Source organism: Schistocerca americana, chromosome 5, assembly GCF_021461395.2.
Source record: "Schistocerca americana isolate TAMUIC-IGC-003095 chromosome 5, iqSchAmer2.1, whole genome shotgun sequence".
Taxonomy (NCBI): Eukaryota; Metazoa; Arthropoda; class Insecta; order Orthoptera; family Acrididae; genus Schistocerca; species Schistocerca americana.
Window position 1 is genome coordinate 181,051,321 of NC_060123.1, and position 288,358 is coordinate 181,339,678.

Consider the following 288,358-nt stretch of genomic DNA (forward strand, 5'->3'; position numbering starts at 1 on the left):
AAAATTTGTTTTTGATTCATTTGGTGGCAATATACCAAAACAACTAGTTAAATATTTGAGAATAAATGATCTGTACTACAATGCTGAGAAAATACAACATTTTAATTATGTAATTTGTGGTCATTTATGTCCATTTGCGTTAAAATTGCTGTCAGATAACTCCAAGTTTACTGATATTTTCACTTTATTAAATCGACATTTTTGGAAATAAATGCATTAAGCGTTTTCAGTCTTCAAATCCAAAAATTGATAATGAATTAAATTCAAAACTTGAATCAAAAGTCAAAGATTTTAAATCATTAATAGATCAAAAATAATCTAATTAAACAATTTCATAAAGAATTTAATGCTATTTTTGAAGTAACTAGAGGTTATACTGGCTTTAAAGTTGGAAGAATTGCAAATGAAAATTAAACAATTGATGCAAATGATGTAGTGAACAAACATTTTTTACAGAATGAATTATCAAATGTTGTTACAAAACCTAAATATATAAGTATTCAAGCAGAGTTGAATAATTATGTCACTAAAAGTGGTCTGTCAAATTACTTTACCAAAAAGAGCAGAAAAAGCTTTTTCTGATTATTTCTCCAAAACAGATTTAAATCCATACTTAATGAGTAAAGTAATCTCAAAGATAAAGTATATCATAAACAAATTGTAGTTACTTTCATAACTGGAGGCGAACAAAAACGCGCAATGTTGAATATGCTTTCAAGCTTATTGGTAATAATATGAACAAAGATTTAAAATTTGATGACTTGGACATCACTGTAAGTATGGCTGACAAATTATACCGAATAAATAATAGTAATCAATCAATAATGGTAAATAAAACAAATTTTCTCACCAAAAGGTTAAAGATTCTTTTAAAACTTTTCCAGTTGACGTAAAGGTAATTATATTTGGTGAAATAATTTTAAAATATTATTAAATTTTTTATTAAATGTAAATGGATAATCATAATCGCTGTTTGAAGTGTAAGAAATTTACAGAGACCTATAATCCTCACAGATTAGCAACTAAAAATGGAAGACAAAGAATTGAAGGTCTTTTTACAATATGTAAAAGAAAAGAGTAAATTTTTTAGGCAAACGTGGTTCTAAGACTACTTTAGTTCTGAGACTGTTTCAGCAGTCGGTGACGGACATTCACAAGACACTTTTAATATTCGTGAAGAAATCATTTACAAATTACATAAATTGATGAGAAAAATTTTCAAATGAATTGGCAAGGCGATCCAGTCGGTATGGACTCCAGTAAATTGAAAGAAATATCGAAGAAAAATCGAAGATATAAATACTTATTGATTCTTATTGACGTCTTTTCTAAGTTTCCTTGGGCTATCCCAGTTATAGATAAAATAGGCAACAATGTAGTTGATGCTATTGAAAAGAATTCCATCACTAGAAAGCCAGAAAATTTACAAACAGATAATGGAAAAGAATCCTACAATAAAGAATTTAAAGAATTGATGAAGAAATATAACATTAATCGTTATTCAACTTTTAGTGAAATAGTAGCATATGACGTTAAAAGATTTAACAGAACACTTAAGAAAAACATATATAAAAATTGGCTTTTCAAGGAAATTATAACTAGGTTGACTTGCTTAAAAATTTAGTTGAAGAATACAATAACAAAAAAATTCAACTATAAAAACGAGACCAAGAGAAGTTGAAGAGAAAAGTTTTAGACCCATCTGGGAAGCAGGTCTAGAATCTCCAAAATTTAAAAAAAGGTGTTAAAATACAGATCAGTAAACTTAAAGGATTTTTTTGAAAAGGGATACACAGCCAATTGGTCAACAGAAATTTTTGAATGTGAATGTATTATTCATTCTAATCCAATCACATACAAATTTAAACATATGGTCACAAATTTTTATGCTCAAGAGCTATGGAAAGCAAAATATCCTGATGTATATCCAGCTGAAAAAGTTTTGAGAAGTAAAGGAGATAATGTGTGTGTTAAATGGTTAGGTTTTGATAATTCATATAATAGTTCAGTAGATAAAAATAATATAATTGTTTAATTATCTTGGTTGCATATTTAAAGGTGCATATTGAATAGGACCACTTGATTTAACACATTTTCTAATGAAATATGATCATCTTCATCAACATTAATTCTGATGGCTACACTTTAATTCTATATAATTTTTAGACCAAGTAATTCGCTGGTTTTAGCAGGAAAAGATATTTCCAATAATAAAAATTTTTCTATATAAATGGCTATTCTAAAAATGAAAAAAATTGCACAATCATTCATTCTAGCTGTATATCACCCAGATGAAGAGACCACTACATTCATAAATCAATTAACCAATGAAAGTGTAAAATACCTGTTCAATCTCAAAGCAGACGAAATTTGTATTGTTTATGAATACTTTAAAAAACACACATTAATTCAGTCTGATGATGAGAATTCATTATATCATTAACCTATTCTTGTAGAGTGTAATTATTTAAAAGGTTAAAATGGTTATGCCCACAAATAATTCTCAACTTTTCTTTCATTCTTTGATATAAATTTATTGAATTGAGATTGTAACTAAGTCTTAACATTTCTTCACAATTTGGGTGTTTGTCTATAATTCCATATAACTGTATTTGTAAATTTTCTCATTGTGTTCTAATTACACAATAAGTACATTCACATTCATCATCAAATAATTTTAAGAGAACGAACGATGGTCTTAAACTAATATCTTCAGTTGGTGGAACTACATGTGTTTGTATTTCTCTAATTATTTCATCTTTCTCATTCATTTGCTGTTTGAAGTTTTGAAAGTCTTCTCGTTATTTCTTCACAACGCACATAGCCACATCTTTATCAATTTATAAATCTTCAATTTGCTATTATAAGTTTTCAGTTGTTGACTGTTCTGTATATTCACCATATTTTCTGACTGAAGGAAGAACTTCATCACAAATCTAAACTTGAAACTTTTCAGCTTCTTCCATTTTTGATTTCATAATCAGAGAATATAAACCTGTTTCACTAATAAAAGTAGCCGATTCTTTATTACCTCTTAAGGGGACCAATTTGGTCACCTTTAAATTTTCGCAGCTAATACAACGTTTTTCTCTAACATAATTTGTAACTGCTATTTGTGGGTTCTGATATTCTAAAATTTCACCAACAACTTTAGCTTCAAAAAATGAATTATTTGTTTTGTCAGTTATCATAACTTGCCTATTATTATATGTAAGCTTCTTGTTGATGAGGTCTGCAATCGACTCCATTTAAATTGAATAAAAATATAGTAAATAAATTAAAATTCTATTTCAAATTCAAAATTTCGTCGTAAATATTTTTTCTCTTCTCATTTATTTCATCAACAGTATCTTTGGATTGATTATGTAATTTCTCAATAAAGCAAGACAAACTGTTGAAGTCGATATTGTATATTTATTTTCTTTTTTCTTCTCTGTGTGCGTCAAAATACGCGATAAGCATATTCTCTACTAATTTGTAATCTGTACACCTGTATTTTCTGACATAAAATATTTTATCGTCTTTAGGTCTTCCACCAGATAATACACCACCAACTTTAAAATAGTTTTTCTTAGCATATTGCTTAGATGTGGCAATGTAAATAATTTCCTCTTTCTTCATCTCTACTACATCAGATATTACGTCTTTTAAGTGAAGGTATTCTTTTTCCTTTTCTTCCAGCTCTTTTCCTTTTATTTTTAATGGACTTTTCAGGTCGTGTACGAGTTGTTCTTTAACAGATGCTGTGTATTTTAGATAATCAACAAATATTTTTCTACCATTAAGTAGTATTTTCTCACGTGCTTCCATTGTTTTGTGTTAAACGACATTACAGAACTCTTAATAACATCCATTTTTTTAACAAGGTTATTTGGTTTCAATGTCTTCATTTCATTTCGAATACAGTCATACTCTACTGTAAGTGGATTACTGTGTTTTGTTTCGGTATATAGAACATCAATTAGTTTGGGAAATTTGAGATAATGGCATTTAGTTCTTTTTGAAGTTGCAGCATCTAAATATTTGGACTATGCAATTCCATATAAAAAACATAAGATGTCATCTGTAATTAATGAATTCTTTTCTTCAAATAATTTATCCCAATATCCTTAAACCAAGAGTCCAAATTTAGCTGACAGTTATTGTGGTGAATAAATTCAATTGTATTCATGATAGATGATTCTGAACCATGAACAACAGTAGTGGATGTATTTGATGTCGATCAAAGTAACTCCATTTATATAGAATAAAATTTTAAAAGATTATAAATATGACGAATGTATGGGATGAACTTAATTTTATATTTTTGTCGATACAAATAATAAACAGCGAGAGAGAAGTTGAATGCAATATTTGCAGCAAATATTTTAAACCATCTTTAATTATAGAACATTTGAGAACTCCAAACCCTGATGATGTAAAATAAGCGATATAGAAATATGGGAGGAAATATAAACCTCAGATTCTCTCCTTTTTATGACTGTAAAAGTAATAGCAAATCATAATTTACCTATAAATAATTTACCAAAGAAATTACAAAATTAAATTAAGGCCTACTCATCACTGTGTTTCCTATATTCTATCATGATCCAATTCAATATCCAATTTCTCTTTAACTCTTTTGATATACTCTTTACTGCTTTCAAAATTATGTAGACTATTTTCAAGTTTTATTTTCAGAAAGTTTTTCACATCGTTCATACACACCTAAAATCTTGTATCCCATTTCCACAGCCAACTGTGCTTCATGTGTTATCTAAGTTCCAATAAAACTACTTCCTTCATCCACGTTCCAATAAAACTACTTTCTTCATCACTGTGATTGCTCTTTCTTAATTTTTCTTCTGCCCATTTGACACACAAAGTAAACAACAGTTTTTTCAGTCAATTGGTTTGTATACGTACAAGCAAAACAAGGAGATACAATCCTCTAGACAGCAATACTTTACCTTTTATAAATCCATACAACTTCTTAGTATAATATCTTGGTCTATATATTTTTCTTTCATGTCACTCATGACAATAATCATAATAATGCACTGTTAGATAAAGACTGCTTACATAATCATGTCTTACTTTTGTTCTAAAACCATCAGTTTTAGCTCTTAATTTTTTTGCGAATTTTTCACCACCATAAAAAAGCATCTCTTGTATTCAATGGTTCGACAACTTCTGGTAACTGTTTCAATTTCTTAATCTTTTTATACTCTGCTGAGTTAAGCCAATCACATTCGCACATCTCTACTAAATTGCACACAGCATTTTGTATTTCTGCACTTCTCACTAAGGTCTCTTGATGAAGGTCATCCATTGTGTCTTTATTTTTATTGCCAATCGTATCACTTATAAAAAATTTTTTAGATCCATGCCAGAAACAGCCATGGTAGTGATAAACAGTATTAGCTTCTTTATCAAATCCATCTACTTTTGCACCAGGTATTTTTACTTCTCTGACATTAAGAGCATTTTTAATGTTGTTATTGTTTAAGCTGTTTAACCAAGCTATGGTTTCTTTACTGTAATTCTCTTTCAGTTCTTGATCCAATACAACAGTTGTATTTTTGGGTAAATATTTAGATCTGTAAATAGCCATGCAAACTCCACTGAGGGTGAGATAACAGAATGTATTAATATTAGCTATTTCTAGAAATTGTTTTCTCAGTTCTAAACAACCTCCTCTCAAAATATCTGCATCAGACTTACAGTACTGGTTAATTTCTATCTTCATATTAAAGACATTAAAGACATAGTTGTGCTATTTGAGAAATACTTCTCTATCTTTTAGCTTTATTCTGTCAACACAATAATACTGAGTATCTGGAATAAGTCATTTGTAATTTTCATTTTCTTGTGTATTGAGCAAATGAGGGAAGTAGCCTTTCTTCAATTCTTTCAAACCTAAAGTTTCTGGAAAGCTACTAAGTGGCCCTTGGACTAAGTTGCTGTTGTCTATAATTTTTAGGCCTAAATGTTTGATCTTGAATAACATCAGTTTTGTTCCTGTGTAGATTGTATATGGCTTTATTGTATTTTCAACACAGTAATTCAATATAAATTGGGAATCATAAACTTTTGCATAGTGAGCTACACATGTGTAATAACTGTTTCTTTTTTCAGATATCATCCAATGACAGAATTCATCATTTGTCTTAAATTTGTAAAGAGTATCTCCATTAAAGTTGTGAAGAATTAGGAGATTTGGAATATGTATTCCAGTTTCTTGAGTTACATCAGAGTCAAACCACATGTATCTCTCAGTATAGGTACAATTCACTCTCCTAGGGAATCCATCTTCACAGCATTTAAACTGTTTACCAGTGACATTCGAAGTACTGGTAAACATAAAAATCTTTGAATTCTCCATTAACATAGCAACCTTCTTTATTAAAATTTGGGCAACCTTGCACTGTAAAATCCTCATCAAATTTTCTTTCACAGCTACCTCCTTTTTGAAATTTGTGTTTCATGTAACATTTATGATTTTCAGTTTTAATTACTTGTTTACAATTCCTGCAAAGTTTAAAACCACATTTATGTTCTTTAGATCTCGAGCAAATCTTTTTGCATCCTTCAGACTTGTAAGCTGTATCACAAACTTCTTGGTGATTTTTTCACCATTCTTCATTATAACAGTATTGGTTGCACTGTTCACAATAAATCTTGTTTTCTACATGTACGTGTTCTGCCCTTTTGCATAATATGCAAACTTTTCCTCCTGTTTTACATCTGTGTTCATCTTGTTATATGGTTTGTTACATTTATTATAGAAATATACATATCCTAGGAAAGCTACCATACTGTTATTACATCAAAATGGTTGTAATCTTTATAGAGATACATTTTTATTTCTTTCCCAGGACCACTACAGATAACTGAATTGAAATTATCAGCACATACAACATTTATTTGAATATTTCAACATTTTAATGTCATCCAGAGTAAATCCTTCTTCACTGCATTTACCCAACTGATTACATAATATGTCAGTTAGCTCTTTTTCTAATTTTTAATTATATCCTTCTGTAATTTTCTTAATATCGTTCAGAGTTAGTTCTCTACCCAAAATATTATTTGTATGATATGTTAGTGGAACAATTACTGCTCTTGGACAGCACAGATTATCATCATTTTTAATTCTTGTGATGTATCTCTTAATCTTTTTGTCTTCAGCTACATTTGTTATCTTTTCACCTTGAGCACCTCTAGGAACTGTTATCATATGAATATTAAATGAGGTATCTGCTTTATCAATAGTCTCATCAGATATTAAAATATCTCTCATTTCAAATGCACAAAACTTGAACAGATTCTCGATTATTATCTGATGCTTTGCATAAAGTGGAAATTGGATAAATCATTTTTGGATTGTTGGTTGTTATAATCAACTTATCTCCTTTCCTGAAGTTAGTTCTCTTTTTGGCTACATCAATCATGCTTGCTTTATATAATCTGTTTTATCAGTGACAGTACTGAGCTCGAAAATATTGGCATCACTAAAAACGATTTATTAGTCCACAGACTAGGCATTATATTTTTCATTAAATCTCGATCTAATTTCTTTTATCTCAAATAAATGCTCTTTAGACGGCTCAGTCTCTTTTTCTTGCTGAAATAGTTTGCTACTAAATGGATAAATTTGATCTAGCCTCATCATTTTTTCTTGTTTCGGCGGTCAAGATTTTTCAATAAAATCATCATGGAATCTGTAAAATTAATTTATATTAGGTACTCGTTTTGGCCTTGATCTAGTCCTTTGATGTAATTTTGGATGAAACTGAAAATCCTGAAACTCAATAGCATTATATTCAGTACCTCCTCATTAGTTATGTGATCTATCCATCTAATCTTCAGCATTATTCTGTAGCACCACATAAAGCAATATGCAACATTTATGTAATCAATGGATTATCGATGTAGAGCGAGCTACGATCTGAAAAGACACTAGGCTAAATACTTACATGAGTGAGTGTGTGGTAGTATACATGGATGGCTGAGAAACAGAGCAGTGTAAGTCAACATTTTACAGTTTTGAGATATCCAGCTCTCCAGAATGTAGCATAACCATTTTGTTACTGAACACAGTGGTGTAAGCCGAAGTTACATTTTTAGTCACTAGTTAGCAGCATTCAACAAAACGTCAAATGCCTTGTGATTCATAGTGAAGTGAGGCTGATTTCCACCATCGTGTTAGGAAGCTTCTATTACAATTCAGATAACATACACACTAGCATCATGGGTAGCAACAGTGGTGAAATGTCTGGTGTAATTTGTAGTAGTGATGACAGTGAAGCAGATGAGGCGTAAAATCCTCATTGGCAAAACAATATGAAGATGTATCCACCTGAACTTTTGATGTAAAGAAATCCCTCCAGTTTCCTAAACTGACAGTGCCTGAGGCATACTACAGTAGAAACATGTGTTGTTACAATCTGGGGGTACATTAAATGGGGAAAAATTTAGGATCATGTACGTATTGCATGAGACCATAGCAAATAGCAGTCACCAGAAATCTCCGTTTGTCTAACCAAGCACATAAAACACAAACCCCCTAAACACATAATGATTTGCAGTGGCATTTGAGGCGGAAAAAGAGGTAAAATTAATATAGCTTTAACTCTAGTGAAATCGACACAAGGAATGAGTGTATTCATAACTGATCTAAATTTCATAAATTCACGGCTCTCGTATCTGCCTCACGATGCTGACTTTAGTCACATAGAGCAATCAGCTCGAAATTAAACTTTCTTCATCTTGGGTGATTGGTACAGAATAATATTAACTGCAAGAAAAACAAAACAAAATCTTATTAGTAAGAACGGAAGGTAACAAGTTTCCGAATGTGAAAACTTGACAAAAACAGGAACAAAATTTAAAAAAATATAAATGAAGGCAAAGGAAATTCTATCCTGTACAAGTAAACACGTCTCTTGAAGAGCTTGATGTAAAATCTGCTAAATGGGGTCGACCTCGTAGCATAGCTCTGACAGAACAATAGAAACTTCACAACTGGTCCACAAGCTAAGTCCGTTAAGAAAAGGGACTTATTGTATTTGCTAAAATACTTCCTCCCCAGTGCATCATGCATTTTTAGGAACGTAAGAAGTAAAATGGAAATGACATATGGCATCATTGGCCGGGAGGCCCCATCAGGGAAGTTCGACCATCAAGTGTAAGTCTTACTTCAGTCGGGGCCACACTGGACAACTTGCACGCAGGTGATGAGGATGAATTGATGATGAGGAAAATACAACCACAGACCTCGAGAGGAGAAAATCTCCCAGTCCACCGGAAATCGAACCAGCGCCTGCTTGCGTGGGAGACGAGCGCGTTACCACCCAGCTAAGCAGGCGGATAAAGTAAGAAGTAATGAGAATGCAAAGACGTCATGCCACCTCCTGATGCGATCTCTGAGTAGAGCGAGGGATAAATTTGAAATTACTCGTAAAACAAAATATAAAAGAAAACTGATGATGTGTTAGATGACGATCACTTTGGCTAAAGTCACCAGAGAGACAATTCTGACATCGCAGTTGATAATGAAGCAAGGCTAAATAAAAATCGACCCATCCATAGGATTTGTCTACCTGCCAAAAGGGTTCGACAATGTAAAATGGTGCAAGATGTTCCAAATTCTGACAAAAATAGGGGTAAGCTATAGGTAGAGACGAGTAATATATAATATGTACTAGAGCCAAGAGGGAATAAGAAGAGTGGACGACCAAGAACGAAGTGCTCAGATTAAAAAGGGTATAAAACAGAGATGTAGTTTATCGCCCCTTCTGTCCAATCTATACATCTAAGAAGCAGTAACAGAAATAAAAGAATGGTTCACTAGTGAAATTAAATTTCAAGGTGAAAGTATATCAATGGTACGATTCACTGATGACATTGCCATCCTGAGTGAAAGTGAAGAAGGGTTACATGATCTGCTGAGTAGAATGAACAGCCTAATGAGTACAGAATGTGAACTGAGAGTAAATCGAAGAAAGAGGAAAATAATGAGAAGTAGGAAAAATGAGAACAGCGAGAAACTGAACATTAGGACGAAGTGAATGAAGTTAAAGGAATTCTGCTACCTATGCAGCAAAATAATCAATTACGGATGGAGTAAGGAAGAAATCAAAAGCAGAATAGCATTTGCAAAAAGGCCATTCCTGAGCAAGAGAAGTCTAGTATGTATTACACATAGGCCTTAATCTGAGGAAGGCATTTCTGAGAATGTGCATTTGGAAGACAACTTCGTATGGTTGTGAAACATGGCCTGCGGAAAAACCGGAACAGAAGAGTATCGAAGCTTTTGAGACGTGGTGCTATAGACGAATGTTGTAAATTAGGTGAACTGATAAGGTAGGGAGTGAGGACGCTCTTCGCAGAATCGGAGAGGAAAAGTGTATGTGGAAAACACTGATAAGGAGAAGCGACTGGATGATAGGACATGTGTTAAGATAACAGGGAATGGCTTCCATGGTACCAGAGGTAGCTTCAGAGGGCAAAAACTGTAGAGGAAGACAGAGATTTGAATACATTCAGCAAATAATTGAGGACTTAGGTTGCAAGTGGTTCTCTGAGATGAAGAGGTTGGCAGAGGAGAGGAATTTGTGGCAGGCTGCATCAAACCAGTCAGAAGGCTGATTAAAAAAAAGGAAATTAAACGTAAATACATTTTGAAAATTATGTCTTTATTTTAATACGAAACCTTACCAACTTTTTACTGGCCCAGAGGTGTAGCTCTGTATTTCCCGAAAAGCAAATACATACAAAACACGACGATTATAATATAGTGTTCTTGTTTAATTTAAAAGATAAATTTAGCATTAAAAAACTTCCAATTAAGTTACTCTCCGTGGTTCACGTACTGTTCAATAGTGTCAAACGTAAAACCTTCATTATTGATTAAGTAGCTAGTCTGACTTACACCACTGTGTTTCTCAGCCGTCCCTGTGAAGCTGAATGAATAGGCGATATACGCATTTTGTATTTTTTATTGTAGTTTTAGTAACAGCAGATACACGGCAGTGGTTATTGCCGCAGTGTTGGACGGCCGTGTTCACTGCTGGAGCGGAGAGGCGACAGGTGGAAAGACGCCGGCCGCGCCCGGAGTCCGCTAGGGCACCAGAGCGACCAGCAGCGCGAGGCAGGTGAAGCAGTAGGCGCAGAAGCAGCAGCGGTCCACCAGCGACGACAGCTGCCGCCACACTGCCGAGCCGCGCGACTGCCGCCGCCCGCCGCTCTCCTCCTGCCAGCAGACGGAGTCCCATTCTCTTAAAATTGTTCATTACTGCTGACACATAAGGGTAGTCATCACTAAAAAGTCACAGTCCCACTACCGAAATCGTGGTGCTGTAACGACTTTGGACTGGTTCAGCAAAGCACTGGAGCATATACTGAGGTGACGAAAGTCAAGGGATAGCGATACCTCATACACAGATGACGGTAGTGTCACGTTCGCAAGGTATAAAAGTACAGTGCATTGGCGGAGATGTGACCTGTGGAAGACTTCCTGCATCCTCTTATTCCCAAAACCCAACAAACCCCCTTCCGTCGCCTCTTCCTATCGTCCCATCTGCCTCACCTCCATCTTCAGTAAGGTCTTCGAATCCATCCTCTCCCACCGTATCCATCAGCACTTTAATCAACACCACCTCCTCGCCCTTACCCAGTGTGGCTTCCCAACCTCCTTCCAACTCCTTAATCTCCTTCACCTTCTCTCCCTCCTGCTTAACTCCCGTCGCTCCGCCATCATTGTTTCTCTCGATCTCCAAAATGCCTCTGACCGTGTATGGCATCCTGGTCTCCTCTTTAAACTCCAAACCTACGCCCTGCCGATCAATTTTGTCCATCTGGTCGCTTCCCTCCTCTCGCGCCGTCCTTCCTATGTCACCCTCCACAACAATAACTCCCGTATCTTTTATCCCACTGCTGGTGTACCCCAGGGCTCTGTCCTTTCCCCTCTCCTTTATTTCTTGTATACAGCTGATATGCCCAAGCCACCCCCACCTGTCCACCTTCTCCAGTATGCTGATGACACCGCCTTCCTGGCTCTCTGTCCTACCCTTCAACGGTCCCAGTGCACCTTCCAAGTGATCCTTCATTGAGCTGTCAATAGCACTTATTAAATTTTCCAAGCCTACGAAACATTCCCTGATATTCTGAATGTTTCCTTTCATAGCGACTACATAACATTAACTCAAACGCCTCGCGAAATTTTACGCAGACTATTAACCTGGAGAGGGTAAGGCTACTCCACTTGCTCGTTATGTTTCCTCACTGACTCCCTGCATACACTGTCGAGCTGGGTATTGTTCACTTTACCAAGCACAGAGAAATCAATGTTCGCATTTTTGTGTACGTGAGAGTTATCACGCTTGTTTATTTTTTCGAAGAAATGTACAAGGTCCGTAACACCTGTATTAGTCCATGAATTAATTTCCTGGGCTGACAACCAGACACGAAAAACAATTAGTGCATTTCTTACTTTGCACCCACATAGCCACGTCTGCTTACTGTACACTTTTTTATTAAGCGTTTTCTAACATTCTGCGTGGTGTCTGTCTGTTCTATATCGTGTCTCCCTACCACTTTCGCACAACGACGCTCTGAGCGTGTTTTTTTAGGGAATTGACTAGTTTGAATCTGGGACCTGTTGCTGGTAAGGAGACGCCAGACCACACATGACATGTAGAATTCAGAAGAGTTCAGTGAGACTAGCGATGATATAATCAAATACTTAATGATTTCAGCGTCAGCTCCACTGCACTCCCTGTAAAAGAATCTTAATACTAACTAAATTTAGTGGAAGGGGTTCAAGGCTTTCCTATTTTTAGTTAGCTGGTAAAATAACGTCGAAAAAGCAGTTAAGTTTACCATTGGAAATTTTATTCTACTCACAAAGCATTGTTTATAAATTGCACTATTAATAAAAGGAAACGTTTTAATACAGGATGGTAAAAACCAACTGCGTTCAACAAAAATGTGAACGAATATTCCCTGAATGGGTTTCCATGTTCTACAATGGATCGAAGGATGACCTATGCCATATCACATCTATAGTCTAGGTTTAAATTAAGTTTCACAAAAGAGAAAACTATCAAAATGGTCTACAGTGACCCTCAATTATCTTTAATTACTTATCTAACTTGTCGTAAATTACAGTGCCTGATGTGGCTTCTCAATAACTATATAACAGAAAAATCATCGCGATTCAGATTTTTACTTCAAGTGGCAAATGTGAACACCATGAGCTTTAATTGACGATCGACACTAGTATTACGCAAAAAGGGGGTGTAACAGATGAGACTTCTGCAGTTCTGAGTGAAGCTTTATCCGCTGTTATGTGACATTGCGTGCGTTCATTACCTTGTCGGTGTTCGTCAGGGGGCGGCGAGCAGCACAGCTCTGCTCACCTCGCTGTCTCCGAAGCAACTTCTACCTAACTTCTCCTTACTACCATTTACCGAAGTTGGTTTAAAAAAAACTAACTGGCTGTGTTTTCATCTGACCAATCAGGGTCTCAATGTTAACCTTAAGCTCCACCTACAAAAATTCTGTCCATCCAATGAGAAACGTTATACTTTTCGTGGTGGGGCAATGTTTTTAAAGTTTGCAACGTAACAGAGACGCGAAAAAGTCTCACGCTAAAACTTGCAGCTGGTGTGGTCCTTAGCGTTATCGTACGATCTATACTGTTCTTCTGGAGGGCTCAATCTTTTAACATGTGCTGGGGTGGTCCTGATGTAACAGAGACGCAAAAAAGTCTCACGCTAAAAACTTGCGGGTGATGTGGCCCTTTTTGTGTTATCGTAAGATCTATACTGTTCTTCTGGAGGGCTCTAGCTTTTGACATAGGCTGGGGGGTGGTCCTAACGTAACAGAGACGTGAAAAAGTCTTACGCTAAAACTTGCGGGTGGTGTGGTCCTAGCGGTTACCTGGCGACGTGGGTGTCCATCCGTCCCTTATTGCAGGGCTTTCTAACTTAACACGGTTCTGCTCTTGGCTTCTGTTCTCGTTTCTCCCCTCGGAACTGCGTCTGTCTCACGGTGGGAAGGTATGACATGCATTTAGGCATTCTTGTGTTAGTCTGTGGTATTCCATTTGCTAACTCGTTACTCGTATTACTTTGGTTAATTTAATGTGACGATTTATTCGGAGCTATGTGACATACTACTGGATTTTCTTATCATGTCAGGGTTTTCATGGAACGTATTGGATTTGCCTGACACCTTACATATCACCACCCTTTGAACTTAATTTTTGTACTGAAGTTAGGCAATGATTGAATCGTTGTCTAAGTGATTCAAAAATTATTCCGTTGTCTAAATTTTGTTGCCTACTGTTCAGCCACGTTATTCTGTTCTATGCTAGTTTGTATTACTAATTTAAATTTTTATATTCTTCCACATTATAATTAAAATTACAAGAGAAGAATATTTTTATGCTATTATTAATTTTTAATTATTTTCTTTCTTTATTTAAGTGTGAAGTTTGTTTTTTAAGAAGTTTGTTATCGAAAGTGAGGAGGCTTTCACATCGATTTTCTTAGAAATATATTTTTTTTATAAATGTAGTAATTAAGTAAAATCTATTCCTAACACATTTTCTAAATATCATGTACAAGTAAAATATTTTTGTTTCTTGACACTCATTTCAACATTTTTACTCTAACAAATAAGAATTATATCCAAGAATTGCTTTGACAAAGCAATATACATATACAAGTATTGAGACATTATCCTAACAAATGGTACAAATGTTAAAAAAAGGGAAAACATCCAACAAGATAATTTTTTATTCTTTGTTTTTATAAGAAGAAAATAAGTAAAATATAGTTATTCTTTTATTTTTATGAGGAGAAAATGAGTGGCATATAGTTTTAGTGTTTATTATGCCTTACTTTTGTTCTTTATATACTGTCCATTTCAGAACTAATGACTTATTTTTATCGATAGTCTATTTTTTACTTAAGTCCATAGTCAATGACTGTTATTTTGTAGTTTATTAGCTGTCTGGTGTGCTTAACTTATTTAGTTTTTCGCACATTTCTTTTGCACAATTCCTACATCACATAATTTGATTTCACACATTCACACAATCCTATGAATGCTTAAGCAGGTTGGCGAATGTTTTGCACGAAGGTGATGGACTTGAGCGAGATGGATGTGGGCAAGTATTTGATCTACAGCTTCGTTCGTCGTTCCCTGTTGGCTTTGCAAGTGTGTGTTGCTGTTGAGGTCCCATAATGAAATAGAGCTGTGAGTGCAGAATTTCGTGGTTTGCTGGCTTTGTATGCATAGAAGTCATCGTTATGTGTCGCTGAAAGAGGTCGTTTTTCGTTGTAGTACTTCACAGACGACTGGTTTACAATAGGATAGGGATTTGGGAAGGTATGTCGTCTATTCTTCACCCATCTTCTTTCTTGGTCTCAATCTTGCGAATCTTCAACTTCTGTTCTTCCTGCTTTTTCTCTGCTTCTTACTTGATTCTTGGTTCTTCTCTGGGCAGGATATGGAAATATTTATTGATAACTAGCCACTTTGAAGTTCTCCTCCTAGTAACAGTTTGATAAATGGTTTCGACATGTCATATCTACTTTGTGGACATTTTCTTCAGTTTCGTGCATCAGCGTGCTGTTTAATAGTGGTAGTGTGACTTTTACACATATTTTTTTGCCAGTGGCGGCTTGCCCAAGCGGTCTTCTCGTCGGGCCGTTTTTTGCTCGCTCCGCTGAGTGGGGGTGCTCGGAGACCCTTCTGGCGTTCGGTATTTGCTTGTCAGTCCCTGCACTAGTCCCTTCAGCAGTAGATTTACAAGTGCACTTTGTTGGTCTCACTGTCCTTTCCCTTCTCTCGACACTTCTGCCTTGTAGGAATCGTGTCTTGCTAATTACATCCTTTTCTTTCTTGGTACTTCTCGCGTTGCAACTTGTGGGTTGTTGCATCTCGTCCTTGCTGGAGTTTTTAGAATGGTTCTTACAAAAAGTTTTACTTATAATCATTTAACGTATGTCTAGTACCTACATTGTTTTACGCCTTCTTAAAAGCTTTACAAATTTCAGAGCCCTTTCCATGCTACAATTCTAAGATATTTTAAGCCTTAACTTCTACAAAAATCCTCAAATTCGTTTTTTTTATTTTTTGTGTAGTGTCGTGGTGTATAGCATTTTAGTATTTCATGCTGTTAGACTATCTACGCTTTATCCCTTCACCTTAATCTATGGTACTATTGGTGTTATTTTTGTTTTTGTTTTTATTGAAACTACTTTCTTTTTCCCACCTTCCTCTCTCTTCATTCTTCTTTCTCCTGACGATCTTATCTGCAACATAATCTTGAAATATTGTGCTGATTATTTACCAGTAATAAAATTAATCTTCAAACTTGTACTGAAAGTGTTTAATACTGCCAGTCTTAGGTAAAAATACCTCTGCTTTATCTCGTAAAATACCCTCTAATTCTCTTTTACTGTGTTCCGAAATACGTTGAACTTATTGCGATTTTTTGTCGATTTCTTTATGGACTTCTAACATGATTGAGGCGATTCCCCCTTTTGTGCATACCATTCTAATTCTTCATCCTCTTTATCTCGCATCATTCTTAAGTGTTTGTTTATAACTGGTATTTCTTCTAATTTTAGGTTTTGCTCAAAGAGAAGTGTGACATTCCCGAATGTTACGCTACCTTTCCCCATATCTATTGTCGCTCGTCTCTCATTTAAAAAATCTGCACCTATAATCAAATCCACAGTTAGTTTAGGTATAATCACGAAGTTGCCTTCGATCTTTTGACCTTGACACGAAAGAGTTAACCTTGTTTGTCTCGTAACTTCCGCAGCATTGTTTCTAATAGGACCTCTTACTTTAATCTTACGTGTTTTCAGAACTGGCAATTCCTCATTGGCATTACACTGCATGAATAAATTTTCTGAGATTGCAGTCAGTTCACTTCCGCTATCAATTACAATATTGACTGGGATATGCTTTACCATGGCCTTCACAATTGGTTGAATCTGAAAGGGTTGGTTCTGTTCTTCTTCTTCTTGCATCAACGAATCCTCCACTGAATCATACATGAGTCTTTTCAGGAATTTCCCTTGTGAATTCGAACTTTCTGTAGGATAAGCTTCGACTGGTACTTCTCTCTCTTTTATTTGCTCTTCACTATTTCTTCCATCATTTACGCTTTCTTCAACATCCTCTACTTTTTCCTCATCCTCGTCTATCTTCTCCTTCTTCGTCGCTACTTCCACATAATCGCATCTAAATGCTCTAATTATCGCTTCATAACTTCCTTCATTATATACGTTGGGTTGTGTGCCCACTCGCAACTTATTTTCAACTTCTGTCGACTGCGCATTATCCTCATTGAATTCGCATTCCCTGGTTTCCATCTCAAATAACTCTGCAATAGTCATTACTTCGTCCTTTCCTCTTACATTCGTTGTGCATGCCTCTGGTAATTCATCTTCCTCGTCAGTATTCTCCCAATTAATTTCGTCCCAACACGATATTGTTATTTTCTTGTCTTCGTTTTCATCTGGTCCCTGCGGATTTGTTTCTTCCTTCTTCTCTTCTCGAGATAAGATTTTTACTTCTTTGTTAAAGGTGCTGCAATTGTCCTGGGTCGGTGCGTCATTCTCTTTGGCATGGGCGCTTAGCTGTCAATTCGAACGTTTATCGGCGTTTGGTGGTCTTACCTCCACCTCTTCCATCTGTATTTTCTTTTCTTGTTCAGCTTGTTGATAGTGGTTTCTTTGTTGATAATTTGTCGGTCTATTGGTTCTCCAGTACCCGTTCCGGTTGTCGTTATTCCCTCTCTAATAGTTGTTGCCGTTCCTGGGTGAATTATAGTTATTGCCATATTCTCTTCTAAATCCATAACCGGTTCTTTGTTGAAATATATTGTCGTTTCTTGGTGCGAAGTTATCACATGGTTCGTAATTATTGTTTCTTCGTACTGTGTCTTGTGGATTCCACTGCTTTTTGCTTTCGTTTTCACGTGCGCTTCGTCTTTTTCTTGCGTCATCTTCCGAAAATTTGAACTCTACTTCCCTTAGAATACCTTTAAATGCTTCGACATCATTGCCTCCGCGACCTACTAATGATTGCTGGTGTTTCAATGGTAGCTTCATCGCGCATAATTTAATCAACTCTCCGTCACTGTATGGTATATCTAAGCATTGATTTTTCTTTGCCATTAATTCGAAAAATTTCACAGGACTCTTCTCTCCTGAATTTTCAAAATATGGGTTCTGTAATAATTCGTACTTCACTCTGTTCTGTGCTTCGCTGGACCAATATCGTGAGAGAAACTTCTCTCTGAAATCTTCGTACGATCAGCATGTCGCTGCAACGTTCTGCATGGTTTCTGCGACTGTTCCTGACATGTGTGCACATGTTGTTGTTGTTGTTGTGGTCTTCAGTCCTGAGACTGGTTTGATGCAGCTCTCCATGCTACTCTATCCTGTGCAAGCTTCTTCATCTCCCAGTACCTACTGCAACCTACATCCTTCTGAATCTGCTTAGTGTATTGATCTCTTGGTATCCCTCTACGATTTTTACCCTCCACGCTGCCCTCCAATGCTAAATTTGTGATCCCTTGATGCCTCCAAACATGTCCTACCAACCTATCCCTTCTTCTAGTCAAGTTGTGCCACAAACTTCTCTTCTCCCCAATCCTATTCAATACCTCCTCATTAGTTACGTGATCTACCCACCTTATCTTCAGCATTCTTCTGTAGCACCACATTTCGAAAGCTTCTATTCTCTTCTTGTCCAAACTGGTTATCGTCCATGTTTCACCTCCATACATGGCTACACTCCATACAAATACTTTCAGAAACGACTTCCTGACATTTAAATCTATACTCGATGTTAACAAATTTCCCTTCTTCAGAAACGATTTCCTTGCCATTGTCTACATTTTATATGCTCTCTACTTCGACCATCATCAGTTATTTTACTCCCTAAATAGCAAAACTCCTTTACTACTTTAAGTGTCTCATTTCCTAATCTAATCCCCTCAGCATCACCCGATTTAATTTGACTACATTCCATTATCCTCGTTTTGCTTTTGTTGATGTTCATCTTATATCCTCCTTTCAAAACACTGTCCATTCCGTTCAACTGCTCTTCCAAGTCCTTTGCTGTCTCTGACAGAATTACAATGTCATCGGCGAACCTCAAAGTTTTTACTTCTTCTCCATGAAATTTAATACCTACTCCGAATTTTTCTTTTGTTTCCTTTACTGCTTGCTCAATATACAGATTGAATAACATCGAGGAGAGGCTACAACCCTGTCTCACTCCTTTCCCAACCACTGCTTCCCCTTCATGCCCCTCGACTCTTATAACTGCCATCTGGTTTCTGTACAAATTGTAAATAGCCTTTCGCTCCTTGTATTTTACCCCTGCCACCTTCAGAATTTGAAAGAGAGTATTCCAGTTAACGTTGTCAAAAGCTTTCTCTAAGTCTACAAATGCTAGAAACGTAGGTTTGCCTTTTCTTAATCTTTCTTCTAAGATAAGTCGTAAGGTTAGTATTGCCTCACGTGTTCCAAGATTTTTACGGAATCCAAATTGATCTTCCCCGAGGTCCGCTTCTACCAGTTTTTCCATTTGTCTGTAAAGAATTCGCGTTAGTATTTTGCAGCTGTGACGTATTAAACTGATAGTTCGGTAATTTTCACATCTGTCAACACCTGCTTTCATTGGGATTGGAATTATTATATTCTTCTTGAAGTCTGTGGGTATTTCGCCTGTCTCATACCTCTTGCTCACCAGATGGTAGAGTGCACATATAAAGTGTAATTTGTGTGCTAGCGGCCAGTGTTCTGGTGATCCTATTCGGAATTGATCAATAAAAGTTCGTGGATGTAATGAGTTTCCTTCTCGAAAGTGTTGAAATTTTCTGACTGTGAGGAAATGATCGTTGTCGTACTTCGTCATAGTTCCATATGAAATTCGCGATTCTTCGCCACTTTTATTTCTGATCATTTCTCCCGTCGTTCTTTCCGGTTGTGGTAGATCCATTGGATATTGTCCACTGTACGCAATAATTTTCTTCCATCGGTTGTGAACGTGTAGCTGAATACATTGCACTGTACTCTTCGCGACCTGGCTTTCCATTGTCAGGTATTGGTTCGGTATCTTGTCTGGCTAACCTTGCTGCTTCATTGCACGATCCAAACTGTCTTGAACATACATTTGTGGTTCCGCATGTGTTTGTGATGCCGTTTGTTCATCAAGAATTTCGAAACGTGTTTGTTGCTGTGCAGGCGGTCTGATTTTACGTATGTTACTTTCCGCCTATGATTGGAATCGCAAATGTGTAATATCTTCGTTAATTGCTTGTTTTCCCGGTGCTGTTACAGATACGGATGTGGTTGCAGACTCTGTGCTTGTTCAATCCTGTTCACTACGCTCTTCAATGGTTTGCAACAACTCTGTTCGCAATTTATGAAATTGTTGCTTCGTTTGCGCTTCTATTTTGACTATGCGGTTATCATATCTTTTCAGCGCTGCTTTTGTGATACGTTTGTGTAGCACACTGTTTTCAACAATTTCACGCGCTGTACCTGCTGCTTGTCTAGTAATTACGTTTATCTGTTTCTCTAGTTTCTTGACTTCTCCCTGGGTGTTGTTACGTAATGTTTTGATCTCGTCCTGAATGTCATTACGCAATGTTTGTACGTCCACTTGTACCTTGTCAATGTCTGTTCTCAATTGATTGTGACCTGTTATTAAGTTTCCTATCACTTCTCGAGATTCTTTTGCCTCGTCCTCGATATGACTTAGGTGTAACTGAACTTTTTTATTTTGTTCTTCAATCTCACGCATTTGTCTCGTGATTTCTGCAATTTGGTTCGTCGTTTCTGCATTCTGAATTTTAATTTGGTTCGCAATTTCTTTATTTTGTCTTGACATGGTTTCCGTCATTAATTGTAATAATTCTGCCAGATTGGTGGGTCCTATTGCGTTTTCTTCCGACGTCCTACGATCTGTGTTTTCGCCCAAGTGTTGGTTTGCGACCGATTGCATTGATCTGTGCGGTGACACGTTTCTGCTCGAATTTCTTGTAGTCTGTGGTGAGGGAGCTCTGATTACTTGTACTATGGGTTCTACGTATTCAAGACGCAAGTTAGAAACCTCATCGACTGTCTCTCTACTTTCCTGCTCCTTTGTCGTATGCTGACTTATGTTTTCTATGCCTTGACGTACATTATCCTCGTTATGGTGCGTTATATGTCCTATTTCTCGCGATACTGCTTCGTCTGTTGTACTGTCCTCTATTCTCTGTCCATTTTCATGCTGGGTCTCTACCTCAATTCGGTCAAGGTCTCGATCTGCCATTGCTAATCTTTCCGAATCCCTTATTTTCTGTTTTAAAAGCAATTCACGCGCTCTACTTCGCGTCAACATGCGCTCATACCATCTCACGCGCTTCATAAACTTTTTGCACACACGACTTGACAATCATTCACTTACTTGTTGGGTCAGAACCAACTTGTCAACGATGGATCCGCCACCTGTGTGCTTGCATTAGAGAGAAAACTTAATTGTAACAATATTAAAATTCATAACTTAATTATGCTATCGTCTCTGCTAGAATGTCTCTATTGTATACTTTCTTACTATCTATCGCTACAGCTACTGTTTTCGACTATTTATAACGTTCAAAAACAATTTTTTTTTTATTACGAAAATTTTTCAACAGGATATTTTTCTGACCTAGTTAGGCATGTGGTCGACCTTCAATCATGGTATTTTACCATCCTGGCAGGGTCGCCATTTTCAAACATTCTGCGTGGTGTCTGTTTGTTCTATATCGTGTCACCCTACCACTTTCGCACAACGACGCTCTGAGTGTGTTTTTTAGGGAATTGACTAGTTTGAACCTGGGACCTGTTGCTGGTAAGGATACGCCAGACCACACATGACATGTAGAATTCAGAAGAGTTCAGTGAGACTAGCGATGATATAACCAAATACTTAATGATTTCAGTGTCAGCTCCACTGCACTCCCTGTAAAAGAATCTTAATACTAACTAAATTTAGTGGAAGGGGTTCAAGGCTTTCCTATTTTCAGTTAGCTGGTAAAATAACGTCGAAAAAGCAGTTAAGTTTACCATTGGAAATTTTATTCTACTCACAAAACATTGTTTATAAATTGCACTATTGATAAAAGGAAATGTTTTAATACAGAATGGTAAAAACCAACTGCGTTCAACAAAAATGTGAACGAATATCCCCTGAATGGGTTTCCAAGTTCTACAATGGATCGAAGGATGACCTATGCCATATCACATCTATAGTCTAGGTTTAAATTAAGTTTCACAAAAGAGAAAACTATCAAAATGGTCTACAGTGACCCTCAATTATCTTTAATTACTTATCTAACTTGTCGTAAATTACAGTGCCTGATGTGGCTTCTCAATAACTATATAACAGAAAAATCATCGCGATTCAGATTTTTACTTCAAGTGGCAAATGTGAACACCATGAGCTTTAATTGACGATCGACACTAGTATTACGCAAAAAGGGGGTGTAACAGATGAGACTTCTGCAGTTCTGAGTGAAGCTTTATGCGCTGTTAGGCGGCATCGCGTGCGTTCATTACCTTGTCGGTGTTCGTCAGGGGGCAGCGGGCAGCACAGCTCCGCTCACCTCACCGTTGGTTGGTTTGTGGGATTAAAGGGACCAGACTGCAACGGTCATCGGTCCCTACCTCGCCGTCTCCGAAGCAACTTCTACCTAACTTCTCCTTACTACCATTTACCGAAGTTGGTTTAGAAAAAACTATCTGGCCGTGTTTTCATCTGACCAATCAGGGTCTCAATGTTAACCTTAAGCTCCGCCTACAAAAATTCTGTCTATCCAATGAGAAACGTTATACTTTTCGTGGTGGGGCAATGTTTTTAAAGTTTGGAACGTAACAGAGACGCGAAAAAGTCCCACGCTAAAACTTGCAGCTGTTGTGGCCCTTTTTGTGTTATCGTAAAATCTGTACTGTTCTTCTGGAGGGCTCTAGCTTTTAACATGGGCTGGGGGTGATCCTAACGTAACAGAGACGTGAAAAGTCTCACGCTAAAACTTGCGGGTGGTGTGGTCCTAGCGGTTAGCTGGCGACGTGGGTGTCCGTCCGTCCCTTATCGTAGGGCCATCTAACTTAAAACGGTTCTGCTCTCGGCTTCTGCTCTCGTTTCTCCCCTCGGAACTGCGTCTGTCTCACGGTGGGAAGGTATGACATGCATTTAGGCATTCTTGTGTTAGTCTGTGGTATTCCATTTGCTCACTCGTTACTCGTATTACTTTGGTTAATTTAATGTCACGATTTATTCGGAGCTATGTGACATATTACTGGATTTGCTTATCATGTCAGGGTTTCCATGGAAGGTGTTGGATTTGCCTGACACCTTACAGTTTGTTGTAGTCATGCTTAACTGATTTCGTCACTTTCTCAATCAACAGATCTCGTCTGGGAGGCCCTAGTTCTTAACGTGTTGTGGTACTTTTTTTAGCACTTAAGATAGATTCATCAGAGATCATATCGACACTGCACACGAAAGCCGATTCACTGTTTCGTGTTCGTACTCTCACTCACACAGTAAACAACCAACGTCAAACTTTTGAAACGTCCCCTTAAAAAAATTATAAATGAGTGTGCTTATAAACTTCTACGTTATTTGATACAGAGACAGCTGAGTAAAACTGAACGTACTAAGACATTTCTCTCTTTACTTATTTTGACACAATATTAAAAGCACAATGCAATCTGACTTTCAATAATCCCCAGAAAAGAATGGCGCTGACTAACAATAACCTGTACCTTTCATGAATCACTCACCTCATAAAAATCTTCGTTACTCGAACTACTGCAATACAGAGAGCGCCAATACTGCCAGCTAAATAAAAGATTCTAACTACGGAAGGCACTAACTGTTGATAGACATAGTTAGCAAATGAAAGATTTTGATAGAGAACAAACAATGTATTTACCTTAATAATGTTCAAAAGTCATCATATATGATATCCAGTCTTATAAATTTCCTTTTTCTGACGGACACACGTCCATATCGCCGATCTCAAAACTCTGGCATCTCTGTCCCCACATCCACCACTGCTGGCGGCTCACCTCCAACTGCACAACGCTACGCGCTGTTCACATCCAACTGCCCAACAGTATAATAGCGAATATTCCAACAATGCCAACCAGCCACAGACTGGAGCATCGCCCGCTTTCGGTTAGTAATGGCCATTCTCAGTTCGAATCATCATCAGGCCGTGTCCAACACATGTTTTCTGCATTAAGCAGAACCATATCTGAAAGTCGAGATACGTAAGAACTTGAAGATGTCTATTACTTTGCAAAGCCAACTAAAGTAAGGCTTTGGAAGTAACCTTTCTTTAACCTTAGTGTGTTCCAACCAATTAGAACCCAGTTATATAAATTTTTATTACTGTTTCCAGAAGGGGTATTGCGAGTTCGCTGACTTCATTCTATGTGGCCAAAATAGTTCATTCTAAATTCCCTAAATGCATTTTAGCAAATACCAAGTTCGTTTTTCATATTATGTTAATCTAAAAAGTACATGTCTGAATGAAGAAACTCTTCTTTCACAGTGAAATTTCCTCACACTACGTTGCACACCAGCATAATGTGGTTTTTAATATCCACTGAGCCTTTTTTTCCTATTTCAATCAATGTTTGCCCTAAATTTAAAAAGCCTATATATTGCAAAATGGCCAGAAGTCCATTGCACACATTTCCGCACGCTTGTCAGTCACTAAGTCTTTGTCCTGTTTCGGAACATTTCTGGAATGAGAAAAGTGACGGTCAAACTTACAAATATGTCGTAACATGCTCGAGGTTCCCGAATAAGTAACTTTTTACACAATTTGCACCTACCGATGTATTAGAAGCTACCTCTTACACACCCGAAAACTCTTCCCCTGCTGGACATCGGCACTGTTTCATGACTGACGTGTATTCCCCAGTTCTTAATTTCTCCACAGTCTCCTTTACGTTTGGTTTGTTCATTTTCCTGCTCCCACTGCTATAATAAATGAACTCCAGTGAAACTACCTACACAAACATTTTCCTGGCTAGTCACGTTGGATTGACAGCACAATCGGTCGTGAGGTTCAGCAGACTGAACCGGTCCCTAGGAAATCACCACGCTTGTGGAAACACAAGCTGGCCAGCTTTAACCATTGCGCTGCTGTGCACATATATTCTTGTGTCTCCGCTGCGACAGGTTGATCTGCTTTTTGATTGCAGCGGAGGCTGGAAGGACAATTTGTACATCTCTGCAGTATACATCGCCCTTAGTGGTAGCGGGGTCTCAAGGTTTCCGCCACGCGCCGAGTCGCTACCGGACTTGTTAACAACGATCGATCTGCTTCAGTTCCAGTGCGATGGAAAACTTTGCATAACGTAGCACCCCTTGTGTCTCGTAGGGCCCCACTTTGCTTCGATTGTTGATTAAATGTGAAGGTGATTATTTCCGCATAAATTAGCGGACTGGAATTTGGGGTAAATTGTTTAGTTAACCGAGACCCAGTGGTCATACAAATCTGTGTAACTGCATTTGAGTCGAAATGGTTCAAATGGCTCTAAGCACTATGGGACTTAACATTTGAGGTCATCAGTCCCCTAGACTTAGAACTACTTAAACCTAACTAACCTAAGGACATCACACACATTCATGCCCGAGGCAGGATTCGAACCTGCGACCGTAGTGATCGCGCGGTTCCAGACTGAAGCGCCTAGAACCGCTCGGCCACAGCGGCCGGCGGAGAATCAAAACACCTGCTTTCATGCAGACACTCTGCCGATGTAACTACACCGTTGATACGGAACATAGTCGATTCGGAAATGCCACAAAATTTTGTTTTCATTTTAAGAAACTTTGATCAAAATTTGTGTTACTGGTCCGTTTTTCACTGTTGGCCAGATCAGTAAAAAGCGTCTTAAATACGTTCGATACGACAATTTTACATTGTTTTCAAAAGTCTTTTCGGCTTTTAAGAACGCCTTCCACAGTAGCGCTACCTGCGACCGTAGCAGCAGCGTGATTCCGTACTGAAGCGCGTAGAACCGCTCGGCCACAGCGGCCGGCCATTTGAGTCGCTGTTTGACATTGGTACAAGGTTTTTTTGAATCAGTGTGTTATTTGATGTTGGCCAGAAGATAGAGTTCTACAAGTAGTTTATTACTTTAAACATAGTTATTATACCTTGGCACCCTTCCCTTGATGGCTAATAACTAATACAGTATGAAACCAGTTAATGGTTCTTGTATTTTATGCTGTAGTTGCCAAAGACTGCTGACGGACTTGGCCCAGTTTTAGTGACAGTTTCAAGATCGGTGCGAGTTTGACATTATTTGAAGTCAGTTCATTAAGCCATTAATCCTCTGTCCGTGAGACAATTGTTCAAGCTGTAAGTGAGTGCTTTACTTGCTTGAAAATAAATTAACTTAAGGGACTAATATTTTGTTCTTGAGCTATAGCTGTTGGAGACTGAATTGGTGCTTGTGTTGATATTTTACTTGTGATTTTTGTGGTTGTAATCACTTAAATAATGAATTTACTTGTAAATGGTAACTGGAAGCACATCCCTTCTGGGTGATATCTGATTCGATTTTCTGAGTGAGAATAAGTTTTAGAAATTTGCATACGTCTCAGCCCAGCAGAGCCACTCCGAATGCTAGTTCCGCTACAGAAAGGTAATTCACATACGAAAGAGAGAGATAACAAAACTCTCGTTCGGCCAAATATTCACTATCGTACGTCATTCGGCGTCCTTAACAGGTTATATGCGCGATTCATCATGTTTTTGTTTAGTCAACAAGAGAGTGTTTTAGCAGCTCACAGCTGCTATGGCAGGCGCTACAAGAGAGACAATGTACATCGCTAAGAGCATTACTTAGAAAAGTCAGACAACTCGGGTGTTTAAGCGAGTCAAGAAAGGTTCATCTTCCATTTCGCTTAATAATCTTGACGCTAAAATAAGAGAAATTCGGGTACATACAGACGGGTACCGGCATCTTTCCCACATGCCATCCGTGAACGGAATAAGAAACGAAGAAAATGTCACCACAGCGACCGTCACGAAAATAGGCACCACAAGATCATCTCACCGTCTTTCATCAATACCAATAGTGGTTACTTCAAATGTTAGTAAAAATTTCGAAAAAACATTAGACATCTCTGTTTTTGGTCTTGAATATGGTGGTGTAGTTTCCAAAATAAAATTCTTGCCAGATGCTACGAAAAAAATAAAAATTAACGTTACGATAAATTTTGAAAAAAAATTTCTTTTACTTAACCCTTGGAAAAAAGAGAATCAATTTGAACTGAAAATAGCAATTGAACATTCTCAAAGTTTATAGATGCATGTGATACATATTTTATCAGAAAAACTAAATGGTGTCCGAGATGGAAAACAAAATACCGTAAGAAGTGTAAACTGTTCAGCATGGTAACGAAGATTGTCGGTGATGAATTTGCGTTCTGTTGGACGATTTCCAGCAACAAAGTTGCTAAGAATACTATCGAATTAATTTTCGTAAAATCTGAGACATTATAATTATCATGTCACATATGAATGCATTTCATTTGTGACAGACCCCGTGCGCGACAGCACGCATATACTAGTGTGCTGCCACCAGGATTTTAGTTCCTACAGTACGCCTTGGTAGGACCGAAAATATTCCCTATCTCTCAAAAATTTATTTGCTGCTCATACTGACCCTTCGTCACTTCACCCATCGTTCATATTTCCCATGCGCTCTGTACAAAAGTAAATGTAGCCACTTTCAGGCCAATATTTCCGTTGACGTCGAGCAAGATACATTTTTGCCTGTGGTTTTGTAAAACCCAAGTTTTATCGAAGTATACTAAAAGACTGTTGTACTCAGCAAGCAGTAACTTCATTTTACACTAAACGTCGTTCTTGCTGCAAAAATGTCTCTGCAGACCACTAAAAAATTTTGTTCGTCATTATACTTTCTGAATTAAAAAAAAAAGTGAGCGGGGAAGTCAAAGAACAGATGTCTCTAAGCCACAATAATTAATTTTTATCACGGAGATAACTCTGCATTTTTATAGCCGTCCGATACTCTCTGTACATTACTTATTTGTCAAAATCGTCAAATTGCGTTATTTACATTTTCATTTCTACCCCTTTCTTGGAAAATCAAAAATGGTTCAAATGGCTCTGAGCACTATGGGACTTAACATCTGAGGTCATCAGTCCCCCAGAACTTAGAACTACTTAAACCTGACTAACCTAAGGACATCACACACATTCATGCCCGAGGCAGGATTCGAACCTGCGACCGCAGTGATCGCGCGGTTCCAGACTGAAGTGCCTAGAACCGCTCGGCCATAGCGGCCGGCGGAGAATCAAAACACCTGCTTTCATGCAGACACTCTGCCGATGTAACTACACCGTTGATACGGAACATAGTCGATTCGGAAATGCCACAAAATTTTGTTTTCATTTTAAGAATCTTTGATCAAAATTTGTGTTATTGCTCCCTTTTTCACTGTTGGCCAGATCAGTAAAAAGCGTCTTAAATACGTTCGATACGACAGTTTTACATTGTTTTCAAAAGTCTTTTCGGCTTTTAAGCACGCCTTCCACAGTAGTGCTACCTGCGGTCCCTTCCTCATGCATTTCTCTCACTAGTAACACACTCCAATGCACCGTTCCGTGAAAGACTGAAACCGCAAGTCAACGCACGATATAACACGGAAACAAAGAACATTCAGCTGTTCCTGACCTAAGGCACTTTTAACAGAGTATTTGCGGCAACAAAGCTACGAGGCGTGTTTTTAAGTAAGTACCGTTTTGAAATTTAAAAAAGACGTACTACGATATCTCAATAATTTTATTTTTACATGAAAGCCTGTACCTTAATCTACGCACTGATGCCATTACAGTCTGATTCTTCTTTGTTTACGTTGTGTACTGTGTTTAAATTGCCTCCGATAACTGTGAGTCCCGCCGACTGTTAAGTACGGGATGTTATAAGATTTCTTAGTGCTAAAGGCCTAAAAGCGATCGATATTCATCGTGAGATCTGTGCAATTTACGGAGAAAACATTATGAGTGATGGAATGGTAAGGAAGTGGGTGAGAGCATTTGAAGATGGCCGCACAAATGTGCATGATAAACAACGGAGTGGGAGTCCTTCGGTCGTTAATGAAAGTTCGGTGCAGGAAGTGGACAATAAGTGAGAGAAAACAGACGCTTTACGACTTCCTCCTTGCGGGATGACTTTCTTAATGTTTCTCGTAGTGAAAAAACACCTGGGCGGTCAGAGTCTTCAAGACGATGAGGAAGTCTAAACAGTGGTGATGCAGTGGTTAACAAGTCAGGCGGCAGACTTCTATGAGGAGGGTATTCAAAAACTGGTACAGCATTATGACAAGTGCCACAATATTGATTGAAATTATGTAGAAAAGTAGATTAAGGTACAGGCTTTCATGTAAAAATAAAATTATTGAGCCGGCCGAAGTGGCCGCGAGGTTCTGGCGCTGCAGTCTGGAACCGCGAGACCGCTACGGTTGCAGGTTCGAAACCTGCTTCGGACATGGATGTGTGTGATGTCCTTAGGTTAGTTAGGTTTAACTAGTTCTAAGTTCTAGGGGACTAATGACCTCAGCAGTTGAGTCCCATAGTGCTCAGAGCCATTAAAATTATTGAGATATCTTAGCATGTCTTTTTTTAATATCAAAACGGTACTTACTTAAAAAAACACGCCAGGTATCAGGCAGGCGAATCACAGCGCTTATGGCCAGCGGACTGCAGAGAGGGGGGGGGGGGGGGAGTGACCTCGAAGATTTCGTGACTGCCACACCATCCGGAGGTTTGCGTTGAAGGACCGGTACGCTTAAACATTGCCTTGAGATCTTTCGCAAGCTTCATAATAATTTCCTTCACTTTGACAAGCAGCGTCCTGCACATACCCGAGGCTGCGCCATCAGAGAGAGACCGTAGGGCCAGGTGGGCACCTGGTCGAGCAGCGCCGCCACGCAGCTGGGAGCCTCCACCTCCGACTGGATGACGGCGCGCATCACCACGGCCAGCACCAGCGCCACGCAAGCCATCACCAGCGAGTCCCGGTACAGCAGCACTGCCACAGTCAACACAAACACTATATACACCTACTGACCAAACGCAACAATCAGTATGCATTTCTTAGGGCACTATACAGGGTCGTCCATTGATATTGACCAGGCCAAATATCTCACGAAATAGGCATCAAACGAAAAAACTACAAAGAACGAAACTCGTCTAGCTTGAAGGGGGAAACCAGACGGCGCTATGGTTGGCCCGCTGGATGGCGCTGTCATAGGTCAAACGGATAACAACTGCGTCTTTTTTTTTAATCGGAACCCCCCATTTTTTATTACATATTCGTGTAGTAAGTAAAGAGATATGAATGTTTTAGTTGGACCACTTTTTTCGCTTTGTCACATATGGCGCTGTAATAGTCACAAACGTATAAGTAGGTGGTATCACGTAACATTCCGCCAGTGCGGACGGTATTTGCTTCGTGATACATTACCCGTATTAAAATGGACCGTTCACCAATTGCGGAAAAGGTCAATATCGTGTTGATGTATAGCTATTGTGATCAAAATGCCCAACGGGCGAGTGCTATGTATGCTGCTCGGTATCCTGGACGACATCATCCAAGTGTCCGGACCGTTCGCAGAATAGTTACGTTATTTAAGGAAACAGGAAGTGTTCACCCACATGTGAAACGTCAACCACGACCTGCAACAAATGATGATGCCCAGGTAGGTGTTTTAGCTGCTGTCGCGGCTAATCCGCACATCAGTACCAGACAAACTGCGCGAGAATCGGGAATCTCAAAAACGTCGGTGTTGAGAATGCTACATCAACATCGATTGCACCCGTACCATATTTCTATGCACCAGGAATTGCATGGCGACGACTTTGAACGTCGTGTACAGTTCTGCCACTGGGCACATGAGTAATTAAGGGACGATGACAGATTTTTTGCACGCGTTCTATTTAGCGACGAAGTATCATTCACCATGCACTATTGGGCAATGGAAAATCCACGATGGCTGGGACAACTGGAACATCAGCGACCTTGGAGGGTTAATGTATGGTGCGGCATTATGGGAGGAAGGATAATTGGGCCCCATTTTATCGATGCTGATTTCCTATGTAATGTTCTGCCGATGTTACTACAAGATGTTTCAATGCATGACAGAATGGCGATGTACTTCCAAAATAATGGATGTCCGGCACATAGCTCGCGTGCGATTGAAGCTGTATTGAACAGCATATCTCATGACAGGTGGATTGGTCGTCGAAGCACCATACCATGGCCCGCACGTTCACCGGATCTGACGTCCCCGGATTTCAAAAAAATGGTTCAAAAGGCTCTGAGCACTACGGGACTTAACATCTGTGGTCATCAGTCCCCTAGAACTTAGAACTACTTAAACCTAACTAACCTAAGGACATCACACAGCCGGCCGGTGTGGCCGTGCGCTTTTAAGCGCGTCAGTTTGGAACCGCGTGACCGCTACGGTCGCAGGTTCGAATCCTGCCTCGGACATGGATGTGTGTGATGTCCTTAGGTTAGTTAGGTTTAAGTAGTTCTAAGTTCTAGGGGACTGATGACCTTAGTAGTTAAGTCCCATAGTGCTCAGAGCCATTTGAACCATTTTTTTTTTTTTTGACGTCACACACATCCATGCCCGAGGCAGGATTCGAACCTGCGACCGTAGCAGTCGCGCGGTTCCGGACTGAGCGCCTTAACCGCTAGACCACCGCGGCCGGCCCCCGGATTTCTTATTGTGGGGAAAGTTGAAGGATATTTGCTATCGTGATCCACCGACAACGGCTGACAACATGCGTCAGCGCATTGTCAATGCATGTGCGAACATTACGACAGGCAAACTACTCGCTGTTGAGAGAAATGTCGTTACACGTATTGCCAAATGCATTGAGGCTGATGGACATCATTTTGAGCATTTATTGCATTAATGTGGTATTTACAGGTAATCACGGTGCAACAGCATCCTTTCTCAGAAATGATAAGCCCACAAAGGTACATTAATCACATCGGAACAAACGAAATAAAATGTTCAAACGTACTTTCGTTCTGTATTTTAATTTAAAAAAACCTACCTGTTACCAACTGTTCGTCTAAAATCGTGAGCCATATGTTTGTGACTATTACAGCGCCATCTATCACAAAGCGAAAAAAGTGGTCCAACTAAAACATTCATATTTCTTTACGTACTACACGAATATGTAATAAAAATGGGGGCTCCTATTTAAAAAAAAAAAAAAAAAACGCAGTTGATATCCGTTTGACCTATGGCAGCGCCATCTAGCGGGCCAACCATAGCGCCATCTGGTTTCCCCCTTCAAGCTAGACAAGTTTCGTTCTTTGTAGCTTTTTCGTTTGATGCCTATTTCGTGAGATATTTGGCCCGGTCACGATCAATGGACTACCCTGCACACTGAGGTGACAGAAGTCATGGGGTATCTTCTAGTATCGTGTCAGACCTCCTTTTGCCCGCTGTAGTGCGCCAACTCGACGTGGCGTGGACTCAACAATATGTGGGTAGTCCCCTGCACAAATATTGAGTATGCTGCCTCTACAGCGGTCCATACTTTCGAAAGTGTTGGCGCTGCAGGATTTCATGTACTACCTAACGTCGCGATTATGTACCATAACTGTTCGTTGGGATTCCTGTCGGGCGATGTGTGTGGCCTAATTGTCCGCTCGAACTGCCCAGAATGTTATCAAAATCAATCGCGAACAATGTGGCCCGGCGAAATAGCGCATTGTCGTCAATAAAAATTCCATCGCCGTTTACTGCAAATGGTCTCCAAGTAGCCGAACATAACCACTTCCAGTCCTCCTTAGGACCGGAGGATCCAATCCAGACACATCCCAGACCATTATGGGCCCACCATCAGCTTGCACAGTGCCTTGTTGACAACTAGGGTCCATGGCTTCGTGGGATCCGCGCCGCACTCGAACGGCCTGACGTGCGTTACCTTTTTTCACATCAGTGTCTCGCGAACGCTGTAGTTTTCCTCCATTAACAGTGTTACGCACAAGCTCTATGCACTTTATTAATATGTACCAGAGTTACTACGAAGGGAATATTAACTATTATAACGCGATTAACTCAGTGGAGAAATACATTAAATGTGTTCCACTTGGTGATTCTTTCTAACAGTGCTTAGTCGTAGAAACAGATAACACAGGTGATTTTAGGTCTTAAAGAAAGAACTACGATTGTCCGACGATGTAATGTATTAGGTAATTGAAGGAAGCTATGTTGAAAATACGGCCTTGCCGCAGTGGATACACCGGTTCCCGTGAGATCACTGAAGTTAAGCGCTGTCGGGCGTGGTCGGCGCTTGGATGGGTAAGCACCCAGGCCGCCATGTGCTGTTGCCGTTTTTCGGGGTGCACTCAGCCTCTTGATGCCAATTGAGGAGCTACTCGACCGAACAGTAGCGGCTTCGGTCAAGAATACCACCATAACGACCGGGAGAGCAGTGTGCTGACCCCACACCCCTCCTGTCCGCATCCTCCACAGAGGATGACACGGCGGTCGGATGGTCCCGGTAGGCCACTCGTAGAGTGCTTATGTTGAAAATACCGATGGTTACTAAGGTGTGCCGCTTTATTTTGCTTTCAATTGCAGTCATCCACAGCTGTGTCATCCTCAGCCACAGCCGCTTCATTAAATCCGTGTGCATAAACAATGAAACAAGTACTTATCATCTTCACAGCTGTCTAAGTTTTCAACATTGCCTTTAAATGTTTAATATCTGTGGAGCATCACTTATTGAAAATATATGAGGGATCTTATCATTTAAATCAAAAAGTGTTTGCGAAAGTCGAGTCGCAATAGAAGGCTGTAGCCACGTGTGAACTTACAGTGGTTGGTGAATGAATGTCTACACTGAAACAGCATAGTGAAAAAGCATTGTTTATTGTTTTGAGTTGAAACTGGTCAATAGTACCCACCCGAAAACCCTACTTATCACACATACTTTCCATTACAGATGCAAGTTGTCAATTTTCATCGATTAACGGCGTACTCTTTAATCCTCAAAAGACTAATCAGTTTTCCAAACACTCCTATCTAACATGACATTTGGTGGCACGAAAATATTAATATTTTCATATGTTCCATTTTCCAAATTTTTTAGATGTGAATGATTGTGATATTGTCAATATTGTAACCAAAAAAGGGGAAGATTTTCCTCTACTATTTGTTAAAATAGCTAAGTATCAGTGTGCGTTTCATTCCCAATTTTCGAGTCGTAGTTAAAGCGAAATACGTATATCAAAGATCCAAAGCTCCCGCACTCCCGAACAAAGAAGTAGTTCTGAATACTGCATTGATGTTGTCGGACTGTCTGCAGAAAAAAAATTGAATTAACCGCCATTAGCCTTAGTGACTCAAGTACCAATGCGCACTACAGTAGATATCGCAAAACCAGTGCACAGACACGGCCGTTGAATGCGACGTCCATTACGAGGACTTGCATTCATATGCGGTCCCTTGGCAGCCGTGGCAGAATTAAAGTCGAATGCCACTGAATGGGCGAGGCTAGAGGTCGCAATATATGCGTTGCAACAGGCTTCCTGATAAGACAAGGACACTACACAGCTTGTTTCGTTCTCTTGAAGGGGAATTCTCAGAGAATTATCGGGAAAGCTAGCGTAAGACGGCGCAGAAGCGCAGCTCGTTTCGCTCCATAACGTTTTTCCAAGAGTAAGCGATAGCCAGTTCTCGATTGCGTGCTGGAAGATTTTTTCTGGAGATGAGGCATTTATCTACATTCTAGAGCTAGAACAGCAACAATGTGCTCCATTTCTGCGTATGACGAAGCATTGTCAAGCCATGTGTATATATTTTTTTACATGCCTCCAACTTGAGCTATTAACTCGAATCCAGAAACCGCGTTAAGTTAAACAAATATAGCGTCACTAAGGGATTGTGGATACGCCTTGGTGCAAAACACTTTTGTTCTGTTTATTGGCTTTCACTAACTAGTTTCAGCAACAATATCGTCATCATCAGTGGGTTTCTTCTGTGTTCTAAAATTTGTCAAATTAGCATTGCTATAAACATCAGATCTTACTGCTTGAAATCGAGACTCATCTGACCAGGCCAAGATTTACCATTCGTCTAGGGTCCAACCGATATGGTTACGAGCCGAGATGAGGCGCGGCAGCCGATGTCGTGCTGTTACCAAAGGCACTCGCGACGGTCGTCTGCTTCCATAGCCTATTAACGACATATTTCGCCTCACTGTCCTAACGGATGCGTTCTTCGTACGACCGATATTGATTTCTGCGTTTATTTCATGCAGTGTTGCTTGTCTGTTAGCACTGACAGCTCTACGCAAACGCTGCTGCTCTCGATCGTTAAGTAAAGGCCGTCGGCTTCTGCATTGTCCGTGGTCAGAGGTAATCCGCGAAACTTGGTATACTCGACACACTCTTGACACTTTTGTTTTGGTCATCAGTCTACTGACTGGTTTGATGCGGCCCGCCACGAATTCCTTTCCTGTGCTAACCTCTTCATCTCAGAGTAGCACTTGCAACCTACGTCCTCAATTATTTGCTTGACGTATTCCAATCTCTGTCTTCCTCTACAGTTTTTGCCCTGTACAGCTCCCTCTAGTACCATGGAAGTCATTCCCTCATGTCTTAGCAGATGTCCTATCATCCTGTCCCTTCTCCTAATCAGTGTTTTCCACATATTCCTTTCCTCTCCGATTCTGCGTAGAACCTCCTCATTCCTTACCTTATCAGTCCACCTGATTTTCAACATTCGTCTATAGCACCACATCTCAAATGCTTCGGTTCTCTTCTCTTCCGGTTTTCCCACAGTCCATGTTTCACTACCATACAATGCTGTACTCCAGACGTACATCCTCAGAAATTTCTTCCTCAAATTAAGGCCGGTATTTGATATTAGTAGACTTCTCTTGGCCAGAAATGCCTTTTTTGCCATAGCGAGTCTGCTTTTGATGTCCTCCTTGCTCCGTCCGTCATTGGTTATTTTACTGCCTGGGTAGCAGAATTCCTTAACTTCATTGACTTCGTGACCATCAATCCTGATGTTTCTCGCTGTTCTCATTTCTACTACTTCTCATTACCTTCGTCTTTCTCCGATTTACTCTCAAACCATACTGTGTACTCATTAGACTGTTCATTCCGTTCAGCAGATCATTTAATTCTTTTTCACTTTCACTCAGGATAGCAATGTCATCAGCGAATCGTATCATTGATATCCTTTCACCTTGTATTATAATTCCACTCCTGAGCCGGCCGCGGTGGTCTAGCGGTTCTAGGCGCGCAGTCCGGAACCGCGCGGCTGTTACGGTCGCAGGTTCGAATCCTGCCTCGGGCATGGGTGTGTTTGATGTCCTTAGGTTAGTTAGGTTTAAGTAGTTCTAAGTTCTAGGGGACTGATGACCACAGATGTTAAGTCCCATAGTGCTCAGAGCCATTTCCACTCCTGAACCTTTCTTTTATTTCCATCATTGCTTCCTCGATGTACAGATTGAAGAGTAGGGGCGAAAGGCTACAGCCTTGTCTTAGACCCTTCTTAATACGAGCACTTCGTTCCTGATCGTCCACTCTTATTATTCCCTCTTGGTTGCTGTACATATTGTATATGACCCGTCTCTCCCTATAGCTTTTTTCAGAATCTCGAACAGCTTGCACTATTTTTCCAGGTCAACAAATCCTATGAAAGTGTCTTGATTTTTCTTTAGCCTTGCTTCCATTATTAGCCGTAACGTCAGAATTGCCTCTCTCGTCCCTTTACTTATCCTAAAGCCAAACTGATCGTCACCTAGCGCATTCTCAATTTTCTTTTCCATTCTTCTGTATATTATTCTTGTAAGCAGCTTCGATGCATGAGCTGTTAAGCTGATTGTGCGATAATTCTCGCACTTGTCAGCTCTTGCCGTCTTCGGAATTGTGTGGATGATGCTTTTCCGAAAGTCAGATGGTATGTCGCCAGACTCATATATTCTACACACCAACGTGAATAGTCGTTTTGTTCCCACTTTCCCCAACGATTTTAGAAATTCTGATGGAATGTTATCTATCCCTTCTGCCTTATTTGACCGTAAGTCCTCCAAAGCTCTTTTAAATTCCGATTCTAATACTGGATCCCCTATCTCTTCTAAATCGACTCCTGTTTCTTCTTCCATCACATCAGACAAACCTTCACCCTCATAGAGGCTTTCAATGTATTCTTTCCACCTATCTGCTCTCTCCTCTGCATTTAACAGTGGAATTCCCGTTGCACTCTTAATGTTACCACCGTTGCTTTTTTTAATGTCACCAAAGGTTGTTTTGACTTTCCTGTATGCTGAGTCTGTCCTTCCGACAATCATATCTTTTTCGATGTCTTCACATTTTTCCTGCAGCCATTTCTTCTTAGCTTCCCTGCACTTCCTATTTATTTCATTCCTCAGCGACTTGTACTTCTGTACTCCTGATTTTCCCGGAACATGTTTGTACTTCCTCCTTTCTTGACACTATGGATCTCATAATATTGAATTCACTAACGGTTTCCGATGTGCAACGCCCCACCCGTCTAGCTCTAATTATCATTCTGCGTTCACAGTCTGTCGTGCGGCCATAATTACGTCGGAAAAGTTTTCAAATGAACTACCTGAGTATAAACGACAGCTCCACCAGTGCACTCTCCTTTTGTATCTTGTGTACGAGATACAGTTATGACCGCCTTCTGTGTATGTGAATATCGCTACCCCGTGACTTTTGTCATCTCAGTGAATGAGCGCACACATCACAGCACAATAGTAGCCATACTAGTAGGTCAGCAGTCAATTAACGGGCACGCACTGAAAACTCTGTACACTAACAAACTAATGCAATTAATCAGCTACGTTTCCATTAGTGTTCTGGACAGAGGCACGTCCGCAGCTCGTGGTCGTGCGCTAGCGTTCTCGCTTCCCACGCTCGGGTTCCCGGGTTCGATTCCCGGCGGGGTCAGGGATTTTCTCTGCCTCGTGATGACTGGGTGTTGTGTGATGTCCTTAGGTTAGTTAGGTTTAAGAAGTTATAAGTTCTAGGGGACTGATGACCATAGCTGTTAAGTCCCATAGTGCTCAGAGCCATTTGAACCATTTTTGACAGAGGCACGCATAGACAAGGTCAATACCAGCATCACAAATGCTATCATCAGCAATTCACGGTGCAACAATTCCGCAACCCCAGAGATGCATCTACCATTTAAAACACTGGTTTCCAATGAAAGCGGTTCTGTCCACCCATGAAAACTAAAGGTTGAAATCTCATGATGCTCCCATTGGGCAGACTGTACTGTCCGCGAAGCAGCATCGGCTAATAGAATGCCAGCAAGCATTTTTTCTCGTTACTTTCAGTAAAATAAAAGTAACTCCCAAACAAAGCGCCCAGGTGAAAACCAAGAACATTACACAAAATTTGGAAAACTCCCTCTCAACCCTTCAAATTCATACAGAATTCAGTGTCGTTTTCATTCATTAAAATAACTCGCGTGTGGCGAGATAGAGTTGTTACTGATTTTGGCCGGTCAGTGTGGCCGTGCGGTTCTAGGCGCTTCAGTCTGGAACCGCGTGACCGCTACGGTCGCAGGTTCGAATCCTGCCTCGGGCATGGATGTGTGTGATGTCCTTAGGTTAGTTAGGTTTAAGTAGTTCTAAGTTCTAGGGGACTGAAGACCACAGATGTTAAGTCCCATAGTGCTCAGAGCCATTTTGTTACTGATTTTCCGCCAGCAGCTTTAATGAAAGTGTTATACTAATCTTTTGGATTTGCAGCTCTTGTACTTTCTCGTGTTTGTAGTTAAAAGTTTTGGATGTAGGTTACGCCTTTTATGCAAAACCATTTTTTCTTGTTATCCAAACATGTTTCAGCACTTCCGTGCCGTCATCAGTCGTTTTTTTTATTGAACAACTGTAAAAAGTGAACATATTTTAGATTATAACTAATCATACAAAATGAAGCCTAAAGACAGTTTTTGTTCGTTTCTTTTCTAATCTTGATTTTACATTATGTGGTTCTGCATGACCTTTTGTATGGTGTCCTACATCAATAGCTCATCATCTGCAAACTAAACGTTGTAAATGTGTATTTTATCAGCGAGATCACACACCCCTTGATTTTTGAAAACGTGATTTTGGTGAGGCAAAGTGTTTTCCGTTTGTATTTTGATATTACTCACGTTTTGTAGTGACTGATCCTTCTTATTTCGTGTACTGAGGGCATTGCAACACATATTAAACCTACTTTGTGTAAGTTCGGTTTTATAAACGCCCTTTCAATTCACAAAAAGTGATGTACACGATGTTGTTGTGTGTTCTAACACCGTCTACGTTCATTTGTTCAAAAGTGAGTTTGGTGCGGAATTTGAATTTTGTTTACTTTTATATCGTTTTCTCTCTCTCTCTCTCTCTCGCTCTCTCTCTCTCTCTCTCTTTCTCTTTCTCTCACTGTGTGTGTGTGTGTGTGTGTTTGTGTGTGTATGTGTATCTGCGCGTGTGAGCTCCTTTAGCTGTATGTGTTGCTTTTCTGTAAAGTTCCTTTAATGTGTTAAATAATGTGCCTTTACAGAGTGTAGTGTATTCATTTAAAATTTGATTGCCTTCTGCTATTGCCTTCTGTATGCGGAAGTTTTCTTCTGTTGTTAGTTTGAGGTAAGGTTGTGATCAATAATATATGAACTCACATACAACACCTACCAGTCAACATACAGACGACAAACATGCAGAAACTTTAAAAAACATTCTTTACCGGTTTTGCCACAGTCCATGATTCAATACTGTGTTCCAAACAGATATATGCAAACATTTCTTCGAGATATTAGTAGACGTGTTTCTTTGTTTGTTATGTGTTAGTTTGCTGTCAATGTAACAGAATAACTTAACTTCGTCTGCTTCGTGGTCACTAATTTTGATGTTACATTTCTCGATAACCTGATACCTGCTATACCTCATTACTTTCGTCTGTCTTTGATTTACTCTATAAGAATATTCTGCACTCATTAGATTGTCCACTCCATTCAACATGTCTTGCAATTCCCCCTCTCTTTCACTGAGTATAGCAATGTAATCAGCAAATCTTTTCATTGACATTCTTTCACCTGGAAATTTAATTCCACTCTTTACCATTCCTTTATTTCCGTCACTGCTTCTTTGATGTATATACATCTACATCATACTCCGCAAGCCACCAAATGGTGTGTAGTTTCGGTAACACTATCTAATCCCTCCAACCCTGTTCCACTTTCGAATAGTGCGTAGGAAGAATGATTGTCGGTGAGCCTCTGAATTGGCCCTGATTTCTTCCTCGTGATCAATACGCGAGATGTATGTGGGGGGAAATAATAGGTTGTCTGACTCCTCCTGAAAATTACTGCCCCAAAATTTCAATAGTAAATCTCTGTGATGCAAAACGTCTCTCTTGGAACGTCTGCCAGTGGAGTTTGTTTAGCATCTACGTAACGCTCTCTCGCCAGCTAAACGATCCCGTGACGAAACGCGCCGCTCTTCGTTGGATCTTCCCTATCTCCTCTATCAGCCATACCTCATAGGGATTCCACACAGATGAGCAATACTCAAGAATCGGGCGAACAAGAGCCTTATAAGCCACTCCTTTCGTGATGAGTTACACTTCCTTAAGATTCTTTCGATGAATCTGAGTCTTGTGTCTGCATTATATAGTCATTTCACTTAAGGTCGCTCTGGATAGTTAGGCCTAGATATATTACGGCAGACGCTGCGTCCAGCTGTTTGTCATCAATAGTGTAGCTGTAAGGTAGTGGATTTCTTTTCCTATGTATGCGCAATATGTTACATTTATTTACGTTCGGGGTCAACTGCCAGAGTCTTGGACTTAACAGTATGGTCGAAACTGTCATAACTTTTTAACCTGGGTACCTCGTTCTTGGTTTTCCATTCACAGTGTTCTATCTTGGTTCTTGTACATATTGTATAGCACCCGTCTTTCCTTCTCCATTACTTCGCATTGTTTCTGCAGTCATTTCATTCCTTGAACTTAAGTGAGACATTGCTGCACTGCTGTCTTTCATTGAACTTTTTGTACTTGCTTCTATCATCGATCAATGGTAGTATTTCTTCAGTTATCCGAGGTTTCTTCTCAGTTACCTTCCTTCTACCTACATTTTCCTTTCCAGTTTCTGTGATTACAGTTTTTTAAGGTGCTTATTCCTCTTCAATTGAACTGTCTACTGTGATATTCGTTATCCACAGCCTCAGAGAACTTCAAACCCATTCCATCATTTATCAGTACTTCAGTATTCCATTTCTTTCCACACTGAGCCTTCTAGACAATTGTCAATTTAGTATACTCTTTATCGCTATTACATTATAAAAAGGTAAAGGTATTGTAAGATAACTCCACCATAAAACAGTGAAACATTACTTAACAACTCTGGCAATGTTAAAACATAAATGAAAAACGCGAGACTAACAGCAATGATTTTTTTTCTTTGATTGAACTAGACAAACGATGGAACATGTACAGCGATGCATAGTTCGAATATACAGACCATACACATTAAAATAATTTGGAACTGTGATCTCTTAATAATGAGTGCCTTACATGCCTTATATTTACTGTTTTGAGTTTCATGGACTATGGAATTTAGTAAGGTTGAACAGACAAAAGTAACATCACCAATTTCGCAAAGTTCTCTACGATTTGCTATGTACTCCGAAACGGAAGCAGGCAGGTTCGCCGAGTAAAGAATAAAATAGGAATATATACAGTAAAATTAAAAGTCACTATCGGTTTATTTACTGTCATTTTGTACAATCAACTTTCCTTTAATGCTTTTCTATGTTAACTTCACAGTCTTTCTGACAATTTATCTGAATCATGTAGGATAAGTAGCACTTTCCTTTCAATACAAATTGCATTCTTTTGCGTTAATGCCGTTTTCACTTCAGACAAAACGTATCAAAACTCGAGCTTTTCCATGTAATAGAACATTGATCATTCTCATGATATACAATGTGACACGAGTTCAATATTTTCCACGGCTTCTCATTTAAAATTCAGCTGATAATTCCTCCAGTTCAGCCTTTTCGAATACACTACTGGCCATTAAAATTGCTACACCAAGAAGAAATGCAGATCATAAACGGGTATTCAATGGACAAATATGTTATACTAGAACTGACATGTGATTACATTTTCACGCAGTTTGGGTGCATAAATCCTGAGAAATCAGTACCCATAACAACCACCTCTGGCCGTAATAACGGCCTTGATACGCCTTGGCATTGAGTCAAATAGAGCTTGGATGGCGTGTACATGTACAGCTGCCCATGCAGTTTCAACACGATACCACAGTTCATCAAGAGTAGTGACTGGCGTATTGTGACGAGCCAGTTGCTCGGCCACCATTGACCAGACGTTTTCAATTGGTGAGAGATCTGGAGAATGTGCTGACTAGGGCAGCAGTCTAACATTTTCTGTATCCAGAAAGGCCCGTACAGGACCTGCAACATGCGGTCGTGCATTATCCTGCTGAAATGTAGTGTCTCGCAGGGATCTAATGAAGGGTAGAGCCACGGGTCGCAACAAAAAAAAATGGTTCAAATGGCTCTGAGCACTATGGGAGTCAACTTCTGACGTCATTAGTCCCCTAGAACTTAGAATTAGTTAAACCTTAACCTAAGGACATCACACACATCCATGCCCGAGGCAGGACTCGAACCTGCGACCGTAGCGGCCTCGCGGTTCCAGACTGCAGCGCCTAGAACCGCACGGCCACTTCGGCTGGCGGGGTCGCAACACATCTGAAATGTAACGTCCACTGTTCAAAGTGCCGTCAATATCAACAAGAGGTGACCGAGACGTGTAACCAATGGCACCCCATATCATCACGCCAGGTGATGTGCCAGTATGGTGATGACGAATACACGCTTCCAATGTGCGTTCCCCGCGATGCCGCCAAACACGGATGCGACCATCATGATGCTGTAAACAGAAACTGGATTCATCCGAAAAAATGACATTTTGCCATTCGTGCACCCAGGTTAGTCGTTGAGTACACCATCGCAGGCGCTCCTGTCTGTGATGCAGCGTCAAGGGTAACCGCAGCCATGGACTCCGAGCTGATAGTGCATGCTGCTACAAACGTAGTCGAACTGTTCGTGCATATGGATGTTGTCTTGCAAACGTCCCCATCTGGTGATTCAGGGATCGAGACGTGGCTGCACGATCCGTTACAGCCATGCGGTTAAGATGCCTGTCATCTCGCCTGCTACTGACACGAGGCCTTTGGGATCCAGCACGGCGTTCCGTATTACCCTCCTGAACCCACCGATTCCATATTCTGCTAACAGTCATTGGATCTCGACCAAGGCGAGCAGCAATGTCGCGATACGATAAACCGCAATCGCGATAAGCTACAATCCGACCTTTATCAAAGTCGGAAACGTGATGGTATGCATTTCTCCTCCTTACAGGAGGCATCACAACAACGTTTCACCAGGCAACGCCGGTAAACTGCTGTTTGTGTATGAGAAATCGGTTGGAAACTTTCCTCATGTCAGCACGTTGTATGTGTCGCCACCGGCGCCAACCTTGTGTGATTGTTCTGAAAAGCTAATCGTTTGCATATCACAGCATATTCTTCCTGTGGGTTAAATTCGCACCTTTAGCACGTGATCTTCGTGGTGTAGCAATTTTAATTTCCAGTAGTGTATGTCACCGTCGCAGCGACTTGAAACGTTCATACTGAATTTAGCGCTACTCTTTCCTTTACTTAAACGTTCATAAATATTTAGTGGGGACGTTAGCTCTGAAAGTCATTGAGTTCTTTTAACTTGTCTGCCCCTTTTGAAACAAAGTGTCGCATTTCTAAACGACTAGCGCAGACCTCATGGATACAGCTGCCGATACATCTACAAGATTGTTCTGCAAACGTCTACGTTTTAATTATTGCTACCCCAATTCACATATCATATCCGTGGCGCTAGCTCCCCTATTTTCCGACAGTAAGAAACGATCTGCCCATCTTTGAACATTTTCGGTGTCCTTCGTCGATCCTATCTGATGCGGATCCCACACCATACAGCTGTACTCCAGAAGAGGGTGTACGACCGTAGTGCAGACAGCCTCTTCAGTAGACATGTTGCATTGTCTCAATATCCTGCCAATAAATCGTAGTCTTTGCTTTAGCCACAACATTATCTGTGGGATCGTTCCACTTAAGTTATTAGTAACTGTAATCCCTAAGTATTCAGTTGAATTTACAGCCAATAGATTTGAGTGATATATCGTACAACCGAAATGTAGCGGATTCATTTTGGTATTCATGTGGATGACTTCACGCTTTTCATTATTTAGAGTTAACTTCCACTTTGCGCACTGCACATATATCTTGTCTAAATCCTTTTGCAATTTGTTTTGATCATCTGATGACTTTATAAGACGGTAAATGACAACATCATCTGCAATGAATCTAAGAGTGCTTCTCAGATTGTCTCCTAAATCATTTATGTCGACGAGGAACAGGAGAGAGCCTAAAACGCTTCCTTGGGGAACGCCAGATTTTACTTGTGTTTTTCTCGATGACGCTGAGTCAGTTACTACAAACTATGACCTTTCTGAGAGGAAACCATGAATCCAATCGCACAACTGAGACCATAGTCCACAGACACGCTATTTGATTAGAAGCCGTTTCTGAGGTATGCTGTCAAAAGCCTTTTATAAATCTAAAAATATGGAATAAATTTGACGTCCACTGTCAGTAGCATTCATTACTTAGTGAGAATAAAGAGCTAGTCGTGTTTCACAAGAAGAATATTTTTCTGAACCCATGCTGTGTGTCAATAGATCGTTACCTCGGAGGTAATTCATTATGTTCAGACAAAGAGTACGTTCCAAAATACACTCATTCTAATAAATTAAGGACAATTCCAGAAGGTGGTGCCATACAACGTGGCACTACACAAAACTGGCGCTAATAGCACAGGCACATAGGGAACACACACACACATATCTGTAAGTCCACGGTATTGGTGATAAGTTGAGAAAACAGTCCCAAAACCCATCTGCTACAAAACACCACTGTTTCCTGCGCATGTACCCCGACGTCAATATGGGATATGATCACCATGCACACGTACACAGGCCGCACAACGGGTTGGCATACTCTGGATCAGGTGGTCGAGCAGCTGCTGGGGTATAGCCTCCTATTCTTGCACCAGTGCCTGTCGGAGCTCCTGAGGTGTCGTAGGGATTTGAATACGTGCAGCGGTACGCCGACCGAGAGCATCCCAGACGTACTCGATGAGGTTTAGGCCTGGAGAACAGGCAGGCCACTCCATTCGCCTGATATCTTTTGTTTCAAGGTACTCCTCCACGATGGCAGCTCGGTGGGGCCGTGCGTTATCGTCCATCAGGAGGAAGCTGGGATCCACTGATCCCCTGGAAAGGTGGACACACGAATGCAAAATGACGCCCCGATACACCTGACCTGTTACAGTTCCTCTGCCAAAGACATGCAGGGGTGTACGTGAACCAATCATAATCCCACCCCACACCATCAAACCACGACCTCCATACAGGTCCCTTTCAAGAACATTAAGGGGTTGGTATCTGGTTGCTAGTTCACGGCAGATGAAAACCCGGCGTGAATCACTGTTCAGTCTATACCTGGATCTGTCCGTGAACATCAACTGGGACCACTGTTCCAATGACTATGTACTATGTTCTTGACACCAGGCTTTACGGGCTCACCTGTGACCAGGGATCAGTGGAAAACACCTTGCAGGTCTCCGGGTGAATTAACCATGTCTGTTCAGTCGTCTGTAGACTGTGTGTCTGGAGGCAACTGTTCCAGTGGCTGCGGTAAGGTCCCAAGCAAGGCTATCTGCAGTACTCCGTGGCCGTCTGCGGGCACTGATGGTGAGATATCGGTCTTCTTGTGATATTGTACATTATGGACGTCCCTACTGTAGCGCCTGGACACGTTTCCTGTCTTCTGGAATCGTTACCATAGTCTTGAGATCACGCTTTTTGGCACATGGAGGGCCCTTACTACGACCTGCTGTGTTTGACCAGCCTCCAATCGCCCTAGTATTCTACCCCTCGTAACGTCATCACTATGTGTTCTTTGAGCCATTTTCAACACACAGTCACCATTAGCACGTCTGAAAACGTCTGCACACTAGTCGTTGCACCGTACTCTGACATGCACCAACACACCTCTGTGTATGTGGACTGCTGGCAGCGCCACCGTGCAACGACCGCATGTCAGATGCACCGCATTCTCATACCCCGAGGTGATTTAAACCCGCAAACCACCCACCAGAGCGTTGTTTCACCACGTATCAGCATTATCCTTAATTTATGAGCATGAGTGTACTTCTGCATAGCGCCGTTGGTGATACCGGCCGGTAATTCAACGGATTACTCCTATTTATGTGCTTGAGTATTGGTGTGATCTGTGCAACTTACCCGTCGTCTGGTACGGATCTTCCTTTAAGCCTGCAACTGTGTATGACTGCTAAGTATGGGGCCATCAGCATAATCTCAAACGAGCCTTATTGATACGCTATCTGGTACGGAAGACTTTCTTTTATTAAGTGTTTTAAGCTGCTTCTTTACACGGTGGATATCTACTTCTAACAAGGGAACCTCCCCATCGCACCCCCCTCAGATTTAGTTATAAGTTGGCACAGTGGATACGCCTTGAAAAACTGAACACAGATCAATCGAGAAAACAGGAAGAAGTTGTGTGGAACTATGAAAAAAATAAGCAATGTATACAAACTGAGTAGTCCATGCGCAAGATAGGCAGCAACATGGATAGTGTGACCTGAGGAGCGCCGTGGTCCCGTGGTTAGCGTGAGCAGCTGCGGAACGGGAGGTCCTTGGTTCAAGTCTTCCCTCGAGTGAAAAGTTTATTATCAGACAATTATTATCTGTCCGTCCGTCTGTCCGATGGATTTGACGGTCTACAGACAGAAAAATTTGAAAACGCTAAAAACATATGTTTTGAGAGAGAACAGGGAAAACTGTGCGACTGTGAAACTGTTGCATTCATTTGTTTCAGTTTGTGTGACAAACTCTTATGTTTTCATCACTTTTTTGGGAGTGATTATCACATCCACAAGAAAACCTAAATCGGGCAAGGAAGAAGAATCTTTTTACCCAGTCGCCAAGTGTACGAGTTAGGTGAGTCGACAACATATTCCTGTCTTGTGACGCACATGCCGTCACGTGTCGTATAGAATACATCGGACGTGTTTTCCTGTGGAGGAATCGGTTGACCTATGACCTTGCGATCAAATGTTTTCGGTTCCCACTGGAGAGGCACGTCCTTTCGTCTACTAATCGCACGGTTTTGCGGTGCGATCGCAAAACACAGACACTAAAACTTATTACAGTGAACAGAGACGTAAATGAACGAACTGACAGATCATAACTTTGCGAAAATAAAGAAACTAAACATTTCACTCGAGGAAAGACTTGAACCAAGGACCTCTTGTTTTGCAGCTGCTCACGCTAACCACGGGACCACGGCGCTCTTGAGCTCACACTCTCCTTGTTGTTGCCTATCTAGCGCATGGACTACTCAGTTCGTATATTTTGACTATTTTTTTCATAGCTACACACAACTTATTCCTGTTTTCTCGATTGATCTGTGTTCAGTTTTTCAAGGCCTATCCACTGTGCCAACTTATAACTAAATCTGAGGGGGGTGCGATGGGGAGGATCCCTTGTAAGTTACTCATTCGGCAGCTATTCTTGACTCGAATTCTGGAATATTCTTTGTCTTCTTTGACGAAAAGTCTTTAGGGGTGCTGTCATCAGTATATTACCATTGGTATCTACTGAGTGAGCAGCGAGTACTTACCGACTAGTGGGACGGTGATCTCGTAGGAGAAGTTGTGGTAGAGGTCGGTGAGGGAGAGGCACTGAGCCGCCATGAGGCACAGCCCCACCGAGAAGCGCTCCGCCTCCCAGGGTGGCAGCAGCAGCATCGCCAGCGTGGCCAGGCACAGCACTGCAACAACACCACGCCGCCTGCGTCACACACTGGCTTACGTTAGGACGCGTTGCCAACGGTCTCGTACGTGAGCTGCACAAACTTAACACACGTCCAAATCAGCGGTGAAACTCCTATGAGGGGAGATCAAAAAGTAAGTTACACCCTACGAATTATCTTAGAAACCAGATTAAGGAAAGGCAAACCTACGTTTCTAGCACTTGTAGACTTGGAGAAAGGTTTTGACAATGTTCACTGGAATACTCTCTTTCAAATTCTGAAGGTGGCAGGGGTAAAATACAGGGAGCGAAAGGCTATTTACAATTTGTACAGAAACCAGATGGCAGTTATAAGAAGCCGGCCGGTGTGGCCGTGCGGTTCTAAGCGCGTCAGTTTGGAACCGCGTGACCGCTACGGTCGCAGGTTCGAATCCTGCCTCGGGCATGGATGTGTGTGATGTCCTTAGGTTAGTTAGGCTTAAGTAGTTCTAAGTTGTAGGGGACAGATGACCTCAGTAGTCCCATAGTGCTCAGAGCCATTTGCACCATTTGAGCAGTTATAAGAGTCGAGGGACATGAAAGGGAAGCAGTGGTTGGGAAGGGAGTCAGACAGGGTTGTAGCCTATCCCCGATGTTATTCAATCTGTATATTGAGCAAGCAGTAAAGAAAACAAAACAAAAATTCGGAGGAGGAATTGAAATCCATGGAGAAGAAATAAAAACTTTGAGGTTCGCCGATGACATTGTAATTCTGTCAGAGACGGCAAAGGACTTGGAAGAGCAGTTGAACTGAATGGACAGTGTCTTGAAAAGAGGATATAAGTTGAACATCAACAAAAACAAGACGAGGATAATGGAATGTAGTCGAATTAAGTCGGGTAATGTTGAGGGTATTGGATTAGGAAATAAGACACTTAAAGTAGTAAAGGAGTTCTGCTATTTGGGGAGCAAAATAACTGATGATGGACGAAGTAGAGAGGATATAAAATGTAGATTGGCAATATCAAGGAAAGCCTTTCTGAAGAAGAGGAATTTGTTAACATCGAGTATAGATTTTAGTGTCAGGAAGTCGTCTGTGAAAGTATTTGTATGGAGTGTAGCCATGTATGGAAGTGAAACGTGGACGATAAATAGTTTGGACAAGAAGAGAATAGAAGCTTTCGAAATGTGGTGCTACAGAAGAATGCTCAAGATTAGAAGGGTAGATCACGTACTAATGAGGAGGTATTGAAGAGAATTGGGGAGAAGAGGAGCTTGTGGCACAACTTGACTAGAAGAAGGGATCGGTTGCTAGGACATGTTCTGAGGCATCAAGGGATCACCAACTTAGTATTGGACGGCAGCGTGGAGGGTAAAAATCGTAGAGGGAGACCAAGAGATGAATACACTAAACAGATTCAGAGGGATGTAGGTTGCAGTAGGTAGCGGGAGATGTAGAAGCTTGCAGAGGATAGAGTAGCACGGAGAGCTGCATCAAACCAGTCTCAGGACTGAAGACCACAACAACAACGCTTTATTAAGGCACACGAAGTAGCTTTTATTGAATGCTGCACTACACTTCAAAGTGACACACATACATGACGCTATTTTCCAATATAATCACTAAGTTTCTAAACAACGATTGGAACATTCTACCGACTGTACAATTCCACAACGATAGAGATACTCACCTTGGTCGGGGAGCCATTCGCGAACAAGTATGTGAAAGTTCTCTATCGTCCGAAAACCTACCATAGCTACTAATCGACTCCTTGATTGCCTGGACATTGTCGTCTGTGGTCCAAGTGCAGGGGTTCGGCAAATAAAAATATGGAAACACTGCGAGAAATGCTTGCTTCGCCATGAATGCAGATGGTAGCCATGAGTGAAGGTTGCAGTGTATTGAGTACAACTGGCGCCTACCTGTGTAGTGTCGTCAATACGGTGCAAGTGCCAGTCGAGGTGAGAACAGTGTTCTGTGTACTTCTGAGAGCACTGTGTCGAAGCCAAATGTATTCGAACGTGGGCAAAATGTGGGTGCTCGCATGGTACCCGCTTCCGTGATCAAGGCAGCCCCGATGTGACAGGTGCTTCAAGAGGCACCATGTCAGAGATTTACGCCGCATACAAGAGAAGCGGCCGGCCGGAGTGGCCGAGCGGTTAAAGGCGCTACAGTCTGGAACCGCACGACCGCTACGGTCGCAGGTTCGAATCCTGCCTCGGGCATGGATGTGTGTGATGTCCTTAGGTTAGTTAGGTTTAAGTAGTTCTAAGTTCTAGGGGACTTATGACCACGGCAGTTGAGTTCCATAGTGCTCAGAGCCATTTGAACCATTTGAGCCAAGAAAAGCGGAAAAACATCACCCGCTAAGTCACTACGCGGACGAAAGTGTATGTTGAGTCACTGTGACGGATGGTCGTCAAGGAGGATTACCACGAACAATAATCTGACAACAGCTGAAAAAGTCATAGCAGAAGTGAATGTCGCAAACGCGAACCCTGTCAGCACCAAAACAGCACGAAGGCAGCCCCAGAACCGCTCGTCAGTGTTGCAAATGCTCGCAACAGGAAAACATCGCGACGAAGCCCTAACTGCACTATGGAGCAATGGAACGAGGTCACTTGGTTCGATGAGTCTTGTTTCCCATTTCTCGCCGAACTTACATCCCAGAGTGAAACATGGTTGGGGTTCGATGATGATTTGAGCAGCCATATCGCGGTAGTCCACAGGTCCCATGCTTACCCTGCGTTACTACCCATTTCGAGACGACTGTAAGCTACTTTTAATGCCAATGTATCTCCTACATCGTATGGTGGTTTGTTGTATCTTTGTCCACCCCTTACTACGTTTACTGGCAGACGAAATTCTGAAGCATAGTCCAATGATTTTGATTTAAATCATAGTTACGAATAAAATTCAGATTCATCCACTGTAACTCGAATAAAGAACACGGAGGATTATTTAGATGTTGCTCCTCTTCAGTAGCCGTAGTATTTTTTTTTATTTCTTGTTTGTTTTTGGGCGAACTGAGAAACTCATCTGCGATTCACTTTTTTTCCCCCATTCATCCGTCGTTATCCTATAAAGATTATGAGCACATGTGACACTCCATTCTTCTGATCATTCTGGTTTTACAAACAATTTTTTTTGTGACTACTTTCATTGCTGTGACAAGGCTCCAAATCAAAGAAGAGAAGGACCTCGAAAACTCGCTAAGAAATGTGCCCGGTGGGAGCGTGCGATTCAAATCCGATTTGTGCTTCTCCTAACACAAAAGGAGAAGCAATTGTCAATCAGCACGTTCAAAAAGGAACGTAAAACACTGGCAGAATTGTTTCTATTGTCTGAACGATGTCTTGTAATGCGCCAAAATTTGCTTTGCGCTAAATCGGCATTGTTAGTAGATTTCGCCACATCTTATTATCGAAATTTGCTCTTATGAAAGAAACCAGAGTTTAATTAGTTGTTTTTAAAAGTGTTCTTATGTGTATTTTTGTAAAATGTAGAGATTGAGAATATCTCAGGCGGCAATTTATATCAGAATGCGGTCAAAGTCAGCGAGTTTACTACGCACGGATGGCTGCAGAGTTGATGCTTGCGGCAGAGATAACATCTGCGGCGCAGGTACCTACCGCAAGACCCTAACGACAGCCACAAAGAAAAGGTAACTGCTGTTAAAAAGGAGAATTTGCGTGCTATGTTTGTTCAACGTAAATGGTTCTTGGTTTTTCCCATGAGAAATTCAGTTAATCGTTGTTGATTGGTAGCCGAACTAAGATCAATCCGAGTCGAAATTAGGCTAGGGAGTAGTTGAGTCAAACGCTGCAGTCGTTTAGGATAATTCCATGAGATTGTTAACAGCTTGTTTCAAAGATATTTACACCGATATGTGATAATTTTAATCCCACTTTGTTGGTGCGTTAAGCGTCAGGTGATTGATTTGTGTGGGAACTTGGAATTTTGCGTGAGGTAGCAGTAGTGGCTGCGGCACATTCTAGTTCAGCAATGGTTTTTCGAGGTGGGTGAGTTTATCCAAAAGAGTTACTGAACGAATTGTAGCTTGAAAGCCACGTGTTTATAGGCGATCCATATCTCGACCAGATTGGAGACTTTCTGTTTTCGAGATAAGTGACGTTACCACGTGAAGTGTTTATCCATTACCTGCACTTGCCTCTGTTTTGCAAGAAGACTGGTATAAGCTGCTTTGGTGTAAGCTGCTTTGAATGCCAGTGGATCTCCCACATCGTATGGTAATGTGTTGTATTTTTGTCCACCCCCTGGAGATGGCTTTCATATTAACCACGTCTGTGCGGCTTTGGTCAGATTGTTAAGACCATTTCACAAACGCAACGTTGCATTTGGTCCGTATAACGTGAGAATATGTAGGCAGTTTAGAAGTTTTACCCACATGAATCACGCCGTTCTTTGTACTTCAGTTCTGGAGTGCGTTTCAAGTTGCCACGACATTTCACTCCCACTCTGTGGTGCAACATCACTGTGTCTGGAGGAAATATAGAACATACACTGTCCTTTGACAATGGGCAATGCACCACTCTTGTTGCGCAATGGTCCTGGCATGGGACGACATGTGGAATTTGCTTCGTGAAACCCCCTCGTATATATGACAATACCTAGTTTTGGATAATTAGATATCAATGTCATCAAGTATTCAGGGTGAATCGGTTGAAACGTAACACCCCATTTATAGGGTCAACATATGGAAACAACCTTCTTGTTCTTTCCTGGGATTATTCCATATCTTCACGGGGTGGCTTTGTACATCTATATCTGCATCGATATACATAATCCGCTAGCCACCGTACGGCGCGTGGTGGAGGACACCCTTTACCACAACTAGTCGCTTCCTTTCCTGTTCCACTAGCGACCAGGACAAAACGACTGTCTGCATACCTTCGTATGAGCCCTAATTTCTCATATCTTATCTTCGTGGTCCCTATGCGAAATGTAAGTTAGCAGTCTCTAAACTTTCTCAGCAGTTTTCTTCAAAATGAATGTCTTCTTCCCTCCAGAAATTCGCACTTGAGCTCCGGAAGCATTTCCGTAACACTTGAATGCTGATCGAACCTACGGGTAACAAACCTAGCTCGTCACCTCTGAATTGCTTTGATGTCCTCTTTCAATCTAACCTGTTGAGGATCCCAAATACACGAACAGTACTCAAGAACAGGTCGCACTAGCGTCGTATATGCGGTCTCCTTTACAGATTAACCACAGTTTCCTAAAATTCTCCCAACCTTACCAGGTTGGATTAATAGAAGAGATAGACATGATCCAGCGAAAAGCAGCGCGATTCGTCGTGGGGACATTTAGTCAGCGCGAGAGCGTTACGGAGATGCTGAACAAGCTCCAGCGGCGGACACTTCAAGAAAGGCGTTAGGCAATACGGAGAGGTTTATTATCGAAATTACGAGAGAGCACATTCCGGGAAGAGATGGGCAACATATTACTACCGCCCACATATATCTCGCGTAATGATCACAACGAAAAGATCCGAGAAATTAGAGCAAATACGGAGACTTACAAGCAGTCGTTCTTCCCACGCACAATTCGTGAATGGAACAGGGAAGGGGGGATCAGATAGTGGTACAATAAGTACCCTCCGCCACACACCGTAAGGTGGCTCGCGGAGTATAGATGTAGATGTAGATGTAGATGTAAACCCAGTTTGATCATTCGTCTTCCCTACCACAATCCTCACATATCACCCTCTGCCTTGCAACATGGTACGAAGAACGCTTTGCCATACAACAGTGTTACGAAGCAGCCTGTGCAACATAATATCATTAGAAAGCACGCTATGCCACTCAAACTTGGTAACAAACACCCTCTGCAACATTACATTTTTGCGAAGCACCCCCTGCCATCCAACAGTGGTACGAAGCACTCTCTGCCATCCAAATTTGGTAAAAAGCATCCTCAGACTTCTGAGTTCTTTGCTGTCTTTAGCTTCAATATCCCTGTTGTTGCAATAGTTAAGAGTATTACCCACACAATAAAATAATGTGGCCTAACCTCGTTCCGCTATCTTGAGCACTCCCTATATGGATTAGTAAACTGATGGAACTCAGGCAATAACATCATGTCAAGAGACACACCAAGTTACTTTCGCTCCCACAGTTTCATTAGGTTTCATATGGTTTAGTTACGTTACACAATAATTCGTATTCGCGTGGAACACGTCAGTATTCAAAATATCAACTTAATTGATATTTAAATATGACTACCTACTGGCCATTCATATATATGTTCTCACAACAGGAAACAATATCTAGTTGAATAACACAAGTAAACTTTGAATTAAATAAGCTTAAGTCTCTAAACACATATTCTTGTGCACAGTACGAGGAGTTGCCCAGGTGGAACTTTTACCACTTAATTACAAATTTAGCTATATTATCTGTCAGACATTTAAAATCTCTGGGTAAGTGACCAAAGATTTTGCTACCGTATTATTCGCTGTTTCTGACCTGAACTATTTGTAATGAAGAGAACTGAAGGTCATCTTCTAACATTTTAATCACGGATGCCACAGAGGAATTATGTATTCTGATTGTGTAGTTGAAATAGCTGTACTCAACTCCTCAAACGTTTGGCTACATAATATCGAGAGTGAACACCACATACTATTCTTCTGGCATGCTTTTGTGCAATAAAAGCTTCGGTTGGTTACCGTAGAATATAATTCCATACGATATTACTGAATGAAAATAAGCAAACTATATTGATTTAGAATTTTCTCTCCCTCCAAGGCATGCAATAACTCGAAGCCCAAAAGTGGCTGAACGTACTTACGAAGCTCTAAAATGCATTTTGGTAATTTAATTTCTCATGAATAAGTTCACCGAAAAGTTTTGAAGATTCCAGCTTCCTAACTAACTCTCGTCCATGTCTGAATATAAGGGTCAGTCAAATGAAAACGAGAAAGACGGTGAAAAAAATAAGTAAACTATTTATTATTTCATAAGTAATCACCGTAACTATTAATACATTTATACTACTGTGAATCCAGACGGTCAATGCTTTCATGGAAAAATGGAAATCTCATGGGGAAAGATCGGGACTGCATGAAGAATGTGGCCCTGCCCGCGTGTTGCCAAAGTTATTTCAATTACGTTGCAGAAGTTTCGCTGGAAATCCCTTATACATCTTCCATTCAGTCCCGATATCTCCCTACGCAATTTCCAAATTTTTGGAGCCCAGCCGGAAAACATCTGTGGGCTTCCATTTGCTTCGGACTAAGAGATGCATCCCGGCGTACAATCATTGTTCCATAGACAACCACAAACATTTTTCTATGAAGGCATTGAAGGCCTTGTCTCACAGTGAGATAAATGTATTAACAGTTATGGTGATAACCTTTGAAATAATGAATAGTTCCCTTACCTTTTTTCATTTGTCTCGTTTTCATTTGATTGCCCTTTATAGGTTGATGCATTCACATCCTCAAATTCCAAAGTGGAAATAAAAGATAACTACAAAGGGGTCAACAGAAACCTCCGATCTTACTCGTCTGCTTTGACCCGTGACGTAAGCGTGTTGTGGTGTGTGACGTCATTACGGCGCGGAGTTTAGTCTTGTTTTTGTTTGTGGTGCTCTCTGGTGGTGTGTTCATGGTTTTCGTTTGTTTTAATTTAATGCTCATTGCTGTATGTCGGGTGAGTTTGTTATTGAGTGTATTTGGTTGTGGTTTTTTGTTTAGTGGTGTGTGACGTCATTACGGCGCGGAGTTTAGTCTTGTTTTTGTTTGTGGTGCTCTCTGGTGGTGTGTTCATGGTTTTCGTTTGTTTTAATTTAATGCTCATTGCTGTATGTCGGGTGAGTTTGTTATTGAGTGTATTTGGTTGTGGTTTTTTGTTTAGGAATGGATATGAAAGACCGCCTTAATAGTGTTCGGTTGAGGGCGATGATGGGCGAGACAGCGTTAGAACTTATCAAGTTCTTACAACTATTCGGTTTAATCGCCGAAGTTGTTAAGTGTTCTCTTTGCCTTGAGGCGATGAAATTGGTTAAAGTTCCGGCCTCTCGGACCAGCGACGGATACATGTGGTGTTGCCGGAAAGATGGCGTATGGCGTTCTATAAGGCGTGGTACCTGGTTCGAGAAGTCTAGATTGGGCATGCGTGAGATTGTGCTTATTACATATTATTTTTGTTATAGATGCCCACAGAGTTTTTGCGCGTTTGAGACTGGTGTGAGTGAGAGGACTGTTTTAGACTGGTATTCCTTTTGTCGTGAAGTGTGTTCGGAATTTATTAAGTACAGGGGTAAGTTGGGTGGGCATGGGGTGCTTGTGGAGGTGGACGAGTCGCAGTTTGGTAAAAGGAAGTATGGGAGGGGGAAGTCTGTGGCTGGTCTTTGGGTGTGGGGGGCTGTTGTTCACGGGGGTGGGGGTACTGAATGTGTTTTTAGGGTTGTGGAGGGGAGGTCGAAGGCTGAATTAGTGGGGTTAATTGAGGAGTATGTAGAGCCCGGGTCCACAATAGTTTCTGATGCTTTTTCTTCTTATAGGGGGTTGGGTGACAGGGGATTTAATCATTTAGTAGTGAACCACAGTCTAGAATTTAAGAATTATGATACTGGGGCTTGCACTAACACAATTGAGGGGATGTGGGGGGCGGTTAAGTCAGTTCTTGGGAGGGGGAAGAGGCGCTCTTCCAACCTTCAGTCTCATTTAGATGAGTACTGTTGGCGGAAGAGTGTCCCAGAGGCCTATTGCATTTTTCGGGTTTTTTTAAGGGCTGTGGGTAAAATGTATAGGCCGAAAGTGGTTAGTTAGGGTGCATTTGTGTGTGATTGTGGTGGCCAATCTAGTTTGTGGGGCTGGAACTTTTTTGAGGTAAGTTCCGTTTTTTTTTGTTTTTGATGTGTGTTTTGTGTCAACAGAAACATCCGATCTCACGCGTCGGCTTTGACCCGTGACGTTAGGGACCTACACATTGATCTGTAGCGTAGCCCTGAATACGAGGTTAGGTTGGGAGGTTTTTTTTGGCGGGGGGGGGGTTAGGGGGGGGCGCAGCCCCCCCCCCTGCCTGGCCTCGAGTACCACTTGTTTATTATTATCTTTGTTCGATCGTAATTTATGTGATTGGGAGCTGTTGTAGATGTATGTAGGTGTAAGGGAAGTGTTGGTTTTTTAGGTTGGTGTTGGGGGATGTGATCGGTAGGTTCTGTTGAGCTATATAGGTCAACGGAAGTGTTCGATCGTAATTTATGTGATTGGGAGCTGTTGTAGACGTATGTAGGTGTAAGGGAAGTGTTCGTTTTTTTTTGTATTGGAGGATGTGATCGGTAGGTTCTGTTGAGCTACATAGGTCAAGGGAAGTGTCCGATTCTGGATAGGAATGTGTTTTTTGGTATTTGGTCAGTTTTGTGATGTTGATTTATTTCGTTGTTTTGCGTGGTTTTGTATGGCGGTCGGTGGCTACATTTGTGTATATTTAGTTTGTCCCCACCCAAAAACCCCCAATTTCCCACGCTTGTCCCGTTAGAGTCATTAGGCTTTTTGTGAAACTTGTGTATTTCAGTGTTTATAATACGTATGCGATGTTTTTATATCCGCCATATTGGATAATACGTATGCGATGTTTTTATATCCGCCATATTGGAATTGTCGTTTATAGTCGTTTCCGCTACATTTGTGACGTCATGGGTCAAAGCCGACGGGTAAGATCGGACGCTTCTGTATTTCCCTACAAAGAGTTACAGAACCTTATAAATCACTAAAAAACTCAATAGAAGCTGTTAACAGGGTAGGTCAATGCGAAAGTAGGAGAAATACTAAAAAAATATTCTTCTGAGGCATTCTTCAGCTAAGAAGCAATCTTCAGCTTCAGAAGTGTCTGATTACATTAAGATTAGATGTACTTTTTGTTCCATAGTGAGGAGATCGTCAACGATGTAGAACTTGTCATACAACAAGAATAAACGGTACATATTTACAAAGAATAACGTATGCTAAAAGATCTTCCACAGATCCCATTTAAAATTGTCTTTGAACAATAAGTAAAAAATCTTAACATACTCCTACTTTCATTTAAAATGTAATGAAAAACATGTTGCAAAAGAAGCAAGTGTATTATTATGCGCAAAATAATCCGAACCACCTAAATCACTTTTCGCCTGACTTGTATACAACTCAAATAACGTTACTGTCTTGCAGGCCCTCTGCTCTCTTTTTGGTTCACGTTTGACTATACAAAATGGTTACTACAAGAGGCCACAAGATGTAACTGCTCTGTATCTTTATCAGTCGAGGTGCAGATTAACATCACGATAACGCAAATATCACAAAACACGTTATTTTAGAGATGATACAATTATTACGCTTATAAACTCGTAATATTATAGTAAGTGACATTTCAAAACACAAATTTTAACTTGAACTTACATTACGAACATTTTTGTACTAGACTGGGTTCCGGCACTCCAGTAACTATTTCTCCTGTTAACTAACTACGAAAGATCTTAAGTATAGTTTGTCACAAGTAACAAAGTGTGCGCAGGTGAAACTTGAAATGACTAAGCATACAGTTTTGTTTTGGACAGGGAATCGAACCCAGCTCCTATTAGGATTGTTAACTAAGCACAATCAAATGTTACAATTCGTAATTTTTCACCAGTGTTGGTGGTACTGAAATTGAAATGACAGGACGAAAAAGTTTTCAGCTACCGGGATTCGAGCCCAGAAACTACCGTTGTTGACTTCTAGTCACGAATAGACGTGTTTGTTTTAGCAGTAGAGATATGTGCACATGTCTGACCTGGAAATAACATGCCGGCTGGGGTGGCCGAGCGGTTCTAGGCGTTACAGTCTGAAGCCGCGCGACCGCTACGGTCGCAAGTTCGAATCCTGCCTCGGGCATGGATGTGTGTGATGTCCTTAGGTTAGTTAGGTTTAAGTAGTTCTAAGTCTAGGGGAGTGATGACCTCAGATGTTAAGTCCCATAGTGCTTAGAGACATTTGAACTATTTTTTTTGGAAATAACATGACGTAAAGTTCTGTGTCTGACTGGGAGTCGAAACATGCTTTCTTTATTTTTGAGTCATCAATCTTCCGACTAGTTTGATGCGGCCCGCCACGAATTCCTCTCCTTTGCCAACTTCTTCATCTCAGAGTATCACTTGAAACCCACGCCATCAATTATTTACTGGGTGTATTGTATTCCAGTCTCCGTCTTCCTCTACAGTTTTTTCACTTCGCAGCTCCCTCTAATAATATGAAAGTCACTCCCTGATGTCTTAACAAATGTCCTATTATCTTGACTCTTCTACTTGTCAGTGTTTTCCACGTATTCTTTTCCTCTCCGATTCTGAGATGAACCTACTCATTCCTTACGTTTTCAGTCCACCTAATTTTCAACATTTGTCTGTAGCACCAAATCTCAGATGCTTTGATTCTCTTCTGTTCCGATTTTGCCACTGTTCATGTTTCACTACCATTCAGTGCTGTGCACCAAACGTACATTCTCAGAAATTTCTCCCTCGAATTAAGGCCGATGTTTGATACTAGTAGATTTCTCTTGGTCAGGAAGTCCCTTCTTGGCAGTGCCAGTCTGCTTTTGATGTCCTCCTTGCTCCGTCCGTCATAGGTTATTTTGCTACCTGGGTGGCAGAATTCCTTAACTTCATCTAATTCGTGACCATCAATCCTGATGTTAAGTTTTTCGCCGTTCTCATTTCTGTTGGTTCTCATTACTTTCGTTTTTCTTCGATTTACTATCAGTCCATATTATGTACTCATTAGACTGTACATGCCATTCAGCAGATCCTGTAATTCTTCTTCACTTTCACTCAGCATAGCAATGTCATCAGCGAATCTTATCATTGATATCCTTTCACCTTAAATTTTAATTCCACTCTTGACCCTTACTTTTATTTCCATCATTGCTGCTTCGATGTACAGATTGAACAGTAGGGCGAAAGACTACATCCCTGTCTTACACCCTTTTTTAATCCGAGCACCTCGTTCTTGGTCGTCCACACTTATTATCCCAACTTGGCTCTTGGACATATTATGTATTACCCGTCTCTTCCTAAAGTCTACCTCTGTTTTTCTCAGATTTTCGAACATCTTGCACCATTTTACATTGTCAAAAGCCTGTTGCAGGTCAACAAATCCTATGAACGTGTCTTGATTTTTCTTTAGTCTTGCTTCCACTCTCAACCGCAAAGTCAGAATTGCCTCTCTGGTGCCCTTGCCTTTCCTAAAGCCAAACTGATCGTCATCTAACACATCCTCAATTTTCCTTTCCGTTCTTGTGTATATTATTTTTGTCAGCAACTTGAATGCATGAGCTGTTAAGCTGACGGTGCGGTAGTTCTCGCACATGTCTGCTGTTGTAATCTTCGGTATTGTGTGATGACATTTTTCCGAAAATCAGAAGGTATGTCGCCAGACTCATACACTCTACACACCAACGAGAATAGTCGTTTCTTCCAATGATTTTAGAAATTCTGATGGAATGTTATCTATTTCTTTTGCCCTATTTGATCGTAAATCCTCCAAAGCTCCTTTAAAAATTGTGATTCTATTACAGGCTCCCCTATTTCTTCCAGATCGACTCCTGTTTCTTCTTCTATTACATCAGACAAATCTTCCCCTCAAAGAGGCCTTCAACGTAAACTTTCCAAGTATCAGCTCTCTCCTCTGCATTTAGCAGTGGAATTCCGGAAACTGGTACCAAACGTTATTGTTGGAAACTCAAGGAGAGATATTAAAAATAATAACCATTTGCCACGTTTAGTTTGGTGTGCGCATGCTACAATTTGAAATGACACGATGAAAACTTTTGTGCCATATTATGATTCGAACCGACACACGTACTACATGGAGACCTTTGGGAGTTGAGAATCTTGGAGAAACACTGAGACGAGGGAACTGCATCGTCCCGAAGGCGTCAGACCTAGCGAAAGGAGAGATCTGAGTTCCAATCACAGTCCAGCATCAATTTGCAACATTTCAAATTCGGATACAGTGAGGTATAAGTGCCCATAGATTTTACATGACGATTCGGTAATTAATTAAAAGAGAATCATGTAAGAAAGCAAACTCGTGACATCGTGTCTCTTTGTGCTTGTTAAAAATTGTTGCCCGATGAGTGAATCGAACATGGACCTTGGGTATATGTAGCTACTAGAATCATTCCAACATACCACTACCCTAAAAGCAGAACTGGTTCACGATTCTGTCGAGCGGTTCTAGGATCTTCAGTCCGAAACCGCGCTGCTGTTACGGTCGCAGGTTCGAATCCTGCCTCGGGCATGGATGTGTGTGGTGTCCTTAGGTTGGTTAGGTTTATGTTGTTCTAAGTCTAGGGGACTGATAACCTCAGTTGTTAACTCCCATAGTGCTTAGAGCCATCTGAACCACGATTCTGTCGAAACGAAGGATGCTCCACACTATCTGGAGGTTGACTACAGCCTGCTGAATACATTCATTTCTTTGTTCGTTCGATCGATATTCACTAACTGTTTACCCAGTCGTGTTTTTTACTTGATTTTTTAGTCACTGAAATGAAATTACTGAACAGTCAGCCGCACGAACTGGCAATACGGTAGGATGCGGAAATTTCTGCTGGAAGCGTTGCTTTCCACTTGTGAATGTGTGCTGATGTAGGTATTTACAGTCGACTCGAAAATACAGCGCAATGTAAACGCAAAGGGCAGATATCAAGCACACACTCACCTTTACGTTTTTAAAACGCATTTCGCCTGATATAATTACGTAGATAAGGGAGTAGTGACCTTTTATCATGGAGCATATTATGTGAAGAGTACTGATGTATGTAATCCACCAGCGCAAAGGTTACTTAAAAAACCAGACAAGTACGAACAGGCCTCGCTCTCTGTGGATTCCGTATAAACTTAATTATGTTTATAGGTGATACTTATAATAATAATAATTATTATTATTATTATTATCATTATATAGTGTGACTTACCACGCTAATGCAGGTATTCCTATTAGACGGTACTTCGATGACTTGTTTGTCCCTAATTCACCCAGTTATCCGGCAGAGCAAAGGGGTCTACAGTTTAACGTGGACGCCTCACATCGTTGAAAAGTGAAACCCGGGTTATAACGAAGTCTCAAAAATCGGTGATCCGACAAATAATCGATTCCACGACCTCTCGATGCGCAGGTATGCGCTTTATCGCTGGACCACCAAGACCATATCCACCGAGTTTTTTCATCTATACATGAGTTTGTATCAAAACATGTGACATATATGTTAGAATTTTTTGTCTGCATTGAACTATAATCTTAAATTTTTACACCGCCAACGGACTGTAGACGTCAGTATTTGAAACAAATTTCAACTCGGTACCTCTTCTCATTACTGATAAAAAGAGGTCAGATAGGCGAGCAATAGATAGCAGAAACAGTCAGTTTAAGGAAATAACGGAAAACCTATATAATTATAAGGATCGTGAGAAGGGGATTTGAATCAGTGATTATTAACTTCATGAACACAAAATGACGGTTGGCCCTAAAATAATAAAAAAATAAAGAAAACAAAATACAAAAAGGAAGCACAGCCAATGTGATAATTTTATCTATCTGCTCCCATAAGCAAGATGTTCTGTATCGATAACTGCATCCCAGACGTGTGTCCATTGAAGTTGACAACTGTTTCAACAACTGAGTCGCAACATACAAAATGCGATTTTTTTGAACGCAAGTGCTGTTGTTGCTGTACGAGATCGACCGTCCACACTCTGCTGGTTTCACAAAGAAACCTATATAGGAGCTTTGCTGAAAGGCAATCTCTGTTGTATTTTTTCTGCGGTGAGTCTTTAGATGGTGCGGTTAAGATATCCTTAATGGTTTCCGATCTGGAAGCATATAGCTCGGCAGTAGAAGACGTAAAAATTCGAAAGAATGCTTAGGCCTCTTGGGGGATTAGAACCCAGTGCTAACGCAACGTTCACCTTCCGAAGAGGGCCACTTTACTACTTGGCTGGCGAGCCAGTGCTGTTATAACTCATGACACTGTGGTACTGTTAATTAGCAAATATAATTATTAATGTTAAATATGAGATTAGTTACTGATTCTGTGTGGAATGGCCCTCCTGGAACCAAGTAATAAATTTGTCTGCCCATTGTTACACCACAAGTCAGAATCTTGCAGATTATTTATCAGAAATGATAACTGAATATCTACTGAATTTAGCAGAGCAATTCTGAACCACACTAAGAAGTAAATTGACGGTCACATAGCTGCCAAACGTATTCTGCAATGTTGCCAGCTCTCGATTAGACTAGCGAATGAAAGTATACGTTTGCTCAGTCGACGTCCTAAGCTGATACCAGTTGTGAAAGTCGCGTTTCGAAAACGCAGCGACACGGACTGATACTGCGTTTAATGGCAGCCGAAATTCTGAAGCATAGTTCAATGATTTTGATTTAAATCGTAGCTACGAATAAAATCCAGATTCATCCACTGTAACTCAAATAAAGAAAAGGGAGGATTATTTAGATGTTCCTCCTCTTCGGTAGCCATCGTAATTTTTTTCCTTTATTTTTTGTTTGTTTTTGGGCGAAATGAGAAACTCATCTGCGATTCACTTCTTTTTATTTTCATCCGTCGTTATTCTATAAAGATTATGAGGATGTGTGGCATTCCATTGTTCTGATCATTATCGTCTTACAAAAAAGTTTTCTTGCGCGCGGTTCAAATCCGATTTGTGATTGTCCTAACACAAAAGCAGAAGCAACTGTCAATCAGCACGTTCAAAAAGGAACATAAAACACTGGCAGAATTGTCTCTATTGTCTGAACGGTGTCTTGTAATGCGCCAAAATTTGCGTTACGTTAACTCGGCATTATTAGCAGGCCTAAGGTTTTTTTATTTATTTTTTTTATTATTTTGGCAGTTCTCCATCTAGTCCAGCTGACGATAACTGTATCAGAGGCAGATCCAAAGAAATGAAAAAAATGCCCACCAGAGGCCAGAGCGCAACTATCCCATTGTTTCACGAGCCGAATGATTCGCTCTTCCCAGAATTCCTGTGGCTGTGACAGGAGCCCAGGAGCCAATCTTCCTCTGTGTCCTGTGTCCTTGAGTTCGTCCTCCAACCACGATCTTTTTCTTCCTTTTTTTCCTGCGTGAGCAGTCCAGGCCGTTTGCTTTTGGTGGATTTGCATAGGCTACGGAGCACGAAGTGTCTCACAGTACATGCCACTGTTACTGTTTTTCCGTGGAATTCGATGAGTATCGGACCTTGGACGTCGAAAAAGGATGTGAGCATCACTTTGGCTGGTGAGGGCACAGAATTGAATTTTGTAGGGGGAGGTGTCGGCGCATACGTACTACCACGCCGGACTCTATATTTGCATGCCTGGATGCCTCATTGCGTTATCCAAACGCGCCATATGCAAACTTCAGACTGTTTTTTTGTTACGACTTTTCGTACCTTTTCACTTGAGCACTGCTAATACCGAGGTGTAACGACATGTAGGGACACGAAATGGGTAAATCACGTAGGCTTAATAGCAGGTAAGCTCTGACGGACTGTAGAATATTTTATACATTATGAATGAAACACACACAAAACTGGTGTCCTATAATATTTACTATTTGTTTCAGGAACCGGTTTTCGGCTGTTACACCATCAACAGGTACAAAGATAAGTATGTGGAGTAGTTAAATTTTTTCGGGTTAAAGATTTAAACTAGTGCATCTTGAGAGTATTTCCATTTCGAGAGATGAAAAATGTTAATTTTAGAATTAGGAATAAAACAAGAGGATTTATTTCAGTGTAAACACGGTGTAAGGTTATTTAACTAGGATAAAATATATCATACATTAACTAATGAACTATAGACAACGTACAACAGTTGTTCATAGAACAAAATAATTGACAATAAACTTCGGTGACATTACAAAGATGTGGCTGAATAAAATAATCTTGTCTTTGATAGGTCCTAAATTTCAAACAGATAAGACATAATAGTGATATGAAGCAGCTGTGATTATACAAAGGAACATTTTTAAGACAACGAGAGAAATTATAGGAACTGAAATAAAGAAAAATGGGGCACCTGAGTAAGAAGGGTATGATGTGGATGAGATTATGAGCAGTATGTGCAGTTAGAAGTAGCGTAGCGAGTAAGAGAACTGTGTCTGCTCATTCAGTACTAAGCTTGGGCTGATGGTCATGTGTTTATTAATTCCGTTTATTTCAAGATAGTTCATCTTCCTTCCTGTATGGATGTGATGTAATACTTCATGTTTCACAAAGTAACTATGCCTTCTTTAAGCAGGTGGTCTGCAAAAGTAGAGTCTTCTTTTCTAAGTTTCCAACTTCTGCGGTGTTACTTCAGTTGGGTATATATTGCCCTGCCAGATTGGCATATAGAATTTTCAACAATTAAAGCTAATTTTATATATTCCACGCTTTTCCAAACCTGGAGTGCTGTGAAACTTCCTGGCAGATTAAAACTGTTTGCCCGACCGAGACTCGAACTCGGGACCTTTGCCTTTCGCGGGCAAGTGCTCTACCAGAAGTAAAGCTGTGAGCACCGGGCGTGAGTCGTGCTTCGGTAGCTCAGATGGTAGAGCACTTGCCCGCGAAAGGCAAAGGTCCCGAGTTCGAGTCTCGGTCAGGCACACAGTTTTAATCTGCCAGGAAGTTTCATATCAGCGCACACTCCGCTGCAGAGTGAAAATTTCATTCTGGAGTGCTGTCTATGCACATTGGGCAAAAAGTGTCCAACTGTGTTGTGCACATAAAATTTTACGAAACAGCCAAAACCGCTTGGTGAAACACATACTAAAATTTTTAGAATATTACTCCAGTGTTGAGTCTGTTTCATTTATCAAGTAGGTAAAGCATTTGGTGGGCCTGTTACTTGGGGGAATACTAATGAAATGCGATAAGCCTATAAAAGAGACTGCTTAAAAAACTCTCGTGCAACCCATCGTACAATTTTGCTCAAATGTGTAGTACCCGTACCACGACTGATTAAACGCCTGGTAAAGCTGCGTGTTAAGAAAGTTAACCTGTTAAACTCCCTAGCCTTCCTGCTACGCTGCCGGGATGAGAACACTGTTGTACGATTTGCCATGGTGACCCATCGTATCAATCATTTCGGCATCCAGAAGAAAGTATCGTTGTGCCAGCTCTGCCCTGCTGCGGGAAAGGTTAAACTTCACTAGGAGGCACTGGATTCAAACGACCGCGAGCTAATGGTTGTCCACCTGCATCTGACAGAGGATTCTCGGAACTAGACTGGGAGTGGATCGACGCGGTCACTTTAGCACAACATATGGTGCAGAACGAGAATCAATAGAATAAATTGTGTCCAATATGACCTTCATATGATGTAGAGCGAAATCGACGTGGGTACCAGTTCGGTAATTAAGAAAGGTGTTAACTTCGCACCAGTGCGTCGGAATACCCCTATCTGTGATCTTGTAAGTGGTGTTGAAGAAACAATCCGCAAAATGTCTGTTGAGAGAGCAGGCGAAATACTTTACGAAACATGGCGAGTTATTTCAAAGTCCAAACCACCGCTATCGAACTTGACTAGAGCTGATCGCAGCGGACTTCACGCACTCCGCAACGAACGCTTCATCGTGGTTCTGCCAGCTGACAAGGGCAATGCATCCGTCGTTCTGAATAAAGCTGACTAAGACGCTAAAATTCAGGTGATTCTTTCCCTAACGGAAAGTGACGCGGGACGCGACGTCGAGAATAATGAGGAAGGCATCAGAGCTCCTAAAACAGTCATCATTGAAAGAGGCCGTTATTAAGAATCTCCTCCCAGAGGCACCGAGACCACCTATGCTACCAAAGACCCACAAAAGGGTCCTCCTCTTCGCCCCACGGTGAACACTATCGGGTCACCATCCTACAGACTGAGAAATCATCTGGCTAGCCTCCCTACGCTCCATTTATGTCGCTGTGTGCATCGTATCAAGACCAGCGACGATTTTATCAACCGATTAAAACATCTGAGTCTTGAGCAAGGTGGTCAGTTTTTATGTGGTCTCGCTATTTACACGTGTTCCTGTGGGATTGTTTAAGCAGGCTTTGACATCGTCGTACTTCCTATATGGCGGCCAATACTCCGACCAGTTGGACGACTAGGCGATGGGAAGTCATTAGCTCCATCCAGAGCAAAGTTTTTTATGGAAAAATTTGAAGACATCGCTTTGGACACGGCACCAGAAAAGCCAAGTTGCTTTATCGTAGAATCGGCGACACTTTTATCATCTAGCCCGACAGACGTGAAAAACTGCGAGAGTGCCGGACCTAAGATGTTAAGTCCCATAGTGCTCAGTGCCAGCCAAAAACTGCGAATATTCATAGAACACATTTGAACGGCATTCACGACCGCATTATGTTTACGATGAAAGTAGAGAAAGAGGGTGCATTACCGTTTCTGTTCGTTCTCGTTCTCCGAAAAACCAACGAACACCTCATTCACAGTGTGTACAGGAAACCTTCACGTGCGGATTGATATTTGCACGCTCTTAGCTAGCACCATCCGGCATAAAAACGTGGCGTTCTGAACACCCTCGTCCACCGTGCTAAAGTTATCTTAGACGCTGAAAGTCTGCCGTTAGAAATAAGACGCCTCTGAAAAGTCTTCCGGGTCAAAATGGCTCTGAGCACTATGGGACTCAACTGCTGAGGTTATTAGTCCCCTAGAACTTAGAACTAGTTAAACCTAACTAACCTAAGGACATCACAAACATCCATGCCCGAGGCAGGATTCGAACCTGCGACCGTAGCGGTCTTGCGGTTCCAGACTGCAGCGCCTTTAACCGCACGGCCACTTCGGCCGGCTTCCGGGTCAATGGCTGCAACCGCCGTCAGGAATAACAGACTATTTATTGTGAGACACGCAGGAAAACACCACCAAAGAAGAGAACAAAAACATTGCGTTTTTGCGTTTCTGTGGCACAGTATCGGGGAAGGTCTGCTGGCTCTTAAAGAGACACAGCAACTCATCAGTGTTTAGGCCCCCAACAAAATACAACTCATGAGGTCTGTGAAGGACAATCTAGGACTTAGAACGCCTGGAGAGAACAAAATTCGATGTCAGCATGGCTGCTATTACGTCCGCCAAACAGTACGTACTGCGGAGCAATGCCGGACGGAACGCGAGATCAGCCGTGGCAGGACACGCTTTGGAAAATCGACACCGAATTCTATCCGACGAAATATCTATCGTTATGAAGCCGAAGGGATCCTATGAGAGCGTCATAAAAGAAGCAGTAGAAATAAAAGTATCTGAAAACACCATCAGAAAGGACGGTGGTTTGCAGCTCAGCAGAACCTGAGACCCGGACTTCGAGTGGTTGAAGCGGGCGCGACGGAAGCCGGACGTAAACATTCTCACAATTGGCGAGGAAGACGGCACCAGTGACGTCACAGCTGGCAGCGCGGTCATATAACAAGGCCACGGCGACACAGCAGTCATTTAACCCCTGAAAATGACCGAGGAGATCTCAGTCGAAACCTCGTGGAATTTTAACCACCTGCTGCGATATTGTTTAGTTTTCCTTTATTGCAGCTAAACTTCAAAAACGAATGGAAGATATTAAAGGAAAATTTTTGGAGGAAGGATTGAAAATCAAACGTAGTGAGCCGGCCAGGGTGGCCGAGCGGTTCTAGGCGCTACAGTCTGGAACCGCGTGACCTCTACTGTCGCAGGTTCGAATCCTGCCTCGGGCATAGATGTGTGTGCTGTCCTTAGGTTAATTAGGTTTAAGTAGTTCTTAGTTCTAGAGGACTGATGACCTTAGAAGTTAAGTCCCATAGTGCTCAGAGCCATTTGACTTTTTTTTTTTTAACGTAGTGAGAGTAAATTCGCCTACAAGCAAGGCAGAAAAATGTAAATATACACATCAACAATGAAGTCATAGCACAGAGCTGAGTTTTTAAATTTATAGCATTTGAAAAGAGTGACTGGATAGACTGGAGCAGATACAAACAGAAGAGTTCAAATGGTCTATTCAGATTTTGGAAAACTGAACAGAATTTTGGAAATCAAGCTTCTGATGTGTTTGAAAATGGAAGTTTATAATCCGTATATATTATCGATTTTGACATACGGTAACAGGAAATAAGCTATTTAGTGGGAAAACCACCCAAAACGTGTGGGTTCCCCAGCGAGTAATTAGGACATGCATGTTGTAAATTACTAGTGAAGACAGAAAAATGAACAAACGGATCGGGAGACAGACTGGAAGAGAGTACGATAATCCTTCTGAAGCATGCACCACTTACAAAAGTTATCCTAATTAATGCGAAGATAAACGTGTGTAGAACTGTCTCCCACCCTCCCTATCTTCTACATCTACATCTACATCTATACTCCGCGAGCCACCTTACGGTGTGTGGCGGAGGGTACTTATTGTACCACTATCTGATCCCCCCTTCCCTGTTCCATTCACGAATTGTGCGTGGGAAGAACGACTGCTTGTAAGTCTCCGTATTTGCTCTAATTTCTCGGATCTTTTCGTTGTGATCATTACGCGAGATATATGTGGGCGGTAGTAATATGTTGCCCATCTCTTCCCGGAATGTGCTCTCTCGTAATTTCGATAATAAACCTCTCCGTATTGCCTAACGCCTTTCTTGAAGTGTCCGCCACTGGAGCTTGTTCAGCATCTCCGTAACGCTCTCGCGCTGACTAAATGTCCCCATGACGAATCGCGCTGCTTTTCGCTGGATCATGTCTATCTCTTCTATTAATCCAACCTGGTAAGGGTCCCATACTGATGAGCAATACTCAAGAATCGGACGAACAAGCGTTTTGTAAGCTACTTCTTTCGTCGATGAGTCACATTTTCTTAGAATTCTTCCTATGAATCTCAACCTGGCGCCTGCTTTTCCCACTATTTGTTTTATGTGATCATTCCACTTCAGATCGCTCCGGATAGTAACTCCTAAGTATTTTACGGTCGTTACCGCTTCCAATGATTTACCACCTATGGCATAATCGTACTGGAATGGATTTCTGCCCCTATGTATGCGCATTATATTACATTTATCTACGTTTAGGGAAAGCTGCCAGCTGTCGCACCATGCATTAATCCTCTGCAGGTCCTCCTGGAGTACGTACGAGTCTTCTGATGTTGCTACTTTCTTGTAGACAACCGTGTCATCTGCAAATAGCCTCACGGAGCTACCGATGTTGTCAACTAAGTCATTTATGTATATTGTAAACAATAAAGGTCCTATCACGCTTCCCTGCGGTACTCCCGAAATTACCTCTACATCCGCAGATTTTGAACCGTTAAGAATGACATGTTGTGTTCTTTCTTCTAGGAAATCCTGAATCCAATCACAAACCTGGTACGATATTCCGTAAGCTCGTATTTTTTTCACTAAACGTAAGTGCGGAACCGTATCAAATGCCTTCCTGAAGTCCAGGAATACGGCATCAATCTGCTCGCCAGTGTCTACGGCACTGTGAATTTCTTGGGCAAATAGGGCGAGCTGAGTTTCACATGATCTCTGTTTGCGGAATCCATGTTGGTTATGATGAAGGAGATTTGTATTATCTAAGAACGTCATAATACGAGAACACAAAACATGTTCCATTATTCTACAACAGATTGACGTAAGCGAAATAGGCCTATAATTATTCGCATGTGATTTATGACCCTTCTTGAAAATGGGAACGACCTGCGCTTTCTTCCAGTCGCTAGGTACTTTACGTTCTTCCAGCGATCTACGATAAATTGCTGATAGAAAGGGGGCAAGTTCTTTAGCATAATCACTGTAGAATCTTAAGGGTTTCTCGTCTGGTCCGGATGCTTTTCCGCTACTAAGTGATAGCAGTTGTTTTTCAATTCTGATATCGTTTATTTCAATATTTTCCATTTTGGCGTCCGTGCGACGGCTGAAGTCAGGGACCGTGTTACGATTCTCCGTCTTAGTACACATACCTTGTATTGAATTCAGTTCGAACTTTATGTACAGTTATCTATATTATGCAATGGGGTTAAATAACAATACTGTAATAGCAGTATTAATATCGTTTTGTAATTAACATGACCATACTCCCTATTTTATGAGCTTAAACTTTTCTTTTAACTGAGCAAGGAATAAACATTGCATGAAAGTAACCCTCCGTTGGTCATTAATTGCTTGCCTCCAGATTCAAACGGTTTCATTCGTATCTTTCTCCAATTCCCACTGCAGTTTGCAGGTAACTGCACAATTTTAGATAGCTGGCAGCCTTTCCACCTTTTTGAAATCTTATCTGTTCAGCTTTTTTAGACAGTACTTCGTCATGTACATAACTGAAACATCTATGAAATGTTTGAGGCTACTACTAATACTCTCTGCCAGGTTATTACAAGCAAAGTTTGCAACACACTTCCTGGAGATAAATTGTCAGGCTCCTAATAATTCCTAAGTCAATGAGGTTTAGATTTTGGGGTCCAACCATCAAGAGTCGACCGTGTGTCGCGTTCACACACAGATTTGCTTCTCCGAGCTGCGCTGTTTTAATTATTACATTTGAATTATAGTTCAAATGCAGTTCATCTATGAATTGGGAAAAAATAAATAGAACCTTGTACATAGTCGTTTGGAGAGAAGCTTAACTAAATTTTATGGAGCAGCGAGTGCGTGAACTTACCTTCCAGTAACTGGATTTCACTGTACTTGTTACGCATTCTAAATTTAACATTACGGTGATCGTGACCTTATAATCTGTTTAACGGGAATTATTTGATAATCCGGGTAACAGCGAACTACAGTGTAAAACGGAGAAAGGAACTAATCAAATCGCCCAATCTGAGAAGCAGACAAGCTAGGAAAGTGCATTGTTGACCGTGACTGATGAACCAACGAAGGTTTACTTTCATGAAATGTACTATTGAAACGATCCTTGCTCATTTAAAGTAAACGTTTAAGATTGTAAAATACGAAACATGACTGGTTAATTACCGAATGTATACTCGCCGTTGATGCGCTTTTCATAATACAAGTTTGTTTGTTTCCCTGTCTTTACAAGCAATTTACAGTATGGATAGCTCCATTTCAAATTGGGAAACCCTAATTAAAAACCCGTTTATCACTGCCGTAATTCAAAACTGGTTGGAAACTCTTCTTTTCAAATCATCGGTAGCAAATCGTCATGTCGCGAGTTTCGAGACACAGTTCTAACTGAAAAACGATAATGCCGTAGCGTTACAGTAATGTCTTGTTCAATATCGCAAACAAAATTACTTTGTGGGGGCGCTTGGATGTGCGAACATCAGCACTAATGTAAGAACTTCGACGTTGCGCTGAGTGGCTGATAGCTACGAACAGGAAATACATCTAAACGTGCAGACAACGTTATGCGTCAGAGAGTGCTTGCAAATGAAGAGTTGGAAGGAAAGCTGTCGTTGCTCACCTACTGCTGGAGCCAGCGCGGTGGCGGCGTAGCCCTCCGCATGCCTCTTGAACGTGAAGTAGAAGTCGATTTTGCGGAAGCCTTTGCGATCGTCGTTCTGGCGAGGAATCTCTTCACTTTTGACGGACACCAATTCCCAGTCGCGCTGTGTCTTCACATGCTTGATGGAGAACTGTAACAGAAAGCGAGAAAAAAAAATCATTTCTGTGTGTGACCACTCACGCGAATGTGTGGTGACTGTCTGGGAAACACAATAGCGGCGTTAGGTCGGTAAAGTATCGATAGTCGCTGCGACTGGAACACTGTTAGTATAATCTGAAACAATTGTTGAAATAAGGGGACGAAGAGTTTTATAGTCTCTGTCCCACATAACAACTAACCCATAATTAGCCAGTCGACGTCCACTGCCTCCTTTAAACTTTCCATGGTCTTTAAAAATACGCATTCAAGATGCCAGTTGCTCCTGCACGTTTACTATTGTCACCTACACACCTTCCGCTAGGGCAGATTTCACTTCTTGGAACCCAACAAAGAACTTCGTTGGTGAATCTATGTCCATTCGTCTAGCTGCACGCCACCTCCCCTCCACTTCACTTTCATTATAGTGTTCATAATAGTTCTGTCACCTGTCTTAATATTTGCTTGTTTCCCTATCCTTCCTAAGAACTCCCAAGACATACTCCAATCGTTTCCTGAGCAACCCCAGTTTTTCATCGATTTTCACATTAAAATTTAAAAAACTGGTAATACTCACTGCTTGTAAGGTGTGTCTCAGACCCACTGGAAGATTCCAAGCAGCGTTTGTCAGGTAGATTTAGAAAGAAAGAGCCGAAAGCTGTAATGTGAAAAGCGATCGTAGTGCCACTGGTTACGGAAGAAGGTGTGGCCCTAGTAAGAGCGCTGAGGCTCCAAACTCGCCGCTAGAGGGACATCGGTGCAGATCGGTGGCCTACGAGGAAGACACACCGTGGCGCCTACGTCACAGCACGTGCTACTGTACGTCTTACGAGTGCCAGCAGCCGTCTCCGGCGGGAGCGACTAACTATTTCGCACGCGTTTAATATTTCTTAACTGCACGTCTAAGTGCAAGGGAGCTCTCGGTAGCACATGTCGAAGTTACGACCTTTAGTGGGTACCTTTTCAATTACATGTTTCTGCAAACTAATTTGAAGTATGGATGAAAGCAGGCAAATTTACTATATTGTTGGCAGAATATGACAGAACTGCTAAACTTGATATCAGTGACACAATGAAGGCCTATAAAGGAATATTCTCTCACATCTAACCACAGACCGTTTTCTTTTACTCATGATTAGTAATCTGTGCACTATTAACAATGTATGAGGAATAAATAAAATCAGAGCTTTTTATATGCTACACTACAACCAATCCCAGAAACATCAAGATATAGATTTTGTACTACCGCCATACATTTGACTTATTACGTACAGTATTTTTACCAATATAGCTCACTTAAGTAATATCTTTCATTAATGCTTTATTTTTTACTAAATCTAATCAGTTACGTAATTGGCTAAGTCTTCACAGAAAAGATGCAGTAAGGTTGTTATAGAGGAAGGAAGAGGGTCAGAATTGGCGGTCTGCCAGGAGCGCAGGGTAACTTGGTTTGGCTGTGTTTTATTACCTAGTTTCACCATATTGATTCTTGTAGTAATTGCTTCTTTTTCCTCTACATTCCACCGAATCCGTTGCTAGCCTTCACTAAAACTACACTTAAAGTTCACTACTTTTTAGCCATCTACTTTACTCATCAACTAAAGAGAATTTCACAACCCAAGATCGCTAGAAAAGCATTCTGTTGGATGACCAGTTTCGACGGGTATATGCTCCCATCATCCTATTTTGTGTTTTAAAATTTTTACAGCGTAATTTTAAACTTTTTACAACATCAGTACTGCAAGTAGCTGCACACTGCATATGCACTTCCCACTAACATGTCCAGTGTGAACCGACTTTTAACACTTACGGTTAATGTGTTGTAAAAATTTTAAAACATAAGATCCTACGATGTCAGAACAGCTCTTGCGAAACCGGTCATCCACTAAAATTCTTTTGTAGCGCTCTTGACTTATGAAGTTTTCTTCATTTACCAGACATTGCACACAGACTGGGAACTCCAGGAATATACAAGCATTAATTTTACCTCGATCATCATCGTCATTTCCAATAATAGACAGTGCCTGCCCTTGGCATACTCACCCCCGTGCCATTGCGCAGCCTGATGCTGACCTCGTCGTCGAGATCCAGCCAGTTGATGAAGATGAGGTAGCACGTGTGTGTGTCATACGGCCACTTGGCCAAGTCAACGCCGCAGTGCGAGTAGTACTCAGCATCCACCATACACGACACGTTGCCATCTGCCGTGACGCGGCAGAACCCGCCCCGTGGCATCATGGGCTGCAGCGCATTGCCGACTGCGCCCCTGGGGCAGGACCACAATAGTTACTTTACCGACATGAAGAAAAGGTTCGTGATGAATAGCTCATGCAGCTCTCAGGATCACTCTTCTCCTGAGTGTGGATAAATTACAACAGGTGTTCCACAGTGTTCAATTCTTGTGCCATTTCTGTTACTGCTATATGTAAATGACTTTCCAATCTCAACAAATAATGTAGAAATAGTGCTCTTAGCTGATGATGAAACCTTCATAATCAAGACCAACAGAACTGCAGCAATTAAAGAGCAATAAATCAAATATTCAGAAAAATAATTGAACTACCCCCTTAAATAGTCTGTGATTTCCAAAAAGTACAGCTCGTTCAGTCCTCTATGTGGCAATACATATCATCATTATATGCATCAAAAAAATCTTAAAATATGCATGAAAAATGTTTAAAAATGCATGAAAAGTGTCGAAATATGCAAGATCAAATAACAAAAAACGTGGTGGTTACTGCGTGCATTACATCTCAGACTCGAACCTGTGCATATCAGTTACGAGGAAGAGCGCCGGTCTCGCGAAAAATCGGTACATTTAGAGCGCTGATATCATTTTCTGAATACTTTCTGGTAGAGTTTAGGAAGGGGGCCTTTCTGGGATTATTTTCTAAAAATTTTGCAAAATGAGAACGCGTACTGTGTTTCAAGAATTGTTACTATTTTGCTATTGTTATCGGTAACACCTGGATGTGATGCGAGTAAGTCGCAGAGAAACAATCAGTATGCACAGGACCAACTTCGAGATATATCGCATACAGAGGGGCACGCTCAAAAACTCTGCAATATTTTATTTAAAACACAATATACAATCATGATTTTTAAAACAGTATTAACTTTTAATTAATACTATTGGATCAAAGCATCATTTATAATTTATTTTACATTTTTCTGCTATTGTAAAATGAACGACCAAGTACTGTTCCAAATGTTCGGTAGTAAGATTGTATCTTCGATCTCTCAAAACATTTTTATAAGCAGGAAAGGAACGTTCTACATCAACTGAGGTAACTGGGCAGTATTTGAATTTCGGTGCTATGTTGGCACTTACTGTTTCTGGTGAAAGTTCACCTGTCCCTTAATAAAACTATCAATTTGGCACAAGGGTTATTATTTTAAATATTTTCAAACTTTTCTTTAAGTTTTCTTGGAAATACCTCTGGCAATGAGGAATTCACTAAAATAATCATTAATTGAATAGATTCATTCATCGCCAAACCTTGAGTTTCAAGCTGTTTAACGCTTGCAGATATATGTGAAAAATGAGTGCTAATCACAACAATGTCTTTTTTAATACAGGAATCATTAAAAGCTTCCTTGCACTGGCGTACTGCCAAAGCCTCAGTGATGTCGAAGTTGTTTACCACCCCTCTAATGGCCTCGAAATGTTCATTGTAAAACAACACAGTTTTGACCTACGTACCCCAACGAGTTACCACTGGTTTGGGGGTAAAGATACATTTGGTAGTTTTTCTTTGTAGATCTTAAAGCAAGCAGGAGCCTCTAGAAACAGTTTCTTTGCGGATGAAATCAGTTTATTTACATTCACAAACGTGGAACGTACTTCTTCATAAAGGCGATGTACTCCATGAGCAAAGCAGGTCACATGAATCAAATTGGGATAAAATACTCGTAGGGCTTTTCCTGCTTTGATCATATAGGGAGCAACATCTCAGTTAAACACAAACACCCTTTCATCTGCAGAAGATTCTGGAAATATTTTTCTAATAGACTCATTCACAAATCTAGCGATAGTAGAATGATTTACTTTTTCAAGTTCTTTGCCGGCCGCTAAATAGGAAGAAGAACGCTCTCCTTTTAAAGCACCAGCAATTAAATTTGCAGTGTAACGACCATAAGTGTCTGTAGTTTCGTCAACGAAAATCCAGATAATGCTGTCCTTGAGTTCACTGCGTATTTCTTCCAGAACATTTACGAAAATTGTCGGTATGTAATTTTTACGCAATATTGACTCATCTGGCATAATTTGTTTTAAGCAGAATTTGCGCAGGAAGCCTTTGAGGATAGGGTTTGTAATTTTGTGAAGAGGAATGTTGCTTGCAGTGAATGCTTCACATAGATCTATGTTAAACCAACTGATATTGGTTACCTTTGGACAAATCTCTGCTACTACAACTTGCTGTTGTCAGAAGTTGTTGTCGTGATCCTTTCTTCTGCATTCCTAAAATATAATGACTTTACTTCACATGCTGGTCTATTTGAAACTTTTTTCACACGAAATGTTTTTCTCGCAAACTCGACAATATAAAATAATTCCGTCATATGTAAATGTTCCAGGATGGTCATCTATCCACGAAACGACGTTTCTTTTTTCGGGCAGCGAGGTGCCTAACACGTTACACACTGCACGTCGTAAACACGTTCACCTATGAACAAGTAAATGAAAAGCTAAGCTGAAACTATGGACGTGCGACTAAAATGTTGTTGTTGTTGTGGTCTTGAGTCCTGAGATTGGTTTGATGCAGCTCTCCATCCTACTCTACACTGTGCAAGCTTCTTCATCTCCCAGTACCTACTGCAGCCTACATCCTTCTGAATCTGCTTAGTGTATTCATCTCTTGGTCTCCCTCTATGATTTTTACCCTCCACGCTGCCCTACAATACTAAATTTGTTATCCCTTGATGCCTCAGCATATGTCCAACCAACCGATCCCTTCCCCTAGTCAAGTTGTGCCACAAATTCCTCCCCAATCCTACTCAGTACCTCCTCATTAGTTATGTGATCTACCCATCTAATCTTCAGCACTCTTCTGTAGCACCACATTTCGAAAGCTTCTATTCTCTTCTTGTCCAAACTTTTTATCGTCCATGTTTCACTTCCATACATGGCTACACTCCATACAAATACTTTCAGAAACGAGTTCCTGACGCTAAAATCTATACTCAATGTTAACAAATTTCTCTTCTCCAGAAACGCTATCCTTGCCATTGCCAGTCTACATTTTATATCCTCTCTACTTCGACCATCATCAGTTATTTTGCTCCCCAAATAGCAAAACTCCTTTACTACTTTAAGTGTCTCATTTCCTAATCTAATTCCCTCAGCACCACCCGACTTAATTCGACTACATTCCATTATACTCGTTTTGCTTTTGTTTATGTTCATCTTATATCCTTCTCTCAAGACACTGTCCATTCCGTTCAACTGCTCTTCCAAGTCCTTTGCTGTCTCTGACAGAATTACAATGTCATCGGCGAACCTTAAAGTTTTTATTTCTTCTCCATGGATTTTAATACCTACTCCGAATTTTTCTTTTGTTTCCTTCACTGCTTGCTCAATATACAGATTGAATAACATCTGGGAGAGGCTACAACACTGTCTCACTTCCTTCCCAACCACTGCTTCCCTTTCATGTCCCTCGACTCTTATAACTGCCATCTCGTTTCTGTACAAATTGTAAATAGCCTTTCCCTCCCTGTATTTTACCCCTGCCACCTTCAGAATTTGAAAGAGAGTATTCCAGTCAACATTGTCAAAACTTTCTCTAAGTCTACAAATGCGAGAAATGTAGGTTTGCCTTTTCTTAATCTAGCTTCTAAAATAAGTCTTAAGGTCAATATTGCCTCACGTGTTCCCATATTTCTGCGGAATCCAACCTTTTCTTCCCCGAGATCGGCTCCCACCAGTTTTTCCACCCGTCTGCAAAGAATTCGTGTTAGTATTTTGCAGCCGTGACTTATTAAACTGATAGTTCGGTAATTTTCACATCTGTCAACGCCTGCTTTTTTTGGGATTGGAATTATTATATTCTTCTTGAAGTCTGAGGGTATTTCGCCTGTCTCATACATTTTGCTCACCAGATGGTAGAGTTTTGTCAGAACTGGCTCTCCCAAGGCTGTCAGTAGTTCTAATGGAATGTTGTCTACTCCCGGAGCCTTGTTTCGACTTAGGTCTTTCAGTGCTCTATCAAACTCTTCACGCAGTATTATATTTCCCATTTCATCTTCATCTACATCCTCTCCCATTTCCATAATATTGTCCTCAAGTACATCGCCCATGTATAGACCCTCTATATACTCCTTCCAACTTTCTGCCTTCCCTTCTTTGCTTAGAACTGGGTTTCTATCTGAACTCTTGATATTCATACAAGTGGTTCTCTTTTCTCCAAAGGTCTCTTTAATTTTCCTGTAGGCAGTATCTATCTTACCCCTAGTGATGTAAGCCTCTGATCCTTACATTTGTTCTCTAGCCATGCCTACTTAGCCATTTTGCACTTCCTGTCCATCTCATTTTTGAGACTTTTTTATTCCTTTTTGCCTGCTTTATTTACTGCATTTTTGTATTTTCTCCTTTCATCAATTAAATTCAATATTTCTTCTGTTACCCAAGGATTTCTTCTAGCCCTCGTCTTTTTACCTACTTGATCCTCTACTGCCTTCACTACTTCATCCCTCAAAGCTACCCATTCTTCTTCTACTGTATTTCTTTCCCGCATTCTTGTCAATTGTTCCCTTATGCTCTCCCTGAAACTCGATACAACCTCTGGTTCTGTCAGTTTCTCCAGGTACCACCTCCTTAAATTGCCAGCTTTTTGCAGTTTCTTCAGTTTTAATTTACAGTTCATAACCAATAGTTTGTGGTCAGAGTCCACATCTGCACCTGGAAATGTCTTACAATTTAAAACCTGGTTCCTAAATCCTTGTCTTACCATTATATAATCTATCTGAAACCTGTCAGTATCTCCAGGCTTCTTCCATGTATACAACCTTCTTTTACGATTCTTGAACCAAGTGATAGATATGATTAAGTTAATCTCTGTGCAAAATTCCACCAGGCGGCATCCTCTTTCATTTCTTACCCCAATCCATATTCACCTACTACGTTTCCTTCTCTTCCTTTTCCTACTATCGAATTCCAGTCACCCATGACTATTAAATTATCGTCTCCCTTCACTATCTGAATAATTTCTTTTATCTCATCATACATTTCTTCAATTTCTTCGTTATCTACAGAGCTAGTTGCCATATAGACTTGTACTACTGCCGTAGGCGTGGGCTTCGTGTCTATCTTGGCCATAACAATGCGTTCGCTGTGCTGTTTGTAGTAGCTTACCCGGATTCCTATTGTTTTATTCATTATTAAACCTACTACCCCTATTTGATTTTGTATATATAACCCTGTATTCACCTGACCAAAAGTCTTGTTCCTCCTGCCACCGAACTTCACTAATTCCCACTATATCCAACTTGAATCTATTCATTTCCCTTTTTAAATTTTCAAACCTACCTGCCCGATTAAGGGATCTCACATTCCACGCTCCGATCCGTAGAACGCCAGTTTTCTTTCTCCTGATAACGTCGCCCTCTTGAGTAGTCCCCGCCCGTAGATCCGAATGGGGGACTATTTTACCTCCGGAATATTTTACCCAAGAGGGCACCATCATCATTTATCCGCTTAATTTAATTGTTGTCGACGCGTACGGCATCACAGCGGAGGAAATATACTAGGGGCGCGGGCGCAGGAGCATTGACTCTGACTTCCTGTTCCTCTTCTGTAATGATTTTGCTAGGCGGTAGCCTCTCGGTTAGCGATTGTACGCAGCTCTAGATAGCGGTCAACTTGTGAGACATCAAAACTAGATCAAACAAGAGACCGCCCGTCTAAAGTTTAAAAACATTGTAAACATAGAGCGAAAATATCTATCATCGCTAGTTTTTTGCTACAATATTCAATAACCGGTGAAAAGGAGCCAAATATCCAAATGCACATGCAACATGTAAATGCATATAATCCGGTCTCTAATCATCGTAATGACAATACAAATCTCTTGAGGCTTATATGGCCATTTTTTGACGTTTACCTGTTGAATTTTTGTCTCGGTGTTTTCATCTCAAGTATGCTACTCAGAAGTTGCCAGCCATGGAGGACGAACCTTTAAAGTACCGATACGTAGCTTTTATGTCCTATTAATACAGCGATGGCTGTAAATAGCTGGTAGGATTATGAAAACACGATATCCAAATGTAATAATGTACTCAAAACATTTTGCACCTTAATGTAGCGAGGCGGCGGAAGCATTGTGTGCCCAGCAGCCACAAGTACGAGCTGGTATAAAAGCAAACACCTTTCCGGCAAAACACTTTTAATTCATTAATCATACTCTGTGGCCTCGGTGCAGATTAAGTGAACGAAGTAATTATCTTAGTCAACCAGATATTTATTATTCTCTGATGGAAATGACACTCTTCAATTTCCCCCTACTTTACAATCTTCGGCCTCTCGCATCAAGTTCGTTCTGCTTGTCTTAATATATCTTCCATTAGGTCGTCCTCTGGGCCGTTTCATACCGTGAGGAATCCAACACAGAACCTTCTCCGGCTACCCTTTCTCATTTTATATCGTCAGATGCCAAGTTTATCTGCGTTTCAGCTTCGTTACAGTCAGTTTCATAATCTCAATACGTGTACTTTATCTTTAACGATTCTTTACTTTCTTTACAGTCGGCATGCAGCTTTCCCTTACTATTTGGACAACCACCATGCTTTAACTGTGCATTTCATGTCCACGATTCCCTTCTGTAAGTTAGTATTGGCAGTGTACAGTAGTTACACGCTCTCCAAATAGAGCTCATTGGGAATTCATTTCGGAATACATTATTCAGTTTCCCTAACGAGCCCTGCACTACTTTTAGCCTCCTCTTTACTTCTGCAAGTGCCCATCCTCTTATTGTTTTCAGTTGCAGTAAGTTTACAAATCAGTCAGTTGTTTCAGTAAATTAATCATTAATTGTTAATACATTCCTATCAGCTTACTGACCGCACCATTACTTTGTCTTATCGTAATTAAACTTCAGTCCTGCTGTCACACTTGCTCTGTTCAGTTTCTCCACCCATTGCTGATGTTGTTCTGGATCTGAATCTAGCAAAACAGTACTACCTGCAGTTAGAAGGTGGTTCAGAAAAAAAAAATCCGTTTATTTGTGTGCTTTCTTCGTCCCAGTTAAATGAACGGAAGACCTCTTCCAGGACTGTAGAAAATAGTTGCGGTGGTATTGAGTCTCAATGCCCAAATCTTTTCTCAATTCAGAATTTTTTACTCTCTTCACATAATCGAATGGAAGCTGTCGACTTTTGTATGTCGGGTGAGACAGCGAGGCAGCTGAGACAGGGCACCTCGAATGTACCCAAAATGAATAAACGTATCCTGGTGAGGTCTTCACTGAGTTACAGGGGACAGTGTGACGACTTTTCTGACTACTTGAGGAAATTTTTGAACTTTTATAGCTACAAAAATATGATATATATCTCTTTTCCTTCAGAGCCATTTGAACCATCTCTTTTCCTTTTTAATGGAGCTATTTTATTTCAGTGGTACTGGCAAGAGTCTACGAAAAGGACTTCGAAATTAAATGAATGGAACTCAATTAAACAGCAACGAGATAACAGAGCTGTCCGTCCATCAGACGACGTGCCACAAACGTCTGTCATCTTGTACCAAATTCAAGTACAGTAGGCAGGGTTCATGCGTTTACTATTTCGACTGTCGTATCAGGTACTCAATTACTAACAATATGACACTAAGAATTACATTTTCCAGGAACAAAAAAATACAGGCGTATCAGTAATTCCGCAACGAATTGCACCTTATTTCGTGCAAGTCTCATGGTTGAACACAGTTTTTCTAAATCAAGACAGTAGTTTCCCTGGTGAATTGTACAGGCACAGTGGCTGTAGTGTCACAGTAATCAGTTCCGAGGGAAAGCAGATGGAAACAGAGTTCTTTGAATACTTCCGTATAAAAAAGTATGCTTTATTGGGATCTACTTTATCAGGACTTTCACCTGCGACCAAATACAATAGCAGAGTATTCCCTATAAGATCGAGAGAAAACTGATTTGGCCGTACGTAAGTTTACCAAAGACAGTTAGCTAGAAACACATAATACTTTGTACGTAAATGTCAAGTCGAGTTAGATATACAGGGTGAAAAGTATTTAAACCGACAAACTCTGGGAGGTTGTAGGGGACATCAAAACAAATATTTTTCCCTAATGTCATTTTTCCTATGAGGATTATTTAAACCGGTGGAGGTCATATTACTCTCTTGAGTCGTTAGAGGCCATATTACGAGCTTCAGTTGTTAGAGGGCGTATTACACTCTTCAGTTGTAGGCAACTGCTGTCCAGCAGTGTAGTAGTGCATTATCTCTGTTAACTAATGGAGCGATAAACCTGGAGTGAGTACACTGGTATGGTTGGTGCGAACTACGTAGCGCACCACAACGGACGAGCTGCACAGCGTGTTTATCAACAAAAATATCCTAATCGCCGTATCCCGCATCATGCGACCTCTGCTGCTGTGTACCAACGTCTGCGTGAGACCGGGTCATTTAGCAGATTACCTGGACGGGGACGCCATCGCACGGTAAGAACTCTGCGATTTTCGGAAGCCGTCTTGCAGCAGGTCGAGCGGGATCCTTCGATCAGCACTTACGCAATTGCACGTAACATGGGGAGGAATCAGACGAATGTAAGAACAATCCTTCGAGAGCAGTTGTTACGTCCATTTCACTTACAGCGTGTCCACAACCTGGAACCAGTTGATTATCCACCCAGAGCACAGTTTTCGCAGTGTTACCTGGAACAGTGTGAAATGCATCCTACATTTCCAGCCTCTGTGTTGTTTACCGATGAAGCAACGTTCAGGCGTAATGGAGTCTTCAACATGCACAATTCGTATATTTGGAGTGAGGATAACTCATATGCCACAGTTATTAGCGCTCAATAAGTGCGGTTCTTCGTTAATGTGTGGGTCGGTGTTGTTGGGGACTGTTTAATTGGGCCGTATCTGCTACCTAGGCCATTAAATTGGCAGGCACTACTACAATTTTCTCGCCAGTGTATTGCTAGAATTGCTGGAAGACGTCCCGCTCCCTACAAGACAACGCATGTGGTTCCAACATGACGGGGCGCCGGCAAATTTCAGTCGTCGTGTGCGACGATTCCTGGACCGATGGTTTCCAGAAAAATAGATTGGCACAGGTGGTCCTGTACCATGGCCTGCTCGATCCCCGGATATGTCCCCTATGGACTTTTTTGTGTGGGGAGAGATGCACAGCCTTGTTTACGCAACTCCTGTTGCATCAGAAGAGGATCTTGTTGCCCGGATAGTAGCAGCAGCAGGAACAATTCAGGATACTCCTGGGGTTTTTGCCCGTGTCAGGCAGAACATGACCCGACGGTGTAACCTTTGTTTACGTGTCAATGGAGGCATTTTTTAAAATCTGCTGTAATTGAAATTGGGTTGTGTTAATGTGTTGTCTCTTGGTCATAAAAAAATGGAAAAGTGTTTGTTGGTTTAATTAATTTGTCGTCAGAGAAATCTTCCTCTACCAGTTTAAATACTCATCATAGGGAAAATTGACATTAGGGAAAAATATTTGTTTTGATGTCCCCTACAACCTCCCAGAGTTTGTCGGTTTAAATACTTTTCACCCTGTATATATTGAGTAATGAGACACTATAAATCACCGCTACCTGGCACAGAAACTTTGAGTCAGTGACTATGAATACTAAGAGTTTGCTTCCCTACTTTATTGTGATATTCAACAAAGGAATTATAACCTGCTGACATGGACCAGCTCCGGCGTCCAGATGGCATTCGCGCTCATGAGCACCTCCTTGATGCCTTCGTATCGGTTCGGATCCCATTTCAGGAGTTCATCCTTCCATTCCTATAAGAAGAAGACACCTTAAGTCAAGTATTACTCCAAAGATTTAAACATTTTGTGCAAAAAGAATTATTAAAAAAAAACACAAGAATTTCAGTGCAGAAAGAATATGCCAAAGGCTTTATTGATTTATATTAAGCGACCACGTTGCGCGTTGGAACTCTTCCTACCTATGTCCATTCTTCTTACTTTCACTGCACATTTATAACAGAACTGAGGGTTACACAACTTGTAGTAACAATATTGACCCAGTAAGTCCAGCAATCGTTAATACAATGGGAGACATATTAATGATGGCAGGACAACATTATTCCTGAGGTAATATTAACAGAACCTATAAAAGTATTTACAACTACAGTGCAACAACTACAACACGTATGTCCCGATCAAGGTACATGATGAGCAAAGGATGAGCCACTGAAACTAGGCAAAAGGTGACAGTAAAAATGTATGCTAAAGAAAATAAAAAAGCAAAATATAAATTAAAAATACAAGTTAGAGAAGACTATTGAGGAAGAGAAACGTCAAAAGAATGAAAAGAAGAAATCTAAGTAGTAGAGAATGAACATTACAAAGGAAGTACCGGTACCTGCAGTAAAGTACAATTAAATCAGGTAAAGTTGAAGACAGCGTAACTACGATAACATCAGAAAGCTTGTAAGTGAAGTAGACCATTTCAACAAAAAATAATTTGGAGGACATTTTAATGGTGTGTCGGGCAGCCACAAACCCACGTGGAGAGAACGTTCCATTATAGATACGTACAATGAGCGGTACATAATGCGTAAAACAACAATGAATAGTACAAAGCCGAAGAAGTACCGGTTCTCCCATCCTTTCAGTTGCCTTTTTAGCCCATTCTGAACGCAAGACGTACTATCGCAACAAAGCAATCGAAAGTTGGCAGAACTAAGATCAGAAGGGCTTCCCAAGTCCTCTAAAAATCTGGCTTTTTAGAATAAATGTCGGAGATGGAATTGCAGAAAGAACTTCAGCACATTCCCCAAGATAAGGAGTTCAGCGTTTTGTTGCCCAGTATCGCAAAAGACGCAGAAATAGACGAAACTGTTGCACTATGCAGTAACGCTCAAGTGATCTAGTACAGTTAAAATTTTTGATGCAAGCAAAAAGAAATTATAACAGGTATTGTTTAATCGAAGGAACACCATTCTATGTTTGGATCCATTTTACGACAGAAAACTGTCGCCAATCGTTTGACCGATCAATGAACCCCAACATTCAATATGAAGAGGGGCGCATTTTATCTCTTTTGTCAACATCGATCTGGTTTTCTACAATATTTCCGAATAAGGGGCTCTGTTACATCGGATATCCAAAGTATTTATCCATTAGCACAATTAACATTCCCCACTTACAGAAGATTATGTTTATGTAGCGCAGCCTCATTAATCCTTGTACTTTGAATCTTATTTGCGAGTGAAATACAGTTGACAACTAATTCAATGTGATTGTATGTAAAGCAGTTTTTGCACGTGGAAAGGTTGGTAAATACAGGGTAGCATAACTATAACACTTACCACGTTCTTTAAATCTCTATACAACTATATTGTCGGGATAAAAACATTGTAGCCATGGATATTTTGTCAGGAACACTTACGACTAACAGCTATGCGAATGAAGTAGTAAGAAAAACAGAGACATACTATGGCCCAAAAAACTAGTAGCTCATGAGACCTCACTGGGGAACAAAAACAGGTATCCTGAAAGCCACTGTGTCAAATCAGATAGTTCTGATGTAATATCTGGTAACCTGTTCAGATGTAACTTGAAACATTATTATTAAAGCCTTCAATATGCAGCTCGATGGCTCATCCTTAGCTATATAACCGGTGAGGTGTCAAGGCAGGGCAGACGTTATGTATACGGCGTTGTAAAACAGCCCTCCACACTTTTGGAAATATTTTGTGGGGAACTGTCTTGTTGAAATTATGGATCAGCAGTTCGATGAACAAAATTAATCCATGAATGCGCGTCATGACAACCCAAAGCTAGTAAGACTCTCTTGGGAATGTAGTTGTCAACCCGCACATCATTGGCTATGTTCATGTGGTAGTTATACTGCGAGATGCCAACGGTTCAGTGTTACGTTCGAGCATTAGTTCTAGAGTGCTGAATATGGCTAATTGCGGGAGTAATGCTACGGCTCCCGCAGATTTTCCACTGTAAATGAAGACAGGTACAAGTTCTATGTATCCCTAGCAGTAGGGCGATTGTAAACATCCGTCATCTACTTCCTGCTTCACATCCCTGGTACTGGGATAACAATGTCCATAAAAGTCATAGACTGGCAGCTATTTTCTGCCGTAATACAGGAAACGTTTCTTTATTTGCCTTTCAGATTGCTGAAATCAAGTCTATAACTTATACTCACTCATAAGCTATCTTCTTAACGTGTAACAGCAACAAGCGCCAAGTAAAGGGACTTAGCTCAAAGTAGGCTGTTAATCATCACCGCAGGAATAGTGCGGCACTGTGTAAAAGCTTTTCTTCTTTTCAGTTCTCCACTATATCATAAAGTAACATTCTTAACAACGTGTTGGTCTTGGTCTGAAACACATTTTTTTCACTTCCTAGTTCGGTAAATTCTGAAACTGGATTTCTGCACGGGAAACAAGTAGAGCAAATATGGAACTGTGTTGACCAACATGACTTTTATTTTTTTGGCAATAATATCTTTTGAGTACACAAGATCTGTGACAGGGCGTATTTATTCTCTGTCGTCGTTTTCCGCCTCACAGATGTAAGTCTGCTTTTGTCCGAAATAAGGATAACAATCATCGATCACACCAGCCCTACAAACCTTCCTCCCTCTCCCCTCCCCCATTTTTCCTCCACTGCCAAGTGCCATTCCGTGAAGCCCCAGAAATTGTATTATAACCTGTCCATTCTTTTAATCAAGTTGTCTCAAAGTGCGCTTTTCTACCAAATCCAATTCAGTTCATGTTCATCAGTAATCAGATCTAACGATCACCACATTTTAAAATTATCTTCTTGTGTTGACATTTTACTTACATATAAGGCTACACTCTAAATACTTTCAAAAAAGACTTCTTCATACTTAGATAGCATCAGCAACGAAGCATACCAGTGTGGGATTTGTGTCTGTGTTGAGACACCATGATCGGCCTCATTTGAACTCTTCTGTAGGGAGGGTGAACTTGGAGTGGCTGCTTAGGACGGATATAGGGCCCCATATTGGTTTGATTCCTGTGGATGCTATCGATAGGTGGGACTACACTAGGCATGGCCTTCACCTCAATAGGAAAGGGAAGGGAAAACTGTCTGGGTTGATTGCAGAAAACTTAATGGGGGACACTGTCACAAGTGGTAAAATACCAGTGGTCACAGGTGTCAGAGGGATGCCTTTTAGGATGGGGAAGGGGGAAAGGAAACGAGTTTTAAGAGAGATTGGCAGCATCTAGAAGCATGTGCAACAGAGGTAGAGTTCCATAACAGATCCTATATAATAGAAACTATTTACCGAGCACCTGCAGGAAATTATAATCTTTTTATAAATCATCTATAAGCTCTTTTAGATTATTTAACAGAAAGAAACAAAGAAATTTTGATTGCTGGTGACTTTAATACAGATTTTCTAATGCAATCTTCCAGTAAACATTTATTGCAGTTAGTAATGATGTCTTTCAATCTAACTCACACTATAAACTTTCCAACTAGGATCACTAAATCCTCAAGGACAGCCATTGATAACTTTTTGGAGACAAAGCAAAGGAACAAAATCACATCACAAAACCTGTAATAAATGGACTATCAGATCATGACATGCAGCTCCTTGTTTTAGATGTAAATTCTAAGCAGATTATCAAGACTACAAAATCGGAGTACAGGAGAGTAGTCAATCAATCAAAAATTGAGTGTTTTAGAAAACTGCTCAATGATATGAACTGGAAAGATGTTTATAGTGCTCATGACATGAATGAAAAATATAACACATTCATGAACAATGTCAGTACTATGTTTGAAAACTGTTTTTCTATAAAAGTTATCAAATCAAACGGAAGTCTATAATAAAACCATGGATTACACAAGGAATAAAGATTTCCTGTAAGACAAAAAGGAAAATGTAACTATCGACCAAGATTAGCTCCAATGCTGATGATTTAGCTAACTACAAGGAATACTGTAAAATATTAAAAAAAGTAATTCAGACATCTAAACAAATGCACTATGAGAAGAAGATAGCAATGTCATGGAACAAAATAAAAACAATATGGGATATAGTGAAAGAGGAGATCGGTAGAACCAGAAAGGAACAGGAACAAATAGCACTAAGGGTAGATGACACGTTAGTAACCAATGGGCATAGTATGGCAAATCTATTTAACAAGTACTTTATATCCGTTACTGACAGAGTGGGATTGTCAGGATCAGTAAATAATGCCCTTGAATATCTGAAACTAGCCTTTACAAATAGCTTCAGGTACATGAATATGTCACTCACTTCAGCAAAATAAATAACTTCCATAACAAAATCTTTAAAAACAAAGCATTCTAGTGGTTGCAATGAAATATCTACAAAGTTAATTAAGGCACGTTCTTGTGAGTTTAGTACAATTCTAAGTTACTTGTGTAACCAGATAAATTATAACTGGAACATTCCCTGACTGGCTAAAATATGCAGATGTAAAGCCTCTATTCAAGAGAGGGGATAAAGAGATATCATCAAACTACAAACCGATTTCACTTTTGCCAGCATTCTCAAAAATTTTAGAAAAAGTAATGTACAGGCAGTTTCTCAACCATCTGACCACAAATAACATATTATCAAGAACACAGTTTGGATTTCTGAAGGGTTCTGATATCGAGAAGGCTATTTACACCTACAGTGAAAATGTACTTATTTCTTTAAATAACATGGTACAAGCAGCAGGTGTTTTCTGTGATTTGTCAAAGGCATTCGATTGTGTGAACCACAACATCCTTTTAAATAAATTATAATTCTATGGTGTCACAGGCAGTGCTGCAAAATAGTTCAAGTCATACATCACTAACAGGAAACAAAGGGTGTCAGTGGAAGGGACTAGTGAATTAAGTCATCAGTCATCATCAGAATGAGAAGAAATTACATTTGGTGTCCCACAAGGATCCATCTTAGGGCCATTGCTTTTTCTTGTGTACATTAATGATTTCTCATCAGTTACATTGCCAGAAGCAGAGTTCGTTTTGTTTGCAGATGACACAAGTATTGCAATAAATAGTACGTCGAGAGTAGTTCTAGAAAGCTCTGCTAATGATATTTTCATGGATATTAATAAATGGTTTAAAACCAACTCACTGACATTAAACTTCGAAACGACTCACTACATGCAATTCAGAACCTGTAAGAGGTTTCCACCCAGCATATGCATAAAGTATGAAGAAGAGCAGATAGAAGAGGTTGACAGTCTTAAATTCCTGGGATTACAACTTGATTATAAATTCAGTTGGGAGGAGCACTCCACAGAACTGCAGAAACGCTGTAACAAATCTGTATTTGCAATTCGAGTGTTAGCAGACACAGGCGACATAAAAATGAAAAATCTTGCGTACTTTGCCTACTCTCATTCCATAATGTCATATGGTATAATATTTTGGGGTAACTCTTCAAGTCAAACAAAAGTTTTCAGAGTCCAAAAGCGTGTAATACACATTATTTGTGGAGTAAATTCACGGACATCCTGTAGAAACCTCTTCAAAGAACTGGGTATACTAACTACGGCCTCTCAGTATATTTACTCCTTAATGAAATTTTTCCTAAATAATATATCTCGTTTTCCAGCAAACAGCTCAATTCATACATACAATACCAGGAACAAATATGATCTGCACAACGACTTAAAAGCACTTACTTTAGTGCAAAAAGGGGTACACTACTCAGGAACACTCATCTTCAATCATTTGCCAGAAAACATAAAAAAAATTTAGTTATAGATAAAAATCAAGAATGAAATTTTTACTCTACAGCGGAGTGTGTGCTGATATTAAACTTCCTGGCAGATCAAAACTGTGTGTGCGACCGAGACTCGAACTCGGGACCTTTGCCTTTCGCGGGCAAGTGCTCTACCAACTGAGCTACCCAAGGACGACTCACGCACCATCCTCACAGCTTTACTTCTGCCAGTACCTCGTCTCCTACCTTCCAAACTTTACAAAAGCTCTCCTGCGAACCTTGCAGAACTAGTACTCCTGAAAGAAAGGATATTGCGGAGACATGGCTTAGCCACAGCCTGGGGGATGTTTCTAGAATGAAATTTTCACTCTACAGCGGAGTGTGCACTGATATGAAACAAATAAAGATCAGTTTAAAAGGAGCCTGAAAGACTTACTAGTGGCCAACTCCTTCTACTCCATTGACGAATTTTGTAATAGAAACAAATGATGTATTGTATATTCATACTATTAGTATTGTTATTTCAGCTTGAAAAAAAAATTGACATGTTCCACATCCACGAGGATTTCCTCAGCACGGATCTATGGAACGAAAAACTAATCTAATCTAATCTAGATTAGTATTCGAAGATAGCAAATTTCCATTTCTTCGTGAAAGTTTTCTTTCTCCTGGAAGACAAACATTTTGCATATTCTTTACTTCTGCCGTAGTCAGTTATTTTTCTGTCCAAATGGAAAGATTATCTACTACTTGTAGCATCTCATCTCGAAGCCTGATTTCGCCAGAATCACCACATTTAATTTGCTAAACTTCATTAACTTCCTTTTCTCTTCCGAGACACTTTCCATTCCGCTAAACTGATATTCCAAATGCTTTGCCCTGTCTTACTGGATGCCTGCGTTCCGTGGTAAGCTGAAGTGAGATATGAGAGGCCGAAAATTATCGTGAGTCTTTGTTACTCGCAAATCTTAAGATAAACGGATTTTACCCAGTAAGTCCAGGTCTCAACTCCCAGCATGTCGTGACTCATCTGTAAAGAGAAAAACGTTGTTAGCCTTTATATAAAACAGTACTATAGACATAAGTAAACATCAAAATAACAAAAAAAAGGCCTTACTAACAGACAGTACATATACATGATGTTGTGGTGCCTGTGTTAGTCTGATTACGATGCAAAGCTCCTTGGGACGTGCAAACATGTCGAAAGGAACAGGCACTGCGGTGACTACAGCCGTTATGAAATACATAAAATGTGTTCGCAACTGCGAAAAAGGACAACCATCAGCTGTAGAATGGAAAGACGACAAAGAAAATTTGTGCCGGAGCGGGAATCGAAAGCGTATTTCCTCGTTATTGCGAGCGGTCACCTTACCATTTTCCATCTTTTCTTTTTTTCTTTTTTTTTATTAAAAAAAATCTCATTTTTTTCGCTTTTGTTCGTTGCATCTGCTCAGGGCGGACGTCGTAAGACATCCGTCTAAGTTCGTTGTTGATGGATTAACTCAGAATTTTTTATTACAGAGAAAAGTTAACCCTCTCACCAAACACAGTGAGCTACCGTGCCGACAAACCATTTTTTTCCTTTTTTTTTGGGGGGGGGGGTCTCCTTCCTCCCCTTCAACCCATCCTATACGCTCGCCAAGTGTTGCCTTCTCGGCCCGGCTTCTCCGCCTTTAAAGAATGAATGTAACTTGATGATGTGGAAACACGCTTCTTCTGAACGACAAACTAAGTATGCTCCTTCTGTTGCCTTTGTTTGCAACATGGCTTGAATAAAATTAAATGTAAATTCCATTGAGAAGGCAGTCACATAATCGTTATGGAAATGTAACTGCATCTGTAAATTTCGTTCTCCGTGCGTGGAAAAATGGAAAGAAGCAAACTCATTATTGCTGATAAGTAAAATTTCCTTCTTCAGAAGGTAATGAAGTAAAGTAGACTTCTTCTGCTTGATTTTACACATAATTAACATAAATGCGTCTTCTTGTGAAACGAAAAGGAAAGAAAGACAGAAACTAAATAAAGGGTATATACCAGTTTCATCACTGTGCTTCCCCCAAAACAAAGTAATAGATACACATAGGCTTAACAGGTCTATACTGATGATCTTCTCTGATTACTTTCAGTTGGAAATCCTCCTCCTGCTACGTGAAGTACAAACTTTAACCATAAATCATTCGTCTAATATACGATATGCTTGGATGTGTAATGTAAATTACGCATTTTTATTGGTTACAGTATTGTTTTAGTTAAAAAATTTGCGTAATTTCCTTTGTATTTTTTAGTACACATCAACTTGTGGTGCTCAGTTGTAAGGTATACCCAGAAGTCCTCCCTATTGCTTGATTCTTTTGTTAGGATGTAATGCATCGTTTGGCCTTTCAACCAGTTAATTGCGTTTCGTTTGGTTTTAGGGTAAGGTATACCGTCAGGGTTTAAAAATTCAGCAGTCGTAACGGCATTGGGCGTAGTTCTGCTGACGCTGCTATCTTTTGTCTTATGTAGAGCCATATTTCTTTTACCCTTTCACACAGCAATCTATGCTCTTCGGTATCTGGTATATTACATAATGTACACAGCGGTGACTCGGCCAATCGAATAGAGTGAAGTTTAGAGTTCGTCGTAATTTTTCTGTTTACAGCAAAGTACCAGGTCGATTTGACATACGTTGGCAGGTTCCGGCAGTGAATATTTTTCCATATTGTTTCCCAGTTATAACAAGGATACTTTTGTTCTACTTCGTTTCTGGGTTTGTCTTACTTTCATGATGTCTTTTTCAGGAATCCTTGCCTGTATGTAGCTGTATTCTACGAAAAAGTATTTCAAGTGGTATAATCCGTTGGGTATGTGTTGGACATTTATAGGTGCACTGACGTAAGCAGGAGCTATTTCGTTTAACAAATGTGCAGCAAGGGTACCACTTGGTTCTTTCCATTGTTTGTATGTGGTAGCAAGGTATAAGGCTTGCGCTTTTTTGCTGACATCGGTAAGATTTAACCCACCACATTTCGTAGGGAGCGTCAGAATGTCATATTTGACTTTGAAAATACGTCCGCGGCTCACAAAGTGTCCTAGTGCAGATGCGATGCTTTTCAACAAAGTCGCAGGTGGGGGCAGAACTTGTGCTACATAATTAACTTTGGATGTGTCTATACATTTGCCACTGTTACTTTTTGAAGTTCATCGAATTTCCTAATACTATGTGCTTGTACAGAGGCGCGTATGCTGTTAAATAATTTTCGAAAATTCGCAGCAATAGTGTGCTTGATATTTCTTTTAAAATCTATGCCGAAACATTTCATGGTTGCAAGCTCGCGTAACAGATCCTGCGTTTGGGTCCCAATTCCACGACCAATATTGAAAATCCCCGACTTTGTTCTATTATGTTTTGCACCAGATGCCTGTTCATATTTTGTTACTGTTCGTAGTGCGCTCTGTACTTCAGCGCCATTCACGACTAGGAAGCCAACATCATCAGCTACGCCTTGCACACGATCTTTTCTCCATGTATTTGTAGTCGTTGTAGATGTTTCACAAGGGAGGCAAGCAGGGGCTCGATGGCGATGGCGAAGAGTGCCATTGACATTGGACACCCTTGCCTAATGGAGCTGGTGACGTCAATCGGGCGGCTAATGTGTCCATTGATGACAAATCTGGCTGAGTTGTTTGTTAATGTATTTCTTACTACCGAAATGAATCTAAGTGGGAAGCCCATTGCGCCCATGGTGCGAAGGAGAAAACGATGATTTACCCTGTCGAATGCTTTATCAAAGTCGTGTGAGATGAGTGCACATTTTATTTTGCAGACGTCGGCCGTTGAGATTAGGTCCCTGTAATCACAAAGGGTCTGGAGAATTCTCCTATCTTTGCCCACACTTGTTTGATAAGGGCCGGTGACGCTGGTCATTGTGGTTTTCAGCCTGCGAGCGAGGATGCGGCCAAAGATTTTGTAATTGCTGTTTGTAAGCGTAATTGGCCTCAGAGCGCTTACAGAATTCGTATTGGTAGTTTTTGGCACTAACACTACGAGTCCCACACGAAATTCTTTCGGGATGTCATTTTCAGGGTTTAGCAATTCGTTGCAGATGAGAGTAAACTTGCCTTTTACGAGGCCACTGAATCTGCGATAAAATTCTGCCTGAATTCCATCTGCCCCTGAAGCCTTATGTTTCGTGCTTCCATATATAGCTTCTTCTACGTCTTCTTCAGCCACTTGCGAGATGAGAGTTTGTGCTTCCGCGTGGCATACTTTGCCCTGGAGGTTGATCATTAACTCGCCTTGAAGCTGTTCGTCAACCGGTTGACTAGACATTAAGGATTCAAAATGCTGTACGATTGCCTCTTTAATCTCTCTTTGCTTCGTCAGCTTCCTTCCATCATCAGTTGTTATTTCAGATAATATCTTGCGGGACGCCCTTTTGCTTTCACGAATGACATGATAAATGGAAGTGACCTCGTGCTGTGCTATATTTTGGGCACGCGACCTTATTTGGTAGCCTTCCAGTTGTTTACGCCGTAGTGCTAAAATTTTTGCTTTAATTTTGTTAATTCTTTCGTAGTTGTCCACAACTGTTGCATCGGACTTGTACAAATCCCGTAGACACTGAAAGTAAAATTCTATAGTTGATTTGTATCAAAAGTTTTTGTCTTTTGAGTAGTTTATGAAAAACCTCCGTATTTTGGGTTTGGCATGCTTCAGCCAGCAGTCAGTGCCAGAGTTGTACGAGCTAAATTTGCTTTCACACTCTTGCCATACCTTGTAAAATGCCTCCTGACAAGCATGGTCTTCCAGATGTGACACGTTGAGCTTCCATGTGCCTCTACCTCGGAAGGTCCCTTGTTTTATCAGATTGATTGTGCATATGTATGCAGCATGATCCGAAAAAACGGCAGGCCATACTTCGGACTGCAAAATGAGGTGTTTCAAATTGTGCGTTACATATATCCTGTCGAGACGGCTAGCCGAGTAACTTGTGGCGTGGGTGAAGCCAGGGGCTGCACCGTGCATATGTTCCCATGAGTCTATTAGTCTTAAGTCATTAACTATACGTTCCAGTTCAGAACACTTGTTAAAATTGGGAGTTTGGCCTTTGGCATGCAAAACACAATTAAAATCTCCTCCTAGGATAAGGTGATCATATCGAGTTCCAAATAGTGGGACAATTTCTTCTTTAAAGAACTCCGTTCTGCGGTGCCTGTTACTGTGCCTGTTACTGGGTCCTGAAGGGGCATACACGTTAATGAGTCGTATGTTGTTTATTGTGACCGCTATGCCTTTACTGTTTGGTAGTTTTACTACATCTTGGACTACTGTGCCCTCCTTTGTGAGCAGAGCCGTGCCCATTTCCGCTCCATGCCCTGGGTTTGTAATGACGTTGAAGCCAGGTATGTTACCAAGCTCAATGTCTGTCACTTCTTGTAAAAGTATGTCACTGTCAGAAGCATATATAAAATCTTTTAAGTTCTGTAGTTTAAAGGAACTATGAATCTTATTAAAGTTTACTGTCGCGATTTTGTATGCTTGTATGTCAGACATTCTTCGTTCTACCTGATCTAACTTTAAAAAACATTCTTCTGTTTTGTCACGCAAGAGTCAGCTTTAAAACGCATTTTAATAATATTCACCGGTAGCAAATGTTTCAGTGGTGTGTCCTTGTTCTTTAGAATGTTCGTTCGCGGAGACGTCTTCGTTGAAGAAATCAGCCACCTGTGGGGCTAGCTTACAGTCTGTCTTAGTTTCTGAAACTTCTGTCATTTCTTCGTCGGCATTGTTATGGTCGCTTTCGTCTGCGCAGCTCGTTGTGGTTGTCGTCGTGGGTGGGACGAGTGAAGCTTCATGAGAGTGACTCGTTTCTTGGGGGTGGATGGATGCTTTCTTTGTTGGCTTTCCTTGGACGTCTCGTTTTTCCAGCGCAGAAGGGGAACGCTCCTCAGAAACTGGTGTCGCTTTCGTGTTGCTATAGATCTGTTGGCTTAAGGTACTACCTATTTCCTTCGCTTTTTGTCGGAGTGTGGAGCTGTCTCCTCTGCACCTTTGCGCGCCAGCCGGCGTTTCTTATTTTTCTTCGGAGAATTGCCTCTCGACGGACTTCCTTCAGTATCCAAGTTAGTGTCGCTTTCCTGCAAGGTGTGTCGGTCTTCAACTTCCGGTGGATCTGCTGCCTTTACAGTTGCAGGTGCCTGTTTCGGTGGAACTTCAACTGTGTCCGTTGATTGACGGGACTCTTGTAGGTCGTCAGCTATGACGGCACTGACGTCCATCGGAATTTCAGTGTCTGGAGAATTTGTATTTGCACACGATTCAGGGACTGAGGAAGCAGTCGGCCGTTCGCGTGCCACGGCGGCACGGCATAAGTTCCAGGTAGTGTTGTCATCGCCGGTGGCCTGGCGGCCTCGCCGGCCGGCAGCTGTATACATTCTGCGCGAACGTGCACAGGCTTGTTACAGGCGGCACAGGTTCGCGGTTGGTCGTCATAAATTACAATCCCTCTATATCCGCAGACATTGATGTACGACGTGATGTGCTTTTGTAACTCTACTCGAAGCTGCCGTACGCCATTTAGTACTGGGAATTTATGCGCGCTTGACCATTTCTCGGCAAAGTTGCTGAGCACTTTCCCGAAGGGTGAAATTACTGCATTAATTTGGTCTGTTGTAATCTCAAAAGGCAACTCGAAGTTTCGAATTGTGCGAATGCCAAAACAAGCACGTGCAACGGTGACTTCACCAACGTTTCCATCTGAGTGCTTAAATTTCATGACACCTCCGGAACACTCAACTATTTTCTCGCACAACTCGGAACTACGCATTTTAACAAACACGACACAAGCTACAATCTACAGGTGGATCCCAATTACATCATTAAAGGAGAGCTTCACATCTTCTTCTAACCAATTTTCTATTTCAAACGACTTGGGTCTGGCATATCGAGGATCAAAGGTAAGTTGCAACGTATCTTTTCGACTTGGTTGAGCCATCACTGCATGCTAGTCATTATTTCTCGAAGTGTTCTACAAACAGGGTTTTAAGCCGCAGCAAGCGCAAGACTTACCACGCGGAAGCACAGACGGCGCAGCGCCACAGCACACTACGTCCTACCTCCACGCCGTCCGCCGGCGAACTGGTCCGTTTGGCTATTCGTGTACGACTCACGGTCAGACCCAAACTTCCATATGGCGTCAACCATGCATCTACAACCTGTACTCGTATTTCCATTATGTATATTCCCCTACAGGGGAGGCGTTTAACTTCGAAATCGCTTTCCTGGTATCGGCAGATAAATACCAAGCTGCAATGCCTGTATTATTGCGAATTACGACGCAATGTTCATTACATATATCTTGTGTATTTTATAAAGGCTGCAGTCGCCACAGTGCCTGTTACTTTGGACACGCATGTATGTGTGGTATCAACGTTCGATACCACACTTGTTAGGGTTACAAGAAGACAGGACTATAACAAACACCACACAATTGATTCAGTACATAAAATGCGTACAAGTTTCAGACAAAGCCACCCTCTTGTCATTTGATGTAGAGAATACGTATTCCAATATACCAATAACTGAAACATTAAACATAGTAGAACAAAATCTTATTGACACACAGCACACTTCCACATGAATATGTCAAAGACACAGTCAGTTTTCTAGAGCTAATAACAGAACATAATTAATTTCAGTTCAATAATGAATTCTATTTGCAAAGGGAAGGATTACCAATGGGATCTGTAGTGTACGAAACCATAGAAAACATATTTATGAACCATGTAGAACAGATTGTATTCAAGAAAATAGTGCCAAAGAGGTACAACATCCTATACTGGATTAGATATATGGATGATATCTTGTGCCTGATAGATGAACCAAACAATAAAATTGACCAGCTATAGCCGGCCGAAGTGGCCGTGCGGTTAAAGGCGCTGCAGTCTGGAACCGCAAGACCGCTACGGTCGCAGGTTCGAATCCTGCCTCGGGCATGGATGTTTGTGATGTCCTTAGGTTAGTTAGGTTTAACTAGTTCTAAGTTCTAGGGGACTAATGACCTCAGCAGTTGAGTCCCATAGTGCTCAGAGCCATTTGAACCATTTTTTTTTTGACCAGCTACACACAGACATAAATTCTGTTCATGATAATTTTACAATAGAGAAAGAGCAAAATAGACAGTTACATTTTTTGGACATCACCATAAAGATTCCAAACAAAGAACACACATTTGCCATATACCGAAAACTGACAACAACAGACACAATTATACAAGGGACATCACAACTAGCCAATTCTCAAAACCAGGCAGCACTTAGGTACATGCTCCACAGACTAAACACAGTACAATTACAAAACAGAAATGACTACTGTAATACAAATAGCCACAAACAATGGATACAAAGAGAACTTAGTAACAAAGCTGAACAAGAGAATCAAGATACAGAAAAGAACAAACACCCAACTGTCACGAACTCAAGGACAAAGTCACACACAAACAAATACACGAAATACAAGAACAGAAACAACACAAAGTGTGAAAGAGACGGAAAGTAAAAGATGGTACACAATGACATACAACCACAAATACACACACAGAATATCCAATATTTTCAAAAAACATGGCATAAAAATAGCACACAAAACCAACAACTCAATTCAGAAATACTTCCCAAAAACAATAGGAAAAATTGATCTGTATCAGAAATCAGGAATATACCAACTGAAATGCAATACATGTGATGGAAGATACATAGGTCAAACCAGGAGGACATATGACACCAGATACAAAGAACATGTAAGAGCATGGAACTATAGGACAAATCATTCAACTTTTGCATAACGCTTACACCAACACAAACATAAAATTGCAACCAGAGACACAGACAAGGAAATCATAAGGATAAACAGCGACAAAAAACATCTCCTCACCTTATAAGAAAACTACCACATCCAAAAAACCATAACAGGACACAAACAACTCATAAATGATCAGATCAACTTGGCAAACCACACATTCTTTAAACTGACTGACATCTTAATATAACATTAAAAGTACATATATAACCACAGGCTCCATTTACCACTACCATTTTCATTTTCTCCGGGATCTGTACCATTATCACTGTCCAGGCCATCCCTGTCATTCCTCCCCCCCCCCCCCCCCCCTCCTTGGAGAAAAAAAAAACACCACCTCTCTCACGTCTCTACCAACATACAAGAAAATTTCATTAACTCTCTCTCTCTCTCTCTCTCTCTCTCTCTCTCTCTCTCTCTCTCTCTCTCACACACACACACACACACACACATACACACACACAAAATCGTTTTATAGGTCGGCAACACTTACAACGTGAACGAAAACATACGAATAGGCATAAACACTGTAGCAATGATGAATGAAAAGCAGTTAAGGAAGTCAATTATAAATAGTGCAGAGCAGGAAATAATGCAAAATGCCAAAAACTGCAGATGTGAAATGAAGGCTGTCGGCATCAACCACTGCTAGCAAGAGGGGAAGGTGCAGACTATGTAAAGAAACACCATAAGTAGCTAACAGACCTACTTCATAAAGAAGACGCTGTTTTTAACCTAAAAGAATAAAAATAAAATGTACAAACCTGTGTATCCAATTTACAGTACACCACAGAAGATGCTTTGTAAATAAAAGCGAAACGCTTCTGGTGTAATTCTTTTTAAATGTATTGCAGTTAGCTCGATACAGATAACCTATAATAACAAAGGGTCCTAATAGTTGATCATAATTCAAGCACACCAGCTGAGAGTCGCCGATTATCTGAGACTGGCGAGCCAGAAGGATTTTCATCACCCTAGACGTGATGCGGCAACTGGAAACACAAACTTGCATGAAATGGCTTCATACACGTACAATACAAGCTATAGCAAAATAGTCGCGGCCACACTGCAGTAAGTAACCCCCTGACAAAAGTGCTCATTACTGCCACACGATACTTTATGATAGGGACGAAATTACTGTTCCGCCTATACTCTCTACATTGCATCCTTTGAAACGTTCGTTCTCGTGCAAATTGACGAGTGCTAATTTTTGAATCTTCTTCCACACTAACCAATACTATCCCGTAAGATACTACTGTGAAGGCAATACTGGCCGGAGTGGCCGAGCGGTTCTAGGCGCTTCAGTCTGGAACTGCGCGACCGCTACGGTCGCAGGTTCGAATCCTGCCTCGGGCATGGATGTGTGTGGTGTCCGTAGGTTAGTTAGGTTTAAGTAGTTCTAAGTTCTAGGGGACTGATGACGTCATACGTCAAGTCCCATAGTGCTCAGAGGCAATACTGTAGATTTTGTAACTCGTAGAATAGCTTTCTGTGGCTTCAGCTGTCCAATTTATAGCAAGATTCTGCGCTCTGGACTGGGGAACACCTGTGGCAAAGCTTCTCTGTACATTCGTTCCTCTTTCCGGACACTATTGTCTGCTAGACCACATATTACACACATTTCTACAAGTTCCTGTAACTAGTACTCCTCCATCTTTCGAACCAGTCACGAACTATATACAGTGATAGACTTCATCCCGGACCCTTTACAGGCTACCGTGCGTTGTGTTATAAAGTAGCGCCGCAAATGTTGGGCAGACAGGAGGAGTCTGTTCGTAATGAAGCATTGTTTTCTACTAGCATACTCGGGACATCCGTGGGTAGTGCATGCCAGATGGTACTCCCCTCTGCAGCACGTTTTAGAGCGGGGATGTACGAGTACAGACCGCGGGCTACATGCGGCCGACCTTCCGTCTGATGGCGGCCCACTCCTCACCGTTTGCTTATGTAGAGTGGGATGAAAAACTGCTTGCATGCCCTTTTACCGTCGTAATTAGTCTCATCTTACGTAAGCCTCCAGGCTTCAGTGGCCGTTGTCATTGATTATAGAATCTTCTTATTCGTTATGACGCGTGAAAGTTTGAAGAGGAATGCGACGCGGTCCAGCGACACAGAAAATTTTTTCTTAATTTTATCTTGTATTTGTGCTTCCTATGAGAGCGATACTTGGAGTATTCTTCACTTAACACTATTTCTTCGAACTAAAGAATGATCACAAAGTCCCATTACTTCCCACGTACACTGTTCAGTCACATTGACGTGATCATCTTTCAAAAGCCAGACTAACCACATTTTGCAGTGCGGAGCACAGCGAGACGGTCAGGAAGAGGGTCAGTGAGGTTCTGGAAGATGCCTACAGGGACGTGAGGCTGTGCCGTGCCGACTCTTGTCCCGTGACCAGCTGCGCTAGGCTTCTCGGCTGAGGATCCCTGGTGCGAACAGCCTGATCGAGGTGGGATTCTCGACAGGATTTAAATTTGAGGAGTTTGGTGGGCAGAGGAGTTGGTAGACTTATCCCGGTGCCCTTCGAACCGAGCACATACGAGATGCGACAGTAAAGTAATGAGAGTGATGTGAAAAAAATGTTGCTTACCGTTTTAGTCAAGTTTAGTGTTGTCCCCTTAAAAGTAGTGCCCTTCTGATTGTACACACTTTTTCCAGCACTTCTGCCATTGGTGCCAACATTTCAGGAACTCATCTTCTGTAATATCCTTCAAGACCCTCGTCACAGTTTTTTGGACATCTTGCATTGTTTGAAAATGGTGTCCCTTGCCCGCCGTTTTGACTCTTGGAAATAGAAAAGAGTCGCACGGAGCGATATCTGGTGAATAAGGTGGCTGTGGTAGTACTGAAATTTGTTTTGGGGCTAACAATTGCTGTACTGACAGAGCAGTATGGGATGGCGCATTAGCGTGATGCAGAATCTAATTATCAGCAATGTTGGCACGGACACGAAGAACTCTATTACGAAGTCTTACTAAAATTTCTTTGTAGTAATATTGGTTAACTGTTTTGTCCAGGAGGCGTCCACTCTTTATGAACATTTCCCTTGGAATCAAAGAAGCACATAAGCATGCATTTCACTTTTGACTTTGACATGTGAGCTTTTCTTGTCTGGGTGATCCCTTTGAGCACCATTGCAACTTTGGCGTTTTGTCTCTGGATCGTACTGAAAAAACCAACTTTCATCACCAGTGATAACAAGGCTCAACAATTCTGGATTGATTTCCGTTTGCTCTAACAGTCAGGCTGCCACATTTTTCCGTGTTTCTCGCTGTTGTGGTGTGAGATTTTTGGGGGACCATTTTTGCACAAATCTCTCTCATAGCAAGATCTTCAGTTATTATTTCATGAACCGTTTCTCGACTGATGTTCAGTTCTCCTGCAATCATTTTCACAGATAATCTTCGATCAGATCGCACGAGTTCACGTACCCTGGCCAAGTTGACATCCGTCCGTGAGGCTGATGGTCGTCTACTGCGGTCTTCATGTTCAATATTCGTTCTGCCTTCACTAAACATTTTATGTCGACAAAAAATTTGAGATCTTGACGTAACCTCCTCCCCAAAAATCTTCTGAAGCGCACCGTAAGTTGTCGTCGCGTTTTCACCCAATTTAACGCAAAAAGAAATGGCATACCGTTGTGCAATATTATGCGGTTCCATTTCAGTGACGAGAGACACAAATACGTGTTAACTTATTACAGCACAACTCATGACTGAGCAGTTGCAGCCAAGTGCCACTTGGCCTAGAAGCAGCTTATAGACCAAGGTCAAAGATATTGTTCCTACGCAAGGATGCAGGGTTGCGACATCTTGCAAAGAAAATCAGTCTCATTACTTTATTGTCGCACCTCGTACACTGCGAACTGTGTGACATGTTGTATTGTCCTGCCGGTAGACGCCATCATACCGAGGAAAAACAAATTGTAGTGTCGCCAAGGCTAGATGCATACTTGTGTTGATCCATCGTTCCTTCCAGAATGACGAGATCACCCAAGGAATGTCCTCCTGCCTGGACCCTTCCAACAGTTTTTGCAGGGTGTTTTCTTTCAGACGTTTCACGTCCTACACGCCAACGGCCATCTGTTCAATGGAGCATAAAACATGAGTCACCCGAAAAGGCCACCTGTCACCATTCAGTCGACGTCCAGGTGCGGTATTTGCAAATACCAATCAACCTTCGTCGCCAGTGAACACCAGTCGCCACGGATGCTAAGCCAGGTGTCTGGTGCAGAGGCCCATATCCAGTAACGATCACTGAACGGTGTTTAAGGAGACACTGTTGGTAGCCTCTTGGTTCATCTGAATGGTCAGTTGCTTAACAGTTGCACGTTTACACGCCTATACACATCTCCACAGCCGTCATTCAGCTCTATCATCTATGGCGAGAATTGCCTCTGTATCAGTTTTGGATAGAGCCATTTGGTCAAACACGTGAATACATCACAAACTTAGCTGTTTAGGAAATCGTTTCATCCTTGACCTGAAATCCAATGCTCATGCCCTTTAGGGCGTCAGGTAAATCGCTCCGTTCCGGCTATACGACAATGACTACACTGTTTTCCACGTAACCCAGACATCCTCCATACACCTCTGCTACTAGTGCTGCCGCCTGCCGTCCTGGAGTGATTTTCGACGTCGAACGTAGGTGGTACACACATTGATGTAACTGGATCTTGTATTACACAGGTTTCAAGGTACTGTTTCCTATAGTTGCAGCTGCTCATTTACAGGGTGGTCCATTGATCGTGACCGGGCCAAATATCTCACGAAATAAGCGTCAAACGAAAAAACTACAAAGTAAGGAAACTTGTCTAGCGTGAAGGGGGAAACCAGATGGCGCTATGGTTGGCCCGCTAGATGGCGCTGCCATAGGTCAAACGGATATCAACGTCGTTTTTTTAAATAGGAACCCCCATTTTTATTACATATTCGTGTAGTACGTAAAGAAATATGAATGTTTTAGTTGAACCACTTTTTTCACTTTTTGATAGATGGCGCTGTAATAGTCACAAACATATGGCTCACAATTTTAGACGAACAGTTGAAAACAGGCAGGTTTTTTAAATTAAAATACAGATCGTAGGTACCTTTGAACATTTTATATCGGTTGTTCCAATGTGATACACATACCTTTGTGAAATTATCATTTCAGAGAACTCATGCTGTTACAGCGTGATTACCTGTAAATACCACATTAATGCAATAAATGCTCAAAATGATGTCCGTCAACTTCAATGCATTTCGCAATACGTGTAACGACATTCCTCTCAACAGCGAGAAGTTCGCCCTCCGTAATGTTCGCACATGCATTGACAATGCGCTGACGCATGTTGTCAGGCTCTGTCGGTGGATCACGATAGCCGATATCCTTCAACTTTCCCCACAGAAAGAAATCCGGGGACATCAGATCTTGTGAACGTGAGGTGTATGGTATGGTGCTTCGACGACCAATCCACCTGTCATGGAATATGCTATTCAGTACCGCTTTAACCGCACGCGAGCTATGTGCCGGACATCCATCATGTTGGAAGCACATCGCCATTCTGTCATGCAGTGAAACATCTTGTAGTAACGTTGGTAGAACATTACATAGGAAATCAGCATACATTGCACCATTTACGTAGATTGCCATCGATAAAATGGGGGCCAATTATCCTTCCTCCCATAATGCTGCACCATACATTAACCCACAAAGGTCGCTGATGTGCCACTTGTCGCAGCCATCGTGGATTTTCCGTTGCCCAATAGTGCATATTATGGCGGTATACGTTACCGCTGTTGGTGAATGACGCTTCGTCGCTAAATAGAACGCGTGCGAAAAATCTGTCGTCGTCCCATAGTTTGTCATGTGCCCAGTGGCAGAACTGTACACGACGTGCGAAGTCGTCGCCATGCAATTCCTGGTGCATAGAAATATGGCACGGGTGCAATCGATGTTGATGTAGCATTCTCAACACTGATGTTTTTGAGATTCCCAATTCTCGCGCAATTTGTCTGTTACCGATGTACGGATTAGCCGCAACTGCAGCTAAAACACCTACCTGGGCATCGTCATTTGTTGCAGGTCGTGGTTGACGTTTCACATGTGGCTGAACACTTCCTGTTTCCTTAAATAACGTAACTATCCGGCGAACGGTCCAGACACTTGGATGATGTCGTCCAGGATACCGAGCAGCATACATAGCACACGCCCGTTGGGCATTTTGATCACAATACTCATACGTCAACCTGATGTCGACCTTTTCCGCAATTGGTAAACGGTCCATTTTAACACGGGTAATGTATCACGAAGCAAATACCGTTCGCACCGGGGGAATGTTACGTGATACCACGTACTTACACGTTTGTGACTGTTACAGCGCCACCTATCACAAGGCTAAAAATGTGGTCCAACTGAAACATTCGCATTTCTTTACGTACTACACGAATATGTAATAAAAATGGTGGTTTCGATTTTAAAAAACGGTCTCGTATCGCTAGCCGTCGAGACGACAGACATCTTATCCGCATTGCTGTAATGGATCGTGCAGCCACGTCTCGATCCCTGAGTCAACAGATGGGGACGTTTGCAAGACAACAACCATCTGCACGAACAGTTCGACGACGTACATTTCAGCAGGATAATGCACGACCGTATGTTGCAAGTCCTGTACGGGCCTTTCTGGATACAGAATATGTTCGACTGCTGCCCTGGCCAGCACATTCTCCAGATCTCTCACCAACTGAAGACGCCTGGTCAATGGTGGCCGAGCAACTGGCTCGTCACAATACGCCAGTCACTACTCTTGATGAACTGTGGTATCGTGTTGAAGCTGCATGGGCAGCTGTACCTGTACACGCCATCCAAGCTTTGTTTGACTCAATGCCCAGGCGTATCAAGGCCGTTATTACGGCCAGAGGTGGTTGTTCTGGGTACTGATTTCTCAGGATCTATGCCCCCAAATTGCGTGAAAATGTAATCACATGGTCGTGCGGTAGCGTTCTCGCTTCCCGCGCCCGGGTTCCCGGGTTCGATTCCCGGCGGGGTCAGGGATTTTCTCTGCCTCGTGATGACTGGATGTTGTGTGATGTCCTTAGGTTAGTTAGGTTTAAGTAGTTCTAAGTTCTAGGGTACTGATGACCATAGATGTTAAGTCCCATAGTGCTCAGAGCTATTTGAACCATTTTTGTAATCACATGTCAGTTCTAGTGTAATATATTTGTCCAATGAATACCCGATTATCATCTGTATTTCTCCTTGGTGTAGCAATTTTAATGGCCAGTATTGTATGTAGCTACCAGTTTCGGCGCTTCAGTGCACCATCTTCAGGCCTTAGTTGATTCAGAAAGGGTTTTCACGGTCCATGTATACGCTGCATCAGTGGCCAACAAAATTGGGCTACGCAGACTGTAACTGTGATGTCTGCATTCCAACCGTCAAGTGCCAAATGCAGGCGATGTCGTGATGTTAGCAAAAGGTACTCGCGTCTGTCGGCTGTTGTCATAGTCCACATTTCGCAGAACTGTCCTAACTGATACGTTCGTCGTAATTTCCACATTGATTTCTGCGGTTACCTCACGCGTTACTGCTTGTTTGTTAGCACTGAGAACTCGACACAAACTCTGCTGCTCTAGGTTGCTACCTGGGGGCTGTCGGCCACTGCGTTGTCCGTAGTGAGAGGTAATGTCTGAAATTTGATATTTTCGGCACACATTTGACTCTGTGGATCTCAGGATACTGAATTCACAAACAACTAGCCGCAACTACCATTCCGCATTCAAAGTCTATTAACTCATTTCGTGCGTCCATAATCACTTCGGAAACATTTTCGCATGAATCAGCTTAGTAAAAATGACAGCTCCGTCAACACACTGCCCTTTTACACCCTGTGTACGTGATACTACGGCCATCTGTATGTGTGCATATCGCTATCCCATCACTTTTGTCACTTCGTTGTACATCTAAATGATGGCTGATTAGTCCATTTACACTTGGGAGGAACGGATCGTAATGACCACGTGGGTTCTCGAACGACCCCATACAGGAAAGTCAATTAGAGATAGCACGAATCACTGTAAGATTTCAGAATTCTTCCTCACCAAAACAAACAGTTTTACTGTGAGAGAAAAAGCTCTTCACTGCGTAAAAGATAATCCCCCGCCCAGTACGACTTTAGTCCGACTGGAAACGTATGTGAGCGATTCGACGTCTGCCGAACGTTTGCCAAAAAAGTTCATTCGTAAGCGGTCAGAGGATCTAGGAGTCCCACACTCGACATTACAAAAACACATGAAGTATGATTTGAAGATAAAAGCATTTAAACCTTCGTTTGTAAACGGACTGGGTGATAATTGACACATAAAAACGACATAAGACGTAAGTGCGAATGCTTAATGTCTTTACAGCTCTTCCTTCAATGTGGAATTGTTTTCCCCGCACGAGCGGGCAATATATCGCAGTGCAAAACCGAGTAACATTTATTTCTGGAGTAAAAAAAAATTACGAAGAGTTTGAGCACAATTCACCACGTGTCTTGATTTGTGGAGCAATGGTTGCAACACACCTGTTAGGTCCATATTTCTTTGACGGTGCTGTGAAACACACTGCGAATCTTATCATGTTACGTTTACTCCTCATCTACAAGACTGGGGACTTATCTGCCGCGTATGATTCCAGCAGGATGGAGCACCAGCCCATTATGCTGTTGGCATTAGAGAATATCTCAATGAGGTATTTCTTAATAAATAGATTGGACGGGTTCTGTCCATTTGCCTACATCTTTGGAGTGACCATCCCGAAGTCCTGATCTATCATCTTGTGATAATCTATTATGGGGATTCATCAATCAGAAAGTTGCTGCCACACATTACGAGGCAGTTGACGAACTTAAGGATGCTGTGCAAAATGTATTTACTGCCATCAAGCCAACAATGTTGAGGAGAATTTCATATCGCCTATGGAGGATATTCATACTATATTCTGAAAACGATACTGTACATAGACACTCTGCAATAACTAATAGAGAATAGTCGCTCTACCTCAAAGTGTCGTCTGCTACAATCCCACATTAATACAATGACGCCATCTGTGAATATGTGGACACACCACAGAGGTTAATGGGGCATTGTGATCACTCTTATAAGTAGGTTTTGGCGGAATAGCTGATACCTCTTCACGTGTATGCTTACCCAATGAGCTCTCCCGTATTTCAAACGAGTCTGTGAACACTGGTGTCGCCCTTATTTGTATATATACAGCATCCTCTGTTAGTCCTATTCGGTACGAGTCTCACACGGTTGAGCAATATTGTAGAATGTGTACCATGAGTGTTTTGTAAGCAACCTTCCTTGTTGGAAAATTAGCCTATCTGTATCCTACCAACGAAACGAAGTCTGCCAACTGCTTTACTTAGTACTGAAACTGTGCGTTCATTCCACTACTTACAGCCAGCTATTTGTATGAATTGCATGTTTATTATTTTGACTACCTGAAAAATTTGGAAATTTGTGGTAAGTTCCTGTGGGACCAAACTACTGAGGTCATCGGTCCCCAGGCGTACACACTACTTAATCTAACTTACGCTAAATACAACACACACACATACACACACACACACACACACACAAACACACACACACACATCCCCAAGGGAGGACTCGAACATCCGTGGGGCGGCGGGGAGGTGTGGAGCCGCGCGAACCGTGGCAAGGCGCCCTGGACCGCATGGCTGCCCTGCGCGGCTGACTCCTGATACTACAGTCGTAAGATATTGCGTAAACAATTTACTAAAACGGAGTTCACTCAAGACCTCGTGCCGACTGAAATGATCCGTTCCAACCATTGAGTCCTTATCTCAGAGTTCTCAGTTTAGGATGCTCTTCGTCAGTACGGTTCTGATCCGACGAGATTGGGAAGCTACATGGATGACACAATCCAAAGTGCCGATTCGCATATATACTTCTACGATGGAGCTAAGCAACAAAATAAAGGGCTACTATAAATTATTCATACGTTATGAAAGCTCTATATTTTCCAAAGTATTACATACAGAAGTATGATTGATGCGTGAATAGAACCATAATCTCACGAAGTTTACATTTTTCACTCCACATATTTCCGGTGAGTGCTCCTCCGATCACACGACACACGTCCAAGCGATAATCACGTTCGTTCCTTCCTTATGCTGCAACATCCGGTCAATAGTCGTCACATCTACGTTGATGCGTTCTCTGAGTTGTTCCATTTTTCTTGGGAGTGTGGGTACGCAATCACGGTCCTTAATGTGCCCTCAAAGGAAAAAGTCAGAGGCCGTTGGGTCAAGCGACCCTGAAGGGAGGTTGGAGGAGGGAGTGAGGCAAGGGAACAGAGCCACAGCACTTCACCACTACACCCAATGCAGCGATGCGGAAATTCGTCGTTCAGGTACCGACAAGCATAGATGCACTAATAAGGAGGTGCCTCGTCATTTTAGAGGTTGAAATTCTCGGAATCAGCAGTCATTTATCGAAACAACCACAACTGCAACATGCAGAAATAACAGTTACCCATAACAGGCTTCTCACAGAAATAAAATGGTCGACACAGCTTCGTCTGTGTCACTGCAAAGAAAACGTTAACCTCCGGCGAATCTCGTTCAAGCGCCATAATTTCATGAAGATTTTCAGTGCCCCACACTCCGACAATTTTGCTTTTAACCTTACCAGGAAGGTTGCTTCGTCGCTGAGTATCAGCTTGGAGGCGAAATGTTCATCCTGAAGTACTTCCTGCATTGCGATGCAAGACTGATGGCGTCGCCCGCCATCTTCCGACGTTAATTGTTGCACGAACTGCAGACGGTGTGAAATATAACCGCTGTCGCAAAAATCTTCCGCACAGTTTGTTACGGTATTCCAAGCCCGTGGATCGTGTGGGCCGTTGAGTTTTTGGCCCACGTACGAAACTCGCCCCCCTCGCGGTTCTAGGCGCTACAGTCTGGAACCGCGCGACCGCTACGGTCGCAGGTTCGAATCCTGCCTCGGGCATGGATGTTTGTGATGTCCTTAGGTTAGTTAGGTTTAAGTAGTTCTAAGTCCTACGGGACTGATGACCTCAGAAGTTAAGTCCCATAGCGCTCAGAGCCATTTTGAACCCCTCCCACACACACACACACACACACACACACACACACACACACACATTCCACGGTTGTATTTGGCTCTCTAGGTCAACCGGTACTTATCTGTTTACAGAGACCATCAGCGTCCCTAAACTGGTGATAACAACGGACAACGTGCTGTATATGTGGCTATTCTTTTCCATAACTCCTTGTGAATGTTCGCTGATGTAACAGATAGATATCTCACACATTCCAACACGCAAGCATTTTGTCAAAAATCTGCACTCGTAACGGCAACTGGTGTGCACAATGCAAACTCGGCGAGTTTACATTTCTGTACATTTATACATGTTATGATGATGATGATGAGGTCCCATCCACCCAGGGGACGATGCGTGAGACCCGCACCGACGACTAGACAGGGTCTAAGACGGAAAATACAGAACTTTCAAAAGGAATGAATAATTCACAGTAGTCCTTTGTATTGGGACAAAGAGCATTCCTCACAGTAACAATGAGTGATTTTCCCGTACTGAGACTTCTTACCTATATCCTGTTGTGGAAGCATGAACTAATTGTATACTGCGAGCTTCAAAGAAAAAAATGAAATCAATAGTTGTTAGTTCGAAAGTCTACCGAGGTTGGCCGAAATAGAACGTCCCAATACATCTCATGATTCAGAACTAAGTGTGCTTTTTGCTTTAAAGATTTTGTCGTGCATTTGTTGAACTGATTAAAGAAGTGCTATAAAGAGAATTGTTCTGTTGTCCTTTTCCTGTTCCTTTACAAATCTTCGATATCTATTGAACTGCCCACATTTGTTTTCGGTACAAAAGCGTTTTGACTGTTATGCAGCGGAGATGGGAGGGTCGTCAGAATATAGGTAGACGCTGGAAAGCAGGAGCACTTAACCAAACGACTGCTCACCAGATCGACGTCGTGGATGTCCATGTGGAAGGTGACTTCTGTGACGGTGGAGGAGTCCTGCACGGGTCGCACGCGGCGGTCGTAGTTGTTGAGCAGGTCCTCGTGCAGCCGCTTCATCGTCGCCTCGCTGGCCCCTGTAAAACCACAGTCGGAGTATGCGCACCAGGTGAAAGAGATGAAATGGCCGCATGTGAGTTTTTACGAGGGTAAGTTAAAATAAAGGTAATTTCTGAACAACAAACATTTTAGTGGGAACATGGTGTGGCAAGTAACATTTTCTTTCTTTACATTACCTTCCCCAACCACTACGCATTCGGCCCAGCTCTTGATATGATTTGTAGTTTCGTCCTGGAAGGAAGCTTTGTGGCATCAAGTACGTCTTCCATCAGCTGCACAGCCTCGTGATTCAACTAAAACTTTGATTCGTGCTGGTGCTCCTTCATCAGACCAAAATGATGAACTCTGACCTAAGGCCGGCTGCTCCAACAGCCCAGTTCCAAGATTCTGAATGCAATGGATTGCCTTCTCATCTGTATGACGGTGAGAATCATCCTCAAGCTGCGTGTGACGGTGACACCAATTGAAAGTTCCCCTTGTAGCATCACAACATTGCTGACACCAGCGTTCATTCTCCTGTCGCCGGGGTAATCACAGGCAATGTTTAATTTGGCTATGATTTATTTTAATGAAATATTATTTAATATATTTAATGCTTTCTTTCATAAAGATTTGGTTCCTCTGTTTTTTTTTATTTCGTGTGATGCGTGTAAGTGCAGTGGCAGACTAGGATTCATCTGCCGCATAATCCAGACTGCTCAACGTTGCGCCATCTACACAGGCCAAACATATTGAGAGGACGAGCTCCAAGACGCAAGGTAGAAGCTGTTCTTTAAACAGCAATTGCATTTTTGGATTGAACAGATAAAGTTATCACAAAAAGGACAAAGACTGGTTACGCAATTCCACGGAGCAAAATGTGACATCGACTTCACCAAATTAACAGCAGAAAAACTTAATATTGCTTTACATAGTAGCCATGAAAAAGAGATAGCAAATAAATTCTTTTTGGTTTCAGATAGAGATTTTCACTCTGCAGCGGATGTACGCTGATATGAAACTTTCCTGGCACATTAAAACTGTGCGCTGAACTAGAACTCGGGACCTTTGCCTTTCGTGGGCAAGTGCTGTACCATCTGAGCTACACAAGCACGACTCACGAGACGTCCTCACAGCTTCAATTCTGCCAGTACCTCGACTCCTATTTTCCAAACTTCACAGAAGCTCTTCTGCGAATCATTACATAAGCCATAATGCATGTCATTGTAACACTGGTCAAACTAGCCTTTGCCTGCAAGGGACTTATGAAACCTGACAATTTTATCATTTGTGACAAGTCTGGCGGTTACAACTTTTGGGACATTCCTTGCAAAATTACTCTTACCAGCAGAGAATCTAGTTTTACAATTTAAGTTTACGTATCAAGTCCGAGAAAGGAAATACTGTCACATCACATTATTGGTCTGTAGTTTCAAAATTAACAAAAATGTTGCAAAGACATGCTTCATCTCTTGCGGGTCTATTACTGATAAAGTGTAAATCGCACTGTCTTAGGAGATTTTCAATTCAATGACACTATGTTTGTGTGTCGTTACATCAAAATCTGAATTCAGATCTCCACCTATTACAATGTCATAATGCAACCATTTTGGCTCTCTAAATACATATAACAGCATGTCCAGTTTTTCTAAAAATACAATGGTGATACCCTTAGGTGATCTGTACAAGGATATTCTTACTACCTTAAACTGTCAATGACTATACCAGTAGCTTCAAAATTCCGTTCGTCGTACAAATACTCTAGATCCAACCTATTAATGAAGCAAATGACTGATTAGTTGATATGGACTGCTACACAATCTCTGCAATTTTCTACAATAACTATTTGCTATATTATAGTTATCAAGTTTCACAACTGTAAGTTCCCCCTCAGTAGCCCAATGTTCGCCCAAAAAAAATCAAATTTATTATCTACGCCAAAAGCATTCACAAATAATTATTTACCTTTTATTCCTTGAATGTTCAGGTAGCAAATTTTAATCTCAAAATTGTTATTCCCTTCAGACTGAGCCTTTTGGCAAGAAGCTGTAGTATCTTTTACAGTACTTATCTTATGGGCTTCTTCATCTTACTGCCTTCACTAAAAAATCCTTTACACGGAGAGGAGGCACTGTTTACCGCTTGTACGTAATACTTGACCCTGATTCTTGAACCGCAGTTCTCTTCCCTTCTCCTGTTGGTACTGCAGCAACTGTTGCTGGTGGAACTTCTTTTTATGGCTTGTGATGGTTCGGCTACAGCTTCATCTTTTTCTAGTGCTACGATTAATAATGCCACTGGTGACAGTAATGCTTCACTATGCTGGTGCTGATGTAATTTCTTCTTCCTGAGGTGTTGGCAGTAATGGTTCTCCCTCATATGGTGTTAGTCCATTCTTCTTTTCATTTTCCATTGGCAGCGAACCTATTGCAGATAGTGCACTCCTAAAGTTTTTATGATCTAGAGAATTTCCCTGGCCAGCACTTCCTTGCCTAGCTGGTTTATGTGTAGTCCATGTCTGATAAAATGCTCTCTGACACAACTGGTTACCGCCATGAAAGTTTTGTGCATAAAACTGCAACAAATTTGAGAGGCCAGACAAACGTGTGGTTCCTGAAGAGAGGCAGCAGCCTTTTCAGTAGTTGCAGAGGCAACAGTCTGGATGATTGACTGATCTGGCCTCGTAACACTAAACAAAAAGGCCTTGCTGTGCTGATACTGCGAACGGCTGAAAGCAAAGGGAAACTACAGCCGTAATTTTTCCCGAGGGCATCCAGCTTTACTGTATGGTTAAATGATAATTGCATCCTCTTGGGTAAAATATTCCTAAGTTAATATAGCCCCCATTCAGATATCCGTGGAGGGGCTACTCAGGAGGACATCATTATCAGGAGAAAGCAAACTGGCGTTCTACGAATCGGAGTGTGGAATGTCAGATCCCTTAATCGAGCAGGTAGGTTAGAATATTTAAAAATGGAAATGGATAGGTTAAAGTTAGATATAGTGGGAATTAGTGAAGTTCGGTGGCGGGAAGAACAAGACTTCTAGTCAGGTGACTACAGGGTTATAAATATAAAATCAAATAGCGGTAATTCAGGAGTAGGTTTAATAATGAATAACAAAATAGGATTGCGGGTAAGCTACAACAAACAGCATAGTGAACGCATTATTGTGGCCAAGATAGATACAAAGCCCACGCCTACCACAGTAGTACAAGTTTATATGCCAACTAGCTCTGCAGATGACGAAGAGGTTGATGAAATGTATGCTGAGATAAAAGAAATTATTCAGATAGTGAAGGGAGACGAAAATTTAATAGTCATGGGTGATTGGAATTCGATAGTAGGAAAAGGAAGATAAGGAAACGTAGTAGGTGGATATGGAATGGGTGTAAGAAATGAAAGAGGAAGTCGCCTGGTAGAATTTTGCACAGAGCATAACTTAATCATAGCTAACACTTGGTTCAAGAGTCATGAAAGAAGGTTGTATACATGGAGTAGGCCTGGAGATAGTGGAAGGTTTCGGGTAGATTATGTAATGGCAAGACAGAGATGTAGGAACCAGATTTTAAATTGTAAGACATTTCTAGGGCAGATGTGGACAATGACCACAATCTATTGGTTATGAACTGCAGATTAAAACTGAAGAAACTGCAAAAAGGTGGCAACTTTAGGAAATGGGACCTGGATAAACTGACAGAACCATAGGTTGTACAGAGGAGAGCATAAGGGAACGATTGACAAGAATGGGGGAAAGAAATACAGTAGAAGAAACATGGGTAGCTTTGAGGAATGAAATAGTGAAGGCAGCAGAGGGTCAAGTGAGTAAAAAGACAAGGACTAGTAGAAACCCTTGGGTAACAGAAGAAATATTGAAGTTAAGAAAAAAAACATAAAAATGCAGTAAATGAAGCAGGAAAAAAGGAATACAAAAGTCTCAAAAATGAGATCGGCAGGAAGTGCAAAATGGTTAAGCAGGGATGGCTAGAGGACAAATGTAAGGATGTAGAGGCATGTCTCACTGGGGGTAAGATAGATACTGCCTACAGGAACATTAAAGAGACCTTTGGACGAAAGAGAACCACTTGTATGAATATCAAGAGCTCAGATGGAAACCTCGTTCTAAGCAAAGAAGGGAAAGCAGAAAGGTGGAAGGAGTATATAGAGGGTCTATACAAGGGCGATGTACTTGAGGACATTATTATGGAAATGGAAGAAGATGTAGATGAAGATGAAATGGGAGATATGATACTGCTTGAAGATGAAATGGGAGATATGATACTGCTTGAAGAGTTTGACAGAGCACTGAAATACCTAAGTCGAAAAAAGGCCCAGGAGTAGACAAAATTCCATTAGAACTACTGACAGCCTTGGGAGAGCCAGCGCTGACAAAAGTCAACCATCTGGTGAGCAAGATGTATGAGACAGGCGAAATACCCTCAGACTTCAAGAAGAATATAATAATTACAATCCAAAGAAAGCAGGTGTTGACAGATGTGAAAATTACCGAACTATCAGTTTAATAAGCCACGGCTGCAAAATACTAACACGAATTCTTTACAGACGAATGGAAAAACTGGTAGAAGCCGACCTCGGGGAATATCAGTTTTTTATTCTGTAGAAATGGAACACGTGATGCAATACTGTCCCTACAAGTTATCTTAGAAAATAGATTATGGAAAGGCAAACCTACGTTTCTAGCATTTGTAGACTTAGAGAAAGCTTTTGACAATGCTGACTGGAATACTCTCTTTCAAATTCTGAAGGTGGCGGGGATAAAATACAGGAAACGAAAGGCTATTTACAATTTGTATAGAAACCAGATGGCAGTTATAAGAGTCGAGCGGCATGAAAGGGAAGCAGTGTTTGGGAAGGAAGTGAGACAGGGTTGTAGCCTATCCCCGACGTTATTCAATCTGTATATTGAGCAAGTAGTGAAGGAAACAAAAGAAAAATTCGGAGTAGGTATTAAAATCCATGGAGAAGAAATAAAACTTTGAGGTTTGCCGATGACATTGTAATTCTGTCAGAGACAGCAAAGGAGTTGGAAAAGCAGTTGAACGGAATGGACAGTGTATTGAAAGGAGGATATAAGATGAACATCAACAAAAGCTAAACGAGGATAATGGAATGTAGTCGAATTAAATCGGGTGATGCTGACGGAGTTAGATTAGGAAATGAGAAGCTTAAAGTAGTAAAGGAGTTTTGCTATTTGGGGAGCAAAATAACTGCTGCTGGTTGACGTAGAGATGATATAAAATGTAGACTGGCAATGGGAAGGGAAGCGTTTCTGAAGAAGAGAAATTTGTTAACATCGGGTATAGATTTAAGTGTCAGGAAGTCGTTTCTGAAAGTATTTGTTTGGACTGTGGCCATGTATGAAAGTGAAACATGGACGATAAATAATTTGGACAAGAAGAGAATAGAAGCTTTCGAAATGTGGTGCTACATAAGAATGCTGAAGATTAGATGGATAGATCACATAATTAATGAGTAGGTATTGAATAGAATTGGGGAGAATAGAAATTTGTGGCACAACTTGACTAGAAGAAGGGATCGGTTTGTAGGACATATTCTGAGACATCAAGGGATCACCAGTTTAGTATTTGAGGGCAGCGTAGAGGGTAAAAATTGTAGAGGGAGACCAAGAGATGAATACATTAAGCAGATTCAGAAGGATGTAGGTTCAGTAGGCACTGGGCGATGAAGAAGCTTGCACAGGATAGAGTAGCATGGAGACCTGCATCAAACCAGTCTCTGGACTGAAGGCCACAACAACAGCAACAATTGCTGAGCTAGTGATGTCAACCTAGGGAGCAGAAAAAAATGCCTTCCCTTACTTACTCCATACAAGTACTTTCAGAAACGATTTCCTGACACTTAAATCTATATTCGATATTAACAAATTTCTCTTCTTCAGAAACGCTTTCCTTGTCATTGCCAGTCTACGTTTTATATCCTCTCTATTTCGACCATCAGCAGTTACTTCTATTTCATGTTATGTACCTTGAAATAAAATGCTTTCTTTAAAGCGTACTCTTTGTTGACTGTCAATAGCAGCAAAGCTACTAGAAAAACAAAGAAAATGACTACACCTGCGTCAATCCTCTTCAACACGTATGAAAACGACCATTCTATACCAGAAGGCGCCCGAATCTATATAAAAAACTAAGGTAGTACCATTACTGCACAGGGAGGACCATATAAGAATGCTGAAAGGGAAACTATCAAAAGTGTTGATGCGACTCAAATCATAGTACAAAGTAAGTACGGTGAAGTTCAACCCTTTAAAAAATTAGTGCACGACTTCCAGATAAGAAACAAGCAGGCAGTATGGAAAGTGCCAGTGATGAATAACTTTGGACACAACTAGTACGAAAAGCGTCTAGTGAATGGCAAGGCAAAGTATCTTCGAGGAATTGCTTTTTTCACAAACTATCTAGTACTCTAGCCCAGGTACTCAGCATTACACTATACTATAGCAGAACATGCATGCTCTTTTTGGTTCTGGAATCCCAGAGATAGTGATATTGGAATACCAAATATTTCCAGCCCTCTAAGTAGGTGCTCCCATCCGAAAGTCTCCCACTTTGACATTAAGGTACAAGAATCACTTCGAGATTATTTAACAGGCTTATATCTAGGCTTGGAATTTCTTTTATGTTAGACATATAAAAAACGTCTACGTCGACTTTCTAAGATTTTGGGGAATAAACAATGACTCACTTGTTGAACTGCACGTCATACACTCTAAGGGGCACCACGGAGGACCTTGTTAATACAATGCTGATAGATGATTAAGAGCAGTCAGCTGTAGGCTGCCGAAGGGGTTGTCCACCCACACACACACACACACACACACACACACACACACACACACACATACACCTAGGAATCGGTCAAGGGTTGCACCTGTACAGGCACATTTTAAACTGTACAACAATTCGCACTGAGAGTATTTGCGACCTGGGAGATATTAGAAGGAACCCTTTGCTGTATTATTCGTGCACGTTTCACTGTTCCCCCTCCCCCAAAGATCCTTCTACAATAAAACGTGAAACAGGAGGGCTGAGAAAGAATGAACACCCTTCGTTGGTTCGGATCACTTTAAAATATCGTCTAATGCTTTTGAACTGTCCCTCTGTGTACCAGAGCAAAAACAGCGGTCGCGCTACACTCCAAAGATGTCACATTATGTTCAGTGGGGATGCAGCCTCACGATGCCCTTAGAGAAGCGTTGAATTGTCTGTAGGCAGTACAAAATGTTGTCAAGGAAGTCGTTCTGTTGCACAGCTCACTGTAAACTACCGGTTTCGACCGCGAAACATTTGGGAATCAATGCCCCAAGGGAAGCGGTGGTTTCATTTAGCCCTTTATGCCATTTCATGGGGCTTTTTCGGTCGGATCTGAGTGTCGGTGTGTCTTAAATGTTTCCCTCTCCCACCCGTGAGACAAATGCGTGATTTCAACGCTGGGCGTCGCGGCTGTGACGTCCATTGCAGAGGCGTTAAGAGAAGGGTTGAGATGTAGTTAATGAGGGGGGGGGCGGTAGGTTACGACGTTCACATCAAGTGACACACGGTAGCGTTGGGCAGAATTGTGGTGAAATTTGGTGCCAATGTGGTCTCATTAACCCAACGTGCACCTCACATGAACATCTGAGCACTGCCCTTCCTTCCGCGCGTGTCAACACCTTGCTGTTTGTTTGAGCGTCGCCGAGCCCGAGAGTGACATGACAAGGCATTACGTTTTTGCACCCTTACAGAAGACCGAAGCATCGTTGTTCGTGGTTGTTCTTACAATCCACACGTTGGTTTCAGAGGGGTGGGCTACCCTGGAGGCGACATACTATTCGCTGGGGTGGTCGCAGATACTTATCATCTCTCTCTCTCTGTCTCTAGGTACGTATTTTGTAATGCAATGCTAATTCTTATACAAACCATACCTTTGGTTGGAAGCATCTGAATTTTGCAATAAGGTTACACAATCTACACTCATGCTCATAAGTTAAGGATAATGCTGATGCATGGTGAAACAACGCTCTTCTGGGCGGTTTGCGGGTTTAAATCACCTCGGCGTATGACCTACGGTCGTCGCACGGTATCACTGGCTGCAGTCCACATACGCAGAGGTGTGCTGGTGCCTGTCAGAGTACGGTGCAGCGAGTAAGTGTGCAGGCGTTTTCAGAGATGCTTATGGTGACTGTGTGTTGAAAATGACTCAAAGAGCACATAGTGATGATATTATGAGGGTTAGAATACTTGGCGAGTGGAGGCTGGTCAAACACAGCAGGTCGTAGCACGGGCCCTCCGTGTGCCACAAAGTGTGATTTCAAGATTATGGCAACGATTCCAGCAGACAGGAAACGTGTCCAGGCGCTACAGTACGGGACGTCCACAGTGTACAACACCACAAGACGACCGATATCTCGCCATCAGTGCCCGCAGACGGCCACGGAGTACTGCACGTAGCCTTGCTCATGACCTTACCGCAGCCACTGGAACAGTTGTCTCCAGACACACAGTCTACAGACGACTTAACAGACATGGTTAATTCACCTGGAAACCTGCAAGGTGCATTCCACTGACTCCTGCTCACAGGAGAGTCCGTAAAGCCTGGTTCAAGAATACAGTACATGGTCATTGGAACAGTGGTCCCAGGTTATGTTCACGGACAGTGATTCTCGCCGGGTTTTCATCTGGCGTGAACCAGGAACTAGATACCAACCCCTTAATGTCCTTGAAAGGGACCTATATGGAGGTCATGGTTAGATGGTGTGGTGTGGGATTATGATTGGTGCACATACACCCCTGCATGTCTTTGACAGAGGAGCTGTAACAGGTCAGGTGTATCGGGACGGCATTTTGCACCAGTATGTCCGCCTTTTCAGGGATGCAGTGGGTCCCACCTTCCTCCTGATGGATGATAACGCACGGCCCCACCGAGCTGCCATCGTGAAGGAGTACCTTAAAATAGAAGATATTAGGCGAATGGAGTGGCCTGCCTGTTCTCTAGACCTAAACCCCATCGAGCACGTCTGGGATGCTCTCGGTCGATGTATCACTGCACGTCTTCAAACTCCTAGGACACTTCAGGAGCTCCGACAGGCACTGGTGCAAGAATGGATGGCTATACCCCAGCAGCTGCTCGACAACCTATTCCAGAGTATGCCAGCCCATTGTGCGGCCTGTGTATGTGTGCATGGTGATCATATCCCATATTGATGTCGGGGTACATGCGCAGGAAACAGTGGCGTTTTGTAGCACATGTGTTTCGGGACGGTGTTCTCAACTTATCACCAATACCGTGGACTTACATATCTGTGTCGTGTGTGTTCCCCATATGCCTATGCTATTAGCGCCAGTTTTGTATAGTGCCACGTTGTGTGGCACCATATTCTGCAACTATCCTTAATTAATGACCATGAGTGTAGTAATGTAGCGGTGACCCACTAGGGGTATATCTATTGGAGTGTAGTATTTTTATACATACTGTATCCACAGTGCTTATAGAATTCGCCATGACTTCATTAATTCCCTTAACATGTTCGTCTCTATTTCATACACACCCATCCACACACACATACGCACACGCACACACGCACACACACACACACACACACACACACACACACACACACTAGTAACTATGTGATCGCTTAGGGCTTAGCAATAATAATTGATTCGGGCACATGGTGCATTGTGATTGGCTGAGAGCATCGTGACGTCGAAGCGATGTGACATGACGCAGTGTTGATTGACGTCGAGAGCAGAACTCACGTAATTGGATCAAATTATGAAAAACATGTAAAATTGCGAAAAATATGGAAAATACGAAAAATGTGAAAAATCCATAAAACTGTGGACAATACGGAAAAATTACGAAAAATGTGATAAAAAATACGTCAAATTGCGCAAGAATGAGAGTACTTACATATCTGCCCTTGTGTGGTGTCTGCTGGTGCCTCAAAAATAATTTGTTATTAACAGCTACACACAACCTGATTCAAGTGCCCAAGTAATAAAAGCTGAAGATGGCGAGGGGGGGGGAGGGGGTTGCTTCAGAGTAACTGGTCCAGTGAGACAGAGGAGGGGAAGGAAAGAGGGGGAGAAGGGGAGTGCGTTGGATTTGTTCTAGGTAATCTTGATCAGTTTCCATTGGCTCCGAGAGAGGTAAAGGAGGGGGGGGGGGGGGGGATGAACTTCAACAAGTCATCCAAGTGTAGTACTTGATACCAGAAGTGCTTATCAGTGACCCTGACATAAGATCGTTATCTGGCCTTATTTGCGTTTTGTGTTGCAGTAACACAGACTCTTTATTGTTGCGATCGTATTTTGGGGTAAATAAATGTAACTGGAGTGACAACCTAAATAAATCTTATTACCTCACAACTCTGTAATGAGCACCCGGAGACAACGGATCTCTTACACCAAGATACTCAGGAAATATCCCTGAACAACCTTCAGAAATTTGGTGGTAGAGTTCTGGTTCACACTGTATATACATTCCACAAGCAATTTTACAGTGTACGGTCCAATACGGGGTATACATAAAGTATGGGAACACTTTTAATTATTTAATGCACAAGAACTAAACATTGTACAGATGTCATACATATTGCATTTTGAAGAGAAACTCTGAAAGTTTTTTTTACAAACATTCGATACGCGAACCATGAGTGACTCAGTAGACATCAATACGGTAATCGAATCCTTGCCACACCCGATATAACACTAACTTGCCATGAAATAAGCTAATGTTACCCTCAGCGAGGATTTTTAAGATTGACCATGTGTGTGTCTAATGGTCAAAGGTATCAGACTATAATTTTGAATTTTGTGAAATTAACAGGAAGTAACCTTGGGAGTTAATGGAAGTGATAAAATCGTAAGTGAATGAAGAAAAATGAACAGTCGACAGCCCAATTAGGCACATTAATTTGGAAATATACGTTTAAGAAAATTGAATATTGGTTATTGAAGTTACTTTCGTTGAGACTTCCCTTTGAGCAAACAGGATACAAACTGACACAGTGCACTCTGAAGTGTGTGTAGCAGCAGATATCAATAACGCACACATCAGTAAATTATAAGAAGTAATTTTGCACCAAGATCGTACTAATGACAGCTACACCCAAGATCAGTACTTAATCAAATACTGGAATGTTACTGTAGGAAGTCCAGAACTAAATTTGTACATGAGGGGCTTTTATCTTAATTGACATACAAAAAAGTCTATGAAGATGAATAATATCATAAATACACTGTTTAACCTCCTCTACATGCATCAGTTTTCCTTAGCAACAGTAATACATAGTTCAATTGTTTCCTTATAAGTGGAGAGAATGGTGGGGATCCATAAACTAGTATAGTTTCTCTAGTCAACTCTCTCTGATTATTATAGTAAAAAAGACTAATTCAAAAAGATAATCATTCACTTCACTTGGAGTAGTTCATAATTTACTTTGCAAGACAACAGAACACAACACTGGGCTAACCTCTAAAAAGGGACTATCCATGATAGAAATCAAAACAGCATTATTTATGAAAAAGAGCTAAACTTATTTGCCTTTTTATCACCTGTGAAGTAGGTATTTTAGACAGTAATATTTACATAATCTTGCACTGTATTCCTACAAAACTATACTTTGTAATAAACCAAGGATACTTTAGCAACAAACTATCTTACTTCACTTTTGTGGTATTAACTTTAACTTTTACTGCTCCTTTTACATTGGGCAAAAATCACTTTAAAACACTTGAATGCAAGAACTGTTCATTTAAATCAGGATACTAGGTTTTAGTAGCACTTAGGTGAGGGCCCTGCATAAGTTCGTGATCATGAAAAAAAAATATGGTTCTGGACACAATTTTTTTGTGATTACTATTCAAACCACACACAAAGTAACTGGTCCATGCCCATATAAGTTACTGAATGCATGATGTTTGTGAAGCAGTGGCGAAGCAACATGGCGGCTAACTGTACTTACTACTCTTGATGTTCGAATGCTCTATAAAGTCTCTTCTTGGCGTCGGATTTCCACCATATTACAGCCATTCCTTTTTGCCAAGAATACCAAATAATAGCCAGATCCACATCCGAGGTAAATCCATTGTAAAGCAGCTTCCAGTTGACCCTCTTAGCTTCATCGAGGTGTACCATGCTACGGCCAGCCACGTACTGCATGCTCTTCACACCAAGGAGCCGCTCAGTTCGACCGCCAAAACCAACTTTTACATCGCGCCATGTCACTTCCATCACGAAGGAACTTCCTAACACCTTTTATATATTACAAATACAAGTGCCCTAAGCATGAACCAGCTTTCAATAAACATTTTCGTTTTATGAACATACACATTTTATAATAATTTATCATTTTAACAAACCATTTTGCTTTTTTCATATATACATTACAAAGGTCTAATTTTCCTGTCACAAATCAAGGACTTTAAATAACAAACAATACACACTCCATAATTGCAGATACACAGTTACATAATATAAACCTACTTCTATCCAATATAAGTGTTACATCGTCCCAGCATGGCATCGTCAACTGTAGCAGTCGCTTCCCATATTCTCTCCCGGGGTTCTGCTACATCATGTGGTAGAGGCAGTACATATACCAGGTCTTTAATGTGTCCCCATAGAAAAAAAAGTCGCACGAAGTGAGATCTGGTGATTGGGGAGCCCATTTCATGAAACTGCTGTCCCCTTCTGTAGCACAGCCGATCCATCGATGGGGCAGCTCCGCATTCAGGTACCCATGAACTTCACGATGAAAATGGGGTGGAGTCCCATCCTGCTGAAAGATGAACAGAGAGTCCCATTGCATTTGAGACATCAGTCATTGCTACAATATGTCCAAGTAGGAATATCCAGTGACAGTGCTCTCGGCAAAGAAGAATGACCCATACAGTTTTCGACGTGACAAGGCACAAAAAACATTTACCTTTGGGGGATCATGCTCAAATTCAGTGCATTTGTCTGGATGCTTTGTGCCCCGGATTCGACAATTATGCCTGTTCCCTTTCCATTAGTGTAAAAAGTGTCTTCACCGCTAAAATTAATTGATCAACAATGCCATCCCCATCCTTATTAAATTGCTGCAACTGTGAACAAAACTCAAAGCGCTTGTCTTTGTCGTCTTCACTGAGCTTCTGCACTAGCTCCAATTTGACTGGTTTCGTAGACAGCTTTTGACGCACGACTTTTCACACTGTCATGGGAGCCATTTCGAGTTCACGGGATGCACGTCGCATCAATTGCTTTGGACTCCTTATGTATGTCTCTCATATGCGCTCCACATTCACTTCACATACACTGGGACGTCCGCTCCTCTATGCCGGGCACAAGCAACCCGTTGTCACGAATTTGTTGTGTCAGCCGCGAATGGCCTTCCTTGTTGGTGGCTTCTTAGCGTACTTGGTTCTAAACATCCATTGAACAGCCGTAGCACACTTGTTTTTATCGAACTCCAACAAACAGAAAGCTCGCTCCGCATCTGAAGTCGCCATGTTTGCGACTAGCGCTAACTATCGGCAGATTACCAAACTACGCTGTGACGATGTACGTGAGAAAAATGCTTTCAGGGTTGCTCTTCAAAACGACATATGTATGATATCTGTACAATGTTTCGTTCTTGTGCAATAAATGATTGAAAGTGTTCCCAGGCTTCATGTACACCCTGTATTATAATCGACTTTTTTTCCTGTTCCATTATTATATTGAACTGTCCCTACGAGAGATTTACTTTTGGGGGCAGCGTAATAGTCACACAGTCTTATTCCAATACAGGTTCTCTAAATTTATGCAACAGGGTTTTTGTTGAACTATGTTGTCTTTCCGCCAAGGATTAGCATTTAAGTTCCCGAGCATTTCCGTTATATTTTCATATGTGATAAACCGAACTCTTACATCCTAGCAGCGCTTCTCTGATATTTTTCGTCGTCTGTTGTCATTCGCCCTTGATAAGGACCGTAAAAACAGGTACAACACTTTATAATTGGTAGTGCTAGCCTCTTTTATGAGACTTTCTTAAGAGATGCACTGCATTTGCCCAAAACCCTTCCGACAAAGCTAAGCCTTCCAATCACCTTCGCTAACATTGATGTAAGTTGACTGTTCCATTTCATATCGCTCTGTAGCATTATCTCTAAATAAGTACATCACGTGATGTGCATAAGATGTTCAAAACTCCTCTTGTAATCACGTGCTGTTTGCTTCTTTCTCTTTGTTATAGGTATTACTCTAAGTTTATCCACATTTAACAAGTGCTTTGGTTGATTTCACCAGCTGGAAAATTCGTGCCACTCTTTCTGTAGTTGCTTACGAGCTTCCAACGACGATAGTCTCTTGAACACAACAGCATCGTCAACGAACAATTTTAAAACGTTGCTGATCCTACATGACAAATCGTTTGTGTATACTGCAAACATTATAGACACTATTGCGCTTCATTGGGGCGCACTCAATGCTACTATAGTTTCTGAAGAACATTCGCCACCCACTACAACGTACAGACGTTCTGTTAATCAAATATTTCTAGAGCAAATCACATATTTTCGAAGATGCTGCGTCTGACCGATTTTGATTTTTTGTCGGCGATGTGGTACAGTGTTCACTGGCATTCCGAAATCTAGAATGATGGATTGTACCTGTTCGCCTGCATTTAGTGATGTCGTAGATAAATAAAGAAAACAGGAATGCCCAGCCCTCTTTTCGAGTCGCATGAAACTATTCGCTGCGAAAGGAATTCTCGATACATATGAGCCATGAAATGAGTTAAATTATGTATTTTATGCAAAATCTAATTGAAATTCCATGTGGGCCTGGCGCAGTGTTCGCTTTAAATAGGCTTTATTGTTTTTCAATATCGGGGTCCTAATACCGGTATATCTCATTTTTAAGTCTGTGTGGCGACCGAAAGTATGCCAGTAGTATCCCACTGAGTGAAAATAGTTTTAAATGCAAAATTTCAGTTTCAGCACTAGACGGATTCAAGGGAGATTGAATGGAACATTTAGTGACCGCGAATTTATTTTAAAGGTTTCCGATACCGACATAGCAATGTCTGGATGTCTATGTCAAAATTGTGTGAAATGAATTCCAAGTGCGTGTGAGCGTCGTTTGAAGCTCTACCGTAACGAAAAAGGCATATGAAGAATGGCTGAAATTCGTAGACGCGGTGCTCCACCGGGACTGGATGGAGATACGTGCAGAGAGTAGGCAAAGAAGAGACCACATGTTCGCGAGATTTCTTGTTCAGAGGTTCGACGTGACTTCACGGGGAAAAACCACAGACAGCGCCGCCAACGACGGCAATTTGCACTGTCGGCGCACAGGCCAGCACCTAGCTACTAGGGTCACGCAGCGACGACCCGCCTCACGTGAAGCAATAGCAGCACGGCGAGAGAAGCGGAGTACGAATCACAGTCGAGAAGATTAACGCAGGTGCTCCTGAAAACGATAATAAAATTGGTACCTGATTGTTTTCCGTGTGACTGATTACTGGTGTGTGCCTTCGTGAGTACAGCCATCATCCTGGTGTAACAAATGACTCCTCAAGGTCAACCCGCCAAAACCCTTGTAATAATTACAGAATGAACCATCCGGACCTTCCGTTTCCATGACTTTTACAATACCAATTACGATCATCCTATCCAGTTAACTAACATACTAAAATATCTGGGACTAACTGTAGGCCGGCAACTGACATGGAAACCTCACCTGCTAACCATCCAACACAAAGCCTGCAATATACTAAAACTACTAACTGGCCGCAGTTGGGCATTATGCCCCTCCATTATTCTCCACACCTAGCAAATACTGATCCGACCGACCCATCCCACACTATGCAAAGGCTGCATGGATATCCGCTCCACCAAATTTCTATTACATGGTGTATGTTTTTCTAACATGTCCGAAGGAACAGACACCATATTATATCAATAACGTGCGATGACCAAAGAGCCATTCTTTCAGTCCGGATGCACACCAAGCCTTATCTGTTACTGGGGTCAGAAATGGCAAGTGAGAGCTTCATGTGTGGGTCACATTATACTAACAGTGTGCAACAGGAAGGGAACTGGGGTCGGATTGGAAGCGCGCTAGGATGACTTAAAGTCAACATAAACAGTAAGAAACCTTTATTTTTGTGGTTACTGGTTTAGGTCAGCTTTAGACCATCTACAGACCTCGTATCATGGTGATATGAGGCTGAAGATTACCTAAAACCGACCGAAACCTGTAACACGAAAAAAAGGTTTCATGCTGTCGAAACTTTTTATGTTCATTTTGAACCAAAAGAAAACAATCATTGTTCTGCACAAGCAATATTCTCAAAAATTACGTACTTGGATGGCCGAGATGGTTAAGGCGACCGCTCACGTTAAGTGGGAGCTCCGGATTGGAGTCCCAGTCTGGCACAAATTTTCTCCTGTTACCACTCATTCATTGCAGTGCCAAAAAGCGGCTAAAGTCACCGAAAACTTTTGAAAAGTTCTATAAGTCCCTCCTAATCCTCGAACGCCATGCACTCAGTCTCTCTTCCCGCTTCCGTTTGTCTTCCCTCACACCGGTCCTCTACCATCTCATCAAATTCCCAGCTCTGCTCACTCCCACATCGAATACCTCAACGTCTGGGAGTCGGTATCTAGAGCCTGTTGTATATCGTGCACAAAGAGGGTCAGCTGTGTCTCTCATGACCGCTGTTTCCTAAAGCTTGCTGGTTTCTGCAGATGAGCTTCGCAGAGTCTAGAAGGGTCATTATGTCTGAACACAAAATATGTACCATTATTCTACAATAAATCGATGTCAGCGAAATTGGCCGGTAATTATGGGCATCCGATTTTCTACCCTTTTAATTGGTTGTTTGACCTGGGCCTTCTTCCAGTCCCGCTGACTTTCCGCTGTTCCAATGATCTCTGATAGATGATGGATAAGAATGGTGCTATATTTGTAGCATAGTCAACATATAATCGTACAGGGATACCGTCTGGGCCAGATACCTTCCTGGCGTCTAAGGATCTTAACTGTTTTACAATCCCAGATACACTAACTATCTCAGCCATCCTTGTGTTTGTTCGATAATTGAAAGGTGGAATGGTGCTGCAGTCCTCTACCGTAAACGAGTTTTTGAAAGCTAGGTTTAGAATTTCGGCCTTCTCTTTATCATCGTCTGTTACATTACACGTACTGTCAGCAAGAGAAAGTATTGAATTACTTGTAGCGTTCATAGATTTTACGTACCACCAAAATTTTTTGGGGATATTGTTAGAATCTGCAGATAAAATATTGCTTTCAAATTCGTTAACAGAATCTCTCATTGACCTTTTGACAGCTGTTTTCATTTTGCATAATTTCTGTTTGTCAACGTTTAAAGCGACTGTGAAAAATTATCTGCTTTCACGGCAACTTCCTAACATGTTTGTTGTACCAAGGTGGATCCTTTCCCTCCCCTATATTTTTGCTAGGAACGTTCTTCTCAAGCACGTGGTGGACAATACTTATGCATTCGAAAGGCGCGTCTTTAATTTACCGGTCCGTGAAGTCTGTGGCAACTGGGCAGCACTACTAATGATGGCAAAAGAAGTGTTGCCAAATTTCTTGATATCAGTAGGAAACCCTGCTTCTATGGGGGTGTCATAACTCGTCCCGCGTATGCCTTACGCGTGACGCCAAATGTCCTGACTTGTGGGCTCTGCTAACGATTCGAAATATAATTCGTATTAATTTCAGAAATGGTCTAGTACATGAAGGACCCGAAATGTGCTTCTCAATACATCGATGGCATCACCTAAAGGTACGTTAAGATTAGCCTCATATTGCGGCAACGTTTGTTCGCAATATCGTTGCTGTCGACATTACTGCAATTTCGTTGCAACAGACGGCAATTTTGCAGTAAGGTTGTACAATACTGCTGTTGCCGCAAGCTGTTGTAGGGAATTGCCGACATATTGCCGAGTGTTGCTGTTGTTGTCCACCAAGGGTAAAAAAATGGCTCAAATGGCTCTGAGCACTATCGGACTTAACATCTGAGGTCATCAGTCCCCTAGAACTTAGAACCACTTAAACCTAACTAACCTAAGGACATCACACACATCCATGCCCGAGGCAGGATTCGAAACTGCGACCGTAGCGGTCGCGCGGTTCCAGACTGAAGCGCCTAGAACCGCAGCAAGGGTACAGAATATTTCTCAAGTCCTACTGTCACACGCTTTAGTGAAGACAAAATCGTTTCAGTTCGTTCGAAAGCTTGCTCGTATACATATATCCACATATTTTGTGGTTGTTTGTTGTCGTGAGTTTGTTGTGTACAGTAATGAAGAAGTGGATAAATGAGAGAAGTATGAATTTTGTAAATGCGATTCATCAACGACCAGAGCTATTGGTTGTCGAAATTCGACCAGAGCTATTGGTTGTCGAAATTAATGTATATACAGAATGCGATCTGAAAAATATAGTTGGCGGTCTGTTCTGATGAGCTCAGAATCACGCTTGATGAAGCATACAAAAATTCTGTAGTCTTCGAACCTACGGCAAATGCGAGGGAAAAAAGTTGCTTAGGAAGGGTGGAAGCACAGATCCATCTTCATCCACATGGTTTGCATTTAATGCCATGAACTTCGTACTATCTCGAGACGTAGCTGAAGCAGGAATTGACAGTGTAAAAAGTGATGTGTCCTGGTAAACAAAAATAAAATGATAACAAAAATGTTATTTTTATTTCAAACCTCCTTTAATGAACTCTTTAAGTTCTTCTAATAAAGCGGTGCATACTTCTGGTAGTATCAGGCTCATTGATGAATGGAAATGGAAATGAAGTCCCATGTTTCTTGACAGAGCGCAGGGGAACGCTGCGGAAGACCCGCACCAGCGTAGTAGGCAAGGTTCTAATGCAGGTGGTTTGGCGTTGCCTTCCTCCGACCGTAATGGGGATTGAAATAATGATGATGAAGACGACAGAACAACAGCCGGTCATCTCGAGGCAGATGAAAATCTCAGACCCGCCGGAAATCGAGCCTGGGACCCCATGCTCGAGAGGGGAGAACGCTACCGCGAGACCACGAGCTGCGGACACGTGAAAAATAGTGAACTTTAAATACAAAGCAGCCAATGAGGAAATTAGCGTTCGATGAACGCCGTCATGATGTGGAGTGAGTAATAGTGCCCTTAGGTTGTTTGCGGGTTTTCCGTTGCGGCTGCAGGGAGAGCAGCAAGCAATGCGCAGAAAGTAACGAGTTTTCTCTGTCGTCCTAGCTTATACATCAATGTATGTGTATGCTTTCTGAAAACTCACCAGGAATTTTCAACATTAAATAATCAGGTTCTTAACCATGAAACAAGGAACAGGGATGATTTTCACAGAAACACCCACAAAGGAGCACTCTACCAAAAAAGTGTATACTACCAGCCCACAATACTTTCTAGTGCATTGCCTTCTACAATAAAGAAAATTAAAGAATTTCATACATTCAAGATAGATCTTAAACAATTTTTACTAACACATAGTTTTTATAGCATTGAAGAATATCTCAATATGGAAGAGTAATATTATTTATATACACTCCTGGAAATGGAAAAAAGAACACATTGACACCGGTGTGTCAGACCCACCATACTTGCTCCGGACACTGCGAGAGGGCTGTACAAGCAATGATCACACGCACGGCACAGCGGACACACCAGGAACCGCGGTGTTGGCCGTCGAATGGCGCTAGCTGCGCAGCATTTGTGCACCGCCGCCGTCAGTGTCAGCCAGTTTGCCGTGGCATACGGAGCTCCATCGCAGTCTTTAACACTGGTAGCATGCCGCGACAGCGTGGACGTGAACCGTATGTGCAGTTGACGGACTTTGAGCGAGGGCGTATAGTGGGCATGCGGGAGGCCGGGTGGACGTACCGCCGAATTGCTCAACACGTGGGGCGTGAGGTCTCCACAGTACATCGATGTTGTCGCCAGTGGTCGGCGGAAGGTGCACGTGCCCGTCGACCTGGGACCGGACCGCAGCGACGCACGGATGCACGCCAAGACCGTAGGATCCTACGCAGTGCCGTAGGGGACCGCACCGCCACTTCCCAGCAAATTAGGGACACTGTTGCTCCTGGGGTATCGGCGAGGACCATTCGCAACCGTCTCCATGAAGCTGGGCTACGGTCCCGCACAACGTTAGGCCGTCTTCCGCTCACGCCCCAACATCGTGCAGCCCGCCTCCAGTGGTGTCGCGACAGGCGTGAATGGAGGGACGAATGGAGACGTGTCGTCTTCAGCGATGAGAGTCGCTTCTGCCTTGGTGCCAATGATGGTCGTATGCGTGTTTGGCGCCGTGCAGGTGAGCGCCACAATCAGGACTGCATACGACCGAGGCACACAGGGCCAACACCCGGCATCATGGTGTGGGGAGCGATCTCCTACACTGGCCGTACACCACTGGTGATCGTCGAGGGAACACTGAATAGTGCACGGTACATCCAAACCGTCATCGAACCCATCGTTCTACCATTCCTAGACCGGCAAGGGAACGTGCTGTTCCAACAGGACAATGCACGTCCGCATGTATCCCGTGCCACCCAATGTGCTCTAGAAGGTGTAAGTCAACTACCCTGGCCAGCAAGATCTCCGGATCTGTCCCCCATTGAGCATGTTTGGGACTGGATGAAGCGTCGTCTCACGCGGTCTGCACGTCCAGCACGAACGCTGGTCCAACAGAGGCGCCAGGTGGAAATGGCATGGCAAGCCGTTCCACAGGACTACATCCAGCATCTCTACGATCGTCTCCATGGGAGAATAGCAGCCTGCATTGCTGCGAAAGGTGGATATACACTGTACTAGTGCCGACATTGTGCATGCTCTGTTGCCTGTGTCTATGTGCCTGTGGTTCTGTCAGTGTGATCATGTGATGTATCTAACCCCAGGAATGTGTCAATAAAGTTTCCCCTTCCTGGGACAATGAATTGACGGTGTTCTTATTTCAATTTCCAGGAGTGTATACTGATATAAAATATTTGTGTTTGTTATCCAAGTTTTTGAAACAAATTAAAGATAAGAAACTAAATTGTAATTGTCTACATCCATACAATGTATATTGTTAACGGATGAATAAAGAGATTGATTGATTGATTGATTGACGTCAGAGTGGAGGCAGCCTTGCCAAACAGCACTGTTGTTCGCGATGTGTGTAATAGTGTCTGGTGTATTTGTTGAAGTACTTTGAGTTCTTCCCTCGGAAGTACACAGTCAACAGTGGAATCTTTAACGAATTCGGGAGTGTTACGGTTCTTGCTGTAACTGCATAGAGATTTGATTCGGAACTTAAACAGTGGACAGCGGGATCAACAGTGCGTTCGCCAGCATTTCTTCTCCTTACACGAGGCATCACAACAACGTTTCACCAGGCAACGCCGGTCAACTGCTGTTTGTGTACGAGACGTCGGTTGGAAACTTTCCTCATTTCAGCACGTTGCAGGTGTCGCCACCGGCGCCAACCTTGTATGAATGCTCTGAAACGCTAATCATTTGCATATCACAACATCTTCTTCCTGTCGGTTAAATTTCGCGTCGGTAGCACGTCATCTTCATGGTGTAGCAATTTTAATGGTCAATAGTGTAGTATAAGTCTGTTGTCAGTGTGAGCTATTTATTTTATTCGTTAAGCTGCTATAGCCTTAGCCTAATTTCCTATTTTGTTTAACTGCAAGCATCCTGAAAATGTAACTGGTCGTAGCACAATAAATGTATAGTTGTACAGCTCAAGTGGTTTTGATTGAAAATCGAAGTTGGTACTTTTGGTGAACAGAGTAATGGTTTTGACTACAGTTCTACCAGTGTTCCAACTTTGTTCATTCAACAGGGTGTCCGGGTTTCAATGTGGGCACTGTTTGTAGGTCGACAGATATCGAAACTGTACTCCACTTCTCACGACTTGTTCATAGGCACGACAGGTGTTATGACCTGTACTGCGGCGTAGATCCATTGCCTTAGATCCACCAGATCTCGAACTCTTGTTCTGCAAGCAACGTCCTTCATAAATGCCCATGCACTGAGATCCAGAAGGAGTTAGATCGGGAGACCGAGGTGGCCAGGACAAATGTTATAACGTCTCATAGAGAAATGTTGTAACATTACCATGATAGAAAATTACGTCGGGAGGCACCTGTGGAACTAGTAGTTCACTAACAAGTCGAGATAGATGTGCCATGTCACTAGTGCGCATGCGCCTTGTGACTCAGCGCTGTTCGTGAAATTATGAGAATCATATCTTGGAGAGTTGGAAGAACTGAACCCAAAAACAAGAGGAAATGGCTTACAGCAGATATTATTGCGCTTATAGAAAACAGGAGATTATACAAAAATGCAACTGATGAACAAGGAAAAGCAGAATACAGAAGACTAAGGAATTTAGTTAATAGAGAAGGTAGGAAAGCAAAAGAAATGTGCAGGGAAGTGGAAGAAAATATACAAAACAGAAGAACTGATTTAGCCTACAGAACAGCAAATCAATTTTTTAACAAACGTGAAACAACACTCTCAGGCACAATAGAAAATAAAGAGGGGAAAATGCTGTTTGGTGAAGACATGGTGAAGAGATGGAAAGAATAGATAGAGAAGTTGTATGCCGGAACACCTCTTTTGGAAGAAGTAATAGGAAGAGAAGAGCAAGTGGACGAAGATGACAAGAGAGATGACATTCTACAAGAACAATTTGACAGAGCTCTAAATGAACTACTACACAACAAAGCAGCGGGTATTGATGACATCCCTGCAGAACTAATAAAGAACGCTGGTGACATCATGAAAATGATGCTGCTAAAACTTACTAGGTCAATCTATGACACAGGAGAGGTACCAACAGACTTCCAGAAATGTATCATTGATACTACACCAAAGAAGCCAGCAGCTACAAAATGTGAACACTACCGAACTCTAAGCCTAATATCACATGCATCAAAAATTGTCATAAAAATAGTTCTGAAGAGAATTGAAGAGAAGGTGGAGGATATGCTGAGTGAAGATCAGTTTGGTTTCAGAAGGACATTGGGGACAAAAGAGACGATTCTGGCACTCAGACTGGTTATCGAAAAGCAATTACAGAAAAATAAAACAACTTATATTATTTTTGTAAACATGTAAAAGGCATTTGATAACGTTATCTGGCAAGAGATGTTCAGAGTGCTGAGGAAAAGTGGAATACAGTACAAAGACATCTGTGTGATACTCAGTGCCTATAAGAATGAGGTGGCAGTGATTAGGAACTGTCACCAGGAACAAGAAGCAAATATTAGAAAAGGGGTAAGACAACGATGTGCTCTCTCTCCTCTTATATTCAATACTTACATCCAGGAAGCTATAGAACAAGCTCGAGAAACTACTGAGGTGGGGATCAAAATTAATGGGCAGAAAAGACAAAAGAAGATGTAGACAAAAGAAGATCTAGAGGGAGTCCTCAGAACAATGGAAAAAATTCTACGTAATCAGTATAGAATGAGAATAAACAAGAAAAAGACTAAAGTGATGGTATGCAGTACAGGAGCAAAATATGAACCTCTGAGAATGAGAATTGGAAGAAAGGAGCTGAAAGAGATAGACGAATTTACTTTCCTGGGAAGCAAAATCACAAGGGATGGTAGAAGCCGGAAAGAAATTGCGAGAAGAATACAAAAGGCCAAAATTGCATTTAATCGGAGAAGGAACTTACTCACCAGCAACAACATCAGTCTTAAAATAAGGTAACGTATCATGAAAGGTTTCGTTTGGAGTGTGGCCCTATACGGATGTGAAACTTGGACAATTGGAAGAGAAGAGGGAAGACGGCTAGAGGCCCTGGAGATGTGGTGCTATAGAAGGATGATGAAGATCAGCTGGAGAGACAAAGTAACAAATGAATAGGTGCTTAGAAGAGTATAGAAAACCAGAGCTCTGTGGAGGCACAGCCAAACAAGAAGAGACATACATGTAGGGCACAGAATGAGATTTTCACTCTGCAGCGGAGTGTGCGCTGATATGAAACTTCCTAGCAGATTAAAACTGTGTGCTGGACCGAGACTCGAACTCGGGACCTTTGGCTTTCTCGGGCAACTGCTCTACCAACTGAGCTACCCAAGCACGACTCACGCCCCGTCCTCACAGCTTTACTTCTGCCAGTACCTCGCCTCCTACCTTCCAAACTTTACAGAAGCTCTCCTGCGAACCTTGCAGAACTAGCACCCCTGAAAGAAAGGATATTGCGGAGACATGGCTTAGCCACAGCCTGGGGGATGTTTCCAGAATGAGATTTTCACTGTACAGCGGAGTGTGCGCTGATATGAAATTTCCTGGCAGATTAAAACTGTGTGCCGGACCGAGACTCGAACTAGAGACCTTTGCCTTTTGCGGGCAACAGCTCTACCAACTGAGCTACCCAAGCACGACTCACGCTCCGTCCTCACAGCTTTACTTCTGCCAGTATCTCGTCTCCTACCTTCCAAACTTCACAGAAGTTCTCCTGCGAACCTTGCAGAACTAGCACTCCTGAAAGAATGGATATTGCGGAGACATGGCTTAGCCACAGCCTGGGGGATGTTTCCAGAATGAGATTTTCACTCTGCAGCGGAGGAAGGTAGGAGACGAGGTACTGGCAGAAGTAAAGCTGTGAGAACGGGGCGTGAGTCGTGCTTGGGTAGCTCAGTTGGTAGAGTAGATGCCCGCGAAAGGCAAAGGTCCCGAGTTCGAGTCTCGGTCCGGCACACAGTTTTAATCTTCCATGAAGTTTCATGTAGGGCACATCCTACGACACAACAACATCATTGTAACAATAGCAGAAGGAGCTATTGAGGGAAGGAATCGGCGGGGGCGACCAAGGATATCATACATGCAACAGATCATGAATGACGTTGGATGTAACACATACGTGGAAATGAAGAGGGAGGTAGACAGAGGAGAGGAATGGCTGCTGCAAACCAACCTCAGGGTTGAACACTAAAAGAAAAAGAAAGAAGATTTTGGAGATATCTCTAACGGTTACCTATTTACCCAACAACATAAAACGTCGAGTTCTTTCGTTATAAGGCTCTGTTTGTGATCCGGACATCCTGTATACTACAAGGAAACACATAATGATCGAAAATTTAAGACTTTTTTATGTCCCCAGTTCTAGCTCCTTGACCTGTCGATTTTTTAAATCGTCAGTCCCAAAGTCCCAATTTTCTGGATCTGGCAGTAGTGCCGCTAGTTGGTCTCGGCTAATAGTCACCTTATTAGGAGGACATGGGGTACTTACCGGCAGCCCGGCGGCAGCCGAGCGGCAGTAGCAGCAACAGCGGCCAGATGTGGTTGTGGCGCATGGCGGCAGCTGCAGCACACTGACGGAGGCCGAAGCGGTGGCGAGAGTGGGCGGCAGCGCACGCCCCCGCAGATAGCGGGCAGCAGCGGGCCGAGGCAAGCGCCACACCTTCGGGTCTACACCAGCAGATAAAACACAAAAGTAACTATTCTACCATAAAAGAAGGCGAGAAGAAATCGAAAAAGAATGCTCGTTAGGAAGACTGACTCTTCATACAGAAAAATCAAAACAACCTTCGTTAAAACTAAGAGCACTGCTGATTGCACTAGAAGAGCGATACGAATTCCAGTGTTAAACGCAGAGGAGAGAGCTGATGGGCTGAAACGAGTACATTGAAGGCCTCTAACAGCGTGACGACGTGATAGAAGAAGGAATTTAAGTCGATATGGAAGACTTGGGGATCCAGTATTAGAGGCAGAATTTAAGACTTGAGATCAGGTAAGGCAGATTGGGTAAACACTGATGCGCCGAAGAAAGTGGTACAGGCATGCTATTCAAATATAGAGATATGTAAACAGGTGGAATACGACGCTGCGGTCAGCGACGCCTACATAAAGCAACAGTGGCGCAATTGTTAGATCGGTTACTGCTGCTACAATATCGGGTTATCAAGAGTTGAGTGAGTTTGAAAATGGTGTCACAGTTGGAGCACGAGCGATGGGACACAACATCTCCGAGGTAATGATGAAGTGGGTATTTTCCCGTAACGAGTTTCATTTCAAATTATATCAAGGGGATGAACATGTATCGGTATGGAGATAACCTTATGAATCCATGGACCCTGCATGTCAGCAGGGGACTGTTGAAGCTGGTGGAGGCTTGTGGGGCGTGTTAGATACGACTCTGACGGGTGACACTTACGTAAGCATCCTGTCTGATCACGAGTGTACCGTAAATATCGGGAATTTGGTAAAACATCAAATCTCCAACATCGCTGCAGCCCGAAAAAGATCCTGCAATAACGGTACCAACGACGACTGAAGAGAATCGTTCAATGTGACAGAAGCGCATGCCTTCCGCAAATTTCTGCAGATTTCAGTGCTGAACCATCAGCAAGAGTCAGCGTGCGAACTATTCAACGAAACATCGTCGACTGGGCTTTCGGAGACGAAGGCTCACTCGTGTACTCTTGATGACTGCACAACACAAAGCTTGAGGCCTCGCCTTGCGCCGTCAACACTGACGTTGGACTGTTGATGACTGGAAACATGTTGCCTGGTCGGACGAGTTTCGTTTCAAATTATATTGAGCAGATGGACTTGTATCGGTATGGAGATAACCTTATATTCTGACGGAGCTGAGCAATTCCATCAGGACAATGCGACACCCCACACGTCCAGAATTGCTATAGAGTGCTCCAGGAACACTCTTCTGACTTTAAACACTTCCGCTGGCCACCAAACTCCCCAGACATGAACATTAGTGAGCGTAACTGGGTTACCTTGCAACGTGCTGCTCAGAAGAGATCTCCACCCCCTCGTACTCTTGAGGGTATATGGGCAGCTCTGCAAGATTCATGGTGTCAATTCTCTCAAAAAATGGTTCAAATGGCTCTGAGCACTATGGGACTTAACATCTATGGTCATCAGTCCGCTAGAACTTAGAACAAACCTAACTAACCTAAGGACGTCACACAACACCCAGTCATCACGAGGCAGAGAAAATCCCTGACCCCGCCGGGAATCGAACCCGGGGACCCGGGCGTGGGAAGCGAGAATGCTACCGCGCGACCACGAGCTGCTGTCAATTCCCTCCAGCACTACTTCAGACATTAGTCGAGTCCATGGCGAGTCGCTTCACGGCACTTCTGTGTGGTCGCGGGGGCCCTACACGATAGTAGGCAGGTGTACCAGTTTCTTCGGCTCTTCAGTGTTTTAACATTCCACCGTAATTTCTAAGACCATGGTCGGAAGCGCCAACTATACGAGGGTGTGTAGAATCTATGTAACTGGCGACGTACTATGACACTTTTGGAAAAATATCATCCACAAAATTGCGAAGATAGGAAGGGCAGGCAAGTACGAAAACACGCACAATCGTCTTAACAGCTCATGCATCCAAGCTGCTGACAAGGACAATATACGGAAGGATGTAAGAGAAAATTGGGGATTGAGAGACGACGATCAGCATGGCTTTACGAAGCGTAAAGGCACCTTAGAGGCAGTCCTGACGTTACACTTGATGGTAGAAGCAAGACTGAAGAACAGGAGCACATCATTGCATTGTAGTGCATCATGGACAGTGGGATAACTGGAACGGAAAAGAATAGAAGCGTTTGAGATGAGGTGATTCAAAATTTGGTGTACCGTGCAACGAACTGATATTGTGGTGAACGGCATATACCGATTGCGAGAATCGGAAGTTCCGTGCTACGAACGAATCTCTGTGTCTTACCGAACCAAAGATTTGTTTTATGGACTCTTTGTGAAGGAAATGGAGAGATCAGACGTGTGAGAGGAGGAAAGAGATTGTATTGTTGTGGGGCTCCATTACGGTATATAGTAAACGTTCAAATAGTTTTTTGCAAAAAATAAAATCCAATAACTAACATCAAGTATTCAAGGTGTGTGTATCACCATACCGAAATTAGTTAAGTATCATGGTACAGTTATTACGAAACGTAGATCGCTCGGAGGTGAAGTTTGGGGCGATAGCACGAACATGCATTTTCCACGGTCAGAATTCGTCGAGAGATTATCTCCGAATTAATAAATTTTAACTTGCTAAATTGTTGGACATATCATCCAGACTCATCAAACAACATAACACAAAGTTGTGCCGAACGATCTGCATAGCGAGTAAAGGTTTTAGAGATTTCAGGTGCAGCAGATAATGACGAGGAATCGCCGCTGCGGAATACATCTCTTACTCTCCCGTGGTAATTAAAACGAAAATATTTATATTTTCCAGTTTTTCAGGAGGGTAAAGATAAGAGGAATAAAGGAACTAAGCTAAACCACCTAAAACCAATAACTAAACCAATAAATGGAATAAAAGCACACATAAAGAATATTTATTTATAATAATAAATAACTGAAGAATATTTTAATTAAATAATCAATAATGATATATTAAAAGAAGAATGTTGAAAATCGGGTGAACTGATAACGCAAAGCATGAGGAGCTTCTCTGCAGAATCGCCGCTGAAAGGAGCGTGTGGGAAACGCTGATAAGAGGAACCGACAAAATGATAGGACCTGCGTTACATCAGGGAATAATCTTCATGTTACTAGAGGGAGCTGTAGAGGATAAAAACTGTAGGGGAAGGCATAGATTGGAATACATCCAGCAAATAATTCAGGGCGTAGCGTGCAAGTGCTACTCTTGAGATGAAGAGGTTGGCACAGCACAGGAGAGGAATCCTTGGCGGGCCGCATCGAACTAGACGGATGAGTAACGATTAAAAATAACAAACACCTAAAAAAAAATCTTGCGGCGATGCGGATATCAGTCGAAATACCCATGGACTTCAAGAAGAGTGTAATAATTCTAATCAAAACGATGGGGGGTTCTGACAGGTGTGAAAATTGCCGGTCATCAGTTTTTAAGTCATGGTGACAAAATATCGGAAAGTCTACTAGTAGCCGAACTTAGGGAAGACCGGTTTAGTCTACAAACAGGAACACGAGAAGCAAACGTCACCCTGCGACTTGTCAGAGAAGGTAAATCTATGTTTAATTCATTTTTAGATCTCGCGACACCTTTTAACAACGTTGACTAGAAAATACTATTTGACATTCTGAAGATAGGCATAAAATATAGATTGCGAAATGTTTTCTACAACTTGTACAGGTGCAACGCTGCAATCTGAAGGACATGAAAGGAAATCAATAGTTGAAAAGGGTTTTTGAGAGAATTGCAGCTTATCCCCTATATTATTGAATCTGTCCACTGAGCAAGCAGCAAAGGAAACCAGAAAGAGAAATACAGTTCACGGAGAAGAAATAAAATGATTGAGATTTGCAGAAGACAATGTAAATCTGTCGGAGGCCGTAAAGGACTTGGAACAGAAGTTCAACGGAATACATAGATCCGTAAAAGGAAATTATAAGATGAACATCAACAAAAGTAAAACAAGGAAGATGATGAGTTGTTGAATTAAATCAGGTGACGATGAGGAAATGAAATTAGGAAATGAAATATTAATAGCAGTAGATGAGTTTTGCTAATCGGGGAGCAAAGTAACTTACTATGACAAAAGTAGTGAGAATATAAAATGCATTTCTGAAAAAGGGAAAATTGTTAACATCTGTTAGAAATCTAACTAGTAAATCGTTTGTGAGGCTGTGACAAGATGAGGCTATAAGCTCTGGTGCTCTAGGAGAATGCTGGATATTAGATAGGTAAATCGAACAGCTAATGAGGAGGCACTGAATCGAATTTGAGACAAAAGAAAGTTATACCACAACCTGACCAAAAAATGGATTGCTTCATAGGCCACGTACTGAGGCAGTAAGATGTGGGGAAGCAAGCTTCTAACTATCACACTAGCAGTACGGTAATTCATTGTAAGGCACGTGTCCTCTTGAGAAAACTCAGGATAGTAAGTGTAAGAGTCACTGTCAGCATTATGTCCACTTGAGAATTATTCTCGGCAAGATTTGCTGCCTAAAGTACCACACAACAATTCTAGAGGAAGAATTCACTCTTGTGCTTTCTTGTGCTCTCCACCTTGCGAGCTAACATCCCAAAACTGTTCGGGTCCCATGCGCTTCCTCTTCGTCGAAATGTCTTGGCCCAAACTCGTCTAGGGGTTGATCCGCACGTGTCGCATTATACGCCCTAAATTAGACACTTGTGACCGTTTGGTTAAATTGTCTGGCTAATGACAAGTTTGTAAAATATAAAGTTAACATAACATTTAAATACAGTAATAATAATATCGGGAACTATTGTTGTTGTTGTGGTCTCCAGTCCTGAGACTGGTTTGATGCAGCTCTCCATGCTACTCTATCCTGCGCAAGCTTCTTCATCTCCCAGTACCTACTGCAACCTACATCCTTCTGAATCTGCTTGGTGTATTCATCTCTTGGTCTCCCTCTACGATTTTTACCCTCCAAGCTGCCCTCCAATACTAAATTGGTGATCCCTTGATGCCTCAGAACATGTCCTACCGTCCGATCCCTTCTTCTAGTGAAGTTGTGCCACAAACTTCTCTTCTCCCCAATCCTATTCAGTAGCTCCTCATTAGTTATGTGATCTACCCATCTAATCTTCAGCATTCTTCTGTAGCACCCCATTTCGAAAGCTTCTATTCTCTTCTTGTCTAAACTATTTATCCTCCATGTTTCACTTCCATACATGGCTACACTTCATACAAATACTTTCAGAAACGACGTCCTGACACTTAAATCTATGCTCGATGTTAACAAATTTCTCTTCTACAGAAACGCTTCCCTTCCCATTGCCAGTCTACATTTTATATCCTCTCTACTTCGACCATCATCAGTTATTTTGCTCCCCAAATAGCAAAACTCCTTTACTACTTTAAGTGTCTCATTTCCTAATCTAATTCCCTCAGCATCACCCGACTTAATTCGACTACATTCCATTATCCTCTTTTTGCTTTTGTTGATGTTCATCCTATATATCCTCTTTTCAAGACACTATCCATTCCGTTCAACTGCTCTCCCAAGTCCTTTGCTGTCTCTGACAGAATTACAATGTCATCGGCGAACCTCAAAGTTTTTATTTCTTCTCCATGGATTTTAATACCTACTCCGAATTTTTCTTTTGTTTCCTTCACTGCTTGTTCAATATACAGATTTTATAACATCGGTGATAGGCTACAACCCTGTCTCACTCCCTTCCCAACCACTGCTTTCCTTTCATGCCCCTCAACTCTTATAACTGCCATTAGGTTTTGATACGAATTGTAAATAGCCTTTCGCTCCCTGTGTTTTACCCCTGCCACCTTCAGAATTTGAAAGAGAGTATTCCAGTCAACATTGTCAAAAGTTTTCTCTAAGTCTACAAATGCTAGAAAAGTAGGTTTGCCTTTCCTTAATCTAGCTTTTAAGATAAGTCGTAGGGTCAGTATTGCCTCACGTGTTCCAATATTTCTATGGAATCCAAACTGATCTTCCCCGAGGTCGGCTTCTACTAGTTTTTCCATTCGTTTGTAAAGAATTCGCGTTAGTATTTTGGAGCCGTGACTTAAATTAACGACCTATAAATGATGTAGGTATTGCGATTTGGTTAGAATAATGTTTATTCAGAAAGAAAACTGATGGCGAAAGTGGTCGTATTTAGAATTACTCTTACACTAGAGAGTGTGTCCATTTGACACAGTTCGGTCATTGACAATCTCATCGTGAATTAAAAGTCCAACACTCCACCTCGTTAACTACGCGAAAAGTTAGAGGTCACACCAAGCGCGCGGCTGCTCACCGCTCAACGCGAAGTTTCACTTCCTAGCTATCCAAACACAGACTGTCCGCTTTCGCGTCTCACTCCGAACTGTACCCTTTGGTGCCTCCAGCCGAACTGTATCCTGTGGTGCCTAGACCAGAACGGCCCTCTGTCCGTCTCTGACTGCGTTTCCCGCGCGCCGAACATAATCGCTCAACTGACTAGCGCAGTTCCCTTTCCTGAAGCCGTCCATCTGATTGGCTACAGCTTATTCTACATTATTTTACATTTTAACATATTTAAATAATCAAATCTTGACCACTTTCACGTTCTAAATACAGTGACAGTAATATCCGTTACATAATAAACGTTAAATTCTTTTACATAAAACCAATACAATTTCCTTCTTAGCGTTGAATTCCACGGTCAGTAGCCTTGCACCAATGTGCTTTCTGATAAATAAATAAAGAACAAAAGTAACTATTATGCACTAAGTTTTACAACAAATATTCTATTACCTAATGATACAATAAGGCGTCAGCCTGTCACCGTTCAATGTGTTTTGTGTGGAGGAAATGATGATCTGATGCTTAACTGAAAATAATGATAATTTAAATTTACTATATATTTTAAACAAATAAAGTTACACAGTTGATATTTACAACGTTTGTCACTTTAATGATGCGCTTCTATATGAAATGTCGATCATTAAGATCGACCAAAGCGTTCAGATTTTAGCATTCAGGTCTTTGTTACAAAACTTGTTAATTTCACTTTAACAGTAAATCCTAAACTATTATTCATATGATCAATATTCAAGTTTTATTGGGATCACCATGAAAATTTATGAAGGATGGTAGATTAAAATAACGGTGTCTTAATTCCCTGAATCACTACAGAATTAAAATATTGTTTCCCTTTACGGCCATTCTTAGGTCCGCCATATTTAACACTGCTATGCCTCCCGGGGTTTCCCTATGAGGTAGGTTCTCGCCTCGCACACTACAGCGCTTAGGCCTCAATAGACAATAGACGCCGGCCGGGGTGGCCGAGCGGTTCTTGGCGCTACAGTCTGGAACCGCGCGACCGCAACGATATCGAATCCTGCCTCGGGCATGGATGTGTGTGATGTCCTTAGGTCAGTTCTAAGTTCTGGGGGACTGATGACCTTAGAAGTTAAGTCCCATAGTGCACAGAGCCATTAGACAATAGACGCCTGTGAATTACCCCATCTCGTGGTGAATCTGCGCCCTTTGTGGAACACGGTACTCGACGACAGGGTTCGTTTCACAAATTCTAAAGGCTGACTCTTTCAGCCATATACTTAAATGAGAGCGAAATGCTCGTTAACTCACAACCTCAGAGTTTTTGCAACCACCGGCGAAGAATTTTCGTGATCAGTTTGCGCAATGAGGCAAGTTGCCGCTGCTTTGATAGTAACTAACGGTAGAAAAAGATGTAAAAAGAGTGGAAAAAGGGTGTGGATAAAACCGTGGATAGACAGGAGAAGTGAATTAGGCGCAGTCCTTAGCTAATTCTGTCCACTCAATGAACTGTGCGTCTGGCTGCTACGCGTAGGACCCGGGATCGATTCCCGTGCGTCTGGCTGCTACGCGTAGAACCCGGGATCGATTCCCGGTACTACCAGAGTATCAAAGAACGGTCAAAAACGGTGATCGGATGCTTTTATAGACCACCTGAGTCAGGATCTGTAGTTGTAGAGCACTTCAGACAGAGCTTGCAGCCGGCCGGGGTGGACGAGCGGTTCTAGGCGCTACAGTCTGGAACCGCGCGACCGCTACGGTCGCAGGTTCGAATCCTGCCTCGGGCATGGGTGTGTTGATGTCCTTAGGTTAGTTAGGTTTAAGTAGTTCTAAGTTCTAGTGGACTGATGACCTCAGAAATTAAGTCCCATAGTGCTCAGAGCCATTTGAACCATTTGAACAGAGCTTGCAGAATAATGTTAGTAGTTTTCCTGATCATGCCGTTGTAATAGCGGGTGATTTCAACTCGCCACGTATAGATTGGGAGTGTTATGCCATCAAAACTGGTGCCGGAAACAGGGAATCGTGTGGCATTGTTCTGAATGTCTTGTCCGAAAATTACCTCGGCAAATACGAGGGTAAGGTGAGGGTAAGGTCTTAGACCTTCTGGCAACAAACAGACCTGAATTTATCGAATGAGTTTACTTAGAGGAAGTTATCAGTGATCATAAGGCCATGACAGCATCTATGACGACGGGTCCTACAAGAAATTTTAAGAATGGTAGGAAGATATATTTGCTCAGCAAGGGTGACAGGTTACAAATTTCAGAATATCTCAGCAGTCAGCATCAAGTATTCGGTGATGAGGACGAAGATGTGGAGAACAAATGGAAAAAATTCAAAGGCATCGTTCAATATGCCCTAGACAAGCATGTTTAGTGTAAGGTTTTAAGGGATGGGAAAGATCCACCATAGCCGTGTTAGAAAAGCGCTACGTAAACAAAGAGCACTTCATCTCAGATTCAAGAGAAGTAAAAACCTGGCTGACAAACAAAGGCTGAACGAAGCTAAAATGAGCGTAAGGAGAGCAATAAGAGAAGCATTCAATGATTTTGAAAGTAAGACGTTGTCAACCGACCTGAGTAGAAACCCTAAGAGATTTTAGTCGTATGTAAAATCAGTAAGTGGGTCCAAATAATATCTATTCATTCTCTCAGCGACCACACCGGCACCGAAACGGAAGATAACAGAGAGAACGCCGAAACACTGAATTCGGTCTTTCGAAGTTGTTTCACCGCGGAAGATCGTAACACCGTCCCTCCTTTCAATCGTCGTGCGAACGTCGAAATGGCAGATATTGAGACAACCGATCGTGGAATCGAAAAGCAGCTACAATCGCTTAGTAGTGGAAAGGCTCAGGACCAGATGAGATACCTATAAGATTCTATAAAGAACTTGCTCCCTTTCTAGCAGTAATTTACCGCAGATCGCTTGAGCAACGAAATGTACCTAACGACATGAAGAAAGCGCACGGCATTCCCGTTTTTAAAAAAGGCCGTAACACAAATCCACACAATTATAGACCTATGTCGTTGACGTCAATCTGTTGCAGAATTATGGAACATGTTTTATGCTCAAGAATTATGATGTTTCTGGAAAATGAACAGCTCCTGTATAGAAATCAACATGGAATCCGCAAACAGAGATCCTGCGAAACTCAGCTCGCTCTGTTCCTCCATGAGGTCCACAGCGCAGTGGACAACGGCGCTCAGGCTGATGCCCTGTTCCTTGACTTCAGTAAGGCATTTGACACCGTCCCGCAATGTTGTTTAGTGAAACAAAATACGAGCTTACGGAGTATCGGAGCAGAACTGCGATTGGATTCAAGACGGAACTCAACACGTCGCTCTTGACGGAACTAAATCGACAGAGGTAAAGGTAATATCCGGAGTACCACAGGGAAGTGTGATAGGACCGTAGCTGTTCACAATATATACAGGGTTATTACAAATGATTGAAGCGATTTCACAGCTCTACAATAACTTTATTATTTGAGATATTTTCAGAATGCTTTGCTCACACATACAAAAACTCAAAAAGTTTTTTTAGGCATTCACAAATGTTCGATATGTGCCCCTTTAGTGATTCGGCAGACATCAAGCCGATAATCAAGTTCCTCCCACACTCGGCGCAGCATGTCCCCATCAATGAGTTCGAAAGCATCGTTGATGCGAGCTCGCAGTTCTAGCACGTTTCTTGGTAGAGGAGGTTTAAACACTGAATCTTTCACATAACCCAACAGAAAGAAATTGCATGGGGTTAAGTCGGGAGAGCGTGGAGGCCATGACGTGAATTGCTGATCATGATCTCCACCACGACCGATCTATCGGTTTTCCAATCTCCTGTTTAAGAAATGCCGAACATCATGATGGAAGTGCGGTGGAGCACCATCCTGTTGAAAGACGAAGTCGGCACTGTCGGTCTCCAGTTGTGGCATGAGCCAATTTTCCAGCATGTCCAGATACACGTGTCCTGTAACGTTTTTCTTTTTTTTTTGCAGAAGAAAAGGGGCCGTAAACTTTAAACCATGAGATTGCACAAAACACGTTAACTTTTGGTGAATCGCGAATTTGCTGCACGAATGCGTGAGGATTCTCTACCGCCCAGATTCGCACATTGTGTCTGTTCACTTCACCATTAAGAAAAAATGTTGCTTCATCACTGAAAACAAGTTTCGCACTGAACGCATCCTCTTCCATGAGCTGTTGCAACCGCGCCGAAAATTCAAAGCGTTTGACTTTGCCATCGGGTGTCAGGGCTTGTAGCAATTGTAAACCGTAAGGCTTCTGCTTTAGCCTTTTCCGTAAGATTTTCCAAACCGTCGGCTGTGGTACGTTTAGCTCCTTGCTTGCTTTATTCGTCGACTTCCGCGGGCTACGCGTGAAACTTGCCCTCATGCGTTCAACCGTTTCTTCGCTCACTGCAGGCCGACCCGTTGATTTCCCCTTACAGAGGCATCCAGAAGCTTTGAACTGTGCATACCATCGCCGAATGGAGTTAGCAGTTGGTGGATCTTTGTTGAACTTCGTCCTGAAGTGTCGTTGCACTGTTATGACTGACTGATGTGAGTGCATTTCAAGCACGACATTTCTCGGCTCCTGTCGCCATTTTGTCTCACTGCGCTCTCGAGCGCTCTGGCGGCAGGAACCTGAAGTGCGGCTTCAGCCGAACAAAGCTTTATGAGTTTTTCTACGTATCTGTAGTGTGTCGTGACCATATGTCAATGAATGGAGCTACAGTGAATTTATGAAATCGCTTCAATCATTTGTAATAGCCCTGTATAAATGATCTAATACAAAGCGTCGGATGCTCTTTAAGGCAATTCGCAAATGATGCAGTTGTTTATATCAAAGTAGCAACGCCAGAAGATAGTAAGAATTTGCAGAACGACCTGCAGAGAATTGATGAATGCTGCAGACTCTGGCAGTTGACCCTGAACGTAAATAAATGTAACATATTGCGCAAACATTGGAAAAGAAATCCACTACTGTACAGGTACACTATTGAAGACAAACAACTGGGGACAGCGTCTGCCGTAAAATATCTAGGCTTTAACTATCCAGAGCGACCTTAAATGGAATGACCCTCGTATAAAACAGATAGTGGGAACAGCAGACACAAGAATCAGATTCATCGGAAGAATCGTAAGGAAATGTAACTCATCCACGAAAGCAGTGGCTCATAAGGCGCTTGTTCGCCCGATTCTTGAGTACTGTTCATCTATCTGGGATCCCTGTGAGCTATGACTGATAGAGGAGATGGAGAAAATCCAACGAAGAGCGGCGCGTTTCGTCACGGGATCGTTTAGCAGGCGAGAGAGCGTTACGGAGATGCTAAACAAACTCCACTAGCAGACGTTGCAAGAGAGGCGTTGTGCATCACGGAGAGATTAGCTATTGAAATTTCGGGGCAGCACTTTCCAGAAGGAGTCAGACAACATATTACCTCCCCCCCCCCACCCCACACACACACACACATACACACATACATCTCGTGTATTGACCACGAGGAGAAAATTCGAGAAATTAGAGCCAATACAGAGGCTTAACGACAATCATTCTTCCCACGCACTATTCGCGAGTGGAACAGAGTTGGAGGAATCAGATAGTGGTACCGAAAGTACCCTCCGGCACACACCAATAGGTGGCTTGATGTAAATGTAGATGTAGATGTACCAGAGAGTTTTCCTTGGTGGGAGGAGTGGTACGGGTGCAGTCAGCCTCTTAAGGCCAATTGAGGAACTACTTGAACAAGAAGCAGCTGCTCTAAGGTCAAGAAAGTCGGCAATGTCTGGGAGAGTGGCGTCCTGACCGCACGTTTCTCCATACAGCATTGAATGACAGCTGTGGCAGAGAATAATGCGACGGTTAGTCGGTCCTAATTGGTCCACCAGCGCCATAACGGGGAGCTTTGCTTTGCATGCGCTAATTCGAGAGCTAAAGAGCGAAGACGAACAATAATTCCGGACAGTTTGCCGATTTACGAGCTGCGAGTTGCAGTTTTTTATAGATTGTGTTGGACAGAAGTCATAGAAGACACAAAAATGGGACAAGAAATACGAGTGCGGGATAGATTGGTGGTTCCCTTGCGATTGTTTGCGGCAGGTGAGACAGTCACACATTAAAATAGTTTAAATGTACTGCCTCCCAACGACCACTCCACTACCATACTCTTCATGGTCATCAGCTGCACGAATTATAGCTTTCCTGATTTCAGTTTTCTTTTAACACTATCAGAGCGATGTGTGCGCAATTGAAAGGCTACATACTCTCCAGAAATGTCACATACGTCAGGTACTCCTTTCGCTAACACAACAATTTGTACTTATTTTATAAAGATGACTGCGTTGTACGCCGCGCAGGATCATTCTTGTGCCGCGCTCAGTGGCCGCGCGGTTTGACGCGTCATGTCACGGATTGAGCGGCCTCTCCCGCCGGAGGTTCGAGTCCTCCCTCGAGCATGGGTGTGTGAGTTGTTCTTAGCATAAGTTAATTTAAGTTGTGTGTAAGTCTAGGGACCAATGACCTCAGCAGTTTGGTCTCTTAGGAATTCACACACATTTTGAGATCATTCTTGTGCAATCTAGGCTACGGAACTGCTGACAGTTATTGGAACTGTTGCGTATATTGCCCTCACGATAATACCAGTTATACTGTTGCAAGTAACGATCTTTTGATTCAGCTTATTTTCAAGCAACTGGGCAATTTCCTACATGGTCATCAACCTGCTAAATTACCATCTACAACCTGGCTTGCTCACGGTGACTCTTTCAACTGCGTACTGTTATGGGTTTGGTACTTAAAGAATGCACATTGCTGCATGACTATAGCTAACGATGCTTTCCAATCCTTATTCAGCACACGTTCATATTCTGAATGCTCTGAAGATGGTTGCACATAGCAGCCAAAACTAGTTACCTAACTTTAATTGTGATAGGAAAATTGCGGTCTATGTATTAAAAGTTTTTACTTTAAAGTTGTTATTTAATAAATTACATTAAGACTGCAGTCTCTCTGTCTTGATTATGTCAGGCTTCACTGTTCACTGGCAGTACTGACACATGTCTGTTTGAGGGCATATGAGGAGCGACAATAAAGTAATGAGACTGATTTTCTTTGCAAGATGTGGCAACCCTGCAGGCGTGTGTAGGCACATCTTTGACCTTGGTCTATAACCTGCTTCCATTCCGGGTGGCACATGGATGCAACTGCTCAGTCGTGAGTTGTGCTGTAATAAGTTGACATATGTTTGTGTCTCTCGTCACGGAAATAGAACCGCATAATATTGCGCAATGGTATACCAATTTCTCTTTGCGTTAAATTGGGTGAAAACGCGACGACAACTTACGGTAAGCTTCAGAAGGTTTTGGAGAGGAGGTTATGTCAAGAGCTCAGCGGGATCACACAGACCAAAACAAGCTCGCATGTCAAAGTCGAAAGTGAAATGCATGCTTGCTTGCTTCTTTGATTCCAAGGGAATTGTTCATAAAGAGTGGGTGCCTCCTGGACAAACAGCTAGCCAATATTACTACAAAGAAATCTGAGAAAGACTTCGTAAAAGAGTTCTTGCTGATACAAAAATTAAGCAACTATGGCATTCGGAAGCAACCAGGTAAATGGATAAAATCATACTTGTGCAACCGCAAGCAGTATGTATCATTAGGAAACTCGTACCAATCAGAAACCAAATCCATCAGATATGGAGTGCCGCAGGGTTCGGTAATGGGGCCATTGTCATTTAATGTATTTGTTAATGATATAAGTGTTGAGGAGGACGAAAAGAAAATATTGTATGCTGATGACATGACAATACTAAATAGTGACCAAAATATGGAACAGCTTGAGAGAAGAGCATACATATCTGCAAATGTCACAGCGCAATGGCTGTTGGAAAATGAACTGGTTATAAATCTAAAAAAAGACTATGTATGTAGTGTTTAAAAACAAAGAAAAGGCTGTAGACATGGATTTAGAGGTTGATGGAACAAGGCTGGAAGAAGTAGAATCTGCTAGATTCATAGGTATTCTTGTGGATAATGACCTGAAATGGAAAAAACATATTAATAATGTCTGTAAGAAACTGAGCTCTGTCATATTCTTAATGATGCAGCTATCACAGTATTCAGACAAAAACCTTCTGTGTACTGTGTATCATGGACTTTTCAAACCATACTTACAGTATGGAGTGACTGTATGGGGAAACTCAAACAAACAAGAGACAAAATGAGTGTTCACATTACAAAAAAAAGCAATTAGGACCATTTTAAGAAGAAAGACCTCTGAAACACGCAGGAACTGTTTCAAGAATTTAGGTATCTTAACTTTTTCATCATTGTATATATACAAAACAATAATGTACATCACAAAAGGTAGTGAGGACTGGATTACAAATGCTAGTGTACACACCCACAATACAAGAAATAAGTATGAAGAAGGGAGCATACCCCAGCGACTGGCAATGCTAGAATAAGGACCCCAGTACTCTGGTATCAGACTACTAAGAAGTCTGCCCAAAAACCAGCAAGATAGTGTACTTCATAATGACTTTCCAAAGAAGCTTAAAGACTATCTCATTGAAAAAGAGTTTTACAGTGTTGCAGAATACTTATGCCATTAAATTTGTATATATTGTTACTCATTATCAGTGATGTAAAAATGTAAGCTAAAGGTGTAGAAAAATAAGTGATAAAGAATGTTAATACTTTGACATGTCCTATATTACACGTACATTTACTGTACACAATGTAATCTTACAGGATCAAATAAAATTCAATTCAATTCATTTCAAATTCAATTCTTCATGTCCATGCCAACATAGCTGATAGTTGGATTCTGCATCACGAAAATGTGCTATCCCATACTGCTCTGTAAGTACAGCAATTTTTAACCTCAAAACAAATTTCAGTATTACCACAGCCACCTTATTCACCAGATATCGCTCTGTGCGACTTTTTTCTATTTACAAGAGTCAAAACGGCAGTCAAGGGACACCATTTTCAAACAATACAAGATGTCCAAAAAGATGTGAATATGGTCTGGGAGGATATTACAGAAGATGAGTTCCAGAAATGTTACCATCAATGACAGAAGCGCAGGAATCAGTGAGCCTTGAGCAGTTCCTGGTGAAGTATCAGTGCAGCAGCAGTGCAGTAGCGAGTCGCATATTTAGCTTTCATATTTGTTTTGTAGTTTGATTCTTAATTTCTTTCTGAGTGTTTGTGTGCTTGCATATTTAATTACTTAAAATCCTTGCGTATTCTCGTATTTGAGAGGAGTAATATTGCTTATTGATAGCTGTAGAGTATAAATTCGCAGAGTTGTTAGATATTAGCCGTAGGATGGATAGAGTGTGTGCGTGCTGTGTGTGGGCGCAGGAAGAGCTGGCCGCGGTTTGCAAGCAGCTGAGCGTGCTGTTGGCCACGGTCAGCCGCCTTCAGGCTGCTGCCTCAAGGTGCAGCGACGGCGGAGGGTCTGGCGCGTCGCTTGAGACAGCCCAGGTGTCGCTTGCTGTGTCCACTGACTCAGCTGCCGAGGCACCTTCTAGTGTACCCGGCGTGTTGGGGCCGCCCTCACCTCAGCATGAATGGCAAACTGCAAGGTGTTCGCACCGCTCGAGGTGGAGGGTCGATGTGGAGGCTGTCCGGCTGGCCTCGACCATTCGTCCTGTCAGTGGACAGGTGGCCGCTCCTTCAGCATGGCCTGAGCAGGCACACGGGGGGCAAAGGCTTGCTGGTTATTGGGAGCTCCAACGTTAGGTGGGTGATGGAGCCCCTTAGGGAAATAGCATACAGGGCTGGAAAGAAGTCCAACATGCACTCGGTTTGTCTGCCAGGGGGCCTCATCCAAGATGTGGAGGCGGCCTTGCCTGCGGCTATTGAGCGTATGGGGTGCAGTTGTCTGCAAGTAGTTGCTCACATCGACACCAATGATGCCTGTCGCTTGGGTTCTGAGGTGATCCTCAGTTCGTACGGGCAGCTGGCGGATATGGTGAAGACCGCTGGCCTCGCATGTGGGGTGCAAGCAGAGCTCTCTATTGCAGCATCGTTCCCAGAGTGGATCGGGGTCCTTTGGTTTGGAGCCGAGTGGAGGGTCTCAACCAGAGGCTACGTCAACTCTGTGACGGTCTTGGCTGCAAATTTCTACACTTGCGCTATTGGGTGGGGAGTTGAAGGACGCCCCTAGATAGATCAAGGGTGCACTACACAAAGAGAGCGGCTATTCAGGTAGCAGAGTACTTGTGGTATGCACATGGGTTTTTTAGGCTAGGCAGTAGTGCGAGGTGTCCTGATGAACACTCACCAGTCGATGTGCAGGCAGGGGAATCAGGACGTGCTCAGTGTAAAGATACATCAGCTATCAAGATACTAGCAGTAAATTTTCAGAGTGTTCGGAATAAAGTTCCTGAATTTACTGCCCTCCAGAAAGCGTGTGGCGTGCAAATTATTCTCGGGACTAAGACCTGGCTGAACCCTGAGATAGGAAGTTCTGAAATATTTAGTGAAGGCTGGAACATGTAGCCAGCCGGAGTGGCCGTGCAATTCTAGTCGCTACAGTCTGGAGCCGAGCGATTGCTACGGTCACAGGATCGAATCCTGCCTCGGGCATGGATGTGTTTGATGTTCTTAGGTTAGGTAGGTATAACTATATCTAAGTTCTAGGGGAGTGATGACCTCAGAAGTTTAGTCCCATAGTGCTCAGAGCTATTTGAACCATTCGGAATGTGTATCGGAAAGACAGATTAGACACTGTAGGAGGTGGTGTCTTCATTGCAGTTGACAAAAATATTGTGTCCACTGAGGTCGAAGTAGAGTGTGATTGTAAAGTTATCTGGACACGTTTAACAGGGCTGGGGGAAATAAAGTTAATTGTGGGGTGTTATTACCGGCCACCAGGTTCCACTGTGACAGTTCTGGAATCATTCAAAGGGAGTCTACATTCTTTATTGCAGAAGCATCCGGACCATAGTATATTAGTTGGAGGTGACTTCAACCTACCTAGTACAGACTGGGATGTCTATGGATTCATTACAGGTGGTACAGACAAGCCTCATCGCTCCTTCCTCCTCCTTCATACATGTGAAATTGGTAGGTAGAACAGATGATGAACTGGTGGAACAAATCTAAGATTTTTCTTAATGTCATGCCTCTTTTTGTATGGTATTGACTTTGCTGTCCTAGCATGAGCAGTTATGTAATTTCAAAGGCTTAGCAGAAATTCCTGCACATCTGTTTCATTAGATTTGGGGTCAGCTGCTTTATACTTTTCTGTTTATTTGAAACCACAGAGAATATAAACACTGTCAAAACTGAAAAAAATAATGGGCATGAGACAGCTGACATTGGTATAAGCAACAATTTGTTTTGTTATCAGCTGAAAAATTGCTCGATAGTAAGTTCAATGAATTATGTATATGACCATCATTACAAAAAAAAAAAAATAAGCACCTATTTTAACTTTAATATAACAAGTTACATGAACTCAAACCATAAGTCACAATCATACACTTGGCACTTGGATCACTTCAGCTTTCACACTAAATTAGAGGCATATCTTGGAACCATAATGATCCAAGTGTGATTTTTCAATTGGATCAGTATGGCCGGATGTATTTTTCAAAATATTATCAGTTCTAAAATAGGAGACTGAGACGTTCTTGCAGAAGATGGTGGATTCCACAGCTGGATGAGTGTGGCATGCAAATTTACATTTTCTCCCATGCATCCATACAGAAAGCTCTAAAAAATACAAAATTTCAGTTGGATCACTATGGTTCTACCATCCCCTGTTATTTACACTTTTGTGTCTGCTCCCCTCACAGTGTCACTTGTTCCTTTAAACTGTTTTACACTTCCTTTTCTGTTTCACTAGCATTTGGTACACCCATTGAGTTTTTGGTTCATGACTGATTCTGTTTTTCATCAGTCTGTCCCTTGTTGGTGCCGATACTGCTGGTACAAACCCATAGGTTGAAGACTGATTCGGAAGAAATATGGGCAACTCTACACTTGGTGTACAAAATTATCTCACTGACTAGCAAGACAGAAATGAAATTAGAAGACAAACTGAAATAACCGAAAAAGAACTGCCAGCTGATATTTTGGCTAGGAAAAAAAAATGGGACACAGTAACATGATAAAGAATGCTAAAATAAGACTGTCTGTGTTTCAGTTAAGACTCCTTAAAGGTCAAAGAAAATAAGTTCTGAAGTATCCCAGTTCTTCTACTTACTCAGAGGAGTATTTGTTATAGCTATCATTCAAATGAAAATTATTATAACTTTGATCAAATGAAACTATGTAGTTCCAGTGACCTATTCAAGTCTCAAACATCCATGACATATATATGCAGACTGAAGCAATGTTTGAAAATTTGTACCAAGATTGAGATTCGAATCTGGGTCTCCTGCTCACTGACCACTAAGCCACCCTGGTGCAGACTACCCTAGCATGGCTCCCTCCTCAGTCTAAATTCCCATTCATGCCTCTCCCCAGTTGGTGTACTAGACTTTGGGATACTATGCTTTCTAAAGGGAGTTGTTTGCGACTCTCATATAATGCACGCATCATAAGGTTCTCAGCTCTGTGGTTGATGGGACTACTTGATAGAAAACTAATAATATCAGTCAGCATTAACTGATTTATTACTGCTACTAACATGAACTAGCAAATATTGTTAAAGACATCTGCACCTATGAAATCAGAAGTGATATGTTGTGTTGATTACTAAAATGTTATCTGTAATTGATTTTGGCATAATATTATATACTGACATTTTTATAAACATTGTGTTGTCTGCTGTTGGAGTTGTTACCACTTGGAAAGGAATCAGTACCAATTACTGGCATCCGATTTCAATCAGTGCAGCTACTCCCATCAATCACCTCACCGAATAACATCTTGGAGTTCACATACACTATTGTTATGCTTAATTGACACGCTATGTAATAAGTAGATCCAACAGATCCTCTTCTGTCGAAATTGTCATTTCACTCACAAGTATATATAAAATGAAAATATGGAGTCAGAGGTCCCTTCCTGTCTCTCATACTGCCATGTATAAACTGCTACAAAAAGCATTAAAAACTGATTATGCCATTGAAAAAAAAATAAAAACAGAAATATACCTAAAAAATGAGAATGATGGTTTTGTTCAAAGGCTTAACTGCAATTAAAAACAAATGCTCCTATTGTGTAACACGACTGGCTCCTTCAGATGCCAGTCCAACTATCTGCCCTGTCAAACTAAACAGTCTCCACATAATGGGTCTACACCTAACAGCAGCAAGTACAGGGAACTGACAGAAAACAGATGGGGGGACTCTGTTTTAGCACTGAAATCTACCTGAGCCATTATGTTACATCACAAAGAGGAGCAAGTTGTTTTGTATACTCTATGCAGAGCAGTGTAAGTATATCATTGGGTCCATTAGCCTTCCCTCCATTGAGTGATTTTAGTTGATATTAAACAATGGAAACTCCATGTTGGAATATCAACAATATAAGGGAAAAGAAACATTGCTACTCAACAAGCTGCTGGCGATGGCAGCCATGTATGCATTAGGGGTGCTTGCTAAGTGAATGTGCGTGTGTTTCCTTCTCTGGAGAAGGCTTTGAGCAAAAGCTAAATGAGTAAGTCTTTTCATTTTGCCCATCTGCAAATCAGTGTGTCATCTTTATATTGAGTGACAATTTTACGTTTTTTGTTGTATTGTTGTTTAGGTGATATTGCACCCCATGGTCTCAGTATCTGTCATTCTGATGTTCACATGACAAGTGAAATGAGGAACCATAGTACAGTCTTCCTCAGTGAAACAGTTTCAGAAAATGGAATTTAGATGTTGCCCTTCCCACTCTACTCTCTTCCTCTGTTTTGGTGCCAGTATGATCACTGAGGGACTCTATAAATGGATTTGATTTAGTTACTGATTTAAGATATGATCAATACTTCTCAGCAGGAATTTCTGTTAGTTTTAGATATAATTTTACATTTGAATTCACTGAAAGCTATAAGTGTGGCTTTGCTTAACTTCATTTTTGCTACTTTTAAATCTGCAGTGAAGTTGTCTTTGTTTTCAGAGCAACTTTCTAATGTGACTGTTGAATAAAGCCAATCTTTATAATACCCCACGACTTTGCTCAGGACCTACTTGTCGATGAGTTGTATTGTACAATAATCCTGAGTTTCATCCACTTGTACTCATTACCAGTCTCAGACATGTTACAACCTGTATGTTTTTTGCCGTCCCTCTCCCACCTTTGTTACATACAATGCACTTAGCTCTTCACACTTATTAACTTGTGCATGATGTTTTAACAGTTATCTGTGTCTTGCATATTATCCTGTCTCCCCCATTTAAACTAAGGTTTTCAAACCTTGTCTGGTGCAGTCCCCAACAATTATCTTTCCTTCTCATCCCATCTGGTAAGTCTCCCCAGACCTGTAGTTCTGGATGACTTTTCTGAAATGTACTCCTTTTCCTAGGCCTCTCCAGTCCTTTTCCTTTGACCCTCTTCCTTCCCTTTCAACCTTCCTGCCAGAAGAAGAAGCCACTGGATCCAAGAGGTTGCATAAATATAACTTTCTTTTACGTGCATGTCCTGCCACTGCTTGGTGAGTAGATTTTTTGTCTATGCAACTATATTATAACAGCAAAATTTTTGTATTAACTGTACGTGCTCAGTTGTGTACCAATGTTATGCAATTATATTATAACAGCAAAATTTTTGTATTAGCTGTACGTGCTCAGTTGTGTACCAATGTTATGATAGGTATCACTTGACACAACACTATAAAGATCTTTTCTGTAGCATGTGAACTTGTTTGTCAACTAATTAAGTATGATTGCCTCTAATACGTCATCTGTCAGTTGTGATTTCATGACAACTGTGATGTGTTTGGCTGCATGGCCCCTCCCGCCGGAGGTTCGAGTCCTTCCTCGGGCATGGGTGTATGTGTTGTTCTTAGCATAAGTTTAAACTAACTTGTGCTAAGAACACACACATTCCTGCCTGAGGAAGGACTCGAACCTCTGCCGGGAGGGGCCACGCAGCCAAATACATCACAGTTGTCAAGAAATCACAACTGAGAGTTGACATATTATAGGCATTTATACTTTAATTAGTTGACAAACAAGTTCACATGCTACAGAAAAGTTTAAGTAATGTTTAAGTCTAGGGACTGATGGCCACAGAAGTTTGGTTTCTTAGGAACTCACACACATCTGAACATTTGATGTGTTTGGCAGACATTCTGATGATAGGCTATGCCTGAAATGCATAAATAAGTTTTAACCAGTGTACAACTGTTATTAACAGCCAAAGCTGTGATAAGAACATGCTCAGTATTACTATTTTGTTTTGTGCTGCAGTGTTCTGTGATCATGGAAAAGGGGTGGGGGGAGGGGTGGGGGAAGAGATATTCTGGTGCTGAATGGAAAGGATAAATGGGGCTGTCAGTATTACTCTCCTTTGTGGAAATGAACTGTGAGGACAAAAACTTTGGATTGCTGAAAACAATGAAAAATGATTTATTGACAAAATATAGGTAAAAACAAATTAAAAATCAAACTCTCTCATGCCAATACTTAGAATAGAAATAAGCCACTAAGTCTCTGTTGATCCATTGTGGATGTGTGTGACAGTGGCTGGTCAAATAATTAACATTTAATTTGCCAAACAGCCGTGCAATTTGAGCAGTTATTTTATTTTATTTTCACTACCAGTTTTGGCAGTTCAGTATGCCATCGTCAGGCCACATATGCACCTCTCAGAAATTATTGTTATAGGCATACTGAGGCCAGATGTTTTTGGATGTTGTGAATTTCCAGTTGGAGTCAAGTTATCAAAGGAAGCACTTGGGAACTCACAAAATCCAGAAGGCCCCAGTATGCCTATATCAATGATTTTTTAGAAGTGCCTATGGGGCCTGACGATGACATATTGAATTGCTGAATCTGGTAGTAAAAGTAAAATAACTGTTCAATTTGTTGTTTGGGGAATTCATTGTTAAATACACCGTTAATGCTCCAGGAAGATAGTTTGCATAATCAAGCTGTACTTTTCTGCCATAAACACATAAAATAAATGAATTGCTATGGCAAAAAGACTGTTGAGTATTTATTTATTCAGATCTTCAACAATAAGTTAACAGGTTTTAATTTGATTGAGTAACACTAAAAACTGTGAATTAATGGACATACATGAATAACTGTCATGAAAATTTGGAAATTATGCTTCTTCTCCTTCTCCTTCTTCCTCTTCATCAAATTCTCCCTCTTCTTCAGCTGTTGCTTCCTGGTACTGTTGATATTCACTAATTAAGTCATTCATGTTTGACTCAGCCTCCGTAAACTCCATCTCATCCATACCTTCACCAGTGTACCAATGAAGGAAAGCCTTGCGTTTGAACATTGTTGAAAACTGCTCACCTAAGCGTTTAAAGAGTTCTTGAATAGCTGTGGAATTCCCAATAAATGTTGCTGACATTTTAAGGCCACGAGGCGGTATGTCACACACTGCAGTCTTAACATTGTTTGGAATCCACTCAGCAAAATAACTGCTGTTCTTATTCTGGACATTCAGCATCTGTTCATCTACCTGTGAATCCCATCACATACATTATTTGTTTTTTAATCACATACAATATTAATACACACACACACACATAACAATTATGTCAAACATTAAGAACAGAGGATTTATATTATTTGCAGAGTGAATTTTCAGACATTCAAGCTGTCACCTGTTGCTAATATATATTGATAAACATGTATGAGGAATTGATCCATGGGAAATATAACATTCAAAACTTTTGGAATCTAAAGACCCATTATGCACACTGTGGGATATAATAAGTCCTAGAATCAACTAATATTTTCACACTGCTATTTTGCCGAAAGTCTCCAGACAACTCAATGAAGACATTTTGTGTGATCTGAGGGTATACAGCTACTTCTAGTGGTATACATGCTGCTGATTACAACAACAGACCTCTTTTTCTATCTGCATGACTAATGGAAAGATTTGACTGACTCTAATTGGAATATGATTGTAGAGGCCTGTGAGTTTTAATATCCTTTAGACAGATTTACTGGGAGTTATTTATACTCAGATCCATTATTAATTATGTATACTTAGACCTTTCCAAAGCTTTTGATTGTGCTTGCCATAGAACTCTAGAGAAACTGCACAGCTATGGCATTAGAGGAAAAGCTGCAGATATTATAAAAACCTTTGCTGGAAATGAACACCAATACACTGAAATAAAAAATAAATCTGGAAACACAAAGAAAAATGTCTAGTTTGACTTTCTGCAGGTAAAATATGGAGTATCTCAGGCTCAGTACTAGGACCTTTCCATTTTACCTTCTACCTATATAAATGATGTTTCCACTTGCAGTAAATTAAAAAGTGATTGTGTATGCTGATACAACTTTAATACTATGCAGCAACTCAGTAAATAATCTGGTAAAGAGAACCAATGAGAACGTACAAAAGGCAGAAAGGTATTCTGATTATCAACAGGGAGAAAATGACATGTACAAAATTTTAAACAAACAGAATGAACAGGTCAGAAGATTTTATTCTAAGCATTGGGAATGCAGGTGTTGGAGAAGTGGACTGTAATAGGTTTCTGGGACTAGAAGAGGACAAATTTCAGACATGGGGAAACAACACTCATAAGATATGTTCAAAAATAAGTGCAAATATAATCTTAATGAAGAAAAGCCCTATACAGCTGACACAAACCTTGCTAAAAATATACTATGAACTTATCTTTGCATAAATATTGTACTGTATACCAAAATGGGGAGAAGCAGCAGCAGTAGATGTACACATTCAGGGAATTTTAAAACTTCAAAGGAATGCCATCCAATGATGAGTAAAACCAATGCCACAGAATCATGCACAAACAATTTAAAACAATTTAAAATATTAACTGTACCAAGTTTGTACATAAATGGGACACTACTTTTTTTAAATGGTAAATTATACAACACCACTAAATGGAGATTTTCATGGTTGTAACACAAGAATTAGAGAAAATTTCAATGTCCATAGCAAAAGGCTGGAAATGACAGTCAGGGACCTAAAAATGCAGGAAGCTTATTTTATAAAGACTGCCACTTAGCATAAAGAGAATAAAGGAACCGAGCATCAACAAAAGCAAAAGGAAAGATCATCTCATCTGTGGCTGTTCATAGAAGGTGAAGCAATACTTGCAGATGAATTCACTGAACAAAGATAAATTCTTAATTGAGAACGGTGTTAAACACATTTTTCTCAATATGGAAACAGACTTCCTGAAGGAAGAAAAAAGAAGAGCAAGTGTAGAGCTAATACAAGAAAACAGAATGTAGAGATTAAGTGGAAAATTGTGTTCTTTAGTATATGTATTACCGAAAATGTGTTTTTAAAAAGTTTCCAGTATGCATAAATGTCTAAATATTTTCTGCATTGTGGCTTGCATATATGATTTTTAAAAATATTAGGAAATGATAGAGCACTACTCATTGGGTACAGAGAGTCACAGACAGGCACAACAAAAATACTGCTATACATTTAAGTTTTTGACCAAAAGGCCTTCTAAAGTAGTAAACACTCATACATTCACACAAGCACAACACACACACACAAGACCATTGGCTATGGCCACTGAGGCCAGACAATGTACAGCAACTGCACATGATGGGAGAATCAATTTATGGATGGTGAGGGTAAGGAGGAGGCTGTGGCAGGGAGGGTTGAGAGAGCACAGTAGGGTTGGGGGATAGTAAAGTGCTGCTTGTGGGAGCATACAGGGATAAGGTGGGAGAGAGTATGGAAGCTATGTGAAATCAGGAGGTTAGACAGAAGGATTGGTGGGGGGGAGTGTAAAATCAGAGAAGTAAAAAGACTGTGGTTGTGTTGGTGGAACAGAAGTCTGTGCAGTGCTGATATGGGAGTAGAAAATGGGACAGATCGACAAAAGTCAGTGTCCACTGAAGGTTGATGCCAGGGGATTATGGAAGTGTAGGATATATTGCAGGTAGAGCTCCTACCTGGATGATTCAGAAAAGTTGGTATTGTTAGGAAGGATTGACATGGAGTAGGCTGCAAAGCAGTCATTGAAATGAAGCATGTATTGTTGGGCGGCCTGTTCAGCAACTGGTTGTCCAGCTGTCTCTTGACCACATTTTATCAGTGGCCCCCCATATAGACAGACAGCGTGTTGATTGTTACGCTCACATGGAAAGCACCATAGAGGTTGCAGCTTTGTTTGTATACCACATGACTGCTTTCACAGTTAGCCCTGTGTTTCATAGGATTGCTTATTACCAGAGTGGAGCAACTGGTGGTGGAAGGACATATGGGACAGATCTTTCATCTACGTCTATTGCAGGAGTATGAGCCCCTTGTCTCATGCCTTCATTCAGCAGTGCCTGACATCTTTCAGTCACCCTCAGATGATGAATTTGACATAGTGTTATTCCAAAATGGCTCTATCCAGAGTGAAAGTAGCACTAAAAATACTGAGGCTACAACTGTGACCTAAGTCTACTGGTCTTGAAATGCTTGTCAAGTGAACAGCAACTATAACTACATAATTATATTCTTTGACTGAATTACTGAACATAAATAATTGAAATAACAATTAGACTGTATTTAAATCAAACAGGGACATAGGTGGATGCTGGGCACACATTCTCAACCTCCCACTTTTAACTGTACGTGAATTCTTTCCCCACAGCTACAGCTGTTCAACTTACTGGTCTAGTGTACCTTCAATTTACTGCCACTCAAATTAATCAGAATATTTGATAATGTTTCCTATGATGAAAGAATGCATTTGCAGTACACATATGATGGTGCACTGGCCCACTTCCATGTAGGTGTTCGCCGGCCGGTGTGGCCGTGCGGTTAAAGGCGCTTCAGTCTGCAACCATGTGACCGCTACGGTCGCAGGTTCGAATCCTGCCTCGGGCATGGATGTGTGTGATGTCCTTAGGTTAGTTAGGTTTAATTAGTTCTAAGTTCTAGGCGACTGATGACCTCAGAAGTTAAGTCGCATAGTACTCAGAGCCATTTGAACCATGTAGGTGTTCAAAAATATATAGTGCAAATCCTCAACACTGTGTATTAGTTGTGCTTTACCAACACTGGGGCCTCCCAGGTGCCCAGACTTGAACATCTACATCTACATAGTACTCCGCAAGCCACCTAACAGTGTGTGCCGGAAGGTACTTCGGGTAACACTAGTTGGTTCCCCTTTCTTGTTTCAATTGTGTATGGCACGTGGGGAGAATGATTGTTGCTAAGCCTTTATATTAGCTCCAATTTCTTGAATTTTCTCATCATGGTCACTTCACGAGATATATGTTGTCTGACTCTGCCAGGACAGTGTTCTCTCATAATTTCAATAGTAAATCTCTTCATGATGCACAATGCCTCTCTTCTAACATCTGCCTCTGGAGTTTTTTGAGCATCTTTCTAATGCCCTCATACCAACAAAATGATCCAAGGATGAAAGCTGTTCTTCATTGGATCTCTCTCTCTCTCTTCCCCCCCCCCTCTCCCTCTCCCCCCTCTCCCTCACCCTCTCCTTCTCCTTCTCCCTCTCCCTCTCCCTCTCCCTCTCCCTCTCCCTCTCCCCTCTCTTCTATTAGTCCTACCTGATAAAAGATCTCAGATATATGAACAATATTCAAGTAGTGGTGAAACAAGTGCCTTGTCAATCACTCCTTTCCTTTGCAAGTTACATTTCCTATGAATCTGGCATCTGCTTTTCTTAATATTTGCTTTACGTAATCTTTTAACTTAAGGTTGCTCAGGACAGTTACTCCTAGATATTTTATGGTAGATACTGTTACCAGCATTTTGTCATTAATGTAGTTGTGCAGTAGTGGATTTCTTCTTACATTATCTACGTTGAGGGTCAACTGCCAGAACCTGCTCCATTCATCAATTCTACACAGGCCATTCTGCAAATAGATACTATCTACTGGCATTGCTACTTTCTCATAGACAACCGCATCATCTGCGAACAGTGTTAAAGAGCTTCCAATGCTTTCTACGAGATCGTTCATATCCAATGCAAACAGTTAACAGTTCTGTTGCACTTCTTTTGGGTAATCCAGATATTATATTTACATCTCTATATTTTGTTCCATTAAGGGTGACATCTGCAAGGAAGTCTTGAATATAGTTGCAAATCTGGTCCAATACTCAGTAAGCTCATATTTTTTTCATTAAATGGCAGCACCAACCTGAGCACCATTGTCTGCAGTGCTATGGATCTCGTGGAGGAACAGAGTGAGCTGAGTTTTGCAAGATTTCTGTTTGCAGAATACTTGTTGATTTTCTTAGAGGGGATTTTTGTTCTCCAAAAATGTCATAAATCTTGAGCATAAAACATGTTCCATAATTCTACAGCAGATTGATGTTAACAATGTAGGCCTATAATTATGTGCATCTGTCCTTCAATCCTTCTTGAAAACAAGAATGACCTGCACTTTTTTTCAAGGCACCTTCCTTTGCTCCAGTGATCCACAGTAAACCGCTACTAGAAGGGGAGCAAATTCTTTCATATATTTTTTGCAGGATTTTACAGGTATCTCATCTGGTCCCAATGCCTTGCCACTACTAAGCAATTGAGTTGCTTTTCTGTTCTGCAATCAGTTATCTCAATATCTGCCATTTTGGCATTCACACAATGATTGAAAGGAAGGACCTTGTTACAATTTTCCACAGTAACACAATTTCAAAAGACTGAATTGAGTATTTTGGCCTTCTCTTTGCTATCTTTCATTTCTGTGCCTGTGTGGTCACTGAGTGAATGAATAGATGATTTTGAACCACTTACTGATTTTGCATAAGATCAAACCCTCTGAAGGTATTTACTCAGATTGGTTGACAAAATTTTACTTTCAAAGTCTTTGATGAAGCTCTCTTTCTTCACACAGCAGTTTTCCAACACAGCTATTAAACTGCAGTGGGTCTTTCCATATCTTAAGACCTTGCCTGGAACATACTCGTTGAAGGATTATTCAACAATGCTTTCAAATCTTTTTCGTTTATGCTTCACATCTTTGACCCTACTACTGAATATCTGATATTGACTACTCAGATACTCTGAAATTTGTATCCCATCACTCTTGCTAAGCAAAAATACCTTTCTCAACATTCCTTGCAAAACTAGTAGTCGTGGTTGCTAACACAGCTTTATGATCACTGATACCTTCCTCTATGTTAATTGATTTGATGTGGTCAGGTCTGTTTGTTGCTAGGGGATCTATTACATTAACTTCACGAGTTAGTTTTCTAAATATCTGCTTGAAGTAACTTTTGAACAATGCATTCAGAATAATATCACATGAATCCCTGTCTCTGGCACCAATTTTGATGGCATTGCTCTCCCAGTCTAAACCTGGCAAGTTGAAGCCACCCCTACTACAATGACATACTCAGGAAAATTATTAACAATATTCTGCAAGTTCTCTCTGAAGCACTATACCACTTGAACTATCAGATTTTTCTTTCTTTCGTTCTTTTGTGTCAGAATGTTTAAAAGCTTTGATACATTACAGTTCTGCTGATAATGTTGCTGAACACTGGGAACACATTTATAAAGCATTTTAAATGGCACACTCCCTACAGTGTAGCAACAGATTGAAATTTGAGCTTTCCTCTGTCAGCGTGATAATGTTTCTCTCTTCAGTGCAAGACTGGCAGTCTGACTAAAGAGGCCAGAAAAGTGGCCAGACACACAGTCATGTGCGCCTGAGGCAGGTCTGCTGGTGTGAATATGTGTGAGTTTTCCATTTTTCTGAAGAAAGATTGCCCAAAACCTAAGTGTATACAAGTCTTTTTGTTGTTCCTGTCTGTAACTCAATGCTCTAATTTTTACAGTGAGTAGCAGTCTAAGTTTTTCATAACTGTTGATATACCAACCTGGATTTTCCATTGTTTAAAAAGCAGTAACCCTATTTATGAGGATGTGTACACTGTACATACTGAACCCCTATTCTGTTCAAGTTGAATTTGTCTTCAAATATCTTGTCAGTTGCAAAGCAGATTTACAAAATCAGTGATCAGGTCAAATTTCCAATCACACAAGGTGTACTCCAGGGCTCAGTTCTAGGTCCTTTCCTTCTCCTTCTGTTCACAAATAATGTAGAACCAACTCTCAGCTCCCAGTTTGCAAGCTATGCAGACGATTTCTACTGTTATTTGTTGGCAAACAAAACAGTGAGTTTACATTGGCTGCAACTGAGGGACTAGATCAAATAATTACTGAGTTCTGCAATCAAGGTTTGATGGTTAATATCAGTAAATCTCAGTTATTGCCATTTAAATTTGTAAATTCACACCAAACGTCTGTCAATAATATACATGGAGTTAAAACAACAGACACCGATAAAGGTAGATTTCTAGGTATACAGGTTGATGCGAAATTTGTGCACTTGGGTTTCACAGCACGACTCCTCACATGCCAGTGATAAAAAAATGTCTGTCACAAAATTTCGTCTGGCGAGTACATCTGGCAGAAAAAGGACGTTAAAGAGTGGTAATCAGGTAACACTGTGACCACATGTATGGTAACTCACTCTGTCAGCACACATTGTCTGTGTTTTTTAGTTGGTTCAGTGGATAGATTTTTGAGTTAGAAAAGCATGCAGGGGCTCGATGGTTCGATCCTGGGTTGGGAAAGGTGTTTTTTATTTGGTAAATGTAGTCCAGGTGGTATGGTACCAGGCATCTGAATCGTCAAGATCGATGGCAGTGGGTCCTCTAGAAAACATTTGCACTTACATACTACAAACATAGATGTGAAACATTTGTAAGCTTTGAAAGAAGCCCTTTCCACATCGTCGGCATGAATTTATTCCCATTACTTCATCTGCTAGATGCGAAACCTGTTTGCTTTGTACCCTCCTCCAATGATCCCATAGATTAGTACCAGCTATTATTCTTGCCTCGTTTGTTAGGGCCTTCATTACCAGCAGGACTAGCAATGTGCTTTGCAAATAATGTCCAGATTTGGTTACTATTTGTATGTATCACCATGGTCCTACTAATTATGCATTTCAAATACTGAATCTGGTAACTGCATGCTGTTTAGTACATATCTCAATGCATTATTATTATTATTCAAATGGTTCAAATGGCTCTAAGCACTATGGGACTTAGCATCTGAGGTCATCAGTCCCCTAAAATTAGAACTACTTAAACCTAACTAACCTATGGACACCACACACATCCTTGCCCGAGGCAGGATTCGAATCTGCGACTGTAGCAGCAGTGTGGTTCCAGACTGAAGTGCCTAGAACTGCTTGGCCATTGCGGCCTGCCAGTATTATTATTATCATCATTATTATTATTATTATTATTATTATTGTTATTATTATTATTATTATTATTATTCTATCGCTGGGATTGTGAAAACATCACATCTATTACCATTAGGGAAACAGTGTAATTCGAAACCGAACATTTCACAATTAATGGTGTCGAGATGAATCATGCAGAACAATATCTGTCAGAGGGGTAATACGTGTTAGCTGGAACAGTGTGCAGGACTGAGGGTGTGTTTATACTGTATGCGCTGTCCACCAGACGCTCATGACAACTCCAATGTACATGCGTACACGTATCGAATTTTCTCATTGTAAACCTCTAAACCAATGTGGCAGACACATGGCATACACAAATGATGAATATGTGGATATGCTTCTGGTCCTTGGTGCATCTGAAAACTGGGCTGTTGTTGCCACTTGTGAATATGCTGTTAGATATCCTTGTTGACTCCATCCAGATAAAAATGTGTTTCATCGTCTGGAGCTGCATCTTCGGGTGTCAGGTTCTCTCCTTCCACTGTCATGTGGCAGAGGTCATCCATGGGCTCGCCATACTCCAGCTACTGAGGAAGCTATTCTGGAGGTCATACACAAAGAACCTCAGCAAAGTACACGTAAAGTAGCAAGGCAGCTGCGAGTCTCGCAACACAAGGTTGTTAACGTGGTGCACAAGTATGGTTGCACCCCTATCATTATGCTGTCATGCAACACATGCTTCTTGCAGATTACCATCAGCAGATGCGATTCTGTGAATGGTTCCAACAACGACAGGAAGGCAACAATGACTTCGTGAACACCATAATATCATCGTATGAATCAGCATTTGCTCGTGAAGATGTCTTCAATATGCACAATGTCCACCATCGGTGAGGGTAACCCACACGTCACCCGCAACCATGGATATCAAGCTCTTGGTATCAATGTCTGGGCCAGAATATTGGGTGACAAGTGTTTGGGCCCCTACATGTTGCCTGACTGGTTGACTGCATGGAGGTATCATGCATTCCTCTCAAACTATCTGCCTGATGTGCTGGAAGATGTTCCACTACATGTTCGGCAGAGGATATGGTTCCAACATGATGGTGCACCTCCACACTCTGGAATTAATGCGTGACAGTATTTGGACAGAACATTTCCAGGGTAATGGCTCAAATGAGGAGGTCCAGTTGTATGAGCACTGTGGTCACCTGACCTGAATCCCCTGGATTTTTTCCTGTGGGGATACCTAAAGGAGCATGTGTACTCTACCCTTTCAACGAATGTGGAAGAACTGGTAGTGCATGTGTATGCTACTCTTGTTACTGTTGACACAGCTTTGCTGTGAAGGGTCCAGAGCTGTATGATCCGAAGGGTTGCACAACGTTTAGACGTGTAGCGAGGTCGCTTTGAGCATCTGTTGTTCTGAGGACAACATATCCTGTTGTGAAGGTCATGTGGTCATTAACCCACTAGCGCCGGAATTAATTTTTTTGTGATTTTTAAAAAAAATTTGCGTTATTATGTCTGTAAAAGACATAAATTACACAACAGAGTTGTTTCGACAAAAGTCATTACCGCCATTAGTGAGATATTTGGCGTTGCTATATGGCAACGCTAGGCGCTTTCACTGCCTAAATTTATATGGATTACAACTTTAACTAAAATAAGTTGATTATTGAAATTTCTTATTACATATACAAGTTTTGTGCAAATTTATTATTCAGTCTTCATCATACATCTGATACTTTATAACACAGTACAATTCATAATCAAAAGTAAAATCTTGAACTCAGCATTATTTTACATGAAATGGAATAAAACAGTCAATACACAATCCCACATTACACTTTGAACACATTGTTCTCACAATAGATTTACAGTCCTTGTGTGCATATCTTTTCTTCTTCTTTCCTTCTGTGTGCTGGATGAGGTGGTCAGTCTTATCAAACCTAATTGAATCTGATTTGCAGCTGTCTGAACATGCCCTTGATGCAGATGGTCTCCCGGTTCCTTTTGGTAAAGCTTGGTTTCTTTGCAATTACACTGTTGCTACTTCTCTCTTGAAATCAAGCTGAGAAATAGTTTGGTTTCTAGCTTTATTATACAAAAACCAACTGTTTTGTATGGCGACATCTAAAATCCATGTAAAGAGACACCAGTACCATTTCTTGCCTCTTATTGCAATGCGATAGCATGCTAGATTCTGATCCATCTGATCAATACCTCCCATATATGTATTATATTTGGCTACCAGGTTTGGTCTGGGAATCATTACATTTCACTTTTTTAGTTGCGAGAATCTCTTGACTTGGCCAATTTCTTGTGCACCACATGAAGAAGAGATCATTGTGACAAGTAAGTTGTCCAGCCACCACACTTACAACAATATCACCATTATAAAAAAGTCTCCAGCACCTCAGCAAGTGAGAAACCTCTTCTAAAACAAGAAAGAGAAAATTCATCCTTTTACTGAGTACAAACGCCTAGTGTTGCCATATGGCAACACCAATGTTCAAATGGCCTAAATGAACGTAATTTATTTCGCAGCAAGCAGTAACCTCCAAAGAATATATATTTGAGTATTTAAAGCACAACCATACTAAAAAACAAATTATATATTGTAAGTTACTGTGTAAAACATACTTACTCGAACTTATACTCCATTTTTCTTCGTCATTCAGCAAACAACGACTTCCAACACTGCTTACACCGCAGAATTTAAATGTATTGTTAAAACCATTGCATTGTAGTGATCTTTACAGTCTTGCGGAACGGAATCCAGTGCTACCAACACTCTCGCTTCATTGATGTCGTGGAATCAACGATTTTAAAAAAGTGTTACAAACGTTGCCATATGGCAACGCACGGCGCTAATGGGTTAATATGGACACTATTATTGTCACTGGTTGGAAATGTGTGATATCTGAGCATTCATATTAGATGTAGTATAAATGACAGGTAGATGTTGTGTTATTGTACTGTGCTATCATCTTTAGCATCTCCAAATCGATATTGTTTTTGTAGTTAGTCTGTCCTATGATAGGTCATTTGTTTTAACTGCCTATTTCTTATTTGTCTAACCATGTATTTGTTATATTCAGCGTTACGAAATATTGTGAATTTAGGATACATGTAATCTAAGAAATACCGTATATTACAGAATGAAATTAGCAAATAAAAAAAAGAGCGCCCTAAGCCAGGATCGAATCCTCCACCCCCTGCATGCTAACTCAAAATGCTATTGACTGCACAGACTGTGCTACTCCAGCAACATCTGCTGACAGCAGTAGTTACCATACATGTGATTACAGTGTTGCCCGACTGCCACTATTTAACATCCTTTTTCTGCCCGATGTACTCGCTGGATGAAATTTTGTAGCAGACATTTTTTTATAGCTGGCATGTGAGGAATCATGCTGTGAAGCCCGAGTGTACAAATTTCGCTTCACCCTGTATACCTAGATGAAAACCGTATCAGTTTTACATGTAATAAAATCAGTAGTTCACAACATCTAATTAGACAGTTGTCAGAAGTAGTCTCTGATCAGACATTAAAAACACTTTATTACGGGTCAGTTTTTGTACTGATTAATTATTAGATAGAGATATGAGGCTGTGCTGATAGCATACATATGAAAAGAAGCAGGAAAGAGCAACCAGATTTATCTTTGGACTGGGATATAGAGACTGCCACAGGGCAATCTCTGTACATCATAGATACCTCACAGTTTACTCATTGAATCTAAACAAATTAATATTACCTTTTTTTGTGACACACAAAACAATGAAGTCTTCCAATATGTATGTCTACAATACGAGAAAGAAAGATTGCTGTACATGGTATGCTACATATATACAAGAAACTGCCATGCTCTATAAGGTGTCACAAAGCGAATACGCTCAACTTCAAACTGAAAAAAAAAATCGCTTTTTAATAAGTGCTTATACTCTTTGAATGAATATTAATATCAACCTAAAGTGATTTTTTTTGTATTTTGCTCTGTAAAATCATAATATCTGTAAAAATTATGATCTAATACCCAATTTTGTGTCTCCCACAAGCCCAACGCCTCGTCCAAGTCGTGAGAGATGGGCAACTGTATGAAGTAGGGGATTGCCTGTAGGAGCGAGGTACAGTGGAGACTGTGTAAGCTACGATAGGCCCAGCAAGCCAGTAGTGGATTACGAGTTCTGCTTTCAAAAATAGAACGGGCCTCAGAAAGGATGGATTTAATTGACGACAAACTGGCTACAAACAAGACTAAGATTGCAACATTAAATATACATACATAGACCGTAAAGGTGGAAGAGCTGATAAACATGATGGAAAGAAGGAAGTTAGACCTATTGGGGTTAGCTAAAACAAGATGGAAAGGAGAAGGAAGGAGAGAATTGAGGAGAGGCTACCGACTGTACTGGAGTGGAAATGAGGAGAGAAGGAGAAATGAAGTTGGAATAGTAGTAAGAGATGAATTAAAGAAGAAGTGAAGAGAATAAGTGATAGGATGATGAAGACCAAAATATCAATCAAGGAGATGACCATAGAGGTAATACAAGTGTTTGCGCCACAGGTGGGTTGCACTTCTGAGGGGAAGCAAGAGTTTGAAGAGGAAATGCAGAAGCAGATGGGAACGAAGAAGACGATAATAATGGGAGACTTAAACACACACGTTAGAAGAGAAAGACAAGGCTGCGGAAGTGTGCTTGGACCAGAGGGTTGGGGCTACCGAAATGAGGAAGGTGAAAGACTATTGGAGTTCTGTCAAAGGAATGGCTTGCTGGTTGGGAACTCTTGGTTCAGGAAAAGACAGAGCCACAAGATTACCTGGTACAGTTAAGACTTAAACAGAAAGTTGACAGTTGACTACTTCCTGTACAACAGTGAGATGAATAGGAACATCATTGACATTAAGGGAGGCCTTGGATAGTGACCACCGTTTGCTGGTAATGAACCTGAGAGGGACTAAGGATAATAAAGGGACAGAAAACCAGGAAAGACATATAAAGGTATGGAAGTTGAAGGAGGAAGAATGCCAGCTACATACCTACAAATAGTAAAGAAAAGCATTCCAAAGGATGAACCAAAAATGATAGAAGAGGAATGGGGTGGATTCAAGGGAACATTAGTAAGTTCAACGGAAGCAATATGTTGGAGGAGAAGCAACAAAAAGAGATGGAAAGAAACACCCTGATGGAATGATAAAACAAAGGATATAGTACAGAAGAAGAATAGAGCCTTTATGGTATGGTTCTGGAAGAGAACGGCAGAGACAAGAGAAGAATATTAGGCAAGCAAGAAAGAAGCAAAAAGAGTGGTGGTGGAGGAAAGAAGAAAGTGGATGGAACAGTAGATCAGAATGAAGGAGGAGGAAGTGAAGGTTCAATAAAGGTGTTATATGGGATGATTAAAAGTAAGAGGAAGAACTGTACGACAGATTATGCTCAAATGGTGAACAAAAGTGGACAAGATGTAGAGAATAAGGAGGAACTCAAGAATATGTGGAAGGAGTATTTTGAAGAGCTCCTGAACCCAAAATGAAGACCTGGATGAGGAGGAACAAGCTGAGGAGAAAATAGAGGAGGAACAGTAAATTGAAAAAGACCTTACATGGGGAGAAGTGGAAGAGGCATTGGGCAAGATGAAGGGAGAAAAGTCACCAGTTCTGGATGAGCTAAGTGTAGAGATGGTAAGAGCAGCAGGAGAGGTGGGGATACAATGGCTATATCGAGTAATGAAAATTGTGTGGAGACAGAAGCTGATCCCAGAAGACTGGAAGAAGGGAATAATTGTCCTGATCTTTAAGAAGGGAAGTAGAAAAGAGTGCAAGAATTATCGGGGGATAACATTGATGAGACGTTGTGCAAAGATTTTTGAGAAAATTTTTGGAAGCACGAATTCAGGCAAAATTAGAAGGAAGAATGAGAGAAGAGCAACTTGGCTTCAGAACAGGGAGGTCCACGGTGGATCTAATTTTTGCTGTAAGACAACTGCAGGAACAGCAACATAAATATGGAATAGATCTACTAATGACCTTCCTGGACAATGAAAAGTGTATGATAGTGTATGTAGAAGCAAAGTGTGGAAGCCTTGGAGAACAGGGGAGTAGCAAAACATTACTTGGAGGATAAGGGAAATGTGCCATGGAAGTGTGAGCTGTGTGAAAGCAGGAGGAGAGAGATCAGCTTCGAGTGAACAGAAGAATGGCTTGAGACAGGGAAGTGCACTTTCACCATTACTCTTCATTGTAGTGATGGATGATATAATGAGTACAGTAGCACAAGTAATTGGTGAAAGGAATATGAAAGCTATGGTGTCTACAGATGATCTGATGATGTGGGGGAATAAGGAGAAGAAATTACAAGAGCAGTTGGACATATCGGAATGAACAGTACAAGAATATGGGATGAAATTTAGTATAAGTAAGAGTGAGATGATTATCACAACAAGAAAAAAGGAGAGAGAAACAATGGTATTAACAATTGGTGAGGAACGATTGAGGAGTAGCGAGTTTCAAGTACCTAGGAAGCCTGATACAGGAAGATGGAAAAAAACAACAGAGAAATAAATGAGCAGGGGAGAAAAGAAGAAGCATTTTGGAAGAGTGTCAGAAGCCTGTTATGGAGCAAGGATGTACCCCAAATCAGTAAAAAGGCTATATACCAGTCATAATATGTCCCAATCCTGACATATGCATCAGAAACCTTGGTTATGAAAGGAAGAGAGAAAAGCAAAGTACAAGATAGTGAGATAAAATTCTTGAGAAACTGTACTGGAGTGACAAGGATAGACAGGTTAAGAAATGATAGGATCAGAGAGTTAATGAAGGTGGAACCATTATAGGAGAGGACAGGGAAATCAAGGCTGAAATGGTATGGACATGTTAAGAGGATGGATGAGGATACCCAGGAGGATACAAGAGATGAAACTGGAAGGAAAGGGACCAAGAGGAAGACCAAGAGACAGATGGCTGAAAGGAGTAGAGGAATGCATCCAGAAGAAAGCAGAAGACTGGACCAATGTGAAGATGGAGAGATGGTGGCAAGACAGAAGATGTTGGAGAGGCCTATGTCCCATACAGACCTGGCCAGAGGCTGGAAACTGTCCAAGATGATGATGATGATGACCCAATTTTGTGTCCTTATTAAGTATTCTATTATTTGTATTGTGTATATGTAATCACTTAGACAAATATAAACTGTATTTACTCTTTGTTCACACAAAACTTGTAAAAAATTGCCAAGGTATTTGCGAAAGTTGTCAGTTGGTGGTTCCATGCAAAAAACGCTACAAATAAAATAAATTAGTCAATAACTCAAATCTGTGAAAGACGGAAAATGTACCATTATGAAAGTTACAAACTCAACTCAGTTTATCTAATTTTCACAGCATTTTTAAGCTGCAAAATGCAGTACAGTAAATACTATATTTTCTACAGTACTCACATATTAAAAATCTTAAAGTTAACAAAAAACATGCTGTTAATCTTGGAATAAGCAGATAGCATTCCACAAGTGACAGATACCTTGCTGTTGACCAACTGTTAGAGAAAAATACTACACACACACACACACACACACACACACACACACACACACACACATGCTGCAGTAAGACTGAGTTATTTCTTTAAACAAATAAACTTCACCTCTTTCATAGACATACGCCCTCTGAAAATGGCTGCCACAGTGAGATATCGGCCATGTCTGGGGTCACAAGCTGTCATCATATTTTTTGCATCAAACATCTGCTGTGTGAGTTCTGGTACAGTTAAAGCTCTGTACTGCTGAGACCCACGTGACGTCAAAGGAGCAAATCCGGGCATGAAAAAATGTAAGCGAGGAAATGGTACCATATTTACTGCAAGCTTGCGAAGATCAGCATTTAACTGACCTGGGAACCTGGAATTTCAGAATACAAAAACTTACATTTGTTATTTTAAAGATAATTTTTATTCTTACAAATATAAAAAACTATATTACATTATAAGATAGTAAATGAAACAGAAGTTATTCAAAGCATGTTATCTATATGCAGTTGTTTGACCTCTATTCTTTTATTTGTTTTGTAAACATTCTCCCTTGTAGACTAACTGTGTGTTTTGCAGTGTCCCACTAAGGAACTGAAGTCTGCCACCTGCTAACTACGACTGAGCCTAAACCCTCCCTCTGGAACATCTATGTTTCTCTGTTTTGTGAAGTGCACAGTTTTATATTTTTGGGCATTTAAACCAAGCTTCCAATCTTCATAGCACTTCAAATTCTTATCAAGATGTGGCTGAGCATTGGTGCAGATTTTCTTCAGACAGATCTTCATTATAGATAGTTTTATCACATGCAAAAAGTCTGGGAATGCTAGTAATATCATCTGCCACATTCCTAACATACAGCATGGACAGCAAAGATCCCAAAAAACTTCCCTGGAGCACATCTGAAGATACTTCATCTGTCAATTACTCCCCATCCAAAATAACATGCATTAGAAAGAAATCCTCAATCCAGTCATCAATGTCGTTTGATTTCTCATATGATCTTACTTTTGTTAATAAGCATTAGTGTGGTTCTGTGTAACAAGATTTTTCAGAAGTCAGAAATATGCCATTTACTTTACTGACTTGGTCCATAAAGTATGTCATGTGAGACAAGAGGGAGTTGGCTTTTACATGAGATACCTCATTACATTTGAGATCGGTAAATGTTCTAAGATTCTACAACAGATGTATATCACTAATATTGCACTGTAATTTTGTGAACAATTTCGGTAAATCTTGTAGATCTTTGTTTTCTTCCAACCACTGGGTGCAGGGCTCTATGATGTAATTATGGTTGAATTATCTTGATGAAAAAATTTGAGAAATCAGAGCTAATACAGAGGCCTACCTACAATCATTCTTCCCATGCACCATTTGCAATTGAAACAGTTAAGAGGGGATCAGGTAATGGTACCAGAAGTACCCTCTGCACACAGTGTCAGTTGGCTTGTGGAGTACTGATGTGGTTGTAGGTAAAAGAAGTGCTAAAATAACTCCAAATTCTGTATAGAATCTAACAAGTATTCCAGAGTTCTAGAACCTTGCTCATTTTTAATTTATCAGAGCCAATGACCATAATATCTATATCATTCTTCTTTGCAATGGTGTGAAATCTACATCACTCAACTTTGCAATGGTGCAGGAACTGATCTGAGAGTACTCTTACATTCTGCTTCGTAAAGACACATTTGAAGATGAAGTTTGGCATTTGTGCTTTTGATTTGCTACCCTCAATTCCTGTGCTATACACATGGTTCTCAACACTCTTTAATGTTACAAACAGCTTTTACATATGATCAGAATTTCTTTAGTTTCAGTATGGATATTTTGATTAGAATTTGCTACAGTAGTCATTGAAGGCTTCACGCATAACCCTCTTTGCAACCAACTGCATTTCCTTCAGCATCTGCTTATCTGTTGTCATGTTTTACACCCAAGGTGCAGTACTCAGTGCTTCTTTAGAAGTTTCTATACTGTGACAGTATGGCATCATATAAGGTTCCACCCATTATGACCTGTTAGACTATTCAGTTCTTGGTTAACTATTCATCTAAACTTGAGCCACCATTCCTGCACATTCTCCTGCCCTGAACCAAACACTTGAAGTTTCTTCTTGAGACCTGATTCTACTTCCTGTTTATCTAATTTACAGAACAGATAAATGTTTCTCCCTGTTTTACTTGCTCATACTTTGGGAATCATTGTTGCTTCATCTACATTATAGTCATTGATACTAGTTTCAGTGTGGACATCCTCAAAAAAGTCAGATCTTTTTTTACATTATATCTGTGGGCATTCCAGCTGTGAATGGTTGCAGGGAGAGGCAGAACACCAATAAATGCAATTAACACACACTATATTACTAAACAGGATGTACAATCAAATGTGTTTGCATGACACGGTTCTTCACAACAAGCTGAACTAATTAAAGATATTCTTCCTGCTGCAGGCTAAACTTGCTGCTGCGGAGTCTAGTAATCTAATATTTTACACCATCAATTGTATGGTCCCTGCAGAGTACCCCCAGCACCCTTACCCTCCAGAGTGCAGAGCACTGATAGGAGGTGGTCACCAAAGGTACCTGTGGTTGCCGTGGCTGGCTGAGTTCACAACAAGACCAGACAGTTTCTCGGTGAGAAGAAAACAAGTTGCGCTAGTGTCCCTTTTCCCTTCTTAGTATGGGTGATAATGACTAAGGCAGGATAGGCATCACTGAACTATGGGGATGAGTGTATGGCTGTGTATCAGGAGGAAAGGAGTTTGGAAGTAACATGATCATCGGTGGTTGATAGTGCCAACTGTCAAAACTTGAAGCCCATGAGAAATACTGGCTGTGGAGTGTAGAAAAAAAAACACACTGTACACATCTTATGAGTGCCAGCAGCTGTGCTTGGCAGGGAGCAAGTAACTATTTCAGACAAGTTTAATAATTCTTAGCTACATGTTTAAATGCATGCAAGCTCTTGACAGCACACAATAAATTTAAGACCTTTAGTGGGTACCTTTTCAGTGACATACTGATTTCCCATGGGTCCTGCATGGAGCTGAGTGTTTACGAAATATGGCAGGCAAGATGACTGTGTGATGTCACAAATTCTTTGCACAGCCCTTATTTCTTGTAGGCCCCACCAAAACTTTCTTCCTGAGAAATAATGGTGGCGTGGTGCTGTGAAGTGATGGCCCATGTGGATGCCTCCATTTGAAATGCATTGCAGAATGTTTGGACATGATGTCCAATGTGAATTGGCCTTAATACATTTAACTGCAAATGAATGCTCAATAAATGAACAATGCAATATATTACACATTTTAACAGTAAAAGAAAAATCGGTTAGCTAGAATAAATTTTGCAGGAATGAATGATGAATGAAACAAAAGTTAACTATCTTCATCACTTTTGCTGTTGGCTGAGGTTTTGCTGCTGCTGTTGCAATCCTCTACTTGGATCTGCAATATTTTTATTGCTATGTCAAGACAGTGAGCTCTTTCAGCACAACTGTTTTCAGGTTTGTGTGCATGACTCACTGAACTCTCCAGACACTTTGGAGAAACCGGAGCACAGTGATACAACTGTAAAGTATCATTTACCTTAAAATTCATGTTTTCCTTTGCTATCTTCTTCTTATCAAATGCCCTTATAGCTTCAGTGTTGATGAAATCGCAGTTTGCCACAGGCAATCACACAGCTTTGATTTCCTTGTTGACAGTGCAATACACTCTTCAAAAGGTATTCTTGTGACCTAAAGGGCAGCTGCACATATTCCAGTAGAACAGTTTCTGTCAGTTCCTCAAATGATGTGCCATTAGATGGAAGCACTGCATTATTGCTTTCCATCCATTCATTAATAGCATCCTGTCTCTGATTCGTAGGTGGATTTCATGATACTGTTATTAGATTTGTCATTGTGTGATACAGAGCTTGATCTAAAACCATCACAAATCTGTTTGGTAATTTTAAGAGAATGCTTCTAATCCATTCTTTGTAGTGTTTGGCTTTCATCTCAGAATGACTATGTGCACCTTTTTCTTCCCCGATAAAACATAAGCCAGCATTAAGCATGAACCCATCTTCTTTCCCAGTGTGGCACATAAACTAATCAGTTGTTGGATGAGTGAGGTCTTGTCTAATGATGACAGAAAAACTGTGATCATGCATAGTAGCGAGATGAGGTTTTTCTAAAGCTTTTGATTACACCTGGGAGTGGGTCTGGTGGTCGACATATACCCACCATTGATACTGAGTCTCACCTAAACAATCTTGGATGTAGCTTCAATTTCTGTCTTGATGGATTTGACTTACTTACATATTGTGAAGAACACAACCACCTCAGTTTCCCATTATCCTTTCGATATACTGTATACTTTGAATTACCTTATGTGCCATATGTGTATTTGTTCATTGACTTGAACTGTGGTTGGTCTTTGGAAACAGTTGAAACAGAGCCTAACAAGAAGTTTGCGAGTCTGTTTAGTCTTCATCAAATACTCCTTCTCGAGTGCATCATACATATGATGAGTGACAATAATAGTAGAAGAAAAAGATGAAGAAATTTAAATCCAACAATAATCAAGGCTAGAAAATTACTCTACTTGCACAAATTTTGTATAGGTCTACTTAAATGGAAGACGGAGTTTGGCAATGACCTGAACCATTTCTTGTTTGTCATGTACTGGTAATAGAACAGTGTCGCTGGATCTCATGATTTCAATTTCGAGAAGCTTCATAACTGAATTAATAGCCAAAAGCTCAACAGACAATTTCATTAATGTCTGTATGGGTTCGCAAGCCGAAGATGTATTTCTGACACTGGGGCTAAAATGGTCCCTAGACTGTCAACAACATCGGGCAGCAATATCATGCAATATATTGACAGCATGCTACAAATAGCAAATCTATATTGTGGAATATTAGTGTCAGATTATGGACGCACAAATGTGGCAGCTTCGGACCCCAGCTGTTACGTGGCTCTTGGGCTGGTTTTGCGATCGTGTAATGTAAAGAGGAAGCATAGATGTGTTTGGGATTTGTACAATACGAGGTGAAGATTGATGCATGGAAATCTACTAAGTGACTCGAGGATCACTGAGCCAAATGATTATTGGAACTTTGAGGTTCGGTTCTCGCTAATTTGCTTTGTACTTTTGGAAATGCTTGCACATATAGTTCTGATTATACCTGAGTAATATTTATTTATTTAGATACAGTTTTAAAAACAAGAATTAACACATTTTTATGTAAACAGAACTAAAAAAGTTCATGGCATCGAAGTAACATACCGTTGGCTCCAGTGGCTCATCAGTACCAGCTCCACTTTTCGACACACAAGTAGTTCTTTTAAGTTCTTTCTCATAATGTGTCCACAATGATTTTAGATTCTTAGCTAAACGAAGCTTATCTCCTTCTGAGTAGATTAATTTCCACAACTGATCATATTGCTTTGTTTTCTTTTAGTGATTACTATACTCATTTCATTTAACACTAGAACGGCGGAGTTTCTGACAATCCTAAAATGGCAGAAAGGATCATTTTGATCCCACATAAAATATTTTCATATTTGAACTAAACAAGCACTTTGTTTTAGTGTTTGTTAATCCATATCTTTTTTGTAGTAATCACAATTATAATAATTAATAATTACTTAAATTTCAACAACATAATACCTTACAAATTTATTGTTGCTTATGCCAACAAGTTTCCTATACTGTAGATTTTCATCTATCGCCTATTTGTGTGTGTAATCTCCTAGACACATTTAGTATATGTCATTCATATTACTCTCATATGTGTCCTACACATGGCTTTTTATTATTTTTCACTCATGTCACTGGAATCTGCAAGATGCACATAGTACAGATGATTTCTGTTTTATGCGCACATTACCTTTGTGGCATATTACACAGTTTTACCTGGTCTTGTTGCCTTTGCGGGGATTCATTTGGCACTTTCTCCGCTTTTCTAGCTGATTTCAGTCCCGTATCCTCTTGCTTTGCCTGATGTTCTTGCCCTTTTGTTTGCTTGAGTTCATTGCCCAGTGGAAGTATGAACTACTTCCTTTTCATTTTCTTGTTCATTACGATGTTGTAGATGATCCATGCATTTATTGTTGCCATGTCCGAGATGTTGTAGAAGACATGCAATGGCCATTTCCTGCATACAACCTTTGTAGTATATTTATGAGTCATGTCATCAATCACGTCAATCTCATATTTTGTTGCATTGTAGAATGTTATGGTTTCAGGTTTATTCTTTGGTTTTTTGCTTATTGCTACTCTAGCAGGCAATGTACTCAGAAGAACAACATTTTTATTCTTCTTTCCTTGGTATACAGTCGTGGTGCAATCCATGTTGCCACTATGGTGCAGAATGGTGGTCAGCGGGAGGTGGCAAGGGGAGGGGGGGGGGGGAGCTATGGGAGCTATAGCGCCCCCCCCCCCCCCCCCCAATGAAAATCATATTACACTCGACAAAATGACTTCAGAAATCAGCGAATATATTACTCCAACAGGTTCAATCATTTTTTAATAATTATGTAGCAACATAGGTTACAATGCATTTCAAACACATTTTAACAACAGAATAAGAGCGGCAAATAGCTTACTATCTAAACCAATACATATCATTTAACTCAAAATGGGGCATCTTACTGTTTATTAATGCACATTTTTTACCCTGAACTCCCAAACAGTTACCAAAAACTACTTTAAGTAACATCAAATTTTACCAATTTGTGGGTGAAGGATCCCAACTCTTCTTTTGTTAAGCAATATTCTATTCCCCCAAACCTTCCCCTCCCCCCCCCCCACCCCCCCCCCCCCCCCCCATTTAGCCCCCACACCCTTCGACTTCTAGAAGCGCCCCTGAAGGTGGTGGAGTGTATTTCAACATCGGGCTTCCTCACTTCATTCGGGATTTCACGATGGACCTTTTTCATTGTACCAACTAATGAGGTTTTCTTTTCTTTGAGTTTCTTAGCAAGTTGAACAGACATAAAGAAGTTGTCATCACATTTCTTCCTTGATTTACAAATGGATCCATGAGATGCAGAATGACATGCTATTCAAGTCTTTGTTTCTGTCCATGCGCGTCCTGTTTGTCAAGGAATGGGTAGGCAGAACATATATACTTTGCCATTACGTTGACAGCCAAGCAGAATTTGAGATCATATTTGTCTGGTTTATTGGACATGGATTGAGTGAACCAACATCTTGTTTTGCTTGGTAACAGTTGCTTGTCAATGGTTATATTTTCTCCAGTACAGTAAAAACTTCCCCAAATTTTAAATCCAAGAGCAAATTTGTTTGTTACCAGGCATTCAGCTCGGGTTGCTTTTTCATCGAAACAGAAATCTGAAAAGCTCCTGAAATCTATCCCTTGGCATAATGTCCTTGATAAAAGTAGGCCCCCCAAGAGTGTGACCAGAGATCAACGAGAGACTTAGCTTTTGTGCACAATACACCCTGCACATACATGATGGGTATCAGTTTCTCCAGTTCCTCAAGAGACACAGTCCAGTCATTGTTTTTTAGTGCTTTTTGAGAATTTGATTCTTTGTTATTTCTACATGAGACGCAGCATGGCTCCATCAAAAATAAGACGGAAGGCACTGATGACAGAGCTGTCAACTCGTTGGCAAGCATAAGCAGTGGGACCTCCTCTCTCCTTCAGAACATTCACTGCTGACCGCTTTCAAGAAGATGAATAATTTCCATTCTCCCACGCGGTTCCACCCCTTGCAATCATCTTTGTAGATGCATCCAACTCTGCCTCCTGTGATGAAAGAGGTGATGACTGACGTAGACCAGCATATGAATCTTCTTCCACTAATCACTCCTTGTTCACAGTGTCTTCATATTCACTTGTCTCAGGTCATAATCATCATCTTCATCAGTGAAGTCAGTTTCCTATTCATCTTCAGAATTCTCTAAGAGATGTAACATTTCTTCAGAAAGTCAATGCTGATGATACATGTTCGAAAACGTGTTAATGGACAAAGACTATTACCTGAATGACATGACAAACTGTGGTCAATTGGAATTTACTTGTGTCAAGTTGCAAAACTGACCAGCATGCATGACTGCTGACTGTTGCCACATCATTGTTGGATAATTCAAATATATTCAGAAGGTAAATTACAGTGCGGTGAAACTGACCACTTCCGCTGTTTTAGGTGAATGCAACGTTGAAGAAAATGTAAATATTTTGTAAATACTAATACATCTTCGCAAAGAGGAGAAAAATTTGGAAAATTCATATGATTTCATTAACAAAGTGAATAAACTGAATACGACAATGAAGGGAAAAAGTATGACAGGGGTTGTTTTGACCACTTCCACCGTTTTAATGTTCACTCGCCATAATGGTGGCAAACGCCTACATACTTCCAATAATTCTCAAATTAATATGCTTTCCATTAATTCTGAAGACATATACTCTTCAGAACACAAAGACTCATGCAAAATACACAGTTTTGTATATGAGTCTGAGCTGACAAAGATATACGATATGAGTCAGAGATTACATAATCAAGCAGTTTGCTCAATACAGATCAGATTTCAGTAGACCCGTCAATGTATTGCACAGCCTTCAATCTTATCTACAGATGATCAATAATAATGCACAATTTTGGGGGCCACTTATCAGAAGAACAATGCAAAGAGAAGAAAAAAGTACAAGCAGTAAAAACATTCGACAACCATTACATTCTGTAAAGAAAAGTAATCTAAACGCTACTGATGTTCAGGAAACGATTTCTGTGGGAGGGAGGATGCACAGATGAAGTAATTACTATGTTTTGTGCCCTTGCCGGTATTTTGAATTTTGTGCAATGAATGGCGGCAGAAATGTTAAGACATTCGTAAGATAAAAATGACTACACACTGAAGCACTTTAACTACATAGTGACTTAACACTGCAGTAGTTGTTGTTGTTGTTGTTGTTGTTGTTGTGGTCTTCAGTCCTAGGACTGGTTTGATGTAGCTCTCCATGCTACTCTATCCTGTGTAAGCTTCTTCATCTCCCAGTACCTACTGCAACCTACATCCTTCTGAATCTGCTTAGTGTATTCTTCTCTTGGTCTCCCTCTATGATTTTTACTCTCCATGCTGCCCTCCAATACTAAATTGGTGATCCCTTGATGCCTCAGAATATGTCCTATCAACCAATCCCTTCTTCTGGTCAAGTTGTGCCACAAACTTCTCTTCTCCCCAATCCTATTCAATACTTCCTCATTAGTTATGTGATCAACCCATCTAATCTTCAGCATTCTTCTGTAGCACCACATTTCGAAAGCTTCTATTCTCTTCTTGTCCAAACTATTTATTGTCCATGTTTCACTTCCATACATGGCTACACTCCATACAAATACTTTCAGAAATGACTTCCTGACACTTAAATCCGTAATCTATGTTAACAAATTTCTCTTCTTCAGAAATGCTTTCCTTGCCATTGCCAGTCTACATTTTATATCCTCTCTACTTCGACCATCATCAGTTATTTTGCTCCCCAAATAGCAAAACTCCTTTACTACTTTAAGTGTCTCATTTCCTAATCTAATTCCCTCAGCATCACCCGACTTAATTCGACTACATTCCATTATCCTCGTTTTGCTTTTGTTGATGTTCATCTTATATCCTCCTCTCAAGACACTGTCCATTCCATTCAACTGCTCTTCCAAGTCCTTTGCTGTCTCTGACATAATTACAATGTCATCGGCGAACCTCAAAGTTTTTATTTCTTCTCCATGGATTTTAATACCTACTCCGAATTTTTCTTTTGTTTCCTTTACTGCTTGCTCAATATACAGATGGAATAACATTGGGGAGAGGCTAACACTGCAGTTATTCTTATGAAACAATGTGATCAAGTGAAATCATAGATGACTCAAACTCCATCAGAATTTAAAAAAAAAGAGAGAAAATAGAAGTGATCTGGATGATGTCTAGACACAACAAAAGGAACAGATTCTTCTTTCAGAAATTCCAAAAACTTAGAGTTCAACTGAAAAAATCATTTTGGGTGTTACTTCACATCATTATTAAACACTAAAACACATAATAAGCAAAATTATTCCATTTCAATTGTCATTGCCAATGGAAGCCTAAGAAATTAGATGTTAACAATTTAGACTCGTATACAGACCACAGCAAAACTGCGGAAGATGCTGTGGCAATCCACATTCAAGCCAGTGCCCATCAACAAGGATGATGTGCCACAGCCTATAGGAATAAGAGTCATTATTCCATGAGGTGTCATAACAGTGGCACCAGAGAACACAACTCCAACCGTCACTCAAGTGCCACAGTGATTTATTGCCACAAATGGGTGCATCAAAGATATACACAGTAACTTCCTCTATAGAAAAGTATTGTATTGACTTGAAAGTTGACACAGAGGCAAAAATAACGCCCGTTCTCAGTGAAACATACCAAACGTTCTTCTGCGTTAAAGGGTTGTGACAACCCAGAAAAAGACTTACTGCGAATGTCAATTTAATGCAATCAATGGAATTCTTCAGAAAAAAAATATTAGCATTCATTTCTATATGTGTCATACATGCTGAACAATACATTTCTTGATGACAACACAAGTGAGGACCTTAGTATATAAAAAAAATTTAACTGTAATGGAGAACATTCGAACAAAACAAACAAAATGTTGAAACTCTTCAAAGGTACAGCATAGGCTAAAGTTATGCACCAAATAGCCTTGAAAGAAAATGCAGTCATATGCTTTGAACACTCCACAATGTACCTCAAATCCACTACAAATATAATTAGACAGACTCTGACCAACATGGTATACCTTGGAGTCACTGAACCGTTGGAGCAACTGGTGCTCACGATTTTTTTATGTATATGGACTATGTGAGAGCTCAACAAATACGTTTAATGTGAAGCTTATCCTAAACCAGTGAGCGAGGTGGTGCAGTGGATAGCACACTGGACTCATGTTCGGGAGGATGACGGTTCAAACCCGCATCCGGCCATCTGATATAGGTTTTCCGTGATTTCCCTAAATCATTTCAGGCAAATGCCGGGGTGGTTTCTCTGACTTACTTCCCGGCCCTTTCCTAATCCGGTGCGACCAATGACTTCACTTCTTGGTCCCTTCCCCAAATCAACCAACCTAAGCCAGCTATGAAAAATGATTCAGGGCAGCTAGGTAAGCCACAAACTGGTTCTTCAAATAGATGGACTCAATTAACTCATTTTTATTTCATGAAATAATCTATATGCAAATAGAAACACAGGTTATAAAAGTTCATAATGGTCCCACCCTGCTGCAAGCTAAAGATCTAAGCTGTAGCAACTCGTCCCGCGCTTGAATCATCATGTCTTGTGTTACTGACAATGAACACACCACAGATGTAATACGGTTGTGCAGGCTGGCCAGTGTGTGAAATGTAAATTGCCTCTTTTACAAAGCCCACAAGTAAAAATCCTTAGAAAGATATCAGAAGATCTCAGCGGCAACAAAAGATTCAGGTCTTCATTTTCCTTGTGGCTTATCCGTTGTTGAGGAGGCGATCGATTAAAAACTTACCGGACATCATACTGCCAGTGAGTGTTCTAGCAGTGGTAACCTAAATTTTAGATCCTCTTCTTTCCAATGGTGTCAAGTTTATTCTTATCCAATTTTTATAGGATAATTCAAAGTAAATATAGTGGTTCCAGGCAGCTATAACTATTTGAAGAAAGGCGATAAATCGCCAAAAATTAGAGAATTTGTAAGAAAGTGCAAAATTTCGATAGTTTCGCAAGCATAGTGGATCAGAAACTGGAGCATTTTTAAAACTATCTTCCATGCTGTTGGATCGGTCATCCTGGACATGATGATTTTGTGTTCAGCTCTTGGTTATCTGAATCCCATGATCTAACACCCATGGTTTTCTTTTTGAGATTAACTGAAATACCATGTTTACCCTGTCTCCTTTAGTGAAAAAATTACAGATTTCAAAATGCTCATTTATATTGCGCTCAAATCAGCGTCCACCTTTGCTTCATAATGTATGGCATGAAATGCATTATTGCTTAGATGTCCGTGTGAACACTGGGAATCATACAGAACATGTGCATAGTACGTAATAGAAAAAATGGATATCACCTTAAAATCCAACATTTTGACCCCAACTGCGAAGGACCTTTTCAAGGGAGATCTTAGCTTCTTTGAGTGTATGGTTCACACGCAGGCTCACTAAAGACTGCATGTGTACTACCGCGCAGTGGCGTGACATCACATGCTTTGAATCGGGGCCCACAGTAAATAGGGGCCTTCAAAGAACTTGTGACGCCACATTAGGTGCCCTGTCCGCCTTACCTCGCCAACGCTAGGCTCCATGAAGGGCCTACGAGAAATCAGTATTCAATGAAATAGTACCCACTAAAGGTATTAATGTCGTGTGATGTCGAGAGTTTCCAGTATTTAAACAAGCGGTTGAGAACCATTAAACTTTTCTAAAATAGCCACTTGCTCCACTTCAGAAACGGCTGGTGGCTTTCATAAGATCTGCAGTCACTGTGCTGTGATGTACGCGCTGCGGCCTGTCTTTCTCATGGGTCTCATTTTGAAAACCCGCGTGCAATAGGCCGTATTTAGTATCCTAATTTAGTATTTGTACCATATGTTTGACTCTAAAAGTCCTGTGTCGTGTTATGAATATCAATATACAACACAAGACTTATAGAATCAAACATATGAATACTAATTTATATACTAAAATTAGTACACTAATTTTGTATAGTAATTTTGTATACTAATTTAGTATACTAAATTAGTACTGGTATGTTTGATTCTAAAAGTCCTATGTCGTATATCGATACTCAAGGCATGTAATGAGGTGGCTTAAACCATTTTAACCCTTATCCATGAAGATGGTACAAGACTGAAACCGGTTGGTATTTGAGTTTCCCGTTTCACAATTTTCACTGCTGTTGATATTTTCCTATACTTGCCTGATCAGAAATCCTCACCTTCTTACCTTTTCACTTCACTGACACCCACTCTATTTAGAATGAGCTTTTGCAGACCTCTTTTCATATTTTCTATCTTTCCTTCCCTACAAAGATTTCTGATATTTTACGTGCAGACTCCTAGAATGTATCCATTTCATGGGCTATTCAACCTTTTTCTCATGGTCACCCCCTTTTGGCTGCCCCTCCAGTGCATGCTAATAGGGGACCAATCTAGAACATTGTGCCACAAACAGACCACCATGACACTTTTATTTCAATTACAGGGCACATGTCCTCCCTCCAGATACACATATATCCTTAATGTAGTGGTTTCTATTGCCTTCTGCATTATCATGCCTTTGATCATTGCTAGTCTTCCACCTTTAGGGGCAGATTCCCACCCCCAATGGCAAGACACTGCTCCGAACTTCTGTCCACTCCTCCACTCTCTTTGACAAGGCCGTTGGTAGAACGAGGGTGACTCCTTACGCTGGTAGACTTTCGCTGCCATTGCTGTTGATGTTTGCTCAGAATTTAAGCAGTGAAAGGAATCTAACTCGAGACCCACAATGTTTTAATTATTTGTCAAGGACATTACCCTAAGAGCACAGGGACTCAGAAAATATCAAACATATATTGAAGTTGTGATAGTAGATGAGAGGAATTTGTGAGCTACAGCAGGACAAATTTCAGACTATTACCAATAATGGAATTTACAGAATTCGCAAAAGAATGGTCTTTAGAGCATATAAAAACTAATCCAAAACTTGCGTGAAGCAATGTATGTGTCAAAGTCGTCAAATGCAATCTAATGAAAGTTGATGATGGTTATAGTATATTAAAACATTACCAAGCAATACCAGTGAGTTTTCACCATCTGAACATTTAATGGGAAGATGGATACAGATGGTGGTAGCAGAGGCTTAACCCCCCCCCCCCCCCTTCTTTTATGTATATTCCCTGAACTTATCCGTGGATGAGCCATGGAAGCAGTTGAACTGGATGCTAATAAAAAGTCCTCATATTTATCTAATCATGCTCCAACATACTTTGCTATTTTAGCCAGCTTTCTGTACCTAGTATTATATGAGCTCCACTGCTTTTTAACAGCACCTAAAACTCTTGGACACTGCAGTGAACACTTCAATGACTGAGCACTAGGGTTTCAGTAGTCTCGTCTGTAAGGGTCATTTCTTTGTTGAGTCATACACTAATGGCACTTAGCGTGCAATGGGGATCGGGAATGTGTACCCTCCCATTCCCACGTTTTGTAAATGATTTAAGGTCTTGTGGACATTACTTGCAATTCACAACTCTGTACTCATAATGGATTGATGCCAGCAAAGCTCTAGAAGAAGTAGGGGCCTTGTTTGATACTGCAAAAGAATGGCTCGTTATAAACAAAATGAAAATGAATGAAGAAAAAACTCAAACACTGTTATGTAACTTCAGTGACAAAGGATACCTAAACACTGCAGGAACTGTGAAGCTTTGGGGGTTCATGGTGGGCAGTAAACTCACTTGGCAAGAACACACTGCAGATGTGTGTGACATACTGTCACGAGTCATATACCTCCTGAAGATACTAAAGCACGCGATAACTGACCAGTATCAGACCCTGTAGTTTTCAACCCTGTGATGCAAGTTTAGGAAGTCAGCACATGTGTCACACACTGCTGCGCTCTCACCTAAGTTAGGCCAGCGTGATGTCTGGCACGGTCTCCAGGTAGCTGCTACAGACACTTGACGAGTATCAGTACGAAGCTCAGCGGCTGTGCATAGCAGCTCTAGGATCCACCCAGATGAACCCACTGTCAGTCGAAACAATGGAATCACCCTTATCAGTACATAGACAATACCTCAGCAGAAAATTTATTCTGAAACACCTACAATGCTCGGCAGATGTGCTGACAAAGAACATTTGCGACTTCACAGTGCGTTGTTACACCGACCATTACTAAATCCATAAATCAACATCACTTGTGAAGGCATTTCAATGCGCAACAGGTACCAGAACATCATTCAAAGAACACGACTCTTACCCTAATTTGAGCAACAGAACGAATATACCCACCAGGTACTACATTGAATAGGCAAAGAAAAGAAACTAGTACACCTGTCTAATATCGTGTAGGCCCCCCGTGAGCACACAGAAGTGCCGCAACATGACATGGCATGGACTGGACTAAAGTCTGAAGCAGTGCTCGAGGGAACTGACACCATGAATCCTGGAGGGCTGTCCATAAATCCGTAAGAATACGAAAGAGTGGAGATCTCTTCTGAACAGCACGTTGCAAGGCATCCCAGATACGCTGAATAATGTTAACATCTGGGAATTTTGGTGGCCAACAGGAGTGTTCAAACTCCGAAGAGTGTTCCTGAAGCCACTCTGTAGCAGTTCTCGAAGTATGGCGTGTAGCATGGCCTGCTGGAATTTCCTAAGTCCGTCAGAAAGCACAATGGACATGAATGAATGCAGGTGATCAGACAGGATGCTTACATAGTCGTATCTAGACTATCAGGGGTTCCATATCACTCCAACTGCACACGCCCCACACCATTACAGAGCCTCCATCAGCTTGAACGAAACCCTGCTGACATGCAGGGTCCATGGATTCATGAGGTTGTCTCCATACCCGTACACGTCCGTCTGCTCGATACAATTTTAAACGAGACTCGTCTGACTAGGTAACATGTTTTTGGTCATCAACAGACCAATGTCGGTGTTGATGGGCCCAGGCGAGGCGTAAAGCTTTATGTCATACAACCATCAAGGGTACACGAGTAGGCCTTCGGCTCTGAAAGCCCATATCGATGATGTTTCGTTGAATGGTTCGCATGCTGACGCTTGTTGATGGCCCAGCACTGAAATGTGCAGCAATTTGCAGAAGGGTTGCACTTCTGTCACCTTGAACGATTCTCTTCCGTCGTCATTAGTCCCGTTCTTGCAGGATCTTTTTCCGGCCGCATTGATGTCGGAGATTTGATGTTTTACCGGATTCCTGATATTCATTGTACACTCGTGAAACGGTCGTACGGGAAAATCCCCACTTCATCGCAACCTCTGAGATGCTGTGTCCCATGGCTCATGCACCTACTATAACACCACGTTCAAACTCACTCAAATCTTGATAACCTGTCATTGTAGCAACTGCGTCAAACACTTGTTATCTTATATAAGCCTCGCCGACTGCAGTGCCGTATTCTGCCTGTTTACATATCTCCGTATTTGAATATGCATGCCTATACCAGTTTGGCGCTTCAGTGTAGATGTACACAGTAATCTCGACTACTCTGAGACAGGAGTAAACAATATGCTTAACAGTAGCTCAGAAAGCCTACAATGGGCAGGTACCCGTATGTGTATACTGACGGGTCAAAATACGAGGACTCGGTCGGTTACACCTAGGGAAGAACGGGGGGGAATGGGCTACCTGTGCAGAACGCTAAACGGTCTAGTTTCGTCTAGAGGCGCTAGGGTGTGTTCAGACTGATATGGGTTTTTAACAAACCAATGTCTGTTGTGGTTTAGTAAGGATGCTATGACTGTCACGCGCGAGGTGCGTAGTCTGCATAAAAAGTGATCGAATTTACTGTTCTAGTGTAACTTTGCGGACCATTTCCAACCAAGGCAAGTCTGTCAAACTTGTTTCTTCGCAAGCAACGTTTAGTCCATCTACATCAGCACGTTCTTCGCTATCCTTGTATACAAAGCAGTTGGAAAAATACTATTTACGTTGGTTACTGAGTATTTTCTGAACAGATATGCGTTTGGGACAGAATGCTGTACTGGTATAGACCATTCCTCTCCGGTCGCTTTAATTCTCCATTCTTTTTATTGAGAATGAACTATTTCGTCTACTGAAAGAGGCGTCACCTTACACGGGCGAACTCTAAGTATTGAACGGACGCTACGATACAAGACCATAGCAACTACGCCTGGATTCGCTCTCAGCGGTAAAAATTTTTGTGGTAAGGTCTTATGGGACCAAACTGCTGAGGTCATCTGTCCCTAAGCCCACATACTATTTAATCAACTTGAACTAACTTACGCTAAGGACGACACACACACACACACACACACACACACACACACACACACACCCATGCCCAAGGGAGGACTCAAACCTCCGAAAGGGGGAGCCGCACGGACCGTGACAAGATGTCTGAGACCACGCGGCCGCTCTCAGCTGTGCATACACTACCCTCAGTTGGTAAGCACAAAGGGAGTTGCCTTTTACCATATCAAGCAGCTGCTTGTGTATCAGAGATGCAAAACACCAATGCAGAGGTATCATTTGTATGGATCAAAAGCCATGCTATGAATATGGAGAACAAGAAAGCTGACCAGTTGGCTAATGGCGCAACGGTGATTGTCATTCGAGAACAGTGCACCGCACCAGATGATCTCAGTGTAGTTAGAGACATCGCCAAGAAAAAATGGGAACAAGGCGTGGGAGACCGAAGACCTGCATTTCGGCACCCAGCACAAACAAGCCCACCCGTATCTACCAAAGGCCCAGTGATATACTGAAAAGCGGGCTCTGAAAAGTGACTCACCTCGAATAGGTAATTAGGACAGTTTGTGAGGATCCTTTCCAGGTTGAAATTCAACCATGGCTGCCACAGTCACCTTTATACACTTTAAACTCCACCTAATGCCATCGCCATATTGCGACTGTGGGGAGATCCCGGAAATTAACTCACTGCTTCAGCTGCTCTCGACACAGAGGGGATCCGAATGGCGATTATGGAGCTGGTCCGCATGCATCAAGCACTTTCTTTCGTGTTTTTTTTTTTTTTTAACGAAGAACTTACACATTTATAAAATAGTAGTGGAACTTGTTTTAAAGGTTGGAATTAAATTGTAATTGTTAAAGTTTGTGTGTGTGTGTGTGTGTGTGTGTGTGTGTGTGTGTGTGTGTGTGTGTGTTTGTGTGTGTGAGAGAGAGAGAGAGGGGGGGGGAGTAGGGGGAGGGGGGAGAGAGAGTAGGGGGAGGGGGGGAGAGAGAGAGTTTGAAATCTGATTGTATTATTTAGTTGTAACCGTCCATGTGCTATATGTTTGGACTTATGAATTATTCACCAAGGAACTGCAGTTTGTTTTAACTTTTTAAGCCACTGTATGTTTGGACTGCAACCAAAGGCCAACACATAAATAAACCTAGTTTGTCGCACTGTCACAGAACCTTCGAAGTCTCTGGTTCAGACCTTCCACTAGACTCAGAGTTAGGGGACCATGATCAGTGCAGAGAAAAAAAGCTACAATGTGTGAGCTTCATTGAAATTCCATGAACAAGGCTAATTCTTTTCTTTCTATGCCAGTCGCTGGAACAATCTAAATACGAGGGCTATCCACAAAGTACATTACGTTTTGGAATTAAAAATAAATAAAGTATTGGAAATTTTTTTATTATATAGATGAAAGCCACACTTAAATACTACTTTTCTACATAGTTGCCATTTAAATTAAAGCACTTATCGTAGCGATGGACGAGCTTGGAAATTCCTTCGTCGTAAAAATCGGCCGCCAGCGCCTTCAACCACGTGGTTACCTCTTCTTGAAGCTGTGCATCGTCATCAAAACGCTGCATAGCCAACCTCTTCTTCATTGCTGGGAATAAGTGGAAGTCGCTCGGTGCCAGGTCGGGACTGTACGGCGGATGAGGAAACAACTCCCACTTAAAAGATTCGAGAACTTCATGAGTGGCATTTGCCATGTGGGCTCGGGCGTTGTCGTGAATCAGCAAGATCTTTGAGCCCAACTTTCCCCTGCGCTTGTTTTGTATTGCTCTTCTGAGGTTGTGCAGAGTTTTGCAATACCTTTGAGAGTTTATTGTAGTGCCTCTTTCCAGGAAATCCACAAAAATCACACCTTTTCTGTCCCAAAAGACAGTCGCCATCACCTTCCTTGTCGACATTGTCTGCATCATTTCTTGGGATTTTGGGGGGAATTTGTGTGCCCCCACTGCATTTACCGCAATTTTGTCTCGCAGTTCACATGCTTAACCCATGTTTCGTCACCAGTAACGATGCGATCGAGTAATGAGTCGCCATCTTTCTCGTAAGCATCCAAAAACGTTAACGCTGCAGCCATTCGCTGATTTTTGTGATCTCTGACAAGATTTTTGGTATCCATCTTGCACAAAACTTGTGGTAACCAAGCTTTTCGGTACTGATTTCGTGCAACAAACTTCGTAAAATTTGTGGAAAACTCATAGAGAGTTCCATTATTGTGAAATTATGGTTTTCACGGACCGTGGCATCGACTTTTTCGACACGTTCGGCAGTCACTATGCTGGGTCTTCTACTTCGCTCTTCGTCGTGAACGTTAGTTCGGCCATTTTTAAATTTTATGACCCATTGACGCATTCCACCTTCAGTGATTATGTTGTCCCCATACACTTCACAAAGCTGCCGATATATTTCTATTGGTGTACAGTTTTTTGCAGTCAGAAACCTTATTACAGCACGCACTTCACACTTCGCGGCATTTTCAATTAATGCTGACATTTCAAACTGTCACAGTAACTCAACGGAGTACAGCACGAACCTCCCATTAACACGGCAGGATGGCGACTGAGCGGCGGAATATCATGACACCAAGATGGCCGCACTAGCCCCGCCCCTAATGGACACAAACGAAAACGTAATGGACTTTGTGGATAGCCCTCGTATAACTTTGGAGTCCTGATGACAAGCATTGTTTGTTTCAATGTGCGTCACGATCTACAGCTGGTTGCACCCTGCTCCCTCGGTGGTTGCTGCGACAGCCGCTTCAACATTTTGAATGAGGCCCCACACATACACATTAACAAGGGGACCGGGCCTACTCCTCATCACTCATTTCTTACAAATTTGTAGAGTTATGCAGGACGTGACCTGAAATGACAATGATAAAATTAGGAGCACCAGATGGCCACATGTCTCGTAAAATTGACATTATTGGCACAGGTTTGGCGAGGCTTGAACCATTTACGTTAGCGTAGTTTCTAGGTAACGGTTAGCGCAGCAGAAAGAGTACAGGCAGTAATCCGAAGGTCTTATGGTATATCATCAAGCCAAATGGTTTCTTTGTTTCCAATTTTTACTTTAGTTAACACTGCAAATAAACCTAAATAATGCTCAATATATTGTACCAGTTTTTATTAATATTGTTGTAAAAAGGATGAAAAGGAAAGACAAGAAAATCTCGGATTAGTTTCTAGGTAACGGTTAGCGCAGCAGAAAGAGTACAGGCAGTAATCCGAAGGTCTTATGGTATATCATCAAGCCAAATGGTTTCTTTGCTTCCAATTTTTACTTTAGTTAGCACTGCAAATAAACCTAAATACTGCTCAATATATTGTACCAGTTTTTATTAATATTGTTGTAAAAAGGATGAAAAGGAAAGACAAGAAAATTTCGGATTACAAATAAATTTTCAAGACAGGATTGTAGTTACAGCCGTCTACAGGACTCTAAAAATGACATTCCAAAAAGGAACTGTAAATAAAGCTTACAGGACTACGTTTTCCGGCAGTTTAATTTTGACCTTTGCACTATCCTCGGCAGCTGCTAGCAAACGATAGGTTCTCTGTGCAGATGCAGGGAAAATTATTGCTTCCTCTGTTTTTACGATGCATATCATCCCAGCAAGTGTAAATCATCAATTGTAAAATGCTAAAAGTGTATTTTATATATGAAGCTCTTGTGTGCTCTTTACAATCCGTTCCTGGATATTTATTTGCAAATCTCAAATTTTCCTTTCCCATTCATTTTATGCCGTGTATGGAAATATTGATAAATATGATATATTGATTATTACTTTGGTTTATTTGCACCTTAAATAACATAAAAATTGAAACTAAAAAAAGGAAAAATGATTCTCAATAGGGACTTGGGCCCACGTCCCCCCAGTTACCTTTCTGCACTCTTTCCATTACGCCAAGTGGTGCCTGGGAGCTACCCCAAATAAAAATGGCTCATGTCTCGCTCGACACACAACTTTTTTTTCCCCCCAAACGCTTGGCCATCTGGAGCTCTGACTCAGAGTCACTTTCATTTCTGGCCAAGCCCTGCATATGTAGACAAAATCGGTGATGACGAGCAGACGTGGTAATCCTTTGCAAGCGCACAACACGATCCTTCCCATCCTTTGTTGCCATTTCCCCAAAAGGAATGATTATTCACCTACGTTCTAGCCGCAGGTACGCTCTCATACACCTCTGCCGAAATAGCGTTTCGTTAAGAAATTGACATGGAATAGACCTTGAGATTTTCTTGAGTTAAACGTACAGTGTTTATACACTCATTTGTTACGATTAAATAGCTATTAAGGATATCCTCTAAATTACGGTTACAAAGTTGGCCACAGGAGTGAAAGCTATATGGGAAAAGAGGCAACAAGCCAGGTAGTTCCTTCCAGACCACTAGAGGCGCTATGGGTCAAACGAAGCTGCAGTTGACCAATGAGAACTGTCCAATGGCGGTTATTGATTTTATATCGTCTTGCTCTGTACTGAAGTCCACGGTTACAGTCGTCTTTGTATATGTTTCATATTTACATACTACTCATCTTCATTATAAACAGGTTTATTACTTTAAATTTCATAAAGTTCACTGTGGAACTGAAGAGATTTCCTGCAGAAAAAATGTCCGCAATTAATCCTAAGGTAAGACATTTAATTTTCAGTAAATAATCTCGTAGCCTATAAATGAAATGTATTCTCTTCTGTCGTGAATGAAGCTGTGTGATTTCTGTTTGCTTACTTAAATAACTTTGATGTGTCAGTAGTAGTTTTATTTGTTGAATTTTATGTTTTCAGAATATTCAACCCAACAAATTGACGTAGAAATACTCCTGTAAATTCCCTGGCTGTTCATCTGGATATTACGTCAGTTCAACGGAGAAAGTTAGGAACAAGCATTTCAACAGGTTTCCAAAACTACTTCAAGGATTGCTTCTGAAGCGGAAAAGTGTTTGTAAACTGTGACCTGATGTGAATTGTGCTACTTATTTTGTTTGTGAAGATCATTTTTTGGAGGAAGCTTTTATGAATAAAACTAGGCATAGGCTAAACAGGGAGGAGTTTCCAAAACATGTGGCAGGTGTTCCATGTGAAATTGTTAATATCAGTAGTGAATCAGGTGAAACTGTTGCTCATAGTGAAATTTTTATTGTGTGCTTAACAAATAAAAAGTATGTTTTGTTTTCATTTCACTGTTTTTATCCACATTTCCTATTTTTGGTACTTAATATTGATGTCTTCTTTTTTGTGTTGAAGCGTTTACAGATGTAAGATGTAGGAACTTTTTTAAGAAGTTAATGGTCAGTAGTGCACGTTTCCTGGGCAATTACTCAGAAATTACAGTCCTGAAACACAGTTGTAACAAATTTTAGAGTTCTTCATTCATTAACATTGTGACAAAGATTTCTTAATTGAACCTGTTTAACTGCCGATTATTCTCTTAATAATAGTTTTTTTCTTCCATTGACCCCACAGCTTATAAGATGTCAAAGTATGACATTATTCAGGAATATTTGTGGTCCAATTTACGTGCAACAATTTTTATTTAGCTTGTAACAGTTATTTAGACTACAAGGTTGTTTCGACTTACTGTCAGTTTCAAGTATTGCGTCTAGTTTTTGTAATGCACGAAACGTCCTGGAGCTCTTATATGCTGATAGAAATCAATATAAGTGTGTCAGTTTGCAAGTCTATTCTTGATGTTTGCGCCTGACAGTTGCTGCTCAAGAAAAGATCATAGAAGCAGCGACTGTCAGATGCAAACGTCAAGAATAGACTTGTAAACTGACACACTTATATTGATTTCTATCAACATACAAGAGCTCCAGGATATTTTGTGGGTCATAAAAACTAGATGCAACACTTGAAACTGACAGTAAGTCTAAGCAAGCTTGTAGCTTAAATAGCTGAAGGTAAATAAAATTGTTGCAGCTAAATTGGACTACAAATATTCCTGGATAATAGGTTGTCACTGCTGTATTTCAGTGTGCTATAGCTGTGTTTAAATTATTTTATTATGATGCTAGCCAAAATAATTACATAGCACACCCAGAAAACTGAGATAAGAAAATTAAAAGAAAAAAAACAGCGTACATAAGCTAGGAGGGATGCAACCCGCAATGTTGATCCTTTTTTAGTTCATATCCATACCACTAGAGGCGCTGCTATCGGTCAGTGTTGCCCTCTTTCAACACGGGAGTTGCGCTTCTCTTTTCTTGTTGTTCTGTGAGGTTGGCTACAAGACTGAGGACATTTCTCTCTGTCATACGTAACCAACGAGTTAAAATTTCATAGAGTGGCTGAGATACTAGTTACAGCGCTCCTAGCGGCAACCAACGCTAACTCGGTCGCCATGTTCTCCTTAGTCAAAACATTAGGAAAGCGTTACTGTTGTTTGTGTTGGAAGTGTGTCATGTGTTGTGATATTACTGCAATATGTAACTTTTCTAGTTGACTTTTTTGTTACAAAATATAAAGTCAACATGCCTGCAATGTGTTCAGCGTTCAACTGCACAAATCGCAGCGATAAAACAACAAATATTTCATATTATAAGTAAGTATATTAGTACCGAAATACGACACACGTTGTTTAATGTTTATTAAAGAGTCATTTGCATTGGAACTGTAATTATGCTTAAGACAAATGCAGGAAGTAATTTATCTATCGTTGATTACAGATGTCCTTTAAAAGATAAGGAAATTACAAAAAGATGGGTTATAAATATGAAGCGAGAAAACTGGTTTCCTACTACAGCCAGTTACCTCTGTTCAGCTCATTTTGAAGAGAAATATATGTACCACACAAATGTCCAGAGGCGCCTTTTGTCAAAAGCAGTACCTACTATCTTTAACTTTCCACCACATTTACAAAAGTAAGATAAAGTATTACGACCACAACCCAGAAAGCGATCTTTCGACAATTTGCAAGATAGTGCTGTTACAGTGACATCATTAGCACAAAGTAACTCAATAATTTAATTTTACTTGGTGTTCTTATTACTTTGAATTACATACTTTCTATTATAATCTTATGGTGTAACTCTGTTATAAACTTATGATGTAACTGCATTCTTTCAGTGCCTGTCGGACCCACATCTGTTTCTGCTGACCACAATTACTGTCTACCAAGCCCTAACAAGTTGAAAACACAATATAACAGAGTACAAGCAGAGAATGTGCGACTAAAGAAGCGGATAAAGCAAATGAAGCAACTTAGTGTACGACACAAAAGAAGAATAGTGCAGTTACAGACTTTAGTTGCTGGTTTGAGAGGAAGGCTATGTAGTTCATTTTCTGATATGTTAAACAGTGAACATGTTGTTGGTTTGTTGAAGGAGCTTTTGGAACTTCAGTACAGTGCTAAAGTATGCCATTATTCTCAGCAAATAAGGAAATTTGCCCTGATCCTACACTTTTATGCTGCCAAGGCATACAGCTACTTACGAAAATTTGTGAAATTACCCCACCCAAGAATGCTTCGCCGTTGGGCAATGTCAGTGGGTGGCCATCCAGGTTTTACTGAGGAGGGTTTCACTAAAATTGCCTTTGAAGTTGAGAATAGCACAACCCAAATTTTTGCAACATTGATGTTTGATGAGATGGCTATTAAGAAGGACCTTGTTTGGGATGGGGAAAAAATAAGAGGCTATGTTGATTTTGGGGAGGGTGGCATAGAAAATGATGTTAGCGAGGCAGTAAAAGAGGCTCTTGTGTTCATGGTCACAGCGCTAAACAGAAATTGGAAAATTCCTGTGGGTTATTGTTTAGTTCACTCCCTATCTTCTACTGTAAAGCTAAATTTGGTACAACACTGGTGTTACTATAGTAGCTGTGGTTTGCGATGGTACTGCAACAAATAGATTTTTAATGGCAAATTTAGGGATCAGATGTGATGAACAGGGAGCAGTGTTGGTTTCCCCACCCTTCAAATAATGATATGAGGGTATTTTGCATGTTTGACACAGCTCACATGCTAAAGCTGGCACGTAATTTACTTGCAGAACAGAATTTTTTGTTAGATCGTACCATTTCAGGCAGTGATAACATAATTAAATGGGAATATTTTAAAAAGTTAGTGGACTTGCATGAAAGGGAAGGTTTGCATGCTGCAAACAAACTTAGGAGGCAGCACATTCTGTACCATACTCAAAAAATGAAAGTGGCTTTGGCAGCACAAACCCTTAGCAATTCCGTTGCAAATGCCATGTTGTTCTGCAAAGATTTAGGCATTAAAGAATTTTATGGGTGTGAGGCAACAGTTAAATACATGAAAATGCTAGACAGTGCCTTTGATTTAGTAAATTCTTGTCACACAATGGGCAAGGGCACTAAGGCACCAATTTTCAGAGGGAACAGGGACACAGTCTGTAAAAGGATCAATGAATACATTAAGTATTTCAAGTCTTTAAAGCTTTCTGATGGAAGTCCTGTTATTCTGTCTAACAGAAAAATGCCGTTGTACGGACTTATGCTGAATTTAATGAGCATAAGGCATATTGCAGAATTGTATGTTTGGAATGAAAATGCAGAGCTCAATTATATTTTGACCCGTAGAACAAGTCAAGATAACTTGGAATTATTTTTCTCCAACATTCGTAGTAGAGGAGAAAACAGAAATAACCAAAATGTTGCGCAGTTTAGATCAGCATACAGGAAATGCTTAATTGCACAGATAGTAGGTTCTCAAAATGGCAATTGCCAAGAATCAAATACTAGTATGCTACCTCCTGCTACCGTTCCATCACTTCCTTTTGCTAAGGTAAGCCCTGCAGCTGTAGACCATGATTATGTGCCAGATTATGCCTCACTGAGTATGTACTCAGAATATGTCATTGAGTACATAGCTGGAAGTATAGTGAGACAGGCGACAAACAAAATTAACTGTGTGACTGCTTAGAAGTTATTTTTGCTTGTATTGAGGCTAAAAGAACTGGATTGATTGCAGTGAAAGATGTGAAAACCAGTTTAATCAATCCAGCTAATGATGATGTTAAACTTTGTAATGTTGCTGAGGTTTTCAGAAATAATGAGGACATAATCCTGAAATGTCAGAAAAACGTTTTGTTGAGGTTCCAGACAGAAGTGTTGCAATTGGTGAGAGGCTCCTCATTTATAAACAATGAACATCTTTTTACAGAAGCTGAATTTGGTGAAGAAACCCATTGTGTTAAACTGATAAAACTGCTGCTCAAACATTATTTTGTACGTCGAATAAATCACTTATGCAAATCAAAATCATCTGAGCAGAGAGGTAAAGTTGTGAGACAACTATCACGAAGCTTATTTTATTTAAAGGTCAGTGAAAAGATTGAAAAAATACGAATGTCAGTTAAAACATTGTAAAAATTAAATGTAAATAAATTATTTTACCTTTCTTGTAGATTATTATTATTATTATTGAATTACTATGCTTGTGATAACTACTTGTAACACATATTTCAAATAATATTCTCGTTCACAGTGTACTGGTTTTTGAGGCTTTGACTGTTTACTTTGAAATAGCGACAAAAATATCGCATTTCTGCGCCCGTTACTGTTTCTAATAGTTAACCACAGCATGTTTAGAAGTTTCACCGTAATATTCTGGTGGTACCTGCTCTAATTGCATTAATTTATTGGCCAACAAGTAATGTTATAGTGGATGGACAGACTTATTTGAGTTGTCTTGTAGTGTTATCTACATCGAAAAGTTTAGCCATATTTCGACAAAAACATTCCTTTTTGCTGTCAGTGTACACTCAAATCACTGCTGTCTATTGCTTGTTTTAGAAAAAATAAAGCTAGTATGGGCTATTTCAAGTAAGTCAAACGCAGTTACAAGGGGGCGGGACACAGTAGACGAATGCCTTGACTAAAGAAAACATGGCGGACAGAACTTCAATTTGCTTCAAACATGGCGGACCTATAGCCACTCTATGAAATTTTAACTCGTTGTACGTAACGTAATAACCTTATTGGTTGAGGGTAGCCAGTTATAAACAATGTAACGTTTGCGACCCCTCTGGTGCAGAAAATGCCAAACGTTTTAAGAACCAAACGTATGTGGCGCCTCTACCATAATAACCTGAACTTAAATTAAATTGTAGCAGTGGCAGCGCCGCCGGTGAAGAAAGGATGCAAGCTTACGAAATAAAGGGTTTACGATTTTCCCGCAGTGCAATATTATGGAATGGATTTAAAGAGATCTTCATCTGATGTATGGACTAACTATATTCCAATGTAAATACTTTTCAAGTTCTTAGGAATTAATAAGATTGGGAAGCACTTACAATATAATCCTAATAGTTGTATTTATTATATTATTGGTATTTTATGGTTACAATCAACCATAATAATTATATTTTAGCGAAAATTCGTCGGAATTATTATAAATTTTTCTGGGGTTACCATTACCAGATGGAAAATATGAGACGGTACTGAATATTAATCTTAAAAACTACCGGTAAAATTGTAATCACTACTGGATTAGGGTTATTGAAAATATCGCGACCGATAGACGTAAACAATCCTGAGAAAGCCTACAAAAAAAGTTTGTAGAACTAGCTAGGAGTGTACAACTCTACAAATCGCCTGCGTAGGGATAGTGAGGATGAGATTAGATTAATTACAGCACGCATAGAGGCATTTGAAAACTCATTCTTCTGACTATCAGTACGTGAATGAAACCGAAAGAAGCCCTAAGAAGGGCGCCGATACCCAGGGAAAAAGGGGAGGATGGGAGACACCCCCCCCCCTCCCTAGCTCTTTGAGAAAGGAAAAAAATATAGAGTAGTTAGGTATTTTTTTATTTCAACGCAATTACGCAAGTTTTTGACAAAGTCTGAACTGGATCTTTTTTATGGCTGCTTACAAGTCGCCATTCGTCTTCCAAAACGGTAAAAATATTCCATATCCACAGATGTAGTCCTCACATTATCATTTACAAACCTTGAGCCCTAATAACTGCTACAAACTGATACACCCTCTGGAAAGCATTTCAGTGGTTCGTAAAGTGTGGATATAGATGTAGATTTACATCACTATGGTTGCCTCATTGACTGCCAAAATAGCATTAAATTGTTGACATGGGCATGAGTACAAAGAAAACCTATCTATGGTGACAGACTGATCTGTAGCATAGCAAGAGATCTAAGATAGGTCTGAATGCAACAGTTTGGTTGTGAGTTGGCGTAGCGAAAATCGTGTCTGTGGTGACAGAATGGTCTGTAGCGTAGCCTGAGGGCTAAGTTAGGTTAGGAAGCAACATTTTGGCTGTGAGTTGGCAAATCCAACGAATGTGATGGCGATTAACATATCTGTGGTGCAGATTGGTCTGTACCTTAGTTTGTGTAGGCCAAGTTGGAAGGTGAGATTTTAGCTGTTGGTTGTTAAATAATTATTACGCCATTGGAAAAGCGTTTTAAGTACTTGTTATTAAATATCGAATTTTTTGCCGGATCTGACATGTCTAGGCTTGTATCACAGCGTAAAATTTCCTTTTTCCCCAAAAGGGTACTAAACTATTAGATACCGTAGTGACATGTTTCATTACATGTAAATCGTAGTGTAATAGACTTATGTTCCTTTTGTTTTGTAATATCAGTCTGTAGAAGCGCGTTGTGTTTGCAACGGTGTGTTACTCATATATAATGTAGTCTTTATACAGTATGTGACTATTTGGAGTTATTATCGATAAACTTTTGATCTTTGCTGTTTTTCTGTGACGTCAGTAGTATTGTCTTTGGCTTCTTTCGAGAAGTGAATCGTTTGGCGCCTTTTCAAATTCTGTTGGGTCGAACTCGTGTGTTCAAAAAAATCAGCCAGCGCGTTTATCTGAAGTTTCTGTACAGTCTGTAAGATGATAAACAGATCCTAGGCTGGTTTAGAGAAAGGGCGTGAAGTGTGCCAGTCAGCAGTGAACTGGTACCGAAGAAGAGTTTGAGTGATTGATTCGTATGGAAGTGTCTGGTGAAAGGGAATAATAGACACGGAAAACAATTTTCGGTAAGTAAAGGTTCCTGGTTTGCACGTAGCAAGCTACCGGTAAGTACCATTTTGCGACTGCCGTGGCAGCAAATACTTTTTTTTTACGAGCTACAACTTGGCAATTACTCTACTGTTCACTGGGAAGAATACTGTAGGGAAATTTGCACTGTTGCGGGTTTTGAGAAAATGAAAAATTTGATGAAAAAAGTTATTGTGGAAATTTTTGTATCTCTATTTGGCCAGAAAAAATCTGGGAGGGGCAATAACGCACCAGGGCGATGGGTATTCGGTCCTATAGAAAGAGGCGCTTTTTTTCATGTTTTTCAAGAGAGTTCTAAAGAGATACTTTTGAAGATAATTAAAGAAAATATTGTACCTGGGACAACAATAGTGTCTGATTATTTCAACTTCTATTAATGCCTAAGGTGAAGGATTCTGCATCTATTCGATTATCATAGCCTTTATTTCGAGGACTCTAAAACTGGAGCGCAACAAACATTGAAAGGAAGTGGTCTGGAATTAAAAGCTCGTTACAAGGAACTTGGCAGTGCATAGATTTGTTTGACTTTTATTTATTTGAATATACATTAAGAAAGTGAAGATGAAAAACTTATTTATGAATTGTGCAGCTCCTTTGTACGATGGTAACTCGTAAATGATTACATTCACGGGTGTATCGTCAACGAAATAAATAAATAAGTATTTCGCAATCTGTAGTAGAGATGGGCAAACTGAAACACATAACTGTTTCGAAACAAATAAAACAGTACAATGCATTGTTTCGAAACGCTGTTTCGAAACAGTGAAACAGTTTGTGTTTTGTAATAGTATAGGCCTTCACATTATATCGTCTTGAGTGTCTACTGTATAAATATTGTCATAAAAAACAAATGAGGTGCGAACCGCCAATCATATCGCAGAAAGTGTGAAACTTTCACTAAAGCGTCTTTGCAGTTCCATATTTCCTGTAGCAAATGCGCTGCTTTCGTGTCATGTGACTTTCATACTTTGCAATTGGCTGAGGTCAGACTAAATATGTCTGACATAACAGATTTTGCCAAACTCGTTTCCCTGTATTTTAGTGCATAATGTTGATAGGTTTTATGAGTGATAATCTGTATGTGCTCTTGAAAAGGCATATCATGAGATATAATTTATTGAGATAACATTCTGGGAAGCGAGGCACTGAGTTAACATTTATGAGGGTGCCACTCACACTTTTACTACTCACAGTTAAATTTTCCATTGTTTGTCACACAGAGCAGGATGCAAAGTGACTGATGGACACAGATCAAAAAATTCCCCTGACAGACTTGAGGATATAGCTCAATGGTCAAGTATGGCAGTTTCTCACCAAACATTCATAAGTTAGCTGCATACATCTCATAGTAAGTACACTTGATAGACTTGGAAAACATTTCAAGGTAACTGAAATGCAGAGATAGGTATGTTTCTTTGAAGTATAAAATCCAGACTAAAATTTAAACCAATTCATACAGTGTAATGCCTTTGTGATACCTATATCATGGCAGATCTGCCTCTACACCACTTATAGTTCTTGCTAAAGAAGTTTGTTTGGGGTACAGGTACATGGAGTTCCTCAAGTACTCACAGCAAGCAGATGTATTACCATTTTATTATAAACTATCCCAGGAAGTCAGAGATGAAGTTATGTCGCTGTTGAAATGCAATTTTTATCACTGTATCTGAATGACAAAAACAAAAGTATCGAAGTACCATTGTTGATTTGCCTGAGAATTATTTTTCATACACAAGTATTAAGATGTCTATAGTGTCATAACCAAACACAGGACATTTACAAAAATAAACACACAAATATATACATCCACAAATCATATAATTATTCTCAACACATACATGAATAAATAACATACTCAAAATACAATTAAACTCACTGAATGGTGGGCGAAAACGTGTCTTCTATGTGCAACAAATATGAGAGAAATGTTCTTATAAGATAGCTACATGCACAATTTAGTGGACTAAACAAAATATAATCAAATATAAATTCAGTGCCACGGTCCAGAGAAGAACAAAATCAATTGAAATTTTACTGTTTCATTTCTGAGTAGATCTGCTGTAACTATTCTAAGTTGTAGTTTAGAAATATCATTTTTGATACTTTTTCACTTGAAAGACAGGATCGTCTGTCTGTTATTATTTGCCCCTGCTTTGAAAATATGCGCTCACATGGAACAGAGGTGGCTATAATACAAAGACGTCATTTCATTATTTCAAACAGTGTAGGAAACAACACATGATTTTCTTTCCACCACAGCAATGGACCTTGTGATCTGTGTATCAGTGGCATCTTCATATATTTAACAAGCTCGACTATACTTGCAGCACGTGGATTGTCTACACTTCGGATCAAGCCACCTACAGCTTGGTCAAAATCTTGCCAAATGTTGCCACTGCTAGATGAGAATGTGCTCACCACAACTGGTTTGGCTGGTGGTGGATTTTCTGTAGAACACCGAGTGGGTTTCTGTCGTATTGCACAGCATTTGTTAATTATGGCATCTTTTTTTTCTTTTAATCGATGCCCAGTTTTTGGAAAACCATGCTCCCTGAAGCGAGGATCCAATAATGTTACTTCACAAGCAATTGCTTTATCTGCAGACTTTTGAACGAGGCGGGTACAGATTCCGTCTTCAAGTTTATCAATTACCGTATTAGTGGCTTCATTGCTGTGATCGAGTTTTTCAGTCTGAGACAATGATTTTGTAAACCTTTGCTCAATAAGACAACTTTTGACAAGGTTACATTTCTTTCACTGCTAATTTCTCTTGTGACTTGTTCAAAAGGAGATAGTACCTCATAAGATTTTTCAATAACTGACCAGTCTTCATTGGACAGTTTTGTTTGTGAATCCACACTGAGGATGGCGAGGGTGCTTTGCAAAGGCTCTTTGATTTTCAAAAGCCTGTCAAACAGTTCACACATGGAATTCCATCTCGTAGGGCAATCTGGTTTCGGTGTTAAGATAGGGAAGCCCATTTGCTTCTGAATATTGTATAATTTCTCAAGTGCTTGAGGACTTCTTTTGAAAAATTCCACTATTGACCTCACTTTTGCCCTTGTGTCTGTAATTGGTTCAAGGCTTGCTTGCACAATTAAATTCAGTGTATGTGCAAAACAAGGTACATGCCACCACTTGCACATCATCACTGCCTTCACCATATTAGGTGTATTATCTGTAGTGGAAGCTACAATTTTATTGGTAATACCCCAAGATGAAGTCACATTTTGTAATTCACTGGAAATGTTTTCTGCTGTATGCTTGTCATGGAATTTAAAACTAGATAACAAATATGACTTCAGATTGCAGTTTTCATCAATGAAGTGAGCAGCCACTGCAATATAATTCTCATTTTTGACAGATATCCATCCATCAATTGTAATGCAGATGTAGGATGCAGCTTGCACTGCAGATCTTACTTGCACTAGCGTGCTGTCGACCACTTGAGAGAGTAAACTGTGGGAGAGTGTTTGTCTACTGGGAGGTACATAGTTTTCTTTTAATAAATAAGTCATTTTTCTAAACTCTACACTCTCAACTACATTAAACGAAGGTACTCTTTAACAACAAGTCTTAAAATCTGTTCGTCTATTTTGGTTCGTTTGGATGAAGGCACTGGTCTTGATGCAAATCCAGTAATCTTTGTTTGTCTACCACACCTACCCAAAACTGAACTGGTGGAAGTGCTGGGTATTTCTTGCACAGATTGTTCATCCTGACGTTACAGGCACTGAATTGGCAGATTCCTGAACAGTTGCTGTGGAAACTGAACTGGCTTTGTCACTACCCAGATTCATAAAAAGTGATTTCGAACGAGTTTCACTTTTAATTAATTGTTGAATGCTTATGTCGCAAGCGTCTGTTTAATGAAGAAGTTGAACTACGTTTAAACGACAACTCTGCCGAGCACGAGTTACATTTAATTTTCTCAGGATTTATCTTCATAAAATAATCCCACACGGGGCTTCGTAATACCATAGCTGAAGACAGAAGAACCAACACGAACGGTACTGGAGGCGGGAACAAACTGCAGAAGCAACGGATACGCTACTGGGATTCCCACATTTCGTTAGTATGGATAATGTATACCCGGCCTGCTAATTTCCATGCACACGAAAGAAATCATTGTGGAGAATAGGCACATTGACTATAGACTCATGAATAAAGCCACATAATTCGAAAAAATAAAAAATATAAGAGAAACAAATTTTTGTCCCTCAAGGTGTTTCAAATCATTACTATAAATCCACCATGCTTCCCAGCCCTTCTCGTACACCATTACATCATCAATGATCCGTCAATCACATTGCTTGAAAGTACATCCAATTTGCTTATATGTCTAAAACCTGCCACTCTACGCCTTTTTTAATTCAAAATGTTGTAGGTTTACTTGCGTTTTTTAATGTGATTACTGTACATGGACAGAGAAGCATATGTTATAGGAGATGTGTAATGTAACTGAATGTTTTTCACACTTTTATTATTTGGAATGCGAATAGTGTGCTTTATTTTATTGTCTGTTAGTGTTTATAAAGCATATATTACGCCATTTCGGAATAGAGCAGTCAATTAGAAACGAAGCTTTATTTTCGGAAAGCTTAAGCTTCATGCTCTTGTGTGTCAAAAAGATTTCGACACTCTTGAAAGAGTTTGATGAAGTAGTATATTAAACGTATTTCCGTATTTGTGCCGTGCCCGAATCTCGTCCGAGACAAAGCGAAATGAAACATCACTGTTTCGATACAATTGGTCCGTTCCAAGCACAAGTGGACTGAAAAAGCGTTATTTTGAAACAACGATACAGTTTCTGTGACTGGCTCGAGATCGAATCTGGTCCCGTTATCCGACACAGAGCGGAATGAAACACCACTGTTTCGAAACAGTGAAACATAGCAGTTTCGAAACACTGAAACAGTTCCACATATCGATACACTGCACCGAAACATAGAAACATTGGCCAAGTCTAATCTGTAGTTTGCTCCATACATGTTAAAAAAATTCTCGTCGACAAGTTATCGCTTACTTTTGAGTCAGAAACGTACCTTCTAATAGCAGGCCTCGTACTTTTGTATTGCATTTGTATTTGCTCGAGTGTTCGTTTCCTTGAAAGTTATTTGAGATTTGTAGCGAGGTTCTTGGATCCCTCGTACCAATACAAACTGAAACAACCATACTGTGAAATATTCCTTTAGTCCATTGCTTTTAGCGATTCTATTACTATTGTTTTGCTTAAATATGCCAGAACACGGAAAGTACAGAGACTTTTTTACTTACAATGGGAGGCCACGAAGTTGGGATGACAGATTTACTTCAAACTTTGTACACATTTAGTAGGCCATAAAAACAACATAATGTGCAAGTAGTAAGATGCGCTACTCTGAAAATTCCGAGAAAATCGCAGAGAAGTTTTACGTTTCTGTCATGTAATGGATACATCTGTGCTAGGTACTGAATGTTACAGTTCGTGGTTGTCAGCCGGCATGGTAGCTCAACGTGTTCGGCCAGAGGGTTAGCTGCCCTCTGCAAAAAAATCAACACGAGATCAACAAAAAAAAGGAAAAAACGTGGTTAGCGTTCGATCCAAGTAAGCCGGACGGTTCGACTCCCGTTCAAACTCATTTCTTAATCTATATTTTTTCTTCATTGGTCATGTTATTTAATTTATATGACATTTTAGAGGAAACAATTTTTTAAAAAACCACGTCTATTTGCATGAAGTTTTAGTGAGTTTCGTCTTATTTGAGAACTTACTAATTTTAATTAAATTTAATTGCTCGTTTTTCCCGCGTGCCGTTCGAGAGTGGAACGGTAGAGAGACAGCATGAAGGTGGTTCATTGAACTCTCTGCCGGGCACTTTATTGTGAATAGCAGAGTAATCACGTAGATGTAGATGTAGATTAGAACAAACATATTTATAACTATCGACAAGTAAATGAAGGAACACATAGTTTTCCCAAAATTGTATGCATTTCGTAACTTCCGATATCCATTATAAATGCAATCTGGTTGTGTTGTTGTTGTGGTCTTCAGTACTGAGACTGGTTTGATGCAGCTCTCCATGCTACTCTATCCTGTGCAAGCTTCTTCATCTCCCAGTACCTACTGCAGCCTACATCCTTCTGAATCTGCTTAGTGTATTCATCTCTTGGTCTTCCTCTACGATTTTTACCCTCCACGCTGCCCTCCAATACTAAATTGGTGATCCCTTGATGCCTCAGAACGTGTCCTACCAACCTATCCCTTCTTCTAGTCAAGTTGTACCACAAACTCCTCTTCTCCCCAATCTTATTCAATACCTCCTCGTTAGTTATGTGATCTACCCATCTAATCTTCAGCATTCTTCTGTAGCACCACATTTCGAAAGCTTCTATTCTCTTCTTGTCCAAACTGTTTATCGTCCATGTTTCACTTCCATACATGGCTACACTCCATACGAAAACTTTCAGAAACGACTTCCTGACACTTAAATCTATACTCGATGTTAACAAATTTCTCTTCTTCAGAAACGCTTTCCTTGCCATTGCCAGTCTACATTTTATATCCTCTCTGCTTCGACCATCAACAGTTATTTTGCTCCCCAAATAGCAAAACTCATTTACTACTTTAAGTGTCTCATTTTCTAATCTAATTCCCTCAGCATCACCCGACTTAATTCGACTACATTCCTCGTTTTTCTTTTGTTGATGTTCATGTTATATCCTCCTTTCAAGACACTGTCCATTCCGTTCAACTGCTCTTCCAAGTCTTTTGCTGTCTCTGACAGAATTACAATGTCATCGGCGAACCTCAAAGTTTTTATTTCTTCTCCATGGATTTTAATACCTACTCCGAACTTTTCTTTTGTTTCCTTTACTGCTTGCTCAATATACAGATTGAATAGCATCGGTGAGAGGCTACAACCCTGTCTCACTCCCTTCCCAACCACTGCTTCCCTTTCATGTCCCTCGACTCTTATAACTGCCATCTGGTTTCTGTACAAATTGTAAATAGCCTTTCGCTCCCTGTATTTTACCCCTGCCACCTTCAGAATTTGAAAGAGAGTATTCCAGTCAACATTGTCAAAAGCTTTCTCTAAGTCTACAAATGCTAGAAACGTAGGTTTGCCTTTTCTTAGTCTAGCTTCTAAGATAAGTCGTAGGGTCAGTATTGCCTCACGTGTTCCCATATTTCTACAGAATCCAAACTGATCTTCCCCGAGGTCGGCTTCTACCAGTTTTTCCATTCGTCTGTAAAGAATTCGCGTTAGTATTTTGCAGTCTTCGCTAATTCCCACCATATCTAACTTTAACCTATCCATTTCCCTTTTTAAATTTTCTAATCTACCTGCCCGATTAAGGGATCTGCAATCTGGTAAGGTGCCGGAACTACTTTGCACCTGGACGCTTGGAGCTGTAGACACAGACGCAGGCCCCATTTGGCAATTAAATTGCATAGCGGCAAGACGTTGCGCATGTAGCAAGAACGAATAGTGTAGGTGCATTAAAAAAAATTCACAGAATTTACACTCGTACTACAAAAATGAAGATTCACACACGTTCGTCTGAAGCAGCTCAAACGCTAACCACTTAACCACCATTAGCGCTAACGTCCGGCACCTACGCACAGATACATCAGTTACATAACAAACGCGTAAAGCGTCTCTTGTGATTTTCTCGGAATTGCCAGAGTAGTGCATCTTTCTCTTTGCACATTGTTATTTTAATGGTCTACTATGGGTGTACAAAGTTTGAAGTAAATCTGTGATCCCTATGTCGTGGTCTCCCCTTGTTAACAGAATACTCATCCCTCTTCACCGTTTTTACTTTGTCATATGTAGAATCGGGCTTTCTTCTGTTATGTACGTCCCGCCAACCGTTTCATTACACCTAAAAACATTTCAGTTTAGTCATTTCTCGGTTCATTCCAACTGACAGTTTATTTCCAAAACTAATAACATAAAATAAGGTGTTTCTTATACAGAACTGAACTGTCTCTCGAAAATTATGTTTTATTGTTAGTTTGTTGTGTGTAATCCGAGAACCGTTTCGATTGCAACATTATGTCCCGTGCCGATCTTCCCACTGCATACCCCCCTTGTTTTGCAGATGTTACCCCTAATCATCATCATTTCATCCCCATCGACGCGCAAGTCGCCGAAGTGGCGTCAAATCGAAAGACTTGGCACCAGGCGAGCGGTCTACCCGACGGGAGGCCTCGTCACACGCCATTATTATTATACCAGTTTTAGCTGGGTGCTTTGCCAACTGTTGATATGTGCTGCTGTTGGTTGTTTCGGACGACGCACGAACGATATAACGGCGCTCAATGAAAATGTAAAACCGTTCATGAACTGTACTTGGTATACGTGCAGCAGATGAAAGAAACACGCATCCTGATAACATATATGAATAATAATAATATCAAACTATTGCTTTACGGTCCAACAATGCAGCTGTGCGTGCGATTAGGAGACAACGGTACATCCGCTCTTAATATGTTCTTGTGCAGGAAAACGCAGGAAATGGAAAAAAAAAACTTTTGTGTTACGATCTAAAAACAGAAGCGAATAGGTGTACATTTGCAGTTAACACATTCCTCTACAGAGAATCGTGCGAAATTAAAATAAAACTTGTTTTTGGAACTAATAACTTGAATTGGGCGTGCAACAGATAAAAATACACTCGCTGTTAATACATTATTCTACAGGAAAGCATAAGAAATTAAAATGAAATCATATATACGGCGGTGTGGTCTGCGGGCCCAGGCACCACTTCCTGGAGCGATTCACCCTAGTGGGCCCTCGTTTGCAAGTAATAGACGGGAAAAAAGTTTCGGAATTACGCGCGAGAATTTATACCATTAAAATAATAGAGAGCTCTTACAGTCAGCTGCAGTAGTGCAGTGGACAACCCGTCTGTTTACTGTGCAGGAGGTAGTGGGTTCATATCTTGTTAGGTGCTGTAACCTTTTTTTTTTTTTTTTTCATTTGCAAATCTTTATCGAAATGACTTTGATCACTGTATTATTAAATCTTGTAGCGAAAAATGCATTTTGACCGCACTGTACAACCAATAGAAACAGATTATTCGCCTTTCGCTTCTTAATCAATACATTAGCATTTTCAAACATTTAAATATTGTGATGGATAAATAAAAATAATTTAACTCACATACATAAGAATTCCAAACGAAAAAAGAAAGACAGAAACGAAAAATTTGACCTAATGTTTTCAACAACTTTTAATTCATATGTAAGGGCTGAAAACGTAGCTCTTCTGCACACAATTTTGCCTGATCTGCTAATCGGTAGAGCTGTTGCTGATGTCCGAAGCAGAGCTGTCTCTGTCGAGACTGAATGTGCCTCGTCCGCTATCTCGCTCAGAACAACGCGACGAAATTTCACTTACATTGTCTGGCTGCAGTTAAATAATTATGCTCTCAATAGCTTCGTCCATCAGTGCGTCTCTGTGCCAGTGTTCGTCCATAATAGTTCTCACTTTAGCACGCGCCTTCTTTCAGTCGTCTTTCGTAATTCTCTGTATTGCAGCCGTATAGTCATTTGTTGAAGGTGGGAAAGGGTAACGCTGCTGACATTGTTCGATGAAACTTTCCGTTTCATAAAATTCCAGAGAAGTTCGATGGGATTCAGATCACAGTTGCAGGGTGGAAGGCGTAACACAGTAAGTCATTTCTACTCTATCTACTGTATATTCTGGCTCGGGTTTGTAAGTTTCAGAACTTCCAAGAGCTCGTTGCGCGTTAAATATTTTATGCTTAGTCAGCCATGACTGTAGTATATCTATTTTATGAGAATATGTGTTACGGGCTTTATTTTCGTGAACACAATGATAGGGTGCATTGTCTAATACCACAATACTTCCACCTGGAACATTTGGTATTAGGCGCTACTGCAACCATTTTATATAATTTTCACTGTTCATTTCGTTGTGATAATCTTTCGATGTCGATCTCGGAATCATAGATCAGCTCTGCACCCTCAATGTACCCCATTCCTCCTCCCACTTGAACCACTATTGCTCTTTGTCCAGAACTTTCATTTTTCCGCACACCTGGTACGTCACCATGCTGCCAACATTTACTTACAGCATAGTGTATATGCACCCATGATTCGTCAGTATACACGACGGGTTTTTCGCACCTTTCTCGTTTTCTCTCAACGTTCTAAGGAAGCGTGCACGGCATTCTACAATGTCCTCCCTCTCAACCAGAAATGTTCGTCTGAAACCATATATCTTTCAAAATTTTCCAGAAAGGGGTTCGTTTCCCGGTGAAATTACAGTCTGTATCATTCTTCACCCAGTTGTATTCGAAGAGTGGTTATTTCTCTTTTAACCCTTTCGTGAGCCGTGGGAAACATGCTTCCCACTACAATGAACTCGCTCCTAGTCCCGTGGGATTCACAGTTCCCACCTCTGTACGGTGCTACCACCTAGTGAACAGTATAGGGTACTACTTCCAATCGGAAGTTCCCGCCGTTTTTGCTGTGCCTTCGCGCAGAGGCATTGTATAGCTGAGTGTTGCTCTGTAGAGGAGCCTTTCAGTTTTGTTTGCGTGACATTTTGTGATTTTTTCCTCAAAGCTATAGTATAAGCTAAATACTTTTGATTTGCCCAAATTTATGAAGGAAAACGTAATATTAGAACGAGGAGAATTCCTGTCTGAAACAAAAGGAGCCATTTCTGCAGTAAAATGGATGGATAACCAGTCACTTTCCTGTCCTCAATTCATGACCCATGAGAAACAGCTACAGTGAAAAGGAAAAAGGATGGTACTAGTACAGAGATTTCTTGTCCTGAAGTTGTGGCAGAATACAACAAAATAATGAGTGATGTCGATAAGTTTGATCAATTACGAGAAAGGTATGCTATTGGCAGACGTTCTGTAAAATGGTGGCACAGAATATTTTATTTCCTGGTGGACGTTGCTGCAGTGAACAGTTTTATCCTGTGGAAAATAAGTAAAAGAGAAAGTGGACAGCATGATCAGCTCACATACAGGATCCATCCAGCCAGACAATTGACCGCTGGCTTCTCATACCAAAAAAGTCGTGGACAAAAACCTGTCTTTCTGGCAAAAAGGGGTAAAGTACCGGAAGATTTTCGTCATGTGGCTGTAGGGGAGCATCAACCCATTTTAGGAGAAACCTACTGGACGTGCCGTCATTGTAGTACCAAAGCTGCGGGAAAGAGCACTCGCTGTGTTTGTACGTATTCTCAAATACCACTTTGCAAAGACCCATGTTTCAGAAAATTTCATGGCAAGTAATTGTGAACAATCATTGCAACAAGAGAAGTAAATTTATCAAATAAATATGACACATATTGAAAAAGTTGTTTTTGTCATTTAGCTCCAAGGAAGGGCTGTTGGAAGAATACTTCCCACCTTGTTGTGTGACCTCACTTTCACAGTTGGAGCAAATTTGATTTTCTGTATGATAAATATACCTATCTCTTGACTACTATCTGCTCTCCATTCATTAAAAAAAACTGCTCAATAATTTTGCCGACGAAAGGATTAACGTCGTACTATTCCAAGAACTTTCTTTTCAATAAAAACTTGTCAAAGTCGTCGAGACACTTCATTTTCTTCCTCAGTGTCTTCTTTGTTGTCACAATTTTCTGCCCATCGTCTGTCTTTCTTAACATCGTTCACAACATTACGCACTGTCTTTACACTCTTTCCTACTGCAGCTGCTGCTCTCTCCAGAGCTCTTTCTAACATTATTAGCAAACCTTTCCGTTTTTCTTCGCGACAGAACTACGTTATTAATGAAGACTTTTTCGCCTTAGTGTACTCTTCGATAACTTATATTTACGCAGTCACTGTCCATTTCAGCAGACTCCAAGGTAACACTGCTTTAGTAACGCACTATGACGGTAAGGTGACTGTACAAGGCCGAGCCACGTGCGTCATTCGTATACTGTCGAGTATTATCGGACGCCTTCGACCCCGTCAATATGTAAACACAGCTTAGTTCCGCCTTCTGCTGTCGGCAATTGTAAAATGAATTCGTCATAAACGCAATGGTCCACTGTCAATGTAGGAAGACGACTCCTAATCCTGCAAGAGCATCCAAAAATTTAACGGGACGTAGAGGACGCTCCACTGGACAATTGAGGTAGGGAACCTGGGGTCGGACAAGCCAGCTCAAAGAGGTAATAGGAATAAAATCACATGACTGTGTACCATTTTATTTACATTAATTACAGTTAACTGCAAATACCGTCATTGAAACAATGAACCTAGCATTTGTACTGTTATCTTACAAAATGTGCTGAAACTGACGGCCTTCAATCTCAATGCAAGCATGACAACGGCGAACAAGATTCTGATGCACCCTAACAATTATCCCTGGTGTGTTTCGAATCACATCACAGGCAGCTACAATTCTGACAACTCATTCCATCTCCATATCCACTGGGGTCTCGGGTCTAGTGAAGCAGGGGATACAACCCGTCGGCTTTGACCAATGACGTCATACATTAGACATATATATTAATGTCTTCACTTCGAGGCATAGATAATAAAACAGTTCTGTGTTCGGGATAAGCGCTATCATTGTACATTAAAATAATTATTTGTAATGATATTGAGGTAATTTGGAGTATTACTTCGTTATTGTAGAACAATTTTTAGTGTCTTATTTTTGTTTATAGGAATAGATTTGTCTGTTTGTGGGTATGTAATTTTCGTTACTGTCTGTCAAGGCGAGCTTCGGTTATTCCTCGATATTTCCGTGTGGTAAGTTCATTTTCCATTTGCTTCTTTCACTGTATTTCACTATTTTCACATATTTCACTGTTTTATTCCACCAATATGTGTATTTTCGTGTTGTGAAGTACGTGATAGAAATTTCTCAGCTGTATGTCTTCTTTCGTTTCCCAGCACATTTTCGAATGTGTACTTGCTAGGCTATATTACAGGCGAAACCCTCGACACAACTAAAATTTGTAACCCGTCCTTCACTTCGCCTTTACACTGACACTATATATGTCAATTGACGAGCAAGATACAAATGTCGCGTATAGCTACATAGCTCAAGTAACGAATGGGATACTATTAGTGTTCAAGGCAACAAGAAAACTGTACCCCATAGTGAAGTACGGGATACAAACTGTACATGTGTCGTCTTCTTGTCTCCGTGTAGTTCAATTGAGGTAACAAGAAAACTGTACCCCATAGTGAAGTACGGGATACAAACTGTACATGTGTCGTCTTCTTGTCTCCGTGTAGTTCAATTGAGGTACAGGTTGCAAAAATAACGTACGTCTATTTCCACCTTTTCGTTACCAGTGTACATATATAAAGGTCAACGGACGTCTGGTATACATATATTACATACGTAGGTTCTTCTGTCATCAATAGTACTGATATGTACGTAAGAAAAGACTGTTAGTAGTAGTGGAGCCGAAATAAACAACACATCTGCAATTTGTATCCCGTGTCCCACTTAAGGTTTACTGAAGCGGAGGATACGTCGCTCAAGTGAAGAACAGGACAGTAATGCTAGTGAAAACGAAAAAATCGACTTACGACAAACTTGTATTCCGTACTGTACTTAAGCAACACACTTCGAATGAGCTTTTAATTTGTATCGGGTGTTTCATTTACGGTTTAGTGAAGCAGGGGAACATAGTTCAAGTGAACAACAGGACAGCAATGCTAGTTGAAACTAAGAAATCGACCTACGCTGAAATTCTATCCCGTACTGCACTTAAGCAATACAGTTCGAAAGAGTTTCGAGATACAACTGAGATACATGTAACGTGACGTATTCTTTGCTAGTAATATATTTCATTCATTTCTTTCCATTGTATTTTGCGAAGAAATACTAAGATACAAACACGCGATATCGGTAACGTGAAAATACTACTGCCCTTATATATGTGAAGTACAATTTTTCTCTCTTGCATTCCTCGCTCTTTCATCTTTGTAATACATGTTATCTGGCCAATTCTGACGTCATTGGTCAAAGCGGACGGGTTGTATCCCCTGCTAAACTAGACCCGGGGTCTCATACACAAGTGACTTTAGGTATCCCCGTAGGAAATAATCATGGGAATTCAGCTAAGGTGACCTCGCAGGCTATAGAATAGCACCTCGACTTCCAATCCAGCGACCAGAAATACAGCATTGAAGTGAGGCGGTCATGTTATTGTATCCATACATCCTTTCACGAGCAGCCAAGCGTATGTTCTCCAACAACTCAGGTAGATCTCTTTGCACGAACCTCAAGTACAGGTGCCCATTCAGACGGCCAGGTAGAAGACATCGCCCAGTCAGACTGTAGCCTACAATGTCGGCCAGAAACGTACTTGATGGTGTGACTCTACTACAGCAGGAGGGTTTTCCTCGTCCCACACATGGCTATTGCTAGGGTGACCAGATACAGTTGTTTAAAAAGGAGGACAAACAGCTTCAAAAAGGAGGACAAATGAAGAAAAAAGAGGACACATCAAACGGGTCAGCTTTGGATAAGTCACGTGACTGCCGGGCATTACCGGTAAAACTAGTAGTTAATTGCTACTGATAGTCAGGTGGTGGTTAACTGAGCAATATAGAAAAAATTAAAAACATTGATTGTGGTGACCGTGGCGTCAATTGTTTTGTTATGCCAACAACACGGAATTGTTTACAAAGCGAAAATCGTAAGAACATTCACCTCCCTTCATTCGACGCACCGCTACCAACATCTACAATTCAAGCAGCAGCTGAAAACTGCACTTTAACCTTCCGAATACAAATAAATTGAATGACTATGAAACAGTGAAATAAAACCATGACAGTTAATCTGTCGAGTTATTTCTTACCTTTATTGGCCTCTGAGACGTACGTTCCAGCCCTACATATCTTACATTCCACTTCAGATTCATTTCTCCCTTTCTTAAAGCCGGATATTTGTAGGAAAGGATATCAGAAAATGTACACTTTCATTTAGGCATAGCCAAATATATTACGTAGCTCACTTGGTTAATAATTACACTCACAAATCACACGTGCACTACAGGAAGCCAAGCCAATACAAAGCGAAGATACGAAACGAAAATGTTTAAATAATCGATATTTGCATTCGCTTATAGGTAGAGCAACGATAACATCGACGATCCTGTTGCCACCTACCAACACCGCCTTCAAAATGGTTCAAATGGCTCTGAGCACTATGCGACTTAACTTCTGAGCTCATCAGTCGCCTAGAACTTAGAACTAATTAAACCTAACTAACCTAAGGACATTACACACATCCATGCCCGAGGCAGGATTCGAACCTGCGACCGTAGTGGTCGCTCGGTTCCAGACTGTAGTGCCTAGAACCGCACGGCCACTCCGGCCGAACACCGCCTTCGTGCACGTTTATCAAGAAGGCTGTGCCAGTAGTTAAAGTATTTAAGAAAAGAGCCAATAGAACGGGACGAATTGTAAATTTAACTGTATTACGCTCAACTTTGCGAAAAAGCTGGACACTGTAAAAATCCGCCCCGACCCCGGGCAAAGAGCTAAAAAAGGACATGTCCGGATTAATCCGGACGTCTGATCACCCTAGCTATTGCTGCTGTTCAAGATACCTTCATAATCAAGTGAGACCTCGTCAGTAAACAGCACGATTTCAAGGAAATATGGTTGATCAGTCCATTGTTGGAGCGACCACTCACAAAATGGTATGCTTGGTCCAAAGTCATCAGATACATTGCATGGACTCGTTGTCGGTGATATGTGTGTAACTGTTGTTCGTGGAGTGCTCGCCACACGATAGTATGTGCAGCGCCCTTTTCACGTGCAATACGACGAGTACATACACGTGCCAGCACCTCCTCTTCAAAATCGGGTGAGCGAGTGGTCCTCAAGTTGCTAGGTCCCTCGTTTCTTCTTCTCCCACATTCGCCAATCGAGAGAAATAAACATTCGCCGTGACAGATGGCGTTTGTGAGGAAATCGTTCCCTATACAGCCTTTCGGCAGCGGGAGCATTGCAAAGTACTTCCCCATATATAAGATGCATGTCAGTGAGTTCTGCGAAAGTGTACCGGTACTGCTCCATCGTATTGTACTGTACGTCTCTGAATAGCACTGAGTAATGAATGGTGTTGTCGTTGATTCCTAGCAAGTTCTGTTATGGGACGATGTAAATACGACACACAGAGCCACCCTATGGACAAGTAAAGTAAACAACACGTACATCATGACTTTCTAGTAATCAGGCTCCCCCTCCTTGTTTCCTAGCAGGAAATAAGGGCTGTTCATGTAAATAAACAGCACATTACGTGTAAACATGTACGCATGTTAGTTGTAAATAAGCTGGAGAACAGTAATGCTAGACAAAGCGGTAGACAAGTTTACTTCCATATCTCCTAAAGCTGGATTCTCCGACCCTAGGTTCTGTACCTCAAATTGTTCATTGGAGCATTCTCCATGTCCTGTTACCGTTTTGCACGCTATTACGGAAACGGCGTATACGGCGAGCAGTGAAATCTGAATTGAATAGTTTCCTTTCGTTTTTGGATTCCCGCTGCGTGTGACGTCATTATGACACTAGGGGAACCGAGCTTTCTCATAGGCTGAACGATTTCAAAGTCTCAGAACTATCTTCGTTACCAACATTCGCTCCATGTTTAAGACACTTTTCCTTATAAACTGATAGAAGTGTAGGGAAAAGGAGATATGTTTTACGCCATAGAAAAAACTTGGCTGATTTATTTCAGTGCATAATACATGTATATACCGCATCTAAATTATCAGAAACGCGAGAGGTTTCCAATATGTGCATTTTACCCGCAGATGAATAACGGACCCATTACTAAATACATTTGCTTCCACCTGACAAGGGATACAGTATGCTTACCAATAGGTGAAGTGTGTCTCATCAGCTCAGTTTCTGTGTCACCTACTCAGATCTGTTGGTTAGGGGATGCGTGTTAGCTTCGAATATTGCCAGGTCCCTGTCTCCACTGTAAAGGGCTCATAGACCTACCATAGACATGTCACACTCAGCCAAGGCGAGCGGTAATAGGTTCTGTATTTCATGGGGAGGAGACAGTCTTCACAAGAAAGAATAGTACTTGAGGTATCTTTGGTATCTCTTCCGTGTGTCTCTCGACAGCTCATCCAAAACACTCATTTGTAAAAGCTTTCAATTCTTTGACAGAGGTCAGGGCGATTTCCAGCTTCATACAAATACCAACTAACTCATCCCGTGTCAAAGAACAGTATTCTCTTGGGCTATGTCTCGGTTGGCGCAATATTTTTTTTCGGAAAAGTAAACAAATAACTTCAAACCGAGATTGCTGATTCTCAGTTAATTTCTGGATCTGTCATGCAACATGGACCAATTAACAAACAAGAAAGGATTTCCTGTTATAACGAGAGAAAAATCTGGGGTAAAATTTACTGATATCCTGATGCAACTTGGTATTTTGGGTCTCCAACTTACTTTTTAAGGTCATACTCTCTAACTCGAAAATAGCAAAAAATTACGACTAACGCAGACAGCATATACGTATCGAAAATGAAAGCTAAATTAAATCCCTTATGACAAGTAACCGACAAAAATGCAAATCACTGCAAAGGACTTCAGAATAGCTATGCGTATGTCGCAAACGTACACTTTCAAAGAACCCGATCAGGGAGCGCAGAGAAAGTGGAAATATTGCACTAATTAGGTGAATTCATACACTGTAATTAAGGGGAAACGATTTTCCAAACCAGACATTACCGCTTAAATTTAAAGAATGCGCAACGGTAACACCCAAAAATTATCAAAACTAAACCTTTGTTACATGCATATACACTGAAATCAGGGGGCACTATTGTCTGGACAATGTCACTACCGCCAAAATTTGTATTAGACACAATGAGGATTACTACTATCTTCGAGCTGAGGACCACACCAATAAGCATTTTTTTGCCAATCACATAATCTTTTACTATCACAGCACAAAAAGACTTCTTGACAAATTGACAGTTTTGATAAGTATTCGAGTAAATAAAGCAAAGAAATTAAGTGTGATTTATAAAAATGGATTACAGTATTTGATTTTATGTTTACTTACTAGTCAGGCCATATACATACAACCAATTTAAGAGCCTTAGAATTAGGAGAAGAAATCTACATTTGGTTTGATCATCATTGTATCGAAATTGCTTAGTAGATGACCTTTAACATTTCTAGTGGCAAAAACAGAACATCTCTAAACGAAAATGCAATCATCATAAACTGTAAATCCGATAATAGTGGATGATTTCGACCATTAAGCACTACAAAATTTCCTAGTTTCTTTTTTTCACAAAATAGGATCTAGACAGTCATGCTAGTGTTTGGACCGTCCAAGCACAACACTAGCTCTGCAACTTAGGCAACTGCTGTTAGCGTTAACGACATTCATTTTGCTTAATAGAACACGTACCTGAGACATGTTGTTACCCCGGACATTGCTGCAGACACTAAGTGGTTGAGATCTCCATAAGTCGGAGTAGTGAGTTTTAATGTACGGAAGCAGATATCATACAGAGCCTCGTTGTCGATGCAGTAAGTCTCGTCAGAGTTCTCAACCAGCTGATGGACGGAGAGGGTCGCATTATATGGTTCGACAACTGTGTCAGAGACCTGTAAAGTAATTCAGTCAATTACTGAATGATACAACAGTGCATGTTAACGGATATGAGGTGACAACTGAAAGATTGTGTCAGATCAGGAACCGGAAATTCCTGTTTATGGCAAGCAGTAGTCTTAATTGTTAGGGTACCTGAGCACACTTCCACACATGACCCAGACTTTAGTTGGCACCGGTCTTCATTGATATCAGTACATATAATTCAGTACATGTCAACATTAATACAACGTCCGCCCTTACCTTAGGTGATGGCACAACACTGAAAGTGTTCATAATGCGGTCAGGGTACTCCTCTCTTATTTTCGATATCAGCAGCGTTCCCATGCCAGAACCAGTTCCACCACCGAGAGAATGTGTTAGCTGGAATCCTTGAAGGCAGTCACAACTTTCTGCTTCTTTCCTCACAACGTCAAGCACGGAATCCATCAGTTCAGCTCCTTCCGTGTAATGTCCCTTCGCCCAATTGTTGCCTGCTCCACTCTGCCCAAATACGAAATTATCTGGGCGAAATAGCTGTCCAAATGGCCCAGATCTGACCGAATCCATAGTACCAGGCTCCAGGTCCACGAGAATGGCTCTTGGCACGTATTTCCCACCTATGCGAAAAAAAGATAGATAGCTATCATACAGAATACTAAAACTAACAGTGGGAACCTCGGATTACAAATGGTAAAGGGTAATAATATTTTCTGAATACCATCTTCTTCACATATCTGTATATGTCTTTCTTGACAGAAGGTGTGGCCGGAAAGGACATTAAACACGATGCTCTTTATAGTCTTGCTAAAAGGAGTATACTGGATTTACAGTTTTGGAATCTCTAAATCAAGATGTTCCGACGACGTCCAGAATTATGAATTTTGTAGCAAAGGACTAGGATTGTGCAATAGTGTTGACACATCTCAAATGAAAAAAAATCTAATTAAATATGCCCCCAATCTGGTCTCATCAAAATCAGAAGCAATCTTAACCGAGCTGGACCAGCTATATCAGTAGCCACAGATTCATCGATGTAAATTTTGCAATCATTAATGAGATGTTTACCAGTTAGGAGTCTATGAATGATCAGAATTTACAGAAAATTACCTGTTGCTTCGTTGTAGTACACATTTATGCGTTCCAGTTGTAAATCAGAATCTCCATGGTACGTTCCAGTCGGGTCTATGCCATGTTCATCAGAAATTACTTCCCAGAACTGAAGAGAAAAACTAATTACTATTTATGTTACTTGAATACAATGACGATAAGATAATTCGAAGTAAAAATAATTTCATACCTTCGCTCCTATTTGGTTTCCACATTGTCCAGCTTGAATATGAGCTATTTCGCGCATCTTTGGTCGTATGAAAGTTACCAGTTGCTATCGCAACCCACTCGTATTACCTATCTTCTAGCCTTGGCGTGTGTATGTTGACTGCTGCACAGAATTTGAAAATGTGTATCTCATAACAATAGGTAGCGGAAAACGACATAGTAAAATTCAAAACGGTATTAAAAGTTTTTCTTACGGTAATTTTACCAACAGAACATACGTTTTCCTCTTTCGGAAATGCCTACTGTCGTTCTACCATTCCAAGACGTTAATTTAAGGAAACTATACCGGAACCACCTTCTGTAGCTATATACCGCGGCTTACTATGGTTTGTTCGAGCGTAACTTCATAAAAGGCAAAGAACATCCATCTAAGAAGAATCTAAAATCAGGAATATAGCTTCCTACATTTTTGTGAACTTTTCAATGAATTTTTATAAAAGTTTACCGTACAAGGAAGGAATGCTGATGCGAAGTGTTCTTAGTTTTGTTATTATTTTCTTAGTCATCTATACTTTTTCATGAATTTTCTTCGCCGTAACCAATATCAAACAGAATGTTTGGTGTAAGAGTATACACGTCAACTCTCCCCTGTTATTCATACGTTTAATAACGCCACAAAATATTGTGTAGAATTTTGTTATGACAGCGATAATCTACAGATACAGAAGTACATATACATTAACAGAGTGAGCTAGCGTTTCAGTCCCATCTTTAGTTCTGTGAAATGATTTTGCCGCTCTTTTAACGTTTACAGTTTAAATATGTTGACTAATTTTTGATCATGCGGACAGCTGAATAGGAATGCGCTAGAAAAATATATGCTCACGCAGTTCACATTGAAGCCCATGTGTGAACTGTCAGAAAGCAACATCCTGGAGTGGGCGCAATCGAGCAGACCACAGCCTCTTGTTGCATCAAGTAGAGGGCACAGTTGTTGGCCATTTCAAGTCCACACTAATCAGTACAATAGTTCGTATTCGCTGATCGAATAGTGATTTTACTAGTAATGCTATTTAACGGGTAAAATTCCAGTTATCGTGTCCACTGTTTGGTAGTTCTCGATCCGTGCTGGTTGGCATCACATATGATGATAAAGACGCCACAAACGTAGCGGTATCACTGTCCATGCTAAATGAAACGTTTTCTTCAGCTGAAACTGAAGTACATAATTTAGAGTGTTACACAATGTACAACGTTGGTTTCTCAGCAGTGTTTACGCTACTGCGTGGGGAGTAGTTCTTTCGAGACACTTGTTCCCAGTCCTGCTATGTAGTGAAGTCTCTCTCACGCATATGACTGTAAGGCGATGCCGCTTAACATTATATTGTCAAACTAGGGCGTTCAAGAGGCTACCCGTAAAGTCAAGCATTCGGTTCTGCGCCGCAGTCAATAGTAATATATATTTACACACCAGTGATCGTTAACAATGATACAGGCTTCGTCAGCTATAATTAGTAATATATAGGCAGGAGAATAAATACAATAATAATCTTAGCAACAGAAGCCAACAATGAGCATATCGATGGAATTCGTTTACTTTTCAGACTTGCTTGCCCGACGGTCGTGCACTATATGAACCAAGGGGAGTATTTAAAAATTATGAAAAAGACCACAGTATGTGACAATCCATCTCTTAATAGGTAGTCTATATTTTAGAATAACAGAGCTTACCTCAAAGTTGGTACTGAATTTCTTCCCTAGCCGTAAATTTTGTAGTGGTCTTCTTGGTGCAGAGTCACAGCCTAACAGTTGTTATATTTTGAAACTGATAAAGATGGGATGCCAGTGCTCCATGTGACTGATCTTACACATTACAGGTACAACTTTATCTCTGTTTTTACAACGTTACTGATGAGAGAAGAGTGTTCTGCTTGGGAAGGTAACGCTAATATCAGAAGCTGAAAGTTATTGTGTTTGGTACCTCGCCATTTCTTCCAGAATTTCCGAATCTGACGTTTCGGTTCCATGCTGAGTTCTTCTTCTGAGAACTGGCTACATGCTGTGTCGCACTGTCAAACTTTCGCAAATTTAAGGAGAATATTTCCGCCTTTATCGCTTTAGGTGTTGGCGCTTGGTTATTTAGTACCTTTGCCGTGATTGGAGAAAGCGTACGCTACTGGCTAGAGGGCGAGTCATGAATGACGCCTTATTTGTTTTTAAGTTAGTTTGCATATGTCGGTGACGTCTTTCTAGCACTGCGGGAATGTGCCCAAGCCGTCGGCGCCGAAAGCCGTCGCCTCGATTAAGACAGTAATACACTGGTAAAAAAAAATCCTCCAAGCATACAACGTCTCTGAACAGCCAATTCTTGGAGAGATTAACAAAAGCGTTGCCAATATTACTAAAATTGAATGTGAAGCGGAAATAGGTTATTCGGAGTTGTATAATGAAATACCTGTTTCTCTTTGTCACACATACTAATGATTGTCTAATATCAATAAAGTAATCTAATTGTCTGTAGAAGGCCATGTCTATGATCTTATTTCATATGCAAAATTACGAAACTTCGCTTGTATATATTCCAGTTGAGTCAGTTTCGTAGTTTCAAAACTAGTGAGATAGAAAATTGTTTATGCAAGGCAATTTTTGTGTAAATTAAGCAAAATTATATATAAAAAAGTCGATCATTCAAATTGTAACCATTTCAAACATTCATATTTTTAAAACGATTTTAAAAACATCTTTTTGTATAAATTAATAATAACACTTCGCATTGGAACGTTTGTGAACAAAGGCAAAATAAATATTTATAGTTTTCATATTTCAAACGTAATTCTTCAGACATAAAATTCTTCGAATTTTTGTACAGATGATTAATATGTAAAAAACGAATTACTTCAAATATTTAATCCTTCATTGTAAACGTGAAAATTTACTATTAGGAATAATGTATGTGGTATTCTTGAGAGTTATCCGTTTACATAGGGCCGATGCCAGGCCAGTTTGTGTATCAGTCATGTCGCAGTTTTGTAACAGATTTTCTAGCAGTTTGAACCAGTTTTTGAAGCAATTTTTGTGAAGCACTGGTCTACAAAGATTTCTTTTGAATGAGTATGTGACATCAATCGTTATTTCAACCCACAGTTTGTGTTACGAACAGAATCTCTCGCCAACCTAATACAACGTGTCATCTTCAACAGACAGGTATTTAATAAAATTCTACATTCTCCTCTTGTCGTAACCTTACGTGTTAAAATAAATCTCTTCAATAAATAGCACTGTTGCAGCTGCATATTTATATGTAGATGGAAATATATTGCCATAAACGACAAGTACGGCATCGTAGTGAAAAAATTAGAAGAAAGGTTCACCGACCACGTTAGTAATACTTAACAACATTGTCAGATGATATGAATGATGAAAACAGTCTATTCTCTGAAGAGCAAAGAAAACAGCTAAAAAAGTAGCAACAGTTTACAATCCACAAAACTGAATACTGTCAGATTCGAAGGAATCAATGATTCTCTGGGAGGTGCATCAATTTAAGCAAAGCATGCTCAACGAAAGCTTTTTCTCGGTAATAATACCATGTACTGTGCATTCATTAGGCATTATAAAAACTAAAGTGACTTTTGTTGTATTGGAATTAACTCTTCCCTTCAACAACTTCTCCTTTGTCAGGCGACGCTGTTTCTCTACACACCAGCCGTCTTATCTTAAACTATCCTCTACCGTACTAAATTTCTAATGCAATTACGCTTCCAAAACTTTGCAAGAACAATGTCACTTCAGAGAATTACCAACCGGATTCAATTGCAAAAGCCAAATCCGAAGCTTATTAATAGCGCAAATAGAGTTGACACTCGGCGTGGTGGCTGATGGAAGCGACTGTAAATGGGAAATACCTTTCAGGTCGCTCCCATCAGCCACCGCGCCAGAGCGTCAACTTTGTTTGCGCGTTTAATACATCCCACTCTGCCTGCAGCATTATCAGTTTAATAACTCTGTTGTCATTACAGAAAAGTTCAGTCTCGATTCAAGGAAATAGTGATGTGGCGTAGTATTTGGAAATTTGTGGTAAGGCCTTATGGGACCAAACTGCTGAGGTCATCTGTCCCTAAGCTCCACTACTTAATTTAACTTAAACTTACGCTAAGTCAACACTCACACCCATGCCCGAGGGAGGACTCGAACCTCCGACGGGGGGAGCCGTGCGGACCGCGACAAGGCGCCCTAGACCGCGCGGCTGTGGCGTAGTAATTAAGGCATATCACTTAATTCGCAGGAGCAGGTTTTGAATCCCCATCTGGCTACTTCCTCTCAGCGCCCTACACTAACTCTGCTGGTGTTCCGTCTCTAATGATGCCGCTGTCGAAGGGACATTACATTCTAACCTTCCATTTCTTTCCATAGTTCACAACATTATTCAGCAATATCACCACAGGCTGCAAAATAGTTATTACACGTGCTACGATGTTTTAATTTTTTCTATAGTTGCAGAATCTTACAGTCCGTACACAGGATCGAAATTTGAAGTAAACTGACAGATTCCATAATTGGTTCCAAATATGGAGCACATGCCCACCGACGCGGAAAACACAATATTTAATACTGTTTCTTAATACTGTGACAGACCATCAAATCAAACGCAGGAGCGTAGAAACATAGTCGTTGGACAAACAACTTTTCAGAATGTTAATGAGTTCGAAGCGAGAGACGATTAGTGCACAACGTTGTTAATAATATTCATTTTAGGGATGAGCGCACTCTTTTACTTTGTGCGGTTTGAGCTTGTATTGAGAGCGAAATTGGACCTAAGTAATTCGATGTTTTAGTTACTGTGAGAGTATCAAGTGCCTGCAGTTGCGAACGACGTGTATGTCGATAGACACTTAGAATCAGGAAATCATTTCTCTACATCTACATCCATACTCCTCAAGCCACCTGACGGTGTGTGGCGGAGGGTACTTTGAGTACCTCTATCGGTTCACCCATCTATTCCAGTCTCGTATTGTTCGTGAAAAGAAAGATTGTCGGTATGTGTCTGTGTGGGCTCTAATCTCTCTGACTTTATCCTTATCGTCTCTTCGCGAGATATACGTAGGAGGGAGCAATATACTGCTTGATTCCTCGGTGAAGGTATGTTCTCGAAACTTCAACAAAAGCCCGTACCGAGCTACTGAGCGTCTCTTGCAGAGTCTTCCACTAGAGTTTATTTATCATCTCCGTACCGCTTTCGCGATTACTAAATGATCCTGTAACGAAGCGCGCTGCTCTCCGTTGGATCTTCTCTATCTCTTCTATCAACCCTATCTGGTACGGATCCCACACCGGTGAGCAGTATTCAAGCAGTGGGCGAACAAGTGAACTGTAACCTATTTCCTTTGTTTTCGAATTGCATTTCCTTAGGATTCTTCCAGTGAATCTGTCTGGCTTTTGCTTTACCGACGATTATTTTTATATGGTCATTCCATTTTAAATCACTCCTAATTACTACTCCCAGATAATTTATGGAAGTAACTGCTTCCAGTTGTTGACCTGCTATATTGTAGCTAAATGATAGAGGATCTTACGTTCTATGTATTCGCAGCACATTACACTTGTCTATATTGAGATTCAATTGCCATTCCCTGCACCATGCGTCAATTCGTTGCAGATCCTCCTGCATTTCAGTACAATTTTCCAGACGCAAATTTCAAAATTGCTTTAACGCTTACAATATTCAGCGATACTTTTCAGTGTATATAGATTTATGGAAGAGTACCTGCTTTATAGTGCGCAAATCTTATTTAATCGACACACGTAAAACAGTGTTAACCTCCTTCGTGTATAACTTGCTCGCTGCGTTGTGAGATTGTTCAAAGCGCACGGAAGTAATCTTAAACAACTGTAAAATTTCTGTTGTTTTACGCTTACTTTAGATGAAGCAGTAACATTTTGGTAGGAAGAAAGTTGTTTATTAGAGTTATTGTCTTTCGGAGGACAATGAGGTCACTACAGAACGGAGCAAAAGCTTCGATTTAACTAGGAAGGAGAGCAATAGACCATTCTTTTAAAAAGAACCATCCTGGCATTCATTTAAGCGATTTAAGGAATGAAGGAAAATCTAAATGTGGACCTCCTTTCAGTTAAACATTTTGGACTTGACACTACCTGTAAAATGGACCATAGATGAAGAGTGTCCAAGAATTATCTCAGTTTCTAGCTTATGCCACAGACATACTACAGTCTCAAGAATGCATATGTGCACTGAGTAATGATTTCAAAATCAGCTCAGACAAATAAAATAACGTTGTACATAGTGTGGGAGAGATTAGGTCGATAAATGGGCATTCAATGAGAGTAAGTTTTAAAGAAGAAAAGAGAAAGCTGTTAAAAAAGAGGGGCGTTCAGTAAGTGATGCAACACATTTTTTTATGAAAGCAGGTTGGTTTTATTCAGGATTCCGATGTACCATATTACTCCCCACTCTTTTGGCTACAAACCCTATTTTTCAACGTAATCTCCGTTCAATGTGACGGCCTTACGCCACCTTACAGGAAGGCCAGTATGGCTGTAGTGGTCGACGTCGGAGCCAATGTCTTGCTGCATCAGTAACCTCCCCGGCGTCCACATACTGCTTCCCTCAGAGAACATACTTCACTGAAGCAAACAAATGGAATTCGGAAGTTCTGAGATTCGGGCTGTAGGGTGGATGAGGAAGAACACTACAAAAAGCTTTTGTGAGCTGCTCCCGAGCGCGCAGATTTGTGTGAAACTTTGCATTGTCATGAAGAAGGAGAAATTAGTTTGAATTTTTGTGCGACGAGCACGCTGAAGCCGTTCCTTAAAATTCCTGAGGGTAGCTACATCTACATGCTTACTCTGCTATTCACAATAAATTGCCTGGTAGAGGGTTCAATAAACCACCTTCAAGCTGTCTCTCTACCGTTCCACTCTCGAACGGCACGCTCAGTACAGTTCAGAGTTGATCGTTGCACCACGAAGGATCCCAAAAGACCGTCGCATGACTTTACTGGAGGGTTCGTTGGAGGAGAAGTGCTACGGCGCCACTCCACGGATTGCCGTTTTATTTCCGGTTCGAAGTGATGAACCAATGCTTCATCATCTGTGACGATGTTCGACAAAGAAATGGTCGCAACCAGTCACGTAACGCTCAAGAAATTCCACACAGATGGTCCTTCGTTGCTCTTTATGGTCAACTGTTTGGCGGCGAGGAAACCAGGAGGCACACACCACTGAGTACCCAACTGGTGGACGAGTGTATCAGCACTACCAGCAGAGACGAACAGTTGAGCAGCGAGATGTTTGACTGTCATCTGTCGGTCACCTGGTTGGTATGAGAGTGTTCGCATGTGCCAAATTGCAGAAGTCACAGCTGTGTGCACGGGAGATCGGACAGGATTGCGCGAGCTTGTTGTTGAAGTGACAGATGCCTCACCCAGCGACTCAACGGTGCTTTTGTTCACTGTCAGGTCTCCACGCCTATAAATATCTGCGATGCACTGAGATTCCGCCAAGAGAAACTCAAGGACAGATCTCTGCTTGGAACGCACCTCTGTTAGAGACGCCATTTTCTGGGTTACATATCGCACCGCAATGAATCGGAACTTCATGAAACTATAGGGGCTGAAACACGAATATTCGACGATGTTCCACCACAAAATCCGCACTTTTTCAACTGAAACTGACGAGAAAAAAATGTGTAGCGTTACTTATTGAACGACCCTCTTAATACGTAAAAAGTGCAAGTAAAGCAGAAATTAATGTAGAAATAAAACAGATTTGCCTCAGTCACTCGTTTATTTTGCCACTGTGCGTTTCAATGGTTTACACCATCATCTTCAGGTGGAGAACGGTTATTTACTTGGCTGATGTTGGTGAAGAATACAGACATAGTGGCGAAACCTGTAGTGGCAAAACAGCCCTGTGACTGATGCAGATACTGTTTGATTTGTAATGAACCTATTTAGTACCTTGTCGCTTATAATGGCGCTAAGTGAGAGGGCTGGTGGTGCGGTAATGAGGAAAAAAAAAACCAGAGTTGTGGAACTGAACATTCCCACATCGTGGTAGGCTGTTCGATACTTCGAGCATCCACAAACCTGGTGGAGACAAAGACAAAATTGACAGTAGCACTCAGGACAGGCTCAGAATTACAAGTAGAGGGAAAGACATTATTTATGAATAAAGAGTCAAATGCGTGAAACAGGCACGCTCAGAACATCCAGCCAGCGGCAGCACATTGGGGTTACCCTGAACGCACCATGTTTATCGCAGAGCTGGTACGTGACAAAAAGACACCGCTGGCAGTCTAAAGGCGCCCCTCAGCGCAGTCTTTTGCACTTTACTCTACGAAAGAATTACGAAGTTGTGGAAGAGAGAGAACACCTACGTAGCGTATACTTGAAAATTAATAGAAAGGCAGCAGATAGATTTTGAGATTTTGTCTTATGCTGACTTTCTCACCTTGGATTTTGACGAGATATCCTATCAGCATTCAAACAGGTAATGAATAGCAGGACGTGATTAAGTGGCTAGTACAACAAGTACGCGTTCTCCACTAATATAATACTAAAGCAGAGGCTTTTATACCTATTGGTGAAAACCTTAATGACATCCTCTTGAGTCACTTGGCTTTGAGTGTAAGTTAAGCGGTCCTGAGTGAGCGTCCAAAGGTGTCGTTAATGTGAAAACTGATGTTTTAAGCTGTACTGCAACTCGCTGTTTAACTATGGTGTATTGAAAATTTTCTTGTTGTGGATACAGCACGGATTACGGTATATGTAGGGTTTCATTTAGTTAGAAGTTCCTAGTAAGTGAAAGTGATGGACTCATTAGTGCATGTACTTACTTATTGTACTCGTGTTTATGTTGTTGTGTGTCGTGCTTGTATATGGGTGGGGCAGGTGGCTGTGTGTGACCATGTGCAGAGCACATGAGGCTACACAGTATTCAGACTGTTGCTATGACAGCATCTGCCCGCGATATCATCATGACAGGGAGGGCTGCAACACTAACAGACATTAAAACAAAGGCTCATCTCCGGCAACCTCCTCCCCTATATATATCCCCACGTAGCCCTCTGTTTACATACTTAACTGCCCAGCACTGTTGACGCACTAGGGCACCTCGCATATGGGACATACTTTATCACACTGATATAAATGTCTTACATAATTCGACTCTGGATAAATGAGGAAACTGATGACAAGAAAGAATACGTGACAGTTCTAGTGCAAAGTAACAGGAGTGTTGTGAGTCAAATGCATGGCAGGGTAGCTGCGAAACAGGTCTCACAAGGGTTACAATACAGCGATGCGAAACTAAAAACTGAGACCTCGGTTCGTTCCACCTCAGAATGATGACAAAACAAACCTTCGAACATATCACACATAAAATTCATTATTGGCAAGCAAGCATTGTGAAGCAAAACATTTGACAATGTAATACTTATCCACTTCTAAGGATAAAAAGACAAAGGGTTGTCCTTAACCATTTAACAAACATTGAAGTGTTACAAGGCACAGAATCGTCCAAAACACAGCCAGTGTGGGAGTTACGGAATCTATGTTCCTGAATTCAGATTCTCTGCCAACATGACGACAGGAAACATACAAGACATAGCATAGACTACAATAGAAAATTGAGAATTTTCTCATGGGATGCTCTATGGTTGTGTTACATCTTGAAAGATGCCAATCCCTGGTGAATTAGTTCTAAAGAACTCTTGATTGAAACATTTAATCTCACGACCATAAAGGACAGGGCTGCCTAAAATGCAAATATACATCACATCTGGAATGGAAGGTTCTTTTGCTTTTGCATGCTGTATGCAAAATTTGGTTTGGCTCAAAGTGATTCTGCAGATACAACAGGCAGGGATGGCACGGCATGTCCTCAATACGTTTTCAATTTTTCACATTGGACAATTACAGGGCGGTCTGCAAGGTGTATTCCAGCATTGACTGGAAACATTAAACATATGATTTGGTTGGAGAATCTCATAGGGCGGAGAGAACATTTTGGCTTTTTTTTCCTTTTTGATCATCATATTCCACAACAAGAGCCAATCACCCAGTCGATATGGGAGTATCACTGCTCCTTTATTGCCTCTCTGAATCTGCTGTGAAGCTGCCTTAAAAATTACTGTGCTATACCTTTCTCCAGATCATTTTAAGTTGATAGACTAAACTTTTCACTTCACCTAATTCAGTACCCAGTGACAATTTATATAATTCAAAGGGGAGCTCATGTGGCATTGTAGTATCTCTTAGGGTGTATACTGTGTCTTCTTCATAAAACTTGTACAATGATGTTATAAAGCCATTTGGTATGGACATTGACTTTGGGCTGGAAATGGGTACTTCTACACTTCTTAATCCTCAACAACTTTCACAATTGTACAAATAAAACAGACATAAAATTTATTCCCTGGTCCATCAAAATAGTATGGGGGCTTCCAAATAGAAATACTAAGTGATTCGTGAAGGCCTTTGCTAGTTCTCTGCCATCTTAACAGCAATTCGTTCCAAAACAAGATAATCTGAAAACTGATCAATTATTGACAGACAGTACTTACTTTCCTAATGCGTCTACAGGAATGATCTCATGATATGGAGAATGGTCCCGTGATATCCAAGGCAACATTCTCGAATGGCCTAAAGACTTCTGGTAAAGTCTGCAATGGAATCCATGGCCATGTTTGCTGCGCTTCTTGTGTGCATGAAGGCAAGTACAGATGTACTTCTCAACATCATGCAGCTGATTTTTCCATCAGTCATGTGTGGCAGTCCAAGCATTAGTGACTGCTTCTTTCTATAAGAGTCTTGAATGCTGTCATGAGGTTGGGCAATAATATGATGCTGAAGTGCCTTTCGTAACACTGATAGATTGCTGGTGGGAGTTTTTATGATACAGAATATCATTTCTGGATACCAAAATCTTGGAGAGTGACACACTGGTAACACTCAGAATCCTGTGTCTGGGCTTCTTTCAGCTCTACAGTAAGCACCAAGGCCTATAAATCCTTCTGTGCAGTACTATAGTTAACTTCTGCTCTGTGTTGTTGGTGAAAACCATAACCAGTTGGTTCCTCTTTGCCAATTTGTTCTTGCCTTAAAATGCACCACATGAAAAATTAGATGCATCACGCAGTACAAATGGTCTCTCAAAATGAGGGTTTGCCAGCAATGGAGAACTAGTTAAAACATCTTTGATCTGTTGCATTGCAGTCTCGCATTCTGCAGTCTACTCAAAAGTTACTCCTTTCTCAACAGATTACTGTGGTATAATAAAAGACAAAATGGAAGTAATAATTTACAGGGCCCAAAAATTCTGTAATACCTTCGTGTTAGTGGGTGCAGGAAAATTGCCTACCACTTCTGTTAGTTGTGATCAGGCTTCACCCCAGGAGATCTGATAACATGAACCCAGCACTAATACTGTGTTTCCACAAACAAACATTTCTTCAGGTTCAAACTCAAATGCGTCCTTGTAATCATGACAACATGCTCATTAGCCATTTGGCATGTTCGTAATTGAGAATTCCTGAGAATACAATAATATTATCTAAATAAACTAGGCACATAGTTGGCTTCCAACCCCCTAACAACGAGTCTGCCAAAAGGCACCATAAAAAAACTCATATATCCCAGAGAAAACTACAAAATCATTTTTCTTGTGTGTGGTTTGTGTTTATGTGTGCTCAGTGGCAGGATTATCAGTATCCTAAGCAGTTTTTGACCTATCTTGGGGCACAATACTATCCTGATTTTATATCCTGGATAGTAAAATACTTGCATTGCCCTAACCTATCCAAAGTTTTATCTATAAAAGGCAGGGGAAATGTGTCAAGTGTTGTGACTTTATTTTCTGCCCACACATCAACACACAGGCTACAGGATTTCTCACCATTAATTTATTTTTTGAGAATGGTTACTATAGTAGGCGATGCCCAGGGGCTGGATCGGGTTGTATGATTCCCACAACTAGCTGTTGCCGAATACTCTCCTCCACAACTGACTGCAAGTGATGTGGGTTTCGATATGATATTTGTGCCACCCGTCTGGCATTCCCAATCGGAATCTCATAGTATGTTAAGTCAGTGGCCAGCAAATATTGCCTCTTCTCAAATAATCATGCAAATCCCTCTTAGATACATAAGATTTCGATATGATTCTGTAAAAAGTCACAACTCCCCCTAGAAGAGATTTCTGCAAGTGATGTGGGTTTCTATAAGGTTTTTGTACCATCCGTCTGGTATTCCCAGTCGGAATCTCATAGTGTGTTAAGTCAGTGGTCAGCAAATATTGCCTCTTCTCAAACAATCATGCAAATTCCTCCAACAATAGATACATAAGGTTTCGACATGATTCTCTCAAAAGTCACAACTCCTCCTGGAAGCGATTTCTGAGGGGTGGTGTGATTGTTCTAAGGGGTGGTGTGATTGTATAAACCTCTCTTACGGGCAAAGATATCAGATTCCTTTTCCTCTGAAACTGCTTTCCTCCCACCGGCGGCAACTGTTCATTAGATAACTCCTGTTTACTGATCAGTATAGTTCCACATATTATTAAAACATCTTTCACTCCAAAATATCTAAGCAAACTGGAACACATAGTTTTTATCCGCTGTTTATGCCATACAAAGGCCTCACTTCAAGTGGACCTGAAATCTTTCAAGAACATCATTCTGAGTGAGCGAGTCAGCCGGAAAAATAATTCTTCTAGGTTCACGGATTTTGGCCGGCGCCGGCCGCGGTGGTCTAGCGGTTCTAGGCGCTCAGTCCGGAGCCGCGCGACTGCTACGGTCGCAGGTTCGAATCCTGCCTCGGGCATGGATGTGTGTGATGTCCTTAGGTTAGTTAGGTTTAAGTAGTTCTAAGTTCTAGGGGACTGATGACCATAGATGTTAAGTCCCATAGTGCTCAGAGCCATTTGAACCAATTTTGGCCGGCATCCAGAGAACCTTCCCAGTACTGCTTCATATAGCTACAGGGGCGTCGGCTTTTAACACCAAGATATACAGTTAATCGGAATTTTGAGGAATGGGCCCCTTTCCCGGAGTTCGTTGTATCTGTGTGGCGCTGTCGCCGCCAAAAAGGCAAATTGCTTCATCAAATCGAAGAGTGTATGACTGGTAGTCAATGAAGCCCTCACAATGGCGCAGGAAGTCATTTCCCAGGATGATACCAAAATGCTGCCGTCTCTCCTGCAATGCCTTCATCTCAGACTCATACCTTCTTCCTTGAATTACTAGCTTCACATAAAATGTTCTCGCAGGCTTAATTACTTCGGTCTCCAAGTCAGTAATAAGGCAGCAGGACGGCTTAAATGCCCACTTACCGTCAGTGGGTAAGAACAGTAAACTTACTTGAGTGCCTGCTTCATTCAAAATTCTAATTTTTCTTCCTTGCATCTTTCCCAATACAGTCACACTTGCAACTTCTTGCAGCATAGGAAAATTGATGGCATTAATTGTTCTTACTGGAGGTGTGGCTGTGTCTGCCCCTATCCGTTTGCCTGATTTATTCTCCTATTGCTTCTGTAATGCTTGTCTCTGCCACTGCCACAGTTCAAGCTACCCTGCAACCAAGGGGAAGTTAATGCCCAAACCTGCAGTCTCTTTACAATTAGGACAACAAGGAGCGCAACATCTGCAGGTGGTATGGCCTGTCCACCTACAATGTCTGCAGTTTGCCTCGTTTGTAAACATGTGATGTGAATCACTATTGCACGAAGGGGTGGAAACGAATTGCCCGGTTCCGTCTCGCTTTAGCGCCGAACAGACTGTTTCATGTAAAGAAAAACGATGATGCCACTTTGACTTCATTTCTAATTTGTGTATTGGATAAACAAAGCCACTCTGCACACTTTAGCTTCCTATAGAAAGACAGCATTAAGTGCTGCGTCCCTTCCCACGGTATAAGTACGACGTGAAATCGTTCACATTTTGTCAGTAAATGCCTCAAAATCTTCCCCCGCCCTCGGACGCAACGACAACTGTTTCCCACTTCATCTGAGTATCACTCTACTAAATTCCTCACCAAGGTTTCAAAGCAAAGACGAGAAACGACAACTGCAATGAAAAGCTTAACAACCAATGAAATTCAGTTTAAGAGAAGCCTAAAGGATATATTGGTGGCCAACTCCTTCTACTCTATTGATGAATTTCTTAGTAAAACCAACTGATTTGTATATAAGTACAACATAACTTCTGCACAATTTCAGTGCAGTAATGTGTTCATTGAAAATTTGTGTGTGTGTGTGTGTGTGTGTGTGTGTGTGTGTGTGTGTGTGTGTGTGTAAGTATAATCTAACTTCTGCACAATTTCAGTGCAGTAATGTGTTCATTGAAAATTTGTGTGTGTGTGTGTGTGTGTGTGTGTGTGTGTGTGTGTGTGTAAGTATAATCTAACTTCTGCACCATTTCAGTGCAGTAATGTGTTCATTGTAAATAAGTATTACAGTAGTTGTATTACATGTTTATTACCTTATAAATAAATAAAAAACTTTTTTATTTTAAATTCAGTGCATTAGTATTTGTAAAATTACTCTTAGTGTTCATTAAAAAATGACGATCATTCCACTTGGGACCTGTGGAATGGTACATTAGCTTATTTGTTTTAGTTGTAAATATTTGTCATGCATTGTTGTTTTTCTGACATGTTCCACATCCTGGAGGGCCTCCTCACTACGGATCAATTGGAATGAAAGTAAATCTAATCTAATCTAATCTAATCTAAACAGATCTCTGATCTTCGGTGCTGCTACACTTGCGTAGTTGTCCACCAGCAGATCGGCGCCGGGAGGCAGTAATGTGAATCCTAGGAAGACTTGCAGTATATATGGTGCGTGAAAATGGCGCTGCCGTTTGGCACGACAACGTGAGGAACCCATGAGCCTTAGAATACGGCGGAATGGTGACTGCAATGGCGAGATGACGACGACTCCAGCGTCGACGACTGGACCCTTACAGTGATGGCAGTTGCAGCAAACTACAGCAGCGCAACAAGCACAATGCATGATGGCTCAGCCACAATTTGCCCAGCCACTGCTCGGCAAGATAAGTTGGCAGCGTCTCAGTGATGGCCACACGCTAATGATGGCATCCAGGCCTAGCTGCTCTGACCTTCTCGTCATGCTTGGCGCTCATGCTCGGCAAACATTGGTGTACCACGCAACTAGCTTCAGGCAGAATGTGCTGGTTGATACAGGCAGAGCCCGCAGCTCATAGTGTTTATTAGCAAAAGCCATACGTGGTCATGAGGCTGTGTGGGAGACTGTAACTCTTGATCAGCAGCAACACGCCAGTAGTGGCACCGAGCCACGATAATAAGGGTTTTTGAATCGAAAAGAGGGTTTTATCTCGTTGCAGTGACGCCAGTGAATAGGATAGGAGGGCAAGTGGACATCCAGTGTGAATGAGCTTTAAAGAAGAACAGAGAAATCTGTTCAATACATTGCCTGTTTTGTTGCATACTTAGGAGTACATGAGGTGAACTCAGGGAAGATGCCAAATGTCTGAAGGGAGCTGTTATGTCTAAAAGAAGTAGTGGATCAAGGAGTTCAGGAAGATGCATGTTGCTAGATGGAAAGCTGGTTGCAGAGAGAGCGAGCTCTATTGACGCAGTACTTTGCTGCCATCCACCGGGGCCTCGAGTGATCATACTCCTATACGCCTATTAGTCAAGGGGTGTAGTTGAACGTTTACTAGGCATCTGTTCGTTAGCAATCGTCCGCCATGGGAACCCTTCCAGGACAGCGACATGGGCCTTTACCACGTAATGGGCTGTGAAAGCAGTCTCCCAACAAGCAGCAACTTCTCATGAGAGAAAAGAAAGTCTTCTCAACAAAAAATTTTGTAATTGTCTATTCCAGATTCCCTTCAAACAGTGGCCACCTGCATAGTGGATATGGTAGTAGAATATGATAATACTCCAGAAATTGATAGGCCTGCCACGAGTTTATGAATAAACAGAATCTGCCACCTAGCAAAGTTCAAATTTGTGAAGCTAATGTGTCAGTGGTATGGATCTGAATACTGAATTCATGATGTGCAATACTGGGTATTAGAATTTCTACACTGTGCAGCAAACCTCAGTTTGGCATGAATTGTGTTCCACGTTTGGACAGGCAAATGATAAGCATTTCAGAGCAACATCATCTACAGTCTCTATGTAAGGAGAGATTACAACGTTGGTTTCTTATTCAAAAATCACATTTGAATGTCGCTTGTTTGTGAAAAGATCGCATTACGCCTCATCTAAGGAGCAGAAACATGTACCAGCACGTGTTGGAACTGGACAGTGGCAGGACTGTGACCTACCAAGACTGCATTTTATGACTGCAGTTCAAGTATAGAATAGATGCGTTCTGGGGGATCATACTCAGCGCCTTGCTGGAGCTCAGCAGCTCCACGTATCTAGTGTCTGAGAGGGCGTACACATTGTTCGATTGACTGATTAGAATTGTACATCCATGTCACATACTGTGAGTCAGTTTGCAACAATACAAGTATTCACCCGGACAGAGCAACGTCATCTGGAACACCACTGGAGTCCACAAGAACTATTTGTGACACCACACTACTAGCCTTGTCCACCATACTTACCGAATGCTTGGCTCCATTCAATTCCCATGGGAAATGTCAATGAAAAGGTACCCACTGAAGGTCTTAACATTGTTATGTGCTATAGAGTTTTTGCATGCGTTTAAACTCGTCAGAAAAAGCTACTCGCTCCCCGCTGGAGATAGCTGCTGGCACTCGTAAGACCTGCAATGACACGTGCTGTGACACACGTGCCGCAGCTTGTCTTTATGGGCCTCAGAGCATCACATTCTATCAGCAGAGCGACCATTCTTGTGACTTTCCTCAGTGTGGATGCAGAGAGGCGCGCTGACAACGGTGATTACATTGACAATATGGAACAGAGGAGGACGCCACGTCGTCTTTTCAAACAAGTCCCATTCTCCATATAGTACCATGATGGACGTGTTCGTTTATGGAGGCTCTGAGGAAAGCAAAAATTGCCAGACTGCATTTCTCAACGTCATGCACACTCAACAGCTAGCATGAAGGTATGGGTTGCTATTAGTTATACAACACAGGTACCTCTGCTTCGCATAGCTGGTAACTGGGACAACGACCATTACATTTCTGGCGCGTTAAGCCTGGTGGCTGTGCCCCTATGTTTGACGTCTTCATGAATTTGTCTTTCAACAAAACAATGCCCGCCCTATCTCGATACAAATGGTGTTCGACTGCTGCCTAGTCAGCACTGTACTTTCTCCAGACTATCACATATGGAAAAGAACTGGTCATGAACTGCCAAGCGACAAGCACATAACCACTTGGCAGCTGCTATGATTCATGAACTCTTGCATATGTGGCTGAAGCAGTATGGAATGACGCATGCAGTTTTGATTGACATACCCGTATCTGTCGTCTATATTCAGCTAGAATGATGTGAAAATGGGTAAGAGTCATTGTTATTGTCAGAAGTGATAGATATGGGTTCAAATGCTTGCTCTATGTACACTCCTAGACCACTCTTAAATTAATCAAGTTCTGTTTTCAACACAATGTACATACGTAATGAGTAAAATTTCGTTGTTTGTCGTCCTTCCTAGTGTAGCTGTCTGTAAGGTTTCTAGCTTAATTTTGGAATTCAAAAAAGTGATATAATGTGCATTGTAATTTTATGTTTTTTTTCTGCTTTGACCATTTGCAGGCAGGACGTTGAACTGGCGTAGTAAACGAAATGAGGTTTTTAGTAATTTTGACTTTTCATCTGAAAACTTCTCGATCCTGAGTGTCATCAAATGAAATATCGGCTTCCTGTAAATCCTTTTTAACTTGGCTTGCCCAAATTGAATACGATTTTGTTTTTTAAACTGACGATGAATATATACGATGAGTAAGTCTTTGCAGGTTCATTCGTTCCAGATGACCAAAAACATCATTCTCCGCTTCCTCCTACTGGTAACAATGTCTTCTGTATGTTCGTATAATTCACAGTTGTGTCTTCGGCGGAATTCTCTGTTTTCTTTGATAGGGCCAAGGACTTTCCTCTAAATTTTCCGATTTTTTATTTCAAGTTTTCGTAGTAGTCCTTTCTTCGTCATGTTTAAACATTCTGATGCATACAAAGCTGACGGTCTAATTACGGTGTTATAATGACAAAGTTTTAGGTTTAAAGACAGGCTTTTGCTTTTGTATAGGTCTTTGCACAGATGAAAAGCACTTTCTAGTTTAGAACAGCTACTTTCTACAGCTGCATTTTCTGAACCGTTGGGTGTAATTATTTCTCCAAGATATTTAAATTTCTTCGACTGCCAGATTTACTCTTGTTGTATTTCAATATGAGGAGGAGCGTGTCCGGTGTTTGTGATGCATTTAGTTTTGTTAAATGCTATTTTTAGGCCAGTCTTAGCAGCATTTGATTGTAGGCTGGACACTTGAACCTTAGCTTTGTCAATATTATTTGCAATGAGTGTCAGATCATCAGCAAAAGCCCAACAGTTTCCACTGAGGCCATTTCTTTTGAGTCCAGTTTGAATCCCATAACCTGCCGATAAAGTTGTTTTCCACTCTCTGGCTATTTTTTGCAGGACACAGTTGAAAAGCAATGGAGAAAGCAGGTTACCTTGTCTCACCCCTGTACAGATTTCAAATGGTTCTGATAGTTCGCCTCTGAACTTGACCTTTGACACAGTGTTATTTAAAGTGGCGCTTATCAGATTGATTGTTATCGTATCTAGACCAAATTCGGCAAGTGTGTTCTTTATTGTTTCTCGATCAATTGAGCCATACGCTTTTTGAAAGTTGACAAAGGTCACAAAAAACGTTTTTGATCTTGATTTGGCGTATGATATAACAGATTTCAGGTTATGGATCTGCTCTGCACAGGATCTTGATGTCCTGAAACCAACTTGATATTCGCCAATTGTTGATCTAAGACTGATTCAGCTCTGTTTATCAACAGTTTGGAAAACATCTTATACGATCTTGGTAGCAAAGGGATTCCTCGGTAATTATTCACATCACTATTATCGTATTTTTTATGAAGTGGGTGAATAATTGCTACGATCCAATCTGGAGGTAGAGTTTCAGTTTCAAATCTTCACTATGATATCATTGAGATGTTTTATTGTATCATGATCTGCGTATTTCCACATTTCAGCCAAGATGCGATCCTCACCTCCAGATTTGTTATTTTTCAAGCCTTGTATAGTTTTCATGATTTCATCTAATGTCTATCTGGGAAAATACCCTGCTTCAGAGAGCTATTACATATGTGGCTAAAAATCCCACTTATTTCTTGGGAACAAGCTTTTATTATCCTGCTGGAAATGCCATCAATCCCACGTGAGCTTTTATTGTTGAGAAAGTTTATTATCTTCCTAATTTCAGATGGATAGGTGGGAGGAATTTCAGTTGTATCACATGGTGTGGGTAAGGCCTCTTCCATTAACTGCCTTGCTTCTTCTAATGAACATTTAGATCCTATTTTCTCTACAACATTTAAAAAATGATTATTCAAAATGTTTTCGACTTCCGGCTTGTTGTTTATCAAGTTTCCATTCGCTTTGATGGTGATGCCGTTCATCCTGTACTCTTGGTTGTCCTGTCTCCCTTGTAATAATATTCCAAATTGTTTTGATGTATCTTTCCTAACCTTCAAGAATTTTTCGTGATTTTCGGAGGTTTTCTTGCTATTCCATTTTATCCAAGCCTGTCTTCGCTTTTCAATTGCTTCATTACGATCTTCGTTCCATCACGGGTGTTTGTATTTTTTATTGGTCAGTATAGTTTCAGTGGCTGATTGCACCATGGTTTCTTTAATTCTGTTCCAGTCTGTTTTATTTGGTTTGCTGTGTAGAGTATCTGTAAATTTGTTGTTGACATCTTTCAGTTTACACACATCAAATTTTGGAAGTCTGTTTTTCTTGAAATATTGGAAAGATTCTTTCGGCTATCTGGGATGATATTCATTTTTACCAGAGACAATGATCAGAATTAATGTTGGCATTCCTTAAAACTTTAACATTGAAAATTTCCCTGGTGGCTTTTTTTTAGAAATAGCTACATGGTCCAGCTGGAATTCTCCAAACATTGCGTTAGGGTGTTTTGGCTTTTCGAGGTAGACGCTTGAAGGCTGTGGATTTTAAAAGAAAATCTAAGTTCTTACAAATATCAATTAGTCGCTCACCATTTTTATTTGTTCTTTTATGTGCAGGGTAGTCACCAACAATTTGTGTATACTTTTTTTCTATACCAATTTGTGCATTAAAATCGCCCATCAAAATTATGAAATGGTGTTTTGGAACTTTGTCAGTTGTTTCTTTCAATTATTCCCCAATTTTTGTCGACTAATTCTGATTCTTTTTTGTTTGATTCATTTGTGGGAGCATGGAAATTTACTATCATATAAGCTTTATTCAAGACTGAATCGATCATTTTCTTGTTGACAATAAAGCAAGTGCCTAGATTTGGTATATTTTTTGTGACTCTTTTGCCAGGTGTGTTATACTTTGTATCTGCTCTTTGGACATTTTTCATACAGTTATTTTCAGAGAGATTTGAGCACAAGCAATGTGATCTGTGGTTGCTAGTAGCATTGCTATTGCTGTTGCTGTAGCATTCGAAGAGAAACTAATGAGGGAGTTGGGTGATCTCTTTGCTACTGGCCGGTCTGAAATAGCTTGCAGAGAAGAGTTAAAGATACAGAGGATGATGAATTTTGGAATGTGATTTGGTAAAGATTAATTTGACAAGTTAAGAACTGGGGTAATGTTGTCACTGCACTGCTTGCTTGTGTGTAGTTATGATGTGTTTGGATAATGGAAGCTTGTAATGGAATTTTTCTTTATTTGTTTGGGTTAGTTAATTTCATCGTCCAGACGTGATTAAGCAAAGTTATGTATTCATGTGACTTACACTCAGAGGTTGTATATTTACCTCTCCTTTTCCAATTCAATAATTAATTTCATGGCAGTGTTATATTTGTTTAAAAAAGGCAAATTTTGTAAAGACCGCTGTAATTGTCTGAGGATGAGTTTCAGTTTTTGGAATACAGCTTCTGAACAAGTAGTGCAGCAACAACATTATCTTTACCAAATGATATTCCAAAATTCACCATCCTCTGCATCTCTATCTCTGTTTCCTGCAAGCTATTTCAGGCCGCTCAGTTGCATAGCCAGCACCAAAATCACTCACTGCTTCTCTTATAGAATGCTGTAGCAGCGACAATGCTACTAGCAACCGAAGATCACATTTTTTGTACTCAGGACCTCTGTTGCGTAACATATCGACTATTGAAAATTATTGTTGAAAAATGTACAGAGAAAAGATATGAAGTGTAACACATTGAATGGAAATATGGCTTACATCACTTTTCTTGAATTCATCTTACAAGTTTCAATGATCAACAGTGTATATGCCTGGACGGTTAATAGTCGGGCATCTCTGATGACGGACTAAGTGTTCCACGTTGTGAAAGAGAAGACGGAGGACAAAGGAAGATTCATTACGGAATCTCTGCCTGGGATATTTTGCCATGCTTCGCGATGCACGCTGTATGAAACTGTGTGGACGGACTGGACCCCCACAAAAATCGGTGCCTGGATGATCTTACTTTGGCAAAACAAGATCACATCGAGTAACACCTATGGAGTGTGTTACTGTTTTTGAGGCGATAGTACGACAAGAGTGTTCTCTGTCTTCGAATCTCATCGTGACTGCAAACGATAAACGACAGTTGCATGAGATTGCAGAAACAGGCCGTTTCATACTGTGGAGGAACACGTGTTCACTATCAAAGACCACAGTCATACCAGTTCTGCCCATATGGAAGCTACTGAGTGTGGTATTTTGAGGTAAAGAAAATGTATTCCTGGTCGATTTTCTGTAGCATAGACCAACCGCCAGTGCCAACATCTATCATGACAGCCTTTGCAAACTGCATCACAAAATCGAATCTGGGGATATGTCATGTTGAAATGTGATGTTGAAACATCCACCACAATGCTCGGCCGCATACGACGATTGCAAGACGACGCCTCATTACATAGTGTTTTCTCGCCCAGTCTGCAGCCCCGACATTACAAAATCAACGCAAGGATTCACTCGTAACTTCCAAGTGCCACCAGCAGTCCAAGTAGCAGAGTGACTGAGCATGGCGAGTTAAAAAGGTTGGAGTACCTTGGTCGATCAGCTCCTTATAAGCCAAACATTTCTGTAGTCAGTGCTAACTGACGATGTAGACGGGTAACCAGCGATGCCACTGGACAGTGGATGACTGAAAACGAATGACTTCGAACGATGAATCATGCTATACCCTGCAGCAGTCAGATAGGAGGGTTTGGGTTCCACAAATGACTGGAGGCCCTTACCTGCCGTCATGTGTAGTGTCAACATTCAAGTACGGAGCAGGTGGTGTTAAGATATGGGAGTGTTTCTCATCGATCGATAAAAAACAACTTTAGCTTGGAAGAAGAACGCTCTGTTATTGAAAAAGCCATAGCTTGTTCTTTCTTTCTTTTTTTTCCTCTGTTGAGTCTTGTACACCGTCATTTTTAGATGCACATTTTAAATAACGTAAATTAAAAAAACATTAGATGTGTTGAACAGACAGGAGAAACATGATGAACAAATGTCATTGAAAAACTGATGTGCTTCATTTTTAAGTCTTTGTCGCAGGTGGTAGACACGAGAAAAGCTTCTGTTGTTACGTATGCGCCTATAACTCACATCATTCCTTAAATCCAGGTATTTAGTTGGAAATAAATGTTGTCAATCAATGTGTAAAAAGTGTTACTTTTTCTAGTCACAGACCAGCCTTTCATCCTTGTGAAGTTCGTCGAAGTGTTTCTCTAACGTTCTGATTCGTGTGTTAGGAATTTACACTTAATGTCCCGTCTTTCTCAGAAGTCGAAAGTCTGTAGCAAGATCCTCTCATCCTATATGTGACAGCAGCCGAGCTATACGTCGCAACATTAAGATGGACACTGGATTCACATTCTAGAGAACGGCAATTCAACTGCCCGTCCGCTGATGCAGACTGAGGCTTTCCGCAAGTCCCCCTCCCCCCCCCCCCCCCCCCCCACCCATAGCTTGACACAAATGCCGTTGTGGTTCCCTTGAAAAGGATGCAGTTCAGTTGATTTCCTTACTCATCCTGTCCTTAACAAAGTTCGCTCACCGCCTCTAATGATTTCGTCATCGACGGGACGTTTAATGTCCTGTTTTTATGCTGATAGCGACGTTGCTATGTCATATTCAGGCGCAACGCCCGTAGCATCGAAACATAAAGCCTTACAGACTGTATTAATTATTTCTAGCGGTTTATATCCTATTTGAAAAGGGCAAGATTATTCTACAGTTCCGTTCGTTATACACTCCTGGAAATGGAAAAAAGAACACATTGACACCGGTGTGTCAGACCCACCATACTTGCTCCGGACACTGCGAGAGGGCTGTACAAGCAATGATCACACGCACGGCACCGCGGACACACCAGGAACCGCGGTGTTGGCCATCGAATGGCGCTAGCTGCGCAGCATTTGTGCACCGCCGCCGTCAGTGTCAGCCAGTTTGCCGTGGCATACGGAGCTCCATCGTAGTCTTTAACACTGGTAGCATGCCGCGACAGCGTGGACGTGAACCGTATGTGCAGTTGACGGACTTTGAGCGAGGGCGTATAGTGGGCATGCGGGAGGTTGGTTGGTTGGTTTGGGGAAGAAGACCAGACAGCGTGGTCATCGGTCTCATCGGATTAGGGAGGGATTGGGAAGGAAGTCGGCCGTGCCCTTTCAGAGGAACCATCCCGGCATTTGCCTGGAGTGATTTAGGGAAATCACGGAAAACCTAAATCAGGATGGCCGGACGCGGGATTGAACCGTCGTCCTCCCGAATGCGAGTTCAGTGTCTAACCACTGCGCCACCCCGCTCGGTGGGCATGCGGGAGGCCGGGTGGACGTACCGCCGAATTGCTCAACACGTGGGGCGTGAGGTCTCCACAGTACATCGATGTTGTCGCCAGTGGTCGGCGGAAGGTGCACGTGCCCGTCGACCTGGGACCGGACCGCAGCGACGCACGGATGCACGCCAAGACCGTAGGATCCTACGCAGTGCCGTAGGGGACCGCACCGCCACTTCCCAGCAAATTAGGGACACTGTTGCTCCTGGGGTATCGGCGAGGACCATTCGCAACCGTCTCCATGAAGCTGGGCTACGGTCCCGCACACCGTTAGGCCGTTTTCCGCTCACGCCCCAACATCGTGCAGCCCGCCTCCAGTGGTGTCGCGACAGGCGTGAATGGAGGGACGAATGGAGACGTGTCGTCTTCAGCGATGAGAGTCGCTTCTGCCTTGGTGCCAATGATGGTCGTATGCGTGTTTGGCGCCGTGCAGGTGAGCGCCACAATCAGGACTGCATACGACCGAGGCACACAGGGCCAACACCCGGCATCATGGTGTGGGGAGCGATCTCCTACACTGGCCGTACACCACTGGTGATCGTCGAGGGGACACTGAATAGTGCACGGTACATCCAAACCGTCATCGAACCCATCGTTCTACCATTCCTAGACCGGCAAGGGAACTTGCTGTTCCAACAGGACAATGCACGTCCGCATGTATCCCGTGCCACCCAACGTGCTCTAGAAGGTGTAAGTCAACTACCCTGGCCAGCAAGATCTCCGGATCTGTCCCCCATTGAGCATGTTTGGGACTGGATGAAGCGTCGTCTCACGCGGTCTGCACGTCCAGCACAAACGCTGGTCCAACTGAGGCGCCAGGTGAAAATGGCATGGCAAGCCGTTCCACAGGACTACATCCAGCATCTCTACGATCGTCTCCATGGGAGAATAGCAGCCTGCATTGCTGCGAAAGGTGGATATACACTGTACTAGTGCCGACATTGTGCATGCTCTGTTGCCTGTGTCTATGTGCCTGTGGTTCTGTCAGTGTGATCATGTGATGTATCTGACCCCAGGAATGTGTCAATAAAGTTTCCCCTTCCTGGGACAATGAATTCACGGTGTTCTTATTTCAATTTCCAGGAGTGTATTTCTTACTCTTACGAATTATGTCTGTCAGAGCCTTACGGACGTCAATGGATGTCTCTTCAAGCCTATAGATGGTTTCTTATCTGTCAGCCCAACGCATTAGATTTGGAGTCTTTAGCGTTACCTTGGAAGTATTCACGGAATAAATTTTTAATCCTACTATCCTTGGCCAAAAAAACTGCTGATGTTCTCAAATGTTTCGAAATACAGGACTGTCTCTTGACTAACCTCTTCTCCTCTACAGCCTTTAAGAACTAAATCTAAGTTGTGACTTGAGTCTTTCGTAACAGAACATTGTGAAAGAGAATCCACAGATTCTCAAGATCTGACATGATGATAAAAAACTGTAAACTTATCGATCTGTTTGTGTTTTAAAACATTTGCTGGGGCTAGCTAAGTTTTCTTGTCCTCTTATATTTGGCGCCTCTTCCGTCTGCACAGAAAGCAGAAAGTGATGATGTACAACTTTGATTATTCCGTGCCATTCAGAACTGCATTACTTCTGCTTATTATTACTAATAATTATTGTCCTAACATTGTTTTTAATTTTTTTTAAACTTTAACGGAGAGCGCCAAATTGAGTGTTCCTAATACGATGATGGTACTGATCGGCCGCCATTGCTACAGCCTTAAATGCATATTGCATGATAAATAAAAGAACCTGCATTTATTCAAAACTTGTTTCAAGAAGTCCGTTCCTTTTAAGATACGACATAAGTACTGGTGTTGAAACACTTACATTTCTTTCTACGGTCACGCATCACTCTTTTAGTATCGGACCAACAATCACAGATTGTACCGATTTTTAACGCTGCTCCCATCTTTTAAGATAATTCCGCTATCTCTTCTTGCTAATCATAAGCCGGCCGAAGTGGCCGTGCGGTTAAAGGCGCTGCAGTCTGGAACCGCAAGACCGCTACGGTCGCAGGTTCGAATCCTGCCTCGGGCATGGATGTTTGTGATGTCCTTAGGTTAGTTAGGTTTAACTAGTTCTAAGTTCTAGGGGACTAATGACCTCAGCAGTTGAGTCCCATAGTGCTCAGAGCCATTTGAACCATTTGCTAATCATATAAAATAAATAACATTCCAATATTCACTAAAGAGAAGGAGGAATTACACTTTCTTGCACAGCATGCCACTAATGACGGATGCTCCATCACAGCCTTAGCCGAAGCACTTGCTCACATTTTGTCCGTTTCCTTATACTATATGATCAATTAAAAGTACGCCTGCTTATCTGGGCGGTAACGTGCTCGACTCCCATGGATGCGGGCCCTGGTCGGATTCCCGGCCGGGTTGGAGATTTTCTCCGCTCGGGGACTGGGTGTTGTGTTGTCCTCATCATCATTTCCTCCTCATCTCCGGCGCGCAAGTCGCCCACTGTGGCGTCGAATGAAATAAGACTTGCACTTGGCGGCCGAACTTAGTTGCATAGGGGCCTCCAGGCCAACGGTGCCACACGCTATTTCCATCAATTAAAACAGGAGTTCACAAGAGGTGGCACTGCCGACGCCCCCCTCCCCGGCATTGGAATAGAGAGTTTTTATTCATTGTGGAATTTCCATTCACTTCTAGAAGCGACTTCCCTTGATTCTACTAAACCCCACCTATAAAATTTATTTCTTCTGGTATGACACACCTCGAAACTGACCATCTCATTTGTGTATTTTTGGAGCAATGAGCACTAAGTGGAGCATACTTTGTAAGCCAGTAGAAACTTCAGCAGAATTTGCTGACGATATTGTGAAAAAGTACGTGTTCTTCTCAACACTGGCATTTCCTAGAAGGATCCCTGAGTGGCAACGAGCAACACACAGTAAAAATCGGGCGTTCTATGTAGTGCACTTATCAGAAAGGACGAAACTTTTAACAGAGCTTCAAAAACAGCTATCCGAATGAAACAGTTTCGAAAACTTTTTCCCATACGATAAAACATAATTTTCTTCTGTTTGTCAGCTATACTACTTCAACCTTATTACCTCCTCTCGTTTTAAGGCAACGAAAAAAAAAGAGCCAAAGGAAACGTATTCCTTATTTTTCGAAAAGACGTGTCCGCCATTTGACTGCATATAATGTTTTTATTTCACTATCTAGATTTTCGCCTTAGATCACTTTCAAGTGTTACAACGTCAAAGATCGTCAGAGTTGTGTCATCGAAAATACATATCAGGTTACATATATAAACCAGTTGTCTCAGAAGTACAAGAACATACCTGTGAAACATATAGGGACTGGAAACTTGCATGTTGGGCAAATATAGTGAAGCATATTAGACATCCAAAACACGGGTGTTAGATTCTTTCATGTGTTCTAGTGTTCAGATATAGTGAAATGAAAGTTACACCCATATTTTAAATTTGTAATTTACATCACAGTTGCACTATATTTGCCAGATATGCAAGTTGCCAGCGTTTTTATGTATTTCAGGTATGTTCACACACTTACGAAATAACTGATTTTTGTAACATGATATGTGTTTTTCGACTATAACTTACGTTTCACATTAAGCCGGACGATTTTTGACGTTGTAATTCCTGAAAGCGGCATAATACCATAATATAGATAGTGAAACAAATGCAGTATACGTATACAGTCAACTAGAGGAAATACTTTTTCGAAAATTTTACTTGACTGTGGCTCCAAATAAGGAAATAAATTACCTGTTCTGTACTTGTTTATAATTCCATTGCCACCTCAACAGATAACTGTCCAAAATTAATCAACTCTCTTGACAGTTGTTTCGTTGGTCCTATACAGGGCACTGTGTAAAAACAGCAGCTATTGAGGCTTCCGCTTCAGCTGATGCCATTTACCCAACAGTACAACAAAAGATACACAAGCACCAGCCAAGAGTACTGATGCTGCAACAGCCGAATGTTGCTTTAGCGGTCGTAAGCGCTAGTTACCTTTGTGATTGGGCGTCGCGAGTTGACGCTGGTCAAGACTGCCTTTAAGGCGACAAAGACGTTACTATCAACACCTCACTGAGTTTGAGCGAGATCATGTAATAGGGCTACGAGGAGGAATATTGCAGGTACACTTGGGAGGAACGTAGCCAGTGTACATGACTGCTGACAGCGGTGGTCACGAGAGAGCACGGTTGGAAGAAGACCTGGCTACAGATGGCCACGTGGCACTAGCGAGACGGAAGACCACCGTATTCAGGATACGGCTCTGGCGCATCGTACTGAATGTGCAGCAGCACTTTGAGCAGCAGTTGGCACTTCAGTGACACAACGAGCAGTTACAAATCAGTTACTTCAAGAACAGCTCCGAGCCAGATGGCCCGTATCGTGCCCAAAATATCACCATTTGCGGCTTCAGAGATGGTAAGTGAGAGCACGCTGGAGGACAGAGTGGAGGTCTCTTGTGTTTTCTGATAAAAGCTGGTTCTGCTTTGGTGCCAGTGATGGCCATGTATGTATTGGTTTAGAATATGAACATTTGAGGACCTGCATCCAACCTGTCTGCATACCAGACACACTGGACCTACACCCGGAGTTTCATATGACAGCAGAAGCACTCTTGCGGTTATCCCACATATCCTGACAGCTGTCGTAACTCAACATGCTGTACAGTGCGTCGACATGTTGCCTCGGCCTGCACGGTCAAAAAATCTGTCTCCAATCGAGCAAAAGTGAGAGATCATCGGATGACAACTCCAGCATCGTCCACGTACAGCATTAACCGTCCCTGTATAGATAGACCAAGTGCAACAGGCATGGACTTCCATCCCACAAACTGACATCCGGCACCTCTGCAACACAATGCATCCACGTTTGCTTGATTGCATTCAACATTCTGGTGGTTACATTGGTTATTAATGTACCAGCATTTCACATTTGCAAAGGCTTATCTCGTGCTTACCTTAAACCGTGATCTGGCAGTGTTAATCACTTAAATATGTTACCTAGACAAACGTACTCCCGAAATTACATCGCTCTACATTATTTATTTATTAGTGCTGTGATTGATTTTCCATCAGTGTATGTTGATTCTTCTCGCTGTCAACTTTGGATATCCAATGATACTGTGTGCAATAGGCCTGACACTGTAGTAGTTATTGTTTAATGCTGTGTTCCATTTTGGTGACAAGTGATCTGCAGCAATATCATTTGTACATGACCTCTTACGCAATTGCGCAACCTCTCATCAGAGAAGTATTAATTGTTAGCTCTTAATAAGGGTAGCAATGATTGATGGGAGTAACTGTTTCAGTAAAGTCGAAAGACTGTATGATTTTGGACTGATACTGACCCTACGACTTACCTTTGAAGATAGATTAAGGAAAGGAAAACCTACGTTTCTAGCATTTGTAGACTATGGAGAAAACTTTCGACAATGTTGACTAGAATACTCTTTTTAAAATGCTGAAGGTAGCAAGGGTAAAATACAGGGAGCGACATGCTATTTCCAATTTGTACAGAAATCAAATGGCAGTTATAAGAGTAGAGGGGCATGAAAGGGAAGCAGTAGTTGAAAAGGGAGTGAGACAGGGTTGTAGCCTATCCCCGATGTTATTCAATCTGTATATTGAGCAAACAGTAAAGGAAACAAAAGAAAAATTTGGAGTAGGAATTAAAATCCATGGAGAAGAAATAAAAACGTTGAGGTTCGCCAACGACATTGTGATTCTGTCAGAAACAGCAAAGGACCTGGAAGAGCGGTTGAACAGAATGGACAGTGTCTTGAAAGGAGGCTGTAAGATGAACATCAATAAAAGCAAAACAAGGATAATGGAATGTTGTCGAATGAAGTCAGGTGATGCTGAGGGAATTAGATTAGGAAATGAGACACTTAAAGCAGTGGATGCATATTTGCTATTTGGGGAGCAAAATAAGTGATGATGGTCGAAGTAGAGAGGATATAAAATGTAGACTGGCTATGGCAAGGAAAGCGTTTCTGAAGAAGAGAAATTTGTTAACATCGAGTATAAATTCAAGTGTCAGGAAGTCTTTATTGAAAGTATTGTATGGAGTGTAGTCATGTGTGGAAGTGGAACATGGACGATAGTTTAGACAAGAAGAAATGTGGTGCTGCAGAAGAATGCTGAAGATTACATAGGTAGATCACGTAACTAATGAGGCGGTACTGAACAGAATTGGGGAGAAGAGAAAATTGTGGCACAACCTGACTAAAAGATGGGACTGGTTAGTAAGACACGTTCTGAGGCACCAAGGGATCACCACTTTAGTGTTGAGGGGATCGTGGAACGTAAAAATCGTAGAGGTAGACCAAGAGATGAATACACTAACCAGATTCAGTAGGATGTAGGTTGTAGTAGCTGTGTGTGTCAAATTTTTAATTTAAAGTGTTCAAAATGTAGGTTGGCAAAATTATTATATTCTCTGCTCCCTGATGACAATTGTTTTCGGCAAGGATTCTATCTGCGTTTGACCTTGCGAACGTCGCTTTCCCTGAGACTGATAGAATCCGTGATGATCCGGAGTTTCTGCGGTGTGGCAGGCACCAGCCTTCCACTGCAAGTTTCCTCCTGGTATGCTCTAATCTTCACGTAAGAAGCCTATTGAATGGTTATAAGGTAGACAGAACACTGTGGGAGAGAGTAATGAAGCGTGAATACCTACGGAGAGAACATGCAGATGCATAGAACAGAATCTTTGCCTTTTTTTATGATTTGCTGTCAATGCTCTTAAATTTACTAGGAATGACAAGGAATTAGGAGTACAAATGCTGATGGAGTCCACGGCGTGCAAATTAGGGAAGGAAGAGCACAATACCGAGCGGAGTGGCTCAAAAATGGTTCAAATGGCTCTAAGCACTATGGGACTTAACATCTGAGGTCATCAGTCCCCTAAGGACATCACACACATCCACGCCCGAGGCAGGATTCGAACCTGCGACATTAGCAGCAGTGCAGTTCAACGGAGTGGTAGTCACGTATCTACCACAAATGAGAAGTGCACACAAGAAATTTTCCATTAGGGTCATAGATAAAAAAATGTTTTGTTAGACAGTAGTTTCTGCAGTATTATGAATGACGCATGTAAATACCGACTTTGAGAAAAGTTAACAGCACTGGACTTCAAGAGAACCCAGGAATCTCTCTGGGAAAAATTGTTCCCTATATAGGACTTGGTTTTAAGAGAAGCTATAATTCTTTCATTAGAAGAATAAACCTGATGGAAACAAACACAAACGCGATGATCTGTCAGCAGCCGTAGCACTTATACACTGGTGTTGTTCCGCTCTTGGAAGAAGGTCCAACTTACGTAGTAGATATCTTGTTACTTTGTCCCTGTAAATGAAACTTTAGGAGCTTCTGGTGTATTAACAGCCACCAACGTTTCAAAACTCGTTTACAGTCACAGTCTCTATGAGCGCTACTTGTGCTGTGATTGTCACGCTGTTCGTACTTACCGTGAAAATGGATGACTCTGCTGCCTGCTTCATAGCGAGAGGCGCGAGAAACACCGTTGATGGCTTGAAACAAGTTGTCCTTAATGTTTTTAAACAAGGTTACGGGGAAAAATCGGCTACGACGTTTTGCGAGAAACACTATGTAATAAATATAAGAAACCATAATTTAATTGTATGCGTCGCGTAATCGTTAGCGGCATAGATTGATAAATGATGTCTGCTGTCGAGCGGCGGTTCGAAACTCCTTGTGGTCTGCAATTCTTTTGTTCGGTTTGAATAACTAAATCATTTAAATATGAAATTCATCAAATACATAGCAGTTACCTCATACTTGACCATCATTTTTTCAAGAAAAAGTCACGTCTTCTAGTTTCTAGTTGCGTATCGCACTCAAAATTCTGGTTTTCATTGCAAATACATATTTTTAATTACTGATATTTTATAAAAGACTGTTAAAGTTAAGAAAACATACACAATTAAATTTTTTTTGAGAAAAATGAAAAATCAGATATTCTTTGTTTGAATATGCCAACTGTTTTATAGGACAGATGTGGTCACATACGAGCCAGAGTGATAAGGGTCATGGAAACATGCTAAACAATAATTTTCGCTGCGTCGAGCGCACTGTACAAATGCTGCACTTTTACAGTTGTCACCTTAATACTGCGTTGCAACCCCAATAGAACTGATCTGGAGCCAAGTGAAGAGATTTGTCGCGATGGAATTTTTGGTGGATTGAGATTCTGTTGCTGATTGCCTCGTTATCAACGTAGCAGTACTAAGATGTATTCCTCGGAGTCCGATACGGAAAGAGTTCAGAGATTATCAGACAACTGACAGTGATACCTTCAGTGGCTTCAATATTCAACTATATGGTGAAACCCTAGCAGTGCGCTTTTACGCCACATGTAGCTCATGTAGAAAAATTACCCTTGTTAAAGTCAGGAATTTTCATCACTCTTGTTTTTAATTACAAAATGTTAGCTAAGATCGATAGCATGTTATGTTTTCCATCTAAGAAACGTACCACCTGAGCTTTACCATTATTTCCTTCTGTTTTCAAATTAAATGGGATTTAAAGCTGTATTCTCTCTGCTCGTCTCTTTTTACGTCTTTACCGCAGCTATTCACATTGCTGCGCGTTAGTTGCACCAGGTGGCAGTCTTCTAGTATCAGCCGCACGCACTTAACGTCAACAAGTGTATGGGCCTGAAGATGACCTTGTTACAGCGTTGAAACTAGTTGCCAAAATAAAATCGACACCTTAAATACAGCTGGAGGAAGTTCTTCATTTTTAATGTAAATCCAATAAGATTCCGGCAAACGCAGAAGAATACGTAGTGTAATGTTTGCATGATGTTTATTCTTATGATGAACGGAGTTTTTTTATAGAATAAATACTAAGGGAGCTTCATTAAAAGCCGCTCAACAGCCGAACAGATCTACAACCTCAAAACAGTAATCAGATATTACGTTCTAAGGTGCAAACACTACGTGTCAGTCTTTGTGGACTTCAGGAAGGCGTACGACCCCATAGACCGGAAGGTCCTGCTGAACATCCTATATGAGTTCAGAGTTGACCTTAAGCGGCAGGCATTAGTTAGAGCTACCCTAACATATATAAAATCCAAAGTAAAATTCCTCGGGTGTCTCTCGGATTCCTTTGATGTCAAAACAGAGGTCAGGCAAGGTGATGGCCTGTCTTCAATGCTTTTCAACTGCGTCCCTGAAAAGATCATCAGAACCTGGCGCGAAAGATTAATGGAAACCAACTATAGCCCTTGCGAATTGGAACCAAATGGCAGGGGATCGAGGTAGACTGCTTGGCTTTTGCCGATGACATTACCATTCTGTCAAACGACGTAGAAACTACTAGAGTTCAAATCGAACTATTAAAAGAAATCGCTGAACCAACTGGCCTGCTAATATCATTTGAGAAAACAGAAGTCATGACTACCATTAAAGACGCCCCACCAAATCTCCGTAAGAAACATGGGGTTATTGTCCGGGTATAGAAATTCAAGTACCAGGGTGGATCATCGTCAAAAATGGACTAGACAAGGAACGGATAAGCAAACTTTACCAAACATCCTGCACGATCTACAACAAGAAATGCCTTTCCCAGAACTCTAAGATACGTCACTACGAAACAGTTTTGAAGTCAGTAGTTTTGTACGTACGCAGCCGAAACCTTGTACCTAAACGCTGATAAAAGACTTCTCGAAGAACTGGAGAAAGAAGAGCGCAAAATCATTAGAAGAATCCAAGGATCCAAGTACAAGAATGGCATCCATCAAAACAGATCCAACAAGGAAGTCTACAGTAAAATAGAAAAATTGCAGACACAATCTGTAAAAGACGGGGGGGTCACCTCAAACGGAAGGGCGCAAGGAAGCCCACTCACAACGAATAAGGAAAATCTGGGCTCAGTAAAAAGCCAGGCTCAGTGCTAAGTGCAACAAGACTTAACGTGATCCTAGGTGGCCCCAACGAATAAATAAATAATAAACAACAATAAATGACTCATCACGTATGAGCAAGAAGATATGCAGGATGATCAATTCTTATCGAAACTGTCTGGAGTGGCATAGAAATCTTGTGCAGGTAGCAGGTGTTTGTTAGGCTACACAGTACAGTGTATTGAGTGAAAGTATTTTAAGTGAAATGGCGGAATACAACTATTGTATTCACCAAAGGGTATTCATGTATGATATACAAGTGCGTACAGAATCAGTGTGTGCAATAAGGACATTATTTCGAGAGGAATTTCCAGGCATTTAAGTTCCTAATCTGAGTATAACTCATCGATTGATAAATTTAGTGAAAGAGGAAGTGTACAGTACTCACAAAGAAACTCTGAATAACACTGGCACGCTCAGGAAAGGTTTTCTAGAAAATCAGTTCAATGTCTTTCGCAGCAAATGGGAATTGCTTATAGTTCCGTTCGAATGACTAGAAATTTACTGGAGTTACAGCCCTATAAAATAAATGCTTGCAAGAACTTGAACCAGGTGGCTCTTCTAAAGGTTGTGGTTTTGTGTATAAATTTGATAGGATGCATGACACAGAAACTGACCATCACCTAAATTTCTTTTTGGACGAATCATGGCTCCACCTAAGTGGATACATTAATTCACAAAATACTGGAGTTCAGAAAAGCCTGATGTAATACATGAGGTATCCCTGCACGATCAAAAAATAGGTGTGTGTTGCACTATTAGTGTTGAGAGAATAAGAACCCCTTTTTTTCATAAACAATTTTAATAGTGAGAGACATGTGGAAAACATTTTGCAGCCTGAGAGAGAATGTACTTTCGTGACCTTTCAGCAGGCCTCTGTGATAGCACATACAGCTAACTTCCCATTACAGGAAATTCATGAAGTATTTCAAGACAGAGTTGTCATTAACAACTTACGGCCTCTTCTTCATCTGATTTAATCCTCTGCTATTTTTATCTCGGGGGGGGGGGGGGGGGGGGGGGGGGGGAGACACATTAAAAGAGAAAGTGTGCAAATCATATCCACGTACTTTAGACGAACTTAGAACTGACATGCGTAAGAAATTGCTGCCGTTTCTCAGCGGGAACTGCAGATTGTAATGAGCATGTGTCAGAAATGCTTGGACAATGGATGGAGGCAGTTCCAGCATCTCTTGCTTAATAAACGCGAGTAATTTAATTTTCTTTTCAAGTATTTACATTATAGAGCGTAAAAATGACTTACGGTATACCACAAACCATACCGGTGCTATATTTACTGCGAATGTCCTGTCACCCTCGCTGGCCGACCGCATCCTGCGAAAGTGGTTGTGTTAACGATTAATCGCCCTGTAGTTGCAAAAAAGGCACACTATATTTTTTACGAAAAATGAAGATGAGAGGATTCATAAATGGTAATGGATGGCAAAAAATAAAACAATGTGGCTAGACCTAGCTTATTCCAGAATTAACTTCTAGAAATATAGTCGTTTTTAATAATCTCAATTACCAGAAGAAAAACCACTTTTCTCTGAAACACATCTGACTGGCTAATACCAGCGTACATTATGGCCAGAAACCAAACTTTTTGCATTAGTTAAGGGCCTCCAGCCTTCTGCTGTTCATTCCATCACCAAAATGTTGCAAGGAGATGTATATGTCTCACTCCAACTGTTGCCATATCATCCACAGTTAAATCCCATACAATTAATGTGCAATTTTTTCAAAGATCAAGATCCTTTGTTGTTTTTGTTGTGGTCTTCGGTCCTGAGACTGGTTTGATGCACCTGTCCATGTTACTCTATCCTGTGCAAGATTCTTCATCTCCCAGTACCTACTGCAACTTACATCCTTCTGAACGTGCTTAGTGTATTCATCTCTTGGTCTCCCTCTATGATTTTTACCCTCCACGCTGCCCTCCAATACTAAATTGGTGATCCCTTGATGCCTTAGAACATGTCCTACCAACCGATTCCTTCTTCTAATAAAGTTGTGCCACAAATTCCTCTTCTCCCCAATTCTATTCAATATCTCCACATTAGTTATGTGATCTACCCATCAAATCTTCACCATTCTTCTGTTGCACCACATTTCGAAAGCTTCTATTCTCTTATCGTCCACGTTTCACTTCCATACATTGCTACACTCCATACAAATACTTTCAGAAACGACTTCCTGACACTTAAATCTATACTCGATGTTAACAAATTTCTCTTCCTCAGAAACGCTTTCTTTGCCATAGCCAGTCTACATTTTATATCCTCTCTACTTCGACCATCATCAGTTATTTTGCTCCCCAAATAGCAAAACTCCTTTACTACTTTAAGTGTCTCATTTCCTTATCTAATTCCCTCAGCATCACCCGACTTAGTTCGACTACATTCCATTATCCTCGTCTTGCTTTTGTTGATGTTCATCTTATATCTTCCTTTCAAGACACTGTCTATTCCGTTCAACTGCTCTCCTAAGTCCTTTGCTGTCTCTGACAGAATTACAATGTCATCGGCGAACCTCAAAGTTTTTATTTCTTTTCCATGGATTTTAATACCTACTCCGAATTTTTCTTTTGTTTCCTTTACTGCTTGCTCAGTATACAGATTGAATAACATCGGGGAGTGGCTACAACCCTCTCTCAATCCCTTCCCAGCCACTGCTTCCCTTTCATATCCCTCAACTCTTATAACTGCCATCTGGTTTCTGTACAAATTGTAAATAGCCTTTATCCCTGCCACCTTCAGAATATGAAAGAGAGTATTCCAGTCAACATTGCCAAATCTTTCTCTAAGTCTACAAATGCTAGAAAAGTAGGTTTGCCTTTCCTTAATCTATCTTCTAAAATAAGTCGTAGGGTCAGTATTGTCTCACGTGTTCCAATATATCTACGGAATTCAAACTGATATTCCCCGAGGTCAGCTTCTACCAGTATTTCCATTGTCTGTAAAGAATTCGTGTTAGTATTTTGCAGCCGTGACTTATTAAACTGATAGTTCGGTAATTTTCACATCTGTCGACACCTGCTTTCTTTGGGATTGGAATTATTATATTCTTCTTGAAGTCTGAGGGTATTTCGCTTGTCTCATATATCTTGCTCACCAGATGGTAGAGTTTTGTCAGGACTGGCTCTCCCAAATCTGTCAGTAGTTCTAATGGAATGTTGTCTCCTCCCGGGGCCTTGTTTCGACTCAGGTCTTTCAGTGCGCTGTCAAATCATTATTATTATTATTATTTCTTTTCTTTCTCAGACGTTATGTCTGGTTAAAAATGGAAAGTGATGTGGATCTTGATCAAGCGTGACTTCCTTTTAACTGTACCGTATATGTTACATTGCATTTAGGAACTTTCGGATAATTGAACAAGTATCAATAATTACAGATTTCTGTAGTTGTATATATAAGTTTGGATGTAGCTGTATTGCGTTGATGGACTGGTGGATATTGTGTGGTATGACTCCTGTAGTTGATAGTATAATCAGTATAATGCCAACTTTATCCTGATGCCACATGTCCTTGACTTCCTCAGCCAGTTGGATGTATTTTTCAATTTTTTCTCCTGTTTTCTTCTGTGTATTTGTTGTATTGGGTATGGATATTTCGATTAGTTCTGTTAATTTCTTCTTTTTATTGGTGAGTATGATGTCAGGTTTGTTATGTGGTTTTGTTTTATCTGTTATAATGGTTCTGTTCCAGTATAATTTGTATTCATCATTCTCCAGTACATTTTGTGGTGCATACTTGTATGTGGGAACGTGTTGTTTTATTAGTTTATGTTGTATGGCAAGTTGTTGATGTATTATTTTTACTACATTGTCATGTCGTCTGGGGTATTCTGTATTTGCTAGTATTGTACATCCGGTTGTGATGTGATCTTCTGTTTCTATTTGTTGTTTGCAAAGTCTGCATTTATCTGTAGTGGTATTGGGATCTTTAATAATATTCTTGCTGTAATATCTGGTGTTTATTGTTTGATCCTGTATTGCAATCATGAATCCTTCCATCTCACTGTATATATTGCCTTTTCTTAGCCATTTGTTGGATGCGTATTGATCTATGTGTGGCTGTGTTAGATGATACGGGTGATTGCCATGTAGTGTTTTCTTTTTCCAATTTACTTTCTTCATATCTGTTGATGTTATGTGATCTAAAGGGTTGTAGAGGTGGTTTTGAAATTGTAGTGGTGTGGCCGATGTATTTATATGAGTGATTGCTTTGTGTATTTGGTAGTTTCTGCTCGTTCTATAAAGAATTTTCTGAAATTGTCTACCTGTCCATAATGTAGGTTTTTTTATGTCGATAAATCCCCTTCCTCCTTCCTTTCTGCTTAATGTGAATCTTTCTGTTGCTGAATGTATGTGATGTATTCTATATTTGTGGCATTGTGATCATGTAAGTGTATTGAGTGCTTCTAGGTCTGTGTTACTCCATTTCATTACTCCAAATGAGTAGGTCAATATTGGTATAGCATAATTATTTATAGCTTTTGTCTTGTTTCTTGCTGTCAATTCTGTTTTCAGTACTTTTGTTAGTCTTTGTCTATATTTTTCTTTTAGTTCTTCTTTAATATTTGTATTATCTATTCCTATTTTTTGTCTGTATCCTAGATATTTATAGGCATCTGTTTTTTCCATCGCTTCTATGCAGCGCTGTGGTTATCCAATATGTAATCTTCTTGTTTAGTGTGTTTTCCCTTGACTATGCTATTTTTCTTACATTTGTCTGTTCCAAAAGCCATATTTATATCATTGCTGAATACTTCTGTTATCTTTAGTAATTGGCTGAGTTGTTAATTTGTTGCTACCAGTAGTTTTAGATCATCCATGTATAGCAAATGTGTGATTTTGTGTTGGTATGTTCCAATAATATTGTATCCATAATTTGTATTATTTAGCATGTTTGATAGTGGGTTCAGAGCAAGGCAGAACCAGAAAGGACTTAATGAGTCTCCTTGGTATATTCCACGCTTAATCTGTATTGGCTGTGATGTTATATTATTTGAATTTGTTTGGATATTAAGTGTGGTTTTCCAATTTTTCATTAGTATGTTTAGGAACTGTATCAATTTAGGATCTACTTTGTATATTTCCAATATTTGTAGTAACCATGAGTGGGGTACACTATCAAAAGCTTTTCGGTAATCAATGTATGCGTAGTGTAGCGACCTTTGTTTAGTTTTAGCTTGATATGTCACCTCTGCATCTATTATCAGTTGCTCTTTACATCCTCGTGCTCCTTTGCAGCAGCCTTTTTGTTCTTCATTTATAATTTTGTTCTGTGTTGTATGTGTCATCAATTTCTGTGTAATGACTGAAGTTAATATTTTGTGTATTGTTGGTAGGCATGTTATGGGGCTATATTTAGTTGGGTTTGCTGTGTCTGCTTGATCTTTAGGTTTCAGATAAGTTATTCCATGTGTAAGTGTATCAGGGAATGTGTATGGGTCTGCAATGTAATTGTTAAATAATTTAGTTAGATGTGAATGTGTTGAGGTGAACTTCTTTAGCCAGAAATTTGCTATTTTATCTTTTCCAGGGGCTTCCCAATTGTAAGTAGAATTAATTGCTTGGGTGACTTCATGTTGCAAAATTATCGCTTCAGGCATTTGTGGTATCATCTTGTATGTGTCTGTTTCTGTTTGTATCCACGTGCATGCCTGTTATGCTGTACCGGGTTTGACCATATGTTGCTCCAGAAGTGTTCCATGCTTGTTATGTTTGGTGGATTGTCTATTTTAATGTGTGTGTTACCTATTGTCTGGTAAAATTTCTTTTGGTTTGTGTTGAATGTTTGGTTTTGTTTCCTTCTATTTTCACTTTTTTTGTATCTTCTAAGTCGTTTGGCCAATGCTTGTAATTTCTGCTTCTTTTCATCAAACTGCTCTATCGCTTCTTGTTGTGAGATTTTACCAAACCTTTTTCATTTTTTGTCTGATATTTCATTTCTTATAAATTGTGTTAGCTGTCCGATGTCTTTTCTCAGTTTTTCTATCTGATCTGTAGCCTGTGTTGCCATGCTGGTTTTGTGGGTTTCTTCTGTGTCTTGGTTGGTTCTGATCTCTGCCTAGTGTGTATATTTAGTGTAGTGAGTGCTCCTATGCAAATCAGTACTTGTAACTCTTCCATAGTTGTATTTTCATTTGTTTTGTTGTGTATGTTTGTGTTGATAATTGTTATTGTTTTTTCGACTTGTGGGTTATTTGGTGGTCTATGCAAGAATGGTCTAATGTCTGTATTTGTGTCTTTGTATTCTATATATGTCAGCTGAAATTTTTCTTCTATATCTAACATGTGTGTCACGTCATTTTCTATTTGTGCTTGTTCTGGTGGCTGTCTTAACATTTCGTTTTCCTCTGATTGTTTAATTGATGCGTGTTGTTCTTTGTTTATTATTATTAGTATTATTATTATAATTATTATTATTAGTAACTGAAGCCAGGAATTCCACAAATAACTTCTAAATCTCTGTCTTACCATTATACAATCTATCTGACACCTTCCCGTATCTCCAGGCTTCTTCCATGTGTACAACCTCCTTTCATGATTCTTGAACCAAGTGTTGGCTATGATTAAGTTATGCTCTGTGCAAAATTCTACCAGGTGGCTTCCTCTTTCATTCCTTAGCCCCATTCCATATTCACCTACTATGTTTCCTTCTCTTCCTTTTCCTACTATCGAGTTTCAGTCACCCATGACTATTAAATTTTCGTCTCCCTTCACTACCTGAATAATTTCTTTTATCTCATCATACATTTCATCAATTTCTTCATCATCTGCAGAGCTAGTTGGCATATAAACTTGTACTACTGTAGTAGGCATGGGCTTTGTGTCTATCTTGGCCACAATAATGCATTCACTATGCTGTTTGTAGTAGCTTACCCGCCTCCTATTTTTTTATTCATTATTAAACCTATTCTTGCATTACCCCTATTTGATTTTGTATTTATAACCCTGTATTCACCTGACCAGAAGTCTTGTTCCTCCTGCCACCGAAGTTCACTAATTCCCACTGTATCTAACTTTAACCTATCCATTTCCCCTTTTAATTTTCTAACCTACCTGCCCGATTAAGGGATCTGACATTCCACATTCCGATCCGTAGAATGCCAGTTTTCTTTCTGCTGATAATGATGTCCTCCTGAGTAGTCCCCGCCAGGAGATCCAAATGGGGACTATTTTACCTCTGAAATATTTTACCCAAGAGGACGCCATCATCATTTAACCATGCAGTAAAGCTGCATGCCCTCAGGAAAAATTACGGCTGTAGTTTCCCCTTGCTTTCAGCTGTTCGCAGTACCAACACAGCAGGGCCGTTTTGGTTAGTGTTACAAGGCCAGATCAGTCAATCATCCATACTGTTGCCCCTGCAACTATGGAAAAGGCTGCGGCACCTCTTCAGGAACCACACATTTGTCTGGCCTCTCAACAGATATCCCTCCGTTGTGGTTGCACCTACGGTACAGCTATCTGTATAGATGAGGCACGCGTGCCTCCCCACCAACGGCAAGGTCCGTGGTTCATGGGGGGGTAGTCATAGTATATAAAGCATCTTAATTCTCGAGCTAAAAAAAAAATACGATTGAGCTTTTGCTATTGCGATATTTTAAGACTGTAAGACTGGAGAAAAGCAGACGTTCCATTAAAAAAGTATAAGGTAACTACTAGACCAGAGATGCCGTGAATTACTTGATTTTTAATAACTGCTAAATTAGCAACAAATAAGAAAAAAAGTAAGTAGTTTTCTGATAATTTTATTTTAATCGTGTTTAATTATAAATTGGATTAAAATTTTAGATCCTTTGTTAAGCATAGTTCTAATGCAGGTCTGTGACATTCACGAGAGTTGCCTCAGTCCCATCCTGGTGACTGCAGTCCATGCCACCAATTATTTCATGTATCTCAAACGTATGTGTAATACGTAGTACTATGCAGTGCTGTAAATGAAGCACTGTTCCTATTGCAAAATCGCTGGATCCATGGTGACCGCTAATGATCAAATTAGATGTTGTAGAATAAAAAATATCTGTACGCTGTTGGGTAGCTGCATCATATCTTCTGTAATTCCAATCTAATGATGCATATACACAGTCTACTTCTCCTTTTCTATTTCTGTTACCTGAATGCCAACTGGATCTACAGGTCATGGGTCTTTCCCTTTAGTCTAACAGTTCAGCCGCTGTCGAAGAACCTCCAGAGCGATCAGACAACACTGGAGAAGATGGTGAAGATAATGATGCTGTCAGATGGCTGTGAACTTCGCCAGAATCAGAATTGTACTCACTGATTTATTCAGAGTTACCACTGGATTCCACCAGATTTAAGTTCCCACCGGTTTTTCTAGGTTCACAATTATCTCGTAGGAACAACAGAGAATCTAAATACGGCGAGTGTGCTGGATCTGTGTGAGTAGCATCGCCTGAAGCATATATGGGAAGCTTGTGCAACTTTTCTTTGAACTTTTCAATTTTTCCTTAATACTGCAGATTGCTGGAATAAGCGGAAAAATATCTTTGTAGAAACACTGCATAAAAACCAAATCTATTAAGTAGACAAAGTATTTACATAGTGAGAGGGTACGAGATTTTCGGCTGTTTTATCGGCAATAATTGTGGTTAAAGTTAGTTTGTTGATCAGAAACTCCCATACTGAAGCTGTTTAGATATGAAAAAGCGTGGCGAATTTCACGCTAGTGGAAAATTGACTGGAAGTTAGATAACATTCTCTTCTCCAGAATTAAAGTTGTCCTTATTTGGTATGAGTGTTGCTTTAGATCAAGTTCTGTTGCTGTTTTGCTTATCTGAGGTATTTGGTTTGGGCTTTGTGCTACGAGGACAGTAGTCCAGCTATGCCTGATGCCATCACAATACAGCAGAGACCTCCGCACCAAACGCTGCTCCAAGAAATACCAATGACTCGAAAGTCAGGCGGACAGTAACATCAATGAAGCTGAGCCGTGGTCACTCTATGTTAAAAGAAGAATAAATTGTGGGCTTATGTTCAAATTGTTGGAGCACGGCTACTCTTTTCGTAGGTTTGCAAATTAATGAATAAGGAGTATCTGTCGCGAGTTTGATGACTTTTACACGACACAGAAGTGTTTGACAGTAGCGGAATCTCGCAACAGATAAACAATAGAAAGCAATAACGTTATTTTAATTTCAAATTCTTGGCAACAGGGAACTCATATGCAAGCCTAGCAGGAAAATTTAGAGTAGGAATAACTACTGATTCTGTAACACATAAGCTAGAACAAGTTTTGGTGGTGAAAATGCAAAGGATCTGAAATCATTCAAACTAGCACTTTCCCAAATTTCTTCATTTAAGCATGCATTCATTGCTTTTTGCAATGTACACAGATTACTTTCTGCATTAAAGAATATCCCGGCAGATAAAAGCATGAGCCTAAATGAGGAGAATTTGCATTATTATTTATTTAACGTGCGGTTTTTAGTGCTGGGAGACATTGAGGAGGTTTTCAACTCACCTGCCTTCGATGCAGCTCTTTTTATTCAAGCTGCATCTTTAGGGAATTGGAATGTGTCAGGAAAGAAAGGAATTGGCCATAGCCTATAGTAAGGGACCAATCCTACATTTTCCTAGATCGAAAATGTGAAACCACAGAAAACAGTTTTCAAAGTTTCTGGCAGATGGATTTGAATCACCTCTCCTGCTGATCCACCTATTGCTAGCTCAGCACCTTATCACACAGAACTCCCCCCATCGTCAGTCGATGGAGAGTTTCGAAAATCTGGTTGTTGTATATTGTTTTAAAATAAAATAAAATGCATCACAACAAAAGGTAGCATTCTGATGTTGCTTGTGTTTTCTTTAAATCTGCATATTTGGCCATTTGATATGCACGTTTGGCCTTTTCATATCCGTGAATGGATGCATATTTTAAGATATAATTATGTGTGGAATTCCTGGTTTCAGTTACTAATAATAATAATAATAATAATAATAACAATAATTTTATTGTCATTGGGCCATTACAGCAATAGACGTCAGCCATATAATACAATATAACTGTTAATTCAAAGAAAACAACAGGCATGTAATTAATTCTACAAAATTATATTACATATGAAATAATCACTTATGTGTTAGAATGGATGAGCAGCTAGCCATTAATTCAGTTTTTGTTTGAATGTTTGTTCAGGTAGTTCTTATACATATTGTGGAACCTTATTAAATAATTTATGCCCCATCATTTCATAGCTGTTAAGTGACAGTCTGTGGTAAGGCGTATAAATGCATCTGCCCTATGTTTTGCTTCCGGTAACTTCTTTTCTGTTTGGAGTAAATTATAGTAAATATACAGGTTTATTACAGTCATGATTTTTTGTTCACAGAACAATGGTTTGCAGCGTGCTTTGTATGGAGAACTAGTAATTATCCTAATGGTTTTCTTTTGTAGTATTAGGATGTCACGCACTGAACTTAAGTTCCCCCATAAAATAATACCATATATTAAGAAGCTTTGGGAAAATGGAAAATATGACGTTCTAACGTAATTTTGAGGTGCACAGTCCATAAGTCGCCAAAGCAAAGACATCACTCTAGACAATTTACCACTAATATATTGTACATGTTGCCCCAGGATAATTTTTCATCTATATATACCCCTAAAAACTTAACACAACACTGATCAGCTGATGGAGGATTGTCTTTTAGACTAAAAACCATCTGCTGCATTTTGTTATCATTCAGCAGGAAACCATTTGCTTTAAACCAATAGGATGCTTGAGCCATTGTCTCTGCAACACAAGCTTTGAGGTTTCTGAAATCATTACTACAATGATGGAAAGTTGTATCATCTGCATATAGTACTGTCATGGACTTGATGAATGATGGCAGATTACCGGGCGAGGTGGCGCAGTGGTGGACACTGGACTCGCATTCGGGAGGACGGCGGTTCCATCCCGTGTACGGCCATTCTGATTTAGGTTTTCCGTGATTTCCCTAAATCGCTCCAGGCAAATGCCGGGATGGTCCCTTTCAAAGGGCACGGCCGACTTCCTTCCCCGTCCTTCCCTAATCTGATGAGACCGATGACCTCGTTGTCTGGTCTCCTCCCCAAACAACCCAACCCAACCCAATGATGACAGATCATTAATCATTATTAGAATCATTAAAGGTCCCAGTACAGATCCCTGTGGTACATCTATTTTAATTAAATCAATACTGGGCTTTTCTTTACCTACACAAACAGCTTGCTTGTGATTCTGTAGGTATGATTTTAATAGTTTAAGGCTGTTACCTCGAATGCCATAGTTCTCCATTTTTTTCTGGGTGTATTTTATGCTCTACACACACTCTCGGACGATTTCAGATGTTCAACTATTTTTAGGACAAGACTAGGTGGAACTTCAGAGAAGATAAACATACTTTTATTTACTAGTGGTTTACAGACATTTTTTAAAAGAATTTAATGACAGGTTTGGTGATAGCATTTTCTACTTTTTGTACTGATTTAGTAAAGAAATCATTGAATTTCTGAGGACATGTACTGATTTTTTTTTATTTCTTTCTTCTTTGTTTTGTATTGTATTGTATGGAACCGGAGACCTAGAAACGACAGAGAGGCTTCATCCTCGCCATAGCCTCAGTGGTTTCCAACCCCACAACAGGCTACAGCAGTCCACTCACACCACTGCCGCCCCACACCGAACCCAGGGTTATTGTATGATTCGACCCCCAGTGCCCCCCCCCCCCCCCCCCCCTTCTTCCAGGAATGACTCCCACCAGACGAGTCTAACTGCAGTGTTTGCGTGGTAGAGTAATTATGCTGTACACGTACATGGAGAAAGTGTTTGCGCAGCAATTGCCAACATAGTGTAACTAAGGCGGAATAATGGGAACCAGCCCGCATTTGCCGAGGCAGACGGAAAACCACCTTAAAAACCATCCACAGATTGGCCGGCACACTGGACCTTGACACTAATCTACCAGGCGGATTTGACCAGGCAACCGCATGCCTTCCCAACCAGAAAGCAGTGCGTTAGATCACATGGATAACCGGGCGGGCCTCTTTCATCTTTAGTAACACTATTTATTAGTTTCCATGCACCCTTGCATTTATTCATGGAATTCTCAATATTGCTGAAGTTGTGTGCTCTTTAGGCTTCCACAATGGCTTTTTTTGTACTTATTCCTACATTGAACATAGGGTAATCTGGCATGGTCGGTCTTCAGATTTTTATGTATACTGTGCAACAACATAACTTGGTTTTTCAGATTTGTTAGTTGTGCTGTATACCATGGGTTTTGTTTGTTTATACCCTTGCCTTTGGAGCCTTTGTCGATTATTTTGCATTTCTTTATTGGAATGCAGTCATTAAATTTTGTCAAAAATGCTTTGAAAAATCTTTCAAATATTAGGTTTGCTAACAGATCTTTACACAGACTATAATTTGTGTCATCAGACCATTGGCCAAACGAGTCTCTGTTCATAAGGGACTTACAAAACCTGCCAATTTTATCATTTTGTGGCCGATCTAGTGATTACCATTTTTGGGACAGACTTATCAATGTTTCTCTTATCAGCACAGAACCTACTTATGTAATTTAATGATGCAGAATCATGATCTGAGAATGGGAATACTCTCACATCACATAATTCTTCTGTAGAATTGAAACTAACAAAGATATTGTCAAAGCATGCTTCATCTCTTGTGGATCTATTATTGATATAGTGCAGATTGCACTATCTTCGAAGATTTTTGAGCTCAGTGTCACTATGTTTGGCTGTTCTTAAATCAAAATCTGCGTTCAAATCTCCACCTATTACAATGTCATATTGTAACCATTTTGTCTTTCTAAATACATCTAACAGCATGTCCAGTTTTTCTAAAAATACACTAATGTTACCCTTAGGTGATCTGTATAAGGCTATTATCACTAACTTAAAATTGTCACAAACTATACTAGTGGCTTCAAAATTCTGTTCGCCATGCAGATAGTCTAGATCCAACCTATTGATGGAGTAGCTGAGTGACTGGTTAGTATACAATGCCACACCACCCCTTTTATGCACTTTCCTACAGTAACCATTTGCTATTTTATAGTTATCAAATTTGATAGCTGTAAGTTCACACTCTGTCGCTCGATGTTCACCCAGACAAAAAATATCAAATTTGTTCTCTAGTCCAAAATTATTTACAATAAATTCTTTGTCTTTTACTCCTCGAATATTCAGGTAGCAAATTTTAAGGTCAAAATTGTTATTGTCTTAAGAATGTACAGTTTGGTTAGGAGATATAATATCTTTTATACTACGTATTTTATGGGCTTCTTCATCTTGTTGTATTCCACTAAAAAATCATGTAGATGGAGAGGAGGCACTGTTTTCCACTTACCCACAACACTTGATACTGCTTCTTCTGGCTGTAGTTCTCTTCCCGTCTTTTGGCGCAGATGTAGTTATTGCTGCTGGTGTAACTTCTGCTGCGGTTTGTGGAGGTGCTTCCATAGCTGATGCATTTTCTACTACTGCTTCTGATGATGCCAGTGGTAACAATGATGGTTCCCATTCTGATGCTGATGTAGGCCTAATTTCTTCTAGAGATGTAGCCAGAGATGTTTCTTCCTCATGTGCTGTTGGTGCATTCTCCATTTGTAGGTAGTGGAAGTTTTTTGTGCATGTCTACCCCTACCACTTTTATTGTTCAGAGAATTTCTTTGGCCAGCACTTTCTTGTCTAGCTGATTTCTATGCAGTCCATGTCTTGTAAAATGCTCTCTGACAGAGGTGGTTGCCTCAATGAAGGTTGTGTGCACAAAACTGCTGCAGACTTTTCTGAGTTTTTGGTTTGTTGTGTATTGTGTTAACACCATGTTTGTGTTTAACAGGACATAACGGTAACAAGTTGTCACAGGCACTTTTTTGGTCGATAGATGTGTATAAGCAGTTAACTGCAGCACTGAGATTTTTTTTCGTGGCTTTTGACTGTCTGAATTTAACACCTCGTAGCTATTCATTAGTGGAACATGATAAGTGTTCGTATTTAACACAGGCCGGGAGCATTTCTTAGGCCTAATAAACACACACTCCTGTTCACAGCTTTGTGTCTGTCAGTAAGTCCACAAACTAAATCAAACTTTTCAGCATTTCAGCATATTGTGTGGCTTTAGTTAAGTCATTTTGTAGTTCTTCCCTCACACTTATTTTGAGTCTTGCATTACACATTTCTGGGGCAGCTTCAGGATTGTTGCTCTCAGTTCTGCAATCACAGAAATTTTTACTAAGATTTGCTTCCATGAAGCAACATGAATGATACCATTTATGTGTCGCTACACATGTTCTGACACCTTTTATCACTTTTTTTCACATAGTACACAATTTACTGATGGTAATTTACTGATATTTACTGAGCGATTTTCAGTACATCCATATGAGCCACCATCTTGCAAATCACAGGAATGTAAATAGATTTTGGAATGAAAGGGGAAGGGGCAGGATGGGGGCTGGCGATGCAGAGCAGTCTCAGTTCCAACGAATTAGAGCAGCCCGCTGACAAAATCTTTTAGGAACGATTGAAATATGGAGCATATTGTCATCACCTCATCACATAGCCTTTCTGCTCTCCACAAACCCCTCCTCATTGCTCCTCACCGGAACTGGTTTTCATAATGGAGTGCCCCCCAGGTGATAATATTGGGTAATATTTTCCCATTTGGGCTACTAATGATAGAATTTTTAGCAAATTTTATGCAACCATTGCCTTTTGAGTGATATTTTTCTCGACTAATGCGATTTCTGGGCAACACAGGCAAATCTAATTTTTTTACATGGATTTTTAATTTAATGTTATTTCTAATGATGTTTACCAATCTGCTGCCTTGTGAAACACTAAAATATTGGAACTCCAAAGCAGTTTCCATGTAACGACGCCAGTGCTAACATGTAATTGCCATAGACAGGTAACTAGGCTGTTATATTAGTGCGTGCATATTTTCAACTTACCGTAACACTGATGAATTCTTCTCGGGTTATCAGCCGAGTGGTGGCAAAATGACTGCAAAGGAGACTATTTATGAAATACTTGTGTGTCCCACGTTAGAATATTGCTCAAGTCAGTAGGATGCATACCAGACAGGACTAACGGGGAGTATTGAAGGTACACAAAGAAGGCCAGTATGAATTGTCACAGGTTTTGTTTGACTCATGAAAGAGTATCACAGGAATGTTGAAATACCTCAGCCATGTACATGATAGTGGTTTGCAGAATATGTATGTGCCTGTAGATGTTGACAGAGCCTATGTCATCTTTCCATTTCATCCCCCCACAAATTACGTCAAGGTGTTACACTGAATTTAGTGATTCCTTTTGTGACTCACTGATGTTGTAGTTGGGGAATATTACTTTCTGCTTGTTGTGAAGTTCAAAATTGTATATATCTGAATATCTGTAACAAATCATCAGTTTGTGATCCATTTTGAAATCTTGTAAAGATCTGACTGGATATTTGTGCTGCTTTTCTTCAGACAGTGCTTCAGTACAGGTAACAGTGTCATCTGCAAAAAGGCTGAGGTTGCTAGTAAGCGTCTATCAGATCACTAATATATAACATGACATGCCTTGCTGGGAATAAGTGTCAACAACAGAAAATAATTCAGAGTAAACGTCTTTATGAAATATTGACTTTAAAGATTGTAGCTGGAATAAATGTTCTTGAAATTTGGTGGGTATAACTCAGTTTGTTCAAAATAATAAGCATTGACCTGAACTTATCTTCCTTTCATTGCTTTGCTGCAGTTGAAGTTTTGTGTAAGTTTCTTAAGTGAAAACAGGCCTGAGAACACCAAAGTACTCAAAAGACATGAAAAGTCAGTTACTTTTCAGATAGACAATTTATTAGATCACAGAGTGCTGCTCAAGGTATTACATCATACTGGTTTTCCACACGATCTCGTGTGGGTCTTACTTATTCTTGTTAACAAATGATGTATTGAATAGTTCTCGAGTGTTCAGATGGTAGAATACTTGAGTACTATTCAAGATTTTCCTACGCCAGGAAAACCCAAAAATACATAATTGATGTATTTTTACTTATAGTAAATTTGTTAATTATAATTACAGAAGTTGTTCATGATGAGAAAAGCAGTATCATCCAGTGGTTACAATTGAAATGCATGGTGTGTAGTACAATAATGACAACATATCTCTTGTTTTCATGGAAAAATAAGTGAAATGGTGTGCATAAACAATGTTGACTACATTTTTGTTAATTACACTGAAACTACGTCATCCCAAGTATTCCTACCGTGTTCCCTGTTTGAAATATGAGTACATTATTTTTTAGTGTGAACAGTATTTCAACATATAATGCAGCAGCTGTAATAAACACTTTTTTTATATTGTTAATCTGGTTCATTTTGTGAATTACAGTAACTAAGAGATAACTGGATGTTGCTATGTTAGCCAACAGCACACCAAGCTGACAGTATGATAAACAGAGTTGTTACAAGTTTCAGATATTGTAATTACAGTATATTGGGCATCCTCTTGTTATTCTACTGTTTGTAAATGAAAAGCCCTAATTGCAACCAAACGAACTGACAGTACATGTTTCTACCAATGGATGGACGTAATATTAGTAAGTACTTTGACATGAAGTTGTTGATGATTATGTTACAGAATTCAAAATGTGAAATTATTTATATGGGACCTACCTAATGACACAACAGTTAATCATGCAGTCCAAATTAGTTTTTAAATCATATGAAATATGAGCTGTTACATTTCAGGTCTGAACAAACTTCCCTGGGCTACATCTGAAGGTACTTCTAAATCTGTTGACTCTCAATCCAAGATAACATGCTGTGTCCTGTCTAACAATAAACTTCAGTCCAGTCATAAATATATTGACAAAATTATTTAATTGGATGGATAAAAAATCTATTCACCAAGCGGTGGCAGATGCACATGAAAGACAGTTGTAATTGGCAAGCTTTCAGAGACTCTTTCCTTCTCATCCCGTACGGTAAGTCTCCCATGACCTGCGGTTTTGGATGACTTTCCCGCAATCTACCCCTTTTCCTTCACCCTTCTTCCTTCCCCTTCAACCCTTCTGCCTGAAGAAGGAGCCACTGGCTCTGAAAGCTTCCCAATTAAAACCGTCTTTTATGTGTGTTCTGCCGCCGCTTTGTGAGTAAATTTTTTATCAATCCAGTTAAATTATTTTGTCAGTAATCAGTTGCTTTCACAGTCATAAATTTAGTTTGATATCCCATATGATATTACTTTTGTTCATAAGAATTGTAGTAATGAGAGATATATGGGGGTTTGAACTTAAATAGTGGCAACTATTTATTAATAACCGATACAAAAGAGTTACATGTTTGCACCTGTTGCTGTCATTCACAGTAGTCACCAGTGTTGAGTAGAACCCATTGCCAGTGATGTGGAAGGCGTAGTATATCATTAGCAGAGCCTATTCTGTTGATGGTGTGAATGGAGTGATCTACTGCCTGTTGAATCTCTGGAACAGTTCTGAAGCAAATGCCACAATGTGATTCCTTTATCTTCAGAAACAAATCAAAGTCAGAAGGATTTAAGTCTGGGGAGTATCGACCAAACAGAGCAGCCACAGCTTGCATGCTATGCGTCCGTGCATTGTCGAGCAAAATGATGGGTGGGTTGCACCAAAAGTGATGCTGCTTCTTTCGCAAAGCTAGTTGCAGGTGATGCTTGAAAAAACAACAGTAATACTGTGCATTGACAGTCTTCCATGGAGGAACGTAATGCATTAGCATAACACCATCACAGTCATACATGAGAATCACCATAACTTTCACCATACTGGTGCTCTGAAGCACTTTTGACTTTCACGACGACCCATAATGATGCCATTCATTGGATTTTCGTTTCAGTTTTGATTCATACAATGTGACCCATGTCTCATCCAGTGACACAATACAGCATAAGAAACCCTCTCCTTCATGCTCATAGCGCTCCAAGTGCATCTGGGCAGCATCATAACGCATCCATTTCTGCATTTCTGTCAAGTCATGCGGAACCCATCGTGATGCAGTTTTTCACATGCCCAGCCGTTCCTACAGGATGTGAAGCACAGTTGTATGCACTAATCTGGTTTTGCGGGCGATCTCATGAATCGTATGGTGTTGATCACTGTCCACTAACGTGGCAACAGCATGCACTTCTACTTCAGAGACACTAGGATGACCTGCCCGATGCATGTCTGCCACAGTTTGCTGACCTTTGTTGAAGGCTTTTACCCAACATGCCACTATTCTGTACGGAAATGTTGATTCTGAAGACCTTGTTGACACTGTCATGCTATATGACCTCTGGCACATTCAATCTTGATCCAACTCCGTTGTTTCTGTTTCGAAAATATAGTGACACCGTTACATTAGACCGCTCGCTCACAAGTGACTGTATTTCCCTCGATTGTGCGCATGTCGGTGAAGTGGGATGGGCGAGTCCATTTGCTCAGAGGTAAGGTAGGTATGTCAATGAAGTGTGCTATCAGCGACAATAATGGATTCCATTGCATAGTGTCTCTACAGCAGTGTTGCCACTATTGAAGTTCTAACCTACATATTATTCGGAAGTCAAGAATACTGCATCCACCTGACTGCCATAATCTACGGCTTGCAACAAGTCACTTGAGGATAGTGTAAAATTTGTTTTCCATGACCGTTGTTTTAGGAATTTGTTCTTATTGACAAGGGGTAGATCATTCTGTTTGAGATATCTTAGCACTTTCTAGTTCAAATTGTGTTCTAAGATGCTACAACAGATGGATGTGAAAAATATTATGTGGTAGATTTGTAGATTACCCCTGATACCCTTCTTGTGGATGAGTGTGACTTATGCTTTTTTCCAACTACTGTGTGCAGTGTTTTGTTTGTACTTTATGCTTAAGAGTGGGTAATTCGGCCACAGAATCTGAATCCCATCAGGACCCAGGAGCCTGTTCAGTCTTAACTCATTTCAGCTGTTTCCAACTCCACTGACACTAATACCATTATCACTCATACCTGCAGCTATACACCAAATAAACAACAGCAGGGACATTTGAAATGGTATTAAGTTACAACTGAACTGTGTCATCCATAAGTAGGATACTAGCTTTGGTGCCACTGACCGCCTTTACGTACAATCAAAATTTCAGCGTGTTTTGCGAGAGGTCTTCATAGAAACAGTATTCTACTGTAGTCAGTGAGGACTTCGTGCATTGCAGTTTTGACAGGCAAATGTGTTTCATTTGGAAAATCTCTCCCTGTCCTTGTATTCTTTGTTTTACATGTATTGTGAAGTAGTCATTGTTTCATTATAAGTTCCTTTACAGAGACTTTCCACATTGGAGGTTCTTTTCCATCATGAACAATTCTGCTTGGTAAATGTCTGCTAGGGATCAGAAATGAGCTCTGTTTACTCACCTTAGACTCACCAGCAGGTCCTATTACATCATCTCTGAACTCGCTAGCCTTGTACACTCAAAGACTCGACTCCAGAGTCCTTTTAATTGAAATTTCATCACTTGAGTCTGTTGTCAGGTACAAGTGGACTATAGCAGCACAGAAGGGAGAGTAAGTGTGGGATTGCATAAGTACAGACATGATCTTCTGGCATTGCCGCTATATACGCAACTGCTGGGAACGACAATTATTATATGTCAATACAGTGACTGATTGGTTAGCTTCGAAGACTGCTGTAAAATTATTTTAACATTTCAGTTCTTTGCAGAGAATATCTAAAAATCACACTGACACACACAAACTTTCAACATGTCACCGAGTCTATGATGGCAGTACAGGAAAACGGGATACAAGGATGAAGTGTATTCTCTAATTGGTGATCGATTATTAAAATAAATTTAGAGCAATATTCAACAAAGTTGCAGAAATGGGTGATAAGCTGTGTAATTGCACTAGCGTACACATTTGCCAGCGCACCAGTTGGTACTTGGAAACATTGTATAACAGGTGCTGAACTAGGTGCGCCTATGACAAGAGAAGACCAAGACACACCCTCAGGCGACACGCTGATAATGCCCCCTGGGCAAGCTGTCTCAATCTCTCAATCTCAGTCCCTCAGTATGTCACATCGGGACTCAGTTCACATTGCAGCTCAATACGTGAAACCATGCTCTGGTCTTCTACAGTGATAGTCGTCGCCTCGCACCTTAGCTAGCTGTGAGGGAATGTTAGTCACTCTATATAGTTGTGATATGGACGTAGACAAGATTCAAGAATTAGTACATGTTATTTGTTTGATGTTAACCACAGAACTTCAGACTGGACATCATTGAATTTAAGTACTCAGTTGATTCCTGTAATAAAGCATATTTTAACCGTGTGTGCATTTTGTGTTGTAGTGATAGGAAATCAGCCACCCACCTATCATACCATCCTCTACTCATCTGGCCAGGAATCACGAAACACTACTAGGTGGGGCAGCCACAACAAATGGCGATGAGCCTGTTCAATAAGTTTTGTTTGCTTTTCACGTTTTCTATGTTGCTGCCGGGGAGCTGTCATTATAGTGATTCTATTTGCTAATTTGTTCTTGTTGTTGCCTGTATTACAGGAGGGGAGCTGCAGAACTCTTTTCAGAAGCTTTGCAAATTGATTGTCTATTCGTCTTTTCATATTTTGCTGTAATTTGTTAGCGTTAGAATGGCTACCCCGACTCCTCCACCCCCTTCTCCTGTGCATCAGCCACAGGTTACTCCTGCTCTGGAACTGAATCAGATTTTTCTGTTTTAGATCCAGCAAATCACCAAATTTCTGTCTACTATACAGGTGCATCGGCGCTCAACCAACCAACCAACTGATCCAACAAGTGCCATCAAACAACAATCCACCATTTTGGCGCTTCGATGAAAAAGAAGAGGGATGGCTCGAATATCTCACTCAGTTCCAGGCCCACTGCCAAGTCCATTGAATTCAAGGTACTGTAGAATCTCATTATTTCCTGTCCATTGCTGGGACCCCTGTGTTTTGCTCAATTCAAAAAACTCTTCCCTATGTTGTGTCTCGATGCACTCTCCTATGAAGAAGTAGTAGGTACATTAAGTCAGTATTACGAACAGTGGATTCAGGTCATGGCAGCCAGATTTCAGTTCATTCACTTTAAGAAAAAGCTGGAACAGACATACCGTCAGTGGTATACTGGCTTACAGGGTCACACTAGGTAGTGTAAATTCAAATGTAGTTGTGGCAGCTTTTATAGTGACATGACTTGCAGATAGCCTAATAAACAAGTAGCCAGGCTTGTAAATCTAGTGAAGTCTTGCCTTCACTGTTTTGCTTGCCATAAGTGGCAAGATTGCTTGTCCCGCAACGTGAGATATTACTCTTGTGGAAAGAAAGGCCATTTCTGGGCAGTTTGCTTGCAATGGCAAAAGAATGCCAATTCCATCCACTCTCACGACAACAGGTCTCGTGCACATTCTGTGAATGCAGTGTTTTCAAACCCAATTACAGGTTCTAGCAGGATCTCAAGTAAGGTTGTGCCCTCAGCTTGCCCCAGTGCAGTGCAACGTCATTCCAACCAACTTTTTAGAACACTACAAATTGCTGGCCATCGTGTTGACTTTCAATTGGACTACGGTGCTTCTGTAATTTTGCTCAATCATCCCATATACGAACAGTGAGGCTCGCCACGCCAGTCAAAATCTAGCGCACACCTCACTGCATACAATGGACATCAAATCCCAGTACTTGGACAATGTAGTTTGCCTGCCACTTACAAATTTCACACTAGGACAGTGAAATTTACTGTGCTGCAATCAAGAGATAGTGAAAATATTTTTGGCTTAGATTTGTTTGACTTTTTTGGCCTTAGCATCCAAGACAATGTACTTTCAGTGACTGCTTTTATTCCAAAATACAATGTCATTAGCTTGCTTAAGGAATTTCCTGAACTCTTTTCTGATGGACGTGGAAAAGCTAATAATTTTTTAGCGCACATTACCCTGAAAGACAATGCACAGTCTAAGTTTTTCTGGGCTCAGCCCATTCACATTGCTTTACGAGGCAAAGTAGCTAGTGAATTAAAAGAATTGCAAGCCAATGGTGTAATTGCCTCAGTACAAACAAGTCAAGGGACAAGTCTGATGGTTTTGATGCCCAAGCCTTCTGGTCGCATTCACATTTGTGTTGGCTTCAAAACTACAGTCAGTCCACAGACAATAATTGACTCTTATCCACTGCCTCGCCCTGAGGAATTTACGGCCAGGTTGGTGTAGGCCATTACTTTTCTAAGATAGATTTGCGTGATGCTTATTTGCAAATACCACTAGATGAAGTATCACAGAGAGTGTTTGTTGTTAATACACACTTAGACCTGTTCAAGTATTTGTATTTGCCCTTCAGCTGTGCCTCTGCACCCACCATATTTCAACGTTACTTGGAACAGCTGACTGCTCATGTGCTGTTCTGTTCAAACTCCCTTGACAATATTGTCATCTCAGGTCATACACCAAAGGAACACATTGAGAATTTGTGTACTATTTTTGAGTGTTGTCAGATGGAGGACTCAAGTGTAATCTTGAAAAGTGTCATGTGATAAAGGTCATGTTATAAACAGTCAGGGTATGTACTCCCCCCAGTCTCATTTGCTTGCAGTCCATGACTACCTGTTCCTTGCAATGTATATAAACTGCAGTTGACATACTACATTTGTTTAGTTCTGAACACTTCACAGATTGCAGCTCCATTGCATTGCTTGCGTTGGGAAAATGGCCTTTTGTGGGACCAAAGAGTGTCACAAAGCATTTCAGAAACTCAAAACTGCCTTGCTTAGTGACAGATGTTTAGTACATTTTCATCCTGCCAAACCAGTGATATTGCAAGTAGACACTTCCTCTTATGGAATTGGTGCTCTGCTTTTGCACAGGACTGGTGCACAAGACTGCTTTTGCTTCAAAGTTGTTAACTCCAACTCAGTACAATTACTCACAAATCGAAAAAGAAGCTCCCGCTAAAGTGTATGGTGTGACAAAATTCCATCACTATCTGTTTGATTGCAAGTTCTATTTAGTGACAGATCACAAGCCTTTGCAGTTCTTGCTCCATCCATCAAAGCTGATTTGTATGCATCTTGCTCAAAAATTGCAACATTGGGCTTTGCTTCTATCCCAGTACCAGTATGAAATTGTGTACAGAGCAACAGCAAAGCATGGCCATGCTGACACCCTTTCTCGCCTTCTGATTGGCCCCAACTCTGATTTTAATTCCTCTGATGCATCTTGTTGCCAGATCGATGCGCAGGACTCTGAATTGCTGCAATCTTTTCCATAGAATTACAAAAAAATTGCATAGGCCATGGAAGTGGACCCTGATCTGAAGATTTGTTGCCTTACATTTGCATGTCCTTTGGCCTTGCTCATTGAACTGTATTCAGAACTCGCTAGTGCGCCAATACTTTGCTGATTGGCGTAACCTTTCAGTGCAACAAGGTGTGACCTTAGTACAGTCTGACAATGGACAGTTGTGTCTGCTCATTCCTACTGTGTTGCAAAAGGATGTGTTACCACTATTTCCCAGTTCTCTCCTGAGCTATTGTCCATATAGATTTTTATTTATTATTAATTTTATATAATCCATGGAAGACTTTTTAGTTATGACAGTATGTTCTAGTATGAATTCAGTTCTACTTTTCTGTATGTCCTGGTCAGTGCATATGATTTTCTTTCCCTTGAACATGGTATTTTGTTTCCTTTTGTAATCCAAGGCTCTTTTTACACCTTGTTGTATATTATTTCCTGTGAAATCAGCTTTAAAAGTAATAGAAACCCATCTTCAAATACATTAAATTTAGAACTGACATCTGTCAAATTACACACATCTCTAACTAGCTTCTTGTGAGGCTACTCTGTAAGTTTGTGTCTTCATTTATTACACTGTCTTATCCCATGATACACTTCATTGTAATGGATAAATTAATAATTAAAGATGACCTGTTGTAGATGATGATCAGAGGGTCCATTCACTGCCAGACAAACATTTTATTCAGAGTTAAAGTAAAACTATTTTACTAGCCACATCTTCTACAATTATCAGTATATTTGGCTCTGGGATTGTAAATTCCTGTTAACACTAATATCCGTATCACATAAGTTTGTAATTTCACAATGCATAGGCAGCTGAAAGTCTCCTCTGAAATAATGAAAGTTACATAAATGTTTGGCACAAAGTACTACATAATACAGCAGTTTAGTAAATTTAGAGGAAGAGCGGTGGGTTTTATCAAATCAGTTGTTTTTCTAATAATATACGTGTTAAGATGAAAAAAGTACTGCAAGTAATCAGTGCAAATAACAATGAATATATGCAAAGTGACAGTAATCATAATTGGCTGGTTGCACACTTTACAGAAGTGGCCTGCAGAGTCTGCTTCTGCCAGATACCATATAATAACACCTTTCTGAAGTCTTCATATACTTAAAACCAAATCCATGTAGCAAATAATTAATGCAAGAAAGGGTGGGCATAGGGATGGTGTTGGTAACATTAAACTTGAAGTAAATGTAACGTTGATTGCTGACAAAGGCGAACTGACACAGGAGTTTAACTCATACTTTACTGAAACTGTAGAAAAACTAACAGAACATCTAAAAAAATAATTGCCCCTCAACCAGTCCTCAGTACCTTCACCACCACTATGTTTTTATCACCAACATTGGGAGCAGAGGCAGGAAAGATAATTCATAGTAAAATAAAGAAAAAATCATCAGCAGGAGAAGACATCATCCATAGCTGCTGCTAAACCTTTCGGGATATAGGTTGTGATCCAAGAAACTCTTCTGTTCCTGACGTTTCATTCAGGACTGCGCTGGACATCTTCAGAGACACTCCTCCACTGAGTCTTGCTGACTGACTGGTAGGACGACTGAGAGTGGCATATATACTGTAGGAAAGGGGGAGTGGTTATAGTAACTCGTGATGAGCAGAGACAATCCTTGTCAAAGATAAAACTTAACTATTGATTGTCATCTTGTCAAATATAAAATTGTCTATCGATTTTGCAGAGCAACTGTCTGTATATTGCCAAGTTTCATTGCCTCCTCTTTTCTATTAAAATCATCCTGATGCTTTTAAATTTCAGTGGTTACCCTACATAGTCGTGGATAATAATTTGACATGGGTAAAATTTCTGTTTCAGTAAACTTCACTTCATGGTTTCTTGACTGGAGAGCATGCTTGCTACAGCTGATTTCTCTACTTTTCCTAGTTGGCAAAGACTTTTGTGTTCTTTTAGCCGTGTATTTATACTCCTCTTGGTAGTTCCAATATAAACTTTACCACACATACACGGAATTTTGTATACACCATGTCGACAGAAGAGGGCGTTTATTTTTCACAAATCGGAGTACTTGACTTATTTTCTTTTTTGGTCTAAAGACCGGTCTGATGTCATGTTTCTGTAAAATCTTACTGATCTGATCCATTACTTTTTTAATAAAAGGTACAGAAACTGTATTTTCTGTTGTTGTGGTTTATCTTTGTCCTTTGGTCTTCTGTTCCTTGGCCGCAAAGTTCTCTTTACCTCTTTCCCCGAGTAGCCATTTTTCTCAACTTAGCGACATATGGACAGTAGCTCTGCAGAATCGCTAGACAATTTTATCTTTAACAAGATGACAATCGATAGTTAAGTTTTATCTTTGACAAGGATTATCTCTGCTCATCACATGTTAACTTCAACCACACCCCCTTCCCTACAGTAGAGAGTTTCTTGGACCATGACCTCACATCCCGAAAGGTTTACCAGCAGCTATGTCATCCAGTCCTAAAAGCCTTCATTCTATGATAAGACATGATCCCTTCTCCACCATTGCAGCAAACTTATGAGTAAGCCACTGTCTCATGTAATAAATGATTCATTTTCAGATGCAGTAGTGCCAAGAAAGCTTAAAATAGCAAAGGTCATACCCACAATTATAAAGGGATGTAAAGAAGATCCTAACAAATACCATACAGTTGCAGTGCTGTTTGTATTCAGCAAAATATTTGAATACACAATGGCTGCCAGACTAAAAGCATTTATTAGGAAAAACAACATTCTTTCTTCAGCTCAGTGTGGTTTCCACGAAAATAAAACCACTACTGATGCAATATATGAATTTCTTGATGCTATTCTTCATCTTCTTGACAAGAAATGCTCCGCTATATGTATCTTTCTTGGTTTCACTTAGGCTTTGAAATGGTAAATTACAACATACTTTTGCAAAAGCTGGATTCTTATGGGGTAAGGGGAACCACCCATGGCTGGCTCTGCAGCTATGTGAAAGACCAAGCACAGTATGTTCATGTAAATAAAGTCAATCAGGAATCCTAAATGGGGTACACTCATCTGCACAAATCATAAAAATGATGTGACACAGGGCTCTGTTCTAGGTCTGTTGTTATTTCTACTTTATGTAGTGACTTCACTACCAACCTACCCACTAGAAAGGCATTTCACTTTGCTGATGTTGTTAATATCCTTACATGAAAAACAGATGAACCTCTTCAGCCAGTAGTTAATAGAAATACAACCCAACTAGACTAATGGCTTGCATCAAATAGACTACTCCTAAATGCAAAAAAGACAGTATGCCTCGCCATTCAGAACAGAACTCCCCAGGTTGCAACAGTAACACTAAGTGGCAGCATTGTAGAATTTGCCAATAAAAGAAAATGCTTAGGGATTGACATCACCGACACATTCACATGGAAAAGTCACATTGACAAGATTAGTTTCAGGCTGAACAAAGTTTGTTTTATGCTCCACTCGGTGAGGGATGAGCTAAATGCCAGCACATTGAGATGTATGTATTATGCTCTTTTTCATTCAGCACTGTGCTATTTTTTGGGGTCATAGTTTTGTCTCAAGGAATTATTTATACTGCAGAAAAAGCCACTAGAATAATCCTGTGCAAGAAGCAAAGAGAAAAATGTAAATTTCTGTTTAAAAAATTAAACATACTGCCTCTTCCTAGCCAATATACATTGGAACTTCTCTGTTTAATTAAACAAAACATCAGTAGATTGCACAGGAATTGAGACAGTCACCATCATGACACAAGGTCAAAAGAACTGTTAAGACTAGCTCCCCATTCTGCTGAACTGTATAGTGAATGGGAACTGGACTCTACAATTATTTCCCGAAAGGAGGAGAAATTATTAAAAAATAAACCCTTAAGAGCATTCCTAACAAAGCATTGCTTTTGCAGCACACACGACTTTCTTGAATGCGATCTATCATAAATTAAACTATATATTTTTATTATGTTTCAAAATCAAACTGTTTCATTAGAACTAACATATTATCCATCAATGAACTTTTGTTGTTTGATTATGACCAGTTATTATTTGAACTTATTCTTATTCTGGTATTATTATGAATAAGTATGTGATATATATTCAGTGAGATGTAGCCTATAAGAAACAGTCTATATAGGTTCTCACATCATTTCTTTGACTTGTCCCATATCATGCTGTACACTTCTGTACATCGAATGAATGAGTGGATCAATAAATATATAAATACAAATTTGACTTGCTCCATATCCCTGGAGGCACTTCTTTACAAAGGGATTAATGGAACATGCTGTGTGAATAAAGGAATAAGTTGTGTACTCTGAAAGCACAATCCTTTTTGACACAGACATAAAGCAGCATACAGACACATTTGAAGCAGTTATTGTGCATATAAAATTATGATCCTATAAACGGATTCATTTCATTTTACACAGATCCAAGTTAGCCATGTTGGACATCTTGTAACACACAATGGCATTCGTCCTAATCTCAAACTTACTGAGCCTTTAGGAATTTTTAGTGAACACAAAATAAATGGACTACAATCATGTCTGGGACTAGCATACGTTTACATTACACAAATCTAGCATGTCTTATGCAGCAGTTGATGGAAGAACTTAAACCTACACTAATAACTTCAGTACTAGTCTGTCCAGATTTTGGGATGTCATTCATCCTGCTGACCTATACTTCAAACTTTGCTGTTTGTGATATTTTGTTAAAAGGAAACTAATGGTCATGAGCACACAGTTCATTTGCTTCCAGATACAAAAAGAAAATTAATGCTCTGTTCTTTGGTGAACCATTCAACAGATTTTACTTCTTAACTTGGAGAGAATGTGCAGTATTAACAGGCTATGAAACATTGTAATGGTTCCAGATTAACAAAGTTGAGTAAATTTCAGTTTGAGGTAAAAATATTTTAATGCTAACATAATGAGCAAGAAAGTTTATATTTATGTTTTGTCAAATCTGAAAGAGGTAAAGGCAACACAGGAAGAGGACTGGCAGTGCAAAATACGGAAGAACAATTCGTTTCATAGAAACAGATCACTCTTAAAGAAAATCTTATACTTATTCCAGAAAGTGAGGAAGAACAAGTCATGACAGACCAGCATAGTTCTTTACTATCAACACTGCAGAAAGAAATAATCAGTGATCAGATAAAGCTATAATGTGGATTTATCAAACAATGGAAACTCCAGATAGGAATATCAACAAGGTAGTAAAAGACAGATTGCCACTAGCAAGTTGCAGACAGGCACAATTAAAAGACACTTACATAAAGCTTGCACACACGACTGCCAACTCCAGAATCTCGGGCCGGAATGCAACTACCATGTGGGATGCAAGCAGCTATTAGGAGTGGAAGGGGAGTAGTGTGCATGAGGGGGGGGGGGGGGGAGATATATATGAACCAAACACCATCTGGTGGGGCGTGCAGGGACTAGACTGCCAACAGGTGCAGCACCAGGAGATTGTGGGGCAGGGAGGTGGTGAAGAAAAAGGAGGTGAATGGGGAAGGATGGGCAGATGTGTTGGCAGAGGGCTGCAACAAAGCAGGGTGGGAGATGTGAATGGAGAGGAGAAGATAGGACAGAGTGGATGAAAACTGTTGGGTGGAGGGTGTGGAGACAGCGTATGTTGAAAGCGAGATAAATATGGGAGTGGAGAACATTTTGTGAGGATAACTCCCATCTGCGCAGTTCAGGAAAGCTAGGGGTGGTGGGAAGGATTGAAATGGCTTCGGTAGTGAAGCAGCCATTGAAATCAAGTGTTATTTTCAGCTGCGTGTTGTGCTACAGGATGATCTACTTTGCTCTTGGCCACAGTGTGGCAGTGGCCATTCATCCTGGTGGACAGCTGGTTGGTAATCATAACAATATAAAGAGCTGTGCAATAATTTCAGCAGAGCTGGTAAATGACATGGCTGCTTTCACAGGTTGCCTGGCCCCTGGATAGAATAAACCTGTGGCAGGACTGGAGTAGGCAGTGCTGGGTGGGTGGATTGGGTAAGTTTTGCACCTGAGTCTTCCGCAGAGATATGATCCTTGTGGCAAGAGGTTGGGATTTGGATGAACTAGGATGTTGTGGAGTTTGGGTGGGCGATGGAACACCACTTTAGGAGAAGTGGGGATTATCTTCAGTAGGAAATCTCTCATTTCAGGGCATGATGATAGGTAATCAAAGCCCTGGTGAAGGGCATGGTTCAGTTGTTCCCGTTCTGGGTGGTACTAGCTGATGAAGGGGACAATACTTTGTGGCTAGTTCTTGGGGGTGGTAGGAGGATTAGGAGTGTGAGGGGAAATGGCATGGGAGATCTACTTGCAGATTAGATCAGCATACTTAGCAAGGGAGTTTTTGTCACTGCAGATACGCTGTCCCCAGGTGGCCAGGCTGTATGGGAGGGATTTCTTGGGGTGAAAGGGACGACAGCTGTCGAAGTGCAGTTTTTGTTGACATCTAGGAAAGTGACACGCTGGGTTGAGGACCACGTGAAGCAGATGGGAGAGGTGGTGTTGAGGTTATGAAGGAATGAAGATAGGGTGTCTTGGTCCTGAGTCCAGATCATGAAGATGTCATCAGTGACCTGAACCAGACTAGGAGTTTGGTGTCTTGTGACTCCAGGAAGGTCTCCTCTATATGGCCCATAAAAAGGTTGGCATAGGAGGGGCCTATGCAGATGCCCATGGCTGTGCAGCAGATTTGTTTATATACCTTCACTTCAAATGAGAAGTAGTAGTGGATTAGTAAGGTGTATGAGGTAGTATGTTTGGAGTCTGAAGGACATTCGAAAATCTAGTGTCCAATAGCAGTAAGACCATGGGCATGAGGGACATTGGTGTATATGGAGGTGGCGTCAACAGTGACGAGTAGGGATCCAGGAGGTAAACGGGTGGGGATGGTGGAGAGTCAGTCAAGGAAGTAGTTGGCGCCTTTGCTGTGGGAGGCTAGATTACAGGCAATCATTTGGAGGTGTTAGTAAATGATGGTGATTGGGGAGCATGTAGAAGGTTGGTGTGCAGAGTGTTGTAGGGGTGAGGAGGAAAATGGATTCAGTGGCTGCACAAAGCTGTTTATTTGCAACGCCCTTTGCCAATGCATCTGCCCATATTTCCCCACTCCTCTCCTTTTTTTGCACCTTTTTTCCCTCCTCCCTACCCAACAACCTCCCGACACTGCACCTGTCGGCAGTCTAGTCTGTGTACACCCTGTCAGACAGCATTTGTCTCTCTCTTCACCCATAGCCTACTATCCCTTCCCCTTCCAGATTGCTGCTTGCATCCCATGTGATGCTGCATTCCGGCCCTAAATGCTTGAGTTGGTGGT

The 288,358-nt window shown here is 40.8% G+C and overlaps 2 protein-coding genes across 2 annotated transcripts; both read right to left on the reverse strand.

The window, feature by feature from the left end:
- Window positions 1–10,658: 10,658 nt before the first annotated feature.
- LOC124615949 (5-hydroxytryptamine receptor 3A-like) lies at window positions 10,659–136,813 on the reverse strand. Its single transcript, XM_047144149.1, has 9 exons — window positions 136,706–136,813; window positions 111,356–111,489; window positions 91,498–91,539; window positions 84,492–84,601; window positions 74,672–74,894; window positions 72,452–72,623; window positions 47,950–48,099; window positions 29,971–30,137; window positions 10,659–11,236 (listed from the first exon to the last, which is right to left on the reverse strand). The coding sequence occupies exons 1-9, from the start codon at window positions 136,767–136,769 to the stop codon at window positions 11,105–11,107; spliced, it is 1,194 nt and encodes a 397-aa protein (XP_047000105.1). The 5' UTR covers window positions 136,770–136,813; the 3' UTR covers window positions 10,659–11,104.
- Window positions 136,814–159,388: 22,575 nt separating this feature from the next.
- On the reverse strand, window positions 159,389–223,909 carry LOC124616751 (tubulin beta chain). The gene is made up of 6 exons (XM_047145121.1): window positions 223,853–223,909; window positions 223,663–223,771; window positions 222,817–223,172; window positions 222,370–222,569; window positions 175,122–175,374; window positions 159,389–159,757 (listed from the first exon to the last, which is right to left on the reverse strand). Exons 1-6 carry the CDS (start codon window positions 223,907–223,909, stop codon window positions 159,389–159,391), a joined length of 1,344 nt encoding a protein of 447 aa, XP_047001077.1.
- Window positions 223,910–288,358: the final 64,449 nt, after the last annotated feature.

Bases quoted from the DNA above. Each gene is read 5' to 3' on its own strand.
- LOC124616751 (XM_047145121.1), bottom strand. From the start codon at position 223,909: ATGCGCGAAATAGCTCATATTCAAGCTGGACAATGTGGAAACCAAATA. The intron at 223,772-223,852 runs GTATGAAATTAT...TTTTCTCTTCAG, and splicing joins GAAACCAAATAGGAGCGAAG to TTCTGGGAAGTAATTTCTGA. The intron at 159,758-175,121 runs GTGAAGTTTATT...TGGGATTCACAG, and splicing joins GGCGTATGTCTATGAAAGAG to GTAGATGAACAGATGCTGAA.
- LOC124615949 (XM_047144149.1), bottom strand. From the start codon at position 136,769: ATGCGCCACAACCACATCTGGCCGCTGTTGCTGCTACTGCCGCTCGGC. The intron at 111,490-136,705 runs GTAAGTACCCCA...GTGGTTTTACAG, and splicing joins CGGCTGCCGCCGGGCTGCCG to GGGCCAGCGAGGCGACGATG. The intron at 48,100-72,451 runs GTGAGCAACGAC...GTGTTGTTGCAG, and splicing joins CGCGCTGGCTCCAGCAGTAG to TGCTGTGCCTGGCCACGCTG.